The sequence below is a fragment of the Zootoca vivipara genome, chromosome 2 (assembly GCF_963506605.1).
Source record: "Zootoca vivipara chromosome 2, rZooViv1.1, whole genome shotgun sequence".
NCBI lineage: Eukaryota > Metazoa > Chordata > Lepidosauria > Squamata > Lacertidae > Zootoca > Zootoca vivipara.
The window spans coordinates 50,226,605-50,470,397 of NC_083277.1; the positions used below are offsets into that span (position 1 = coordinate 50,226,605).

The 243,793-nt window shown below is 42.0% G+C and overlaps 4 protein-coding genes across 8 annotated transcripts; all 4 read left to right on the top strand.

Moving 5' to 3' along the window:
• Positions 1 to 83,966: 83,966 nt before the first annotated feature.
• Positions 83,967 to 162,091, top strand: SFMBT1 (Scm like with four mbt domains 1). 4 transcript variants are annotated; one of them, XM_035106166.2, is made up of 21 exons: positions 83,970 to 84,290; positions 123,374 to 123,526; positions 127,028 to 127,122; positions 133,687 to 133,927; positions 134,429 to 134,517; positions 136,073 to 136,319; positions 137,935 to 138,032; positions 139,222 to 139,323; positions 141,204 to 141,354; positions 142,298 to 142,380; positions 143,428 to 143,554; positions 143,939 to 144,052; positions 144,661 to 144,703; positions 146,350 to 146,414; positions 148,004 to 148,143; positions 149,660 to 149,769; positions 150,226 to 150,401; positions 151,282 to 151,460; positions 151,606 to 151,851; positions 153,665 to 153,793; positions 154,023 to 162,090. In XM_035106166.2, the coding sequence occupies exons 2-21, from the start codon at positions 123,499 to 123,501 to the stop codon at positions 154,161 to 154,163; spliced, it is 2,604 nt and encodes an 867-aa protein (XP_034962057.1). In that variant the 5' UTR covers positions 83,970 to 84,290; positions 123,374 to 123,498; the 3' UTR covers positions 154,164 to 162,090. The 4 variants fall into 4 exon arrangements, with proteins under 4 accessions (XP_060127489.1, XP_034962057.1, XP_034962058.1 ...); XM_035106167.2 differs by lacking the exon at positions 83,970 to 84,290 and adding an exon at positions 84,561 to 84,742; XM_035106169.2 differs by lacking the exon at positions 83,970 to 84,290 and adding an exon at positions 132,170 to 132,320 and having other exon boundaries at positions 123,509 to 123,526; positions 154,023 to 162,091.
• A 1,417-nt stretch (positions 162,092 to 163,508) lies between these two features.
• Positions 163,509 to 196,030, top strand: STIMATE (STIM activating enhancer). 2 transcript variants are annotated; one of them, XM_035106164.2, is made up of 8 exons: positions 163,509 to 163,775; positions 175,042 to 175,090; positions 177,700 to 177,795; positions 178,771 to 178,892; positions 187,077 to 187,189; positions 188,313 to 188,390; positions 190,402 to 190,551; positions 190,862 to 196,030. In XM_035106164.2, exons 1-8 carry the CDS (start codon positions 163,562 to 163,564, stop codon positions 190,976 to 190,978), a joined length of 939 nt encoding a protein of 312 aa, XP_034962055.2. In that variant the 5' UTR covers positions 163,509 to 163,561; the 3' UTR covers positions 190,979 to 196,030. The 2 variants fall into 2 exon arrangements, with proteins under 2 accessions (XP_034962055.2, XP_060127491.1); XM_060271508.1 differs by lacking the exon at positions 188,313 to 188,390.
• A 281-nt stretch (positions 196,031 to 196,311) lies between these two features.
• On the top strand, positions 196,312 to 207,507 carry MUSTN1 (musculoskeletal, embryonic nuclear protein 1). The gene is made up of 3 exons (XM_035106165.2): positions 196,312 to 196,462; positions 201,406 to 201,526; positions 207,035 to 207,507. The coding sequence occupies exons 1-3, from the start codon at positions 196,454 to 196,456 to the stop codon at positions 207,139 to 207,141; spliced, it is 237 nt and encodes a 78-aa protein (XP_034962056.1). The 5' UTR covers positions 196,312 to 196,453; the 3' UTR covers positions 207,142 to 207,507.
• A 3,905-nt stretch (positions 207,508 to 211,412) lies between these two features.
• On the top strand, positions 211,413 to 241,170 carry LOC118080631 (inter-alpha-trypsin inhibitor heavy chain H4-like). The gene is made up of 21 exons (XM_035106149.2): positions 211,413 to 211,571; positions 213,697 to 213,857; positions 214,228 to 214,332; positions 215,112 to 215,274; positions 215,376 to 215,486; positions 215,594 to 215,722; positions 217,688 to 217,804; positions 218,946 to 219,114; positions 219,993 to 220,118; positions 221,140 to 221,321; positions 222,094 to 222,276; positions 223,020 to 223,159; positions 225,355 to 225,500; positions 230,190 to 230,228; positions 230,330 to 230,479; positions 233,119 to 233,160; positions 234,416 to 234,556; positions 235,614 to 235,785; positions 238,213 to 238,367; positions 239,190 to 239,277; positions 240,944 to 241,170. Exons 1-21 carry the CDS (start codon positions 211,497 to 211,499, stop codon positions 241,020 to 241,022), a joined length of 2,673 nt encoding a protein of 890 aa, XP_034962040.2. The 5' UTR covers positions 211,413 to 211,496; the 3' UTR covers positions 241,023 to 241,170.
• The last annotated feature ends 2,623 nt before the right edge of the window (positions 241,171 to 243,793 follow it).

Sequence of the window (243,793 nt, forward strand, 5' to 3'; positions counted from 1 at the left end):
ATGCTGACTGTCCTTTCTTGCACATTCTGCAGACAGCATGAACAGTTGCTAAATCATTGCCCTTGGAGGACATGTCCTCTGTAACTAGAGTGAATTAGTTCCTTTGTTCCCTACCCTTTCAACTCCCACCGCACTTACTTTTAAATTATTATCCTCCTCTTTGTTTATCTATATACCAGAATTTCAGTAGCACAGATAAGAGTTACTTAAATTGTACTCGGTTATATGCCCAGACTGAGGCTTCCTTCCCTTGTACCAGGCAGACAACTTGATGCCTACATTTCTCCATGGGGGCGGAGCAGCAAAGCTCTTTGGGTCATGGGTAGGCAAACTAAGGCCCGGGGGCCGGATCCGGCCCAATCACCTTCTAAATCTGGCCCACAGACGGTCCGGGAATCAGCATGTTTTTACATGAGTAGAATGTTTGCTTTTATTTAAAATGAATCTCTGGGTTATTTGTGGGGCATAGGAATTCATTCATTGTTTTTTTTTCCAAAATATAGTCTGACCCCCAACAAGATCTGAGGGACAGTGGATTGGCCCACAGCTGAAAAAGGTTGCTGACCCCTGCTCTAGGTTGTATCCAACTAATGTCTACCCACTGAAAATAATTATCCTGAGATAGCCATAAACATGAGATTGTATTTAATGTTTGTCCTAATCAAAGTTGACCCACTGAAGGTAATGGGCATAACTAACTTAGGTCCATTAATTTCAGAGTAGAACTAGGATTTGATTCAACCCATGGTTATAATTGCACTGTAAATCACATATCCTAGTCAAATACCTACATTTGTGCAAACCTGCACTGAGATTATGCCTTCCTCTGATGATGTGTTAAAATATTTTACTCCTTATTGCTACTTATTTTTGTTAATAGCCTGGTGTTTCGGTATTACAGTAAGTATTCTGTTTTCTAAGATGTTATTTATCAAGCATGCAATTTTTCCAAGTTAACTCATGTGACACAAGCGACGGGCAAGTTCCAGAATAATTCCGTGAGTAGTTCATTTAATGAGAATATCTAGCTTTGCACATTCCATTCACTTTAAAAAATCTGAGAACTTACTGGTGCACCATTTCAGTATGCAGTATGTAGTGTACAGCCCTTGCAACTGTCCTTCGTTGGAAAATGATCGAAGAGCTAACTCAGGGCAACTAGAGCAAGGAACATGTACATAACTGGCAGCACTGAAGTTGGAAAGAATTAATCTGAATAGCATTTGGAATAGCAGCAATATCAAGGATCAGTGAGCTCCTGCAGATTTTTAGCTTTCTGCCGTCTATCTGCTTTGACATTTGAAAGAAAAGTGTGAGATGCAGGGCTCTCTCTTCCCCCCTCCCCTTCAGCGTCTTATTCTATATCCGCAATATTGCCTTAAGATTTTTTTTGGGGGGGGGGAATATGAGCAATGTTTCACAAGCATAATGACTGTGTTCCCTGAGGATAACAGCTTAATAAGCTCAGTATGTACAGATAGGTATTCAGTTTCCAGATAGAAATTTACCTGATTGTTCCTAAAAGGCTCCCAGTCATCACTAAGGAATTAATGATGGCAACAAACAAGCATTTTTCCATAGCGTTTTGGGTTCAGCATTACACACACTGGCTGTGTACACACCATTTAAAGCAGATTTAAAGACATTTGGACATTTCCCCTCAAGGAATTCTGGAAACTGTAGCTTGCCCACCTCATCACCCTTAACAAACTACAGTTCCCAGAATTCCTGAGGGATGTGTGTGCCTTAAATGAATAGTGTGTATATGCAGCCATGATGAAGTTTGTGGATGAAATCAGCAGTGAAAGTAAAGCAGGTACTATCTAGTACTGAATACTGGTCTGAACTTTGAGCAACAGGGCAGTCGTATCGGTGTAAACTACCTGTGCAATTGAGCGAGGGTAGATTGCTCATGTTCAGTGATGCGGGAAATGCACCCTGAATATGCTCAGAGACCTTGTCTTACGAATATTCCAGACCTTTTCCTGGAACTGACTATTGATTCCTCAGCAGTATTCTCCCCAAAATGAAGCCCTGGGCTAGATGCCAGATTCTTTGCTGTTTGGGTGCTCTCTGCTAGCTCATCTAGGGCTCATTGGAGAAGGAATGGTGTTAAGTTGCCAGGGCACAGAGTTTGGGCTCCCTGCTTTTACCATCAACACCACAGCCCTTGAATGCAGCACCAGGCCTCGATTAGGGACTCAAGCTACATTAGTAAAGAAAAAGCATTTTAAATGCATTATAACACTGTGACACCAGATGGCGCTGTGGAGTTCTGTCTTTCACCAACGTGACTTCCCACTTTGATGTTTACAACACGTGTTTCCTGAAACGCTTTTTTGATGTGTCTAGATCCTGCCTAGGCATAGCTGTCAAGTTTTCCCTTTTCTCGCAAGGAAGCCTATTCAGCATAAGGGAATTTCCCTTTTAAAAAGGGAGAACTTGACAACTATGTGCCTAGGAGAGCCACCTGATAGCCTCTGCTCAGAATCTGGTGTAGCTGGGCTCAGGGAACCTGTCAAAACTGGGGCCATGCCCTCTTGCTCCTCAGAAGATGCAAGTTGCTTTCTGAGGCCTGTGCTGTGTGACTGACAGATATCAATTTTGTGTGACTCTTCAGCAGAAGAAGGCAGGAAGTGACTTAATTAAGAGCCTTTAAAGATGATAAAATCACACACCTGAGATTGCCAGTAGTTCTTCCCAGTCACCTTCTAGCTCTTAACTGTATTAACATTATACTCCTGGCCCTTGATTCCATCTTGGTTATCTCTCCCTGCTGTTATGTTAGCTACCTGTCTGGTGATGTTGTTGTTTAGTCGTTTAGTCGTGTCCGACTCTTTTTGACCCCATAGACCATAGCACGCCAGGCACTCCTGTCTTGCACTGCCTCCCGCAGTTTGGTCAAACTCATGTTCGTAGCTTCGAGAACACTGTCCAACCATCTCGTCCTCTGTCGTCCCCTTCTCCTAGTTCCCTCAATCTGTCTGGTGATAGCTTGCTCTTGTTTTGCTGGCTTGTTCATTCATCCCTGCTTTCCCAGCCCTGGAGCTGAAGCAACTGAGACTCTAATCTCATCTGGGAGAGAGCCTGATCCTGTCACCACTGTCTTCTTTCCCAGGACTAAAAAACAATGACCCCCGAGATCTCATTCACCAACCCATCCCTGAACAGTTTGCCCATTCACTAATTTCCAGTTATGAAGTGAATATATAAAAATGCTGCAGCATTATTGAAGTTAGTGTGTCTGCATGCAAGGCAGCCGAATAAAACCCTGTTGCTCTTTCTTGCAGAGATACAGTAACTTTACACTTAACATGAAGAGCTAAACAAAAAAGCCAAAAATCAAGCGCATCGGAGAGTTACTAGAAGACAGAAAGCAGTGGCTGACAGCAAGTGAGCTGAGAAGATTGGCCTGTCACATCAAGAAAAGAATCGATACATGGGAGAAAATCATGAGCTGAAGCTGTACCTGCTTGGTTCATATGCCCTAATGATGTTCAGTTTCTGGTCACTCACCGTGCCTTAGGCGCCTCTGCTGATGTGCTGAGAGCCCCAGGCTGGATCTGCCAAGACATGCATATTATCAACACAGCAATCACACAGTGTTCATAGTCAGAGAGAAGGGGAAACACTGTATTAAACTACCCTTCTACTGCAGCTGGCATGGGATGCCTATTACAGTGAGATGGCTGCCACATGAAACATTCATATTGCTGTTTGACAGAGCAGCCCAAAACTCATACACACAGCCACATAGAAGGAAAGAAAGCCCATCTCTTGGTCTTGAATAATGGAACATGTTATGATGATGTGTGCAACACTGGAAAACGGAATCTGAAGCTCAGAGATTTCAAAACCACACACTGGGATAAGTTGGTTAAGGGATTGTGTGTGTGTGTGTGTGTGTGTGTGTGTGATTTTAGTCCATGAACCCTTCTGGCCAATATAACTCTTGCTTCTTTCTGTACTCTGCAGGTATTGTGCCAGCCTATTTGCAGAATAGGCAAATGGCAGAATTGTGTGCCTGTGTTTCCGTGGCATGTAATATTAGCACAAAGACTTCAGGTGTGGCGGGGCTTGGCCAAAATGGACTCACAAACCAAATGGGGAGACCCAGAAGGCTTGGAGTCCTCCACTGCTGGCATAGGTCTTTGTGGATTTGTGAAGGCCACTTCTAAGTTTGCTAGCCTTTAAGATGCCATAAGCCTCTTTGGTGTTTTTCACTGCAACAGGCAGCTGGCCCTCTGACTGATATAAACTTGCCAAAATAGCAACCCCAAGAGATTAAAACAAAACAATAAACCATAGAAAATAAAGGGTTACGAAAAAGCTGCAGGTGCTATGAAGTATTAACTCAAAGTCCCACCCACCCACCCTGTACGAACTAGATTTTGGCGGGGAGGGAAATCCTATTTAGAAACCATCTTGCTCTCTCTCAGAGAATGGAGTTTCCTTCTGTTGCCTCTATTTTCTTAGAGAACAAACTTTCCTCTTTTCTGCACAGCAACATCCCATGAGTGAGATAGCTATCACGACTAACTGCAACACACACACACGTATGGAGTATTCATTATGATAACAATGACTGAATATTGAACTGTTGTTGCCATTATGCTCATGAAAAGCTCACCATAGCAATTCCATAGCAACGTGACCTTGGTATGTGGCACTTAGGAAATCATGATGTGTTATTACTCTGACAAATGTGCAGGGTAAGGAAATAATGACCTGTTGGCATGTGCTTCTGCTCTTTCATTCTTCCCTCTCCCGCTTTCTATCTTTAGACATGAGTCATGACCTGTGTAGCCCACATAAGCAGCTTGACCTGAAACAGGTAAGCCCTGCATAAGAAATGGTACCAAACACAGAAAAGAAGCACAGCTTGTTTGCACCAGGTCAGCGGTTCCTACCTGTGGAGCTTCAGTATGACAGAAATTAATGGCCTGGATACACGGTGGTGTGTCCTGCTTGTTGCTGCTTATGTAGGACGTGGGTGAGAATGTAAATATGATGCTGGCTGTGAATAACAAGGTTTGTCCATACAAATCTGTATCATGGCAGACGTCCAGGGCTACAGGGTAATGAGAAGGAGCCAATCCTCCCCAAAATATGCAGCAGGACCACATTTTGAAGTTCTTCAGGTTAAGTGAAATGTGCGTGTCAACTCTGTTCTCTAACTCAATTTAGATTTCCATGTATCCGGGGTCCATTACCATCCTATCTCCTTAGGTTCCCCTCCTCAACCTTCCTATATTGTCCACATGCTACTCTGTCCAACCCAATCCTGTCCAGTCCTGTTCCTGCATTAAAAAATTAATCAGGTAATGACTGATTAGGGATGGGGAGGAATGGCGATTCAGTTGACATTTAAAGGCAAGCCTACCAAAGTCACTTTCCAAAACAATATGTGAACCAAAACAAAGCCATCCTTTCAAATTCACATTTATCCAAATTTTGTAATGCAGTTCTACAGCCAAAAATTGTGTACAAAAATCCATATGCTAGGGTAAATTGTGCATGAAAATGCAACATTTTTGAAAGCAGCATATAAAAATGCATTACAGTGGTGCCTCGCTTAACGAATGCCCTGCTTAACAAAATTTCCGCTTAACGAAAGGTTTTTTCTAGCGGAGGTTGCCTTGCTAGACGAATTCGTTTTATGAAAAATTCATCTAGCAAATCGCGGTTTCCCATAGGAATGCACTGAAATTCCTATGGACAAAAAAATTCAAAAAAAATTCAATGCATTCCTATGGGATTCGCTAGACGAATTTTTCGTTATAAGAAAAGACCCGTGGAATGAATTAAATTCGTCTAGTGAGGCACCACTGTATATTGTGGAATTTGCTTTGCAAAAATGTGTCTGTTAGGAGTAATGGCACTACAGTTAGGACATATTCAAAGTTAATTGCTGATAGGGACTTTTTTCTATTAAAAAGCAAACAAACTCAAACTGACATAGAAATGGGGAGAACTTACGTGACTGAAAAAAGAGAAGCTGAGAGAAACCAAAACTGATAGATTGCCTCATCCTTACTACTGTACTGATCCAATCTGAATGCCTAATCTTTCTGTTTTGTAATAAACTACATTTTCAGTTACTCTAACCTCTGGGTCATTGCCTCACTGCTAATTCACCCTCTTAGGAAACCCAGTTTTTCCTGCGGTGCACTGTGATTCTTGGTTAAATGTTCTAACACTTGTTCTCTGGGTGTACATGCATCCCATTATGTACGCATGTAGGCCAAATCCATGTAGCAACATGCCTTGCAAATTACCCTGGAAAAGCTGCCTTGTACATTTGTTGAACATGCTATTTCCCTCACCTCACAGAGCAGCTCAAGTTACAACTGTGTTACCATGGTGATAGAGTGGTGCCATGTCTTAGCAGTGGTCAAAGGCTCATTTTCTATTGCGTGGTTTGCAAAAGCAAGCTACCAGAAAACATATTTTCTACTCCCTGAACGGTAAGTCCGTTTACCACGCTTGGCAGGCAGCACTGCAGGACGGGGACTCCCCGCTCGCTTTGCTCCAACAGGGGACATGGGTGAGGGGTTTTCCCCAGACTGGTGCAGCCCTGTTTGGTCCTCACACCAGCTGTGGGGAGTAAGCTGGCCAATTGTGGGCAGGTTGCAGTACTGACTCCATCCTGGGTGTACCGGACCAAGCTTGCAGGCTTCAGTCCACATCCTGAGCTACAAGAAATAAAATATTGCACTCCCTGAATGGTACACCTTGAAGCAAACTATGTAACACCAATATAATTATATTGTTCCTTTTTACAAGGCCAGTCTATTTTGTAATATATTTTCTATGGTTTCCCTTACTCTGTTCAATATATCCATAGCTAATGCTTTGCTATGAATGGCTAGGTGTTTGATCAGAATTTTAGTTGTTAGACTAATTAAAACCATCGCTTCTAGGAGACTGTAGCAGTCATGCCATAGTGTGTGTGTGTGTGTGTGTGTGTGTGTGTGTGTGTGTGTGTAACTTGTCCTTCTCTTCTTCTACTACTTGTCTGTAGTTTTACTAGATGCCCACTTCCACCCTTCAGTACATCTCAAGGCACCATCTGGGCTTTGCTCTGTTGAATTCCTTTGATGTGCATTGCAATCTCAACAGCTGCAGTTATTCCCTCAGCCACAGCTTTCACTTGAACTTACGTACAGATTTGAGCTCTGCGAAATGTAATACACCGATGTTCTTTTAGTTGCCTAGTTTGTTACCAATTCCTTTTTAATTCTCACCAAGAAGTGTTTCAAAACAGTGCCTTCTTTAGCAGTCTGTGTCTTCCAGCAAAGTCATTCTCTTGTAGCTGTTTTGACAATCACCCTACAGTGCCAATTCTATTGACCTTTCAGCACCCCCTGGAAACTATGCTGTCTGGTTTACTTTTTGCATCTCTCTCTTTTTATCATTTACTCTCTATGGTTCATGATACATTCCTGTCATTATTTTCAGGTAAATCAGCTTCACTACACACCGAGTGTTTGAGTCCAATTCCCATCATATCTCAGTTCCATGAAACTAAGGAATGGCTTGCTTAATAAACACCAAGCTTATACTGTCTAGAATCCCACCTGATTGATTAAACCAATCCTTTGAAACCAAGCTTACTATGAAGTACTATGTGGTATGAAAGCAAAATTGATCTCTTCAAGTGGCCAACTGTGTGCCAAGTCTAAGGGGGAAAGGTTGCAAACTTCTTTTAACTTCCAAGAATCCAGCGTGGCTTGTAAATGAAATTTATATCTAAGTGATTGTATTTGCCATGTGTTATGCTGGTTTTCAGAGTTCCCTCTCTGTCCTCCATACACCATTATAGTCCTGTCCAGATAGTTAATTTGGAAAGGTTAGTACTAAGGATCTGAGAATGTAATACTAAACACATTTACTTGGATGTAAATCCCATTCACGTCTATGGAACTGATTACCTAGTAAAGGTGTTTAAGATCAGGTTGTTAAATAATTTAGCCTCATTTCGATAAATAAGACCAAACCAGTTTAATTCCAAATACATCTGCTTAAATGAGCTGCAGACTGGGCCAAAAGTGAGTGAGCATAATTAATCCCACAAGGATTTGAATTGCAAGTGTCTGCATAGTAGCATTTTGATGCCACATGTCTCCTGCTGGGGAATAAATTCCTGAAGTATGAAGTAACATGATAAAAAGAAACTCTTTTCGTGTTACCTGCTGGGGGGAAAAAATGGAGTTTTTGCACAGCCTACATGTTTTTCCCTGGAGCAGTGTTCTAAAAAGGCCTTTATATTATGAGGAGATATTTTTGCATGCAAGGTTAATGGTTAGGCCAAGACAGCTTATGAAAGCAAAATGCAATGAGAGAAAGGGATATGAAAACCCTGTTCATCTTACATGGGGATTAGTTGGGGTTCTGCCCAGTGAACAGGGCGCAGTTGGGACTGTGCCCACTGTTGCTGGACTGTGCAAATTATTGGACCTTGTCAACAGACCATGTGGATATCCAAACTGAACAAAGCCAATCTAAATCCAGAGACGCCTCCTATACTTTTCTGTCAGGGAGCCAGTCAGAGTATGTGAAGTTAACTCTTTATTGGCAGAAGCAAGTCCTACTCAGAGGGAGCCAGGTCTAATGAGCACAGCAACTCTTCTCAGTAGATCTTGTCCCTGTGAGGCAGTGGTGGAGACTGAAGATCCCTGCTTTGTCACAGCAGGAGGGGAAGACACTGTGACTCTTTCAGCAGCCAGACTCATCTCTGACTCTTGGCCTCCCTCCTCTCTTGCTTCCTCTTCTGATTCGGATTTCGGATTTCCCTCTGCCACAGACTCTCCCTGCTCACAAAACTCTGTTACGTTTTCAGCTCCTCCCAGTCTTCTGCCTCTTCTCCGTCTGACCACTCATTGCTGTCCCACCACCAATCCCTTGCGGGTTCCCCAGCCGGTGCCTGCCACTATGCCTCTGTGTCCAGCCAGTCCATAACATTTAAATTGCTGAGGACGCAGGTGGCGCTGTGGGTTAAACCCACTGAGCCTAGGGCTTGCTGATCAGGAGGTTGGTGGTTTAAACCCCTTCGACAGGGGTGATCTCCCATTGCTTGGTCCCAGCTCCTCAAAGTGCAAGTAGATAAATAGGTACCGCTACAGCAGGAAGGTCTTCTGCCTCTTCTCCGTCTGACAACTCATTGCTGTCCCACCACCAATCCCTTGCAGGTTCCCCAGCCGGTGCCTGCCACTATGCCTCTGTGTCCAGCCAGTCCATAACATTTAAATTGCTGAGGACCCAGGTGGCGCTGTGGTTAAACCACTGAGCCTAGGGCTTGCTGATCAGAAGGTCAGCGGTTCGAATCGCTGTGACGGGGTGAGCTCCCGTTGCTTGGTCCCAGCTCCTGCCAACCTAGCAGTTCGAAAGCACGTCAAAATGCAAGTAGATAAATGGGAACCGCTACAGCGGGAAGGTAAACGGCGTTTCCATGTGCTGCTCTGGTTTGCCAGAAGCGGCTTTGTCATGCTGGCCACATGACCTGGAAGCTGTACGCCGGCTCCCTCAGTCAATAATGCGAGATGAGCACGCAACCCCAGAGTCGGTCACGACTGGACCTAATGGTCAGGGGTCCCTTTACCTTTACCTTTTTACAGCAGGAAGGTAAACAGTGTTTCCATGTGCTGCTCTGGTTCGCTAGAAGTGGCTTAGTCATGTTGGCCACATGACCCAGAAGCTGTACACCGGCCAATAACGGAAGATGAGCGCTGCAACCGCAGAGTCGTCCGCGACCGGACCTAATGGTCAGGGGTACCTTTACCTTTACCTTTACCTTCACGTCACATTTATGCACTGGTGAGTGAGAAACTACAGACAAGAGTTGCTTATGATCACATGATCATAAAAACATAAGAAGAATCCTACTGGCTCAGGCCAAAGGCCCATTTCCTACAGCACCCTGTTCTCACAGTGGCCACCCAGAGGCAGATTCAGGGAAGTGTAACCAGTTTGGTCGCACTGGGCATGGAGCAAGAGCAGGCATCCCCAAACTGCGGCCCTCCAAATGTTTTGGCCTACAACTCCCATGATTCCTAGCTAACAGGACCAGTGGTCGGGGAAGATGGGAATTGTAGTCCAAAACATCTGGAGGGCCAAAGTTTGGGGATGCCTGAGCAAGAGGCTGGGGCGCTGAATTTTGGCATTGCATGCACAGGGCACCGCTGAAATTTAACACCCCAAGGCCTGTCACTGGCTCAACCCAATACAGTCATACCTCGGATTACAGACGCTTCAGGTTGTGCATTTTCGGGTTGCGCACTGCACCGAGCCCAGAAGTACCGGAACGGGTTACTTCTGGGTTTCGGCACTCGTGCATGCGCAGAAATACTAAATCGCGCTTTGTGCATGAGCAGAAACACTGAATTGCAACCATACGTGTGTAGGCACGGTGCTGTGGGTTGCTAACGCTGCAGGTTGCGAATGTTCCTCCCACACAGATCACGTTCGCAACCCGAGCGTCCACTGTACTTATGTTTTAGTCCAGCTGGCAGTCAGAATCACACTGCCTCAGATAGTAGATGCAGAACACAGGCATAATAACGACTATCGATAGCTTTATCCTCCATTAATTTGTATAATTCTCTTGTTGAATGCTCTGTGCTTTATTCTCCAGTGATAGTACCAAGGAAAAAATCTTGCTCATTAAGGTTGCATTTAACCTTTTAAAAAAACCCAAACCATTAAATAATACCAGTAGTTACACAGTTGCGTGCAGACAACACAAAAAGTCTGGACAATCAAAGCATGGAAGAGGAAATAAGATCGCATACTTGCTTACCTGCCCCCCCCCAAACTCCACACATTGATCAGGCATTCTGTACACACATGCCCTCCTATTCTCCAATCCACACACTGATTATCCACATATTTCATGTCATCTGCACACAGGTCTAGAAAAATTTGGAATGAAGACCATAGCCCAAACCTTGTTAATGTTCTATGGGCATTCCATCAGGTTGCATGTAATTATGCTTTTCTAGACATAGGTGATTAATATCATGCCAGACAGCTACACCTGCATTTTTTTTCCAGGATAGAGAATTTATGAACTCAATAAAGAAGCTTTCAAATTCACTTTATATCCATTTTCCTATATTCAAGATGCAGGCGATCAATATCGTGCAAGATATCCACATCTGTATTTATTTTCCATGGTGGAAAATTTATGAACCGAACAAATAATAATTCAAATTAATTTTATATCCATTTTCCTGCTCACAACAATGTTCCAGCACTGTTATCTTGCAGGCAAGGAAAAGTCCATTGCTTTTGATAAAGCTTAAACACATACAGATGCTGAACCACAACTCAGCAGGTATCACAAAGGCAATTATGGTTTTCATGAAAACCATAGTTGAAAAGGGAAACATTTTGTATTTGACATTCTTGGACCTGGCTGAACATATCATTCATTAGATAACCACTGTGTAAGTTGTAAAGGTTGCTTTTTTTCTTTCATCTCAGTTTAGTGTTGAAAGTGTCTCCACATCAAGAAATTGCTTGAATATTTTAGCCCCGCATTCAAGAAATCTGCACTTTTATAATTTGCAGAGCCCCCAGGAGTGGTTTTAAAGGTGAAGCATGGTAGTCGCTCATATTACATTTTTTGAAAAGGTTTACAACTGAACTGAAATGGCACCATTTATTAATAGTATAGAATTATTACTACTACTATTTTTTTAAAAAAATCCCTCACAGCTCACTGTTCAGGGATCATCCACTTCATTCTCAACCTCAACTTTGTCTCCCTCACCATCATGCATTAGCAATCAGCTCAACTTCTCCCCACACAGCAATGGTCTTCTCCGAAGGCACAGCAAGCAAAATGCTGAACTTGGTTGCCGCTTCCTAGAAAATGGGTGGCATTTCCCCCTCTTTCTTATGTAGTCTTGGCTATAACAAGAGCTGACAATGGGTAGGTCAACTTATCAGCACTCTGCCACATAGCCAGTTCCAGCAGATGCTTCTATCCCCCTCTTCTGGGATTTGCCTTTTGAGGAAAATGAAAAAAAGAACTGATTATTGTTACAGAACTCGAGACTTCTTGTTTTTATTTCTTCTCGTATTCCCAACACTTACGTTGTTTACAGGATAGTCATTTGGAGTTGGTTCCCATTTCATGAACATCTGATATTTTGCATTTTGCATCTGCTTCCCAATTACCTATGCACTTTGATATTTTGCCATACACTATTGTCAACTTTTCCTTTCCGTACAAGTTGAATAAGGCTTGATGAGTCCTGTCACGATGCAGCTGCAAGACCAGCTGTTTTCTGCTTTGTCAACCTGGGAAGATGAGCTTGGGCAAGGGCCGGTAAGTGATGTATTGCTGTGGTGTGTTGTTAAACGTGCTTTCCGTATTTCACACTCCTTTGTGTTCATGAATCAAAATCAAATGCAAATGAGAGAGAGTGGGGAGGAAGAGATGTTTGAGGGTACCAAACCTCAAACCTGCTAAGATATAAAAGCAAAGATATCAAACTATCCAAGATTGTAAGAACGGCTAAATATAATGTGGTGGTATTATTCATAATCAGTCAATATACTTCAGAAAAGTCTTAAAGATGTATCAGTTTATTTGTGAGTAGTAAAAAGAAGCTGGAAGTAGTGTGTGTGAGAGAGTGTGAATGAACGATTTATATTCTTATCATAAAAATGTACATTAGATCAGCCAAACAATGCCGTAGCTGTAATGGGAAAAGTGACCCGCTCTGGATTTATGAGTTTACAAAAGGGTAGTGTCAGTTTTATTATGAGATTCAGCAGCAATTCACTCTCATACATGCCTGCACATGTCATGATCTGTGAGAGCATGTTGTACAAATCTCCTTTCTCCCACCCCCCAATATATATGCCACAGAGCTTATAGTAATAAAAGTGACAGCGCATGGCTCATTTCTAAGTTGTTTATTCATGAAAACAGATATCTCATAAAGATTCAACTTGCCTGAAGAATATACACTACTGGGACAACAGAGAGAAACTATACCAATTTTCTGTTTAGTTGTGGTGCGCCATTTCATGCCTACAAAGCGATCCACATGGCAATGCGTCTCATGCAACAATATGGCACATGGCAGCTTAGGGCATCAAATTGCTCCTGTAGATCAGGACAGATCCCCTGCCTGGAAAGCATGAGTCTGATGCTTTCATGAGTCTGATGCAATCGATGTTGGCCCTAATTCAGCTGTAAATATTGTGTTTTCCTAGAGGAAACTGGCAAGGCAAGCTCAAGTCTGGCTGAGCCTTAGTTGAAGTCATTCGAGCCTTTGTAACAGAGAGGACAACTAACAGAGTGGTTCTGGGTGCTCTCAGTGATCAAGCTGGGCTATAAAGACTTCGTTGACCTTTACGATATCCTGGATGCAAGTGGTACTGTATTAATACAGTGATGAAGCTATGCCCCCAACACACATCCCTGCATCGCAAAAAAAAAAAGTGGAGTAGCCAAGCAGGTGGGAACCAAATTAAGAGGTTCCTAAATGCCTATATTGCCCTGTACTTCGTGTTTTGTTCACTGTACTTGTTTTTCCGAGTAATTAATATATGGTGTCAAGTAATTAAAAAATGTGAAGTTTTGCCATCTCCATGAAAAGTCTTAATTAATATGTACTCTGCGCCACCAATCTATGTTCTACATTTGCCTCCCCTATAACTAATTGGGCTGTAGAACTCTATCCACTAATAGCAACTGCACTGTGTTGCTTGTGAACCGTGCTTGAGGGTTCAAGAACCGGCAACCCTATCTCATTAACTTACCTTACAGAATTCTCTCTCGGCCTCAATTCCTTCTTTCCTCTGTAAAATGGGAATAATAATGACTGTGCCTCATGAAGTACGCCGGACCCTCCAATGGTTATATGACTCATTGAGCAGAGAAGGAGTCAAAACATTGGATCTGACACATTAGCTACTAAAGTGGGCATGTGATTAATTACCAAACCAGATTATCTGTAATTTTCTTAATTTGGAAGTGCAGTTTTTAAAATAGACCTATCATTTGAAATTGCATTGTATCTGAAAAAGCTATTAATCAGCCTTTGACACTGGGGCAATGCATCAAGCGGGGCTCCTTTCCCTGCAACATCAGTTACTCAATCCAATATATCAACTGCTGAATTTTATACAGTGCTGTTCAACCAAACATATATCTTAATAAAACCAGATAATGATCAAGGCCTGCTGCATTCAGTATGTCCCCTTCTAAATCAAAAATTCCCAACTGCTAATTGAAAATGTATCTCCTACTAGAGCGTATCAGCATAAATCAAAGGGATTTCTCCCCCCCTCACCATAGTACTCATACACCCTTCGAAAGATGAATCCTCAGGCAACTGTAAATGTTTTTCTATCACATTCATTTGGCTAAGCAGGAAAATGGTAATAGCCTTGAGGTTAAACACACACCAGAGGATTCTTTAGCTCTTAAAGCCGTTATTTGTATCTCTCTCAAAAATGCAGAACATATTGCAGTAGCTACTGAATCATCACAAGGGTTGGTAATACATACTCATATATTTCACATCATGGATTTTTACAAGCAGAGCCAAGTTTTAGACTGCAACAGAGATTCTGCATGCACAGAAAACACTCTTTGCCATCTTTCATAATATTGTTTGTGCTTGGGGAAATCCCAGAGGTGCGAGAGCAGGTATATCTAAAAGGAATATATCTGCGAATGACTAGAAGGAAAGAGTCGCCCACGAACATACCACAAGTCCTTTATTATAATGCCCTCACTTCATAAACACACATTTAAATACGCCATAAAATACCCAACAGAAATATTACTTCAACTTCGGAGAAGATTGTTCTCTGAATCACCAGAAAAGATTCAATAGCCATGCATGTAATCATATTGAAAGTTGTATTAACGCTATGTCTTTCCTAATTTTAAGAACATTGTGATCTTTAACTAGGTGGCACTTGTGAAAGAATTTGATAGATTGTTTTATTCTTTGTTATACAGGAAACAGACCTATTTGTATAACTGATTTTTTAAATATAAAAATGACGAATTATTTCTATTCTGCCCTTCTAGTGTCTGTACCAAGGGTGGCTAACTTGTTTGCTCATCTTTCAAGTGCCATTCTAACAGCAAATTATACATTCTGGACAAATTCTTGTGGTCTGTCTCTAATAACTCCGTCTCTAATTTCGATTTTTCTGATTGGAATCCTAATTTTTTGTCTAGCTTAAATGCTTCATTTATCTTCACATACTGAAACCAATCGCTCAACCTATCTTTCAATTGTTCATATGGTCTTAACTTAAAGTGGTTTCCCACTTCCATCAAAATATCTTTGTATTTCAACCTATTCTCATCCATATTTGTCCTTTTAGGTTTCTTTGCCTCAAGTGGTGAGATCCACCTAGGAGTTTTCCTTTCCAACAAGTCCTTATATCTCATCCAGACATTAAACAATGATTTCCTAATTATATGGCTTTTAAAGCCTTTATGCCAGTGGTTCCCAACAGGTGGTCCGCGGACCCCCAGGGGTCCGCGAGCTATGCCAGAGGGGTCCGCAAGATGCAGGGCCGGCTCTAGGGAGGGCGCCTGGTTGGGAGTCCGGGCTGAGCTGGAGCCGTCCGGGACTCCAGGAAAGAGCCGAGAGCTGAACAGAGCTCGGAAAGAGCCCTGCAGTGCCCGAAGCTGCCACTGGGGGCGCGGGGAGTCCTCAGCTGCTTGGGCCTAAATGCTCCCTTCTCGCCAAGGCGTGGATTGAAGCACCTCCAGGAGCGGAGCCAGGAGCTTGAAAGGGACGGGTGGGAGACGCTACAAGGAAGAAAATGAAACCGACCAGGAAAAGTACAGTAATTCTGGGAAGTTACTCGGGGTGCATATGCCCTCCCCCCCTTTCTTTTTGTTCGGCAAAACTTTGGAGTTCTCCCTTTTCTTTTTTCTTTTGCAAAAGCGTATGGGGCATCTGAAGACTGGAAGCACTTGTAAGGGGGCTCGGGGGTTTAGTTTTTTCTTTTGCAAAACTGCCGTCTGTTTTCTCAAAGGCAAACCGCAGGCAGGACAGGGGGGCGGTGGTGGTGGAGGAAAGTTTTCGTGGGCGAACAGAGAACGGAGCGCCCTCGTGGAGAACCGGGTGGTTTTGTGTGTGTGTCCGTGTGTCCCTTTGCACGGAGACTATCCGATCCGATCGGTGTTTGCAAAAACTCTTCAACTTTGCAAGAAGAAAAAAGTGTCTAGCGGGGAGTGGGTGGGAGAGAAGAGGGACAAAAAAGCACCACGAGGAAAGGGGGGGGATGAGACATGCCTCCCAGGCACTCAGCTATGCAAAAGCGAGCGAGAGGTGAGGGAGTCGGGATCGGTAACATTCAGTGCAAGTGCAACAAGCTCCAACTTCTTTCCTGCCTTTTCTCTCTGAATGGAGCTGCTTCTGTTGCCCCCCCCACCCCCGTCCGGCTTTCTTTAAAGAAAAGAAACACAAACCTTTTTTTAAAAAAAAATATTTCAAAGGTTTCTCCTCCCAAAGCTTTCTTTTACTTTTACATGCTTCTGTTCCCTCTTGATCCCAAAATGGCAACTCTCAGGGTGGGGGGACTCATTTATTTATAATTAATCTCAACGAGATTGAGGACAGAGGACACAAGCAAGAGAAGCTTCGCCGGGCGTATAGTTGTGAAGCTTCCTTTCCCTGCCTCTCTCTCTCCTCCGAGATGTTACAAAGCATGTGAGCTGTTCTCCCCCCCCCCTCTCGCCTCCTGTCCCTTCCTAGACGCTCTCAGGATGATTCCTGCTTGCTTTTAATCCGGCCAGCAGCACGGGCACTTTCACCTCCTGAATCCTCAGATACACAAACACATACGCCTCCAGGAGGGGGGAGGGAAGTAGAGAAGCAACAGCTGCCTCAACTCAGGAACCAAATCCTGGAACCTACAGGGTTAAAAAAAGTGACCCCCTGTTTGCTCTTGATTTCGATCTGCCCCTGTGCGTTGTCCCATTTCCGCAGCTGTGAAAGCCTCAATTCCCTGCGCCTGTGTGGGGAGGACTGCGTACTGTTGGGTGAGCATTTTTAATCAATTTCCCCACCACCCAACAACTTTGTGCTCTTTCCCCCTAAGAGAAGCTTAAAAACTCTTGCTGATTCCTGCCATAAATAGGTCAGCTGCTGGCACTCCACCCTTAAAAAAAATGTTCAAAAACTGGCCAATCCTTCCCTCAAAAGGCTCAACAACTCTGGGCAATCACTTCCAACTGGGTAGATCACTGCCCTATAATTATGGATGGGACCCTGTTGGAGATCACCTCTTTACATTTGCTGTCAGCCTTCATTTGCCCTCCTCCTACTATGTAACTTTACATATCTCTCCCTCCCTCACACACAAAACAACAACACACAAACACAGTTGCCTTGGATGCTAGTCCCACTCAGAGTAGACTCACTGAAATGAATTAAAAATCCAAACATTAATTTAAAAGGATCTGCCCTAAGTAGGATTTAGTTGGATGTAGCCTGTTATTATGACCAAAGTATCTTACCCAAAAAGATCTGCACAAACCAGTTTACCTGAGTGCATTATTCTCAGGGTGGGGGGACTCATTTATTTATAATTGCATAATATGGGACTAAATAGCATTATGTTGTAAGGACCTTTTATTAAATCTCAGAATTGTAAAGTTGGAAGGTACCCAAGGGTCATCTAGTCCAACTCACTGCAATGCTTGAAACCTGGATGGAGTACTCTGTTGTAACTGTAAAAAAACGTATAAATATAAAATATAAAAAGACACTTAATTTGGCTCTCACTTTTTAATTTTAGGATTAGGAATTAATGGGGGTCCTTGTCACAATAGCGGCTCGATGAGGGGTCCTCGAGAAAATTTTGTTGGGAACCCCTGCTTTATGCAATTTCACTTTATCATACCATAAATATGCATGCCAACCAAATGCATTATCATGGCCCTCTAAATCCAATAAATCATCATTATCTAGCAAAAACCAATCTTTCAACCAACAAAAGGCAGCAGCTTCAAAATAAATCTTTAAGTCCGGCAAGGAAAATCCTCCTCTTTCTTTAACATCAGTCAAAAGTTTATATTTAATTCTTGGCTTCTTCCCCTGCCAGACAAATTTAGACAATATCTTCTGCCATTCTTGAAAACATTTCATTTTATCAACTATCGGTAGGGCCTGGAATAAAAACAACATTCTCGGCAAAACATTCATTTTAACAGTTGCTATTCTACCCATTAAAGACAAATTCAACCTCGTCCATACTTCCAAATCTCTCTGGATTTCTTTCCATAATTTCTCATAATTGTCTTTATATAAGTTCAAATTTTTTGACGTCATATTAACTCCTAGATATTTCACCTTTTTTACACACTTCAGTCCTGTGCATTCCTCTATATTCTGTCTCTCTTGTAATGTCAGATTTTTATCCAATACTTTAGTTTTCCCTTTATTCAGCTTAAAACCCGCCACACTGCCAAATTCTTGAATTAACTGCAGTGCTCTCACTGCACTCTGTTTGGGATTCTGCAAAGTCAATACTAAATCATCTGCAAAGGCCTTTAACTTATATTGTTTCGAACCCACTGTAATCCCTTTGACACCTTCATCGCTCCTTATCATATTCGGCAAAACCTCTAGGACAGAAATAAATAACAGGGGGGAGAGTGGGCACCCTTGTCTTGTTCCTTTCTCAATTCTTATCTCTTCTGATACCACATTATTTACAATAATCCTCGCTCTTTGCTCGGAATAAATACCATTAAGTCCATTAACAAAATTTTGGCCAACCTCCATTTTTGCAAAATTTCTTTTCATAAAATTCCAAGAAATATTATCAAAGGCTTTTTCGGCGTCCACAAAGATTAACATTGCTTTGGTGTTTATTTTCACTTCCAGTCTCTCCAAAATGTCTATTATAAATCTTACATTGTCCTTCATATGTCTTCCAGGCAGGAATCCTGCCTGGTCTTTATGAATTAAGTCTTTCAACACCCTTTTCAGTCTTAACGCCAAAATACTAGCAAATATCTTGTAGTCCACATTTAATAAGGAGATTGGTCTATAATTCTTAACCTGAGTCTTGTCCACATCCGGTTTTGGTATCAGAGAGATAAAGGCTTCTTTCCAAGTCTCTGGTGCTTCCCCCCCCCCTAGAATCTCATTTGCTACCTCCATTAAAGGTTGTATCAACCAGTTTTTTAATGTTTTGTAGTACTTGGAGGTAAGTCCATCCGGTCCTGGGGCTTTGTCGCTTTTCAATTCTTGAATTGCCATTTCAATCTCTTGTCTTGTAATCAGTCCATTCAGTAGGTTCTTTTGTTGTGCTGGAATTTTCTGCAGTCCATTTTCTTTTATAAATTTCTCTATCCCATCTAAATCTTCTTTTTCCCTTTTATATAGCTGTTTGTAATATTTTGTAAAACATTTCCTTATCTCTGCAGGGTTCTCAATAGATTTTCCTTCTTCCATAATCTTTATGATAGTATTCTCCTTTTGTCTTTTCTTCAATTGCCAGGCCAACAGTTTCCCACATTTATTAGCCGATTCGAACGATCTTTGCTTCATTCTTCTAATTTTCCATTCAATTTCTTCATTTACTATTTGGGAATACTGTACCTGCAAAGCTTTTATCTCTTTTTGAACTTCCTGACTTTTCGGATTATCTCTCAATTTTTTTTCCATTTCTTTCAATTTGTCCAAAATATTTTCCTTCTTTTCATTTCTCTTCTTCTTCCAAATTGTATTCTGTTGAATCAAAAATCCTCTCATTACTGCTTTGCTGGCATCCCAGACCACTGTAATATTTTGTCCTTTATTCAAATTTAATTCGAAATAATCTTTCATCATCTTCTGGGCCTTATTAATTATCTGATCATTTCTCAATAAAGAGTCGTTCATTCTCCATCTAAAAGAACCCTGCAGATACTGTTTCATCTCCATTAGCACTGCGTTGTGGTCTGAGTAAGTTCTGGGGCATATCTCGCTTTTTGTCACTTTTGGACATAAGTCCTTTGTAATCCAAATGTAGTCCAATCTACTTCCTGACTTTTGCGAGTCCGAAAAAAAGGTGAACTCTTTTTCCAATGGATTTCTCAGCCTCCAAACATCTACTAAGTCCAAGTTCTCTACCAAATCAAAAAATGTTTTTGGAAGCTTACCATCATTGGATATTTTGTGTCTTTGAGTTCTGTCCATCATCGTCGATACAGCCCCATTAAAATCTCCCATCATTATGATCTTGTAATCCAAATAATCCAACAACACAGTATGTATATTCTTGAAAAAGTCTGATTTAGCTTCATTTGGTGCATAAATTCCAAGTATCAAACATTTTTCGCCTTGCAGAGATATTTCCACTGCAATATATCTCCCTATTTCATCCTTAAACAGCAATTTAGGATTATATTTTTCCTTTACATAAATGACTACCCCTCTTTTCTTAACTTTATCAGCAGATATAAATTCTTGGCCCAATGACTTATTTTGTAGAATTTTTCTATGAGTCCTGATTACATGGGTCTCTTGTAAGCAAATAATATCCAAGTTCTGCTTTTTGACTACATGGTAAATCTTCCTTCTTTTAACGTTTGAATTTAGCCCGTTCACGTTCCATGAAAGTTATGATTGAATGGGCCAAGGATCTGGGTCATAATGTGATGATGTCGGAGTGGGAAAAATTATGGAAGAAAGGTATGAAATTTACGGCTTGTACGGTGTTGAAGGAAAACTTGATGAAAATGATGTATAGATGGTATCTGACGCCGGCCAAGTTAGCTAAAATGTACCACAAAAGCGACAATAAATGTTGGAAATGTAAACAGGATGTTGGCTCATTCTACCATATGTGGTGGACATGCCCTAAGATAAAAGGCTTCTGGGAAATGATTTATAATGAATTGAAAAAGATGTTTAAAAACACATTTCTGAAAAAACCGGAAGCCTTTTTGCTTGGAATAATTGGGGAAGAAATTCCCAAGGACGATGTTAATCTGTTTATGTATGCCACCACAGCTGCTAGGATTTTAATAGCAAAATATTGGAAAAAAGAGGAATTGCCTTTGAAGCAGGAATGGCAAATGAAAATGATGGACTATATGGAATTGGCAGAATTGACAGGAAGACTCCGGGACCAGACAAATGACAAAGTTTTAAAAGATTGGAAGAAATTTAAAATGTATATAGGGAATGTATTCGATAATTAGAGTTTGAATATCCAGGAAAACAAAGAGGTTAAGGCATTAGGGAAATAATAGAAGATTAAAAGTTTGAAAAAAGGATAGATGATATGAAGATGAATTAATTATGAAGTTTTAAAGAGACTAGATGATGGGTAAGAAAGATGATTTAGAAACTGCTATAGAAGTTTATAAAAATGAAAATCAGATAGTAGGGAATTGGGGAAGCCCGAAGACAATGATTACTAAAATGGATGAGAAAGGATATATATTTTTTTTGTTGTATGTTGTTTGATTTTTGTATTTTTGTATTTTAATGTTTTTTGTATTTTTGTATGTTTGTTGACAAAACGATTAATAAAAAAATATATTTAAAAAAAGGGTGGCTAACTTGTAGATATTGCCAGCAGGACCAGATATTGCCCGCATAGCCAACAGGCAGGGGTGATGGGGTCAAGTCCAACACATCCACAGATTAGCAAGCCATTGTCTATACACTACTCAGGGTGGCTTACAACAATTTAAAATCACAATATAATATAAAACAATGCATAAAATAAGGCATAGAGGCAGAGACCTCAGATGAAACACACCTTTAAATAAAACACACCTTGGACCTAGCAAGGCACAAAAAACCCCTACTTGTTTCCCTTCTGTTATCTGTCTGACATGGTCCATTCTGTAAAATGCTGGACCTAAAAGGATGCAACAAAACACTTTTAGTCAGGATGCAGAGAATGGCTTTTTAAAATGTATTTAAAATGCACATACCTCACCTTTCTTCATAAAAGTTCAAGGTGGCTCACAAAATAACCACAGAGAAGAGCAGAGAGGTAAGACAACAGCAAAAAGTGTCATAAAAAGTGTGTTGTAGGCCAGGTGGTGGCAAGGTAAGGTCTCTAAATGCCAAAGATTTTTCTTAACAGAAAGCTTTTAACACCAAAGCAGATACGGAAAAAGAAGTAAACAGTTTAGGTAGGACCTGTAAGAGAGAGGACCAATGAATGTGTAGAGAGAGGAAGTTGACTGTACATGTGTATATGTGTATATGTGCATTGTACATACGGAGACCACACTCACACAAATTGTACATGCATAGGCTTTGCACAGAAAATCAGACAAATGAGGACTCAGGACAGCAGGCATGATCCTGAGCCCCACTACACATGCACACACAAATTCATTAGTTGTCTGAATATGGATAATGGGATTGGATACAGGAACATTTGTCCGCAAACCACATGGTGCTTACTCTGCCAAATCTCCCTTTTGAGCCACCCTAAAGTCATTGACTTAGCTCCTCAGACTGCAGCCAGGCACGTGTAGTGGGGGCTCACAAACTTTTTTGTCCAGATTTTCACTGTTTGAAATATGGCAGCCCTAGCACTGAGTTGCTGAAAATATTGTTGAATGAAACTAGTGCAAAGTATTGTTGAGGAAAACTCTATCACATAGAGTTGTGAGAAGAGCTAAGCCAAGCTGGATAAAAATTAAATTGATATTTTGATGACATGAAAGCTTTTGGTAAGGGATTACCTTCTGCAAACTCTAGAACGGAACTGATAGGCTGCAGATCCTTTGGTTTTGTTAAGGGATGCCATGGTGAGGGCTGGTCCTAGCATTAGGCAGAGTGGGGAAACTGACTTGGCCAGTGGAGAAAGGAAAGGAAATATTAATTACTGACAATTAAAAAAAAATCCTTCCAGTAGCACCTTAGAGACCAACTAAGTTTGTCATTGGTATGAGCTTTCGTGTGCATGCACACTTCTTCAGATACATGCACACAAAAGCTCATACCAATGACAAACTTAGTTGGTCTCTAAGGTGCTACTGGAAGGAATTTTATTTTATTTTTTGTTTCGACTACGTCAGACCAACACGGCTACCTACCTGTAATTAATTACTGAATTTATAATTATTAATTTTTTACCACGAGGAAGGGGGAAATGTGATTGTGAAATCTGAGGCCGTGTCCCTCTCCTGTTTGCAGTTGGAGAGTAATGATGTCCCTCCTTCACTTGTCATGCCACCTTGTTATAGCTTCCTTACGTGATTGCTGCAAGCTGATCAGATTTGCTTCTCTGACACGCCCCAGCCTCCCCAGCTTGGGTTGAGCCTTTCCCATAAGACTAAACTGCTTGGAGTCGGCGTTAATGAGCTCATGGTAGAGCTGGCAGACAAATAACAATCTCTGCGCGGCTTTTCTGACACAGCTAAAGCTTCAAAGACGTGTACACGTTTTGTACACATTTTCACTAATGAGAAAATGACTAAAACTGCAGGTGTAGCAAACAGCTTGATGCTGTGCTGTTCTTGAAAGAACCAGCACTGTCTCTCCACAATAAAACAAGAATATTTTGCATCCTTGGAGGAATGAATGCAGTTGATTTTAAATGCAAACTGCAACTACTTGGAATTGCATATTAGGATTAACTTCAGTACAAAGAATCTTCCATTTAATACATTTCCCTTCATTAGTTTAAGGAGTTGGAGGGGGAGGCATTCCCAAATGACTTCATCTGCATTGTCACAGTTCTCTGTCTTAAGTAAAATGTCACTGCTGTGCGGGAGGACTAAAATGCAACATGCAGATACTGGTGGCACTTTTCAACTTCAGCTTGAATAGATTATTATTATTTGACTTGAACAGATTATTATTATTATATGAGATTATTGCTTTCTGAAGTTCACCAGGTAACCTTGGGCCTGCCACTATCTCTCAGTCTAACCTACCACACTGAGAACCATGGACATCACTTTGAAGATTAAATGCAGTAAATAAATAAATGTTCAGAAACTGAAATGTGCTAAACAACAGAATCCAGTTGTCTCATTAGAAACTTTTAGCTGCTTTGTAGCCGTGACTATAATCCTAGGCATACTTAGCATAAAGTAAATCTCATTAAATTCAATGGTGTACTTATTTCTGAATAAAATTATGGGTAAATATGAGTTTTTGCCACCTGAGTGAATCATATGAATGAGTGAATTTTACGAGTAAACCAGTGCTGGGCCAGAAGGGTGTTTTGGGTTTTTAAAAAACAAACACGCTTCCTAGTACTGCAGTGCTTGTGCAAACACAGCCCTGTAGCCAGCCTTCCTTGTTAGATGGGGAAAGTACGTTGCTAGGTGGGACATTTCAATGCAGCCACAGTCAAGCATTTAGGGCGAGTTGTGCTGAGAACAATATGGGTAACTTTCCTGTTGAAGTTACAGGTAGGTAGCCGTGTTGGTCTGACGTAGTCGAAACAACAGCAAAAAAATTCCTTCCAGCAGCACCTTAAAGACCAACTAAGTTTTTTATTTTGGTATGAGCTTTCGTGTGCATGCACACTTGTGCATGCACACGAAAGCTCATACCAAAATAAAAAACTTAGTTGGTCTTTAAGGTGCTGCTGGAAGGAATTTTTTCCTGTTGAAGTGAATGAGACTTGAGTCCTTAACCTTGTAAAATGTTTACTGCATAATAGACTTCCTTTTGTAAACTTATAAAAAGGCTTGATGAACATGCAAGAAACCTTTCTGAATGGTAAGTTCACAGTATACCCTTGCATAGACGGGGGAAAGGTCATAGCACCTAAAAATAATTGTTTACAACAGCTCCAGCCTTCAGTCACCACTATGATTGTGAGTATAGTGAGTGCTTTAAGAGTAGATGGTAACCTAGGGTAGATATTTTTCATATCACTTTAAGTTATCTCTTTATTTCTCCCTCTAGCAATAACCACCCAGCCCTGTAAATAAACTGTAGAATAAAATCTCACTTCTTACTGCAGGCAAACAAACATGTTTCTTTATTTGGTGGCTGGGTAGGGAACACAACTGAAACAGAAATGCAAAGGGTTATTAAGACACAACAGCCAGCCTCCCATATCTATTCCCCAGCAGGTTTCACTGAGTGCTCAGTTGATGGTTCCCCTACACCTTTTGTTGAAATGACTTAAAAATAAGACATGCTTCTTCTCCAAAACAACCCTTGCGGAGAAGAGAAGAGGACTTCAGTTATTGGTGAGGAGTTGGGTAGGTGGCCAGGGTAAGCTGGGTGGACACTGTACATTCAGCTATCTCAGTCGATAGAGCAAGAGATTATTAGTCCCGTGGGTTTGCGCCTGCATTGCAGGGGGTTGGACTAGATGACCCCTGTCTCCTTCCAACTCTACAGTTCTACGGTTCCATGGTTTAGAGCACATTTAAAGTACTGTTTATCCCCAAAGAATCAGGGGAACTGTTTAATTGTTCAAAAAAACACCCTACAATTCCCAGCACCCTTAACAAGTTCCCATGATTCCTTGGGGGGGCGCGCTTTAAATGTATGGGGTGTATACAGCCTGTGTGGGAGGACTAGGTATACTAAGTGGAAGGGGATAAGGGGACTTGTACATAGAAATACTCTTTAGTTATTGGGATGTGTTCTCTGTATGAGGTATGTCTGGGTCATTGTGGAAAGGCCCTAAACTTTAAAGCAGTGGGGGGGGGGTTAAGGCCAAGACCTGCATGAACAGCCTTCTGAGGACCACATACCAGAACCAATGGCAAAAGTGGGTGAAGCAATGGACATCTCTTAACCTTTGTACACTATGCCACATTCTGGTCATGTGAGAGTCAGGGGTTGAGAGAGAGAGAGAGAGAGAGAGAGAGAGAGAGAGAGAGAGAGATTTCCATTCAGCAAACATGAGGTATTCTCACAATCTCAGGACATATTCCAGCCAGGCTAAAGCACTCAAGAAAGGCAAGATGCAAGGTAACGTGGCTTGGACTGGACAGAAAAGGCTGGAGGGTTTCATTTATCCCCTGGGTGTGAGGTCCTCACTTGTGTTTTAAACCACCTTTGCCATTTCCCCAAATGTCACATTTTGGTCAAAGCCTTTTCAACACCTGTGTTCTTCTCTGTTATGTGTGGACCAGGGAAGTCCCTCAATTCTTCTCTCCCTTTTTTTTTTATTAAAAAAAACACCTCATTCTTACTTTTCCCTCTGCAGAAAGAACTCCTGTTAAGGAATAATTGAGTCAGTTCAATGAAATGTTCAAATGCTCCTGAGGACTTTCAAAGAGCAATCATGATGAAGACCTGGATTTACTTTGAGCTGAGTTTCTTTTGAAAAGGGTGTCACTTTTCTTTTGATATCTCTGATCAAAAGAAGCCTATCAGCTGAATAGACCAGGCCCAATAACTCACAGGCCAGAAGTAGATAACAATAGCAGGCAATAGACAGTAGGCTACAATACAGAAGGAAAATGTGTCTTTTGCATGTGAAAGCCCCAAGACAATGAGTGGGGAATGAAAAGGTAGGCTAGAGGAGTCTGGAGAAGCTGATTAGAGAGGGCAACAATGGTGAGATTTCTTTCAGAAGAAAAATAAATGGAGAAGAGTTGGGGGAAAACACATACTTTCAGCAGAGATCTTATCTGAGAACCTATTGGCCAAAAAGAACACCACAAAAACATTCATTAGTAAATATGTCACACACAATAAAAGTGTGTCAATTACAAGAGTTGACTATTTCAACCACTCTGCTTGAAATGAAACCACAGAGAAGCCTTTGGCTTTATCATCATATTAAAAAAAAATTATTATTATTTTGGCAGCAATAATAAGACATTCCATGGAATGGAAGTCAGAGGCCTGATAGCTAATTCACCCTGTGAGAAGGTCTCCTGAGAGCCAGCTGTACTCAGACTCACATAGCAATATGGATGCTCCTAGTAAACCCCCCTGCTGTTTCTAATAAGTAAGAAAGCAATAGCAAAGAGACAGGGGACACTTCTGCCCACAGCTTTAAGCTGGTGGTTTCGGCATGTGACAGATTTACACAACCCAGGAGTCTCAGAACTTCCTTGAAATCAGGGCCAGCATGTCTCAACCTGACAGTGTTGCATCTTTCAAAGTTAAACTGGTGCAGATGTGGCTTTTTTGTCTCCTTCCTCCATTAGCCCTCTTACTTGCCCTCTTCTTCCCCTACCATCCGGGTTAAGCAGGGCTGCAGCTCTGGCCCAAAACAAAGAGGAGAACAGATCAAGGGAATTGAAGTGGATATGGTCCAGAGAAGTCTTAGCAGCATTTGTCCTCTGCAGTCTCTTAACTATGAAAGGCAAGGCCACCCAGGCCTTTTGCAAACACCCCCACTTTGGTTTTACCATGCTGTGTAGGAAAACCTTCCTGCTACCTTCAGGGAAGGCCTGTTGGTGTTGCTGCTGCTGCTGCTGCTGCTGCTTGATGCTGCCTGACTGTTGCTGACCTGTGGCAGGGCCTTCTCAGTGCTGGTTCCCCATTTGAGGAATGCCCTCCCTAGCAAGGTGCATCAGCCTCCCTCATTATTAAAATTCAGGAGGAATTTGAAAACATTCCTGCTCAGCCTGGCCTTTGAAACCCACTGTTCCCAGCACCCTTGAAAATAGTCACTGTGGGAACATGTGATATTAGATGTTCTTAATGTTTTGGGGTGTTTTTGCTTTTTAATTATGTGATTTACTGCAGGGGTCAGCAACCTTTTTCAGTCCACCGTCCCTCAGACCATGTGGTGGACCGGATTATATTTTGAAGGGGGAAAATGAACGAATTCCTATGCCCCACAAATAACCCAGAGATGCATTTTAAATAAAAGAACACATTCTATTCATGTAAAAATATGCTGATTCCTGGACTGTCCACAGACCGGATTGAAAAGGCAATTGGCCCGCATCTGGCCCCTGGGCCTTAGGTTATTTACTGCATTGGTTTTTTGCCTTGAGCTCCTTTGAGAAGAAGAGTAGGATAGAAATTTAACATTTAATAATAAATGTGGGAACCATCTAATGAGTCCCTTCAGCAGAAGTCTGAGCAAGGACTTCCACTTGTGCAACAGGGCGTCCTCCCATCTCTCCCCACCCCCACCCCTTCCTCACCCCACCCCCAAATTATGTTTCAATGCTGTACACTGCCTTGATAGTTCATGATATGGTGGCATAGAAAACTTTTTATAAATGAAATAAGTAAATCAAATGCAGCATTATGCTGCAGGAAATGGACCCACTAGCATTGAATAAAACTACTGGTGAGTGAGCGGTTTCGGGACTCAGTTGAAGCTTCTGGGTTTTTAAAACCATAGGAAAACAACTCTATGAATAATGCATGTCTTATGAATGCACTGCTTAGGGACCTATTCCCAAACATATGATATTACATGAATTTCTTAACTTAAAAAATAAACAAAGGCAAACGCTACCCACAAGGGATAGGAGATAGACAGCCTAAGAAACCTCATAGCAACTGAAGCAATCTGAGACTAGGAGACAGCCCCTCAAGGCAGCCAGTCCCTCAGCCATGGGGCAATTTCCATAGATTGGCCTCTGAGCCTTCTGTATACACAGATAAGGAATACTGTATTGCAGTGAAACCTGTCTTGCCATTTTGCTAGTGTTTTTTCCCACCTTTTTGCTAGACGAGAGCAACTGACAGTTACTAAATTCCATTGACTTGGAGGATCGTGTTAAGGTTGCAACCAACCCCGTGATTCTGGCCAATGGATGGAACTCCAAATTCATTCTATACCGCTGACAAAAAAAGGTTGCTGAATTCACAAAATGTTTAGGGGTATGCGTACCCCTGCATACCCCCAGAAAAAAAGCACTGCACACATCTTATAACTGTACCAGTGAAGGTACAGCTTAATTACCCACAATAATCTTCAGATGACTGATGGGGGGGATGTAGATTACGAACGGATGGTTTTGATTGGAAAGCAGCTGCTGTTTCCTGTTCAGCTCCTGTCATGAATTTAAGTGAAAACTTAACTGAAAGCTTTAACAAGGATGGCTAGCCTGCATTCTTCCAGATGCTGGTGGACCACAACTTCCATGGGCCTCAGCTAACGGTGATGGATGCTGGGAGTTGTAGTCCACCTGTAGTCTGGAGAGTCACAGCCTACAGCACACTTTTTATTCCTTTCTTTCCGTTCTTGGCTTTCCTCAACGTTGCTGGCTGAAGTTGCCTAAAGCAAACACCTCACAAGACACATTTCTTTGTCAGTTCTCATGCCTAGATGCTCGTTCGTGTAGCAGGTAAGGGGAAGAGGAAGAGGAGGAGATTGGGCACTGATGGATATAGGAACATATGTGCGAGCAAGTTAGTGAGCCATCTTTATTTCTTTTGATGGCTTTTCCTCCTGCCTTTTTGGATGTGCTCCCAGAGTTTCCATGCCAAGACTAATAACAGTCTTAAAAGTGAAAGGCCCTGTGTTAAATACACACGCAAAAGCAAATGGTCTAATTAAGCTGCCATCCTATACACACACACTGAGCACATGTCCAGTTGAACTCCATTGTGGTTGCTTCTGAACGGATCTGTGTATGGTTTCATTGTTATTTTCCTTTTTAACGTGTTCAAAATAAGCATGTGGGCATATCTCATGTCTCAGATGTCTGTCTAAGGGTCAGTTTACCAACAGAAACTGAGATGGGGTGGTAATTGAATAGACTACGATAGCTTCCCTTGATCAGGGACTTGACTTGCTTTGCGACCTAGAGCCACCTGCCCTTTGTGTAGATTTTGAACCTTGTCTATGTAGTCATTAATGGTCTGTGGCTGGGCTCAACGGCTTGCGTTATGTACTTGTTCTTGCTTTCTGCTTCTCAGAGTCTAGAGTACATTGCAATTACATAGCTGGAATTGGGTGGACTTTCTTTGACCTTGTATTAGCAGCCCTTATCCAAGCTCTGTGTAGCAAGAGGAATATGTTGAGTGCTGTTTTATACATGTCTGCATTTAGTGAAAGCTTTATCTAGGAGCTCTGTAAATCAATGCACTGAGAACAGTTCCTGCTAGCCTATATCATAGCTGCCAAGTTTTCCCTTTTCTCACGAGGAAGCCTATTCAGCATAAGGGAAAATCCCTTAAAAAAAGGGATAACTTGGCAGCTATGGCCTATATTCACTGTGGTAGGCTTTATCCAGGCTTTGGGTAGCTGGGATTTTTAAAAGGTGCGAGCAGACAAAAAAATGTGTAGTTCCAGGAAGAAAAGAGCATTTGGGGGGGGGGGAGTTCTAAAAGTACGGTAATGTTCTGGGTTTCCCCGCAAACCTGCAGAGCAGATTTGTGCAGGGAGGCACAGGAAGAGGAAATCCCATTCTGCAGGTAGAAATCCTTCTGCTATAAGGACAATTTTGCCTGATGCAACCTTCTAAGTTTTCCTCTGTTTTTAATTAACTGCTTGTTGATAGTTCTGGTTACAGGTAGGTAGCCGTGTTGGTCTGGATCGAAGTAAAATAAAAAAAATTCCTTCAGTAGCACCTTAAAGACCAACTAAGTTTTTATTTTGGTATGAGCTTTCGTGTGCATGCACGAAATGAGCTTTCGTGTGCATGAAGAAGTGTGCATGCACACGAAAGCTCATACCAAAATAAAAACTTAGTTGGTCTTTAAGGTGCTACTGAAGGAATTTTTTTTATTTTGCTTGTTGATAGGTTTTATGTGATAGTTGGCATTGTATATACACACCATCCAGCTTTCAACATACTAAGAAATCATTCACCCTAACAAATATCCTCCCCTACACTTTGATAGAGAATTTAAGTAGGTTACTGTTTTAAATACTGTTTCTTTCCTCAAGTTCTTAGAATGGAACTGGCTAGAAACTTAATGTGTGTCTGTATGATGTACACACAGAGAGAGAAACACAGAAAATTCAAGAAAGATATTAAGCTCCCTATATTCTAGGCCACCATTAGGGATGGGGAACAAATTCAGTGCAGTTCACATTTCATGGCAAACTTACTGAATTTGCACTTCCTTGGGAAACTCCAACACAACCACCGTTTCAAAATTCACACTTCTCTGAATTTTGTAATACAGTTCTCCTGCCAAGTAAAAAATGCACATACCAAGGCAAAAATGTATGTATTGGTGAAAATAACATTCAAAATGCATTACATTAGTGGAAATTGCTGTGCAAGAATGTGCATAATAGGAAAAAAATGAGTACAAAAATGTGTACATTGTGAGAAAATCACACTAAAATGCTGGACTAAAGCATGAGGACTAAAAAAAATCATAAACAGATATGGAAATGTGGAAAACTAAACTTAAGATTGGAGAAAATGAGAAACTGAAATTGACAGATTCTCCCATCCCTAGCCACCATTTTCCAATTGTTTCTCTCTATTAACACCTTGATGGTACCACAAAAATAAACCAATCCACCTAGGGAAAGCCATGAAAGAGGAGATAAACAAAGAAGCATATTATCCTGCAGTATGTGTCTCAAGATGATACATCTCTGGGATGGTGCAACTCTTTATAGCCAACTCGCTGTTGTTGGCTGAGCTTCACTATTGCTTGTAGCAATCCCAGTTACTGTTCAGTCTCTGGGGAATGCTTGGATTGTTCTTCGGGTTTCAAGAGATTCCAGAACCCATCATTATTTCTCTCCAGAGTGTGGTTTTCTACCTCAGTCAGCTACATCTTCCTCAAAGTACCATCTGGAGATAATTGTTTACTTTACTTTTCTTTTGCTTAGCCTAGATAAACAATGGACCGTCCTTCCACAAAAACACATCAAACTGTGTGACAAAGGCTAATGCTTTTTTTTCATAGCCTCCCTAAATAAATAATGGAGGGAACTGAACTTTCCTGGGAAGTAAATCATATAGAAGGTAGTCTCTCCCTAAGCCAAAATCAAACCGGTAAGTAAAGAGATAAGTCAAGATTCCTGAAGGAGGGACCAGAAATGTGAAATGCATCATAGATTATGTAGAATCCATTAATGTGCCCACAAGTATAGAATATGCTGAGGATAATCAACAATTTATTCTCAGACAAATTGCAAAGTTAGGTCACAATAGGAAGGGTTAATCACCTTGGGTAAGATAGTGTATCTTTCAGAAGTCCATGAAAAACCTGCTCTTAAATATGAACCACATGTAATTGTATGGATACATCTGGCACAGTAATGGCTAAAACAGGATGGCACATAGGTTAACCTTGATGCCAGGCATGGTCCCACCACATTTGAACCATACCACGTGTTATGTATTAAGTTAACTGCAGTACTCCTTCTGGCCACCGTGGCTGCAGTTCTTACCCTGCCCACTGTGGCTGCAGTTCTCACTCAGGTCCACAACATGCAAATGAAGGATTGAGAGTGCTGTTCACGGATTGGGTAGCTAGGGGAAGTTTGTTACTGTTGCAAGTTACTGAGTACTATATAAGCCAGTTGGCTAAGCTACTGTTCAGTCTGGACTCAGAGTTAGAATAAAGAGCTGGTTGTTTTGAGAGCTGTGTCTTCATCCTTCTTACCCACTATTCTACACCACACATTTGCATTGTGCTGCATCTGGGGACAGAGGCTACTGCTGATTTAGGCACATTATTGATATCCTAAATTGCAATGCCAGCAAAGTGCCATCAGACATAATAGTTTACTGGCACAGCCATTGTTGCTCCACCACAGCAGCTAATAGAATCAGGCTCCTAGATGTCATTAAAGTTCTAATTTAATTCAGTAGTAATACCAGGCTATCCCAATTTTGGTATTCTGATCACAAGGTGGAGATAAAACATAATACAATGGCGTTTATTATTACTTTTAGCATTTCAGTTTCATAATGGAGGTAGGAAAGATTGATTTAGAACAAGTTTCAAAGTGCTATTTAAATGTAAAGCCCACAGAAATATTGTCTCACTGGTAAAGTACACCTGGTTACAACTGCCTTCTCATGTTAAGGGAGGGTCCATAACTCCTTGCATGCAAGTGGTTCCAGGGTCAATCCAGTTTAAAAGGGATGTCCAAATATCTAAAGGGCTGTCACGTGGAGGATGGAGCAAGCTTGTTTTCTCCTGCTGGAGACTAAAACCCAAACCAATGGATTCAAGTTACAAGAAAGGAGATTCCAACTAAACATCAGGAAATATTTTCTGACAGTAAGAGCTGTTCAACAGTGGAACGGTCTCCCTTGGGAGGTTGTGGGCTCTCCTTCCTTAGAGGGTTTTAAGCAGAGGTTGGATGGCCATCTGTCATGGATGCTTTAGCTAAGATTCCTGCATTGCATGTGGTTGACTAGATGGCCCTTGGGGTCCCTTCCATCTCTACAATTCTATGATTCTAATTAGCAGGTGATGTGAATGTCTACCTCTTGAGACACTGGAAAGCTCCACCCAGTCTGTGTAGGGCAACTCTGGGTTAGAGGGACATTTTATCTAACTTGATATAAAGCCGCTTCCTATGTATGTATGTTGGCAGTTGAATTAAAGATTGATAACAAGAATGTCTTGTTTAAAGATTAAAGACACTATCTCAAATGTTGAGGCAAACTATGGTTTAATGTGAATGACCAGTGTGCTGCTGCATGCTGCTCAAAATTTCCCATGGCACTGTTCCCCTGATCTTTCTGTACCATAAGGAAAACAAGCCAGAGTCTGAAGCCAGACTCATGGTTTGTTTCTCTCCAAAGTTTGTTCTTGGTCTGTGGAGACAAATCATACCCTGTGTTTGGATGACACAACAAGCCAGATTCTGGCTTGCTTCATCTGTGTAGCTGCAGGAGTGTGGAAGGAACGCCTTGCTGCTCATTCCCATTAAGCCATAGTTTGTTTTAAACTATGGTTTAATGTGACATGTGAAGCAGGCCAATACATACCGTACTAATTCTAGTCGCTTAAGTAGGCAAAACAGCACCTCTTATGTCAATGAGGGGGTCAGCAGATTTGCAGAAGTATGAAAATATTTAAGGAAAAAAAGTAAGGGGAGGGAGCCTACACAGGGAGGGAGGGAGGAAGAGCTCACTGAGGCCATAGTATGACAGGAAACTGGGAAACTAGGGTATGAAATCAAATCACTTGAATCCACTCCATACCATTCACTTTACTTCAAATTTGTGGCAGGACCTCCTTTATTGTAAAAAGAATTTAAGAAACAAGTGCTGAACCCTGGAAAAAAACTGGTTAAACAGAGGAGCCACACTTTGCAAATGTGAAGCTTGGTTTGATAATATGTTTAATAGGAACAGGTTTTTCCTCACCTGAATATTTAAAGAATGGCTGGTCTTATGGTTGTGTATGATTGTGGATTGGCAACGATGGGGAATTCATTGCTTTCTTGTTTTTGAAAAGAATGAAGAAACCAGAATGACATCAAATAGATTAAATGACGAGTCATATACTCTGTAAACAAAGCAGTTTGAGCCACATTGATCAGACCCAGTGTGTAACTGCGAAATTGCTTGTCCAAACTGTTGTAGACCTTTTAAATATTTAACAGAAATTGAAATTGTTCCACAGTCAGTAAAAAAGAACATTTCATGATTCATAGGTGCAATAAATAATATGGTCATTTTTTGTGCTTGGATTATCCAAATGCAGTGCTACATGAATTTTTATAATACAGGGGAGTTTTTAAAAAAAAAAATCAACCAAATTGAATTTCCTTCCTTTTGTCTCATGGCACAGAAGATGCTGTAATGATGCAGAACACCTGCTTCCTCAAGAATTTGGCCAAGTGCACAGGATATATTTCGTTACATTATAAAGAGAAAGTACAGTAAATGGATTTCTAAAAAGATTATAGCCTTCTGCCTAGATGAATTAAAGAACAAAGCACTGCCTCATTGTTTTGTTAATTAAAATTTGTATATACAACCATTTACCCTACTTGGGTTTCAGGCCGTATACAACATTTACGTCACAACACGTTTTCAGCAACAAGAATGTGGCTGAAAACTGGAAGGTAAATGTTACGCTGTGGTTTGTTTTAGGGAACACTATCTGAAATATTCCTATATGGAACGTATATTCTAATCAGTTTGTGAAGTAAATATCTAAGTTATTTTTACCTGAATAGTGAGAGCATAGCTCAGTGCTGGAGCACACACTTACATTCAGGGTTCAATCCCTGTTTTTATGTCTCAGTTCTAGACTGCGGTACACCTGGGTGGTAGGTATAGATCAGAGGAATCTCACCAGCAGACACTGCATTACCCTGCTTACCTAAAGTAGGGCTGTCACACATCCTGAATTTCCCCGACATAGTTGGAATATGGCAGTCAGAAACAGTGTCTGGGCAGAAATCGCTGAAATGTCCAGGAAAATCTGGACGTATAGCAACCCATGTCAGAAGTCTAGATTTTGGCAAATTTCCCTAAACAAAGCTCAAAAATTTACTTACTTATTTAGATTTTGCTCCCAAAACAACCCCAAGCTCAATGACTTTGCAAAAAAAAAAAGCTCAGATATTCACTTTTGAAATGTAGCAACCCTAATATAAAGTGAGAAAGCAAAACAGAGAGAAAATTCCTTCTTTTATTCTTGCTCCCTCAGTGTTTATCTATCTATATCTGTAATTAACTATATGCTGTTTGCTCATTATGCAACATTTACACAACCATACATCATAGCTGCCAAGTTTTCCCTTTTCTCGCGAGGAAGCCTATTCAGCATAAGGGAAAATCCCTTTAAAAAAGGGATAACTTGGCAGCTATGCCATACATGGTTTCAGATTTGTGACTTTAAGTTGAAGAAATGGATGAATCCTGCAGAATTGGGTCAAAGATTTACAACTTCCAGGGTTGCCGGGGCGCATGCTTTGCTGTATTTCATTATTCTCGTCTCCTATGGGCAGAACCATTATTTTACTTCATTGTTATATCGTCATCAATGTACCGCTTTTCAGCCTGAAAAAGGGCCCTTAAGCACCTTATAAGGAAAAATAATTAAAGCTCTGTGAAGCCATTTAAATACAATAAAACCAAAAGCAGATTAAAACCACCAGCCCCATGTTTCTCTCATGTCACTAATAGGGAGCTTGCGGACACTTTCAGGAATTGAATCGGAGGGAGGGAAGGAGGGTTAATGAGCCCCAGATATTGATTCTTGATTGCACAAGAAGGAAGGCTGTTTTTAACACACACCCTCAGCTGAGCCCCAAAAGCAAGAGGGCTGAGAGGAAAGACAAACCAGGGATTATCTGAAGCAGAAAATCAGCAAGCATAGGAAGCGTTAAGCACCTCTTCCCAACATGCTCAGCAAACTCTGTCTGGGGAGCATATCTCGTTCTGCCTGCAAAAGGTTATGACCCGATTCAAAACTTTCCCAGGGCTAGGTGACATCTAAATTCCTCAGGGTAACTCTTAAACAAAACAAAAAAAAGTTCAACTTGATGTTCTCAAATATTAAATATGTTCCATAAATTGGAATACTCTGTCCCCTGAGGTTTTCCTGTCGCTCGGATTCTGCTGTATGATTACAAGTTCTGCTGAAGTAATGTTTGGAATAAGATACAGCAAGAGCACATTACGTTGAGTCCCACATAAAAAAATGTAACACTAGCCAAAGGCTTTCTGCAGACTGGCAGCATCTTTAATTTGTACATTTGCTTTGGCCTTAGTTGCAGCCTTCAGCCAAGGCTCTCCAAGAGAATAGCAGATAGGAGCAAAGATCTCACAAAAGCATTAACCACTGAAGTCCCTGATAGGCTCTGGCGCTAAACTTTTTCTCACTTTGTTTATCATAGAACCATAGAATTGTAGAGTTGTCTCATCTAGTCCAACCCCCTGCAATGCAGGACTCTTTCGCCCAACATGGGGCTCAAACCTATGACCCTGCGATTAAGAGTCCCATGCTCTACCGACTGAGCTGGTAATAAAGGTAAAAGTAAAGGGACCCCTGACCGTTAGGTCCAGTCACGGATGACTCTGGGGTTGCAGCGCTCATCTTGCTTTACTGGCCGAAGGAGCCGGCGTACAGCTTCCGGGTCATGTGGCCAGCATGACTAAGCTGCTTCTGGTGAACCAGAGCAGCGCACGGAAACGCTGTTATACACCATAACAAAATCTAAGGACTACATTTAGTCAATATTCACCATGAAACTAAAACTTTCCATAACTATTGGCTTCAATTTGTTATTTATTTGAGTACATTTGAGTACCACATGCCAAAGTATTAGGTTCACAAGCACACTGTACATTTAAAGCACAGGACGTCGTCCCCCCCCCAAAGTTTGTTAAGAGTTCTGGGGATTGTAGCTCTCTGAGGGGTACAATTTGGGGGAAGTACCATCCCACCCCTTCCTGAGATCTCACCAGGCTATGCTAGAGAATGAAGACCCACATGGTCCCAGGGGGAATTGGTCCCTCCGCCATGCTGCCCTGCAAGCTGGCTCCAGCTTCAAATCCCATGCCAGGCCAATGTTTATTAGGAAGTGATTCCAGGCTTTTGTATATATCAGATTTTGTGGGTGGCACCTATTAGAACTGCTCAGTTAACCTAGAAATCCAGAACGTGGCCTCTTTCCAGGATATGGGTATTAAATACCTTGAATGAATGTGCTTGTGTTTGATTTCATTTTCATTCATTTCAGTGAAATGACACAAATCCATAGATAGGAAATTTTGATTTATCAGCGCATGAGATACCTGCTCCAGCAAGGTGCTGTCTCTGGCATCAGTAATTGATCTGCTCCTTTGAGTTTATAAAGTGTACTACGAAAATTAAGAGATCTGTCTGGCAACCAGCCGCGCTGTCTTGAAAGCATAACAGCACCACTCAGTATATAAAAGCATGAGTCAGAACTCATTAGCACTGTCACATCATATATCACTGGAGCCAGCTTTACTAACAGTAAAACGGGCAGGAGATATATATAAATTTGCTGGTTGTTTCACTTAGGGCTGGTTCAAAGGTGTGTATATTTCACTTATTCAGCAAGATGCAGGGCAGCATATTACCTATGTAATAGGGTTATTAAGGCTGCAATCCTATAACACTTACTTCGCCATGAGTCCAATTCAATGACAATTGCTGCATTTTCCCATGTATAAGACGCCCCTATGTATAAGATGCCCCCTATTTTGTGGGGATCCAAATTAAGAAAACACACCTCAGCACTACCCGTGTGTAAGACAAGCCCCAATTTTAAACCTAATTTTTGGGTAAAAAAAACCCTAGTCTTACACACAGAAAAATACAATGCTTCCAGGTAAACATTCATAGGCCCAAACTGCATACTTCCTGAAGAGTACCTTCCAATTCATTCTTTTGTTTACACTGTGGCTGTATGGTTAGTAGTTAATGCTGTACCTCAAGGATGGGGAACCTGTGGTCCTCTAGATGTTGCTGGGCTACAGTTCCCATCACCCCTGGCCATTGGCCATGGCAACCTGGACTGATGGAAGTTGGACTCCAGCAGCATCCAGAAGCTTCAAGTTCTTCATTCTTTTAGAGAGAAAGCAGCAGCCTCTCAGCATCAGTCTATGCAACTACCATATTACATTTCCAACCATTTTAAACCATGACATGTTACTACCACCATGTTTCTGTTTAAAAGGATGGCCTCCCCACTCCCCACCCCGTCAACTTGCTGTTTTTCTTGATTATGTTAAGGATGTCTAAGCATTTCTGCTAGGCTTTAAAAACTAAATTGCACAAAGTGCATACACATACAGAATGACACGGGAAGCTGCAAAACAGACCATTCTTCTTCTAAATCCCTTTGTCTGGATTATTGTCTCACAAGAGTTCCTTGAAACAAATCAGAATAATGTGAATCATGTTAAACTACAAAATCATTTCCATTCAGCAGCTCTTTATACACGTGCAAGATTGCAAGTCTCATACAAAAGTGACTTGAGCTAGCATGATAATAATTTTAAAAAACAATTTTGTTCTCTGCAATAAACACTTTCTATCTGCATGTCTGCAAGAAAACATTGACTAAACATTAGATTTTAAAGTACTCCCTCTAAACAAACATGGTGTGGAGAAGAGAGTAAGTTAAGTGTTGTAGTACTGAGCTAGATGGACCAGTGGTCTGATTCTGTATAAGGCACCTTCCTGTGTTCCTATCTATACAAATAAAGTAACATATGCAAAAGCTATGCAAATTTGCAACCTTTTTTTCTTCTTCATTTTGGGAGATGCATTTCTTGCTTTTGGACAAAGTGGCCACCCTACCTGGGAGACTGATTTATGCAGTCATCCGAATGCATCTTGGAAATAAGCAGCTTTTGACAAAGGAAGATGTCAAAGCAAAGCTTTGTTTTCCAGCCATGCACATTCTGGTGAGAGTGACAAACATGGCTTTCCTGGAAAAGAGCCTTCATCTGATGAAGCTGAATGTTGGAAGCTTCAGGGCAGACAAAAGGAAGCATGTCTTTTCATAGCACACAGTTAAATTATGGGATTTGCCTCCGCCAGATGTAGTGGTGGCCACCAACTTGAATATGTCATACTTCCGCCGTCAGAGGCAGGGTGCCTGTGAATCCCAGTTACTGCATATCACAAGTGGCTGTTACATTCAGGTTGTCCTTGAGGACTTCTCATAGACATCTGGTTGATCACTGTGAAAACAGGATGCTGGACTTCTTGGTCTAACCCAACAGAGCTCTTCTTGTGCCCTTAAAAATATCACTGGTTTTGGTGATCTGCCCAGGCTCCTGAAAATTGCTTTGGAAAGGAAACAAGATATAGGCGTATATGTGCACAACTTTTGTGCTACCCCCCCCCCAGACAGAAATAATGATGGAGACATGCAGATACAACTGCAAACCAGCCTACAGTTTAGCTGATTGGATTAGCCTTTTCCCCCTTTTCATTTGCAAAGCTTCAAAGTGCAATCGGCAGAATCCGCTTGGAGAGAGAGAGAAGCCCTCCAAACTAAACATAAAGCAAAACCAGGGTAGGGGCATATTAGACATCAAAGGAGATGAAGTGCTTTTGACTCAAAGTCCCTTGCCTCCATACAAAAAGCTTCAAAGTGCAGCATGGAGCCTCTAACGCCCCCATAATCAACTTGTTTTTTTAAAACCTCCAGACTAAGCATAAAACCAAGACTGAGGTGGGAGGGTGAGGGTCAAAAGGAAAAACACAGCAAAAGGACCCCCCCCCCATATTTACTATTAATGATTTTATTAGAAGTTTAGAGCACTGGCTATGAGCAGAACTAGAGGTGAAGCTAACTCTAAAAGATCATAGGAGGGAGAGTTCCAGAAACAGCACATTCCAAAGAAAGTCATATTTAACTTTGAACTGTTAATAAATCAAGGAGGAGGAGGAGGAGGAGGAGGAGGAGGAGGAGGAGGAGGAGTTTGGATTTGATATCCCGCTTTATCACTACCCGAAGGAGTCTCAAAGCGGCTAACAGTCTCCTTTCCCTTCCTCCCCCACAACAGACACCCTGTGAGGTGGGTGGGGCTGAGAGACTTCAGCATAGTTGCCAAGTTTTCCCTTTTCTCGCGAGGAAGCCTATTCAGCATAATGGAATTTCCCTTAAAAAAAGGGAGAACTTGGCAGCTAAGCTTCAGAGAAGTGTGACTAGCCCAAGGTCACCCAGCAGCTGCATGTGGAGGAGCGGAGACACGAACCCGGTTCCCCAGATTACGAGTCTACCGCTCTTAACCACTACACCACACTGGCTCTCTAAGATTAGGATCAGATTTTGGTGGGAAGAAATTCAGTTCAAAACGTGCTTCTTTCTGCCATTTTTCATGCCTTCCAGGGCATTATGGCAGAGGATGTTGATTAAAATTACTTGTGCTAAAAGAAGGCTAGGCTTCATATTGTTATGAGTTTGTCATTCACTGGTAGTGAGAAAGACAAAGGTCAGAGTGGCTATGGGAGTGTTAAGAGTGGCTATGGGAGTGTAAAGGCTGTGAGCTCCTCCATCAGGTTGTATATATGTGTAAATAAACCATATATCATAAAGACACCACAGACTCCACTGTGCCACATTCCAAAGGAAACACAAACCGTGGAATCTTGCACCGCTCAGAGACTAGTGTGGCAAGTATAACAATATTAATGGCTTGAAACTGAAGATAAGTGAAGCAAGTGTACAACAGGAAAGTTTCCCATCTGAAGCCATCTGTGCCCCCGCCCTCAATGCTTTTCTGTGGAGGGTCAGGAGGCCCTCCTGAGCAATGTAAGATGGGCTGTTGGGGGAGGGGAAATTGCCAGGCGGTCAGCTGCCTCTGCAGCCCTTTGTGCTCTCATCTCACATTCTTCAGAAGGATCTCTAAACCTCTGCAGAGGCTTTTCACGGAGCACAGGTGACTGCGGATGGGAGGAAGAGATGGGGAACTTTCCTTCTACGTATTTTCTTCTGTTCACTTAGTGTAGAATATGTTGCTTAAGAAACCTCAAAAAAGAGTTAGATGGAGTTGAAACAGGGCCAGAATGTCTGTGGAGAAAGATGCAGCAAAGACTTCCTTGCAAGAACCGCCTTGGCTGCTGAAAAAGGAGCAATAAAACATGTTTAAATATTGCACACATACACAAGCAAATGCTATTCTTTTGGAATAAATTCAATAAATAATAATAAAATTCTTTTCCCACATGTTTTAATGTATCTTTTGTGTGTGTGTGTGTGTGTGTGTGTTGGTTTGGTTGATTGTAAATTGCTTTGGAATGCTCAGGGCAGTGCTATTATTCTAGAAAAAGTGCCAGAGCTCACCTTGAACTCTTAGAATGTCAATGGTACCCACCTGAGGGGTGCCAGGGCTGAGCTCTAGCAATTTCCGGCTTAATAAACGGTTCTGGCCCTTGGCGGGATAAAGCAACTAACCAATTTAAATAATAATAATAGCAGCAGTAGTAATAGTAGTAGTTGTAGTAAATACAGGGGTGGAATCACAGCCAGCCCAAGATATTTTGCTGCCTGAGGCAAAAAAAAAGAAAGAAAGTGGTGCCTTCCCATGACCAGGCCAGCAACAGAAACCTACTTCAAGACTGACAACAGGACAACTTTATTTACTGCCACCTGAGGACAGCACATTAGCTTTGGAGGTACAAGGAAGATCATGCACCACTCACAGCTGTGCTTCTCAGCATTTGTTGCCAGATGCAGCCACCTCACTCTGCCTAATGGCTGGGATCCAAATTGTGACATTAGGTGCACTAAGAGCTTGACTTACGCCCAGTGGTGTTTCCCCCATCTTTAATATCAGTTCACCTTTGCTTTCTCACAAACTCCTTTTGAAAGCCCTGTGGGTTTCAAAAGGAGCTTCCTATGCAGCACAAGGAATTATTATTCAAGAAATACAAGCACCCTTGGGTAGCACGTTGTGTGGTTCTGTGGATCCCAGTCAGTGGTAAACATTCTCCAGATGTTGTCTTTCTGCCTTAGGTTTCTCCCTTTTTAATCTTAATAAGAGATGTTTTAAGTGTTGGGGGAATTTATTGAATAGAAGTTCAAACAATAGACAAAATAAGGTTATACGACTGGGAGATGTAGTAAGAAAAATATTGTGTCAGCACCTGCCTTGTTTTGAGAATTTTCTGATTCACTTCTTTCCATTGCAAAAATGTATAGGACATGTTTTGTTGCACTACATTAGCAGTGGCTGAAAAAATAATTGGAGAAGCTAATGAATCCTTCATGGATCAATGCCTTGTCGTGGCGAAGGGGCTTGAATAACTCAGAGAAGCTATGAGCTATGCCATGCAGGGCCACCCAAGATGGACAGGTCATAGTGGAGAGTTTTGACTAAACGTGATCCACCTGGAGAAGGAACTGGCAAGCCACTCCAGTATCCCTGCCAAGAAAACTCCATGGACAAAGACAACAGGCATATAAAAGTTATGACGCTGGAAGATGAGCCCCTCAGGTCGGAAGGCGTCCAACATGCTACTGAGGAAGAGCAGAGGACAAGTACAAGTAGATTCAGAGCTGATGAAGCGGCTGGGCCAAAGCCGAAAGGACGCTCAGTTGCAGATATGCCTGGAAGCGAAAGGAAAGTCCGATGCTGTAAAGAAAAATATTGCATAGGAACCTGGAATGTAAGAACCATGAGTGGAGGTAAGCTGGATGTGGTCAAAAATGAGATGACAAGAATAAATATCGACATCCTGGGCATCAGTGAACTAAAATGGAAGGGAATGGGCGAATTCAGTTCGGGTGACTATCATATCTACTACTGTGGGCAAGAATCCTGTAGTAGAAATGGAGTGGCCCTCATAGTCAACAAAAGAGTGACAAAAGCTGTAATGGGATGCAATCTCAAAAATGACAGAATGATCTCGATACGAATCCAAGGCAGACCTTTTAACATCACAGTAATCCAAGTTTATGCACCAACTACCGGTGCTGAAGAAAGTGAAATTGACCAATTCTATGAAGACCTACAACACCTTCTAGAAATGACACCAAAGAAGGATGTTCTTCTCATTACAGGGGATTGGAATGCTAAAGTAGGGAATCAAGAGATAAAAGGAACAACTGGCAAGTTTGGCCTTGGAGTTCAAAATGAAGCAGGGCAAAGGCTAATAGAGTTCTGTCAAGAGAACAAGCTGGTCATCACAAACACTCTCTTCCAACAACACAAGAGACGACTCTACACGTGGATATCACCAAATGGGCAGCATCGAAATCAGATTGATTATATTCTCTGCAGCCAAAGATGGAGAAGCTCTATACAGTCAGCAAAAACAAGACCTGGAGCTGACTGTAACTCAGATCATCAGCTTCTTATAGCAAAATTCCAGCTTAAACTGAAGAAAGTAGGAAAAACCACTGGGCCAGTAAGATACAATCTGAATCAAATCCCTTATGAATACACAGTGGAAGTGAGGAACAGGTTTAAAGATTTAGATTTGGTGGACAGAGTGCCTGAAGAACTATGGATGGAGGCTCGTAACATTATACAGGAGGCAGCAACGAAAACCATCCCAAGGAAAAGGAAATTCAAGAAAGCAAAATGGCTGTCCAACGAGGCCTTACAAATAGCAGAGGAGAGGAGGCAAGCAAAATGCAAGGGAGATAGGGAAAGATACAGGAAACTGAATGCAGATTTCCAAAAAACAGCAAGGAGAGACAAGAGGGTCTTCTTAAATGAGCAATGCAAAGAAATAGAGGAAAACAATAGAATGGGGAAAACCAGAGATCTGTTCAAGAAAATTGGAGATATGAAAGGAACATTTCGTACAAAGATTACCATAATCAAGGACAAAAATGATAAGGACCTAACAGAAGCAGAAGACATCAAGAAGAGGTGGCAAGAATACACAGAGGAATTATACCAGAAAGATATGGAGGTCTCGTACACCCCAGGTAGTGTGGTTGCTGACCTTGAGCCAGACATCTTGGAGAGTGAAGTCAAATGGGCCTTAGAAAGCACTGCTAATAACAAGGCCAGTGGAAGTGATGATATTCCAGCTGAACTATTTAAAATTTTAAAAGATGATGCTGTTACGGTGCTACACCCAATATGCCAGCAAGTTTGGAAAACTCAGCAATGGCCAGAGGATTGGAGAAGATCAGTCTACATCCCAATTCCAAAGAAGGGCAGTGCCAAAGAATGCTCCAACTACCGCACAATTGCGCTCATTTCACACGCTAGCAAGGTTATGCTTAAAATTCTACAAGGCAGGCTTAGGCAGTATGTGGACCGAGAACTCCCAGAAGTGCAAGCTGGATTTCGAAAGGGCAGAGGAACCAGAGACCAAATAGCAAACATGCGCTGGATTATGGAGAAAGCTAGAGAGTTCCAGAAAAACGTCTACTTCTGCTTCATTGACTATGCAAAAGCCTTTGACTGTGTCGACCACAGCAAACTTTGGCAAGTTCTTAAAGAAATGGGAGTGCCTGATCACCTCATCTGTCTCCTGAGAAATCTCTATGTGGGACAAGAAGCTACAGTTAGAACTGGATATGGAACAACTGATTGGTTCAAAATTGGGAAAGGAGTACGACAAGGTTGTATATTGTCTCCCTGCTTATTTAACTTATATGCAGAATTCATCATGCGAAAGGCTGGACTAGATGAATCCCAAGCCGGAATTAAGATTGCCGGAAGAAATATCAACAACCTCAGATATGCAGATGACACAACCTTGATGGCAGAAAGCGAGGAGGAATTAAAGAACCTTTTAATGAGGGTGAAAGAGGAGAGCGCAAAATATGGTCTGAAGCTCAACATCAAAAAAACCAAGATCATGGCCACTGGTCCCATCACCTCCTGGCAAATAGAAGGGGAAGAAATGGAGGCAGTGAGAGATTTTACTTTCTTGGGCTCCTTGATCACTGCAGATGGTGACAGCAGTCACGAAATTAAAAGACGCCTGCTTCTTGGGAGAAAAGCAATGACAAACCTAGACAGCATCTTAAAAAGCAGAGACATCACCTTGCCGACAAAGGTCCGTATAGTTAAAGCTATGGTTTTCCCAGTAGTGATGTATGGAAGTGAGAGCTGGACCATAAAGAAGGCTGATCGCCGAAGAATTGATGCTTTTGAATTATGGTGCTGGAGGAGACTCTTGAGAGTCCCATGGACTGCAAGAAGATCAAACCTATCAATTCTTAAGGAAATCAGCCCTGAGTGCTCCCTGGAAGGACAGATCGTGAAGCTGAGGCTCCAATACTTTGGCCACCTCATGAGAAGAGAAGAATCCTTGGAAAAGACCCTGATGTTGGGAAAGATTGAGGGCACTAGGAGAAGGGGACGACAGAGGATGAGATGGTTGGACAGTGTTCTCGAAGCTACGAACATGAGTTTGACCAAACTGCGGGAGGCAGTGCAAGACAGGAGTGCCTGGCGTGCTATGGTCCATGGGGTCACGAAGAGTCGGACACGACTAAACGACTAAACAACAACAACAATGAATCTAAATGATGAATATATGTATAGTACCATTGTGGAGTTGCTATCGACCCGGCAAGTTGGATGCCTAAAGGCTAAATGGGGACAGGATTTAGGATTCACTACTATTTCAGCAAATAAGAAAATCATTTGTTGATGTTGTATTCAATATAAATGTTCTCTCTCAAAGCTTTAGGAAAGCTCAGTGCATATTATACAGATGGTAACTGTCTCTTGAGAGACAGAACAAGATATATAAATCTGGTACCTCTGGACCAGAGGTCGGCAGACTAAGGCCCGGGGGCTGGATGCGGCTCCCCAGGCTTGTAAATCCATCGCACAGACCCTGCCGCCTGCTGGTCAGTCCCCACACGCTGTGGGCGCCTCACTGCGCAGGGACTGACTTCCGCAGCGCTGGCACAGCTTCTGGGCAGGTGGCAACGCTGGCACGGCTTTGGATTGGCTGCAGGAAGCTCCTGCAGCCAATCAGAAGCGCGGAGATCTTTGGGCGGGCGGTGATGGTGCTGCAGCTTCAGATTGGCTGCAGGAAGCTCTTGCAGCCAATCCAAAGCCACGGATGGCTCTGGGCAGGCGGCGATGCTGGCGCGGCTTCAGATTGACTGCAGTCAATCCGAAGCCTCTGCGCCCGCGCCCTGGGGTAAACCTGGCGTGGCCATGGATGGAGAGGCTGGTGGGTGGGCGGCAGGTGTGGGGCACACCATGGGCATTATGACGGGCGTGTCGAGGGGCTTCAGCCGGACCTTGGCGCACCTGCTGCCCCTGTGCCTGGTGCCCGGCTCGGCTCTGCTGCTGATGGTGCGCTCGGTGGCCACACTGGAGCAGCTGGAGGGCAAGCTGTGCACCACCTGCCCCGCGCTCTGCATGTGCGGCCTGCCCGCCAACCTCGCCTCAGGTGACAGGCCACAGCTCATGGTGCACGCCACCTGGGAACTCCACGGGTACGGGCCGATGGAGCGGCTGCTGTTTGTCAACAACTCATGTGAGTGGGTGGTGCCGAGATGCGCTCCTGAGTGTGTGCAGAGTGCGTTACTCCTCCAGGTCCGGAGGCAGCTGCGGAATCGGCTTGCAGGGTATTTATATTTTTCAAAATATAGTCCGGCCCCCCACAAGGTCTGAGGGACAGTGGACCGTCCCCCTGATGAAAAGGTTTGCTGACCCCTGCTCTAGATGTTAGAAATGTAATGTATCAAATGAAAAACCAATACCTGTTTGGAGGAAATGTAAACAGATAGGCTTCAGAGAATAAAAATCATTGGTGTAATTTATAGGATGACTAAACTTTGGCAGAATGTGGATTCCTCTATAATTTTGTTCAACACACTTAATAATGGGGTTGTAGTGAAGGATTGATCCCTCTTGGAGAAGATCCTGGTAGCTGTCAAAGTTGCCTTAGCAAGTTGACACTGTAAATCAGGAAACCTACCAACAGCCACCGAATTGCTGAGGAAGGCTCAGGATGTAGCAAAAATAAATCTCTATGAAGTTACACAAATGGTTTCAGTTATCAATGCTCTTCATTTGTTAAACTTTGGTCTGATTTATTATTAGTGTTAATGTCCAAAGTCAACTCTGTCAGATTCAAAAATGCCCTGACATGTACCAAACCTTGCTCTATATTTAACCAACTGAAATATTCTCATACCGTAATTCAAACCGAGATTGATTATGAGGTAATATTACACATTTTGCATGAATAAGCAGGAGTTTCCACCATCTTTGCACATCCTATTTTTAATGCACAATGGAATGCTATTCCAACCCTTTTGTAACTCTAACTCACAAACCAAATCAGCTTTACAGTTTTAACAAACAGTCATGACCACCCAGTCATTTCCTGTTCTTGTTCAATGTTTCTCATGTAGGCTTTGGTGCCCATTTATGAACCAGCTATTGGCCGTTCTCTCCTGAGTCTTGGAGATAAACAGGTTTTTTGTTTGGTAAGTAAAAGTGATCTGGATGTGGTGGGGCGGGGCGGCTGTGAGGCTAGGAGTGATACTGGGAATGATTTATTGTTTTGTTTTCTCCATATGTTCAGCAGACAGCCTGAAGGAAGGAGGCGGAGGAGAGCAGCAATAAAAGGTCTTAACTTTGTTTTTGTTCCTGTTTTTGCATTTCCCATGTATCTAATCTGAATGTAAAAACTGCAGTGGGAAGAATGGACATTCAATTGAATTAGCTTTCTTCCATTCATTAGCTTCTTACCGCTATCCCATGATCCCTTATGGAATCAATCATCTTAAGTACTTTTAACTTGGTGTTGGGTAGTGAGCAATGTATGAATTTATATATCAAAGAAGAACCAGGTAATTAAAATGATAAATGTTCAATACTTGCATGCAGTTGTATGCATGCCTACTCAGAATAGACAGTCAAATGTCTGTGTACTCAGATGTAAGTTTTGCTGTTTTCATTGGGGGTTACCGCCTAGTGAGCGGTTTTAGGATTTAATTCCTAGCATACAGTCCATTCAAATCAATGGGCAATTTACCACTGATGCCAATAGGGTGCTAATTGTGCCCCCCAGCATCAAAAACTGAGTGCGACAAATGATTCTGGAAAATGCATGTTTACCGTGTACACTTTGCTGTATTTCTGCAAGGCGTCTGTGCTTGCTTGACGAGCAAATGGCATGATGAATACAATGACTCGCCACTCTCTTTGAGCTTTTTGCTTTTCTGCAGAAAACTAGATGCAGCATATCAGGGGTGATGTGATGTGCTAAAACCACCGTGGAGAAGCACAAGTACAGTATTTCTTTAGTAGATCTTAAGGCTTCTGTTAAAAAATACATTCCAGGTGAGTATGTGCACAAAGCTTTATAACCTGAGATACACCGGGCCATGTGATCAGCCTGGCCTGCAGCTGTACAAGTGTTAATTAACTAAAAAAATAAGTGGTAGGAGTGTATTTCTGATCTTTCATGTAATGGAGTTGGCACAACCCCTCTGGCATATTGCCAGATCTCCTCAGAAGTGTAATGATAGTATTTTACTACTAAAATAGCAGGTGGAGGGAAGGAGGAACAGCAAAGGTTTGTTAATAATGATTTTATGCCTTACACAAGTTCACAATTTTCCTATATCTCTCTAAATGTATTTGTGTCTCCCAGAGAGCTTTGATCTAAGGTGAAGGCTTTTAAGTATTTTAATTGGCCTAATAATGTATCTCGACAGGAGCCCAGCTTCTGGTACAGTGGTAAACCAAGAAAAGTCAACATTCCTAATTGGCATGGCATGTTTGAATAGAGGAAATATTCCCCCCACATTGGCTGTTGTGAGTATTTGTCATTAGAAATTGTGTAGCCAGGACAAAGTTGTCTCTAAAAAAAGAGACTGGTCATTATAAAACCAATGAGGATCCCTGGTACTCTAGATTAGTGAGTTTAGGGGAGGAGGCAAAGCCTAGAGCTTCCAGAAGGTCTATGATAAGCATGAGGGAGGAATTCAGTCCAGTTCTCATTTAAATTGTGTTTTCTGAAATAATACTAATAATTCCAAAGCACAGCCATCCCCTGAAATTTGCAATGCAACTTCTCTCAATTTTGCAATGCAACTCTCTAGAGAAGTGATGTGTACAAAAATGCATGTATTGGTGAAAATAGCATCTAAGAGTGTACTATATCAGGGAAATTGCTTTGCAAAAATGTGTATTCTAGGCAAAAGTCCACATGAGCAATTTAGTCCAACCCCCTGCATTGCAGGAGTATGCAGTTGTCCCAAATGGGAATCGAACTTGCAACCTCGACATTCTCAGCACCGCACTCTAACCAACTGATTTACACTTTAAAAAAAACAACAGCAAAAACTGATGAAAATGTTACATGCTTGAACAAAATGAAACAAGAAATATATATACAGTATATATAAGTATGAAATTTGGAGAAAGTTAGGTGTAAGTCACAGGGAAGGCCAAGTCCCATTAAAAGAAATGAAATTTAAGTCTTTGACTCTGTGCATTGGCTCCTGAAAAATTGAATCTAATTTTGCTTTCTGTATGTGTAGATTCATAGAGAATTGAAAAGTCTTGCTTGCTGTGTCAGCATTATTCCTGCTGTAATCAAGTGTGAAGTGCATGAATGGCAGAATTTTGCAGAAGGAATGCACACACACACACACACACACACACACACACACACACCTGTAGTGTGTACTACATAGGAAACAATGCATGCTGAAATCTCAAAGGGTTTCAGGTGTACCTTTTATTATTTTATTATAAAGCAATAACCTTCAAAGGGAGAAGAACCCAGGTATCTGGCATATTTGATCAAAACAAACACCATAGTGGAAAGAAGTGATTCACACTCAGACAAAAGCCTGCGAAAACCTCAACAATCAGCAAGAAAACAGAAACGCTGTCAAAATCAGGCTCTCTTTAGCAGGCTACAGTGAGCATCCTCACCTGTACTGTATACATAACGGTCTAGACATTACTTTGTGTCACTGACTGAAGGATGTTCAGTGCTAGAGGTTTTGACAGGCTAAAGGATTTGGAGCTCAGACTATATTTTTCAAAATATAGTCCGGCCCCCCACAAGGTCTGAGGGACAGTGGACCGTCCCCCTGATGAAAAGGTTTGCTGACCCCTGCTCTAGATGTTAGAAATGTAATGTATCAAATGAAAAACCAATACCTGTTTGGAGGAAATGTAAACAGATAGGCTTCAGAGAATAAAAATCATTGGTGTAATTTATAGGATGACTAAACTTTGGCAGAATGTGGATTCCTCTATAATTTTGTTCAACACACTTAATAATGGGGTTGTAGTGAAGGATTGATCCCTCTTGGAGAAGATCCTGGTAGCTGTCAAAGTTGCCTTAGCAAGTTGACACTGTAAATCAGGAAACCTACCAACAGCCACCGAATTGCTGAGGAAGGCTCAGGATGTAGCAAAAATAAATCTCTATGAAGTTACACAAATGGTTTCAGTTATCAATGCTCTTCATTTGTTAAACTTTGGTCTGATTTATTATTAGTGTTAATGTCCAAAGTCAACTCTGTCAGATTCAAAAATGCCCTGACATGTACCAAACCTTGCTCTATATTTAACCAACTGAAATATTCTCATACCGTAATTCAAACCGAGATTGATTATGAGGTAATATTACACATTTTGCATGAATAAGCAGGAGTTTCCACCATCTTTGCACATCCTATTTTTAATGCACAATGGAATGCTATTCCAACCCTTTTGTAACTCTAACTCACAAACCAAATCAGCTTTACAGTTTTAACAAACAGTCATGACCACCCAGTCATTTCCTGTTCTTGTTCAATGTTTCTCATGTAGGCTTTGGTGCCCATTTATGAACCAGCTATTGGCCGTTCTCTCCTGAGTCTTGGAGATAAACAGGTTTTTTGTTTGGTAAGTAAAAGTGATCTGGATGTGGTGGGGCGGGGCGGCTGTGAGGCTAGGAGTGATACTGGGAATGATTTATTGTTTTGTTTTCTCCATATGTTCAGCAGACAGCCTGAAGGAAGGAGGCGGAGGAGAGCAGCAATAAAAGGTCTTAACTTTGTTTTTGTTCCTGTTTTTGCATTTCCCATGTATCTAATCTGAATGTAAAAACTGCAGTGGGAAGAATGGACATTCAATTGAATTAGCTTTCTTCCATTCATTAGCTTCTTACCGCTATCCCATGATCCCTTATGGAATCAATCATCTTAAGTACTTTTAACTTGGTGTTGGGTAGTGAGCAATGTATGAATTTATATATCAAAGAAGAACCAGGTAATTAAAATGATAAATGTTCAATACTTGCATGCAGTTGTATGCATGCCTACTCAGAATAGACAGTCAAATGTCTGTGTACTCAGATGTAAGTTTTGCTGTTTTCATTGGGGGTTACCGCCTAGTGAGCGGTTTTAGGATTTAATTCCTAGCATACAGTCCATTCAAATCAATGGGCAATTTACCACTGATGCCAATAGGGTGCTAATTGTGCCCCCCAGCATCAAAAACTGAGTGCGACAAATGATTCTGGAAAATGCATGTTTACCGTGTACACTTTGCTGTATTTCTGCAAGGCGTCTGTGCTTGCTTGACGAGCAAATGGCATGATGAATACAATGACTCGCCACTCTCTTTGAGCTTTTTGCTTTTCTGCAGAAAACTAGATGCAGCATATCAGGGGTGATGTGATGTGCTAAAACCACCGTGGAGAAGCACAAGTACAGTATTTCTTTAGTAGATCTTAAGGCTTCTGTTAAAAAATACATTCCAGGTGAGTATGTGCACAAAGCTTTATAACCTGAGATACACCGGGCCATGTGATCAGCCTGGCCTGCAGCTGTACAAGTGTTAATTAACTAAAAAAATAAGTGGTAGGAGTGTATTTCTGATCTTTCATGTAATGGAGTTGGCACAACCCCTCTGGCATATTGCCAGATCTCCTCAGAAGTGTAATGATAGTATTTTACTACTAAAATAGCAGGTGGAGGGAAGGAGGAACAGCAAAGGTTTGTTAATAATGATTTTATGCCTTACACAAGTTCACAATTTTCCTATATCTCTCTAAATGTATTTGTGTCTCCCAGAGAGCTTTGATCTAAGGTGAAGGCTTTTAAGTATTTTAATTGGCCTAATAATGTATCTCGACAGGAGCCCAGCTTCTGGTACAGTGGTAAACCAAGAAAAGTCAACATTCCTAATTGGCATGGCATGTTTGAATAGAGGAAATATTCCCCCCACATTGGCTGTTGTGAGTATTTGTCATTAGAAATTGTGTAGCCAGGACAAAGTTGTCTCTAAAAAAAGAGACTGGTCATTATAAAACCAATGAGGATCCCTGGTACTCTAGATTAGTGAGTTTAGGGGAGGAGGCAAAGCCTAGAGCTTCCAGAAGGTCTATGATAAGCATGAGGGAGGAATTCAGTCCAGTTCTCATTTAAATTGTGTTTTCTGAAATAATACTAATAATTCCAAAGCACAGCCATCCCCTGAAATTTGCAATGCAACTTCTCTCAATTTTGCAATGCAACTCTCTAGAGAAGTGATGTGTACAAAAATGCATGTATTGGTGAAAATAGCATCTAAGAGTGTACTATATCAGGGAAATTGCTTTGCAAAAATGTGTATTCTAGGCAAAAGTCCACATGAGCAATTTAGTCCAACCCCCTGCATTGCAGGAGTATGCAGTTGTCCCAAATGGGAATCGAACTTGCAACCTCGACATTCTCAGCACCGCACTCTAACCAACTGATTTACACTTTAAAAAAAACAACAGCAAAAACTGATGAAAATGTTACATGCTTGAACAAAATGAAACAAGAAATATATATACAGTATATATAAGTATGAAATTTGGAGAAAGTTAGGTGTAAGTCACAGGGAAGGCCAAGTCCCATTAAAAGAAATGAAATTTAAGTCTTTGACTCTGTGCATTGGCTCCTGAAAAATTGAATCTAATTTTGCTTTCTGTATGTGTAGATTCATAGAGAATTGAAAAGTCTTGCTTGCTGTGTCAGCATTATTCCTGCTGTAATCAAGTGTGAAGTGCATGAATGGCAGAATTTTGCAGAAGGAATGCACACACACACACACACACACACACACACACACACACCTGTAGTGTGTACTACATAGGAAACAATGCATGCTGAAATCTCAAAGGGTTTCAGGTGTACCTTTTATTATTTTATTATAAAGCAATAACCTTCAAAGGGAGAAGAACCCAGGTATCTGGCATATTTGATCAAAACAAACACCATAGTGGAAAGAAGTGATTCACACTCAGACAAAAGCCTGCGAAAACCTCAACAATCAGCAAGAAAACAGAAACGCTGTCAAAATCAGGCTCTCTTTAGCAGGCTACAGTGAGCATCCTCACCTGTACTGTATACATAACGGTCTAGACATTACTTTGTGTCACTGACTGAAGGATGTTCAGTGCTAGAGGTTTTGACAGGCTAAAGGATTTGGAGCTCAGACTGAGAACTCAAGAAAATATATCAAGTGCCTACTAAGACGCTAATCTAAGGGGTGGGTCATCAAATCCATGCTGGCTGTTTCTCTTTGTCCACATTTTCTCAATTGCTATGCTAAAAGTTTTCCTGGCTTGTTGGCATTTTCAAAAAAAATATGTTTTGTTTTCTTAATTTTCCATGCTATTGGCTCATTAATTAACATAGAATGTTGTGATTGTAATAATTTTATCGCCTGTTTTGTTGTTTCTTTATTTGGTGCTCTTATTAATTCTTTCTCTTTCTCTGCTATTTTATTTAAAATTTCCTTCTTTCTTTTCTCTCTTGCCTTCTTTTTAATTGTATTTTGTTGAATAAATAGGCCTCTCATGACCGCCTTGTTTGGAGTTTGGTTTCATTATTCAAGTTTTGTTCAAAGTATTCTCTTATTCTCTTTTTTGTCTTTTCCATCCAAAATTTCTTCATTCAATCTCCACCGAAAGGTGGACTGAGTATCTTTTTGAATCTCCATAATTATAGAATTGTGATCTGACAGTGTTCTTGGATCTATTTCAATTTTTTAAATTCTTGACTCCAGTTCCTTAGAAACCCAAACCACATCCAGTCTGGTGCTGCTTCCATGAACATGAGAGGAAAAGGTGAACTGTTTTTCAAACGGATGTTTTATTCTCCAAATATCTACCAATTTTACTGTTTCTGTCATTTCAAAAGAAGTTTTGGGAAGCCTACCTTCTTTCGTATCTTTTTTCCCTAATCGTTCTATCCATCTCTAGTGATGGGACTCCATTAAGGTCCCCCATCACTATTATTTTCTCATCTGCAAAATCTAGCAATTCTGTTTCTAAATCTTGGAAGAATTTTGATTTATTTTCATTTGGTCCAACCCACCAAAATTATTTTTTCTCCTTGAACTTTAATTTGAACCATCAATTTTAAAAATAGAGAAATAATTGATGACTTCCATTAACAATAAGAATAATCCAATCCTCATTTAAAAATATAGGCACTCCATATGTCCATGCAGATATCCAAACAAGATCAATGAATATAAGATATGCCTTCTGATGTAGAAAGGGCACTAAGATCTTCGGAGAGCATTGAGTAATGGACAGTGGCTGTTTTTCCTTCCGACCTTAAAGTACAAATCTCTTTGTAACCATAACAGCTCACAGGATCCACTTTTGTTGTTGGCCTGCTAGTCCCCCCATCACAGCAATATAATTGAAAATCTCCTCAAATCAAGCCAAATTGGCAAAACAAGGGCCCAGCACTTCTCTTGTGTGATGAAGAAATCTTCCTGAACATTAATTTGCAATAAAATGCATATTGTTTATTCATTTTCTGCCACTGTGTATCAGTTGCTAAGTAACTTTGTTCTAAAACCTTTTAAAAAGAGACAAAATAATGTTGAGTAAGATAGAATTTCTTTCCCAGATTTCCATATAACATCAAATAGCATCCTCAAAAGGCAACGAATGGCACCTGAAGTAAGCCATGAATTCTGAATGTGACATGAGATTAGCCGAGTTTCCTAGAGGCTCATTGCTTATTCTGTTTTGAAATAAGTTTTGAAAGATTTCTTTAAAAGGACAAGGGCTTGTGGTTCAGGTGGGAGAAGAATAGTTGGTCAAAACCTTTGACCGAATAGATAGAGAAGCAAAGCTACTGTTCCAGCTAATTAATCCCTTGGTTCAAGAGGCCTTACTGCAGAGGAACAGAGTTGAATCTTTTACTTTTACTTTCTGTGTTTTAATTTTCAACTGATTTTCTGTCGCATTTTGGGGGCAAGTTGAACAGCTCTTGCATTGTTATAAGAATTGTGATTTCTGTCTTAACTGCCCCCCTTTGTGATAAATCTGAATAAGGTTGCCTCCAGGCCGTCAGTGTTTCGTGTGAGTGATTGAAGCACATACCTCTGTTGCCCTAGTACAACAAATCCACTTTTGAAAACCAAAAAGGATTTTTTTGTGGCTAAGAAAGTGACAGGAACTGCACTGAAAAGGTGCCAGATGATCCTATGAGTAACAGGAAGACATATAAATACCCTACACAAGCAAAGCCTCTTTTTCGCCTCCTTTTCAACCTACCTTCCCTGCTGAACAAAGTGTAGACTGCAGTTGCACGACTAGTTTAACACCGAAGAAGTCTGCATGCACATGAAAGCTCATACCAAAATAAAAACTTAGTTGGTCTTTAAGGTGCTACTGAAGGAATTTTTTTATTTTAGTTTAACATGGGTTGCTTGCTAACTTGCCACATGTTGAAGCTCTCACTTGAGTACTATGTCTACGAAATATTACCTCAGCAAGTGCCATGCCATGGAGTCCCGGGCAGGGCGGGGGGGGGGGACCTATCTATGCTTTTCAATGGCATGCTTCTTTTGAATTAGCTGTCTTGTTAGGAGCCAAGTGCACTGAGGCATGCGTGACACTGTTGTCCTCCAGGCACTTTGAGATTACAGACTAGAAGGTCTATTTTGCTCTTAATATTTTGGTCAGTAATTGCACTTTGTGGTTAGGGCACTGTTGTAGAAATCAATGGGAGATCTCCGTTACTGGAGAGATCATTAGGGGAAGTACACAGGGACTGCCAGACTCTCAAGCCTTTAATGAAACTGAGGGGGATAACAAGAGAAATCTCCTTTTCCTTCACCTGAGTCTCGCAGAAACAGGAACTTGAAGTCTCATGGCCATGGCAGTTAGCCTGTCTGGCTCAGAAGGATGAGGATGTACACCTTGAAAGGAGCAGGCTCATAGTCTCAAGATCCCATACGGCATTATAATTGAAGGTCCAGGTGGGATCCATAGCAGGCAGTGCTTTTTCATCAACTTAGCCTGGTGCCTGAGCTGTGACACTTCCTGTGACACCTCTCCAGGAGCACACGGGCACATTCACACATGGTTTGGCTTAGTGTGCGATATATGCGCCAGGCCAGTAAGGTCAGGAAAGAAAGATGAAAAGAAAGTGATTCTACTCACACAAGATGAATGGCATTAACTGCCACAGTTGGAAACAGGAAGCCAGAACAGATGGACCCCTGGTCTGATCCAGTAGTAGGACAATAAGTAGATAGCCCAACTACTGCAACTTGCTACTTATGGAGCTGCCTTTGAAGAATTCCCATTCATTAAGTGCAAAATCCAGCTGCTTAGTTAGTAACTGGGACTAATAATAGAATCATAGAGATGGAAGGGACCACCAAGGGTGGTCCTGCAAACAACCATCATAATAAGAGGACACTCCTGTGACTCTGCACAATGGTATAGTATCTTGGGTTAAATTTGGTTATTTTCCCCCCAGCAAAAACGAACAAAACAAAACAACCCACAGCCCTGGTGGACAACAGCAGGGCTAAGTCATCCTTTGGTGCAAGACTCTTAGGTGGTGTACAATAAGAGTAATAAAGCCAATATAATGCAACACAATATAAAATCAATAGAATATGCAGGTGCAGCAGCCAAGCAGTAGTGGGTAAATCAATAAATTTATAAAATCCAGCAAAGTTGGTTTTTTTAAAAAAAATCCACACAACTAATGCATTGGATATTTTAAAGGTATTTACTTGGCCCAGAAAGCCATGATGATGATGATGATGAGGCACTGAGGTTGACACCAGGAATGCTTTTTTGGGGGGGAACATAACATATATAGGGTACCACCATTGGGGAAGCCCCCTCCCCCATTACCACCAACCAAATTGCAGGTGGTGAAGACGAAGAGTTGAGGTCCTTAAGGGTGGGGCAACAGCTCAGTGGTAGAGCATATGCTTTGCATGCAGAAGGTCCCTTCAGGTAGGGTTGGAAGACACCTTTGTCTGAGCTCTTGAAGAACTTCCGCCACTCAGGGTAGACAACACTGAGCAAGATGGACCAAGTGGTTTGCTTCCTGTGTACCTGTGATTCAACTGAACACAATTATTTATGTAAGTCCCAGGCTGCTGGGGGCTTTAATTTGAATTGGTCCAGAAATGGATGGACAGCCAGTTATTTGCAAGACGTTACTCATAACAACAAGCAACTATCCGAGATGCTAACACAGAGTCTTCAATTTCATTTGAGCTTGAACCCTGGTGTCCCTTGCAACATCCCAGGCTTATCTGCTGGCAATGTGTATTGATTTGACTGACAGTCTTTTCCGCAAGAAATACTTGGACTATATACTTGTAACGATCACAGCCCAAATCCTTGACAACTGTTCATAAATCTTCTGTGGGGACTGTACATAGCTTGGAGCTATTCATACCATTACAGTGGTACCTCTACTTACAAATAACTCTACTTACGAATTTTTCTACTTACAAATGGAGCTCCGTCCGCCATCTTGGATGCAGTTTAGATAGGATTTTTTCTACTTACGAATTTTTAGATAGGGTTGCTTCGACTTACGAATTTTGTCTCCCAATGCATTCCTATGGGATTCGACTTACAAATTTTTTCGACTTACAAATGTGTGTTCAGAACACATTAAATTCGTAAGTAGAGGTACCACTGTATATTTACAATCTTGAAGTTTGTTCTTTTTAAGAGAGCCTCACATTCTCTATAGGGTTCCATCCTGTATGTGTTGACATATTTTGGTCTTGTGAAACTAGTCCTGAATGCCAAGAGCATTCTTGCAAAACCTGTGATAGACTCGTCATCTCCTGGAATATCATTGCTTGAAAATCTGTGAAGGAGTACAGGTGAAATGCAGGGCATGTTCATTATAAAGAGCAAAGGAGAGCCCAGCAGGGCTATTCTTCTGCCCTTTTTGATGTAAGTAGAACAGCTTTTGAATCATTACAGCAGGGGTGAGGAACCTTGGGCTCTCCAAATGTTGTTGAACTCCAATTCCCATCAGCCCCAGTCAACATCGCCAATGATCAAAATGATGAGAGCTGTAGTTCAGCAACATTTGGAGGGACACAGGTACCCCACCTCTGGATTACAATGAACATGTTATTCACAAAAACAGGTAGGCAGGCTAACTCTCAAATATGGAATATAGACTTCAGTTCTGAATGTACATACTGTACCAAGTTTTATTACTCTGTAGGTCTTTTTCAACATAGGTACCAAATTATAAACATGATATACTGTGGTACCTCAGGTTACAGACGCTTCAGGTTACAGATGCTTCAGGTTACAGACTCTGCTAACCCAGAAATAGTACCCTTGGGTTAAGAACTTTGCTTCAGGATGAGAACAGAAATCACATGCCAGCGGTGCAGCAGCAGCGGGAGGCTCCATTAGCTAAAGTGGTACCTCGGGTTACCACTTTAGGTTTCAGTTTCAGGTTAAGAATGGACCTCCAGAACAAATTAAGTTCTTAACCTGAGGTACCACTGCATATGTGAGTTAAACCAACACCATGCTTCCTTTGGCCAGCAAGAACTTTTAAAAGGTACTGTATGTGTGTGCTCTTGAATTTATATCTGGACCACAGAACCAACTAATTAAGCCATAAAATATATCAAAGGGCAAATTTCCCCTCAGACCTTTGCCACCCCTTGGGAGAGTTTGATTCTCAGTGCAGAAATTAATGTAAATGTCATACTTATTTGACTAATCATGGCTGTGTGTTAGGTAATTAATGAGAGGAGGAGTGCTCAGGTTGGGCATAGCACATATCTGGCCCATGTTATGATTTATATTTAACTGGCAGAACCTGAATTCCTTTAATTATTCACTAAAATGATAAATACAACCTTTTTGCTTTCTGTCATTGAAAAATTGCTCCTGGCTTCACACATGCAACCATAGAGCTCTTTGGTAGAAGGTTGTAGTTCTGTCTCAAGTCACTTCCTATGATTGTGACTTGTTTACAAGCACATCTTTTAGCTTTTGTAAGTTATTTCTACCTGTACTTTATTTTTATTTTTATTTTTATTGGTATCTTAGTCCAAAGACTATGAATTGCCATGGCAAAGTTTCTGAAGGATATAAAAGTCTAGAAATCAGTCAATCAATAAATCCCACCTGACCTCAAGGGTCCAGGGTAGGGACCAGAAGATTAATTGCACAGGTGGGGCTGAGTCCCTTCAACGGCTCACAGTGAAAATAGGTAAAGGGTAAAGGGACCCCTGACCATTAGCTCCAGTCTTGACCGACTCTGGGATTGCGGCGCTCATCTCGTGTTATTGGCTGATGGAGCTGGTGTACAGCTTCCAGGTCATGTGGCCAGCATGACAAAGCCACTTCTGATGAACCAGAGCAGCACATGAAAACACTGTTTACCTTCCCACTGTAGCGGTACCTATTTATCTATTTGCACTTTGGCATGCTTTCGAACTGCTAGGTTGGCAGGAGCTGGGACCGAGCATCGGGAGCTCACCCCATCACAGGGATTCGAACCGCCAGCCTTCTGATCAGCAAGCCCTAGGCTCTGTGGTTTAACCCACAGCGCCACCTGTCAATCAATAAATCCCACCCGACTTCAAAGGGTCCAGGGTAGGGACTAGAAATTTAATTGCACAGGTGGGGCTGAGTCCCTTCAAAGGCTCATAGTGAAAATAGATGACTTTAATTGTCCCAAGCAGTATAGAGACAGCAGGAAAAATAAGGGGGGAAGCGAATAAAACAACATTAAAAAATATACCGAATGCAGTTTTCAAAAACCCTTGTATTCACTTGATCCTGTTCGGAACAGGCCTGGGTGCATAAACAGCACTCCTTGCACATTGTGAAGGTTCAACTGGATGGACATCTGAGCTCTAAGAACCAGCTGGATGCATCTTTTGATACAAGCAAGAATGCACATCTGTAGCCAGGCTCATTGGTTGCTATATGTGACCTGTTGTTGGTGACTATTGCAGCTAGGTCAAATCTACTGAAGACAATTTGTTCCCTCTCTCTCTCCCCCCCCCTCTCTCTCTCCCCCTCTCTCTCTCTGGTCCAACATCCTGTTTCACAAAGCAGCTAAGCAAATGCTTCTGGGAAGCCAAGAACCAGGTTATGAGGGTAATTGTCCTCTCTTGTGCTTCTTAGCAATTGGTAGTCAGAGGAATATCACCTCCAAGGAACACAGCAACCAAGGCCAAGGCAGCTTTGTCAAAGCATGGGATCAATCCCAGGGATCTTTGGGTATTTAGTTCAGGGGTTCATTTAAACACGGGGATTATAGTTGTTCTGAAAGTCCGATGCCTGCCCCCTCTCTCTGCCAAGCAGTGGCCAGAGCACATGCAATCACATACAGGGTCTGTGTCCCTTTGGAGACAAAAGACAAACAAGTGAAATCATCAATGATACACTGGGCAATAGATATTGGTCACAATATAGAAATGGAGGCATGGGAACGATTGTGGAATATAGATATAAAATTTGCAGCATGTTATGATTTAAGAGAAAATTATATGAAAATGCTATATAGATGGTATCTAACACCTACCAGATTGAGACTGGCAAAAAATGTATAAATTGAAATCGAATAAGTGTTGCAAATGCAAACAGAAAGAAGATACCTTTTTCATATGTGGTGGTCTTGTAATAAAGGGATATTGGGATATTATATATAATGAATTGAAAAAAGATGTTTACGATAATATTTGTGTAAAATAATAATAATCCAGAATTATGGGATCAGAGGGACCTAAACAATATAGAAATTTAGTTACAGGTAGGTAGCCGTGTTGGTCTGCCGCAGTCGAAACAAAATAAAAAAAATCCTTCCAGTAGCACCTTAGAGACCAACTAAGTTTGTTACTGGTATGAGCTTTCATGTGCATATAGAAATTTATTTATGTATGCAATCATGGCTGCAAGAATGGTATTTGCCTGAAGATGGAAATAATGAAAAGTCCTGACTGGACAAGAATGGCTATGGAGAAATGGCAAAACTTACCAGAAGAATAAGAAATAAGAAATCAAGACAACAAACTCTTTAATAGGGAATGGAAATCTTTTATTAAATATTTACAAACAAATTGTAAATAAATTAAGACATTAACAGAATTATTGTAAAAATGTGAAGTTGCTAAAACTTATATGAAATAGATGAGAAAAAGTATAAATAGATTTAATTGGGAAATGCAGCAAAAAAGAGAGTAAATTTAAGGCACCGCAGAAAGAGTAGGAGGGGAGTCGAGGTTTAACATGTAACGATGACTTTTTTACTGTTTGATTTTTTTGTAATAAATGAAAATTATCAATAATTGTTTAGAAATAAACTAGATACACAAATAACCTAATAAAATCCATTTTGTAATCTCTGACTCATAAAATGAATAATATGCATTAAATGTTAGCATTTGTGTATTAAATATTAGCATTATTAAAACACAATCACTGTCCTCATAAATTCACAAGATAATCCAATGACTTCTGTTGACATGAAACGTAAACTTGTCCCTCATGACATTAAGCTAATTCTACCCTACATTTAGGAGAATAATGCTTAGCAAGCAACATTAAAATTTGGAAGATTGTTGCAGCCCAATTGCAACATGCATTGAATTCAATGGACTTACTTGTAAGCATGTTTAAAGAGGCATTGTTCCCCAGCTGCAGCTTTCAGCTGCTAAGCAAAAAGATAGCTTTGGGCTAAAGATTTAAACTAGAACTTTAAAAATATCTGAAGATGATTGTGCACAATTATTTTCTGGTAGGCAAAGGGAACAAGGAGTTCATCCTCTTTCATTCTCCCGTGACATTTCCCCTGTTGGAGGTGCCCCCATGTGGCCACATTTATATTTCACTCACATTTTAAAGTAACTTTCTGGTGAAATTCCTTTCTGATCATGTGCGGACAACAGATCACTGAGGTTTGCTGCCTTTTTTTCTTCTGGCATAGCTCCTTGGCCTTGAGCATAGCTTTTTCCCAATATGCCGAGGCAGTGATTGGGAAAAGCTGAATCTGTGAAATAGTTCCTGCAGTCTGTATACCTACCAAACATTTAAAGCGCATTTAAAGCACAAGACTTCTCCTAGAGAAACCTGGGAACTGTAGTTTGTTAAGAGCTTGGAACTGTAGCTCTATAAGGGGTCACTATGGTTCCTGGGAGTCTTTGTTGGGAAGGAATGTGCTTTCAGTGTTTGGTGTCCACACAGCTAAAAGTCCCTTTGAGACACCTGAGTGCTTCTCTTCTAAGTAATTTACAGGCCAATCCTCCATGTCAACATTAGAAAAACTTGTGTGGGGTTTACTCCTGAGCCCTTTCTTCTCCTGATTTCTCATTAAAGGTAAAGGGACCGACTCTGGGGTTGTGTCGCTCATCTCGCGTTATTGGCCGAGGGAGCCAGCGTGCAGCTTCCAGGTCATGTGGCCAGCATGACAAAGCTGCTTCTGGAGAGCCAGAGCAGCACACGGAAACACCGTTTACCTTCCCGCTGTAGCAGTACCTATTTATCTACTTGCACTTTGGCATGCTTTCGAACTGCTAGGTTGGCAGGAGCTGGGCCCGAGCAACGGGAGCTCACCCCATCTCGGGGATTCGAACCGCCGACCTTCTGATCGGCAAGCCCTAGGCTCTGTGGTTTAACCCAGAGCGCCACCTGCATCCCGCGGATTTCCCATTATGCAGCTGTTAAAAGTTAAACCTTTAAGGAAGGGCCGAAGGTCAATTGTAGAACATCTGCTTTGCTTGCAGGTTCAATCACTGGTATCTTCTGTTAGGGCTGGGAAAGTTTCTATCTGAAATCTCAGAGAACTCCTGCCAACTCAGTACTGAACTAGCTGTGCCAGTGCTGTAACTTGGTCTAAGGCAGCTCCATATGTTCCTACAACTGCCCAGCCACAAAAAGTGCCGACCAAGGTGCCGTTTGCATCCCCTAACTTTGCCCTTGGCTTCATGTTCTTCACAGCTATGTGTATATCACTGAAAGGGGCAAGTAAAAGATGAGTTGTAAGATGACAAAACACAAATTTAACAAAAGTGTGGTATCTTGAGGAATAAAAATAAACTTTGCAATAGATGTACAACTGCCGGAAAGAAAGTTTCTGCCTGGTTTGATCAAGTGCACATATGACCGAAGGAAATCAAATATTATCAGTTGCTTGTTGCTTACTTCGCAAGTTGATCAAGCCATGTTTAATTAACAAGGCTTGATCACCATTGCCAAATCTTGATAACCAGAAATATTGCCATTAAGTTGCTCAAACAGTAGTTAGGAAAGGCATGCTAAATAGCCTGGAAGCACAACAATAAGGAACCCGCTGTAGAAAAACAGACAAATAGGGGGAAAAACGGAGTTCAGGCCAGCCTACAAAGACACAATATTTGGCAAGCAAAGTACAACATATGTATTTGTCACAGTGTACTTGCTATTGCAAGGCAATGTAGTCCATACAAGCGGTACTCCAGAATCATCAAAATAAGTACAATATTACAAGTAATGATATATTTTCATTATCTCCGACGCAAGAAAATTATTGGAAGTGGTGGAGCAGCAGTAGCAAACAGCACTGGAGTCCGGTGATCCCAGTTTTGAAGAGAAATTCCTTCTTCAGCCTGTGAAGTTAACAAGGTCCCACTTTAAGTACAAGTTGAGGCAACTGCTGTGTTCTGGCCCCCACTTGTGTGTACTACATGCCTTGTAACAGAGAGTACATTGTGATGAATACATTTAGCGTGCTTTGCTTGCCACATATATTGTGTCTTTGAATGCTGGCCTGAACCCCTGTTTTTTCTATTTGTGTATGCTAGATAGCCTGGGCCTGACAGCATCAAGGTGAAAATGTAATGGTGGACTACTTTACATTTACAGTAAGTGGTGCTGCCTGTGTTGAACTAAAAAGGGAGAGAAATTGAAATAAAAAGAGCGGAAGTGTTCGCCTTTCACTCATCATTGCTCTGCATCAGTTCTATTTCACAATAGGATTCCCTATAGAATAAGTGCTGAAAGAATTACCCTCACTCTAAATTGGCTTTTTCTTTAATTGCCATCCCCCCAGTAATGTCATTACATAGCCAAATCTGGCTGTGCAGTTTTATGCTGTTATATTATCTACATGATAGATTCCCGATTGATTGGAATCCTTTAGTGAAAAATGCAGAAGCCCTAAGCAAGGACAAATAATGGTACCAAAGCAATGGTCATTCAGGATAAGGGTTGCAAACCATTTTTGTTCCTAGAGCAAGAATTCTGGGCCCCCTAAAACACAACTTTCATTCTAAAAACCAAGAGGTGGCATTCAGCGCATCCCTACCTACGTGTTAGAAATATAAGTTTAATGTGCATAAAATGTACTGTTTATACGCATTGAACTTTTTTTATTAAAAAAAACCTCATATAAAGGGTTGCATTCACAAAGTAGAGAAATTTGCATGAAGCAGGATGTTTCACTCTGGCGAATGCAGTGGAAAAGGTTGGGTGTTTCCATTTCATCCTATAGGTTAATTGAGGACTCATCCTGCAGAGATCTCTCACAGCTGGAGATGTAACCTGAAAAGCAGCATCTCAGTCAGTGATGGAGACAGTAACAGTACCGGTAGCAGAAGAAGCTAAGCGCCCTAATGATGAACAAGCTTAGGATCTCCTTCTCTGGTACCATAGAAAAGAAAGTTTATTGAACCGTATTAGGGACTAACTGCTTGCTTGTTTAAGAGCAATGTGCCACTATGTATCTTGTAACATTTATTTGTAACTATTTTACAATAGGCTCAGGAATAAACTCTGCACAAATCTGGAGTGGAGTCTCTAAGACAGGGGTTGGCAATGTTTTTTGAGGCTAGGCCAGTCCACTCCCCAGTGGACCTCTCAGTGGGCTAGAGCGTGCGCACCCATGTGCGCCTGTGCATGCACTCAAGCTATTTCTGGCGCTCTTCCAGGTCAGAAGTGCACCAGAAATAGTGTGTACGGGCCGGTTCCAGAAAGCTCATGGGCCAGAACTGGCTCATGGGCCTTAGGTTGCTGACCTCTGCTCTAAGACAGTTGAGTGGTGCCTTGTATGCCTCCTTCTGGCAACTCTTGGAGCCAAGCTGGTTGCTCTGCTTTCTTTTGTATCACTCTGCTTTCTTTTGGACTACATCATCGAGGCCAAGAGGCAGGTATTGTCATCTGGCCAGCCCTGGACCTCCATACACACTGCCCAGGCTTGCACCCAGAGAGTTTTCTTTTGATGCTGCTAATGCAGCAAAAACAGCACAGGAGGCAGCAGTTACGAGTTACCAATCTCTGCAGCCACAGCAGACGCTGTGATTCTTTGATGGTTTGACTTCACCCCCAGAAGGCACACCCCATTGTCTCTCGAGACAGATGGATGCCAACAAATGGGAAATCTTTCCATTATTAAAGTTTCCCCCCAGCTATCACTACATTTCCATGCTCGGAACTTCTTGCCCCTTTAGACATACTGAAACTGTGTAGTAAAATTTAAATAATTGGCAACAACCACATTGAACTTGAGACAAATGTGCAAAGGCATTTTAAAGAAACGCTTTACTGGGGATATTCTAATGTTTTAAATTCTCCGATGGTGGCTGTTCAAGGAAAGAAATACGAATTCCACACACCAGTAATTACTGAACAAATAGGCTTGTTCTCTTACAGCCTTTGATACTGAAAGTAATGTTGTCACAATGAGGGCAGATACATTGCCCGAAAATCACCATGTTCATTGCAACTGTGTGCATTATACCTGATGCACTCACCCAACCAAACAGCGTGTTTATATAGTGATAATCAAATCACTGGAGTGCATTATTACAGCTGAGTGTGTTATTGCCGTTATTAAATAGCTTCTCTTGCATTTATATAAAAAAAGGAGAAAGCTATTTTTCAATATCATTTTTCATTATCCCTCCATGAAAAAGAGTTCATGAGGATTTTTAAAAGGTCTGTTAGCACTGTGCCAATTTAGTTAAGCATTATAATTTTGTAAAAGAATTCAGAAAGTCATGAATAAAACATGAAACAGATTCAACAAGATGAATGGGATGTTAAGAAGCAGAAGACTCAAAAATCTGTTTTGGCTAATAGGCAGTGCATTTGTTCTTTTCAAATAGCCAGTGTGCATTGTACTCATTTTTAAGGCTTCCACATAATTTCCTTTTAGATTTTCAACATTGTCCTGGACCATACGCTAGAATCTTCATGATGAATTTGCTCTTAGCTCTGATATATCATCTCTTTCCCAGCTTATCATTAAATACCAGAAAAGTACAGACTTCCCTGCTTAAGTACCATGCTTTCTAGGACTGTGTTTATTCAAAACTAGTGAAAGGCCTATCACTTTGACAGGCCATATTGAAAGCTGGGATGATTAAAGGGTATTAAGGGCCAATTACTCGGCATGATCTGAAGTGTACATTGTAAGTCAATTCCACTTTCACCCTATTATTACCACCATATCCCCAGTAATCTCGGTGCAGTGGTCTCGTTCCTCATTCCCTGTGTACAGATAGGCAAGTTCAACAAAGTGTGCGATGCTTTTTAAGGAAATTCTAGACTATTGTAAAGTTTAGGGGGGTTGGGGTTTTTCCTGTTGTTTCACATGCAGTCCCCTAAACCTGCATTGAGCTAACTAACATGGGATTATTTTCTTTTGACCCTCCAATGCCATTAGCTTCCAAAATACCACATTATTTTAGTCCACGCACTGTCAGCCAGGATACAGCATCAAAAAAGCAGTTTCAGAAGGACTGAGCGAATACACAGAAACTGGACAATGCTCAGATGCAGTCTTAACCAATCTGATGCCCGCCAGAACTGGGACTGATGGGAGCTGCAGCCCATCTCAAGAGCATTCTCTTGGTTTAGTGCTAAGGAAGACGAAATAATTGCCCCGAAGAAATCAATAGGTCAGATTTCTTAACATAAATAAATACTTAGGACATTTCTGCTGCAAAAATCTCTGTGGGGAGCAACATTTCAAGATGCTGAAGACCTTGGTCTCAAGTCACACTTGTTGTGAAACTTCTTCATGGAGGTGTGTTTGGTGCCTTCATTATACAGCTTTATTTCTTTGATTGCAACGTTTTTAATATTGTGTTGTAACCTGCCCTGGGACCTTATAGTGTGGAGGGTGGGTAATGATAATGATGAGCGTGGTGGTGAAGTTGTTGTTGTTGTTGTTGATGATGATGATGCCTGATGATCATCTTCCAAAGCAACTACAGTGGTGCCTCGCAAGACAAATATAATTCGTTCCGCGAGTCAATTCGTTTTGCGAAAAATTCGTCTTGCAAATCGCGTTTCCCATAGGAATGCATTGAAATTTCTTTTTTTGCCCATAGGAATGCATTCATTAAATTTCAATGCATTCCTATGGGAAACCGCAATTCGCAAGACAAATTTTTCGCAAAACGAATTCGTCTTGCGAGTCACCATCAGATCGCAAGACGCATTCGTCTTGCGAAAAATTCGTCTTGCAGGGCATTCGTCTTGTGAGGTGCCACTGTACTCTATTCCAAACTTAAAAATGGAAAGCGTAATACTGGTGGTCAACAAAAGAGGTTTAAAGACTGTCTCAAGGCAAATCTTAAAAAATGTAGTATAAACACTGACAACTGGGAAACACTGGCCTGTGAGCACTCCAGTTGGAGAACAGCCTTTACCAAAGATGTCATTGGCTTTGAAGAAACTCGATCTCAGGACGCAAGGGAGAAACATACTAAGAGGAAGGCACGCTTGGGAAATCCACACCGTGATCAACTCCCGCCTGGAAACCAATGTCCCCACTGTGGAAGGACGTGTGGATCCAGAATTGGCCTCCACAGTCACTTATGGACCCATTGTTAAAACCGTGTTTATGGAAGACAATCTTACTCGGCTACGAGTGATCGCCAAAGAAGAAGAAGACACATCTGTAGAGAATTAGAGCAAAGAGACTAGCTATCCAATCTGATTTGTTTTAATTAGGCTTACCTTTTAGAAATTTCCGAAGTCTCACCCTCGTTTTAAACAAGGATTATTATTATTTTGCTCTTTCTTATTTCAGTTTCTACACAATGTAAGTACATTTTTATTTTATCTTATTTTTTAAGAAATGTTCTGATGGACAGTTCTAATGATGGAATAAAAAATTTCCCTCTGAAGCTGTGAGGATTCTGAAGGACAATAACCTTCCACTTCTGTACATGTCAAAAAGACCAGATCATTAGTAACTATCTAAAAAGCTCTTTCTAGTATGTTACTGTACAAGGAAATCTAGGTCTACTTTGCAGTGTGTATTTGATTTGCCTATTTATTTTTGTACCAGCAGTACCTCATATATCTCTTTTCAGGAGCCCAGATGTTAGCCAATTATGTCCTGCTTAATTGCTTCATATAGTATTCTTCCTTTCCCACCAGCTTTCTTGGGAATTAAAGTGGGGGACTCGATACATAGCAAGATGCCAGCTGCTGTTATCCATGGGCAATACTGAACAGGCACCTGGTCTTAACTTTATCTAGGACTCCCCTCTCTTTCCTTTGTTGCCCAAATTCTCTCTTTAGCTGAGTTGTATTACTTCTCCCTTTCAATAACGCAAAGATCTGGCCCTTCCTTCCTCTCTGTCCTCTTGGCAAAAATTCTACTCTATGCCTTGCCCTGGCCTTTCTCAGCTGGACTGCTTCAGTCTTCTCTACTCTTCTCGCCTTGGTCCCTCATGTCAATCCAGCACTCTGATGCCAGAATAATTCATCTGCCTCGTTACGCCAATCATGTCCTTCTTAAATCTACACTAGCTTATTGTCCTTTGTAAGGTACAGCCCCTTGAAAGTCCTCCATGCCCTTGCTCTTTCCCATTTTATCACTCTTATATCTCAGTACATCTCTGCCTGTGATCTTCACCCCCATGCTCTCCCATCTGAAGGTCTCCTGCTCCTTCCAAATACTCTCCCCTCCTTCTCTTGCTGTTCTGCATGCTTGGAATTGCTTCCCAGACCACCTTATTTCTTATTTCCTTCAAATGGCTGCTCAAACCCCACCTTCCCCACAAAGTCACCACCTGGTTGCTGTGCTCAGCCTGTACTTCAGCCTAGGTATGTGCCACTGAAACGACGACTTGTTGTTTTCATGTTCACTTCCACCTGTTGTTTCCTGTATCAATTTGTAGATTGTAAGTGCCTCAGGACAGAGACCTGTCCCCTTTTCTCTGTAAGATGCCACGTTCACTGATGGCACTATAGAACCCATTGTTTTATTTTGATGCTGTTGATCATCCTAATAAAAACCCACACATATTATACAGAGGTGGGTTGACCCACACTGCTGCAAGATAGCTACTGAGCCAAACTGAAGGTGGTGGTGTTGACAACTTGGGGACAGTCCAGCCAGAATACTTTTCAGACTGCCTCCCCTGGTACTGACCAAGCTGATATTTAAAATCTTCTAAGGAGATTGTCAGTGGATTATCACTTGTCGATACTGTTGAAGATGACCTTCTAGGCGATAGCACTCACGCTCTGAAACACCTTCCCTTGGATAATTTGTCAGGCAGACACAAAAATGACCTTTAAATGGTTCTTTAAAATGTGTATGTTTACCCAAGTTTTCCTGGACTCTGACAATTACATTTTCAGTTTTGTTTGTATTCTGCTGAGTTTTATTTGCGATATACAATTGTGTTTTATTTTGGTTTTATCCAGTTTTAAGGTGTTTTTATTGAAAGTTTTTCTTTTTACATTTGTCTTTTTATTGTACACTCTGATAACTTTGTAGACATAGCAACTTCTGCACAACAGCTGGCCCAGAATGGGTGCAGCAGTAAGGGGCAAAGTACGTGCTATGTATGTGCCCCATAATATCTTGCCCAAACTGACATTCCTGTGGCATGTTCTTCCCCTCTCACATTTAGGGATGCTGGCATTCCATTAGAAGTTATGAGCCGAATGTATACGCCAGTTTGGTTAAACTATCTGAGCTCAATGCATTTTAATCAATGCAACAGAACTGGCATAAATCCAAGTAGTTTGGTTGAAGCAGGTTGTGGATCAAATCTGCCCATGTGATGTCAAGCAAAGAAGAATTGCACCATGTATAAGTCATGTTTCCTATTCTATTTTCTTTTTCAGGTAACAGATTTTTTTTCCAGCATACCCAAGCCACGACTATACTCCCACCACCAATTATTTGCTGGATACCTGTAGTCTAGAAACATTGTTGATAGAGAGACTTCATTTGACCTTTCTTGGCTCCCTGTTGCTTTTCACTCCCTCCTTGCAATCAACCTTTCAGAGATGATGACTAAATCCAATTACTTAACTTTTGTCCATTTTTCTTAAATACATTTTAAATGGCACGAACAAAACCTTCATTTTCCTCTCTTAATTAAAAAGAGCAGTGGTATGGCTAAATAGTCAGATGTCACTTAAAATAACACCCTACAAAAATAAATGAAGCATGCAGCCAGTATGGGCAAAATTATTACACAATGCATGTTCAATTTCTCTTTGGTTCACATCAGTGTGGGACTCAAGAGATTATTTAGGACTTTTGTACAATGGATTTAAATAGCCACATTTCCCACTGTATTTCAAAATATAACAAGTGGTGGTGGTGGTGGTGATTTTGTACACTGCTTCCTCCAAGCAGGTGCATGAATTATTTTCTTGTTTCCTTCACTCATTGGGCAGAAATCTTAGCCATTCAGCAAATGAATAGTTGTGCCAGAAGAAGCTGCATCCTATGGAGACTTGGAGCTTTGCACAGAAATTCCCAGGATTGTATAGCAGCACAATTCTACTATAGGACCAAGGCAACTGGTCTAAAGTGGAATTGCATTTCAAACTCACACAATCCAGATTAAAGCAGCTACACTGGTTGCCATTTTGTTTCCAAGCCCAATTCAGGGTGCTCCCATTAGTGTTTAAATTCCTAAATAACTTATGCCCAAAATATATGAAAGACAGCCTTCTTCTCTACATACCCCCTTAGGTATTAAGATTAGCAGAGGGGGCTCTCTTGGTCTTTCCACCTCCCTCAGAGGTTTCGTGGTACAATTTCCCCTCGGAAAAAGCACTTCTTAGGGGCTGCAATCTTCTGCAGTCCCCCAAAGCACATATTTTGTGCACTGTGCCCCCAAAAACATTTGGGGGGGGGGACCACAGTGCGAAATCGCACAAAATCACAGCAACCAAAATGGCCACCGTGCTCGCACAATAAACAACGGGAAGATGGCATTCCCGATTTTGGCAACAGAGTGTCAGAGACTATGCATTCCCATTTGAGCGACCTTCTGTAGACCACATGCCAGTGACAGAGGAGGCCAGAGGTAAAAAGTGGGCAAGAAATGCAGATTTTACCTTTTGCGTTTCCATGCTCTCTCACACACATGCCCTTCTATTCTTTATCCAGGCAACCAAGAGGTTCTGTCAGAATTCAAGGACATATTCCAGTTAGGAATAGCATATGAGGATGATTGATGGGGTGTTTGTTTGTTTTTTGGTGTTTTTTTTTAAAAAACCATTAAGATGGAAATCCTATACATACTAACCTGAGAATCTCATAGAATAAGCCTTGACCGGGCTCAGTTTATTATTTCTCCATCACTAGGTCCATTTCAGAGTGACTCTTGGCATCAGGATCGAAGCACCTGTGACTGTAAAACTGCTGTGACTGTGTTTATGCAGTTGAAAGAAGTTTATTTTCCATCTTCCTTGCATATGTTCCCTGCAAGGAGCCTCTTACTCGGGCTTTGTAATGTTAGGATATTTCTCCTTTTGGTCGAAGACATGTCGTTGTCGTGATTCCTTGACAACCTATTTCACATAAGTGTGTGTGTGTGTGTGTGTGTGTGTGTGTTTAATATGTAGCAGAAGCATCTTATATATTCGGAAGAGAAGAGGCCACAAGAAACTCAAGGAGATACAAACCTGAGAAGGAAAAAAAAATTCAAGGACCGTGGCCCTGTAAGGAAAACCCCTTATTTATTTAAGTCTGTCTGTCTGTCATTCTCTTTCTTTTTCATTTCAAAATAAAGAACAAACGGCTGGTAAAATACCGCAATTGCTTGGTTGGGTGATACAACTAAAGAAAGAGACTTTGAAGTGCCATTAAAATTCTAGCCTTGCAATCATTATGGAACCAATCAACGGAGCTCTGGAGCTCAAAATCTGACTGCAAGAACAAATCATCAGAACCTTGCTGCTTCCCCACATCCAGCATCTTCATTGCTGCATGTCAAGCTGCTGCTCTAGGAAGTACTATAGAGCCAGGAATAATGCTTAGGTGGCTGCTGGAAGGTCAGAATAATATCTGCTGCTGAAGACAATGATTATGCTGTGCCAGTTGCTCCTCCCTTGGAAGTGCTTATTCTGCAGCACAGGCACTGCCTGTACTCTGCTGCTCACACACTGTACGTGCAGCGACGACTTAACAGCATTCATGCTCCTCCAGTGCACACAGTAACCATTTCGAGCCACTCCACACACTCATTAGACAAGTGGCAGTGCAGCCACGGGGCCTGCACACATGACCCCAAGCTACAGCAAGCACTTGGGGCATATATATATATTACAGACATCTGCACACACTTCTTTCCTCTGTGGGCATTTCCAGAAACAAAATCCAAATTCAAAGGGGGGGGCAGCAAATTTCTCTCCTCTTTCAACCACCTCTTGTTGCTTTTCGGGATGCCGGTCTAGGCAGGCTATTAAAGAAAGATCCTTGGAGCCCAGCGCTATCTATGCCACATTACACTGTGCGTGGCTTTGTTATATAATGCTGCTGCTGCTGCTCATAGCAATAAACCAGCAAGCCAGCAGAATGCTTAAACAACTACTGCTACAGAGAGGCGAGAAACAGGCACCAGTGGGGAAGACTCACACATTTCCCATAGCTGAGCATTCGGGCTGAAGTTCCACCAAGCTGTTAATTATGATTTGGCCCATCTTGCACAGGGAAGGAATTGACCACTGAAGCTGTATCGATCAGGGACAAGTTGAGGATGTGCAGGGCAGACTAAGATGGACTACCCAGATGCGGACCTGGAATTTGTGGTTCTGGACCTTGTTTACTGGAGCTGGGGGACAAGGGTCTGAAGTGCAAGAAGGTGTTGTTTCTGTTGACCAGGCAAAGGCAGAAGGCCATGAAGCATTTATATTATGCCTGGCAAATTCAGGTGCTTTATATTGCCAGCCAGCCACAGAATATAGTATCCCCATTCTTTTCTCTGTCTGGAAAGCATTCTAAACCCTGAGTACTCACAGTTCACAGCAGCTCAGACTATTAAGTTCCTAGGACAAATATCAGAGCCCCTGAGAGTGGACTAAGTGCAGCTGAGATTTTATTTGGCAAAACAAACCCCTTATTCAAGAGATCAGTCTTGAGTGATGTTTCCTTGTGGGTGAGTAGAGAGATGGGGATGCAATTCCCTTTAGCGGGTTTGTGATCTCATTGGAGATGTCCAGGAGAGGCCTTTCTTAATTCCCATATTCCAAGAACTCTGCTGCATCTAGCAGAAGACACCTGCTAGCTTCACAGCTGAAGAGAGACCAACCTTTCCTTGATATGCTTTGAATGAAACATTTACTCGTAACACCAAACTTTTCTCAAAGGGCAGTGTTCCCTGGGGTGAAGTTGCTTGCACATACAGTGTCTGTCGAAAAGCCAAAACTGCTTTCCAAAAGTAGTGCATGCATTAACCGGGCTCAAGTGACACCATGCACACATTATTTCCAAAGGTGTGGGGCAAATGCATATGAGCTGCTGAAGGTGCCCAGGTCAGATTACAGACTCTCATACAGAAGTGCTTGGGTTGCTCAGACTGCATTCACAAGGCGTTTATTCCGACCCGCCCCCCGCCCCCTTAACTGTTACTTTCTACGTTTGAGCTTTCACACAAAGTAAAAGATACTTCTGGCAACATAGTAGAATACAGCACAAATTTAGCACTCGTGTCCATGTTACAGTCATACCTCATGTTGCATCCGCTGTGGGTTGCGTTTTTTCGTGTTGCGAATGCGGCGGACCCGGAAGTGTTTACTTCCGGGTTTCGCCGCGCGCACACATGCGCAGAAGCGTTCTGCGTGCTTCGCACATGCGCAGAAGCGCTCTATCGTGCTTTCGCGCATGCGCAAAAGCGCGGCTCAGATTGACAATCTGAACAAGGTTGGAAATTAAAACCGTATGAAGAGGTTAAAGTATTTTTGACGAGCTGGCTGCAATACCATCAAATCAATGATATATTTGTAAAAGACAAAAAAAATGGTTTTGAGGAGAGAAGGTCCAAATTTCAAATAGAGTTGCTAGGGGGCAGAACAAAATTGTTGTCCAAAATGTATAATTTGCTGTTAGAATGGTATACTAAAGATGAATTGACGAAAGAGGTAATGATAAAATGGGCTAAGGATTTTGGGCATAATATTGAATACGATGCGTGGTTGAAATTATGGAACCAAACAATAAAATTCACAGCATGTACTGCTTTGAAAGAGAATGTTTGGAAGATGATGTATAGATGGTATTTAACCCCGGTGAAATTAGCAAAAATGTATAGAATGAGTAATAGAATGTGCTGGAAATGCAATGAAAAGGAAGGGGATTTTTATCATATGTGGTGGAAATGTGAAAAGGCTAAAGGTTATTGGGAAATGATATATAATGAACTGAAAAAGATTTTTAAGTATACCTTTCCCAAAAGACCGGAAGCTTTTTTGTTAGGAATGATAGATCAAGAGATAACCAAGGAGGATAATACCTTATTTCTGTATGCGACAACCGCGGCGAGGACATTATTAGCCCAAAAATGGAAGACCCAGGACTTACCGACAATCGGAGACTGGCAGACAAAGATGATTGAATATGCAGAATTAGCGAGACTGACTAGCAGGATTCGAAACCAGAGGGAGACAAGGTTTCTAAGAGACTGGAGTAAATTTGTGGATTATATGGAAAAGAACTGTAGAGGTTTAAAGACACTTGCAGGCTTGAAATAAATCCTACGAATTGACTTTAAAGACTAGATATAAAGGAACTGCGAGATAAGAACTGATTAGAAAACCTATTGAGGGGAGGGAGGGAAGTCAAACTCGGCGGAGTATTTTTTGGTTAGGAGTAATGAGAATTGTTAAAAGAGTGATGTATGTATTTTGAATGTTTGTTTGTTTGTTTGTTTTGTATAATGTTTTAAATGTGTTTAATTGGAAAATTTAATAAATAGTTATATATAAAAAAACAAAAGCGCGGCTCAGGTTGCAGACTTTTCGGGGTGCAAATGGCACCCCGGAATGGATTGGGTCCACAACCCGAGGTACCACTGTATTTCCAAATGGATATTTTTGGAAGCAGATAACACAGAAAATTAAACGGCACAGGACTGCATTACCTCAAGGACCGCCTCTTCCCATTTGAACCTACCCAGACCCTGAGGTCATCTTCTGAGGCCCTCCTTCGTGTGCCTCCTCCTCGAGAGGTCTGGAGGGTGGCAACATGAGAACGGGCCTTCTCTGCAGTGGCTCCCCGTCTATGGAATGCTCTCCCCAGGGAAGTTCACCTGGCACCTTCATTATACACCTTTAGGAGCCAGGCAAAAAAGTTCCTTTTTAACCAGGCCTTTGGTTGATCTTATTGACATCCAACACACTTTTAGAATGTGGCTTTTTTGGGTTATTGCTTTTGGTTTGATTTTATATGTTGTGGTCTTGTTGTGAACCACCCTGAGACCTCCGGGTATAGGGTGATGTATAAGTTGAATAAATAAAATAAATAAAAATAAATAAAATTCCGCTATATTTCTGAAAGCTGTTCTTGCATTGTTTAAAAGCTCAAATATAATGTGGGGATTAGCTGTTTGGGAAGTGGCAGGGAAACAGAATAAACTGTGGTGCGAATGCAGCCTCAGTACACTTCACTGCCTCTTATATGCAGTTTCCATGCACTGCTCTGAAGCAGATGGCGCCCATTTCAACCAATAGATGGTCTCGGGTTCTACATTTAAACCAGTACTATCCTCCCACACATGCCAAATTCTCCCACATGAAAAATCTAAACTGAGCATTTGCTTCTAGCTACACTTGCTTAGCTTAATTTCATGTGTTCAATTTATATTGATGGTTTATTGCAGCTTTTTTTTGGCAGAACTAGTTGAGAAATGGAAGTGATTGGGTACAGGAGACAATGGGCTCGTGTGCAGCCAGGAAGACCGTGGTGTGCTGGGTTACAGAGAAACAGCACTGCAGGGCAGAAACATCCTGTTTTCTGACCACTGAAGAACCCCACCCTTCCCTTTTCTGTTTTCTGAGGCTTTTCACACACATCATTCACCGCTTTCATTTTACTCCTTTCAACAATGAAGAGCAAAAAAAAAAAAAAAAGCAAGCTCGTTCACAGAGAAGGCTGGATTTCTTAGGGTCATATTTTAAAAAGCCTGAATCACCACTAGAAACATGGGCTTGGCATAACCTACCTCACAGGGTTGCTCTGGGGGTTAAATGAGGAGAGGGAGAGCCACGTATGCCACTTGGACCTCCATGGAGAAAAAGGTGGGATATAAACACAATAAATAAATTATAGAAAATAAAAGGCTGGGATCCAAGGCAGGTGCAGAGCCATGCAGATTCCAGCTTAGTCTCCTTATCCGCTCAACTTTTCTACCCTGAAGTCCTATTATTTTAATTCAAAATTTTGCATATGTCCTTGTAAAGAAGTAAAAATCCTTATAGTGCTTGGTGCACTCAAAAAACCTACTTAATTTTGTCATTTCTGTTGTTTCCAAAACAATTTTATTAGGTTATATCTGACTAAGTGAGAAGGGGGTTATCTTGTTAGTTTTGTTTTAACTACTTATTTGTGCTTTTCTCTTGTATTTTTATCTTGCAAACTGTCTTGAGATCTTTTGATGTACGATAGTGCAGTATATAAATCTATTTAATAATAAGAATAGGTAAAGGTACCCCTGACCGTTAGGTCCAGTTGCGGACGACTCTGGTGTTGCGCACTCATCTCACTTTACTCGCTGAGGGAGCCGGCGTACAGCTTCCAGATCATGTGGCCAGCATGACAAAGCCGCTTCTGGCGAACCAGAGCAGCGCACAGAAACGGCGTTTACCTTCCCGCCGGAGGGGTGCCTACCGGTATTTATCTACTTGCACTTTGATGTGCTTTCGAACTGCTAGGTGGGCAGGAGCTGGGACCGAACAACGGGAGCTCACCCCGTTGCAGGGATTCGAACCGCCGACCTTCTGATCAGCGAGCCCTAGGCTCTGTGGTTTAGACCACGGTGCCACCCCCATCCCAATAATAAGAATAAGCTATACTCAAAATGCACTCACAGAAATAAACTACTAACTTTAGTTCATTGATTTCAGCAGGTCATCTCTAAGCATGACTTACTTGGATACAACCCATTGCTATTTACATACAGTATAGACCTGATAATGCTTTCCAGCCTCCTGTACCTGAACAGTAGGAAGTCCATCTCACTACCTTTGGAATAACAAGTTTTGAACACTATAGCGACTTACCTAGCTTAAAAAGAAAATGGGGGAAAAACAAATTCCAGATATGGGGAACAAAGAAACAGGATGAAAAAGTGATTTGGTAGCTTTGAAGATTTCTTATGTATTGAGTTAAACTAGTTGGCAAGACACACTTATTGGGTAACATCAAATAAGCTGATGATTTAAGCAATGTCTAACAATAGTCCTTCAAGGAATGAAGAGAGATCTAGACTTTCAATCAAATGCTGTGAAGTGACAGAGAGAAACTGCATATTAAAAATCCTTAGCAAGAGGTTTTGGGACAGGATGTATTGAATAAATACATTTAAATGATGCATTAGACTTTCCAGAGTAACATACTGAACACAAGCTTATGATATATTCCATGCAATAGTATGTGCATGACTAGCTTTATGCTATTTTATACACTCTAACTTTCATAAAATTCAATAATTTCACTTGTTGATTTTCCAGTTGGATGTTATTAGCATTAAAGAAGGATCCTGGAGCAGATGGATGTTATCTGCCTATGCATTTTAACATCCAGGAGGAAGAGTCCAAACCTCAAAGCATCTGCATCAGCAAGTATCCCAATGATTTCGTTTTAGTTGTGTCATCACTATACGGGCTTTGAGGATCCAACTCAAACTCATCTCTAGAAATCAACATTTGTTGTGGTGGCAAAAAATGGTGGCTAAAGGAGTGACTGGAGCCATCAACCTGTCCTAGCGCTACCCAAGTAAATCCTCATCTCCTGAAAAACTGTGAATCCTTTCTCCACATCAGACCCCACCTGCTCCTCTTCCTAAGTGACAACTCTGTCCGTGCGGCATTCCAGCATTTAAGGCATCGCTCTTAATTGGGCACCCAGTCCTAGACACTCTGTGGTAGTTTTTGCAGTAATCTAGGTTGTCAGGTGTAATGCCCCCTGTGGCTTTGGGGGCTTAAGACTGCAGTCTAAATAAATTGTTGTTTGTTATATTCTTGAGACAGAACTTTCCTGGCGTCTGTCAGTTCCATTGGTTTCTGCAGCAGACCTAGAAGCCAGCTCACCACAGTGATTCCCTGCTTGGTTTGCTGCTGTTGCACCTCCAGTCCTTGAAATGGAGGTTGTTCTGCATGTGGCAGAGGTGCACAGTGTGTGTGCGCACGCGTGTCACCTTTATCTTCCAAGGAGCTCAAGATGGTGTACATGGTTCCCTCCCCATTCCATCCTCACAACACCCCTGTGAGATGCTGGCTAGCCCAAAGTTGCCCAGTGAACTTCATGGCTGGGTGGGGATTCAAACCCTGGTCTCCCAAGTCATAGTCCAATGCTGTAACCATTACGCCACACTGGAAGCTGTAGGAAAAGGGGGGCTACATGGTACAATCATACCTCGGGTTAAGTACACTTCAGGTTGAGTACTTTCAGGTTAAGTACTCCGCAGACCTGGAAGTGTTTACTTCCGGCTTCCACTGCGCGCGCATGCGCAAAATCAATCTGCGCGCTTCGCCCATGTGCAGAAGCGCTCTATCGGCGCTTTGCGCACGCACGCTATCGCCGCTCAGGTTAAGTACTTTTCGGGGTGCAAATGGCACCCCGGAACCAATTAAGTACTTAACCCGAGGTACCACTGTAAATGTTTATTTTTTTCATCTACAATACTGTCTTATTTATTTTATAGTATGGTACATTGGTTATTGCCTTCATTTTATGGATCAATGGTCTTGTTAGACAGTAAAATTCATGTTAAATTGCTGTTTTCGGGGGTGTTTTTCATCGTCTGGAACTGATTAATCCACTTTCCATTACTTTCAATGGGAAAGTTCGCTTCAGGTTATGTACGCTTCAGGTTAAGAACGGACTTCCAGAACCAATTAAGTACTTAACCTGAGGTACCACTGTATTCTTGTACAAGGCTGCTTCATTAACCCAGCATGAAGGACTGCAGCTTTCGGCCCATGTTACACCACCACGGATCCTTTCTTCACTGCCAGGTAACTCAAGAGGTACAAGACCATGTGGGCTGATCCCATGCTGTGGCTCTGACCCATTACCAGCTATCCAGTTTTTCAAAGGTTGACAGTGTTGTGTCATAGCGTTACCTTCTCCCATGTGGTGTGGGGTTTCTTAAGTTGCCCCATTGGTGTTGCACCAGCAGCTCTCACAGCACCATTTTCTATGGGTCCACACCTGGCCAAGAGGGCCAAGCAATGCATATCTGGCATTCTGGAAGGATGGATTTATTTCATTCACGTTGCTTCTCATTATTTCTCAGGTTACTGTCTAGCACTACTGTCAGGAGCACAGTCCTTCTGTAGGCCCCCCTCTCTTGGGCTCTTGGCCACGACAGACTTAAGTCCAGGAGTCCTGCAGCTTCCTGTGGAGGAAGGGGGCTGGGTACATCTGGAACATAGCTATTCTCTCCTTGGCCTCACCCAATGGGGCCTAGCGAAAGAGCCTGAAGATGGCCTCTGGCAGGGGAGTAGTGGTGAGGTTATATGAATACCGGGTCTTTGGGTCTCAACAGCTTTCTTATCATAAGACTGGCTTTAATGAACACTGTTATCTTAAGACCAATTTGAAAGTACAAACTGCAGTAAGCTGGTTGAAGAATGCTTTAAGATTTCCTGTCCCTCCCCAGCCAGAAATACGGACCATGAGCAATAAAGAGCATGTTATCTTATAAAGGAAAGGCCTCATTAATACAAGCAAAAGACCAAAGCTTTTGTGGGTGTTCTGTTATCTAATGTACTTAAGGCCTGCAGAGTTAAGAGAAATGAGATACTTTCTAGTCACTTAAAATAATTAGCTCAGCTAATCAGCTTCTGCTAAATATGTTCTTCACAGCCTTGAAAAAAGAACATTTGGTGTATTTCCAGAGAAGTCTTTGTGTTCAGTTTTATTGAAGAGATCACAACTTGTTAGCATTAATGAAGAGAAAAGGGAATGAAAATGCCAAGTGAGCATCTGCAGTATTTTTTTTAAAAAGCGGGGGGTGGGGGAGTTTGCACAGAAAGGGCATGCCTTATTTTGATAATTCAGGCAAATTTAAATTGTATCCATGGAGGAGGGACATGTGCTAGCCCCACTCCTCCACACTCTTGACCTTCCCACGATGACTGGGAAAATCTGAAGGTAGCTTTTAAGTGTGTTTTGATTGAATACACTTGGGCAGGATTCCCTGATTGTGGGAGGACTGTAATCACATTCAGTTGAATAAGCTTACAATCGCTTTTCAGACCTCAGACCTCAAATGAAGATTTGGAATGCAGGGAAGCTGGACCAGCACACACTGCCCCATCAGAGACATCTGAATAAATTATTATTATTATTATTATTATTGACACAATTTAAGAGCTACTCAATGGGGCTTTTGTTCAAAGGCCTACACTACAATACACTCTGTGCATGCCTATTCAGAAGTTTGTCCTGAGTTCAATGGGCTTTACTTTGAGGTATGTTGTAGGATTGTAGCCTTAATTGGAAAGGGAGGAGGTTGGGAGAAATTAGAAGTCAAGAATAATATGAGAGTGAGAGTTATGTAAGAACATTTCACTTTGAAGTAGTGAAGCTTGTTCACAGTGTACTGCTTATGGTGATTTGAAGTGCTGTTCTCTAGCTGACTACCAATTCACAGATTTGCATTAAAAGCTTGACTACAGTGATTATGTAAAACACAATTGTTCCTTAATAATTTTAAATAAAAGAAAATGGAACCAGTGACCATGGGAGTGTTACATCTACAAGAATACAATGATACTTTCCCAGTTAGGAAAGCCTCCTTTTGTGGATTTGTGATTTATTTATTTATTGGTGGGGGTTGTATTGTTCAGAATGCCTCAAAAGAAAACAACTCAGGAGAGAATGGAAAGTAAGTTTAAGATATTCTTGCAGCCTCAGCCTATACGATGTTTCCTAGAAAGATCCGCTGAGTTCAAAGGGGCTTTCTCTCAAGGAAGCGAGCATGGGATTGCAGCCTATACAGTACTATACTCCGGGATGCTCCGTTCATTCGTTTTCCTTACAACGCGTATGAATGGACCACCCTCTAGCGGTCCAACAAGGCATTTCCCTTTCTAAAGTTGCTCGCCTCTTCTTTTTTTCTTTAGGCAGAGAATTCCATGCAGACTGTAGCGCACTTTTGGCTTAGGAGGAGGCAGACTCGGAAAATCATCTAGCTCATTCGCTGTCAGTCCTTGTAAGGCTGCACAGTCTTCGTTCTTCAGGTCGAGTTCGTTTTAAGTTCGGTCAGTGCAAAAATACGAGAAGCCCCAAGCGGAAGAAGCCACCATATACAGTACACGTCTCTCACACTCACTACCGAAGGGATTTTACATAGGTTTTGCACGATTGAAAATTACCAACAAATCCGACACGATCATTTCTTCAAAACACGGTAGATGCCACATCTTCACGACCCAAGTCGCGATATCTCTTAATCCTTTTAATTATTTGCAGAACCCTCCCCCCTCCCGTTTGCCCGCAGTTGCATCGCCCAGTATTTTCGATGGAAGAGGGGGAAATGATTCAAAGGAAAGGTGCAGGCAGCTGGTCAGATCTGAGCTGCAGCGCGAGGATTTCCCTGCGCTGGGTTTATTATTCGCCTCCGTGTTCGACATGCCTTCTTCCTGTCTGGAAATCTCGCAGTGTTTGGCGTTTCTATATATTTCTCGGCGCATCCCTTTCGCTTCCACCCGAGCCCGGCGACGCCGATCGCTCCTCGAGTTCCAGATGACTTTTCCGCACGCTGCTCGCTTATCCCCGTATGCTGTCAACTGGTGTCTGCGACGCGCCAAGCAGTCGGCGTGTACAGCATGAGCCATTAAATCCCGGCACGCCAACACAGGGACGTGTGCGTGTGGATGGAACGGGTTAAAGGAGGGATACAAGCCGGAGATCTACAGTTAAAAAAACGTTTGAGCCTATGCGAAAATCCCGGGGGGGGGGGGAGGCGGCGGCGATGGTTTGCTGGCTGAGGAAGGCGCGAACACGGAGGATCCTGGAAACTATATCTCTGTCCCCACCCCCTCCTGCATAGCGAGGTTCTTGCAAGGATCCAGTTGGCTCCCGGCTCAATTGGTATCGCTCTTTCGCCTCCTGTCGCCTTTAAGCTGCGTGAAACTCGCTCGCTTTTATTACTCTTCTCTGATTGCACCGACGCGTGGTCATGAGGTTCTCGGTGTTGCACAATCCTGCTCCTTTCTTTCCCCATCTATTCCCCCCCCCCCACAACTCCACCTCCCTCCCCGTCTTCAGATTTTAATTTCGGTTGAGGGTGTTTTAATTTATCCCGCCTTTAAATGTCTCAACAGCTGCAGCCACCCAGCCGCCTCCTTTGCCGCCATCCTCTCCTCCAGCGTGCACGCACTTGGGCCGCGCTTCCGTCCTACATCTTCGGCAGGGGGAGGGGAGCGGCGGAGGGGGGGCGGCGTGGAGGGGGGGAGGCCAAAGGGGCGCGGGATCCCCAGCAAACGGCAGCGGAGCCGGGATCGAGAGAACCGAACAAAAAAGCAAGGCAGGGGTTACGATCGTGTCAGGAAACCCACGGCGCCGGCCTTTCTGGGCCAAACACACACAAAAAACGGGGAGGGGGGCGGGTGGAAGAAAGGAAGTCGCGAGTTTTCGCAAAAAAAAATAATTAACTTGGTTCTCAAAGGAGAAGGCATGACTCCGCCGGTGTATTTATGGCACTTGAAACCAGCCGGGCGCTGCAGCTTGAGTGCAAGGGAGCAGGCTCAAGTACTTGCTAGCTCGCCAGGCCAGCGCGCTGGATGGAGAGCTAAGCTGACAGCGCCTGCCTGTCTCGCGCAAAGCCCCTCCAGCTGCCTCTCCCGCTTCATTCCAGCACACGGGAGGTTGGGGCTCTTTTTCGCTCGCTCTCCCCCGCCCCCGCCCCCCACTCGGGCTCGAGCCGCCGCGCAGCCTCCCGAATTGCGCGCCCAACAACTTGAGGCAGGTGCGCGCCCCGCGGGAAATCCTCGGGGACGGGGCGGCGCTGCGACGGGCGGAGGCGGGGGCTCGCGCCGCCTCTCCCGGCGCCCCGAAGTGCTGGAGGAGCAAGTTTGGTTCTGAGGCGGCGGCGGCGGTAGCGGCTCGGCTTGGGCAGGGGCCGAAGGGGGGAGGGTCAGACTGAGCCCTTCCGCGGACGCCCGTCCGTCCCCAGCCGCCGGCCGGCGCCAAGGCTCGGCGCGCCCGAGCGCGAGGGGCGCGGGAGTGCGTTGCGAGCGCCCAAAAAGCCTCCGAAGCGAGGGGAGGGGAGCGGGGAGGGAGACGGCGGGCGCATGCGCCTGGGCCGATCGAGCCATATTGGATATGAGGCGGTGAGCGGAGCGCCGGCGAGCCTTGCCCGAGCCCCGGCAGCGGCGCGGGGCTGGAAAAACTCCCCGCAGGTAAGGCGGGCGCGGGATGCGGGGCCTCGCGGGTCGGGGGGCGCCCGCCGCAGCTGCTGGGCGCGTTTTGCTGCGTGCGCGGCCGCCGGAAAGGCTTTTTTCCGGCTCCTGAAGTTTGATGCGGGAGACGGCGAGGGAGGGCGGTATCAGCAGCAGCCAGGCGAGCAGGAGGAGCGCAGCGCTAGGGGAGGGGGAGCGAGCGAGCGGCGAGCGCTCGGATGTGCAGCCGGGAGACGCCGCCGCCTCAGCCGCAGCAGCAGCAGCAGCAGTACGAGCGCCAACTCCGCGCGCGCTTCTCGCGCTCCGCGCAAGTTCCCGCGACGCGGGAGAAAGGCGCTCTGCGCCCGCGCACCTCCGGGCCCGAAAGGGGGCGCCTGCTCGCCTGCCGTTTCCCTTCGCATTTGTTTTCCTGCTGTACTTGTAAAAAGTTCATAGGCGCAGACCACTTGAAGGTGCTCCTTCTCTCTCTTTTTTGGGGGGGTGGGGTGGGAGGGTGGGTGTTTGCCCGAGCCCGTTATTATGTGCCCAAGGAAAGCCAAGCCTCTCCTTCCCTCGCCTTGGTTTCTAGAATCTCTGACTGGGCGACTGAACGTTGTTGATGCACTTTCTTTTTCTAACTTGGATAGGTTAGAAGAAAAGTCATTTCAAGGGAACTTCTGAACTTTTGAGGCCATGTATTTTGTCTTTCCCGAAGTGGCGTTTGGCATGGTGATGGTGATGATAAAAGCATTATTATGATTATTAATCTTCTCTAAAATGGCTTCATTTGGAAAAGATGAGGCCTTCTTAAACAATTGGGCTATGGTTCTCCCCCATCCTCCCCCCTCCTCTTAGCGGGGAAGTCATCTTTCAACCCAAGCGCAGGGGAAGTCCGTCGGGAGCGCACACTTTCTCTGAAGACCGCTATGCGGTTTGCTACCCATCTGCGATGTTGATGGCAGTTGCGTGTTCCTCGCATCAACCTGGCCCCATAAATCGCGACTTTTTGTGGATGGGGGTAGGAAGGTGGGTCGGATCGGCAGCTGGTGTCCGTCGTTGTTTTGATTGCGCGAGATTACAGTGCCACCAAATTGCACTCCGCGGAGCCCCTTTGCCAGTGCTATTGATGCCTCCTCCTGTGGGACTCTACTTTCAGTTGAAAAACAACTCTGCTCCTGTACCCTTCGCTTTCTTAGTTTCCATTCTCTGCTCTTCTGTCCTCCCTCTTCTGCCCTGTAGCTGAGGATGTGCTTGAACCCATAAATCCTAAATTAGAGATACACACTACAGTTGGCTGCAGTGGAAAGGAGAAGAAGGCCTTAACAAATTTGAGTCAAGTTGGGGAAATGCTCTTGCAGTCAAAGAGGGGATTGTGCAGGAAAGACAGTTTGGGAATTGACTCCATTTAGATGCATTTCTGTGCATGAAACTGTAGAATCTTCTTACTTAATGAAAAAGAAAGAGGAGTCCAGAATTTAGACTTTTACAGTTTCTCCCTTTTACAGTTCATCCGCTCTTAAAAAGCAACTCTATTACTCTATTTCTAGGCCAGAGTGGTGTCTATTTAATGGTCTCACGTGGGTTTCGTGGAATGATTATATCTGCTTTGGAAAGAAATTTCCTGCCATCATAAAAAGTGTAAGAGTCTGTAATATTTAGGATTCGTAGCTTTGCCTCTACCTTTATCCACTTGGAAGTAAAGCTCTGATATAAAACTCTTTACTGATAAGACTGTGGTGCTAGGTTGGCTCTCTTTCTTCTGCCTCTTTCTCTGGGCTTACTACTGCTGGGAGGGAGGCAGAGGTAAGGTGCACAACTCTAACATTCATGTAAGAACTGATACGTTCTCGCTGAATTATAATAATAGCTTTTACTCTCATGCATCAGGCTAATCTATTTGTACTGCACATGCTGGTGAGAACAAGGTTAAGCTTTTTTTTTTAATACAGTATATCTTAGTTCAACACAGTACCTCTCATAGATGGAGGCTTTTAAAAATCCCATTTTCCTGTAACAAAAATGCACATTTAATATTTGAGGAACATGCAGTTACAGAATATGGACATCACCCAAGATTGTAGTTGGTTTAGGCTTGGCATCTTAGAGTAATGTCGCATGTTACTGAGAGCACACCAGATGTGTAGTGTGGTGTAGTAGTTAGTGTCTGACTGGACGTGGCAAACCAGGCTCTAATCCCCATTCAGCAGTGAAGCTCACTGGGTGACTTTGGGCCAGCCACTGTCTCTCAGTCTAACCTACCTAACCTATTGTGAGGATAAAATGAGAAGGGGAAGTCATGTACAGCACATGGAGCTCCTTGGAGGAATAGGTGGTATAGAAACGTAACCAGTAAATAAACTTTTGTTTCACTAAACACAGGTGTACACTGGCTCAAAAAGCAGGGCACTCGGTTCCCTGCTATATTCACACACAGTGCAGTAGACACCTGTAGCTTTGTGTTAACATTAATTTGTGATACGCATGAAGAGACCGTAAAACTTCAAACCACATTACAGTACATGGAAATTGTCCAAATGTCTTTAAAGGGAACTTGTCTCTGGATACTGTGTTTAGTCTGGGGCTTAACAAGTAAAGTTAAGATTGGTTCTTGAACTCTTTGGGCAGCAATGAGTCATCCATGAGTAGTTTATATTTTCAGGATTGACTACAGTAGAGGCAGTAACCAGACTAGGATTCCTGCAAAACTGTTGTCTTATGACATACCATGATTTAGCTCTCTTTGTAGGCCTCATTCCTAAATGCATCTATATACCTCATGGGATCATACATAAAAGTCATTTCACATGTGTGCTACAGCTCTTCCTGGATTGTGTCATTTCAGACTGGAAGTGTAGGAATTGCATGATTCCACTTGTGTTTTTTCCCCAAAGCCAAAACAAAACATTTTAATGTTGAGAATGACTTTAAACTTTGCCTTTCCACAGCAAGTACAGGAATGTGTTTTATTTTGGTTGTGGGTATGCCGTGCTCTTCCCTCTCCCATTTAGTGAAAAGGTTTATAGCACAGGAAGGGCTGGATTATATATTATCCCTGCAGTATAGTGTTATTCCTGTATGTTCATATCTCAGTTAGGACCATAGCTGCCAAGTTTTCCCTTTTCTCGCGAGGAAGCCTATTCAGCATAAGGGAAAATCCCTTAAAAAAAGGGATAACTTGGCAGCTATGGTTAGGACCCATGGACAGCAGAGGCATATAAGGCAGTTAAGAAGTGAGATGACAACATTGTTGAAATCTTAACTTGAATGCTAGAAAGCTGTCAGCTCCTTCACCTACAGGAAGGGCTGCACTATCTGTAATCTGCACACATTTGGGTTGTCTCTTAAAGGTAAAGGGACCCCTGACCATTAGGTCCAGTCGTGACCGACTCTGGGGTTGCAGCACTCATCTCGTGTTATTGGCCGAGGGAGCCGGCATACAACTTCCAGGTCATGTGGCCAGCATGACAAAGCCGCTTCTGGCGAACCAGAGCAGCACACGGTAACGCCGTTTACCTTCCCCCTGTAGCAGTACCTATTTATCTACTTGCACTTTTGACATGCTTTTGAAGTGCTAGGTTGGCAGGAGCTGGGACCAAACAACGGGAGCTCACCCCGTCGCGGGGATTTGAACTGCCGACCTTCTGATCAGCAAGCCCTAGGCTCTGTGGTTTAACCCACAGCGCCACCTGAGTTGTCTCTTACTGGGGTGTAAATATGCCTTCACATAGGGAGCAGATTTAACTATTGCATCTATGCCAAGTATGTGTGATTTCTGTGACGAGAGTTTAGAATAAAAATAAGAGTTCAGAGTTCTCCTATTTATGGAATTAATGCACTTTCAGGGTAGCATTCATGCTTTACCTTGAGACTTCTTGTAATTCAGATTGAACGATAGGCATATAATCTTATTTCTCAGTACTTCTGTAACCTGGTTCACAGACATCACATGAATCCACAGTTAAAATAAACTATGGTTTATGGTGAATGAGCAGTAGTTTGTTGGGGGGGGGGAACAAACCATGAGTCTGGGTTTTACAGCAAGCCAAACCATGGCTTGTGTCCTGGCAGGGATGAGGAGGAGTGAAGAGCCTGTGATTTCAGCAATGCTCTTTCACATTATGTGTGAACCAGGCCTTAGAGAACAGCAGAAGGATGCTGTTCAGTGGATATAAAGCAGCTCCTGCTTCAGCTGAAGTGAAACTGAGAGGGCAGCTCATTTCAATTTCAGGCTTTACTGATGGTTTAATTAGTGTACTAAAAGGTGGAAAAGAATTGAATTTATTCTCATTGATTCTGTGTATTTGTGTGTTGGGTGACACTATGCATATGCAACAGAACAACTTCAGGAATAGGAAAGGCTCGGAAGCTGACACTGGATTTCTCTACAGGGCAAACCTTGCTTAAAAACGAGATGAGCTGGGTAAACAAGGGCACCTAACTTAGTAACTGATCCATCACACTTCCTTTCAAATTGCAGTGTGGAATTATCTCCTTTTATTATTAATAACAATCCTTAGCAAACAGTTGTTTGAATAGTTCTACTGCATGTGGAGGATATGCTGAAGAGAGGATGTAGAACATATTTTTACAAGTAAATGAAAATTAATCTATTTTCCATAGGAATGTACCAGTTTTATTCAATATTAAGGGAAAAACAAGTTATTTTTTATCAAAAGGTTAAAACCCCTACCAAGTTTTGAATGTGAAAGCTTTATGGCAGATATAGGCCCAGTTCGCATGGCTTAGTGCAAATGAGCAAACACACATGTCCTCATAGAGGAGATTGCAGCCACTTTGTAGTGCTGCACTGCACTAAGCAATGGTTAAACTTAGTGTGTTGTCTGCTGCGCTCCAGGCAAACCATAGTCAAGGTTTGCAGCTTGTGGTTTGTCTGGGAGGGCCAAATTTCAATTCTGGGTTTGGATGACACACTAGGCAAAAACTGTGGCTCAGTGCAGCTGTGAAACAACCAGGGAGAGAAAGAAAGCAGCCATAATCTCTCCTGGAGACCGCACATTTGCTTATTTGTACTACGTCATGTTTTGGCTTCAGGAATGATGACATGGAAAGAGTTTAGTTTTATTCTGAAATTGAGTTCTCCATTGGTTTAAAAATAAACATGTGCTAAACTGTTGCTATTGTTAATTCCTTGCATTTTCATAGCTTGTTCAGTTTGAAATTGCAGCTCTTTAGACTATCATAATACTTGTCTGCCTCAGAAAAGTAGTGCTGTTGCTGGCTATTATTCAGCAGCTTCATAGCAAATCTGGGAATAAAAATGAAACTCTTTATTGTAATCCTCAACTAAGACTTTTCAAATGAATTGAGCTAAACAGATCTATTTCTTTCAAGTGGCTTGAGAGGTGCACAGTGATGATTATTACAAATATCTACTATGATAATCCACTGTAATGAATAATCTGCATTGCCTTAGAGTAGAACTCTAGCTCATGAAGGACAAAGAAAAATAAAATTCAGGAAACTGTACTTTCATTGTATGTACTTGAATGCTAGGAAGCTCCCTATGCTATGACCTTGCTACAGAATGGACATAAAAGATAGAAATCTTCATGATTATTCCGTCTTCTAGTCAATATAAAAATGCTGTTATTCCAGTCCTTGGGTATTGACAATGCATTTACCTCTACTTCCATGGGAGAAAGTTGAAGCTGCTTCATGTGGTTTTTTCCCCTGTCAGAGGAGAAAGGGGATGTATTGTGATAGCATAAAAGTCTGCAGGGTCCTTGAATAATGTTTACTACAGCATTCACCGACTCCCTGGGGTCTTTCAGGCAATTACACTAGCGCAAAGTCCCTTGTCTGACTGTAACTGTTTCTTTGCCCAGGCTCACTTCGTTTTTTCACTTTGCCTCCAGGGAGTTTTCCCCCCCTTCACAATGGGAACCTCACCTGTACAAGAACAGGTCAAAAGGCATTCAGTGAAGATAGCCGTACATAATCTTATGTATCCTGACTTGTTGAATCGTGTGCAGCTTCATAATTAAAGCAGTTATCATGGGCTTAAGGGTGTCTTTTGCTAACTTGAGAGAGAACTGGCGGTTTTTAGTGGCTCTGCCATTTCTTTCAGAAATATGTTTCTACTTCAGTACTGTATTCTGTACCTAAAGTTTTGACAAAGATCAATGGCTAGAAGATCACACAGTAGCTTCTGTAATATGTGCATTCCACACTTCTGACTCGCAGTATAGGAGCAAGCTGATCTTTCTTTATGGATGATAAATTGTAGGGGGAAGTTTAGTGTTGTCTTCCATGAAATTAAATTATGTGAACAATTAAAGAGAATATTTTGTGCCAGCGCTAAAAGCATAGGAGGTGTTCAGGTATTGTGCAGATGAGAAATGATGGCTCAGGTTGCCCAATAAATGAAAGCAAGTATCTGATAAGAACCAGCATTGTTCATTAGATGGCCTTTTAAACTTGGACCTGGCATTTAGATCTCTGCAAGATGTGCTTGTGTAGTGAATGGGAAGAATAATAAAATCATAGAATTGTAGACTTGGAAGGGGTCCCAAAAGTCATCTTGTCCAACCCCCTGCAATGCAGGAATCTTTTGCCCAAAATGGGGCTCAAACACACAACGGCCCTGAGATTAAGCGTCTTATTCTCTACCGGCGGAGCCATGGGCATGCTAGGTGAGTTTGAACAAGTCACCCATCTTTCAGCCTCAATTTGTTAAGCATAAGAAAGCTCATATATTTTTGTTGTAAGAATGAAAAATATTAGCTGCAACCCTGTACTTCTAGGAGAAAAGTAGTGCTGTAGGACCTTAATTAGATAGGTCTAGGAATGGGATGCAGGGCTTAGTCGGAATTAAACTTGGTTCAAATTAAGAGTGGGTTTGTACTTTATAAGTACATAACTTGTTATTTTTCAAAGTCAGAAGTGACATATAAACCATGCACACACATGGAATGTTAGAGAATATGATTTTAATACGGTACTAGTGTTCCTTTTCCTCTGTTAACTAAACTGTTCAATATAATTGGCAATAGTCAATGCAAGTAATCCCTGCTGGGCGATTGGCACTTCATTCTGATTAGACTGTTAAACTCTAGTTCTGCACCCACTTATTCTTGTGGAAATCTCTCATTTCAGTGGATTTGTAGGCCTACTATTGGGTATCGGATTAAATCTACTACACACTGCCGCTTAACTTCTGTTAGTTTCAATGGAGCTTACAACCCCCCCGTTGAACTGAATGGAGGCTGAACGGCTGCAGTATCTGGTGGACTGATTCCTTGATTGTTAATGGTTGGCACCAGAGTCCTGAATTAATATTGGCAGTTTATTGTGGTGAAATGGATCATTGCTATTCCTTTGCATTCTGGGCCACCCTTGATAAGATCTTGCTGGCTTAGAAGATTAATAGTTTGTCCTTGTTCACTTAATCTGTTTTCATTTATTTGCTGTTTATTCTTTAGGACTCTCCTTTTCCTTTATGGAGCTGAATAAACCATTTTTCATTAGTGAAATCGGTTATAAGGAATTCCCATTATAGCAAATAGCTGAAACTGATAGTATCTCAAAATGATGTGGCTATTAAAAATGCTTTGATATTTTCTTTGTGTTTTGGTGATGAAAGATAGAGGAGATGAATTCTTGATGATCTAATGAAACACTATATGCAGTGCTGGGCAAGCCTTAACGAGTATTTTGGTAAATTTGAAGTGATGCTTCTCAGATCCTTCCAGAATGGATCTTGCAGGATCCAGAAATTTATAGCAAATAAATACAGCTGTTCCTGAATAGTTGAACTTAGTTTTTTGATAAACTTTTGCTTCTTCTCCCTGCATGTATCCCCGAGGCAGATAATGGGGTTGTCTGATCTGGGTATGTCCAGTGAATTGAGCACTCAGGGCCCAAACTACCCTGTTTCTCATATTTTAAGACATACCCATAAAATAAGCCATAGCAGGATTTTTAAGCATTCAAGGAATATAAGCCATACCCCGAAAATAAGACATAGTGATAGGCGCAGCAGCAATGCCGGCCGCGGCAGGACATCCCTTGAAAATAAGCCATAGTGTGTTTTTTTGAGGAAAAAATAAATATAAGACATGTCTTATAATATGAGAAACACGGTACATGTTAACGTCAGCCTAGTTCCCCCCAGATGCTTTGGGCTCAAGTTCCTCTCAGTTCCCTTTTGCGTGCTTCATACTGGGAATGTTCTTTTCTGACAGAAGTCAGCAATTGCAGGTAGTGGTGTGATTTGTATTGGGACCTATAGCCAGTGTTAGAAACTCAGGTATATAAACTAGGTGCCAAGTGACACCTTAAATCTAGATTATGGTCGCCACAACAGAATGTCTGTTTGCCAGAGGGTTGGACTAGATGGCCCTCGGGCTCCCTTCCAACACTATGATTCTCTGATTTCAACTACATTGCCTGACCGTAGCTTGCTCTTAAAACAATTCCCTTGCCCCCGTATGCAAGAAGGAGAAACACACACAGAGGAAATGGAAATGGTATTAACTATAGTCTAAGGCAGTAATTTTTAAACTCTGGTCGCCAATCTGGCCCCCAGAAATCCCTACATAGTCACAATTGGACCTGCGATAGTAGCAAAATGCACCTGGCACCTGGCTAGTTTTGAACACTGGTTATAGCAGCTTTGTGGGGAAACTGATCTTCAGTGGAGAAAAGGGCATGGGAAGGGCCATAGTTTAGTGGTTCATTGCCCATGTGGACAATGCAAATCTGGATTGACCAATGGTCTGATTTGGTATGAGGAAACTTCCTGTGTTTGTTCCTAAAATATTAGCTGCGTTTCCTGTGCTGATGCATATTGCTCCCCTGCCCCCTGTAGCTATTGTTTTTATCAAGAAAGAACATGCCCAGTACTATTTATTTCCTTATATTTATACCTTGGATTTCTTCCATCATAGAACCCAAGGCAGTGAACATGTGGTTTTCCACTGGTCAGTCATCCACGCACTGACCAGACTCACTTACCTTCTGCAAGGCTGTGGTCTCCTGTGGCTCCCTCAGACCATACCCTGGGACCACTAACCCTTACAATGCCTTTCATAAGTGGTGATGCACACACTTTCTTTAGTACAGTATCTCCATTTCATGTTAAGCTGTTGGGACATGTTTTCGTTTTTTTAAAAAAACAACAACACATCCTATCAGGTCTACTTTGTGTTCAAACTTATAAGACGACTGAGTACTTTCAGTGCACTGATCATCTCTACAAGCTCGTTCAAGTGTTGTGCAACTAACAGTATTTTAAATATGGACATCAAAGAGGATATGTTCTTGTTGCCTGATGGGAAATTATGGTTACTGCAAAAAGCAGCAACAAAACTGAATGTTTATGTGTGGAATATCACATTGTGCAAACAACTCCTGAGGAGGTCACTAGCACAACCTGATACACAAACCAGCTGCCGCATTTGGATTTCTACCACAGCAGCAAAATAACGAAGATTAAGAGTCTTGTATTCAAAGTACAGTACTCCAATTTAGCTTGTTTGAGGAGTACAGCCTTGGTAGGCATTTAGAAGAATAGAAATGAACTACACAAACTGTCTACAGATCACTCGGTGTTTAACTGAAGAAGTGGTTCTGCAGTTAATAGTACTTTTAAACTGAAATATTTATTACATATTGTATTTCAATAAATTTGCACGAAAACACTGCGTCATAGTGTAGTATAAAGACATAAAAGCTTAATATAACCCTTAAGTATATATAAATGAGTGGCCATCTAAGTGTTTACTAGGGTTTACTTTGCTGAGCTTCAGCTGTTACTGCATGGCAACATCACATAAATCTCAGTAGGAAAAAAAATCACCGTAGAAGCATTCCCTTTAGAGTTTGGTATATAATAATACATTACCAAGAAGGTTAAATATAATTGCCTAGCAAATAATGGAGCAAGTGATAGTGAATAAATAACTTCTTGCTTTGCATTCACTGTCCAATTGGACATGGGGAGTGGGGTGTCACTAAATGCTGTTACTATATGTTGTACTGATCTCATAATGAGTAATTTGTACTAAAGTGGGGAGAGGGAGCTTGGTTGGGACATGGTAAGCCCACAGGCTTCCTGGTGTAACAGTGAGGTGTTCTGCATGCCTGTCAGCACCCAGAAGGAGAAGTAGGCTTTGTTAATCCCTACTGCGAGCCTTTTGTGTGAGGGTATCTGGTCCATGCACAGATGGAACATGCCCTTGTTTGCAACTAAACAGGGCTTTCTGCAGTTTTGCTACCTTGGAGACAATCTACCCTGTTTCTCATATTTTAAGACATACCCATAAAATAAGCTATAGCAGGATTTTTAAGCATTCAAGGAATATAAGCCATACCCCGAAAATAAGACATAGTGATAGGCGCAGCAGCAATGCCGGCCGTGGCAGGAGGAGGAGGAAAAAAATAAGACATCCCTTGAAAATAAGCCATAGTGTGTTTTTTTGAGGAAAAAATAAATATAAGACGTGTCTTATAATATGAGAAACACGGTAAAACCTTGGACCATGTAGCCCACATGCCTGTTGCATTGCAGAGTTTTTATCTGCATAGATATGAAGGGCAATCACAAAACAGATTAGACGTCTTTGAGGGTCTTTTTTGTGCAGATGTCATGAGACCAAAGAAGCTCTCTAAAGCTGCAAAACTAGGATTCAGAGAATTATGAAACTAGTTCTGGGAACTGAAGGGTACTGGGTTAGGGTGTTGCTGTTTTTATTAGTAGTTCTCATACCACATCAAAAACTTATCTCTTAAAACTCTGAGGGGAGTTTTCAGAGCAGGTTGTGCTATGACATGGCTGAGAGAAGAAAATTCCACTTGGCTAATGGAAGACAGTTATGTTAGCCTAGGACTGCAATTTCACTTGCCTGACAGTAAACACCATGGAACTCAAGGGGTCTCATTTCACTGTATACATGTAAAAAGATGGTGCTGTAAATACACCTCTTGTTTTTCAGAACTTGCAGGTGTAGGGGCTAGGAATTACAGGGCAGTGCAATGTTTCTCTGAGATGGAAAGTTAATGTACAATCTTTTTGGTTTGTCATAAGTATCCATACTTCTCAACAACAATAAATACATTGGGTCATACCTTTAATGTTTGACTTCAATAGTTGGCTATATTATCCTGTTGTCTTATATAGAAAGTAGGCTAAAACTTAATGTAAATTCATAGTTTTATTCTGAGATACGTTAAATTCAAATAAGATTTTAAAGCATTTTTTAAAAAGACACTTATATAAATGGCTTAGGATTTGGGTTATCTTGGAAGAAAAATTGTCTGGGATCTAAAGCAGTGTGTACACATAATGAATTTTCAGCTCCTCCCTTTATGCTGCCCCCCCCTCTATGTGTGTGTAGGGGCTAGAAAAAACCAGCAATTTCCTAATATGTACACATTCTTATCTGGATCCTAGTGTATGCATCTATATCAGCACAAGCAGAGTACACTCTGTGCCTAGACCTTTCAGAAAAGGGAATTTGCCATAAGCTGATGTGTTGCCTGTTTTTCTTCCTCCTCCCCATTTGTGTGCAGATTCCTTCCTCCACATCCTGGTTCACACTAACCACAGCCTGCTCTGTCTGCCATCTGAATTGGGCAAACCAGAACCGGAAGTTCACTTCAAATAATTGTATCAAATGGTAACCGCAGTAGGTATCCACAAGGAGAGGAGGAAGTTTTTCATCACACGGCCAACTTTGCTTTGACTTCATTGATACCTGGACTGGGCCAAAGTGTACCACCTTTTAAGTTAATACTCATAGGTTTTAGAGTGTGAGCAACGCAGGACTTGATGCCACTCATTTGTGACTGTGGGGCTTGGATGTGTCAACCATGGAGTCTAATCCCATTGTGTTTATGTAATTCCCTGAGTAGCATGTCGTTTAGTCATGTCTGACCCTTCGTGACCCCATGGACCAGAGCACGCTGGGCACTCCTGTCTTCCACTGCCTCCCGCAGTTTGGTCAGACTCATGTTGGTAGCTTCGAGAACACTGTCCAACCATCTCATCCTCTGTGGTCCCCTTCTCCTAGTGCCCCCCATCTTTCCCAACATCAGGGTCTTTTCCAGGGAGTCTTCTCTTCTCATGAGGTGGCCAAAGTATTGGAGCCTCAGCTTCAGGATCTGTCCTTCCAGTGAGCACTCGGGGCTGATTTCCTTCAGAATGGATAGGTCTGATCTTCTTGCAGTCCATGGGACTCTCAAGAGTCTCCTCCAGCACCATAATTCAAAAGCATCAATTCTTCGGCGATCAGCCTTCTTTATGGCTCAGCTCTCACTTCCATACATCACTACTGGGAAAACCATAGCTTTAACTATACCGACCTTTGTCGGCATAGCTGAGTAGCATAGCTGCTGATAAAAAAAGGCTGTCAGTATCGTTATTCTGCTGCCCGAAGGGCACTTCGGTGGTAGTCCATGTCTCATGTTCCTCGACTTGATAATGCACTGGGTGGCTGTTTGTGGTAGTGACTAAGGTGTTAAACTGGGACTCCTCAGAATTCAGCACAGATAACCAGTTACTGACACCCACTGTTGAATAATCTGTTAAAAATTAAACAGTGAAAATGGGCAACAGTGCCTGCTGCAGGATGGCAGTGGGGTTGGCAAAGTTGTGTTGTTGCTCACAGGTGCTTTTTATTGCCGCTCAAGCAGAGATGTGGTGTTGTCTGAATTACATTTGAATACACTTATCTAAGCAATTCAGATTAGGTATTGCACCGATTGCTTTTAAACCCTTATATAAACTATATATATTTGATACCCGGATGCTTCTATCAATTGGCTTGCATTGGAGTAAATTTTGTGGCAATTAGGATTTGTTTTGCTTCCTTCTTTGCTTTTGTTTTGCCGCCTATTTTGCTCTTGTTTTCAGTCTTTGTAAACATTTTATCATTTTAGCTCCATAGCTGCCTGAAAGATTCAAATAGAGGAGGACAAGGACATATTTGTGGAATGCAAACTACATTTTTTCATCTTTACAATAGCGTTGGGGTATAGTAGCTTTGGACTAAATAGACACATACATTCTATTCAGTATAACAGTGATGGAGAGTACTAATTTGTGTCTCATGGTTATTTTTGGCAGCAGGTTTAATGTACTTTGAATGAGATGAGCCTTATGTTGATGGTCTAATTGTATAGAAAAGTATGCGTGTAGGATGGAATAGGGAACCTGCTTGTCCCCATCCTAAAATGTGTGTGTAACTTCTCACAGGGCTCGTGGATGTATGCTGTAAATATGCAGTATGTACCCTGGACAAGTGAAAAAGTTTATGCATTGAGCTTGTTGCAGCTGTATTTAGGATCACCTCTAGGCTGTATGACTGATCCTTATGGGGTAGATGAGCTCTATCCAGAATAGAGGTGGCAGGTTTTAAAGCATTTTTTCTGGTTGCTTTTATGTGGTTGATTTGTCTGTATTGTAATCTCTGAGTGCTCTAAAAAATGTATTTTAAAGAACTATTCTAATGGAGGCGATTCCTTCACTAATATCTACCGTACAATTAATCACTTTTACAGAGGAAACCTTTGATTCTGTCCAAATTTTAGGTATTGTAAAGGTAAAGGTACCCCTGACCGTTAGGTCCAGTCGCAAACAACTCTGGGCTTGTGGCGCTCATCTTGCACTATAGGCCGAGGGAGCCGGCGTTTGTCCACAGACAGTTTTTCCAGGTCATGTGGCCAGCATGACTAAGCCGCTTCTGGCAAACCAGAGCAGTGCACGGAAACACTGTTTACCTTCCCGCTGGAGCGGTACCTATTTATCTACTTGAACTTGGCGTGCTTTCGAACTGCTAGGTTGGCAGGAGCTGGGACCGAACAACGAGAGCTCACCCCGTCACGGGGATTCGAACTGCTGACCTTCTGATCGGCAAGCCCTAGGTAAAAAAGGGACCTGGATTTATTCTACAAATCCACAGAATATCCTGTTACCATATAATTTATGGTTAGACCGGCAGATGCATTTATGGGTGCTTTTGCACTAGCAATGAAATGGGAAGTATTTTTAAGCTACGGTGTTTAAAATGCTCCAGTGAGTAATTTTTACTGCAGGACTCATGTGAACAGCCCCGAAGTAGGGGTGTGTCCTCTAGTAAATGCCACAGGAAGTCCAGCAGTTGCTAGCATAAATATAGCTTTAGGCTGCTGTTGTACCTTAAATTGGGTACATATGAATGCATGCTGGGGTGTATTACATCTTGTTACACATACTCAGTGATTGCATGGAAAGAAAATACAGTGCTTAAACTCTGCTTAAATTAAGGGCTTTGATGGGTTTGCCATGCAGCATTGGATATCAAAGCTAAATGTCGCTGATTAGTTATTAGAGAGCACCTTTTAGGTTCAGAAAGCTGGCACACTCAAAAAATGTAGTCACACACACCCTGGTTTATTAGCTTAATCATCATGAAAAGTGATTTAATCACCAGACATAATTAATCAGCCAAATTAAAAAGACAGGTAGAACTAAATAGATGATTGCAAATTACTGCTTTTTCCACACAGTTCATCTTGCTGTTCTCCAAAATCTTTTTGTACTTTTGACCATGCTCAAAATGATGGTAAATGATCAGCTCTCCATGAGGAGAGAAAAGTCATCTGGTGGTTGCCATGTAATAATAATAATAATAATAATAATAATAATAATAAGCATTTATTTATTTATTGAGGTGATTTAAAGTGTCAACACCAACATATGCTATATTTATAGATAAGATTGCAGGAAAGTCAATCACTTGTTTTTCAGGCTAATTGGCAACCTGGGAGCAAGGAATCATTTTCACCCAGACCCCAAACAATTGGGGTAAAGATGCAGCACAAATGTCTTGGCTTCTATGCAACAGTGAAGGTGTATAATATTTTGTGAGCTGTATAAATCATTAACAGGCTACAGATTAAATGAAATATGCTTATTATGAAACCTTGTTTGAATAGTAGTACAGTCATATCTTGTGTTGCGTTCCGCTCTTGTTACGGACTTTTAGCTTATGAACACGGCAAACCCGGAAGTGTTTACTTTCAGGTTCGCCGCATGCACAGAAGTGACCTGCACGCGGGCAGAAGCGCTCGATCACGCTGCACACATGCGCAGAAGAGGCGCTCTAGTTGCAGAATTTTCGGAATTAAGTCCGCAACTAGAGGTATCACTGTAACCACTTAATTTTGAGAACGTTCCCTTTCAGCTTCCAATGAAAAACATACCCCAGGAAATTACCAAGAAAACAACTCCACCTGTACAGAATTCTAATAATCAGTAAGCATTTTCAGAAAGCCCAACCAGATAGTTGCATCACCCTTCCTCTTCCCAGCTAAACTGTACTCGCTGCCTGCGAAACCCCATCCTTTGATTTAATGATCAAATTTTATTGATTTACAAAATGAGAAGAATTTTAGGAGAAAGCAAGCAGCAATCCATGTGATTGAATTACAAAAGGGAGGAGTGCTGTGGGAAGAAAGGCAGGTTTCAGTAGTCAGAATGGGGAGTGAATCTTGTGGTGCTTCCCAGTGGTATGAGCAAAGACATGTCAGTAGCAGCTAGAACTTCTGGGAAAGTGGAGGTGATGGTCCCAAATGAACTGGGATCTCATGTTCCAAATGACCCTGGCCTAAAGATGGTCCTGCTGTTCACACTTGCTGGCAACTGAATGACTGAGGAGGAGGAGGATTACACTACTTTCTAGTCTATGGACCCTGCATCCCTCCCCTCATCTAGGTAGGTCTGGATACTTCTCCAGTTGGATGTCATCTAGCAGATGCTGTGGAGGGTATAGCAAACCAAAGATGACATCAGAAACAAGGTCTTCCTCTATGACTAGCAAGTTGTAAATGGATCTCCACTCCTCCAGAATAGCCCTGCTCTACTATGATGGCAGTTGGAAGTTCCCATCAATGCCAGTTCTCGGAGACTTTTAGGGAGGCAACAGCCAGGATTAAAAGGAAATGCCTGGTCTACACGGATAAGAGAACACACAGGAACTTTATTGTGTAATGCCACCAACCTAGAGAAGATGGTGCCTATCTCAAGCTTATCTGCAAGGGTGGAGAATGTCCAAGAAATGTCAGTGTTGTGGTTTCTCCCAGAAACACCAAAGTATGCATCCATGAATTATCATTTGCTGTCCAGCATTGCCTGCAGGACCATGCTATAGAAGTACTTGCATTTGTAGTATTCTGCACACACTTCCCAGGCCAAAATGCTAATGTGGGATGAATCCAAGGCTGCCTCCACCCCACCCATGCCCTTCCCATGAAGCCAAGCTCATGGAAGGATAGGGTGATTTTTGTTGCTGTTCTTCATTCCCCACATTTATCACTTCTGTAGAAGACAGTTTCTTCAGTATACAGAGAGTGCTTCTGAAGATCTCACAAATCCAGAAGGTAAAGCTGAGAAGCATATACCCCACATTAAAGACCAGTTTATAGAATGTTGGCACCAGTCTCTTTTTCCCAAGCACTGCTTGGTGTCCAGCCTTTCCAGGACTGGAGTGGTATCTTTATTCATTCCACAAAGTCATCTTTAACTTCTCCAGCTTCACCAATTCTCCCTCATTGATTTCTGTGTCCTCTCCATGCAGGCCATTAGCACAGGTACCACCACTCACTCTTGGGTAACATTCCCTTGCCTAACCATAGGCTGCCTTCTCCCTGGTGTTTTGCATAACTCTTTATCTCCATTATTCGTACCCCCTTCAGTTAAGTAACTATATTCCCATCTAGAGTTGAGTGTGCAGCTTCTAGGGTGCACATCCTAGAAACACCAGGTCACTAAGATCAAGGATTGTTTCTGGGTTTATAACAGTCAAATTGAGACTTCAGGGCACATGTGGATTGTACATGTGCTTGCACCGGAGGTTTCGAGTTAAACAGAAGCTGCATGTTTGAAATTGCAGGCAAAGGTTTTATGGGCACCCCCTTTAAAAGTATTTTGGCACTGTTAGTACAAAATTATTAAACCTTGCTACTTTTACCTATGAATGCTTTCAGGGTTTTTTACAATGGCAATGAATCCCGTGAATTAAATTGTATGTGAATTCATATAAGTTAAATTAGAGTATCACAGTACCCAATTCCTTTAAGTCCTCTGCTTTCTTCTTCATCCCATTCTAGATGTTACTAGGGACTCACTAGGCTATGGTCACTTTAAATTTTCCTTTATTTGTACCAGCTGCAAAGCTGTCTGCAAACTTGTTTTCTTTTCTCATTTTTTTTAAAAAGGTATTTACCGGTAGGTAATTGGGGAAAATAAGAGGAGCAGCATGAGCAACATGATCATCATATATACATTAGTAGCAAACTCAGGTGCTGAATTACAGTGTCTGTGTAGCCAGAATGGGGCTGAGAAAGAAGAGAAATCAGTGTGCCTGGGGAAACCACAAAGTTTGCAGAATGTGGCAGATACTGCAGAGGTCAAACTTATTTAGGTATGCTTCTCCCTACCACCATTGCACTGGTGGCTGCCACAGCTCTTGTTATTTTACAGCTGATAAGCCAGGGGTAGTTGACATGGCACTCTCCATATGTTCTGGGGCTCCAGCTCTCATCGGCCACAGTCAGCAGGGCCAGTGGTTGAGGGTGATGGGAATTAATAATACTACAACATCAGGAAGAGTAACATGATATCCTGAATGCACAAGAACTGACTGCCCAAACCCATATTGAAACTGGCAGCCTTATGTGAGGATGAACGTGAGAGTCCCACTAGTTTTATTCTGAGTAACTTTGTAGGACTGGAAATGGCCAAGATAGAACTCGGGATCCTAGTTTGTGCCCTTCTTTCGGAATGGGAAGCATGTACAGTGGTACCTTTGGTTACGCACGCTTCTGGTTACGAGCTCTGCTAACCTGGAAGTAGTTGCTCCTGGTTGCGAACTTTGCCCCAGGATGCGAGCGGAAGTCGTGCGCCGGAGGCCCCATTAGCGAAAGTGTGCCTCAGGATAAGAACGGTTTCAGCTTAAGAACAGACCTCCGGAACGAATTAAGTTCATAACCAGAGGTACCACTGTAGGCCTAGAAGCACATTTTCCCCAGCCATCTAAAAATGTCCTCTTTCTGTTTCAATTTCCTTTAATTGTGTTTACTGAGAAATGATGAACATGCTGCTAAAATTAGAGCTCCAAAGAATAATTATTTGGAGATGATTCTTTTGGCACCAGCTCATGTAAGAGAGAAAGACAAAGAGAGGCTGATGGTGGGGAAGGGCAGGAGAAGCGGAGGGCAGCCACGAGGGTCCCCTCTTCAAAAGGGGCACAGTATGCTTAACGGCTTTTATCTTCGTGAAGGGGTGTCTCCGTTTTTTCTTCATAGAGTCTCTAAATCCTCAAGGGAAGTCTTGGGTGAAGGTGGCAATAACTTTTTTCTATCCTCCCTAATTTCATTGAAAGCGTATGCAAGCGTACTTTTTCAATTACAAATCTTCACTCTTCCATTTTTGCTTCTTCTTTTTTTTAAAAAAGAGCTTGTCTTGTGTTCATGATTTTACAGTTTCAGGAGTACAGTCAGTCAATTAAGAAAGTGATCATTTAGCACCATGAGTATGTAAATAGTACCAGGTAACAGGTAGGTAGCCATGTTGGTCTGATGTAGTCGAAACAAAATTAAAAAATTCCTTCCAGCAGCACCTTAGAGACCAACTAAGTTTGTCATAGGTATGAGCTTTCGTGTGCATGCTGAAGAAGTGTGCATGCACATGAAAGCTCATACCTATGACAAACTTAGTTGGTCTCTAAGGTGCTACTGGAAGGAATTTTTTTTATTTTGTTTAGTACCAGGTAAGTTGGTTTACCTGTAAGGAGAATTTTATCACACCTTCATACCTGGTCATCTTGGCATGTTAACAGTGGCTGCCTTCGGTATACTGTATGTGCTGTGATGGTGAGTTACGAATACTAAATAGTCATGTCTTGTGGATAGCTCAGTCAGTAGAGCATGAGATTCTTAATCTCAGGGTCGTGAGTTCGAGCCCCACATTGGGTAAATCTGTGTGTGTTCACACTCCAAAGAAAACAGACTTAGCATAATTGTGGGAAAAACATGTACAGTGGTACCTCGGGTTACAGACGCTTCAGGTTACAGACTCCGCTAACCTAGAAGTACCGGTAGTACCGCGGGTTAAGAACTTTGCTTCAGGATGAGAACAGAAATTGTGCTCCGGCAGCGTGGCAGCAGCGGGAAGCCCCATTAGCTAAAGTGGTACCTCAGGTTAAAAACAGTTTTAGGTTAATAACGGACCTCCAGAACGAATTAAGTTCTTAACCAGAGGAACCACTATACTGCGATTACTGCAAAAGTAGCTTTGTGTTTCCTGTAGTTCTTTTAAATGAGTCACCTCTATCAGAATCGAGTTGGAAGGGACGCAATGGGTCACCTAGTTCAACCCCTGCAGGGTAGGAATATGAACAAGCCTAGGTAACGATTTTGATGGCTAAAGGTAGCATAGAGCCCTGCAGTCTCACCTGAAATTGCTAATTCATTAATATACCAGGGATTCCTATTTTAACGTGCTTAGAAATATATGGGTATTTTAAATAGCTGCTGGTCGTTTGGACTTCCACAGTAAAAAAAGAAAAGAAAAGCACATTGCTTGTGAGAACAGATGTCAGCAGTAAGTGTAGCTGCAAATGATCCAAGTTCAAATGTAAGCTGTGTTACTTTTTAATCACTGGCTTTGTATGTGATGTTAAATTGTGGTGGATGAGGAAGCCTCGCCTGTCATTGTGCCATTGTTGGTAGAGGAGCTTCTAACACTGCTATTTCCATTTGATCTCTCTTCATCTGTAAAAATTGCATTTTTTGATGCACTGTTTTCTCTCTGTACTTGGGTATGGATATGAGCCTCTCTCCCTGTCACATGGGTGAGCATGAAGGAAGATGTTGTGTCTAATTTGCTGAGTTGAAATATTGGGGTTTTAAAATTGTAGCTGTCAGTCTTATATTTTCTTGCAGTTTGGGTTTCCTTTTTTATCATGTAATTTTGGGTGTTGAATTGTAAGTCTTCTCAAGTTGTGAAGACACAAACACACACGTATTGAGAAGCAGTGATTATTTTAACATAGCACTGTCAGCGCTACTACCAGAAATCTGTTTGCACTCATGAAAGAGTGCACAAAGAACTTGGGAGGAAGAACATGAAAGGGCATACTGTGGTATTGGCTTCCTGTAAAAATTTGGACGATTGTGACACCACTAACATCTTTATACACATGTGCCAATAGTCATAACACTTAAGAAAGGTGAAAATACTGGTCTGTTGTCACTTGAGATGGCTACCTTTTTAATGGCTATCTAATGATTGATTAGATTGTCATTTTTAAGTAACAAATATCTTGCCTACCTTTGGTAGCTAACCAAAAAAAAAGTGCCTACCCATATGTGGGTCTTGTCTCTGACTTTGTGCTGCATCTCCAAAACACAGCATGAGACCAGAGACTAACCCATGGGTAGGCAAACTAAGGCCCGGGAGCCAGAGCCAGTCCAATTGCCTTCTAAATCCAGCCTGTGGACAGTCCAGGAATCAGCGTGTTTTTACATGAGTAGAATGTGTCCTTTTATTTAAAATGCATCTCTGGGTTATTTGTGGGGCCTGCCTGGTGTTTTTACATGAGTAGAATACTTGTGTGCTTTTATTTAAAATGCATCTCTGGGTTATTTGTGGGGCATAAGAATTCGTTCATTTCCCCCCTTCAAAATATAGTTCAGCCCCTCACAAGGTCTGAGGGACAGTGGACTGGCCCCCTGCTGAAAAAGTTTGCTGACCCCTGGACTAACCCCTGCTCCCTGCTCTAGCCTGATAAGATGGGAAGTGGAAGATTTGATGCAATCTGGAAAGAAGTCCCAATTCCCCTCCATCTTAGAGCTGGAAGGAGTGTAGAGACTTGCTTTGGTTCTGGGTTTGGCAGAACCCATAAGCAAATCCTAGGCTTCCTTACCACAACTTTGGGGCCAGAGACAAATTGAATTCCCTGCCCTCTCCCTGCTAGAGTTGGGAAGAAGCCTAAGACTAAGTACTTGCCACAGCAAGAAAATTGTAGACCAAAAATATACTTTAGGGACAGGTATTCTTCATGCATGGCTTGGCTTAGTGTGATGTGTAAACCAGGCCATTGAATAAGATGGAAGTGTTTATACAGCAAAAGTGCTTCGAGAATAGCTCTTTGCTAGTCTAATTTAGTTTCATTTATAATATAACTCTAGTTCCTTCTCTCATTTTATAGCTATATTTTCCCAAACCAGAGGAATATACTTCCAATATATTAATGCTAAACATCTGAAACTCTTTTTATAGTATGATGGTTAGGGACTTTCGTTCTTTCACACCAATAGCTGACAATTGCAGGAGGGCCCCTGTCCTCTTCATTGTAGGGTTTGCATGTAAGGATCTGATTAAGCAATTGTTAGTTAAACTAGTACAGTGGTACCTTGGTTCCCGAATGGCTTAATCGTTGAACATGTTGTTGTTGTTTAGTCGTTTAGTCGTGTCCGACTCTTCGTGACCCCATGGACCATAGCACGCCAGGCACTCCTGTCTTGCACTGCCTCCCGCAGTTTGGTCAAATTCATGTTCGTAGCTTCTAGAACACTGTCCAACCATCTTGTCCTCTGACGTCCCCTTCTCCTAGTGCCCTCAATCTTTCCCAACATCAGGGTCTTTTCCAAGGATTCTTCTCTTCTCATGAGGTGGCCAAAGTATTGGAGCCTCAGCTTCACGATCTGTCCTTCCAGGGAGCACTCAGGGCTGATTTCCTTAAGAATGGATAGGTTTGATCTTCTAGCAGTCCATGGGACTCTCAAGAGTCTCCTCCAGCACCATAATTCAAAAGCATCAATTCTTCGGCGATCAGCCTTCTTTATGGTCCAGCTCTCACTTCCATACATCACTACTGGGAAAACCATAGCTTTAACTATACGGACCTTTGTAGGCAAGGTGATGTCTCTGCTTTTTAAGATGCTGTCTAGGTTTGTCGTTGAACATAACGGTTCCCAAATGCTGCAAACCTGGAAGTAAGTGTTACGGTTTACGAATGATCTTCGGAAGCCGAACGTCCAATGCTCCTGCAACCAATTGGAAACTGTGCCTTGGTTTTCAAACAGTTTCAGGAGTTGAATGGACTCTCGGAACAGATTAAGTTCGAGAACCAGGGTGCCACTGTAGTTCAGAATGGCCTTGTGAACAAGCAGCCCATGTTTTTACATTGGTGGAGAATCTTAGGATGCTGGTTGTGTAGGCATGGTTGCTCTCATGAAGCATTCACAGTTCTCTGTGCCCTTTTGCTGGATCTCATGGCTGTTGCTGGTGGGATGAAATGAATTAATTAAGGGATTCTACAGTAACCTGTTTTACTGGTGAGGCTTCTAGAAGCACTAGGCTGTGCTCATCAGGCTGATGGTTTCTGTTGTTGTTGGGACAATGCTAAAACTTTGCTTATCTCAAGAGGAGGCAGAGTTGAATTGAGGCCCTCACTAACTTGCAACTTTCATCCTTTAATTAAACAAACCAGCAGCTAAAGTGTTGTAAAGGGATTGTTACTCTAGGACAGGGGTGGCCAACTCCCAAGAGACTGTGATCTACTCAGAGAATTAAAAACTGGCAGTGATCTACCCCCGTTCGGGTCAAAGATGTTGATCTTTTTGTTAGGGAGGAGTAAAGCCCCGTTTTTTAGCGGTTCAGGGATAAGTTGCTCAGCTTTCTTTAGGGAAAGTCCATCTTCTGTTCTGCAGATCGTGCAACAATGGAGAGCAGGGCGAGGGGGCAGGGCTGGAGAGAGACCCAGCGATCAACCGTGATCTACCAAAACCTACGGGGGATCTATCAGTAGATCGTGATCAACCTGTTGGACCACCCCTGCTCTAGGACAGTGGTGCATTATAGATAATCCATAACTCCTTGGTTGGAAGCTACTAAAGCTGGAAGCTCATTTTCAAGAGTCAATGCAAAGTTGTGTGCAGAGTTCTACGCCTGTGCCACCAAAATCAACTGTGCTCTTTCCATGCCAGCTAGATGTACAAAAACCAGGCTTTTGCTCAGCTTTTGCTTGCCAGCTAGATGTACAAAAACCAGGCTTTTGCATCTCCCATCCCATCTCTTTTTTTACCTCCTCATTCCTTGATGGAACAGTAAGCTGAAGGCAGTTCCAACGTATTTCTAGTTTTAATAAAGCAGTCCCCACAGAGGACCCCATACAGCTGGTAGAAAATTGCAGAGCTCCTGGTGGATGGCTTGTTGGCTGTTGAAAGGCAGGAGCCAAAGGATACAAATTCTGCTGCCTTCTATCTAAAGTACTTTACTTTATTAATTGGTGCGATTGGGAGCAACTCCAGCTTTGTCATATTGAGCTGAGACTTTATTTCTTGGCTCTTGCACATCTTAAAGATTCCAATTTTAAAGCAGCTCTGTGGCTGTTGCAGTTTACAGATCAGAAGACTTATTTTAGTCACACAACTTTAAACAAACTATAGCGTGTCACTCAAAGCCATTTAATGCTTAGGCAGTACTTCATTTCTCAATTATGCTTCCTAGACTTAATGCACAGGCTGTACAGAGAGCCATACATAAAGCCGTGTGTGTTAAAAAACACAAGCAACCTCATTTTTTTTAAGTTTTGTGAGGAATTGATCATGTTAACCAGTGCCATTTTTGTACAAGCGTATAGCAGGAACGATGGGAAAATATCCATTGTGCCGCTGCTGCTTTTTTCTTCTTTTTCTAAAAAAATAGTAATAGCTTCATTTAACAGGAGCTGCTATTTCTGGCATTTATTATTGTCAGAACAACAGCACAATATATCACTAACAACCTGCTGAAGAATTTTTAAAATGTTCTTTTTCTTTTTTCTGTAATTTGGTAAATTTATAAATAAAATATTTTTAAAAAATATCACCAACAACATGCAAATAATTATTCTAGTCTCTGGATGGGTACTAGAGTTTGTAAGCTATAGATCCTGTAATACAGAGGTGGCTAACTCACAGGCCAAATACGGCTCCTAAGAGTTTTAATGTGGCTCTTCGCTGCAGTGCCCAAAAAAGTGTAGTCTTCAGGCTTGTTTTCTTTAAAAAACCAAAAACCTAGGGGTTTGGTTTTTTAACTGACTGGTTCCATGGATACTGCACTGTGAAACCAAAATATTTGTGTGTGTCTCCCAGCTCTGCCCCATTTGTCTATATATTTTTTTTAAATGGCCATGTCTATTTTGACATTCAGCACCTTGACATTCCCTCCATGTGGCCCTTGGCCTGAGAAAAGTTAAGCTTGACTGCTGTAATGCTTAATCACTCACGCAGTGCCTGATCAGGCAAATGGACAACTGATAGGCACCACATGCACATGTTGTTGTTGTTATTATTATTATTATTATTATTATTATTATTATTATTATTACCCCGCCCATCTGTCTGGGTTTCCCCCGCCACTCTGGGCAGCTTCTAACAAATAACAAAATACATTAAAATATCACAGATTAAAAACTTCCCTAAACAGGGCTGCCTTTAGGTGTTTTCTAAATGTCAGGTAGTTGTTTACACCCTTGACCTCCAATGGGAGGGCGTTCCACAGGGCGGGTGCCACTACCGAGAAGGCCCTCTGCCTGGTTCCCTGTAGCTTTGCTTCTCGCAGTGAGGGAACTGCCAGAAGGCCCTCGGCGCTGGATCTCAGTGTCCGGGCAGAACGATGGGGGGTGGAAACGCTCCTTCAGGTATACAAGACCGAGGCTGTTTAGGGCTTTAAAGGTCAGCACCAACACTTTGAATTGTGCTCGGAAACGTACTGGGAGCCAATGTAGGGATCAGAGCTGTAATGGAACCCTTCCCTCAGTATCTTCCTTTCCTCACTCCATTGAAAACGATGAAAAGAGATCTCTGGATGTATTGCATTTTCTGTTCATTGTAGATTTCTACTAACCAGAGAGGAGATGAAGCTCTTATTGAGCTTTGAGGACTGACCCATCTCAACATAACATTGATAAAGGACATTCAGAATTCTTTGTTATTATGAGCATTGCAGTTAACAAACTGTAATAAAAAGTGAGTGCCGCTGATCTGGATTTAATGGGGCGCAGTGCAAAACACTGAAAATCAGCCTATACTTTTGCACCAGCATAAATTAGTGTCTGCCCAGCTAGCTCCGCTAGTAAATGTCTGCTTGGCATTTTAAGGTCTGCTGTACCTGACAGAGGAATGCACTCTCTAGATCAATCCTAATGCTGAGTACAGAATATTCACTCTTAAAATACCTCTTTGATAGAACAAGGTGCACAGTGGCCAAGGAAGCACAATTCCCTGCCGTTCAAGTGTCTCCCCCAGCACCTTGGTTCCAAATGTCTCCAGTTTGTCTGGAAAGGAAAGCTAGTACTGGACTAGTCAGAAAGGGCTGGAAAACAGCAAGCTTCCACTGGCTGTTCTCTATTAAACATAGACCATGAGAGTGTTTCCTATTTAGCAGGTTGGGGATCTCTAGAATATGTACACCCTCTACTATCTGCAGTCTAATTAAGCCTTTCTTGTGAATTGCTTAGAGACTGTGGTAATTAAGCAATAACTGTATAAACTGTTGAAATAAATACTGTACAAATAAATGAAAACACACCTATCGATTGGCTTTCTAGGAGCCTAAAGAGGGACAGCTTCATAGAGAAAGGAATGTACTGGTAAAATAATATATTAAATACAAACCATTAAGGTTTGGGACTCGCACTCAAAAGGATGCCACAACATTATGCACCTCCACTTGCCCACCTATGCTAGGGAAAGGAAAATCTCACCAACTCTGTTGCTACCCATCTTGTCTTTTGTCTTAAGGGGAAAAAACACTCCATCAAGCCAGTACTTGTGCTGCTGTTTCATAGCCTTCACCCAGGAAAGTTCCATATCATATGTGTCTCAAGCCTGCCCTCATCCCATCGTTTCCAAAGTTATCTCTTACTCTGCCACCTTTTGGAGGAACTGTGTTTAACCTCAGAAGTTTATATTGGCAAGTCTAGCCATCATGACTTCGCAATTAATTATTTTCAGGCTTTAGGTAGGCTTTTACTTCTCTTCCAGTATTTGGTGTTCCACTCTTTGCCATTGTATTTGCGGGGTGGGGGTGGGGGGGAATTGCAAGTGTAGGCATTAAGATGTTGACATGAATGGCAGTTGAAAGCCTGCAGCCTGGGTTGAGGTGGTCATGTGAACATTGCACTCTTCCTAACACTTGCCTGACAATTTAATGACAACAGCTCTTAAGAGTGTTCATAAAAGTGTCAGAAGCATGTCATAGAAAGGAATAATGCTCATCTGATGCCGATGTAAGTGTTTCGGATTGAAAGGCTCCCAACAGCATGAGTGTGAAAGTGCCTCAAAAGTTGCACTACCTGCCACTATCTGGAGTATAAGTGACGTAGATCTTGCTGCAGGGCCAACTGAGTACATCTTCAGGGTCATAATCAAGCCTACTAAGTGGCTGTGGGAGGCTGTGTCTCCTTAGCATTCTGAAGGAACTGCCTGGTGGAGTTGCATTGTGTGGCTGGGAGGTTGCTTAACTTGAACCTGGGGGCAAACCTCTGGAGCACATGGTGACTAACTGTAACCAAATGGCTAAACTCTTTCAGGATAAAGTCACTCAACTCTGCAGTGATTTAGATGCTGCTGTTGTGGCAGGGCGAGCCAAGGTCCAATGCAATGTCGAGGTCAGCATTGTGGTATCAGTTCCAGTTAAGGTGCCTTGATGATGTGGCCGGGATACTTGCAGTGATGTACTTGATCACCTGCTAGTTAGAGCCTTGTCCATCTTGCCTTATGAAAGCTAGCTGGAGTGGGGTGACGGAATGGGTGATAAACACAGCCTTGCATGATGGAGTGTTGCCCTTTGTCCTTAAAGAGGTTGTGTAGTGTTCACTTCTTTAAAAGCTCACTCTAGACCCAGTGGAGTGTAATTACTATAGGACCAGCACCCCTTTCTTGGTGAAGGGGTGGAAAGGATGGTTATGAAGCAACAGCAAGTATTCTTGGATGAGACTGATAACCTAGGTCCACTACAATATGGGAACAGACCTGGCCTTGGTCCACCAGATGGATGAGCTTTATTGAGAAAAAGAAAGCCAGGGAGTGCAATCATATTATTTCTGCTTGACCCCTCAAGTGGTTTTTAACATCATTGACCATGGTATCCTCCTGGACCAACTCTGTGGGATGGGACACTTACTCTTATCTTTAGTGGACAAACCTCTCTCATCACCAAAGGAACACAAGGGAACAACAGAGAACCTGCACATGCGACGTTGACACCCCCCCCCCAACGTATATTAAGTAAAATAGAAACACCATCACCTGACCCCCCCATCTACTTCTATCCCCCTCTTTCTTCCCAATGTCTTGACAAATGAAACCGATTTGTAAAAATGTTACGAGAAACATTGCATATATTTCTGTAAATCAAGAAAACCTTTAATAAAAAAATGGGGGGGGGAGTAGTCATGAGTGAGTGAAGCTCTTCAGAGTGGTCATGAGGAGTTTTGGAGCAAGGTGTCATTCATGAATAGGTTTGCTTACGGATAAGGCCTACAGCCTAGCTTTTTCCCTTGTTGCAACTGTATCTTCATATGTATATATATTTTCATCCAATATATGAAGGTGAGCCACAAAGAAGCTAGAGAGAAACATGGACAAAAACAATTCATGTGCAACAAGACATGGTGGTATGGGTATGACATGGGGCTGTTGCAGTTCTAATGTAGCTTCCTTGGGTGAAAGGCTTAGTTTAGTGGTAGAGCACATGCTATTCTAGGTCCCAGGTTTAGTATCATGTCTGAAACCCTGGAGAGATGTTGTTGATCTCTGGGGATAATAGTGAGCTAGATGACTAGTGATCTGATTTGGTATATGACAGCTTGCAATGTTTCCATGAAACAGCGATTGCACTAGCAGTTGCATTGCTGTGTATAATTTTTAAAGAACTTGTGCAGCACCTCAACATATAGGTGATGTGCAACCATAGCTGTCAAGTCTCCTGTTTTTCGCGGGAAACCCCCAGATTTAATTCCATTTCCCACTGGTCTCCTGAATTGAAAAATATACCATAAATCCCCTGGATTTGCAGCTCCTGGGCGATTTCTGGTGCCCAGACATGCGGACACGGGCAGCCTGGCACCGGAGGTCGCTTCTCATATCACATGATTGCACCTTTAATTTTTCTTCCTTTAATATTAAGGAATAGTTGATGGCCAAACTACTCTTTGAAAAGCTTGCTTCTGTTTCAGCTGTCCTATCCAGACACATGATTTGGTTACACTTGTTTTTAAATTAAGTGCTTAATTGTTTTTAGGTGTATCCTTAACAGCTTTTAAATGTTTTAAATACATTGTATACTTTTTAATTGTTGGCTTGGTGTTTTTATTATCAAAGAATTGTTTGTTGCCCTAGGCTCCCTTGGAAGAAAGGGCAGGATATAATTTTATTTATTTATTTAAAAAATGGTAAGGATAGCACTGATCGTTTTGACCTTTCTTAGTTTGTTGACATGTTGTATGGTTGATAAAAAATGAATGTGCCCAGAAGTAGTTTGCATTCACTTTCTCTTGTACTGACACAAAGCATAAAATTGCAAGTGCTGCAGAATTAAAATTCAGGTGAAGAATGGAGGAGGGGGAGGGGGTGCAGATTGCCTCATTTGAATATTATTTAAATCCAGCTTTTGATACTGCTGTCTCATTGTGCATCTCTCACATGTGCACACAGTGATGCTCATTTGCAGCCTTTACTAATCAGTTATTATGGAGCAAATACCACATCTATAAATAAAGGGCAGAGCTTTGTAAATCAAATGACAGAAATTATCGTGCTGGGGGCGGGGTGGAATTCCTGTGACTTAGTTGGAGCTTTTCAGAACCACTAAGGCAGCTAACAAAAATAGTTTTCTGTCTTTTCAACTTTCAGTAAATTTAGAACATTTGAGTACATGTTTGCTTTTAACATGGTCATGTCACTATCAGGTGACCGTAATGTATCTGTTTTTGTGTGGTGAATGGGTGTGTTTTGAATGCCCCTTATACGTACCAGCTGTTGTCCAGCAGCTTGGAAGAAGACTTAAGTTTATTGATTTCAGTGTGTCTACTCTGAGTATGACTAACATCAGTTACCATCCAACTTGTTTATTTGGCGGAGGGGATCTTTTTTTAACCGAAGTGCTTGCAATCTTGTGATAAGTGGTGATGTAAATAGACCCTGAAGAATTAGGGAATGGAGGTAGGCAAGCCAAATATAATGACGAGGGGGATTCCCATGTTAGGTCAGTTTGAAAGTTTGCCAAGAAATCCTTTAGTAGTATACCCAGGTTGATTTTGCCCATTCCTGTGTGACGGAAGATCTGTTTACAAAACCGTATTTTATCCTGGGATAACAAGCCCCTAAACTTACTTCAGTTCTAATCTGTTTCTGTATCTTAAGTGGTAAATCAAGGTGTCCTGAAGAAGTTGGAAAAGGAATTCTTTATTGTATGCCTTCTAACCTGGCGATGATAAAAATGCATGTCCACTGCTTTCTACTGAGATGTGACATAATCTTTTGAGTAGAAGGTTCTGTGCATGCCTTGCCAACTTTCTGAATGACTGGTTGGGCCCACAAGAAGGTCGCACTCTGTTGTCTCCAGCCCAGCTCTTGGTTAAACTTAACAGTCACCATGCACGCAGTCAGTTTACCAACACTCTGGCCTTTTTAAAGGGGATTTCCAGTAGTACAGATCTCATTGGTAGAACTTTCTTCTCACCTCGCCTATTTTCCTATGGCATTGTATCAGTTAAAATCTACTCAGCCCCCTATTTCCAAGTTTACCCAGCAATTATTTACATGAGTAACTGAGCTTGTCTTCAGGGGGACTAACTTGATAGGCTAAAGTCTAGCTTCAGTTGTAAGAAGCAATGAAAAATTTATATCATATCTAAAGTTAAAAATGCAGGGTAGAGGGAGTGATCAAATACTGCAGTCAGAATGGATTGCCCACAGAATTTCATCAGCTGCAGGGAAAATGTGAAGCCATTTAATCTTTGGTTCCAGATACTCTGCACAGTTACAGAACCAAATGACATCAAATTGAGTTCAAGTTCCCTGGAACTGTAACCCCCCCCCAAAAAAATACAACAAACCTGAATCCCTTTCAAGTATTTGGTCCTTTTCCTCATTTCTTCTGCTTGCTTATGTTTTCCATTCAAATCAGCATTACCTTTCACATTTTTAGAAGGCCTGTCTGTTACGGTGTTTCCACGCGGTAGCTACCTCCTCCCACTTGTATATCTGGTTATAATTTGCTGTGATAAAACTGACTGCAATCTTTGCCATTTTGATTTCTAAAGCGCTTGCTGTTGTATGGCTGGAACCTATCTTTTATACAAAATATGTGTCTGGTAGTATATGTGGCAACTACAGAGTTGCCAGCCCCATTAAAAACCTTCAAAGAGCACCTTGTTTTGCAAGGGTTTTATCTAACATTTGTTATCCCCAATTCTATTTTAGCTATGAGTAATGGAATTGCTTGCCTAACAAGTTCTTTGGTGATTTCCTCCCCTAAATTATTTTTGCAGTCTTGCAGCATTTTCATAGCAGCAGGGTTACACCTGAGTGGTGCCTTAGTGCTGTAGGAATAAATAGCAGAATGAGATGAGGATATAATTTGAAGAACATTTCCTGTTCAGGAACATCAATTTGAAATAAACACTAAAACTGCAGAAATGGACCATAAATGTACTCAGTATTTTTTCCCTTTCATTGTTGAAGAAGATGTGTTCAAAAACAGGAGCCTGGGTATTTAAAATTTGAAGCCAGCATTTAGCTGGCTAAATGTTCAGATATTTGACTGTAAAGCACTCAGCAGAAGCTGCTTAAATTATTTGAAAGTACAAAATTTTTGAAAATCTAGTCATTCATTTTAAGTCTTTTTCTTAAAGTGCTTCAATTTATCCATTGTTCTTATGTTTAGAAGGGATTTAAATAAAGGGATAGGGAAGTTGAATCTTGCAAACAGCTAACCAAGAATGCATTGCAGTCCATGGACAGTACAATGGTTTTCTTCCATGGGATAAACTTCCTCCAAGTTGCAGAGTAAATAAAAGCTATACATACTAAGCAATAAAATACTGCCTCGGTTTTTAATCATGATTCCCCTCCTTTGCCTTCTTTTATTTTACATTTATTGCATTAAAAAATTCCTAGGTAAGGAATTCTATTTTCGGGCTGCGTTCCTGCTCAGAGTAACTGCAAATCAGGACTTTCAAGTCTAAGAGCTGAAAATTGTATAGAAACCTTAGGCAGAGTATTTAAATCACAATAACATACCAGGACATCTTTGACTAAGTTAGCAACACTCAGGTATTTTGTTCCTCAGAGTTGCACAGAAAAAGCAATGTCAAATTGCTTAAAGCAAGCATGATTCAATCAGGGATGGTGAGAGGGGTGGATACACATCTACTGGTAGATGTCTGGGTGATTTGCAGGAGATAAGGATTTCTAGCTGTAGAACTTGATTATTTAACAATAGCAGCATCGGAATTACTCCCCTACCTCGCCCTGAATTATCCTGCTGAAATTAAGATTTTTCTCTGGAAGAACTTTGAGCTCTATTTAGTAGTCATGGTCAACACAATTCCTGGACTTAATGCTAAGGGGTGTCTTCTGCACAATAATCTTCTTCTTTTTAATATTTATTCCATTTTTAATTGCTTCCCATAAGCCATCCCTAAGTATAAAACATACACAGAACAATTGTATATAGAAAATCAGCTAAAACATTTCTCTATATCAGGAGTGGCCAACTTCCAAGAGACTGCGATCTACTCACAGAGTTAAAAACTGGGAGTGATCTACCCCCTTTTGGGGGGGTTCAGGTCAAAGTTGTTGCGCTTTTTTTAGGAAGGAGGAAGGCCCATGTTGGGGGGGGGGGTTCGTGTAAATGTTGTTGAGCTTCTTTAGGGAAGAGGAAAGCAACATTGAATTTTTTTTTAGGAAGGAAAGCCCTGTGGTTCAGGTCATTTTAGGGGTGCAGGGCAAAGATGTTGAGCTTTTTGGGGGGAGCAAAAGTTTTTTAGCTTCTTTGGGGGGAGCCACTGATCTACCGGTGATCTACCACAGATGTCCAGTGATCTACCGGTAGATAACGATCTACCTGTTGGATATGCCTGCTCTATATAAAAACAATTCAGATAAGCGCACACATATATAACAATTTTTAAAACAGCAACACACATATATAAAATCAATTCAGATCCAAAGCAGATCCAGCTAGTAGTTGGTAGATCTCTGGGTTCTACTAAAGAACATATTCGCCCCTGCAAACTTGCAGTCTCCCCATCTCTACCTTATGAAATGTGGACAATTGAAACGGCATCTGAGCTGGTTACTAAACATGAGGTGCCCACCTTTTAGACTATAATGACTGTGTTTTTAAAGGCTTAAATAGATCGAGGCTTAAATTAAAACCAAAGCGGTTTGATTTGTTCAAGCAAGGCTAGGTTTATTTGTACCAGGGCCTGATTACTAGGGCACTGAAAATAAACTGGATTATGGCCGCCGCATCCACCAGGCTCCTAGCTAGATGCCCCTCCCCCATTCCTGGCCTCCATCAACTGTCACAGAACATTCTAGCTCTTCCCTTCTGGGGAATTCCAGCATCCCAAGTAAATGCACTGCTCTTAAGCCTTTGACTTGCCTCCGCCCTGATCTATCAAACCATTTGCAAGGGGGGAGACTGCATTTGCATTGTATGAAGAGTCCTTTGCCTATGGCGAGCACCTGGAGGACTTCAGAGATAGAAAGATGCTTCTCATGGTATCTTTCCACACTATCCCTACTGCTGTCCTTTTGTCTCCACCTCTTAAGAGTCCATATCTCAGATTCCACCCCGCTTTCCTTCTCTCTACTCCCTGCTAATATATTTTAAAATAAATATTAATATACAAAGCCCTTTACAACTTGGGGCCAGTTTATGTGTGAGCTCCCTTTACCCAATCAATATATGCCCAATATATCAACTGCTTTGATCTGCGGAACTGGAACTGTTACAGGCGTCACTATACTGTACTGTATTCTGTTTGTGTTTAGACAGGATTATGCAGGTATCTAGAATGCTGGTGTGTTTTTAGTTTATTGCTGGTTTAAATTGTTTGAATGCTTTGTTTCTACTAATTTTTATTTTTATTCTTTTTGTAAACATGAGCATTTTTGACAAGTGGGATATTGATTTTATGAAATAAGTAAGAGAAGATAATCTAAAGTATTCTGTGTGCTTTTCTGGTTTGAGGATTATGTCTGCTTCCTTATTGTGGCAAAAAATGTAACAACCACCCACTATTTCTTCTGAGTAACATTTCTCACGACCAAACATGATGATGTGGTGTTCATGTCATTTGGCCTTGTCAACTAGTATTTTGTGTGTGTTTTTAATCATTCGTATGGGGAGAGGCACATTGGGATCTTAGCTGAGGAGGGGCTTTAACTATATGCCCCTTCTGTGCCCCTAATCTGAATCAGGGGAGATTTGGCTTGGGACCATGGCAAGGGCAAAGGGTTAAAGCCCCCTTGCCCCCACGCCAGTCTCTCAGTCTTGTTGGTCTGCTTCCCCTGTTCTGTTCAGGACTCAACTTCTGTTGAGAGAGAGAGAGAGAGAGCTCTCGGATGATAACCCAACTCTAAAATAGCACTTTAAAAAAAAGTTCTTTTTATTAATGCATTTTACATGGCTTTACAAACTTCATTTTAAAAATGTATTTCAAATACAAATGATAAACTAGAACTCTTTCAAATTGTTTGAGAACCGAGGGCTCAACACGAACTATTGCCATTGTAAAATGCAGGCTTCTTTCCAGATTCGTTGAGGCCCAACTGTTTAAATGGCCAATTTTAATTTTAATAGTAGAAAACCCAGAACACTTCTATTAATGTTTTGTTCACAAATATACCATATAACTAGTCTCATATTTTACTTTCTTTCTTTCGAAAGATTATGAAGCTAATGTAAACTCTGGTTGAGACTCCCAGTGGAACACTCAAAATGTGTTTTAACTTTCCCATCAAGCGATCATCCAACAACTTGTATATGGAGGTATCTGGTGTAAAATTATATGGGTTGGAGTATGCAGAACAATGTAATGGGAAGTTGTCGTTGCTGTATTAATTTCCTACATTTAGGTGCAAGCACATGGTGAGTTATCTTACCATAAAATTATCATGTTATCTGCTGATGTATGTAGGAAATGAATATAAAAGATATGTATTGTGAGTACTGTAACAGGAAAACAGATCAATTTTGCTTTTTGCCTTGGTGGAAAAAAACCCATTCCTAGAATCTTTGGCTATGTCTTTTGGAACATAGACCTACTTCCATGTAATACCTCTAGGTTGAGTTTTTTAGCCTTGTTGTCGTTCATGGTAGTTACCGTAATGATTATCTTGCTATGCAACAAGAATGTGCACAATAATATACATTCCAAATAAAGATTTTTCTTTTTTACCTAGAATAGCATGTGTAGTCAGTTTTATCGGGGTTAACTTTTCAATGCACTCTAGTCAGAGGCTTATAGCACGGCACTTTGTTATGAAATAATCTATAATTTCATTCACACTTGCTCACAGTGGCATGTAAATATCAAAGTGACATTATTGTTGGTGTTAAGATTTAGAACTTAAAAACACATTTGGTCAAGTCTTGCTTTTAAGTACTTTTAAATCCATTCTGCTTTCTTGGAGTTCACTCTTGAAAAAAGAGAGGTTACTTTTTATTATTGCCACTGTAATTACTTCCCATGTTTGCTCTATGATCAGCCTAACACAGAACTGTCTCGGGAAACTTGAAGTCATTTATTCAGTTGGGCTGACAATTAGCTAGTTAAGTTCAAGCAGAAGAAGAAAAATATCAAAGCAACCTGGTTTTTCAGGTACATAGATAGTTGCAAAGATGAAAGAGTACCTTGTGTGGTTGGAAACATCTTTCGAATTCTAGGCACTGACATTGTATTTTTAGTTGTAAGCGATGCTTCTGGGGATGGATATGCCTTCCATACCTTTTCCTTTGCTGTATTAGGTGTTGTGTGCAGGGCTGCAAAATACCTGCACCTATCTATGTTCATCAAAGCTGCTGTGCTCAGGGCAATGAAGGCATCATTGTGAATGTTGCATTGCTGCAGTCCATCCTACATCCAGTCCTGCATGCTGCTTTGCTTATAAGAGTGAGCAGTTAGCCACATACAGTGGTACCTCGACATCCGAACGACTCGACTACCGAAGGTTTCGACTTCCAAAGTTGACAACCCCAGAAGTCTTTTCGCCCCGTGCACGGTCGGTGCATGCAGAGAAGTGCAAAATCGCGCTTTGCGCATGTGCAGAACAGGCGCTTCGACAGCCGAAGACTTCGACAGCCGAAGACGGCCATGGAACGGATCGTCTTCCTAAGTCGAGGTACCACTGTACTCAGTTGCCCTTTTGCTATACCAAATTTGTGAATCAGAAAATAAGAAAACGCTAGAGGCAGTATCCAACTTTTTAAAAAGTGTGAGCAGAACAACTTCTGCTTGTGCGATGTGACTTTCCCCCTCCTCCCCCTTGCATGTACTGCCCTGTCCCCAAACCTGCCTCTCAGAAGGCTGTGGGGAGCCCAGAACAGATATAGGGGACACATGGGGAAGGGAAGGGAAGTTTCATTGTGCAGCAGAAGCCATAGCACTACTTAGCTCTATGGTGAATATCACCCTAGATATTTCCATCTTCGGCTGAGTTGAGACCAAATTAGGCACAATTAGGGAGTAATTTTTGAGAAGTCTATACTGTATAAACAGTTTTTTATGTTGGCTCTATTGACATGAAAACAGAAACCACTTCTGGTGCCATGCCTTTTCTTTAGCCAGTGCTTCCAGGCCCTACTTGCTTCAGGGTTCTGAATACCATATCCAAATTTATATTCTGCTCTTCTGGAATCTGTAGGCAGCTAACAACAGTCATAAAATGAATTGCAATAAAGTAATATAAAACCAAATTAACAAACAATACAAAGAGCAGTAGAAAGAATCCAGCAGCAGAAAAACTACATAATGGAAACCAAAACTGAAAGCAGTAGCTGTTATGAAAGTATGGATTATAAATCAGAGAATCTTAGAGTTGGAAGGGACCCAAGGTTCATCTAGTCCAGGGGTCACCAGATTTACTGGCGTTTGGGCCGGTTCCCACCGCGCCGATCGCGCGGCGGGCCGGAGGATGGGGGAGCGCGCACCTGTGCAGGCCGGTGGGCGGGGGAGTGCGCGCCCGTGCGCATGCGCACGGACGCTTACTGGCGCGGTGGCGCGCTTCCAGGGTGGAAAAAGCGCCGGAAATCTGTTGTGCACATGCGTATGGGCCTCCCTTGACCCGGAAGTGCACCAGAAATGACCTCCTCCAGGTCGGAAGAGGCCCATACGCATGCGCACAAAGGATTTTCGGCGCTTTTTTCCCGACCCGGAAGAGCGCTGCCGCGCTGTGCGCCATAAGAGCGGGCGGCGGGGGTCGTCGCGGGCCGGATTAGCAGGCCAATTGGGCCGCATCCGGCCCCCGGGCCGTAGTCTGGGGACCCCTGATCTAGTCCAACCCCCTGCAATGCAGGAATCTCAGCTAAAGCATCCATGACAGATGCCCATCCAATCTCTGCTTAAAAACCTTCAATGAAGGAGAGTCCACAACCTCCCGAAGGAGTCTGTTTCAACAAATAAAATATTTTTTTTAAAAAAATAAAACCCTTATATAATGCATTCTAGAACCTGGATGCAAGGAACTTGTGACTCTCCATAGATTGTAGGACTCACACTCCTATCAGCCACATCTGGAGATCCCCTGCTTTAAAATAACATGCTTGTTGGTGAAGTGCTTTAGTCTTTTGGATGCTGAGCCATAAACTTCTATGAAGATATTTAGGATGGTTTGGAGGTCATCCTCTGAGTCTGCGCACACTACGTTGTCATCAGCATATTGAAGCTCTGCGGCAAAAGTTGTGGTAACCTTACTCTTTGTTTTCAACCTGCTCAAGTTAAAGAGCTTTCCATCTGTTTGATATATGATTTCCTTCGACAATGTGTAGGATCATGGCAATGGAAATAATAAAGAGAGTTGGTGTGATAACACATCCCTGTTTAACACCTGATTCCACTGTGAATGGTTCACTTTGAGAGCCATTGTTATCCGCGATTGTTGCTCTCATATTATCGTGGAGGAGCCGAAGGATGTTCACTAATTTATCTGGGCAGCCAATTTTCAGAAGGACAGTCCACAGGGCAGTACGATTTACAGTGTTGAAGGCCTTAGTCAGGTCAATAAACGCCATACACAGGTGTTGGTTTTGCTCTCTGCATTTTTCCTGAAGCTGTTGAGAAGTGAAAATCATGTTTTTAAAAAGAGATTGATAATCTTGGCATCCCTAAAGTCTGCTGGGATCTCCTGTCTCTCCCAGATTTTTTTGATGAGATTGTGTGGTTGTTGTGTAAGTTCACTGCTGCCCACTTTGAAGACTTCAGCAGTTATCCCATCAGGTCTGCTGGCTTTGTTGTTTTTCATTTGGTTAATAGCTGTACACAACTCTCCCAGATTTGAAGATACTTCAAGCTCATTTGTGAGAAGACTTCGGCAGCTACAGGGGAGTTGCTGGTAATGTTCTTTCCAACACAGTGCAATAGCTTCTTTATCTTTTTGAAGTGTGGTACCGTCTGTTGCGCGTAGGGGGCACATGCTATTATTGTTCCATAGATGGTCTTTGTGGCTTTAAAGAAACTCTGTGCATCATGAGTGTCGGCTAAGTGCTGGATCTCTCGAGCTTTTTTATCCACTGGGACTTCTTTTGTTTTCTGGTTCTTCTTTGAACCTCAGCCTTAGTGTTGGCATAGTTTGGTTTTTTCTTAGTGGCACAGTTTCCAACTCTTTGCCAGATCTGAAAGGCCTTACTTTCCTTGTCAATAATGCGTTCAATCTCCCTGTCATTCTCATCAAACCAGTCCTGGTGTTGCTTGGTCCAGTGTTCCTTGATGCAGGGAACTCCAAAAGCAGGTGGTGCTTAAGAGTCGTCTGGAGGCAATCCCGCTTAATAGGATCTTGAAGGATAATTTGAGACTAGCAGAGATTAATATGATGTTGTACCTGTCATAGCATTCCAGATTTCTATATCTTACATTTTTGTTATGATGGGGCTTGAATGCATAATTAAAAGAGCAGAATAAAAGCAAGTTGAGTATTTCTGTTCCAGGTGTTGAAACTATAAATTTATTGAGTTAAGATATTTTGGCTCTTTAAATATGTATTAATTTTATGGGTTTGTCGTATGCTTTTCAAGCTCAGCTATTAGCACAATATGAATTTCATGAAGAATTCAGCAACAAAAAACAATTTGCAGGATTCTACAACTCAGAAGACCTGTTTAAAAAGAGAGGGCTTAACACCTTCCCTCTGAAAAGGGCTAACTGAGCAATTTCTGGCATATCTCTGCCAAGAGAAATGCACACAGTTTTGCAAAAGGCCTTATTGCCAGGAAAGTATCATTGGCAAAGCATTCTTTATTGCTAATAACCACACTACTTGTATATTGCTGAAAATTTACATGCTGTTTTACAGAGCAAATTAAAGCCATTTCTCTATACCAAAGGCATTAGAATTATTTTCAGATTTCCACATACAAAAATTTGGCAGATATTAAAGATACTGTACAGTCGATGTTGCTCACATAAAAAGCACTTTATTTGTACCACCACTTGAGTTCTGTCTATAATAAAACTGCTTTATACAATCTAGTCAGAACTCTAGTGGCACATGAAAATTCAGAATAGATGTGAGACGTTATTTATGTACGGTAAGCAAGAGAAAGATGTATGTAAGTGAAATGATTCCTGTACACAGCAATAATCAACTTGTTTTAACCTTGCTTTTTTGCCATTTTCAGGCATGGGCAATATATCACAGCACATCTATAAAGATAATTTACATTGTATTTAAAATTGGAGGTGGTCTTTTGGAAGTGGAATAGATGTGGCCTCTGATGTTTTTTTCCTAAAATGTGTTCTTATTCCACAAATGGAAGAAGAAGACGTTTAGTTGTTCCGGAGTTATAAACAAACAAAAACATGTTTTAATTTTTCCCTCTGCAGTGTTTGTCTGATCATCCTGCAAGCCTGTAGAAGCGAAGACACTGAGAGCAGATGAGATCAAGGCAGTGACTGGTTGGCTTTCTCTACTTCCTGCTCCCAAGGATTATTGCCAGATTGCTGTGGAGATGAATGGAGAACAGCAGCATGAGACAGGTACTGCAATTATGGCACCTGGGGTTCCAACAGGTATCTTCTCAGTTGTAAATCTATTCTGGACAAATTAACCTCGTTTTGCATACTTGCGACACAGATGATTAAAAAGATAAGCCATGGGTAAAGTTGCTTTAAAGTTCAAAGGCAGGGGCTATGAAGACCATTGCTGAAGTTCCTCTTCAGTTAAGTATCTTCTGCACTTGTGTTAACATTGCAGTGTGCCTGTAGCTCTCAAAAACATCTTCCAGCAGCAGCTGATCTAAACAGCTTCTCATCTCATGCAGAGTTTCCTTGTGCCTCACCTCTGGCTTGTTGTGACTATATGGCAACATTTCGGTACAGCATAATAAAGGCTTATCATTAAAAGAATGAGCCCAGCCTCCCTCTGGGCTCACATACTTCTTCCTTCACCTCTTTTCCTCCATGATAACTTGGAAGCTTTGATTCTGATGTAGACTAGCCAGTTTATCATTGAGTCAGAAGCCAAACAATTGTGGTTCATCCTAATTATAGGTATTTGAAACAAGCCATCTTCTAACTATGGGTTGCAAGGTTGCAAAGCTGGCTTGTCTCAACTAACCATAGTTGTGATAAACCAGAGTTTAGGATTTAGACATAATTTGTGTTTCTGCAAGTGGAAGCAAAAGCTTATCTCCTCACACTAGAGAGGAACAGGGAGGGATGGGCACACAAGCCCAAGGCTTGTGCATAAACCACAACTCATTGTTCTGTCATGTCTAAACCCAGCCAGTGTGTTTTCGTTTTCATTTCTGTCCTCCTGCTGCCGCATTTTAAACAAGTATAGAGTTTACAGCCATCGCTTCTTTGAATTTGCAGAAATTATTCTTAAAGTTTGTGCCCACTTCACAGACCTTGTTTAGATGGAGCATAGGTGATGAGCTCTTTCACATAAGAGCTTGAATTGTGTGATTCTTCTTGATATAATCACAAACCACACGTAAGTACAGAATGTGGAACTTTGCTAATGCTTATTGTGGTTTCATATTCTGTGGCCTCAAATGCTGTGAGCTGTACATTTTGAGGGTGTGTGGCCTTTTCTCTTTCAAGGAATAAATATGCTGACAAAGCGAGTAACATTGCATGCAGTATATTGAATGTGGGTGATGCAATCTGCCATAAATAGAGACTTGGAAGTGTTAGAATCTTTCATTAATGTTGAAATTTGGCTTTTCTCCTACCCACTTCACTTCCTGTGAGAGGAAGAGTTAGTCCTTAAAGAATTGAGTACGGCATGGGCAGTACTATTGCTATTCTGCATTTCATAACCAGCCCAACCCAGTGTTTACTGCCCAGGTATTATAAATAATAACATGCAGCTTAATTTCTTACTACAACATGCCTTTGAATTTGCAAACTTGACAGAGGGCTTCCTGAAATTCTTCTCTGACAAGTGTGTATATTTTTCAGTTACATAAGATGCAATTAAGGAGACTTCAGGCTACACAAAGGAATTATATGTGAAGCTGGTTATGTACTAACAGCAATCCTATAGTCTCATTATGTCAGGACAGGAGATACGCTACTGCTACATCAGTTGTGCAGTTTCCAGTGTATGCTCAGCCCAGGAGGAGAGGGGGGAGATGCACAATGAGAAAGTACCAAAAAGCGAGAAATGTTCATTGTCTCTGGAAATGCTGCCATAGCCCACCCATCAGTGCCTATGCTGGCAATGATGCCCACATGCTACCCATCCAGAAGCAGAGCATGAACTCTCAACGATGGGGGTACACCCTCTGCGTGTTCATACTCGGCATACAATATGACTCCAAGGCCCCACCTTCCATCCACCCCAGTGGCACAGCTACAACAACACCTCTCCTGCCAATCTTCAGGCACACCTCCAGGCAGGACCCACTTATACATAAAATAGTCACTATTTTATGAGCACAAGTCACTCAAAGGGGCAGGAGAAGTCACACAGTGCAGGGTAATGTTAGAGAATGCTCATAGGCCCACCTGGTCCCTATAGGTGTCTGTGGGGGAGCAGTTGCCACCCACTTGAGCCACAACTCTCAGATTCCATTAAACAAAATGTTTCTAGCATTTATGGAACACAGGAGATAAAGCAAAACATATAGTCTCGTTTGTTTTGTGAAAGGCTAGCCTACTCCAGTCTTCTCAGTGTTTCTAACCAATGAATGAAGTCATGGCAGTGACTGACATTTAGGAAAGCAGCTCTAGCCAGTTACGCAAAGAGAAGTCTGGAGTGAAACTCCCCCTGTTCAGAGAAGGAGCTTCTTGGCTTGTTTGTAAGCCTTTTATGTTGGTCTTCCCCAATGGGGAAGTGATTGGCGCCCCATAGAAATCAATTCAATTATCCAGCATTTTAGCGTAATACTGATTGGGGACTAGTGTGTTGGCTCAAAAACAAAAGGAATAAGCAAATGCAGGAGTTTACAATCTCTCAAATTCAGATCTGATTTCATATAACAAAATGTATTTTTTAAAAAAATGAGTTCTGTTAATGGGTGGGGGTGTAAGATTGTGCTGTAAAATGCCATCCATCTTTTCCATATAGACACCTCAGCACGCACCTGACCTGCTGTATATAAGGTGTCTATGTGCATTTAAAATTATGACAGAAGTTGTTCTTTGGTGAGAGCAAACTAGCTACATAAATTGAAATGGCAACTGCAAAATCTGACACCAACTGTATAGTCAGTCTGAGCTTAGCTAATGAAGCCCATCTACTCATCCTTGAGGCATTACTTTTGGAGTGGAGAGCGTTATATATAGCTGTTAAGGAAAGAGAGCGCAGCCAGGCCTCGTGAGCTATATATCTGTTTAAGGATTGATCCTGTCACATATTAAATCAAGGGTGTACTACTTACAGACATAAGTCACAAATCAAATATGTTTGTGAAGGAGCTGCTGCCCTCTCCTCATGTATTTGCAAGTTGCTTAGTGACCACCACCTAAGCTTTTACTGTAATGTTCTTTTTTTCTCCTGCCATTTTCTTGATTGCTGTTCCGTGTTTTTGGCTGAGCTTTCAGCCAATTTAACATGCAAATAGTTCCTATTTTTCACAGAATTCCAATTATTTTTGATACGTGTTGTACCTCTTCAAGCGGTTTTTCTTACAGAAGTGCCCTCGGTACATGTTGGGTGTCAAGGACACCGAAACAACATGGGGACTTCAGTAATTCACACTGGCTGCTAACATAAGTGGCAGAATCAGGACAGGTGGCACCTGCAGCATCAAATTTCTCACCGTACTTTGTACAATCTTAAGTAGTCTCCCACTCCCAGTATTCTGGAATTTGTTGACATCCTTATCTCTGGTTGCATTATACATCAGAATATTTGCATAGTTTTATTAGGTTCCCTCAACCTGTATTAACAAACAAGGTGTCCATCTGGCTTTTTAATACACTCATTTAGTATATTTCCAAAGCAACCCCTTCACAAGTAAGGAATTTAAAGTAGCAAACCGGTGTTTCTCCTAAAAGCTTCTGTGTGTTTTTTCTGGTTTATTACAGATGCAGGATCAGGTGTGGAAGAAGCAGAATTCAATTGGGAGGAGTATTTGGAAGATACAGGAGCAACAGCAGCACCTCATGGCTCGTTTAAACACGTAAGTGAGCATCTGGTCAGTCTCTCCTCTCTTTTTTATGCATTATTTGAGCTCTAATCCCCAGAGAGCCATAATGTGAAGAAGCTCTTTTGGTTTCGTATGCTTGAGAAATCAAAATGCAGCTGTTTAGGTTTTTTGCTCCTTCTGAAATGTCTTCACAAGTCCCATTAGGGGGATATGCCATTAGTGGGGAGCTTCTGTCCTTTGCCTTACAAGGCAGCCCTTGTTTTTTCAGTTGGTGCTAGAGATCAATCCAAATAATGGCTAATGTTCATACTTTCAAAGAGAGTGGCCATTGATTATTTGTCCTTCTATGATTTGGCAGGGAAGAAGATCTCTTGCAGTTGGTACAAATGCCCTATACGGGCAACAGGTTGTATCCAGCGCTAGTCATTCTGTGCCACTTTCTCTCCTGGAATAAGAAACCAGTAGCTCCTTATATATGCAAATAACAGTTGTTGAGGTCGTACAGTCAAATCTCGGTTGTCGAACGTAATCCGTTCCGGAAGCTTGTTTGGCTTCTGAAACATTCGACAACTGAGGCATGGCTTCTGATTGGCTTCAGGAGCTTCCTGCACTCAAGCTGAAGCCGCGTTGGACATTAGGTTTCTGAAAAACGTTTGAAAACCAGAGCATTTACATCTGGATTTTTGGCGTTTGGGAGCCGAAACGTTCCAGAACGGAGGCATTTGGGATCCGAGGTTTGACTGTAGAAGCTATATTGGGCAGCTTAAAAATAACAAGTCGCCAGGTCCAGGGTTATTTTACAAAAAGTTTAAAGATCTTTTAGTTCCCCACCTGCATCACTTTTTCAATGACACCCTGAACAGTGACTTGTTACCAGAGACATGGTTCTATTCTAAATCCTTAATGCTAGCTTCAAACCAGTTGGCAATCTGCTGCTCTGTGCTGCTCGGGCAGGAGATCTAGAAGCATGATAAGCCGCACCAACAGGTTAAAGAACAGTTTCTACCCATGGGCCGTGAGGGTGCTGAATGGAAGTCAGCAACATTGCAGCTGACGTTCGGGGTTGGTGGTCGTACAACAGCACACAGAGTGTAGCAAGGACTAAGAGATTGTGGGGGGCTCATTTAATCTCACTGTAAACAAGTGGTACAGTGACAATAAAGTATTTTTATTTCAAGTATGTTGTGGTTCCCCAGCAATATAGAGCTTTGTTCTTGGCATGGCTCCTTTTTTTTTCTTTTTTCTTTTTGTAGTAAATATTTAAATATATTTCACTTGGGAAGTATGGTGAAGAAGCTTCTGACTTCAGTTTCTGGCTGGGTTGCCCGGTTGCTCTTTTATTTTGTTGTTTAAAAGTCCATCACAACTGCAGTCTGCAGACTATCCAAGGGAGTCTTTTTTAAAAAATAATAAAGTTGGCAAAGTTCAAGCTGGGATATCACTCGCAATTTTCCTCAGCTAAACTGTTGCTTTACAGATTTAAAGCCTTTGCTGCTTCAAGGATTTAAGCCAAATTGGAACACTGTTTCTGCATGTTCACAAATTATTCAGTATCCATACCGGCACCTTTCTGCTTCATCCTTACAGAACTAAGGTTGCCCTCTTGTGGCTAAATCAATGCCTTTTGTGAACCTGTGCAAACTATACTTGCCCTGTAATTAACCTGTGGCAGGCTTAACGTAATACCTTTGCAGTCTTCTATGCAACTGGGGTTGCAATTCTATTAGGGGTGTATTCTGAAGATATTTTTTCCCCTTAATCAATTTGCTTTTCCACTTGCTTATTAGTTTAATAAGCCACAGAATTGTGCATGTGCTGTGTGCTGGTGCATGTAGCCTGATTGCTTCTGCTTTGCTCCCCGCTGGCATGAACAGACAAACAAACTGAGAGGGTGTGTGCTTAGTGTAATACCTGAACCTGGGATCGTAGTTTGTTGCTCCTTAGCAAGCCTTGATGTGCAAGGCAACAACAAGTCGGATTAACAGTCATGGCTTGTTGAGAAAGACACCACGATCCTGAGCTCAGGTGCAAAATTAAGCTTCCTGGTGTAGAATTAAGCCTCTTCCATCTTGTGCTAGGGGAGGACAGTATGGTTTATTAACCAATTTTTTCATTTACAATTACAGTGGTACCTCTACTTATGAATAACTCTACTTACGAATGGAGCTCCGTCAGCCATCTTGGATGTGGTTTAGATAGGATTTTTTCTACTTACGAATTTTTAGATAGGGTTGCTTCGGCTTACGATTTTTTTCTCCCAATGCATTCCTATGGGATTCGACTTACAAATTTTTTCGACTTACAAATGTGCGTTCGGAACGCATTAAATTCATAAGTAGAGGTACCACTGTACATGTGAACACGGTCACTATAGAGTAATATGCAGATAGATAAATAGCTACACACACAATTGTCTAAATCACCACACTTTACATCAGGAAGTTATTTTTAGTCTTATTCACATGTGTCTTCTGGTCTGAAGTTTGCAACCATTAGAAGCAAGAGGAAAGAGGTGTGCTTAATTAACTATTTTAAAATACAGTAGTTATAAATACTGTAGTTAAATATTATAAATCTATCAATTAACTAATCTATCAGTATTATAATTGCTGTAATCACACCTACAGATTATATTTTGGATGCCTGCATTCCTAGACAGCTGGTCACCTGCAACTATTTTTTTCATAGTGAATGCCCTCACAAATAAAAAAGAACGAAATTAGTTCCCTTCACTCTTCATCCCACTGCAGTCTTACTAGACTGCCATAAGAGGGTGCTGTTTGAGCATGAGTGATGTGTGCATGCACACGAAAGCTCATACCAAAATAAAAACTTAGTTGGTCTTTAAGGTGCTACTGAAGGAATTTTTTTTAAGTTTATAATAAGTACTGTATCTTGTTTCTAATCCACGAATATTCCAGCCACAAATATTTGTACCAAATAAGATGTGAATCCTGTTTTGTGTTGATAATTGTTTGTTTTTCTTTCTCTTGCTATTGGTTGTTCCTACCATGTTTGCCACATTGATGTCCTCGGAGGAAAGGGATTCATTCTCTTTCCTTTTTTGCACTGTAGTGGATGACATACTAGGAAACAAATTCTGCCTCAACTGCTTGATGCATCTCATGCCATGCTTGCAGGAAAGAAGGGGAGGGCAATATATGTTAGCAGGCACACTTCTCCTTTAACACAGTGTAAAATACAACAGTAGAATGGGTTTGAAGACGTATGACATGCTGCAAAGTAATTTCATTTGCTTATCTAATGGAAAGGGACACCAGCTTCGGTTCTGTTTTGGGGAGAGGATTACATGCTGTTTTTACTCCTGATGCAAATAGTTTTTTTATTGAACATGCTTTCCTGTTAAGGATCAGTGCATAGCCATTTTTATTTCCTATACAGAGGAAAGTAGGATTTACAAGTGTAAAATTTTAATTCAAGTAAAATTGTAATTCAAGTTGGGGGCAATCATGTGGTAGTATGTTGTACTGTGGCACACAGAGAAATAAAAATTGCTATGCACTGATCTGTTGTCTGGTAAGGAAAGGGAGGGGTTGTCTGGTAAAAGAAAGGGAGATTATATTTTGTGCTGAGAAAGCATTGAAGTTTTTCTGCCAAGCTTAAAAGCACCAGAATTTTATATTCTATTACTATTATGTTGTTTAACCCTGTAATGGAATCATCATCATCATCATCATTATTAAATAATTTTATTTATATCCCCCCTCCCCAGGCATAACTGGGCTCAGGGCAGCTAACATCAAAATATAAATAATGTACATTAAAACATAAAATTCAGCAATTGACTGAAATACTGCTTAAAATCAAATAAGATCAGAAGGCAACCAGCAAATTATGACTATAGCGGTTGGGAACCTTAGGTACTCACCAGGCTCAGCTACTGCATTTATATGAGCCAGTGAGAGGAGTTAGAGAGGCCTCTTATATATAGGGTCATTATTTAGTTAATAATGGCTTCCTTATTACACATATTGTATGCAAAGAGAGAGGTTTGAATGCTTGACACTGAAATGCAAGGGGAAGCTTCTCTTTTCTTCCTACTCCCCCCCCCCCCAAACAAATGAGATTAAAGCACTGGAGCTGGTTATGTACATAAGATTGGCCTTGTTAATGTCAGCTGAAGAGGAAAGTAACTCATGTGATATGATCATTTAAAATTAATTAATTTAAAATTAATTCACTTTGGCTTTAAGCAGCATATTATCTGTTGCATGCTTACGAATCAAATTGTGTAATTTGGTCTATGTATTGTTGATTGGCTGTAGATTTAAGCTGGTTTTTTGTTTATTTTTAACATTGCCCTGTTTTATTATAGGATGTAAATTACTATTCTCAGTCTCCTTTACTTTTTATGCAGTGTCTGAACTCAAGGACTGACTGATAGGTTTTCATCATAAGCTGCAGGCTTGAATTTTTCTCACATTTTTTCGCATCACAGTTGCCTTCTAAATTATGTTTGTCATATAACGTTAATCGCCTTTCTCTTGGAATAGGTTTGAAACGCCTTATTTCTGATGTTCCTTCCTAATCCACATTCATTTGGTTTTGTCTTGACAAGCACAGATTCGTTTGTTACCAATCCTTAGTAACACCTTTCTATCCATTTTATACACTTTTCACTTGGTTACCAGTTCACTAAAAAGCTTTTTCTGCATCCTTATTGGTCTGTTAAATTTAATCTGTTCTCCTGAATTTGGATAGCACACAATGGATATTTTAGAATTATTTTTTAAATTGCCCACTCCTGTCATTGGTGTTATCTAGCTGTGTTAGCTTACCTTTGGGTGTTGATAAAATCTTCTGAAATAAATGTTACTTCTGCTTTGCAATTTATCATTGTGGCCAGATCTTGTGGCCAGTTTTTCCCAAGGTACCCCATTGTCAGTTGGTTCTTCATTGAACAAAAGCAAATAAAAAAAAAGTTTGTGCCTTGGTTTCTACATCATTGTAGACCCACTGAAAGAGGCGGTCATTAAACCACTTCTTAAAAAAAAAATCTTTAGACCCGGCCAATATGGCCAACTACTGCCCAGTCTCAAATTTACCATTCTTGGGAAAGGTGATTGAGCAGGTCGTTGCTGAACAACTGCAAGCACGCCTAGAAGAAGCGGACCATTTGGATCCCTTCCAATTGAGATTCAGGCCTCACCATGGGACTAAAACTGCCTTGGTCGCGCTGGTCGATGATCTCCGGCGAGCTAAGGACAAAGGTGAGAGCTGTTTCCTAGTTCTGCTGGATTTCTCAGTGGACTTTGACGCCATCGACCATAACATCCTTCTGGACCGTCTAGAGGGGTTGGGAGCTGGGGGCACTGTTCCGCTCCTTCCTCCTGGGCGGTGTTCAGAAAGTGGTGTTGGGGGATGAGTGTTCAAACACCTGGGCACTCACTTGTGGGGTGTCTCAGGGTTCTGTTCTCTCCCCCATGCTTTTTAATATCTATATGAAGCCACTGGGAGAGATCATCGGGGTTTGGGCTGGGTGTTCATCAGTATGCAGATGACACCCAGCTCTACCTCTCTTTTAAATCAGAACCAGTGAAGGCGGTGAAGGTCCTGTGTGAGTGCCTGGAGGCGGTTGGAGGATGGATGGTGGCTAACAGATTGAGGTTGAACCCTGACAAGACAGAAGTACTGTTTGTGGGGGACAGGAGGCGGGCAGGTGTGGAGGACTCCCTGGTCCTGAATGGGGTAACTGTGCCCCTGAAGGACCAGGTGCGCAGCCTGGGAGTCATTTTGGACTCACAGCTGTCCATGGAGGCGCAGGTCAATTCTGCGTCCAGGGCAGCTGTCTATCAGCTCCATCTGGTACGCAGACTGAGACCCTACCTGCCTGCAGACTGTCTAGCCAGGGTGGTGCATGCTCTAGTTATCTCCCGCTTGGACTACTGCAATGCGCTCTACGTGGGGTACCTTTGAAGGTGACCCAGAAACTGCAATTAATCCAGAATGCGGCAGCTAGACTAGTGACTGGGAGTGGCCTCCGGGACCACATAACACCAGTCCTGAGAGATCTACACTGGTTCCCAGTACGTTTCCGAGCACAATTCAAAGTGTTGGTACTGACCTTTAAAGCCCTAAACGGCCTCGGTCCTGTATACCTGAAGGAGCGTCTCCACCCCCACCATTCAGCCCGGACACTAAGATCCTGCACCGAGGGCCTTCTGGCAGTTCCCTCATTGCGAGAAGTGAGGTTACAGGGAACCAGACAGAGGGCCTTCTCAGTAGTGGCACCCGCCCTGTGGAACGCCCTCCCAGCAGATGCCAAGGCAATAAGCAACTATTCTACTTTTAGAAGACAACTGAAGGCGGCCCTGTTTAGGAATGTTTTTAATGTTTGATGCTGTACTGTTTTTAATATTCGGTTGGACGCCGCCCAGAGTGGCTGGGGAAACCCAGCCAGATGGGCAGGATATAAATAATATGTTGTTGTTGTTGTTGTTGTTGTTGTTGTTGTTGTTGTTGTTGTGTTTTTAAAAGAAGTTGTTCCAGATCCCTGCAAAATGTTTTTAAAATTAAGTGATCAAATTGCAACCATGGAGCCATGCATTGATGTGTTGCTTGATTTCTTTTTTTAAGGTGGACACTAGCCTGCAAAATGGCTTTGCACCAGGCATGAAACTAGAGGTTGCTGTCAAACCTGGCCCTGATACGTACTGGATTGCTACAATCATTACCACTTGTGGACCATTACTGCTATTGCGATATGATGGGTATGGAGAGGACAGGAAGGCAGACTTTTGGTGTGACATCATGACAGCTGACTTGCATCCAATTGGGTGGTGTGAGCAGAACAAGAAGACCCTCAAAGTGCCTGAAGGTAACAGTCCACCATGGGGAGAAGAATGTTTCAATAAACCTCCTACAGATTATATATATTGCAGGAGACAAAGCCCTGTTTAAGATTTTTGCATAATCTTCTGTGCTCAGCTGTCCATAAACTACTAAGAATGGCTTTGAGTCTATTATACCTGCAAACACTATCATCACTTGGCTGAAACAGCTGTAGATGAATCTGTTTTTCACTTGGCTATTTGTTAATGCACCTGTTGGACCCATTCATATTTGTAACGACTATCTGTCTCTGTGCTTGTGATAGTTCAATTCCTCTGCTTGACCTCTAGGAAAATGATGGTTGAGATCACAAAAAAATCTTACTAACTTCAAGTTCTGCTGCTGAGCAAGGCAAAAGTTGCAAATCTTCTTAGGATTGGACATGGGGCCTGCTGTTGACTTTCCCCAGCATAAATGTAACTCTATGATACGTTATGATAAGATAGGAAGAGTAAATACTGAACAACATTTTTTCTTTTCTTTTTAGGCATCAAAGATAAAATTTCTAACCAGGAGGAATTCCTTCAGCAGACTCTGAAAGGAGCTTGCAGTGCTCCTGCCACTCTTCTTGAAGGTGTAAGTGTGCACATGGATCAGCAGCAATAAAAATACTTCGCCCTTGTTACGTCTTAAACCAATATCTATTAAAGCCCTTTGTGTTAGACTTTGCGGCTACAATAGTCTTCTGGAACAACTTCATTTTTCCCTTTACCAAAGTGAATGTTATGACAGCTGAGGATTCACATTTAAAAGGGCACAATAAAATGTAAACATATAGTTTGAGCAGCAATCCTAACCATATCTGCTCAGAACTAAATTCAGTTAAATTCAATGGGACACAGCCCTTCTTAGAATATACTTTAATGATTTTAAAAAACACACACACACTTTCAAAATGCTATTTTTCCTCCGGTGGAGGTCCTTTGATGTAGCTGACCTATTTTGCTTTCTTGCTTTTATGTAAAAGAAAAATATTTTGTTATGGTAGAACTAACTGGAAAAGCTTTCCCCCATACTTCCAAAGATAGCCAGAGATCAGATGTCAATGAAATAAACAACTATCTGACTTTTAGAAGACATCTGAAGGCAGTCCTGTTTAGGAAAGTTTTCAATGTTTGATGTTTTATCGTGTTTTTAATATTCTGTTGGGAGCTGAGATGGGGTATAAACTATACCCCATATATATATATATATATATATATATATATATATATATATATATATGATTATGTGTGCTAATTAGAGAGTTCAGATTCCATTACTATGTTTTCTTGTACTTTTTTTGCTGTTTTGGGAAGCTAATCTTTCAGCAAAACAGCCTACCAGCGATACCTAGTGAAATAATACAAGTATTAAAACATAATAATTTATTTGAAACACAAGACACTCAGCTACTCCTGGAAGAGAGGACACTGGTGAAACACCAATGATTCCAGTTCAAAAGGGTACATGCTTAAAGAGAAGGTTGATAACCCACATAACCAACCATTCTACTTATAACCACCGACATGATTTCAAGGTCTGAATGGGAAGGATGGTAGGAAATGGCAGATTCCTTGTCCTTCCACAGTAATCACCAACCTGGCTGTGTCATAGGCACTAGCATCACAAAGACAGACGGTTGAGAAAGTAGATCTGACGGTATGGATAGAGTGCATAAGAATATATTTTTAAAGAGTCAATATGGCAGAGGTGGGCTTCCTAAAACAAATGCGACCAATAGTATTTGCTCATCTTTCCCTTATAAATAAAGATGGGTAAGCATTTTTAAAGGAAACAGAAGGTCATTTTTTCCAGCCCCAGTTTGTTTTTGAAATTGCTTGACAAGAAAGCATGAAGACAAATGCTGGTTCCTACTATCTATATGAATTACAAATTACCATGATCTTAGCTGTGTGGCTATCAAGGTTTTAAGTGGAAGCTGCGGTGCCGTGAATAGGAAATAGGACTACATTTCCACATCTTGCCAGAATTCCTGATAACTCATTAGCTGACCCAACAGTATTCATAGCTGATGTCTGTGTATAACTCAGCATGAGCAATGAAGAGGGATATTTTGTCTTGATAGCTTTTCAAGGCAGGTGACTGGACAGCTTACCATTTATCTTCCTTTTTCCACTTTCCTCCGCAGCTCCATCGAGGGAAGAATCCCTTGGATCTCATTGCTCCCGGTTCAAGACTAGAATGTCAGCACCTGAATGATTCTCTAGGAGCTTGGATAGTCAATGTTTCGGAAAATGTTGGTGGAAGGCTCAAACTGCGTTACGAAGGACTCGGAGATTTAGATCAGTATGACTTATGGATGTTCTATTTGGATCCCTTTCTCCATCCAGTGGGCTGGGCAACTCAACAAGGATACATCCTTGAACCTCCACTAGGTATAAAACTGCATTTTCAATTTGGAGTGCAAGGTTTGAAGAAGAAAAACTTTTGGTGTTTTCACACGCGCACACACACACACACACACAGACACACAGTGGTTCCTCAGTTTTCGAACATAATCCATTCCAGGAGGCCATTTGAAAAATGGAAACTCAATACGGAAGCCTCAAAACATATGGAAAACTCAAAGAAGAAGCCGCCTCAGAAGTTCGACTTCCGAGGTGCATTCGAAAATGGAAACATTTACTTCTGGGTTTTCAGCGTTCGAAAACCGAAACGTTTGACCTCAAGATGCTCAAAAACTGAGGTGTACACACACACACGTACTTGCTTTTGGAATTGCCAACAAGACTCATCTGCTCAGAGCAGCTATTTTAAAAGAATAGAAAAACATGTAAATTTCCCAATATTGTACCCCTGTCTCTTGTTTGGGGTATATTGACAAGACCAAACAGAGAATCTCTGGGATTTGGCATTTGCTAGTATGGACCCAGGTGGCGCTGTGGGATAAACCACAGAGTCTAGGGCTTGCTGATCAGAAGGTCGGCGATTTGAATCCCTGCAACGGGGTGAGCTCCCGTTGCTCGGTCCCTGCTCCTGCCCACCTAGCAGTTCGGAAACACATCAAAGTGCAAGTAGATAAATAGGGACCGCTCCGGCGGGAAGGTAAACGGTGTTTCCGTGCGCTGCTCTAATTCACCAGAAGCAGCTTTGTCATGCTGGCCACATGACCCGGAAGCTGTCTGCGGACAAATGCCAGCTCCCTCGGCCTATAGAGCGAGGTGAGCGCCGCAACCCCAGAGTCGGACACAACTGGACCTGATGGTCAGGGGCCCCTTTACCTTTACCTAGTATGCTATGCAACGTAGAGCTATACAATAAGGAAAAATAGCAGGCAAAGGAAAAAGAGAGAATGCATGCATACATGAATTTGTCTTTGTCTTCCCTTGGGCTTGTTTTCATTAGCCTTGAACAGTATTCTGTGGTCTCAGTTTAAGGAACTTTCAGTCGAAACAGAAATCATACTGTGTCTTCACAGACATCACATGAATAGCATGGGACTGTTCCAAACCTGGAGGATTTGCATTTTCTTCTTAAAGTTTATCTGAGCTGCAGACACAATTGCCATGAAAACAGGCAAATTGCTCTAGATACATAGAGTCTGGTAGTTCTTTTGTTGTCTGAGAATAAACTTGGAGCAATGCACATGCTCTGCTCTGCTCACACTCTGGGCATGGAGATGCACTTTTAGGCCCGCAACCCAAGGGCACACATAAATAGTGCACTGGAGATAAGTTTAAGGATTCCTTATCAGCAATTTGCCCTCCCCTCCAATTCCATCTCCAAACTGCTTATGTAAAAAAGCAATTAAAAGGTTTTGCATAAGAACTATTAAAAGGAAGTCTCAGTGGGAAATGCAAGCATGCATTGTGGGCAATTTAAAAACCATTCAATGTGGGGCTCATAGGGAGTGTTCAATGGGGGAGGGGAAATGGCACCCTCTCTGTAACTTTTGAGTTGATTTTCAGATCGTTGACTACGTCATGTACTGTAATGGACTCATTTTAAAAAGTGTGGCACTTTATTCAGACTACCATTCTTTTATTGAAGCTGTTAGGCATTTGAAGACTGAAGCAGAATGGCAGGATATCCTAGAAAAAATAAAAGAGGAGGAAGAAGAATCTTTGGTTCCCACTGATCTATTTAAGGTACAAGAGCAGGAATTTGCTATTGGATCACTACACCCAGCCTGAGTGCTTTTAACAAATGGTATGGTTAAATATAAAGACCTAGATGCAGAGTTCACATCAGTTGAACACCCACAGAATGCTCCTGCTGGAGGAAAGCAGGAAAGGATGGTGATTTTCAGAGTCATTTGTTGTGCGCCCGCTGAGAAGCTGTTCTGGGTGGTTGGGGTCCCTTTTGGAATAGTATGGGAGGGGGCGAGGGAAGTGGGAATCAGTGAAAATCATCGCCTTTCCTCCATCAGTAGGCTCCACTGGGTTTCGGTTCCTTCTGTTGCGCAAGCTGCCTGAAGTTCTTTGCACATTGGGTCTTATAGGCTGAGGTAGTCAAATAAGAGTTATGCAACACTTTCTTAAAGGTGTTTTGACTTCATCATGTTTTTCAGAGGTACCACATTCCCTAACTGTGGAGAGAGGTGGTACCACTGCATGCTCTTTATGTCTTAGCTTGGTTTCCAAGTAGCACAGTCCAAATGACACTCTAGGTTGGTCTTAGATTGCTAGGTCAAAGGGGGAAAGGAAGTCTGTGATTTGGTCCTTTGACTAGAAGGCAGTATAGAGCTAATGCTGATTCTGTGGTATTTTTTCCCATTAACTTACATTTGCCTTAAGTGGCCTCCCACATTTTCAAAAACATCATCAATTGTAGACCTCTCAGAAATAAGATTATCCCAACCAAGCAAAGTTACGGTTGATTGCCTGTGACGTTATACTTATTTTATTCTGTGCTAGAGATCTAGTTCATTTTGTTCAATTTCAAGTGACAAGAGTTTCCTGGACAAGTTTTTTGTTTTTACATTAAATGGTCTCTGCGAACCAGGAGAGTTTTCTAAATGTCTTCATTATGCTGCAGATTAGAAATTACTGGGTGAAAAGTATTATGTCAAATCCCAGTCTTGCTGAACTGAAAATGTAATGTCCATTTTAGTAAGAGAGCAATTGCTGCCAACTTTCATTTGCTGGCTTCCTGTAAGCGAAATAACTTTTGAAATGCCAGGGTGAACTATTAGTGTAATTCTTGTTGAAATATTAAAGGATAAAGTTATGACGTCTCTTGTGCTAGTGGAAGATACTAGGCATCTCTTCTACTTTGAATAATTTTCTGATAAAGGGCCTCAATGATAATATAAAATTTTCGTGTTGTCATTTTTAGGACAAACCTGTTGTTGGAACTCATTCATTCTCTGTGAACATGAAGTTAGAAGCTGTTGATCCCAAAGCTCCTTTCGTCATCTCGCCAGCCACAGTTACAAAGGTACCCAATTATATTTTGAAGTTTTCTGGCTCCAATATATAACATTTTAAACATATTCTATTTTTTCATCTTCCCATTTGGCATCAGCAAGGTAACTTTCTGGTCTTGTTCGCTTTAATATAATTTTGTGTATACTCAGTGCTCAAGACATGTTTCCTCGAGTTCCTTAGTGAGGTCCCCACTTTTGGGCCTTCTATTCTTTCATGATTTATTGCAATGAATGACCCATATGCAGTACCCGCTATAAATTAAATATGTCCATAGGCAACCCCCCCTCAGTTTTTTGTTGTAAAAGTAACTTTCTTTTCAGTTTAGAACTCTTACAAGTCTAGGTGTCATAACAATGTCTGGAATAGATGCACAATTCTTGTCATTTTCTCAGCAGTAAACTGTCAGAGCAGCTATAAGGTCTGTCAACAGTATCAACCTTTCTTTTTCTGCCTAACCAACATTTCCTTTATCTTACATGCCTTACGTTTCTATATCTTATTCCTTCTAAGATGGCTCATCAGAATTTTCACATAAAATAGCTTATCTATTTGAGAAATTCGGGTGGCATTCTCTCAGTCCCATTCCTGTCTAGGTACATTTTTCTCCTCCTTCTAATCAACTACACATTTAACATAGTCCCTCTGCTGCCCACAATCTAATCAACTTCAGCAGCTCATTATTGTGTTTATCTTATTTAATTACAGTTCATATCAGTCATCCTTGTCATGGGATGGGTCCTCGGAATTAAAGGATCAACTGTGCTTTCCCACCTTCTTAATTTTACTTTATATGGCTAGCACAGGGGGAATTCCTTGCTTTAATCAGTCAATTTTTATTTATTTATTTATTTGTTTTATTTCTATAAAATGGTGTTAATTTCTGTTTATTAAACTTTCTTGGTGTCTCAGTAATCCAATTCAAATTTTTGATTTTTCTGACTTTATTTCTTGAGAAGCATAAGATCTCCTGTTGCCCGTTTTGTCTTGCTTCTTTCTATATAAATGTTTGTCCCGAGCGTGTTCCCATTTCGCTATATCCTCCTTCAAGGTTCTGACCATGTTTGAGGTACTTTACAAGCATGAGGTTCTGCATGCTCAAAGAGGTTTCCAGGGTTGTATTTCTCCCATTCCTCATGACAGATTACTTTTGAAATTGACGTGACTTTCAAAAGTAGTGTGTAGTCTTTCATGTGGGTAGACGGGCTGTTCAAAGAAAACTAGTTAACTCCCCATTGAGCATGCTCGGTCCTTGGGCACATTGAACACAGCTCTGTATCCTAGCCAATAAATAACAAAGAATAACAAAGTATCCAACTAGGTCCTCCTCAGAGTTGACCCGCTGAAATTAATTGATGAACCTTAATTAGTCATGGTCATTCATTTCAATGTGTCTGCTCTTAATAAGACTAACATCTTGGGAATTCCATTCCACCCTTTGCTGCAGATATGTGGGATTGTTTCTTGTCACATGTTTGTTTACATTCCAGCACAGATTGCTGGCGTGAGCGGAACTTCTGCTCTGTATTGCTTTTGTTTTCTCTCTCTTCAAGAAGATTGGCAAGGAGAGAAGCCATGTTTTCTTTGTCCTGATTTATGTATAATAAATGCGTAGCTTAGTATCGTATCCACCCCTCAAACCTCATCTTTTGTGCAGTTTACACTGCTGAGTAATGTGTGCTCAAGCATGCACTGCAGCTTGAGTCGCTGACAAACGTCGGAGGAGGATGACTGATGGATCTCTGCAGCGACAAGACTGAGGGGGAGACGCTCCAGCTGTGGCCGAGCTGTGGCCGATACAACCCATTATTAGCAGTAGGACAGTGACTCAGAAAGTTTTATATGTTAGTAAAGTGAACTTTGTTTCAAAGTCATTCCTTTGTCTTTTTGCAGGTTTTCAACGATAAATACTTTTTGGTAGAAATAGATTATTTGCGACCCGAATATACCACAAGCCGGTCTTACGTCTGTCATGTCAACAGTCCTGGTATTTTTCCTGTGCAGTGGAGTCTAAAAAATGGCTTGCATCTCAGCCCTCCACCAGGTGTGTAGCCTATGCAGTACGTTTCCAGGCACAATTCAAAGTGTTGGTGCTGACCTTTAAAGCCCTAAACAGCCTCGGTCCAGTATACCTGAAGGAGCGTCTCCTCCCCCATCGTTCTGCCCGGACACTGAGGTTCAGTGCTGAGGGCCTTCTGGCAGTTCCCTCATTGCGAGAAGCCAAGTTACAGGGAACCAGGCAGAGGGCCTTCTCAGTAGTTTGCACCCGCCCTGTGGAACGCCCTCCCACCAGATGTCAAAGAGAAAAACAACTACCAAATTTTAGGAGACATCTGAAGGCAGCCCTGTTTAGGGAAGCTTTTAATGTTTAATAGATTATTGTATTTTAATTTTTGTTGGAAGCCTCCCAGAGTGGCTGGGGAAACCCAGCCAGATGGGTGGGGTATAAATAATAAATTATTATTATTATTATTATTATTATTATTATTATTATTATTATTATTTGCCTGCTCTCATATGAACAGTTGAACTGGAAACATTAATCTTTTATCTCTGAAAACACTTCTATTCCGCATATTGCAGAGACTGGGACAATTTAACAGCAAGATTTCTTATAATGACTATGAAAGTGGTCTGGGAAAGACATTGGGCCCTAGGCTTTTCAGGTAGTGTGAAAAGCCTAGTTTGAGAATGTGAGGGCATTTGTGTGTCCTCAGGAACTACTCATATCATTCTCAAATTTCCTTAAGCCAGTATAGGATAGACAAATGTTGAACAAGGAGTAGAGAGATCCTGGCATAAATCCCACACAACTATTATGCTCAGTGAGTGTCTTTTGGCAGACTGTCTCAGTTTATCTTACCTAAGAAGGTGGCTGTGAGGATAAAATGGAGGAGAGGATCATGGCTACTACACTGACCTCTTTCTAGGAAGAATAAAATAAAAATGCATTAATAAATAAGAGTCAATTGTTTGCTCATTCATAGGTTATCCTGGGCAAGACTTTGACTGGGCAGATTATCTCAAGCAGTGTGGAGCAGAGGCTGCTCCCCAAAACTGTTTTCCTTCGGTAAGCATTCACAATATAATGTGTTTATTCAATGGTGAATATTTTACTTCGTTTGTAAAGCTTGTTAACTACATCACATAGTGAAAATAAGAATTAAAGTAACTGGTGTTTTTAGGGCAAAGCATCAGCAAATAGTCTAAAGAGATGTTTAATATTCAACTTATTCTGCAAGAATTGATGGTATCTCAAGGCTTGGATGTCGCGCAATGGCATTATGCATCTTTGGCCACAAACAGGATATGAAGTGTTTGAAGTGTAGGTGAGGGTTCACCTGATAAAATGTTTCTGGGAGGCCAGCTGAATTCAGCCCCTAGAATATCAGAGAGATGGCTCAACTAGTATCCTTCTCCCCGAAATCTAGTCTTCAAGGTTCCGGGATTCTTACTGCTTTTTTTTTACTGCACACGTGGGAAGCACTTTGGTGGGGAGGGTTAGTGAATTTTGCTTTCCGACAGCAAGCACTTCAGGCCATGTGGTATTCTGTTCTAGAGAGTCATCAGCCTGTCGGAGCAATTTTTTGGTAAGGGACTCTGATGGGAGGGGGAAGCCTGGTACATGCATGGAACATTGCATGCAGCCTTTTGGATCCTGCCTTAATGTATGGAAGAGTAAACCATGTAGGTTCCCACTTTAGCTTGAAGTGGCACAGCCCAGACACAAGTTCACCCCCTTGTTGGCCCTTAATTCATCCTTTGTTCAGGAAGTAGGTTTCTTATTTTGCATATGATATCTCCACTATTGCAGTTTAATTTTGATCTTGAGTATTGCAAGATTTGGGTTTGAAGCAGAGTCTCTTGCATGTTCTACTGTAAATTCAATTATTTTTTCTTCTTGTAATACTTTTTTTGAATGCCAGGTTGAAATTCCCTTGGTAATCTACAAGAAGCCGCTTGCTGATTATTGTTTTGAACTTACCATTTAAATCCCTGGTGATTCCCTTCAATGGTCTATGTTTAATTTGTTCTGAATGTTTTTCCTGTTTGGTATATGAATTGGGTACCCTTAAAATTTCATGTTCCGCCTAAGTGTTTTCTTCTTCTTTTTTAGCTGACTTCTGACCATGGCTTTAAGGAGAACATGAAACTTGAGGCAGTAAACTCACAAGATCCTGAAGAAATTTGTGTAGCTACTGTTACAAAGGTGAAGGATTCCTATCTCTGGCTACAGCTGGAAAGTAAGTTACCGTGTATTTTGAAAGGCAGATGTTTTGAATTTTGTTCGCCTTCCCCATGTAGCATGTTAATGCCACTGCCGTATCTGAACATTATAAATCTTTACCAGCCCACAGTCTTACTCCTAAAAATGGCTCTGAAAACAGCTGTTCCAGCCCAAGGTTTTGTTTTCGGTTTTTTGCAACTCGTGATAAAAACCCTTATAGGCAACAATCAAAGGCTTGTTTCCTAACATGCCTGTCAGGGCCTGTCATGTTACTTATGTCTGATTCAAATGTGCAGGTACACAGACATGTATTATAGCAAGTGTTGTGTTGTGTTCTGTTGCAAGTCCAGTTGCAACAAACCATTGATTTGGGCTATGTGTTCCATGTTTATTTTAACAGGTTCTAAAATGCCAGTCCCTGAATGCATAGTGAGTGTGGAATCTATGAATATATTTCCAGTAGGCTGGTGCGAAACAAATGGATATCAGCTTAGACCTCCTCGCAGGGCAGTAGGTACGACTAATACAATTACTATACTACAAGATGGAGTGGAATGTATTGCAGAATTGGTTGTTGTACTTCACACAGTACTATGGTATATCTGCATTTGTTACGTAACAATGGTAAAACACTCGCTCTGTAGCTCTATCAAACAGCACAGGAGCAAGTCCCCAGAGAGGAAGGACTGTGGAAGGTTTTAAGACATTTTTAATTAATACTTTGCGAATCTCACTAGAACTTAGCAGCAAGGCAACCCTTGGGGATACTTGGAGCAGCAATAGATGGGCAATGCGCAAGCCCTTGCATGTAGATTTAGAGTACCCTTCAAGTTGGAGAAATGCATGTTTGTAAGCTTAGGAAATTGAAAAGCCTGTGTGTTTGCACTTGAAAGTTCAGGGATTTCCCCATGTTTGGTTCTTTGCTCATCTCTTCACATTTCATAAGAAAGTTGGGTCTCAATTCCCCAGGCGGTGATGAAACATGACTAGAATCTGTAGCCTAACCATGTAAATGTTGAAATTCTGCTTACAGAAGATTATAAAATAAAAAGTGTGTGTTATCATTGGAAAACTTTTTAAATGATACACTGGTTATTCATTGACTTTCACCTTGGCTTACAGTGAACAAGGAAAAGAAAATTGCAGTGGTCCAACCAGAGAAACCGTAAGCATTGAACTTATTGCACATTGCTAGCAATGGACTATTTTTTTGAGAAGCTTGAATGCAGTTAACTAGAGCTCACTTACTTAGTAGTTGGAAATATTATGCATGTTTGTAGCTCTGTCATGCTACGATACTCTCTGGATATACCATAACTACTTCTCTTCTAAATCAGCTGCATCTTTCTGAACTGTTCTCAGGTCATATTGGAGGTGTGCACTTTTTCGTTAGTTAGAATGGCTTTGGGTATTACTTTTTAAAATTCACCCTCACCTCCCTTTCATAAGTGCTGCTTGAAAGGTTGTTACTTAATTCTTTTTCACTTCAGGTCCCCAAATGTCCCATGAGTCACATAGATAGTTAGCCTCACAAATCTGCATTTGGATTGCAATAGCAGAAGATGAACTCCGTTAGAAAAGTAGATAGAAGTCCGGTTAATTTAGAAGAAATAATCCCATACTTTGCTTGATACACTGCAGTTCTCTGGAAGTGACCTGCCATCAGTGGATCTTCCTGTCATATAATAGTTGGATTGAGATGTTAATATCTATACCAGGGGTAGTCAACCTTTTTATACCTACCGCCCACTAATGCATCTTTCTTGATGGTAAAATTTCCTTACCACCCACCAGTGCTCGGTGGAAGGAGGATTCAGTTTGTGCCGTAGAACCCTCCCGCCCACCTAGAATCCTGAAATGCCCACTAGTGGGCGGTAGGGACCAGGTTGACAACACCTGATCTATAGACTCACCAGATGCTATAGATGTTATGCTATAGAATCTATAGCATGAACACTCTCTGGGTTAGTCCCTTAAGCAAGTTCTCTGTCCTCCAGTTCTTGGAAGTGATGGCCAGCTTTGCTTTCCATCTTCTGGTGCATTTTTCTCACACGCATGCAACATGTCGGACAGGGTAGGAGGGATATTATTCACTTGACATTATTTCACCTGACATGTTGCTGCTGTTCTTTAGCAGTGCCTACATCTCTGCCCCCCTTGCTGGTTTTATAGAGTTGGGCAAGAAAGGGACACTATTCCAGTCCAAGGATACATTCCAACCAGCAGAGCCTGTGGAGCAGGTTCTGTGATGAGGGTGCCTAGGAGGAGTCATGGGTTATAGAAAATCCTGAGGATCAAAGAATCCTGGAGGGCCACATGGGGCCCCCAAGCCTGAGAATCCCCACCCGTTTTACACACAGTTAATACATTAGTTTAAAAACTCCTGTTCTTTAACTCACTTGGCAGGTCCCATGTTGCAGTAGTTGTCATTTGTTATGCCACCTATGTTTATACCGCTTTATAAAGAACAGATATGACCTGCCCTGGGAGGTTTACAATCTAAAATAGACAGAGGGAAACAATGGATGCAGGGCTGGGCAGGGGAAGTATATGTTATTTTTTTCAATGTTGTGTTATAATAGGGCTTGGGCACTAAGGAAAGAATGAGGGAATGGCAATTCCAGAGGGGACAAGAGGAGAGAAGCAGGGGAAGGGAGACAAAGAATATGAAACCTTGCTAGAGGCACAAGTCCCTTCTACTGTAGAAACAAAAACAAAAGCCCAAACTGGATGAGGAGCACAAGAGCAAAGACTCATGTATGAATAATGCCATCTCTCTCTCTTTTTGCTTCATATCTCTTCCTTGGTCAGAATATTATCCTCAAGAACTGTCCATGAGGGACTAAAGAGCCAGGAACTCAACTCCGCTGATACCGGTAAGAAAGAAGTGTCTTTGTGTGTGTAGTAGTTGGAGAATGAGGCTAAACGCACTGGCTTAGCTTTCTAGACCTATCCTGCTGGGATGAGGCTCTTCCTCACAAACACTTCCTACTTTTCCTTTGAACTTTTATCCGTTCTGCAGTGAGTTTCCATGCTCTGCTTTGCAGGGAACTCTGGCACCTCTATAGACAAAAGGCGATTTGACAGTAGAATTCCATATGTGCCAGATGGTGAAATCTAATCATTTGTTAAACTGTTGAATGGATGACTGTTGAATAAGTGCATCTGCTGCTGAACAAATCAGTTAATACTCTCTAAAATCTTACTGCATGACTTGCAATGCAGCAAAATGTGTGTTTGAGGTACTACGTAATGTCAGCTTTGCAGAAGTGGCTGCTGCTCATTCTGGGATTTAATTGGTTTTTAAATGGAAAGATGTTATGTCAATACAATACAATCTCTATATGTGCCAATTATAAACCCCTGGAATTAGGGCTTTAAAAGAAAGCGGCGCTTAGTCCAAGCATAGCTGGAATGAAATGACTATTGGTATATTGATATCTTTAACTATCTTGCATCACGGAGGGTGCTAACTTATTTTGCACGCTAAAGCAAATAACCATAAACTTTGCTTCAGTGTTAACACATAATAAATTGTATCCAAAAAAAAGTCTGCATAACAGGATGGCAGAAGTTGACTTTCCCTCTCTCTGCTCCCCCAGCAGCTTCTCAAAGGGGTCCTCTGAGGGCACCCCAATCACACTGCAGAATGGGATAAACTAGAATGGAGTTGGGGCAGGGAAGAGACCAGAAAATCAGGTTATTGGCACTGGCCACAAGCCCTTGCTTTCTGTTTGATTGGGCTTTGTGACATTGTCACGTAGCTGATTCTAGCCCAGTTTTTAGTGGTTTAGATCCAAACCTCTGTGTGCTGTTCAAGGGGGTTTTGTGCTAGCAAAAAGGCCCTTGTGCAAATGAGCTCCCTGAATTTTGGGCAAGTTTCCTCATCCCTCAGGTCCAGCTTGGGGTGAGTTGCAGGGGGCTGCAGTGAAGAGGAGCCACTGGAGTCTAGTGTGCAAGCAGAGTCCCTGTTAATCTGGATCCAACTCACTGAATTTATAATTCTGCCATGGGGAGGCAGAATAAATTTCGCAAGGTATATTATTTACCTCTGGCCTTGATAGGGGTATCAAAAATAAATGTGCATATATGTGAAACTCTGGGTTGTATCCAGAGTTCTGTGTTCGTAGTTCCACTAGTGCATTGGGACTTCTCTTTCCCTCTCCTCTGCCCAGGCTCTTCTAGAAAACATCTACACCAGAGGGTCCCTCAAGCCCCCTCCCCTGAGTTGATTTTACAGGCACACAGAGATCAGAGGGGACAGGAGAGGGTGGGAGCAGTTGCATGCATGGAAGTGTGTTGCACCAGAGGAGCTGCAGTGTTGGATGTGGCCCTGTATTTATTGGTTTCATTCCTATAGTTTAAATTTGTTTGGCAACTAAGCCATCAGGGAACCAAGGTTCCACGGTATTTAGAGCACGTTTGCACAGGGTGTTCTGATTATTATTATTCTTTTTTCCCCTAGTTGTAACCAATGGTAAATACTGCTGTCCAAAGATCTACTTTAATCATCGCTGCTTCTCAGGGCCATATCTTAACAAAGGTAGAATTGCAGAACTGCCACAGTCTGTGGGACCAGGAAACTGTGTCCTTGTTCTTAAAGAGGTAAGGGCATCTGGAAAACATGGCTATATGCTTGTGGCACAATTTATTCCCTTTCTCTGTCAAAGCACCCCCTCTGTATCATTGTAGACTAGAAATGCATTAATGCAGCATTAAGATGCATTAGTGGGCGGTAGGTATAAAAAAGGTTGACTACTCCTGGTCTGATTCATTGTGTTTTACTTTTTTAAAGCTATTTGTTTTTAATGTATTATGTTCCCTGCCTTGAGTGCATTTTTGAAGTGGAAAGGCAAGAATGGACATCCAGTGACAAATGAAAAGGCTTTGGGGCACATAAGATATCTGTAGGGCTCTGTACTTTTTGTTGTATTACAGAAATGCCTCAGTGGCATATGGAGAAGAGAATATACACCTGTCACTAAACAGCAGTAGAAACTGCCCACGACAGAATATTAGAGTTGATGAGTCAGTCATTTGATCTGTTGTGACAAATCTATAGTCCTTTGAGAACATTCTAGATTATAGGAGTTGCCTCTGGGGGTCTCTGCTGCATGTTAAACGCCATGGGTTATTCTTCATAGTGGCAGCTTTGTCAGATACTGTGCAGTATCCATGGTCTAACAAATCCTTTTTTGTATGAGTTTTTTTTTAATAAGGGTTCACTATTCTGGGTTATTTGCTCATTAAATTGAGGCATGTTTCTTACATGGCCGTCTTACTTCTCGGAATAAATTGAATGGGGCAATTACCACTCAATAATTTTCCCAGATATTTGAATGCAAGGATAAATATTTACTTTGAAAGCAAGTTGGCTCGAAGCTCGTTATCAAACCTCATATATTTGATCAAAATCTGGCTCATTTTTAATGTATCCTTGGGCATTTATTTCAAATGAGACCACCCCATAAATGTGTAAAACCTAATACTGGCATTTTTGTTTCCTCCAGTACCTGCTTTTTAGCTCATTGTTCCACTTTGTTTAGCCATTGTGATAAACCTTCCTAGCACTCTTTACCTCCTTCCCATAGTAAATATCCCCTCCTGAATGGAATGTTGTGAAATCTTATTACAAGCTCCCTTTGATCGGTACGTTAATCTTCTGCCATTCTCCAGCTATCCTTCCTTAAGAATCCTCTTTCTTGACTGGGAGGTGGAGGGAACTGGAGTGAGAAAATGAATAATCTCAGAAATGAAGTGTGGGGGGGAGTATTCTCCAATTTTTTGGCATACCTTTATAAAATAAAGTAGCAACATTTGCTAGATAACAGTACTTTACCCTGAACAACATTGAGGGAAATGTGGAAAGAGAGTTAGGCTATACTGAACACTGAACTGGGAATCTTAGGCAGTCAGATAAATCCTTACATGTTGTCTGTTTTTGGTTCACAGGTACTGTCCTTTCTAAACATATTATGCTAATACATTTTAGTTGAATGCTCAGTCTCTCAAGTAGCTAACTCAGATGAATAGAACTAATCTACTAAGTCATATTAACATGTTAAAAGAAATTTACTTGCCTACTGCTTTCATAACACACTCTCCCCATTTCCATTTTCAGGTTCTTTCTTTGCTGATCAATGCTGCCTATAAACCTAGCCGTGTACTTAGAGAAATACAGCTGGATGAGGAAGCTGCATGGCATGGATACGGAGAGACCCTGAAAGCAAAGTAAATGGGCTCTGTTCTGTAGTGTGTGTTGGTCCTTTGCTCTTAGGCCAAAGTAGACATTGCCAAGGAAGGATTTCTCAGCCTTTGTAATGCTAATCCCCTGAGCTTGCCTGCTGTTGCTGCCCTGCGTTCCCAAACACCCTTACCTGGCTGTCATGACTCTAATGAATGTGACCACTGCTCTGTAAAGGAGGAGGTTCGTCTTTTCTCCCTGGTGGAATGCATGCAGCCGTGTTCTAGGACCCTTTGGTGTTTGAGATGCTCCTATAGCAGCATTTGGTCCAGGCACCATAACCAGTACAGTAGGAGTGTGTCTTGGTTTGAGAATGGTGATGCACAACATTTCCTCACCCTAAAATGTTTTCTGTCAACATAAGAAATTCCATGCCATCCAGAATATTGTCTTTGTAAAAATGACTATCAAATCACATGTTGTTGTTTTCTTCCTTGCTTCAGGTATAAAGGAAAGAGCTACCGTGCCACAGTGGAAGTTGTAAGAACAGCTGATCGAGTTGCAGAGTTCTGCAGGCAGACCTGTATCAAACTTGAATGTTGTCCAAATCTCTTTGGCCCCCAAATGGTGCTAGACAAGTGTTCAGAGAACTGCTCTGTTCTGACAAAAACCAAATACAGTGAGTAATTGCGGTGGTTGGCCCTACAAGGGAATTGTCTGATTCACTACTGACCTATTCTACAATGTAGGTCAGTGGCTGCAAAGCACAACTTCCAGTAAATGCACTTTCCAAGATGAGCTGCTGATCATGCTCATCTTGGTTTATATATGCTCAAAATACCATTGTACTGTGACCATATCATCAGCATTTCATCTTGCCCTGGGTTGAAAAGTGTCCATTGAGTCCTTCTACAGTTAGTTTAGCAGCGCAGAAAACTCATGCTATATTAGTAAACCCAACCTGTGATTGTACTGAGGTTCCTATTGATCTCAGGACAAACCTACCTATTATGTGAGTGATGTACCGCCTTTCCTGACATTTCTATCTTCATTTGGAGGAGCCATATGGGATTTGAAATTAAATCTAAACTACCCTCTGGGAAGCTGTTGATAGCCCCATGGGAAGCAATGCTGATATATTTGTGGGTGTGTGTTGGGCGGAATTCATTTGCAGGTTGGTCACCACTTAACATGTTGAGAAACTGGACTCTTGATAGTTGTAGAGCAGTTTGATGTGCAAAACTGTTGCCACTCCAACCCTTTGAATCACTGTGCTGTTTGTTGAGTTACTAGAGTCCAATAGCCAGCACAAGTTGAATTTATGTACCGCAGAATATGTCATCTTTCTTCTAAGGCACATACCCATAGGTATCAAACAGCAACAATAGGTCATATAGATGGACACCATTTATCCCCTGTTGGTGGTGTATAAATATCATAAATAAAACATGGTGATAAAAGGAGATTTTAGAGGCACTCTTGATACATGTAGGGCTAGCAAAAGATGAATCATCATGACATTTCACAGTAAGAATCCTTTTTCTATTAATTTCTCATAGCCCATTATTATGGGAAGCGAAGAAACAAAAGGATTGGACGTCCACCAGGTATCCACAGCAACACAGAGACAAGCATGAAGAAGGCAAGCAGGAAAAGAAAGAAACGGAAAAACTTCTTTGTTCATAAGAAGAAACGCTCTTCTACCTCTGTAGATAACACACCTGCTGGCTCACCCCAGGTAAGATAACACATACAATTTATTTAATGCACTCTGTGTTCCATAGGTATTAGATAAGTGGGTTTTTTGGTATTTTGCTACATACAGTCTTCACTGTCTACCATGCTGCTCTGAGTCTCCCCGTCTCCTTTCCATACCATTTCAGGGCAGTGGGGGTGAAGAGGATGATGATCAGGATGACATAGATGAAGAGTCCCTTACGGAAGACAGCACCTCTGAGCACCAGGAGGAACTGCTTGAAGAGTCTGAAGTGTCAGAAAAGAAATCACGGTCATCCTCCCCCACACAGAGTGAGCGATCCCATTTTGGAGCTCAGGACCGGGAAAAACGGAAAAGGAAACTACGCACCTTTTCTTTCTCAGATGATGAAAATAAGCCTCCTTCACCAAAGGTAAGTCTTGAGCGGGGGGGGGGGGGGGGGAGGAATTAAAGAATACCTTAGCAGCGAGCATCTAGCATTCAGAAAGAGAGATTTTTGTTCATCGGGGTTTGTCTCTAACTAAATCTCTGGGAATCCCCAGAGCAGATATGGGGTGTGCACAGGGGGAGGAGAGGAAGGGAAGGTTGAGCTCACAGAAGTCTTTCCATGTGCACAATGGTTTAGCTGGATGCAACCCAAGGTCATTAAGCCATCTAATGATGAGCCTTGAAGGCTGAGGCCTCCCCCCCCCCCATTGTTATTAAATGGAAATAAATGCTCATATTTGTCAGGTCGACCTAGTACTAAAATCAAAAGGGGCAAAATAATTGCTCCAATGAGCATGTGAGGAAATATTTGTACTGACTTGTGACCTAGCAAAGAAGAAACAGACCCTGTTAAGGAAGGATTATTAAGAGAGTAGTTTTGAGGTTTTCTTTAGAAGCAAAATAATCCATTTCCCTGCATTCTAATTATATACATTTCTGATACTTGTTATTTAAATAACAATTCCAGAATATAGATTGGGAGAGTGCAGGGGTGGCAGGTTTAACCCCCCCCCTCCCTTGCTGCTCTGGTAGTTGCATTAGTAGAAATTTCCCTCCCAGGACACTAGGGAAGACTCAATACCTTCTTCCTGGTATATCATGCATCCAGAGCATAAACTCTCTACTGAAATAGCAACAGTCAGTTGTGTTAAATGCATATACAGTGGTACCTCTACTTACGAATTTAATGCGTTCCGAATGCACATTCGTAAGTCGAAAAAAATTGTAAGTAGAATCCCATAGGAATGCATTGGGAGAAAAAAATTGCAAGTCGAAGCAACCCTATCTAAAAATTCGTAAGTAGAAAAAATCCTATCTAAACCGCATCTAAGATGGCGGACGGAGCTCCATTCATAAGTAGAAACATTTGTAAGTAGAGTTATTCATAAGTAGAGATACCACTGTACACAATTTAACCTATTGTATAGTTCGACATATAAACTTGCATATAATTTGCACTTATTGCAACCTGTTGCCTACCTAACTAACCACAACATCAACATCAACACTGCAATGATTAGGGTGAGGCAACCCAGCCAGATGGGCGGGGTATAAATATATTATTATTATTATTATTATTATTATTATTATTATTATTTATTAAAATATAGTCATGCCTCAGAAGTCAACCGGAATCCATTCTGGAAGTCCGTTTGACTTCCAAAATGTTTGGAAACCAAGGCGCTCCTGCAGCAAATCGGAAGCCGCATCAGATGTTCAGGTTCCAAATAACGTTTGCAAACCAGAACACACACTTCCAGATTTACGGCATTTGGGAGCCAAAATGTTTGAGTCGCAAGGCATTCGACTTCTGAGGTATGACTGTATACAAATTCCACCTATTCTTGCTAGAAGCTCCATGTATAGATCTCATCTAGTTGCTGGGATTTGGGGATTTCCCCTCCAAGTGCTGCCCTGTCAAGATTTTTTTTGCTACAGTCTCAAGAATATACAACTTGGGGTTGAGGCAGAGAGAGGGGATGGTTTCTGGATTCTGTTCGTGAGTACTTGGGGTTGGGGCAGAGAGAGGGGATGGTTTCTGTTCACCGGTACATGGTTCACACTTGATGAATTAAATTTGATCAGCACACACTGAGAATCCAAATGTCATGATCTGTGGCTCTTTTCAGGAGATAACACTAACTTGGGTGGAATTGGTGGGAATATACAAAAAGAGTAAATATGCTTCAGCAGGGCAAATGTAATATTTTTGCTTTGTTTTGGGACTTGTGGGATAGGAAATAAAGATAGAAGTTGGAGAAAAGCTGCAGCTGGACAGCAACCCTCTGGAGTGGAGTGTAGCTGATGTTGTGCGGTTCCTCAAATCTACAGACTGTGCCCCATTAGCTAGAATATTTCTGGATCAGGTATTCTATTGTTTTACTGTTGGCAATTGTTAACTGAGCACATGAAATCTCTAGTATTTGTCTCAATAACTTTCTAGCATTGCAAATAGTTTGGCTTTTTTATCCTTATACTTTGTCGAGGGATGTATTCCCATTTGATATGTTAGCTTTCAATCAGACCATTTAATGCATCTTAATGGCATTTTTTTTCATCAGTTCTGAATCCTGTTCTCTCTCTGTCTCTCAACAGGAAATAGATGGACAGGCACTTCTCCTGCTAACTCTTCCCACTGTTCAGGAGTGTATGGACTTGAAACTTGGCCCAGCCATTAAACTTTGCCATCACATTGAAAGGGTTAAATTTGCCTTCTACCAACAGTTTGCTAACTAAAGGGAGGGAGTGATGAGTTGGAAGATGAATTTTTAAAGCACAACTGCAGCATCCTGCTCTTCCTTCAACAGGGTGAGGCGAGGAAGGTCAGACGGAAACTGCTTATAAACTGGCATTTGCAGTCTTGCACTTTGAGGGGAGGGAAAAAAATACTTGGAGCAAAACATTAATGCAATCCCAGCTATTTTCACAGCTGTCTATTGGCTTAAGAATGTAGTAGTTGCTTGTTCTGTACATCAGGACTTTTTTTGATGAATAAAGGTGGTTGTAATCTCTCCTCTAAGGGGAGAAAAAATTCCTGTAGTTCTGGTCTGAAATGGACAGACTTGGCGGCACATGGAAGGGAATGCAGATTGATGGACATCTCCTTGCCATTTGCAGAACTACTTCATTTTCTTTGTCTTAAACATTATTTTTTAAACATTAATATCGCTGATTGCCAAGATTAAGTGGTGTGGCCAAAAGCTTGAAAACTGAAGTGCAGCCAGATGTTTTTTGTTTGTGATTTTTATTTTGGAACTTGCTTTCTACCTCCACAGCCTGAAAAAAAAAGCTATGAGGGAATTACATTTTCCGGGGAAGGTCATATATGGCTATGCAACACATGCTTTTCTGCAGTCAAAATAGGAATGCCAACATTTTTTCACCTGAAAAAAATGGTTCTGGGCCTCCAAAAGTTATCTGACAGTTACAAATTTAAAAAGTTAGAGCTGTTTGTCATGGAGAGGGAGTGGTGGTGAAGTTTGTGCCTGCCAAGGTGGTGACAGAATTTCTGCCTGCCAAGGCACAGAGAGGACAAGTTTTGGGAATTGTAGAACAGGAGGTTTGAATGTTAACATGTGGCTCTGCTTTACAGATAAGCTGCAACCTATTTTATTTTTTAACTGAAAGCTGCACAGAAATATTGACACTTTAGTATAATTTCTCTTTTTGGAAATATTTACTAGAATATTGCATGGTATGAGATTGGGCTTAAGTCTTCTCGTATTCTCATTTGTTTTTGGAAATTGACCTTCCATCTGTAGAGGAAGAACAAACAGAAATGTTGAGCTCCTATCAATTCTCCAATGTTTAAAGGGTTTCTCCAGAAAATTGTAGTTGTTTTGTAAATGCATGGGTGAAATGTCGTCTTCCCTCTTCTATCTTAAGTATATAACAGAAATGATTTGTGATGTCCTTTTTGTTGGACAGTTCATGCAGCCTGTACTGTGTGTACACCTTAAGAGATGGGGTCCATAGTTCTCTACATAACTTTGTGGGTTTATGTAGAGAAAATTCAGCTATGGTCAACTTAATAATGTGCTAGCTAATGCTTATCTATACAGCAACTGCCCACAACTGCAACAACTGTTGGTGCACATTGCTGAACAATTACAGGTTTTAATTTCTGCAGAGTGAATCCAGCTTCATTGGGATCCAGCCATGCACCAAGTGGGCTTCTGCACCCATTATATGTGTCTATTAAATTTGAAGTATATCCGCGTCACTGGATCTTTTTGATCTTCACAGTTTGAAACATTGTCTTCCCGCAGAGTCACGTTCCAGGATATATATGAGTGCTGTTTAGGAAGAGGGTTGTATGGTGTCTTAAAAGAAATGAATAACCTTCCTAGCTTTATGAGACCCTAGATAAGAGTATGGATGCAGTGAATGATTACTCAGAGCTTTCATACTTCAGGTTTCAACCAAAGTAGGTTAGTATATTAAATGCTGTGTAAATGAGCATATGGACCAAGTTTGCTATTACATTTATATATTGAAATGAGTGCTATTCAATTGGTCCATTTATTTATGACAAATGCACTTGTATGTGTTGGTTTGAATGCCTCTCTGTGTGGATCCAGGTTTTTTCATTATCCAGCTTCAGTGCATCTTTTGCTTTATTAAAAAGGTAACTATTGGGTACCTTCTGGGGGGGGGGGAATAAAAAATCATAAGAATGGCATATGTACAAAACTTGTATGTCTTGAGATTTTCAGAGTTTTTAAAGTAAAACTTTCATACTCCATGCATTGCTGTAAATAAGTCAACTTATGTTTCTGAAGCCAGTGGAGTAGGTGCTGGCTATCTGTGATATATTTATAAGCTAATATTTCTGCCCTATTTTAGGAGTTTGATCCCAGTGGGATCCATTTGGGGCTGTCAGAAAGAGAGATGTTTTCCATTGTTTGTTACTTTAAGTCATTTCTATGCAACACATGAGTAGTTGTACACTTCATTTCTTGAGGCAATTCAAGCATATCTTGTGGGCTGAATTTGAAGCCATCTGCAAAGCATTCATCCCCTAAATAGCCCTGGAATATTTTCCAACTTCATGGAAATGTAACCTCATCTACAAACCCTTCATTTCTTTCCATTTACTGCCCAAATCGGTTCAATTGGAAGCTTGTCTGACTTAATGCTGATAAAACTTCAAAAGGTTCTTGTACTACTGTAGTAGAGTGGGAGAGAGTCTGAAAAGTTAGATAACATTGTGTATTTTAACTATGCTAATGACATTCTTAACTAGGATAAAGTACATGTGCCCAAAGCAGAGAGTGAAAAAGATAAACATAATTGTTAGATCTATGGGGGCTAGTTGCTATACAATGACTACATGAAAATAGATTTATAGGTACTCTTATTAAACAACATAGGTTTTCAACTTGATTGGCTTTTGAGGGTGGGAAACAGCAGCTTATAAAGCTATCATCAAAATAAATTCAGTACATAATTTTGGTTTACACTTAAAGGTTCTAAGTTGCCTCCTGGTAACTGGCACAGCTATCTAATAAAACGTGAGATAGTTGAGATAGTTCTGGTCTAATTTTACTTGGCATAGCTACCACTTCTATAATGCTAGAAACTTGAATGAAGGTGGGAAGCCTGTGCCATGAAGGGCTTATTCCAGACTGAAAGAGACAGGGGTTGGGGTGGGGAATGACAGTGCTTTAAAAATTTATGTACCTGCCATGCAATTGCCAATCCTGTTAAGATAATGGAAACATTATTAGTCCTTTCACAAACCCACTTCTGGTTTGTGAAAGGACTAACCAGAGGTGGGTTTTTAGCTACCCTTGATCTAGCTAGCATGCCCATGCTGGGTGTGGCCACCCCATGCTATGCAAGCACAAAGGGCTAACTCACAAACCTCTACAGCCATTCCATCAATGTCTAATTTATAAATGTTTCCCTTTTTTCTGCCACTGCCAAAAAATTGCCTTGATGGAGCTGGTGAGACACCTGGACCCAGTGGTTAGCCACGAATGCTTTACAGTAAGGCAGAATAAGTTGAATATGAAATCTATAGCAGTGTGTCAATTAGGGTACAATACCAGCAGCAAAGGATTTTGCAGACCTCCCTATCTACAGGCTAAGAAGGAAATCAGCATTCAGAACCCCTCTACCAGCTGCCACAGATAGGACTGGCATCTTTGCCCCTCTACCATTGGTGCTTCAGCGTCGGGGGGAAACGGGATGGATCAGGATCCAAGGCCCTCCTGTTCTCCCAACACACCTTCTGGGATGCAGTATGGTCCTGGAGCACCTGATCCCAGTGAGACCAGCAGGGCTTGGCATCTGGCAGTGCTGCTGCCACAGACCCTTCTCTTCCCCCTCCTCCATTCTCATTGGATGACTCTACCCTTTAGTGAAATGAGCACACACTTTTTGTCTGATTTGCAGATACTTTTTATGTATTACTAGCCAAAGCCTAATCAGCTCAAAAGTTTGTCTTGTTGGAAAATTTTGCATGCCAGATTACCTAGGCAATGCACATCTTCACATGAGCAGCTTGCTTTCTGCACACATTGTGAGGCTTTATGAATTCATCAGACGTGTTGCCAAAAGTAATTTTACCAGAGGAAAGAAAACCATGTTTTAAATAAAGCTTTTGTTGCGATTTTCAGTTTTGCCTAAGATTTTGCCTACTGTGAAAGTAATATCTGAAATACCAAGATTTGCTAAGCACAAAGGGACTTGCCTGAAAACTTCATGAGTGTAAATTTGACTGTTTGCTGAGAACTCATGCTAGTATTAACTTTCCCTAAATCATTCATATATGAACTGTGTTGTCAAAGGTAGCCTTTTAACCAAAAGGCTGCAATGGGGTTTGAGCATGCAATTTTAAAAGCTCATTATATAATCCATTATATAAACCATAGATCCAAACCCAGAAGCAGGGTGGTGGGAGTAACTTTCCCACCCTTCTTCTCTCCAGAGGAGCCCCATTGAAAAGGTACTAGGAATGCTGCATAATTGGGGTATGATGTGATGAAAGGGGAAGTAATAGAAAAGAGATGCTCCAAGCAGATGCTACAATTGTGTCTGCCCATATATATTTTTTGCAGAAAGAAAGTAAGTCTACTTCTGCCCAGCGCCTTTCGTGGGTAGATCTCTGGATCCTTGTGTATGCAGTAAGCTAAGCCACTGCAGGCTGGATTAGTGCTGATGAGATCTGTAGTGAACCTTGCTAGTGTGAATTCTTTTTTGAAAAGGGTAAAAATTGAAGACACTAGAAGTACAGCAGTTATTTAGTTACTTGCTTGTTAGAGGATCAACCTAATTATTGCACTGCTGCTGACCAGATTACTTAAAAGAATAAAATCAAGATTGAACCATGGAATGCAGCACAAGGCTTTCCCCAGACTCCAGAATTAAATGCAATGTTCCACCAGCTTCTTGTCTTAAACTTCAGGAGTGTGGAAACTGGATTTACCAGAACTTTGGAACTTCAAGTAATGAGTTGAAGTGATTTAAATAATTTTTTTGTGAAGAACTTACTCCTTTAACTGCAACTTCTAAGAAACCGTAAGTACTATCTATATCATAGAGGCTTCATGTTTGTCAGCTTCTGCTGCTGCTACCTAATCACCCAGTCCACTCTCATACAGCACCACTGCACACAGATTTTTCCATTGACCTCTGAACCAGTTCTGTTAGTGTTTATAGACAATCAGAAATCTCTTGAAAGAGCCTTCTAGGGCAGGTACTGCCAGCATATATGTAGATCTGTTTTGTTGTAATAAATCATTGAACATGCACTTTCCCCGCTTTGTTCTTTCTTTCTTTTAAAAAAATAAAAATTAAAGATGTATATTGTGTTGTTCCTCCTGCTTGCTGTATTTTTCTTTGATTTAATATATATAAATTATATGTGTGAACTGAGGGTAAAATTCAAAAATGGAGAAATATGCACATAAAATATGCCTATTGAAGTTCCTCCTTTACTGGATAGATGTGTCAGTTAAAGGGTTAAAATATTTTAAATGGATTATTTTGCTTGTTTTTTTCTGTAAATGAATGTACATAATTTTGTGGTACTTCATTACCGTTTAAAGTGATTGTAAGTAAATTTTAAAAAATACTTAAATTGCTGCTGGTCTACTTTTGTGTCAATAAGCTAAGTATTGCTTGAGTGTTCAGAATTCCATGTTATATGTGTCATTGAGGGGAAATTGGATTACATTACTACTGGTAATACATAAGAAGCACTTGAGGGTTCATAGGCACAAAGGTGAATTTCCAAGTGTTTTACAATTATGGTTCAAGAAACATTATCATATGCTCTTAGCGCTGGGCTTATTTGCCTGTGACCGTTTTAGGAAAGAACTTTTGCAAAAAAATCTGCTGGTAAGAATGCTGCTAGATAGACCAAAAGCTTTTCTTGCCTAATATTCTGTTGTCCACAATGGCCAATCCAGGGCCTCGGTCATGAAACGAACAGGAACTGAGTCCAGTAGTAACTCTCATGTGTTCAACAGCATGCAGACTCTTGTTAGTGGAGGCAATATACCAATAGTGGGGTTTTTTTTAATACTGTTTTATTGGTTTATCAAAACAAATACAGAGACATGTATATTTTCAGTTTAAAAAAGTAAATCATGGTTGGAAATTTAAGTTGCATTTATATTGGGACCCCCTTCCTGCAAAAAATAAAAAATAGTTTCCCATGTCCACTTCAGTTTGTAAAGGGATATTGAAGTAGATTTCAGAACCTCACTTGATGTTTCTTTTCCCGGTGGTTCCTAGAGAAGGGTTGATTAAAGTAACACCAGAACCAAATTAGGTAGTGTTACTAGCATATAATGAATCAATTTGTATTGTGGCCAGCAAACTAAGATTGCACTCTTAAGACACTCATCTGTTGAACACAATAGGTGAAGCTTATTTCTGAACAGGCATGCATAGATAGGATTAACCTACAAGCAATTTTTTCTCCGGCCAAACTCCATACTTTGTAGTGATCTTAGAAATAAGAAAATGTTTTATTGCATTAATGTTTAAACATGTAAAAATAATTACCAGCAATCACCTTATCTCCCAACAGTATTGCATGCTGAGAACTACTAGTGTAAGGTGATGAAAGCTCAAGATGACACCTCCTATTTTAATTAGGTTTGATAAATCTGGTTCTGATAAATCTCATAACAAAGTGAGCTCCTGGGAAAAGAGGAGGAGCTTGGATAAGTCAATGGGAAGACATATGAAACTTCAGATTTTTCCACAGGGGAAATTCTGCTTTGGACACATGTCAAAATGCGTATCCTCAAAAGTTGCCGAGCTGCATCAATTCACTTACCAAAGTATTACTCAAAGCACATATTTGATGCACACCCTAATCTTAATAACTATTAATTATCTTAATAATCTTAATTATTGTGTTATATGTGGTTCAATATTTGTTTCAGCACCAGAGGAAACTTTGTAATTAAAATACACAACTTCAAGATTTGGAATTTAAAATGTTTGTTTTTTCTAGATTGCCTCCTGCTAGAGTTAAACTCATTTGAGCTACAAGAAACATAACATGTAGTGTTAAAGTTCTGCCATTTACAATACTGTACAATCCTATACAAATCATCATCTCGGATGTAAGCCTAGTTTGAGCAGGACTTCACTTGGGCGTAAATGAATAGGATTGCAGCCTAAAGCAGAAAAATACAGTACGGTAGTTCAGTATAAACTCAGAAGTAAACATTGTGCTGCATACACTTATGCACTGTTTAGTTGAAAACAAAGAAATGAAAAAACTTCAATCCACATTCTCCAGCCTGAAAGCACATGCAATTGAATATAGCTGAAAGCACATGCAATTGAACCATTCTCATTATACATTTAAAACATTTTATTTCCTTCTTGGGTAGAGAATTGTCATGGCTCAGACATGTCATGGGGGTTGATATCCAATGGCCTGGTAGAAGTTTATCTTCTAGTATGCAACAAGATACTAATATTTGCTCTCAGGTATTGATAAGCCTTCATTGTACAAATCAATACAGCAGATATTTTATTATATACAGTATTGAGATCAGTGTGATGTTAATAAATATCCCAGTTCACAATTACAGCTATAAATCATGAGAAAACAGTTGGTTACAGACACGAGAGTGACACAAACTAGTTTTGTGACATATCCTCTATCAAAAGAAAATTCAACCCATTCTAAGTATACTTGACTCCTGGCATAAATATATTTTTGCTGGCATCCATTTATTACTAAATTGTGTTATATAAAACTAGAGTACAAAAGTCAGCAATGAATAGAATGTCTTTTTGCAATCTTAACCATTTCTACTCAAGAAAATTACTGAGTTCTGTAGGGGTTTACCCCCAGGTAGGTAGGTAGGATTAGGATTGCATCCTAAATGCAAAATTAAGAAATCCACGACACTGCAGCAAGTACAAAATGTCAAACTAGTCTTGAGAGTCTAATACAGTACGTACAGAAATTAACAGGCACCTGTGTTTCTCAGTGCTATTTGTACAGTATCCAGCTCTGAGCCTTAAGACCAGCTAAGACAAGAGACACAAGTCTTGAGCTCAAGTCCCTGTGCCAAAGTTTTAAAAAGTCTAAACTAAATTCCCTATTAGCCATCTCCAAAGCATCCTGAAAGCTGCCATTTCTAAACCTTGCCAAGACATTGTTTCTCAAACAAATGGCATGTGTTGCACTTAGGTAAAGGGACCCCTGACCATTAGGTCCAGTCGTGACCGACTCTGGGGTTGCGCGCTCATCTCGCATTATTGGCCGAGGGAGCCGGCGTATAGCTTCCAGGTCATGTGGCCAGCATGACAAAGCCGCTTCTGGCAAACCAGAGCAGCACATGGAAACGTCGTTTACCTTCCCGCTGTAGCGGTTCCTATTTATCTACTTGCATTTTGACATGCTTTCGAACTGCTAGGTTGGCAGGAGCTGGCAGGAGCTGGGACCGAGAAACGGGAGCTCACCCCGTCGCAGGGATTCGAACCGCCGACCTTCTGATCAGCAAGTCCTAGGCTCAGTGGTTTAACCACAGCGCCACCTGGGTCCTGTGTTGCACTTATGCAGCTGTAAAAAGTAATCTCAGGTTTGGTGCAATGCTGGATTTATCGCTCCTAAATTGCTCTTTATTTTATTGTTTTGCCTTTTCTGTAAACCGCTTCGACGTCGTTTTTACAATCTGGCGGTTTATAAATCTTATGAAATAGATAAAATAATAAATGAGCCTGTGCGGTGCAGGATTTACATATAAACTAAACAAGCTATAGCTTAGGGCCCCACAGTATTTCACTATTAATATGCTACTTAATTGTATTTCAGTTCAACGATTACTTTGATAAAATACATATTTTGTTATGTGCAAATGGCTTTAGATACCTATTAGGTCCATAAATTGCCATACAGCATATATTCAACACAAAAAACGGCGACAATTTCCTGTTGACAAAGGGCCCCGTTACCTTCAGTAGCTTAGGGCCTCATCAAACCTAAATCCGGCCCTGGGCCTGTGGATTAAATGATTTTTAAAAAGACAAGAACAGCAATAGCCAGCTTCCTGCAGCAGGCGCTTACTTTTCACAGCACGAGATCCATTAGGCTGGGAGACGGGAAAGGGCCGTTTCCCGCTGAGTTCCTGCAATGGCCAGGGGCGACCCAGGCAGGCGCGTCTCCTCAGAAGTAAGGCTGCCTCCTTGGTGGTTTTGGTTGTGGCGGCAGGAGCCGCAGTCCAACGTGCGCTGGGAAGGCGAAGGCAGAAGCGAAACTCCTCCTCGGAAGAAAGCCCAACCTCCGTCCTCGGGGCTCGGCACAGAAACAGACCGGGCCGAGCCCTTCGCCCCGCGTCGACTCTCCCGGGGGCGCGGAGAGGAGGACGAGGGCTCTCCCAGCCTCCTGTTCCCTCCTCAGTCGACGAAGAGAGCATCTTCCACGACCCGCGACCCTCCTCACCTGACGGAGAGAGAGCAGCGGCCGTGGCACCGAACGCCCCCTTGGCCCCGCCTTCCCCCGAAGCTCACGGCGCAGCCAATCCACGGCGCCTGACGTCACGCGCTGCCGGTGACGCGGCGCGTGGGGTTCCTCCCCCGTCCCCAGGAAGCGACCCTCCCTCGCCTTCCCTCTCCCCGGCGGCGCACCTGCTCCGCGGCGCGCTCCGTCCGCCATGGGGGGCTCCCTGGCCCCCAACAGCTCCCTCCTCGCCACGCCCAGGCCGGGCTCTCCGCAGGGCGGCGGCGGCGCTGGCGGGCCCGGCGCTGCTTCCTCTCCGTCCGGGGATGGGCCGGGCTACCGTGGCTGCGAGAACGGGGCCCTGATGGACAGCTTCGGCATCTTCCTGCAGGGGCTGCTCGGGGTCGTGGCCTTCAGCCTCCTCATGCGTGAGTCACTGGCCGGCGCTCCTCCCCACCCGCCTGCGCCTTTCTCCCCCGGGGCCAGAGAGAGAGAGAAAGACCCACCGCCGCCGCCTTCCCTGCCTCGCAAGGCAACCCGGCCCCAGGCAGCCTCTCCATCCTGCTTCCCTGGGGCGCCCCAGCCCCACCTCCGCGTCCCTCCCTTGTTCCCTTTCCCTGCTCTCCTTCCCTGCAACTTCCTGCGAGTTTCGGTTGTCGTAGCCCGTCGTCTGCGAGATGTAGCATGACTGCCTCTCTCACTCTCACTCTCCCCGGGACCGGCTCTCCTTTCTGTGCTTGTGGCCGCGCGGGTCTCTCAAGTGCTCAGCTGTACTCTTCCCTCCCGCCCCCTACAACCCCCATCGCTCCTGGTCTCCTCCCTCCTCCTCCTCCTCCTCCTTCTTGGCTTCCCTCTTCTTCCCTCGAACAATGTGCTCAGGAAAACCCGCCGCCGCCTCTGTGGCTTTGTTCTGTCTCCAGCTGCATCCCCGACTTGGTAGCGGAGTCCCTCTTCTGCCCCCCACTCCTTGCTTTGCTTGCATCCTCAGACGTGTTTTCAATATGAAGTAATAAAGATTGCCTCGGAGCATGGGCGCTTTTCTTACTGGTGTCCAGTACTGGTGGGTGTGGGTTTCTTTAAATGCACTTCATTAAGTTGCCAAAATCGCCCTGCTCCAGGGCCCTTTTAACTTCCCCTGTATCAGCTATATGACAAGTTTGCTTAATCCCTGATTCACTGACCCCCACCCCCCAAATGGAGTTATGTCTTGCCAAGATTTCATTGGCTTCCCATGATGTGACCCCATGCCCACTGTATTGACACCATGGTCGTCATTCTTTAAGTTTGTCACATTTGTAGATGAATGCTGTTCAAGCTTTCTTTACTAAGTGCTTTTTTCATATCTTGGAGTTAATTACTTCTGATACTATGGTTTAGTTGAGGCTGCGTGTTCACTTTGTTAGTGGGAAGGGAGACAAGTGGACCTTCCGTTTCTTTTCATTTTCAGCTTCCTGCTTATCAAGCATGAGTTTAGGGAGCATGTCGCTCTAAACTTTAGCTGCTTAAAATCCATGGGAAAGTATGTTTAAAAATGAAAGCTCCAGTGTGTTCTAGCGCTTATTCTGCAAGAGTAAATATAACAACTTGTCTTATGAATTGGCTTTCTGAGAAGTGTGGTTGTAATAGCTGTCTGCCTTCTGCAGCTGCTGTGTGCAGGAAACATGTTAATTTGTTTTGAGATTCCAAATGCTGTGAATCTCACAGAGTGGCTTATGTTTACCAACTAGATCATGGTGTTTTTTTAATGGCTTATGCACTATTGCCTGTTTTTAGCTCTTCAGAGAAGAGTTGCACCCTCCAACGTCAACTAGTTTCCCTTCCTCCTGTGTTTAACCTGGTGAAAAAAGCTTCAGAACTTGCATGCTATTTTGTCATATTTTGGTTGGCTTAATAAAGGTGGTGTTCTGTTGCAGATTTTGGAACCCTCCCATATTTGATTCTCAATACAGTATGTGTATTCTTTATGCCATTGACAGTCATCTTCTCTATTCAAGTGCTACTCTTATTATCACTGATCTGTCTTGCAAAGTGTTGTGTTAATCATTTGCACAGTATTGCTTAGAGACCCATGAGCTGGCTGTTCACCATTGGAAGGAGCATTATTTAAACTTCTGCTGTGTTTAGCAAAGTAGGTTTACAACTTTTCTGGCACTCATCTTTAGCCCAAACATATATTTGGTGACCTCTTGGTGTGTGTAGTTTTGCCATACATTTGGATATTGGATGCCCCTTTTATGATCCTTCTTATGTCAGACTAATGCTCGACTGCACGTCCCAACTCTCCAGTTGAAGACCAATATCTACCCCAGTGTCTACTCTGACCACTTAAAGACTTCAAACCTTTCCCAGGTCTGCTGTTTGGGATCCTCAAGTGTGGCTGCATAAGGACCTTACAGATGAGCTGACATTTAACATGTATAAGAAAGGGAAGAAAGGGAAATCACGAAAGTATACACGAGTAGTAAACAGTTGCAGGGAGAAGGTTATTCTGAGCAAAGCTCAGACTGAACTCAGACATGCAAGAGAGGTTAAAAATAAATTTAAAGGTTTCTTCTGCTATGTTTGAAGCAAGAGAAAGAACAAGCAAGTAGTAGGTCCCTTGCTTGGAGATGATGGAGAAATGCTATTGAGTGACAGAGAGAAGTGGGAACTGCTCAACACTTACTTTGCCCAACCTGATGAGAACAGAGTAATCTATGCAAGGAGGGAGCTGCAACCCAAGATAGGAAAAGAGGTGGTAATGGAACATCTAGCTACTTTCAATGAATTCAAATATCCAGGGCCTGATGAACTACACCCAAGGGTACTAAAGGAGTTTGCAGATGTCATCTCAGAGCCTCTGTCTATAATCTTTGAGAATTATTGGAGAATAGATAAGGTCCCTGCAGACTGGGGAAATGTCCCCTTCTTCAAAAAGGGGGGAAAAGAAGACCCAGGTAAATGCCGACCGGTGAGCTTGATATTAATACCAGGAAAGGTCCTAGAATAGATGAACAGTCAGTCTGCAGCACTTAGGAAAGGATGTTGTGATTACTAACACCCAGCATGGGTTTTTCAAAACCAAGTCATACTAGACAAGTCTCATTTCTTTTTTTGATAGTTACAGGCTGGTGGGTCAGGGAAATGCTGTGGACATAGTGAATCTTCATTAAGACTTTTGACGAAGTCCACCATGATATTCTTGTGGAGAAGCTGGTAAAATGTGGACTGGGTGAGGTAATGGTTAGGTGGATTTATAGCTGGTTGACTGACCAAACTGAAAGAGTACTCATTAATGGTTCATCGTTATCCTGTAAAAATGTGACAAGTTGGGTGCTGCAGGGTTCTGTCCTGGGCCGGTTGCTCAACATATTTATAAATGCCTTGGATGAAAGAACTGAGGGGATGCTCATCAAATTTGCAGATGCCACCAAACTGGGAGGGGTAGCCAATGCGGCTGAAGGCAGAATCAGAATTCAAGATGACCTTAACAAATTGGAGAACTGGGTCCAAACTAACAGGATGAAATTCAGTAGGGACACATTTAAGGTTATACACTTAGGCAGGAATAACCAGCTGCACAAATATAAGATTGCCAGCAGTACATGTGAAAAGGATCTAGGGCATGGGTGTCAAACACAAGGCCCGGGGGCCAAATCTGGCCCGCCAGACCTTGTCATGTGGCCCGCCGAGCGCCCCAGCCAGCAGGACCCAGCAGCGGGACCTCTTTCCTTCCTCTCTCCCTCCTGCTCCCTCTTTTCTTTCTTCCTTCCTTCCGTCCTTCCCATCTTTCTTCCTCTCCCTCATTCTTATTCTTTCTTTCCCTCTACTTCCTTCCTTCTTTCTCCCTTTCCGTCTTCTCTCCCTCTTTCTTTTTCTTTACTTCTTTATTCCCTTCCTTATTTCGACTCTTCTTTCTCTCCCCTCTTTCCTTCCTTCCTCTCTCCCTCCCACTCCCTCTTTTCTTCCTTCCTTCCTTCCTCCCTCCCCTCCCCCCTCCCCTCCCCTCCCTCTCCCTCTCCTCAGAAACATAGGATGCTGCTTTATACTTCTGGCCCTTAAACCCTGGAACCAGGAGAGCAGCTCCAGTGAGTCAACCTCAGCCAGTCCCTTTGGTGAAGGGTGGTGGCTCACTGGCAGAACATCTGTCCTGCATGCAGAAGGACCCCAGCATCTCCAGGTACTAGCAGCTCTGCAAAGGTCCTGCATGAAACCCTAGCGAGCCTCCACCACCCAGTGCAGTTACCAAAAATCATTTTTCAATAAATTGTACAATAATTGTACATTTGAATATCTACTTGCCATTATTCTGACTATGTTTCTGCTTTCAGAGCTAGTTATTACTTACATTATTACAAAAACAGTAATAATTGAATGCAGTGACAATAATTTATGATAATAAAGAGTGGACACATAGTCCTACAGATACAACCGGCCCTTTGAGGGTGACCAAACTGCTGATGCGGCCCCCTATGAATTTGAGTTTGACACCCCTGATCTAGGGGTCTTAGTAGACAACAAGCTTAACATGAATCAACAAGTGTGATGCAGCAGCAGCAAAAACAACAACAACAACAACAACTGCTATTCTAGGCTGCATCAACAGAAGATCAAGGGAAGTCATAGTCCCACTCTATTCTGCCTTGGTCAGACCACATCTGGAATACTGTGTCCACAATTTAAGAAGGATATTGATAAGTTGGAATGTATGCAGTGAGCTCTCCTCCATTGGAAGTTTTTAAGTAGAGGTTGGGTGGCCATCTGTCTTGGATGCTTTAATAGATATTCCTGTACTGCAGGGAGTTGGACTGGATGACCCTCGGGATCCCTTCCAAATCAACAATTCTATGATTGTGTGTGTGTTTAGAAAGGTACAGTCATACCTATGTTGCAAACCTGAAATGGCTTGGGAGGAAGAATGAATAGGCTCCCTCACGTTCTTGAGTGTTATCTACTGCGGCTAACAGATTGAGATTGAATCCTGACAAGACAGAAGTACTGTTTGTGGGGGACAGGAGGCGGGCAGGTGTGGAGGACTCCCTGGTCCTGAATGGGGTAACTGTGCTCCTGAAGGACCAGATGTGCAGCCTGGGAGTCATTTTGGACTCAAAGCTGTCCATGGAGGCGCAGGTCAATTCTGTATCCAGGGCAGCTGTTTATCAGCTCCATCTGGTACGCAGGCTGAGACCCTACCTGCCCGCGGACTGTCTTGCCAGAGTGGTGCATGCTCTAGTTATCTCTCGCTTGGACTACTGCAATGCGCTCTTTGAAGGTGACCCGGAAACTACAACTAATCCAGAATGCGGCAGCTAGACTGGTGACTGGGAGCGGCTGCCAAGACCACATAACACCGGTCCTGAAAGACCTACATTGGCTCCCAGTACATTTCCAAGCACAATTCAAAGTGTTGGTGCTGACCTTTAAAGCCCTAAACGGCCTCAGTCCAGTATACCTGAAGGAGCATCTCCACCCCCATCATTCTGCCTGGACTGAGGTCCAGTGCTGAGGGCCTTCTGGCGGTTCCCTCGCTACGAGAAGCCAAGTTACAGGGAACCAGGCAGAGGGCCTTCTCGGTAGTGGCACCCACCCTGTGGAATGCCCTCCGACCAGAGGTCAAAGAAAACAACAATTACCAGACCTTTAGAAGGCATCTCAAGGCAGCCCAGTTTAGGGAAGCTTTTAATGTTTGATGGATTTCTGTGTTTTAGTATTTTGTTGGAAGCCGCCCAGAGTGGCTGGGGGAACCCAGCCAGATGGGCGGGGTATATTATATTATTATTATTATTATTATTTTCTGAGTGTGCAGTAAGCATAGTCTGGAAAATAGTAGAGATTTTTTTCTCTTCCGTTTAAAAATAAATTAGTATAGCTCATTTTCCATTGTTTGAAAACAGCCAAACTTGCTTTTATAGCTTTCAGAACTCTTATCCTTTCTGTTGTGATACAGTTAGAATGCATTAAGGCAAAGATAGCGATTTTGTGTCCTCCATATGTTGTTGGACTACAAATCACTTCCTGAACAAGGTGGAAGGGTGCTTTGGGGAGGGGAATCACTAAAAACCATGTGGTTCTACAATGATAGATAGATACCGTGTTTCTCCAAAAATAAGACACCGTCTTATATTTACTTTTCCTTTAAAAAAAACACGGTGGCTTATTTTCAGGGGATGTCTTCTTTTTTTAAAATTAAGTATGGTACATTTTAACCTACAAGGTTAAACTGCCTATCACTGGCTTATTTTCGGGGTATGGCTTATTTTCGGGGTATGGCTTATTTTCGGAGAAACACGGTAGATCATAACAGGACTCTTTCCACCATAACAGTTCCTGTGTTTCCAGTCACCTGAAAGCTGCTTAGATGTGTATTCTATGTAACAATTTTTCTCCTTCACTTGCCCTTCACTTCCACCAGCCCATAGTTTTATGGACACTCATGCATTCAGGTGTAACAGATACCTTTAAGTGAGTCCACCCTGGAGTGTGATTGTCAGATTCTGGGACAACTTGCAGTGAGATTGGATAGCACAGGCTTTTATTTGATGCTGAGATTGGGGGCTGCTCTTTGACTTCAGGTGTGCCGTTACCTTTCCATTGGGAACTGAGTCATTCATTATAACAAAGCAATCCTGGGATGGAAGCTTGTTGTTGTTTAGTCGTTTAGTCCAGTGTTTCTCAACCAGTGTGCCTCCAGATGTTTTGGGACTACAACTCCCATCATCCCTAGCTAGCAAGACCAGTGGTCAGGAATGATGGGAGTTGTAGTCCCAAAACATCTGGAGGCACACTGGTTGAGAAACACTGGTTTAGTCGTGTCTGACTCTTCGTGACCCCATGGACCATAGCACGCCAGGCACTCCTGTCTTGCACTCATAGCTGCCAAGTTTTCCCTTTTCTCGCGAGGAAGCCTATTCAGCATAAGGGAATTTCCCTTTAAAAAAGGGAGAACTTGGCAGCTATGCTTGCACTGCCTCCCACAGTTTGGTCAAACTCATGTTCGTAGCTTCGAGAACACTGTCCAACCCTTATTACGGCAACCATCCTTTTCTATGTCAGCGCTGCTTCTTTCAAGACTGATTGGGGCAATTGTGGGCCTTTGCTCATCTTGCTTCCCTTATTTGTTCCAGTGGGAAGCAGAGGATTCTTTTCAGTTCTAGCCTGTTTGTTGTTTTCCTCCAGCTGTTCCTCTCCATGGAGGGAAGGAAAATAGATTGGTTCAGGGGCTGCTTCAGCTATTAACATGGGAAGACACCCTACCAGTATACCTGAAGCCAAGTTTGTTTTTTCTTTCTTTTTAGAGTTTGTTAAATGTAATTGGTTAGATGTAATTGGAGAAAAAATGGAGGCAGTGAGAGATTTTACTTTCTTGGGTTCCATGATCACTGGAGATGGTGACAGCAGTCACGAAATTAAAAGACGCCTGCTTCTTGGGAGAAAAGCAATGACAAACCTAGACAGCATCTTAAAAAGCAGAGACATCCCCTTGCCGACAAAGGTCCGTATAGTTAAAGCTATGGTTTTCCCAGTAGTGATCCATGGAAGTGAGAGCTAGACCATGAAGAAGGCCGATTGCCGAAGAATTGATGCTTTTGAATTATGGTGCTGGAGGAGACTCTTGAGAGTCCCATGGACTGCAAGAAGATCAAACCTATCCATTCTGAGGGAAATCAGCCCTGAGTGCTCACTGGAAGGACAGATCCCGAAGCTGAGGCTCCAATACTTTGGCCACCTCATGAGAAGAGAAGACTCACTGGAAAAGACCCTGATGTTGGGAAAGATTGAGGGCACAAGGAGAAGGGGACGACAGAGGACGAGATGGTTGGACAGTGTTCTCGAGGCTATGAACATGAGTCTGACCAAACTGTGGGAGGCAGTGGAAGACAGGAGTGCCTGTCGTGCTCTGGTCTATGGGGTCACGGAAGAGTTGGACATGACTGAACGACTAAACAAACAAATTGGAGAAACTATTAGTCTGCAAATTTAAATCTAACATTTTTCATTTGAGATCATATCATATCTGACTTACATCAGATGCCATAGGAAGGCATCTTTGTAGGATCTCAGACATCTTTATTGCTATATACAGGTAAAACTCGATAAATTAGAATATCGTCGAAAAGTTCATTTATTTCAGTAATTCAACTTAAAAGGTGAAACCAATATAGGAGATAGACTCATGACATGCAAAGCGAGATATGTCAAGCCTTTATTTGTTGTAATTGTGATGATTATGGCGTACAGCTGAAGAAAACCCCAAATCCACAATCTCAGAAAATTAGAATAGTGTTTAGCTATTCAATCCATAACACCTGCAAAGGGTTCCTGAGCCTTTAAAATTTAAATGTTCTCTCAGTCTGCTTCAGTAGGAATCACAATCATGGGAAAGGCTGTGACCTGACAGTTGTGCAGAAAGCCATCATAGCAAACAGATAAACAAGAAGCAGTACCACATCTGTTGTCTCCACTTTCAATTGTGCTTCATTTTTTAAAGACTCAAAACTTAGGGTATGCCAGAGGAGTGTGGTTTAATAAATCCTATCAGTTTAAGAAATAAAATGCAGCATAAGAGGACCATAAAGCATTAGTGCGGTTTAAAAATGTATCAAAGGCACAGTGGGATACTAACGTTTTTGCTGCTTTCCTAAATTTCAAGACAAGGGGCCAGCCTCTTTTGGGAAGGTGTTTCTCATCATCTGGCTGCTCTGCTGAGAAGTCTTGCTCTCCTGTCCCTGCCAAGCACACCCTCCCAAGGCGGCGAAACGCAAAGCAAGACCTTAGATGTTGACCGTAGAGCATGAGCAGGTTCGTGCAAGGAGGGAGGGTGATCATTTAGATCACCTGCTCCCAAGACATTTAGGGCTTAATGAGTAATAAAAAGCTTTGCCTTGTTCAAATTATAGAAAACATATGCCAATTAAAGAAATGGCTTAAGTGCACAATAGTGAAATGTTTAATCTCCTGGCTGATCCTTGTTACTGTTCTGGAGACTCTCCCACCCCACCCTGCACTTCCAGGACTTTACGCTATCAGTTTCCTGCTAGATGTATTGCAAGCTGGTGTCTCTTTAAACAGCTTTCTGCAATTTTCTTGGGCTCTTTTCTCTAAATGAAGCAGCATTAGAGAACTGGAATAGACTCAATGTTTGTTCTCTCCAGGGGAAAAAAAGAGAATCTTTTCCAACTTGCAGATTATATTTTCTAATTCCTTTCCAGTTGACAGCCTACAGTTTGCCAGTTGGCAAATCTCAACTTCAATTTCCTCTTACTACTTTGAAGAATTCTGGTGCTCTGTATGCAAACAACATTTTTTTAGTGTCTGCCAGTTAATTGATACCGTGCTTCAAAATTAGCAGTTTTAAAACCCATTGTGAAAATAATGTCTGGTCACTACCAGTATTTTGCAGGAAGAATCCAACTGCATACTGTATGTTTCGGTTTGTGCAATTAAAGTGGATTAAAACGCTCTAGCACAAAAAATCCACGTTGTTGTTTGTCTAAAACAGAGACTTTTGCAGTTAGGAAAGTAACAGGGACATGTGCTGAAAAGAGTTGGATAACAATCATATGCCCTCCCTGCTAACAAACCTGAAATAATCCTCATTGTTGTATAACCTTCCTGCAGACAAATCTGAATATACTCTCAATAAAGTCTGAGCCTCACATAACCTCTCTGCAAGTTGTGTGCAAACAAATCAGGATGAATAATCAATAAGCAGATAAATTGGAGGGGGCCTAAGTGTTACACATGATGTAGCATTTTAAATTTAAGCACTTCCTAGGCAGTGCTATATATGGCAGTCAGAATCCAAAGGGCCATTTGCACTGTCTCTCTGTGGGGTTTTTTCAGCCTCCCCCTTCCAGTGCGTCCTTTGGCAACCTGTCCCCAAAGTTGGAAGAGCTTCTAGATCCTTCTGTGAGGTGTAAGTGGCTGCTGCTAGCAGAGCTGCACTCATCCAGCAGCGCTTCCCCTTCTTCTTCTTCTCCTCGTGAGGCCATCACACTCCCTCTCTCCCCCCCCCCCAAAAAAAGCTGCTCTGGAGGGTCCTCCAACCATCCAGAGCAGATGCTGGGGGCAAGTGACAGGGGTGGGCTTCAGAGGGAGGCAAGACAAGGAAGTCCCATGCCACCTTAAAGGCTAACAGATTTGTTGTGGCACAGACTCCTTGAACATTAGATCCAACTTCATCAGATCATGAAGTTCCTTACGTTTTCTTTTTTCAATAATTGATCCCCGAGAGCTCTGAAAGGTAGCAGTACCTTAAATTATCCCTAAAACAGTCATATAAAGCCAATGAACCAGATAAAACATTACAGCTATGACTTCACCACCTCTGTTAATATTCTACCACTTCCTTTTCCTCTATCCTCATGAGAGAATGTCTGCTTAATAACATGGTTCTTCCGCCATAGAAATTTGACCCATCTTTTATTATGGCATCTTAATAAATACAGCCATAAAAATGGTTGTTTCATAAGGGCGTGTAACTTGTCGTTTTCCTTTATGGCCTGCTGCCCTCCATGTGATGTTGGACCCTAATTCCTATCAGCTCCAGGCAAGCTAGCCAATAATCAGGGATGCTAGGAGTTGTAGTCCAAACAACTTCTGGAAGTCACCAACTTTGGTTGCCCCTGGTATACAGCTCCCATACCCACCTTTGGCCTGTTATAAGAGGCAAAGAATAATTATGCAGTGAGATGTGGTGCCTTTGTTTCTGGGTTACCTTGCATTCTGTCAAGCTGTTGTGCAGTTCCTTGGATGTTGGCTTTTCATCATTGTTTACTGGCGCTTTCTGCTTTTAATTGCAGTATTTATCTCCATATATAGCTCAAGTAAACCATTCACCCCTGCAATTCTCTCTTTTTTTTTGTTTTATAAGAGCTAGCTGCACAAATTCCTCGTCCTTTCCTGAATTCCCTTCTGTTGCAAGGAGCATGATGGCTCTGAATTACCTGGATTACCTTTTTTAACTGTAAAAGTTAATACTGTAGCATGAGTTATTGTTGCCTGATTGTAGCTTGTATTTTGGTAAGCTTATGTAAACTGACAGTATTTCTAAGCTGGTGGAAAATAGCATTAAGGCAAATCTTCCTTCTCCCCAGGGTCCTGCACTTGCAAAGCAAGTTGAGCTGGTTGCTCTCATTTTCATGCTACTATTTCAAGCTATAACCATAATGGTTGCATGTCCCCAATAAAACGAACACACCACTTCAAGCCATATGTACACTTGGTTTTGGCTTTTATTGTGAGCTTTCCATTTCTCTCTCGGCAAATGGCCTTAAATTGTTCGGTCGTTTTAAATTACCTAAATATTTCCTTGTTTGTTTTTTAATGACTTAGTTCAGCAATTTTGCACTGCCCTAAAGGAGCTATGCAACTCTGGATTTGAAGGCTATTATATTTACTGGGTTGCTTGAGTCAAGTATTTAATGTAAAGGGGAGGGCAGAAGAAAGGGAGCATGTTAACGTGCGGTAAAATATATAGTGGATAAGTACCAAGAAAATCTTGGAACTGAACGTAGATGCAAACCTATGAAGAGTGTTCAGTGTGGTCAATTGCAGTTTGCTCTTGAATAGTGGTCTAGATTTAATAAGATTGAGTATGAAATATACCCTACTATTCATGAGCAACTTTGCATGCAAATTCAGCTGAACAGGGTGGGGGGACTTTAGTTGGTACAGCTTTGCCAGTCCACTGATTATCTTCAATTCTCTTTTCAGTGAAACGCTTCAGAGAACCAAAGCATGAAAGGCGTCCTTGGAGAATTTGGTAAGTGCTTTGTATTGTTCCTAGAGTGCCTTACCTTTCCTAGATGTTCCGCTCATGGACCTTGGCGATGCATTACAAAGCGCAGGCAGTTGCGACCTGGCTACTGTGCGTCAGATTACGGGTTTTTTTTTCAGTCTATAGGAACACCAAGGCAGGGATGTCTGAGAATGTTGCACTCAACTCTGTCCTTTTTAAAGAAGATTGCAGTTGCGTTACAGGGTCTTCCTGTGCCAGGCAAACCTGGGGCAAATAACATCAAACTGCAGGAGCAGCAGGTCATTTGGAAATTTAAATCAATTTAAATTTAAAGCCTGTTCGTTAGAGCAAAGAAATACTGTTAATAGGTGACATGTTGATAATTTCCCTTGTCCTTCCGCCAATTTGCTATAAGTTCTGAAGTATATTCCTTTTTCTTAAGACATTTGTCTGGCTTCCAAAAGCCCTTTAAAAGCTTCCTTAGCTTCAGTGCTGCTGTAATGCACTCGCTACTCAACCCAAAGCTGCCTGCTTCTTTCTCCTTGTATAGACTGTAAGAGTACATGGCCGTAGAGGCACAGTTATGCAAAAGCAAGACCAGGGGTAGGCAACCTAAGGCCTGGGGCCGGATGCGGCTCAATCGCCTTCTCAATCTGACCTACGGACGGTCCGGGAATCAGCATGTTTTTACATGAGTAGAATGTGTCCTTTTATTTAAAATGCGTCTCTGGGTTATTAGTGCGGCATAGGAATTCATTCGTTATTGGGGTTTTTTCCAAAATATAGTCCGGCCCACCACATGGTCTGAGGGACGGTGGACCGGCCCACGGCTGAAAAAAGTTGCTGACCCCTGAGCAAGACTGTCAAGCAAAAAGCCCAGGGACCTTTATTGGGCCCTTTGGGTTCATGACATCTCCCCCCCCCCCAATTTTATCATTTTACAAATATTTTAACAAAAAACCAAAGTCTTTACATAATCAACCTGCATTTTCCTTGACTTCCCCTCCCCTCCTTTCTGCGGTTACATAGTGTATATCTTTTTGTTACTGTATATCCAGCTCAAGCCTACAGTATTCACTAATTCACTGAAGGAGCGTCTCCACCTCCATCGCTCTGCCCGGACACTGAGGTCCAGTGCCAAGGGCCTTCTGGCGGTTCCCTCGCTGCGAGAAGCCAAGTTACAGGGAACCAGCCAGAGGGCCTTCTCGGTAGTGGCACCCGCCCTGTGGAACGCCCTCCCACCAGATGTCAAAAAGAAAAATAACTGCCAGACTTTTAGCGGACATCTGAAGGCAGCCCTGTTTAGGGAGGCTTTTAATGTTTAATCGATTATTTTATTTTATTTTTCTGTTGGAAGCCGCCCAGAGTGGCTATTATTATTATTATTATTATTATTATTATTATTTTCCCTTTGTATTTCCTTTCCCATATTTCTTACTGCACGTGTTTATCGTGCTAATGTTTTAAGTTGTTTACCTCTTCAGATAGTCAATAAATTTCCTCCATTCTGTTTTTAAAAAGTCTCCCTTCTTGGTTTCTTATTCTTCCAGTAAATTCCACCATTTCTGCATACTCCCATCAATTTTAATTGCCCACGACATCTTTCTCATACTGCAGAGAAATCTTCTGAGTTTGAAAGTCGGTGCCCTTAGTAGGATTTATTTAGCATTAGCTGTTTCTCCCTGCCCCTCCCAGATTAGGAACTTGCTGCCTATTGACATCTAGCAGTGCCTGCTAGAAACATTTTTGCTCAGGCCGTCCTATACAGGCAGGCAAGAGTTGGCAGGTGTTTTGATCTGTTGTTAGCTTACAGTTGATTTTAATTATATTTTTATTTGTCTTAAATGATGTGTTTTAAACTTGACCCTTTATTGACATTTTTTTGCATTTTTGCAGCTCACTTAGAGAGTCAAGTGGTATATAAATTTTGCCACATAAATTAGCAGTGCAGGGGTCAAGTTTTGTGGAAACAGAAGTGCAGAGTGCAGTTATCCAGTATTGGTAGCCAATCCAGAGAGGTATGGAATGGGTGCTGGCCTGCAGAGACTTAAGTGACAAGGGAAGTTCAGCTGGCAGGAATGGAGGGGAAGGTGCAGTATGTGGGAACAGGGCTTACTGGCAGAGAAAAGCAGAGCTTTGAGTGAACCCGGGCATCTGTTAGATAGGAAATTTCACAAGGAGGAAAATATTGTACAGGAAGGGAAAGTATTTCAAATATAATTCATATAACGCAACAGAAAATTTATAGGTAAGATTAAATGAGATCGTATATCGGTGAGGGAAGTCAGGAGGGGGAGGGCAAAAATCAGGAGAGGAGGGATTGTATTTTACTTGGGAATATCCTGTCATTATATTATTCTATGTGTTTTGTTTATTTTGTGTTGTTATTTTGGGATATTTTGCTATGTTTTGTAAAAATAAAAAATTTAATAAAGAAAAAAAAGAAAAAATAGATAGGAAATTTAGCTCTCCAGCTCATTTGACACACGGGTCTAGAAAACTGAGAAGTATATTGGAAGTTCAAAACTGCTTCTGCACCCTTGGTATCTTTCTAAGAACTTGCAATTTTAGATGAGGAGATCTGTATGGTCTGTGTTTCATGTGATGACCACTTTTTTTTTAACTTCCTGTAGGTTTTTGGATACTTCCAAACAAGCCATAGGGATGTTGTTCATCCACTTTGCCAATGTGTATTTATCAGACCTTACTGAAGAGGACCCTTGTTCACTGTAAGTAGTGTGTGTGTGTGCGTGCGTGTGTACACAATGCTTTGTAGAACCATCCTGTGTGCTGTTTTAGAATAATAGCCAACAAGGTTTAGAAATATTGGTCCAACAAAATTTAAATTTAGATCCCTGCCCAACAAACTAAGGTAGAAATCAGTGAAGTAGGATCCTGCTTGGTCTGGCCAGCAAGTCAAATGCTTCATAAACATCCTTGTCGTGCAGAACAGCATCAAGCTAGTTCTTTCCTGCAATGCACAAGTCCCTTCAAATGATAAACCCTAACTTTGAAACGCTAATATTCCTCTAGATGGAGCAATTCTGTCAAAAAAGCTGGGAAATAGAGATAATCAGTCACAGCTTGATTGTTTTCCAAGACAATAGTGACCTCTGGTGGGCTCTAGTATAATAATAGCTCAAATTTATGCATCCAGGTTGATCGAGTCAAATGCCTTAATCCATCTAGCCTCTCATTCTACAGTAATGTATTCATGTAGTGTTTTAACAAAAAAAAACATCCACTTTAAGCAGAACTTCTATTGACTTTTTTGCTTGGGCTTTTGCATTTGAGCATCTACATGCACATAGATTTTTATCTTAGCAACTGCTCTATGAGGAAGACTAAAGTTGAAATGAGTGACTGGACCAAGCATGCCTAATGACTAAGCAGGGATTGAAGCTGGATTGCCCTGGTCCTAGTCCAACATGGTAACCACTGTACTGCACTAGCCCTTGAGTGTGTCCCTGCGTGCCTATGCTTGCTACTTGACCACTAAAAATGAAGAATGAAGAGTAGCATATCTTAAAATTACTGTGTGATTAAGTTGCTAGGCATCTTTGAATAGGTGACAGCGCTGTCAAAGGCAAAGATCTAGGTGGTGGTGATGGCTGAGAGTCATATGGATTGGAATTTTGATTATGGCAGCTGCATAGGCCTGAGATATGTCCCATTTCTTTTGTGTATTTTTCTTATCCCTTTAGGTACCTTATCAACTTTCTGCTGGATGCCACCTTGGGAATGCTGCTAATTTACGCTGGTGTGCGGGCAGTAAACAGAGTTGTTGAATGGCAGCAGTGGGATTCCCTTCGCTTTGGTGAATATGGTAAAGATTTTGATGCCTTAGAAAGGAATTCTTTTGGGGCTGAGCTGCTTTAGTAACTTACTAGACGGGCAATTTTAATGTAATTGGCATATCAGCACTTGCAACTGTGTAGCATGTTTCTTTACCAAAGGTGCAGATATTTGATCGCTACACATTGCCAAGATGCAAGCTGGAGTGAATCTCCTAACAATGCAGTATTGTTTTGCAATCAGAAAGCAGCACATCAGCTGGCTGAGAATGATGGCTGTGGTCTGCAACAGATCTGGGGGTTTTCCCCAGCTTTGAGACTGAAGGACTTTAGTCTTCTGCTCTCTCAGATGACTCCACCTTTTGTCCCTTAGGATTGGAACTGCCTCCCAGAATCACAAACATTAATGCCCCCTTCTCTTACTTCCTTCACCCACCTGCTGTGTGAAGCCTTCACCCCCTGGTCCCCAACCCCTAGTGTCATTAAGACTACGTATTTAATTGAAATAGTAAAAAAATAATAATTATGTTTTCACCTGCGTCCATTTCCCTTCCTTTGTCTCCTACGTCAAATTTTAGATTGAAAGACCTATCCTCTTGTGTTTTTGTAAAACACCACTCACGTTACGAGCACGAAATAAATAATAATTTGGACCCAGCAAAGCCCTATTCACGGGTTCTCCCCCTCTGTCTCATCTCCATACCCATCTGCAGTAGGAGACTTGCTGTATCTGGTAAAGCATCCTATACAATTTAGAACTCTAAATCCGCAAGATTCTAAATTCTACAGGCAGCGTCCACAAACAGAGCAGGCTCCCTGCTGCAGGTGGGGAAGAACTACCCAGCACATCCCCATTCTTCCCCGTATTGCATAAGGAAAAGAGAAGACTATCACAGGCTCATGTGAAGCCTCTCCCTGCCTTGGTGGACTTTGGTAGGAATATTTCAATGCTGAATCGTGTCTAAATTGAATTTCTTACTAGCCACCCTCAAAGCATCCTGCATCTAGGAGGATCCTGGCAAGTCCTTCTTTTCTTAACCCAATAGGGAGTCTTGCGTTCATGGGTGTGCTTGTCTCCACGGGTGAAATGGCTTTGTACAGTTACTGGGTTTATCTTTGTCTCACAGCCCAGTATTCATTTCTTCCCCCACCACTTTCAGTTGGGTAGTGGATTCAGGGAGACTCCAGATACAAAAAATAAAATAAAATCCAGTATTATGCCAGATTGGATAACTCTTCCTCCTTGCAAAGAGATTTGCTCCCTGCTCATATTAGATCGAGAAATAAACGTCTTTGCACTTAAGTCATGAAAGTGTTTAGGATGCCTTGGAGATCATAAGTCAGAATTGCTGAGGTTCAGCAGTGTAGTTTTGGCCAAGTTCCAAAGATGAAATTTAGGCATGCCCAGTGGGATTTCTGACTCTGCACAGAAATCTCTTGCAATATCACAAACTGCTCTGCAAAGCTTCCTCTGTTTCAAAAGTGCCACGTGGGAAGTAGACTAAAGGAAGAGAGTATTTTAATTCATGTTTAGGATTAGGAAAATGAGCATTCTCCCACACCCCGAATTAACTAATGAAACACTCCTTGACCTTTCTTGCATTTTCAGATTGCCTCCTATGAGCTCATCCACTTTTCTAGATGTATCATTTGAGCCCTAGCGATAGCTTGACATTACTTCAGTAGGACAACAACTCTGTTCTCATATTAAAAGCCTGTCTTTTTATGGATTTAATTTGATAGTGTCTTGGGAAGAGAATTGATACCTCAACATAGGCAGGAGGAGCTGCCGGTGATATGGCAGATTAAGTTGCATGGGGAGAGTGAGGGAAGTTTGAGTCTAAACGCTGGCACTTTCACAGCCTCATTTGATTGATAGTTATATTACATATGGGCGCTACTATTTCAACAGAGAACAAAAGTAACATAGTAGGTGAGAACCAAGAAACTGCTAAAAATGCATGTGTGCATTTTATGACCTGTGGTCAGGAATGATGGCAAGTGTAGTTTGCATCGCATGGGCTGTAGCCTTGCAAGCTTCCTACTCTCTTCCATGTAAATTCAGCTCTCCTTTATTTTGTCAGTGTTAGCTGTGGTGTAGCATTGCAGCTATACAAATGCTGATCAATCAGCTTTCAAGCAGAGCTTACAACTTGAAGTTGATCCTCCAGTACTCCAGGAGTTGGTGCAGATGTAATGCTAATACGATGGTTAAGACCATCGCACAGCATATGTAATAAGCATAAGAGGTGGAAGAGATCTTCCAATCTCTTAAACCTTATTTAAAAGACTGGCAGCGTTATATCTGGGTTCTTCATCATCATCATCATCATCATCATTTTATTTGTATGCCGCCTTTCCATAGTTAAAACAATGCTCAAGGCGGCTTACAACATGACAAGATTTACATAATTACCAACATAACAGAAATCATAAGCAATAAATAAACCACAACCAAAAGTACACAACCAAATGGAAAACAATTTCCACATAAATCATAAAATCTAAAACTTAGAATACAGCATTAATAGCAAACACAATTTAAAATGACATAGATAAAAATAAAAGCAATTTAAAAAACAAAAACTGAGTCCTCTCTAGCCAGCAGCAGCAGCCCTTTATGGAATCTGTCAGACCCCGCCCCAAGCCAGGTGAAGAGAAGCAGGGCAGGGCCATTCAGGCTCCTAGCAGGTCAGTCCTTGCAATTGAGCAATGCTTTGAATGGAAAGGCAGCATCCGCTGGATTATCGGTTGTTGTCTTCTCCTCTTGGCCTCCTTTTACCCTCCAAATTTACCATTCGATTAAGGTAAATTTCAAGACTGGAACAGAAATTTAGTAGCCTCCTTTTTATAATAGCTTAGCAGTTGGTGTGTTTATTGGGGGTGGGAAATACTTTTATTTGTTTGAAAGTCTTACTACTATTCCTGCTTCAACTTGAGAATAAGCAGTGGCAACAATGACTTTTGCATTTATCTTTTGTACACAGGTCCATTCATACTTGCATGTATCTGTAATGAGGAAGTTGGGCATATAAGTGAGGGTTTTCTATTCTGACGCCAGCATCGAGAAACTAATTCCTGCTTTGGCTTCCCTACCTGTTTATCAGGACACTTCTCTGGTGGGGGAATTCCTGCGGTAAGGGAGACACACAGTGTAGAATGTAGTGTAGAAAGAGAAACAGCCCTCCAGTTTTGGTTCTCTTCCCATGGTATTTAAGTAAAGCTGTTTATTTCCTCTGAAAATGGTGGGATAGCTTTCAACCAGTATTTGACATACAGATAATGAGTTTCTCGTGACTAATTAATAATAATTTTATTTCACAAGCACCTGGATAAATCCTAAGATCCCTATACAATATAAAACAGATAAAAACACAACCCGCTTCCCACCAGGCTTGTAGTGCGAGCAAACAGAATGGAAGGGGCCACGAAACACAATTTTGGGTTTGTAGTACCATTTGAAAGCCTGAGCTCTGCCAAAGCAAAATACACAATCTTGCTTCTTCTTTTTTTAATGGAAGTTGGAATCCCTTGTAACTTGCAAGTTGCCAAAATGTGTCTTTAGTACACGTGAAGAAAAAGAAGGGGAAAGAGGCTAAGGAAAGGCAGCTTAGTATGTCCTTTAAGTGTGCCTCCTCTTCTTGCTTCACACCTGTGAGGGAAGGGGGGACTTTGGAGGTAGGGGGGAAGGGGGATTTTGTTTCTGTGTTTGTCCTGTTTAGTTGGGTTTATTTTAATTGTTGTATATGTTCAAATCTACAATAAACTTTATTTATATATATAAAAAAAAGTGTGCCTCCTCTTCTTGCTTCACACTTTGCTCAGTTTCGTATGTAGACATGACTTCTAGATAGGAATTGTGAGATGTGTGAACATCTCTGTGCATCTGTGGAATAATGGAGATTTGCCACATTGGTTACAGGAGGCACCCATAAATTTATACATGACAGTGCACGCATGTAATTCAACATGAGTCTCGTTGACTCCAGGAAAATATATACGAAGGATTGTTGTCTTCGTGTGGGAGAATTTCAAGGTTTGCAGGAGTGCACAGAATTCCTCACTGCCCCCTGAGAAATGAGCATGCTCAGTTGCCTCCAGTAGCCGCTAAGAATATTGAGTGTCAGTTGGAAAAGAAAATTGAGGCTGGGAGTGAGTTGGTCTGCAGTTTGTATATCCTTCTGACTGACTTCTTTTCTGGCAAGATGCACCAAAAAGGGATCTGAAGGATCTTGGATCAGGAGGGTATTTGGAGCCACATAGAAATGTTTGTCTCTTCCGCTGTCTCTGTGGGGAACAGCAATAGAAAAAGGGAACTATGCTGCATTGGAGGGGGGGAATGAGAGAAATCCTATACAAAGATTTTATATTTTAAAGGTTACTATTAACCATTAATATATATTTAAAATGCATCTGTTTGTTCCGGGCTGCTAACCTGCAAATAGAGAGAGCTGTGGGTATATTTCAAATTTCGCTGAACAAAGAGAGATGGTTCCCAATATACCAGTTCAAAATCTGGACTGGAGAAAGAGGCTTGAATTTTTGTTGCTGAAATGTTTACAGTGGTACCTCAGTTTAAGTACACAATTGGTTCCGGAAGTCTGTACTTAACCTGAAGCAAACTTTCCCATTGAAAGTAATGGAAAGTGGATTAATCCGTTCCAGACGGTCCGGGGGGGACTCAACCTGAAGAGTACTAACCCAAAGTATGAGTGTAATTGGTTCTGGAAGTCCGTACTTAACCTGAAGCGAACTTTCCCATTGAAAGTAATGGAAAGTGGATTAATCCATTCCAGACAGGTCCGCAGAATACTTAAACTGAAAGTACTCAAACTGAGGCGTACTTAAACCGAGGTATGGCTGTATTAATAATCTGTAATTAACTCTAGACAGAGTTATATATTTAATTGGCGGTGCATGGGGTATACTTCAGTAATGCTCTTTATTAGAAATCTATAGACTTCAAAGCGTTAAGTGCTCAAGTGTTATATAGCACTGACATAAAAAAAGATTATAAACATCAAGACCAGCAAGTGAAATATCTGGTGCATGTCTTTCAAAGCCATGCCAGAAAAGGAAATGACCAGGGCCCATTCCACATTTCAGCTGTTTGAAGGTATTCGAGTTTCCATTGCAGTGTTCTCAGGCTCAGCTGTTAGTCTGTATTTGAAGATACCATGAAACTGACTTGAAAGCAAAGAGGGAAATATCAAAAGAAATAGCTGCATTCTAGTTGTGCTGACACTGCTTATTGAGAACCATTACAGCAAATCAGATCATGTGCAAAAGCTTTTTAAAACTCGTATTTTTGCTGGTGCTTCCGTGCTTCGTCCTCTTATCCAATTCTCATATGTGAGTAAACAGGAACATTCAACTCCACCGGGTTTGTTTGCTTTTTTAAAAAAAAAACCCACATTTGTACTAGCCTGTTTCAGGTAGTCCATTTCCTTCCAGAGCGGTAAGATAATTAAAAATGCCAAAGAATCCAATTGCGGCTTCAGCTAAATAATTGTAAATAGTATTGAGAATGTGATGGGTTGTACAGCAGCTATGTTGTTGTTGTTTAGTTGTTTTGTCGTGTCCGACTCTTCATGACCCCATGGACCATAGCACGCCAGGCACTCCTGTCTTCCACTGCCTCCTGCAGTTTGGTCAAACTCATGTTGGTAGCTTCGAGAACACTGTCCAACCATCTCATCCTCTGTCGTCCCCTTCTCCTTGTGCCCTCAATCTTTCCCAACATCAGGGTCTTTTCCAGGGAGTCTTCTCTTCTCATGAGGTGGCCAAAGTATTGGAGCCTCAGCTTCAGGATCTGTCCTTCCAGTGAGCACTCAGGGCTGATTTCCTTCAGAATGGATAGGTTTGATCTTCTTGCAGTCCATGGGACTCTCAAGAGTCTCCTCCAGCTATATTTGAGAAATTAATATGATCCTAGTAGACTAGAGAGGAGTGAAGAGTGTCAATCTTAACAAGCTTGTCTTCTGTACGTGGGAAAACAACCACGCAAATAAGAAAGCTGCTTGGGCATACCCCGAGCAAAATTTGTCGCAGTTAATATAGGTTAATTAAAACTGAATATGTCATAGTCTAGTTCACCTATCTTGCCAAAACTCCTAGTTGGTATAGAAAGGACTTAGACAAGGCATTTGATTCAGGGTGCAGTCCAGTGGAGTGTAATGGAGCCGCAGGATCACTGTTACAATCACAGTCCTGCCAAGCATGTTGGCCAGAGCAGTAAGGGGGAACAGTCAGGTCGCTGTGGCAACCTGGAGCTGGTACAACAACTGGACCCAATGTAGACACGTGGCAGCAAGGGGACCTGTTTGCGATCCAGTGGTTCAGGCTGCTTAGCCCCACCCCTGAACCTCCTTGGCGCTGGGCTGGGGGAGTTTGATTGGGCAGAGGTTTTTCTCGGCTGAGCCCCTCTGGCCTCTATCTGCAGAGAGACATCAGCCGCTGCATCAGCATGGAGCTCCTTCTTCCCGCCCACATGCTTGTCAACACTTTCAAAAAACTCTATCTGTTTAGTGAGACAGGACCTAACCTTTGCAAAAGCCATATTGATTCTTCTTCAGCAATATTTTGTTCAATTTGCTGTATGGCCTCTAAATACCAGGATCTCTCTCCCTCCCCCCCCCCCCCGGACCACCTTCAAGTCTTCAGGTATATAAGTTGCTTGTGGAGAAAAGTTAAAATATTTTTTGTTAGAAGATGAGCCATTTCACTTAAAAAAGAAGAATTCATGGGTGGATACCATCTCAGTCCTGATTTGTTAATTTAAATTAATATACGAAGCTTAGAATGCCATATACCGTTCTCAACTGTGGTTCCACTAGGCCAGGGCTCAGCAACTTTTTTCACCCATGGGCCGGTCCACCATCCCTCAGACCATGTGGTGGGCCGGACTATATTTCGAAGGGGAAAAAATGAACAAATTCCTATGCCCCACAAATAACCCAGAGATTCATTTTAAATTTTAAATAAAAGCACACATTCTACTCATGTAAAAACATGCTGATTCCCGGACCGTCTGCGGGCCAGAGTTAGAAGGAGATTGGGCCGCATCCGGCCTCCGGGCCTTAGGTTGCTTACCCCTGCACTAGGCTTCTGAGCTAAAGTCAGGAGAGGACAGCATTGCAATCTGTTCTGCCAAATTTCCTTGGTTGGTATCTCTTTCCATTTTTTCCTTCTCTCCTGTTTTTTTCTTCATCACTTTTTGTTTGATAGCATTTCCACTTCCTTTTTCTTCTGATTTTGTCAAGGCTTCCATTTTTCTGGGGGAATGCCCTGTGGTATCATTGACGCTGCTCATTCACTAGGCTGGTGTCTTCCTGAGCTTGATGGCACTTTCCACATCTAGGGCATACATTGTAGCTGAGCTTCAATTATTATGGCTTTGGATAACCTTCAAGTATTCTAGAGAGCTTTGACTCTTTTGAACTTTCTTTTTATTAGTCCCCTCATTTCTTATAAGCCATCTCTTTTGAAGTCATGGCTGCGAATGCCGGATTTGACCTCCTTAGAGGAAGAATAGTGACTCATTTGTATGGGCACTAAACTGTGAAAAGCTACCCAGTGACATTTTACAGAAGTTTAGTGAAGGGTCCATTACCTTTCAGTATTTTTGTTAACAACTTTGAAGGAATGGGCAGCACCACTGATTTGGTGAAAGGTTTCAGAATGAGGCTGAACACACACGTGTCGTAAGAAGGCATGGACAACGTGAAGAGTCTTTTTTCAAAAAATTGTTATAAGTACTATTGCAGTTAGCTGTTTGGTGTTTTGTACATCTACAGGTCCACTGTAACAGACACTATTACAGGAGGTTAGTTTTTGGTTTTCGTTTGCTTAATCCAGAGACAGTGTGTGTATTACATTTTAAGTTTTGATTAGAAGATGCAGCCATTTGCCACACACGACACAACATGAAAGGCGGTGGAGGTTTTTGTTTAGGGGTGGGTTCATTTTGTAAACAGAGAATGTTAGAGGAGCCCTCAGGGCACATGAGAAATGAATGCTTCCACCTTTGTGTGTGTTCAGCTTCAACCTCTGAAATCGTGTAAATCTGTTTTAGAATGAGATTAAACAGTTCTGTTTACAAATAAGGGATAACCAAGTATCTAGTCGTTTTGCTAAAGATTTCATAGTGTCTTCCTAGCTGCTCAGATGCGATTTAAGCTTGCTTGCTTGCTAACCATTTGTGTTTTGTTTTGCAGGTGACCCCCTTCAGTGCAGTGCTTGGGTGGGCCAGTGTGCATTGTACATAGTGATCATGATGTTTGAGAAAACCATCATCATCATAGTTCTCCTAATACCTCAGTGGAAAGAGGTTTGAGTCTTGATATACATATATTTAAGAGAGAGAGACCATATAGTAACCAGTGCTTTAATTTAATTCAATGAGACTAGTCCAGTGCTAACAACTGACCTAATGAAAATATTTGTGGTGGCTAAGCCTTAATAGTAAGATACCATATTGCATTTGTAGGGTATGAATAACCATTTATTCATAAACCTTCCTTCTGTCCTGTTGAGTAGATGCTTCAGTTACAATTTATTCTCTCGGGTTCTTTCAACTAAGTCGTACTCTGAGTAGACCACTTGAAATCAATGGCAAACTTAAGTCCATTGACCCTAGGTATGACATTGTCGGCTAAAATCTGTATATGTGATGGTAGACTCCCAAATAGTGAGTAGGATCATATCATAGACTCTAGGGCAGTGCCAAGCATCTAAATATTAAAGTGCTGAAAAATTAAAAGATCACACGGTAATCTAGAAGCAGGTAACATGCCTATGTGTTCTGCAACCACATACAGTTTCCACCACCCCTCTTTTCCAAGTTTTATCCTTTTTCTGAATTCTGCTTTCATGAAGCTGACTAGAAAATTGCAAGGCCTGCAACTATCGATCTGCCTCGTATAAAGTTCCAGATGCAGAGGTCTCTGGTTCTTGGAGCTAACACTGTGTTCAGGGCTTTGAATAGTATTTCCTAGGCCATTCATTTCAAAATACACTTGCTGCTGACCAACAGTGCGTTTTAATCATTGCAGATTAAAGCAATAAAATGTCCGGATATGTTTAATGTTCAATTTATTATTTCAAGCCCTAGTGAAATAGGTACACATCTTAACATCATTTAAGAACAAGCCTAATATCGTCATTATACAATAGGTTGTATCCGATGGTATCTGTGCATGAGTGGAACAGACTTTCACTCCTGCAAGAGGGCTTCACCTCGCAGCTCTCCCATGCTCTGAAAAGAGTTCAGTCACATAATGTTGGATTTCACTCAGTAAAAACTATTTCATTTCTGTCCCCTCAGCTATTCCCAACACCATGTCCCTTTAACTTACGGTAATACCACATACAGTGAAAAAAGATAACCTGAAAACTCAGTTGTACATGTATGTAATTCCATAATATTAATGTGCTTCTTTCTCTCTTTGCAGGTAGCTGTATTGAATCCTATAAAGAATCCTCAATTGGAGCTGGCTATTGTCATGCTAATAGTCCCCTTCTTTGTAAATGTTGGTATAAACGAACGTTTTCTGGATATTTAGTGTGTTTAAAAATATTTATACTTGGGAGTGCAAATACATTGCAGTGGCACTTGACGGAACATAAAAAGCTGATGCCATAAAAATGTAAAAGGTTAATTGGCTCTTGAACACAGCATTTAGTTGTAGGACAGGTATCAATTTTTTTATCATTTCTAAATCCACTTCAAAGAAATAGTTCCATGATGGTGATTGTAAGAACATTAATGGATAAGTGGGAAACCCTCCCCCCCCCCAATACACACACACACACACACTGCTTTCAAAAGAAGGGAATAATCAGAAATCATTTTAAAAATTGGTTTTAATCCCATTCAGATTGAGGCACATAACTTGATTTGAGCTGCTTGTCTGTTCTTTAACTGTGTTCAACTACTCCATGAAGCTAAGCTTGCTGATTTTATAGGGGCATTCTTACACAAGTAAAGGCTCCGGAAGATCTGCACACATTCCGTTGGAAGTACGTGCAGATGCACACTAAACAATGACCACATTGCTAAGTGTAGCACTATTTGCATTTTGTGCCAAACAGTATGTTTCTGTCCATAGCTGGAACTCTATAATAATAATAATAATATAATTAATAGTAAAAAAATATTATTTCTACCCCGCCCATCTGGCTGAGTTTCCCCAGCCATTCTGGGCGGCTCCCAATCGAGTGTTAAAAACAATACAGCATTAAATATTACTGCTAATATGCACTTATATTTACACAACATTGGGAGCTATAAATAATTGCGATACTTTGTTATTTGATGCCATTATGGAATTGTAATTATGTAATTGTAACGGAGAAGCACATGAAATACAAAACACAGCTGGTTAACTTATGAAATAATTTGACTTTTCATTTGACTTTTTCAAGTGGCCCAAGGGAACAACTTTGTACAGTGTAGTTGGACATGGGGCTTTTCACTCTTGAAATATTTTAAAAGAGGAAGCAGTTTTGCACCAGGCACAAATTGAATAAGGTTTCGTATGTCAAAATTAAGATCTTGCCTCAAGTCAGGAGGACAACAGGATGCTTCTACACACCACTGTGCTCCCATTGCTGCACTCACATAAATAACTTTCATAAATGAAAATAGGTGCAGCCTTGTCGCGGGCTGATCTTTTCAGAAGCAGCATTTGTAATAGATGGGTCACCATCTCATGTATCTCACGTCTGATAACATGTGATTAAAACATTTAAAGGATCATCTAATCAATATTCAGCAAGACACTTCAAAGTGCAGCAAAGTCCTAACGCAGAGTCGTCAGTGAATACCAAATCTGAAGCTGGCACTTATTTCCAGTCAATCTGTCTGCCACTCTTTATTTTTTCAGTCATGAGCCACATCAGAGGGCACACAATTTAAATAAATGTTTGCTAAATGTAAAAGTGAATAGGTTTTTTTTTGTACTTCTGTTGTCTTGGTAGCACTCTGGGTTTTTTTCTTTGCATTATCTTACCTGCTAAGTAATTAAATGTGAACATTCACTGTGGGTATAAGAATTCTCATATAGAAATGAGTTTTTGTTGAATATGCTAATCCACTAAAAGCATTTTTTTATTTTCTAAGCATGTAGTGAAATGTGCTACACCTGGGTTGTCAACGAGGTGCCTTCCTGATGTTGTTGGATATAACTCCCATCATCCCTAGCCCATTGACCAGGAAAGCTGAGGCTGATGGGATTTGGAATCCAATGACATCTGAGAGGGCACCAAGTTGACTACTGTTTGAAACATCTCCTTCACGTTTTCTTTAGAATTGAAGCTGCTGAACACAAGTTTAAGGTGCTCAGCATTCTTAGTAGCTCATTTAACTGTGTGTGTGTGTGTAGATTAGATAGATAGATAGATAGATAGATAGATAGATAGATAGATAGATAGATAGATAGATTAGATATAGAGTCTTTACTGTAAGTCCCTTAAATATGACTGCTGTCTTATAGATTGAATGACAGGTGGCACTTAACATTGACTTCTCCATCGTAACAGGCATTCATGTTCTGGGTAGTTGATAACTTCCTTATGAAGAAAGGAAAAACAAAAGCTAAACTTGAAGAAAAAGAAGCTGGGCAGGATTCAAGGAATGGAAGCAAAGTTCGATACAGAAGAGCAGCCTCGCACGAAGAGTCTGAGTCAGAGGCAAGTTTTGCATTTGCTATTCATATCGTTTACAGTAAGCAAATGGGGAGGGAGTGATGGCGCAACCTTCTGTAACTTTAGTTTTTGCTTTTATTCCAGTAATGGTATCTACTCCTTTTTGCGGTGTTGATAAAGGGCAATGTTAATAGTAACTTAAAGACCCAAGTGAGTCATACATGCTACTTGTTTAGCTTACGACACTTCCTTCTCCCCCTTTTAAAGGTGTGTTTGCATTTGAAGATACTTTTGGGTGAGTGAGGGAAAACAAACACGAGTTCTGTCTAATTGCATATCAATATTTTGCCTATAGATCCTAATTTCAGCAGACGATGAAATGGAAGAATCAGATGTTGAAGAGGATCTTCGGAGACTGACTAACTTAAAGTCTGTAAAGAAAAAGAAGCACCGATTTGGTCTGCCTGTATGACAGATTCTGTGGCCTGCACATTTGCGGGTTTTATGACAGATGCTTCTATGGACAGTGGATTTTTCACTTGGCAACACTATGCTTATTGCCTGGAAACTGACTCAGAAGAAACAGAACATGGATAGTTGGGAAAGCTACCTGTTCAGTTGCACTATGGAAACACTGACCAAATATGCAAGAGTACCTTTTCATCATGGGTGGAAAAATTCTTGTTACCAAGGCGATTTGTACGCAACCCTTTCGGAAAAGGCGCCATAGAGCACCATTGTTTCTACTATGGTTCCTGAACGATATTATGAGAGAGACGTCGGATTAGCAACATTTGAATCAGTATGTTTTATTACTTAAAAAAACAAAGGCTTTTGCAACATATTCCTAGGACAGAATAGTTTTGCAGTTACAAATCGTAACTTACCCTGTAATATTCTTATGTAACTTTACTTCTTAAGGGTACTTTTGGCTGTCAAAATTGCCCCACCCTCCTACCCCAAAGCTCCTCTAACCTATTTGAACTTTTATATTTAAGTTATATTTTCATACTGGGATATTTAAGGATTGTGTTTGTCAAAGAAAATTATGTTGTTACTTTCTGTGCGTGGTGAAAAGGTCAAAAAAGTGCAGCAAAAAAATATATTATTTTTCATTGTGTCTGTCGTATAAAGGAGAGTCATGTGACAAAGGGAAATGGTGGCCAAGTGGCTACTAGTTACACATGGCCTTGAATGGGAGATCTGCACAAGCCTGGCTAAACCAAAACACAGTGAAAGGCAGCAAGTACTTGGCAGATTAAGTCCCTGGTCACTTCTGTGACCTGAAGACCATTTGGTGTATACATGGTCCTGTGCACTTTAGCATAAAAGCAACAATAATTGGCAATTCTATTTGTCACCGAACATTTTAGAGACCTCAGCAATGTTGGTTTCTTAAGTACTTGCAAGTCTTCTGAGCCCATATCTCAACTATTCCAAATCTCAAGCAACATTCCTTTTCTATATATATGATATTACAATCTTTCCTTGAAACGATAACAGTTGGGCCTTCATGTGATCGACAACTATGAATAGTGATGTAACAGGATTTGTAATTCTGTTCTTCCTTAGAGTGTTTCTTAGTGCTACAAAGTGTGCTGATCACTTCTAGCAGTAACTCATTCCTCAATTTCCTAAGAACAAAATAAGGCCAGAAGTAACAGCACCTAATACGTATATTCACCCATTAACAACATCATGGTAGTTGCTGCTTTTGTTGTTCTGCTATCCTATGGTAACTGAGAATATCTCTCTTGTCAATGGAATACTTGCCTACCTGATATGGTGCCCACAACTTATTTCGATGCTAGTTACTTACTGTTTGGCAGTTTTCCATGCTCATTTAAATCTTTGATGCAACAAAACAGCAAAAGTGTTTTCAGAATAAGAAGGGGGGGGGAATGCAAATCTGTAATTTATGGTATCTGAATATCAGACTGTATTTCAAGCCTTACAACACTGTCAACGACAGGAGCTCGGACTTTTCAGATATATTTTTTTACAGTTTTTATATGTGTAGTCTGTCTTAAATGTGGTCGGCTACACAAGCAGCTGGTGTGGTGGGATATCACTGGACTTTGGGATGTACAATACAAGGCTCCATTGTTGCTTTTTGCTAGCTTGACAGCGGTAGTTCTGAGGGGAGTGACATTTGCCTCACTTGCCCTGCTGCCCATAAGAAGCATCTTAGTGGGTGATGCATTTCGGAACTACATAATGAATGGTGGGGGTTGTTTCTTTTGCACAGCATCGTATCTGCAATACGTTGTTACATGTTGGTGTTCAGGCTGAAAACAACGGGAAACAATGCTTATCTCAATATAAAGTTGAGTGAAGCCTCTATTAGGAGGCGGGGAAATGCCTGTTCTCTCAAGAATCACACCTGAAGGCAGGTTCCATCACACCTTTGTGAGATTCTTGGGGACAAATTAGATGTTTTGGGGAGGCCTTCCCAATACATCCACATCCTTATCCTTAGTAAGATTTATATGCAAATAACATGTATGGGCCTCCTCTGAATTGGGGCCAAAGCAGAGGGGAAAGGATTAAAGCACCTCTCATCTCCCTCATGCCTGGGTCCCTGTGCAGATGGGGTGGTCCACACCTGTAATCTATTTTTAAAAGTTCATTCAGGGACTCAGAATTGTGTGGATGGCATCAGAATGGCAGATACGGTAATTTAACTTACTTTATCTGAGGTAGTGAAACAAACCGAGATGAAACCATAGGCCATTTATTTACTTTTCAGTTCTAATAATACCTATGTAGCTGACTAAATCCAAAAGCTTAACTTTATTCATTTCTTCCTGTGGCTTCAGTTACATGAAATGTCTGTTTTAAACAGTGTTGGGATGGGGAATTGTAAAAAATGAACCCAAAGCCTTAATTGTGTTAAATATTCCAACTTAGAGGAGACCTCAGATTTACCATTTTATTGAACAGTATGAGGCATCGGAGAGCAGCTTAATTCAAAAACCTAAAGAATAAAAGGTTCGGCTTTTTTGCTGCATTGTTCTATTTCATGGTGCTTTTTGCCTCTTGCAGCTTGACATGATGAAGCAGTGCTGGCCAAAGATGGGTTTAAAATGCTCATATGTCAGTAAGTGTGCATGGACCACATTTAAGAACAATAAAAATGGCCTTTGTGGGTCGCATCTAGGTCTGTGTTTCCCGCAGCAGTCAGATTCCTCTAGGCCAGCCTTTCTCAACCTTGGCTCCCCATTTGTTGTTGGACTACAACTCCCATAATCCCTGACCAGGGGCCTCCTGGCATGGGATGCTGGGAGTTGTAGTCCAACAATGTCTTGAGGACCCAAGGCTGAGAAAGGCTGCTCTAGCTGTTACGCGGGACATGGTTGTCACGGCTATTAGATCAGTTGTCTGTAAACATCCACAAAGCTGTCAAAGCTAGTGGTCATTGCTACATCACATCAGAGTTAACAGGTGAAGAAGTTGGAGAATGGCTTGAATTTTGCTGTAAGCTCTTCTGTAAAAGAAACTAATTGCTTTTGTAAAGGTGCAATAGAATAAAGGAACAATAATTTTGAATGGGGGCAGGGGCAGGATCCAGCCTAGCTGAAATAGGCTATGTTTTGTTCTTTACAGTGCTGCCTTTTTGCTTGCACTTAGATTGATTTTGGGTGTATTGGCTTGCTCTTCAGCGAGTTGTGGCAGGTTGAAGAGGGCAGAGGAAGTAGGCGAAACCTAAGTCGAACTCTGAAGGTCAATTTGTAAAGATCTCGTCACAAAAAAAGTGTAGGCTACTTCAGTCTGTGCTTGAGAAACCTGATTCTAATGTGATCCAGTTCTTTCTACGCTTACCGGTAAAACAAAAATAGTACCGTGTGCTGAATTCAATGGAGAGACTATGAGTTTCCCCTTGCCAAATGGATGAGATCCAAAAATGAAAGAGACCATGATTTGCCTCGTTGACTGTGCATGATATCATGTGCCCGACATATTTATTTGGGACATCCTGTGGTGGTTATGTAGTCATCATTTTCTGTTTTTAAACATATTAGTGTCTCCCATACTATGTTTAAATGAAATGCTGTGTGTTAATGTTGCTGGGAAAAAATGTGTTCCAAGCTTCTCTTCAGGGAAAAGACCTCATACTCGTTGATTTGTGAACTGAACTACAGCAATGCAAAGTGTTCCAAAGGCATTCCCCTCACAAGCATGTGCTTGGTTTTCAGCTATGCCTTGCTGGAAGGAGAGCGGTGGGAGGAGGGCTGTTCAGCCTTAACATTTCCTATTTTGAAATCTGGGCATCTTCGCCCCTGTGCATGGCTAATTGCAGCTCTGCGGCATCCGTACAAAAGCAGTGTGGTGGTGAACGCAACAAAACCAGCCACATCGGCCGATAGGAAACTTGCAATACATCAAAACTTTTGTAAAAGTTTCCAGTTAAATGACAGGAAATTACTATGGTTTTACAAAGCAAATGTGGTGTTTTTTTTAAAGGGATACTCTTTGCAATTAGGATTTTTGGGTGCATCTGGGATTCTAAATAAAAAGTAGGTCCCTTGAAGTTAAAAATGCAAGTCAAGATGTCCTCCGGATCATGTTTAACTTATGGTGTTTCATTAAAATGGAAAGAATGTTATGTACCTAAATCATGGTTTACAATAAAGTTTTGACTTAATAAAGAAATGTCCCTAGCTCTCTTCACTTCATTACCTGCATATTGGATTTATTTAAGATACAGTACAGTTAACTGGCGGGAGCAGATACTGCAAAGGGGTTGAATCTGGTCATCCAATGGTCATTTCTTAACTATTTTATTAAAGATGGCCCCACATGAAGAGCAGTGAGGGAGTCCAATGTAAATTGACTCAGTGCATGAGTTACACCTGAGACCTGGTTCCCTTTCTCCAGGTAGGGTTGCTGCAGTCAGTAAAGCAGTTGAAGCTGACAAAGGCGTTCCCAGCCACAGAGACCATGTGTGTACACAGAGATGGTGTCAGTTGTAGGATAACCCCCTAACCTGTACTTGGTACTTCAGGAAAGGTATAACACAGGCATCCCCAAACTTCGGCCCTCCAGATGTTTTGGACTACAATTCCAATCATCCCTGACCACTGGTCCTCTTAGCTAGGGATCATGGAAGTTGTAGGCCAAAACATCTGGAGGGCCGCAGTTTGGGGGTGCCTGGTATAACATCATCTAAGACAGGTTGAATATCTCCATCCAGAATTAGAGTTCCTAATCAACAGCTTGTCTAGATGAAGCTTCAGCTTGTTTGCCTTCATTCATATCTCCTTCCCCTCAGCTGTACTTAGCAAGGGCTACTTCTTGCTTTTGGAATTCAGCTGGAGAGAGTAGTAGAAATTGATATTAAAATGGCCCAGAAGATTGACTTTTTGCTGAGGAGAATTAGCAACTAGAAAGTTCAAGCACCTCATTTTCCCCACTTCAATTTTCTCCACAGTGAGTGTCCCTACCCCAACATTATGGAGCAGTGGGGGAAAGACTCCTTTTTACCTTCATTACAACTAGTTCTGCCCTACTGGCTTTCCATGAGATTTATATATGCCTAATGCTGCAGCCTAAATTGAGCATTTGCAACACAAAGCCCTGCCCTTTAAGGCTATAAATAGAGGCTCGGAGGGTTCCCTTGGAACAAGTACTTGTTCAAGCAGAAAGGACAAGACTTCCACATAGTTCTGCTGGCCCAGCTGTCTTTTCTTGTCACTTGTGTGGTTCTTCTTCTCAATGCAGCCACGCAGCTCAGTAAATGCTGTGAACCTCAGTCACCGCTAAGAATAAACCTCTCAACATCAAGGCTGTGTCAACCTCAAACACTCCAGGAACTGGATTGGGAAGATGACCCGGTAGACTGACCTCACACAAGAGTCTATAAAAGTTTGAGGTAGCCGACTACTTCTTCAGCCTTTGGATTTTAAGCAAGGAGACTACTGGTACTCTTAGTGCAAGTGCTGCAGTGATGTCACAGGTATAGCTTTTATTTTTTTCCTTTGTTTTTCTAGCATTAATACCGGTTGGCATTGTGCTTATCTCCAGCTCTGTCAGTGCTATAGCTGTGAACTGAATCGGCAAAGTTGGTGCTGCACAGCTTTGGGATCTTGGGTTCAGCAATTAACTATTCTAGCAAGTTTGGGGGACTAAGAAACTATTCTAGCAAGTTTGGGGGACTAAGAAAAAATGTGTTTTTAGCTTTCTCCTGCTATCCTGCTTTCCCCCTTCCAGTATCAATGAATACATTTAAGGATATAGGTCTAGTGCTTTAATACATGCTAATATTGTTTATAGAATTTTTTAATCTTAGGGTTATGTGCGTGTTCAGCTTTGCTTGAGCAATGATCTTAAATGATGTAACGTTCTGCTAACTTCTGACAACAGACTAAAATTTGCTGTTGAGGCAAATGTTTTACAATATTTGAGTTAACAATTGGTTGGACAATCTGTAAAGCTGAAGTTTTCTTCCTATCCACCTTTCAAGATGAGGTGGGCGTTTTTTTGCAGGGAAACATTATGCTAACAAGGGCTCAGAGTGCAGAGCTTGTATGTTGGATTGCCATGTGTTCTCTTTTTCCAGGACGCATCCTCTTTTTCAAGGGTAAAAATTGAGACAAATTGCACTTATTTGCTTTGAATGGCTGTCACAGCGTCCTCTTTTTTGCTCTTCAAAATACGGCAAGATAGGGAGTTTTCATCATATGGAAGCAAACCATGCTTTCCTAATGGAATCAATTATGTCAGGGCTAGGACAAAAGGGAATTTTGGAGCAGATTTGGCACACAGGCAGCAACTATTCAGAAGCTGCTTTAGGAGGCTGTGCCTAGGAATTTTGTTCTGCTTAGTGTCTGTTCAAAGTAAATATTCACTGAAGGAATACTAGAGATGTTCTAAACAAGCACTCACTTCCCTGCCACAGTTTCAGATAAATGGTAGGATAGATTGTTGGTACAGCAAGCACAGGAATGGTTGCAGGCTGAAAGCTTTGCCCATGACTAAATCTGTCACGTCAATAACATTGGAAATAATGTGTTCACTGGCAGGAATCGTATTATGGTCTTGATGCCAGCAGAACTGCTGATCTCTCTGGTCTGTAGTGCTTGTTGCTTGCTTTTCTATCATGGGGGGAGAGGAGGTAGGGCTAGGTCTGCAAGTTCCCTGACCTCATGGGGGCTGCTTTTAACTCATTTGGCTGTTTATAACATGGTGAGTTGCTTCTGTGGAATGGCTGTGCCAGCATGACAAACAACCAGATGTCGGCAGATCTGCAGAAAAGTACTTCAGTTGTAGGCATTATAAATCTGTGGGGACGCGGGTGGCGCTGTGGTCTAAAACCACTGAGCCTCTTGGGCTTGCCGATCAGAAGGTCGGCAGTTCGAATCCCCGCGACGGGGTGAGCTCCCGTTACTCTGTCCCAGCTCCTGCCAACCTAGCAGTTCAAAAGCACGCCAGTGCAAGTAAATAGGTACCGCTGTGCCGGGAAGGTAAAAGGTGTTTCTGTGGGCTCTGGTTCCCATCACAGTGTTCTCTTGTGCCAGAAGTGCTTTAGTCATGCTGGCCACATGACCTGGAAAGCTGTCTGTGGACAAACGCCGGCTCCCTCGGCCTGAAAGCGAGATGAGTGCCGCAATGCCAGGGGTCATTTACTTTTACCTTTACCTTTTATAAATCTGTGGTAGCGAAAACAGCAAAGAGTCTCATGGCACCTTTAAAAGACACCCTTTTTATTATGATGCATGCAGTGGCGTGCAGTGAATTTTTTTTGTAGGGGGACAGTTAAGGCCAGAGGCACCAGCTTCTAAGGGCAATGGGGGGGGGAATGTCCTGGCATGTGGGCATCGCAATTCCCTCCCTGATCTGGGCAGAAGCTTCCTGGGCTTTGGAAAGGAGGAGCCAGACTTTAATATTCTGATTTACCAGGAACATTTAGGAGACTAGCCAATCCCCCTAGGCCATCGATTACATGCTACTGGATGCATGCATTTGTTAACTAGCAACTGAGGATCACACTTCCTGTGCCTGGTGAAGTGGACTCTAGGGCAATTCCAGGCTGTCACTATTTTGGGGGTACAACCACATACTGGCAAATTCACTTTCCACAATTCTTGGTAGGTCTTGTGCCGCAATCTCACTTCCCTTTTGTAATAAGAAAGGTGGCTGGAAAATGCCCGGAGAACTGTGAGAAAACACCAGACAGAGGGCCTTCTCGGTAGCAGCACCCACCCTGTGGAATGCCCTTCCATCAGATGTCAAGCAGTTATCCTAATTTTAAAAGACATCTGAAGGCAGCCCTGTTTAGGGGAGCTTTTAATATTTAATGCTGTATTGTTTTAATATTCAATTGGGAGCTGCCCAGAGTGGCTGGGGAGACTCAGCCAGATGGGCGGGGTATAAATATATTATTATTACCGGTATTATTATTATTATTATTATTATTATTATTATTATTATTATTTTATTACTTGTTTTGATACAGTATTGTCTAACCTCCCCACAACCACTTCAGAATAAATGCTCATTAAACAGCTAACATTGCCTAACCTTTCTGCAAAAAGATCAGGATGAATACTCAGTAAACTGACCACCTGAAAGCACCCCTAGTCCACAGAAGCTTATACAATTATTTGTTCATCTTTAAGGTGCCACAAGATTCTACAGCAGGCATCCCCAAACTTCGGCCCTCCAGATGTTTTGGACTACAATTCCCATCATCCCTGACCACTGGTCCTGTTAGCTAGGGATCATGGGAGTTGTAGGCCAAAACATCCGGACGGCTGCAATTTGGGGATGCCTGCGCTACAGTAATGGTCAGTCACATGATAATTGTCACACAGAGTGCTTTGAAAATAGACACCATTTGGCAACTTTAAAGGGCAGACTAGACCTGAGTCACAGCATTGGTTCATCGAACTCAGTACACTTTCTACACTGACCAGCAGTGGCTGTTCAGGGTTTCTGGCAGTGAAAATTCCCAGCCCCACCTGCAGATGCTGGGACTTGAACCTGGGACCTTCTGCATGCAAAGCAAATGCTCTACCGTTGAGCTACAGGCATAGTGTGAAATACGCTGTTCCCTATTCTGGGCCAGATTCAACTAAACAGATGCACTAGCAGAAGCCATGAACTGAGTCTTGCTAGTGCAACAAGGCTTCCTCTTCTCCTCCCCCTATGTGCCCCCACAAATTGGCTTGCATGTGCGTCAGGAGATCCCCTAGAACAGCATGTGGGAGAGGAAAGGGGAAATCATTCTCTTAGCCTAAGCATTTCTGCTTGCCAGATGGAACTATCCTAATAGCGGGACAACATATTCCTCCCCAAGTGTTCATGCCTTCAATAGGTCCTCCTGGCTCTGGGGAACACAATATATTTGAATACCATCACTGTCTGCCCATTGCTGCTGGACAGTTTTTGAAAAGCAAGCTTTTAATAGTCAGCCTTTAATTTGTTCTTTGCCTGGCACTGTTGTTTGCTTCCCCAGAGGTCTGATTTTTTATTTTTTTTTATTTTTGTTCCCACAGTAAACTAGAAGCAAGCTATTCCCATGCATTCTTTAAATATGTAGACATCTCCATTGCTACAAATCTTTTGCTTTGCTGTATTTTAAGGTCTTTAGGGACACGGGTGGAGCTGTGGTCTAAACCACAGAGCCTAGGGCTTGCCAATCAGAAGGTTGGCGGTTCGAATCCCCGTGACAGGGCGAGCTCCCATTGCTCGGTCCCAGCTCCTGCCAACCTGGCAGTTCAAAAGCACATCAAGGTGCACGTAGATAAATAGGTACTGCTCCGACGGAAATGTAAACGCCGTTTCCGTGCGCTGCTCTGGTTCGCCAGAAGCGGCTTAGTCATGCTGGCCACATGACCCGGAAGCTGTCTGTGGAAAAACACCGGCTCCCTCGGCCAGTAAAGCAAGATGAGCACCACAACCCCAGAGTCGTCTGCGACTGTGCTTAATGGTCAGGGTCCCTTTACCTTTATTTAAAGGTCTTTATTGTGCAAGCCATTTAATTTGAGGTATTTTGTGCCCATACCAATTTATGTCTACTCTGTACCAAGAGGAACATGCCAGCCTTATTGTTGATTTAGCAAAAAGAGTACCTAACACATATTATGGGCAAAGAGAAATAATTGTGCATTCGAGAACATCTTAAAGTGGAGATGTTCAGGACCACCAAGTTAAACGAAACCAAAAATAGATTTACTTCCCAAAAAATGTGCACACAAAGTGGTGGCATCTTTCTTCTGTTTTCCAAAGTAATTACACTAGAAAACTGAACTGGAACAAGTTAAAATGCATCAATGCATTTATTTTTATATTAGGTGCTTCCCAGTGTGTAGAACACAGTGTCCAATCTGTACACACATCTTTAAGGACAGGACATGGGCAACAGCTACCCCTGTGCATTATCACCTTCTCCTCATTATACAGCACCATCAATTTACATAGTCCCCTAAATTAACATAAAGTTCCTTGCCCAATGAGCTTAAATCTATTATTATTATTATTATTCGTGTTAGTATTCATTTCATTTCTATACCACTTTATATTTTTAAGGGGGAGGGAATCTCAGTGGTTTATTTACAACCTACATTAAAACATCAAATAAAACAAATCCAGAATAAAACATTACTGAATAATCTATACGGTATATATCCAAAACAAACACAACTAACAGGAAACTAAAATGTTATTTTAAAGATTTCTAAATGAAACATTACAAAGGCGGTCAACTACAGAATGCACATTTAATGCAGCAGAGGTTTTTTTTATTTTTTTAAAAAAAATCTTAAGCATTTCATGTGGTTACCTGAAGGTATGTGGCCAGGTGATAGGATGGAGCAGCTTAAAAATTTATAAGACAGCAAGTTACCTTTGTTGCGGTTATGCTGTTCCATCTTTTTATACAAATGTGTTCCTTTTTAGCCAGCTCCTGTGAAAAAGAAGCGCCCTCCAGTAAAGGAAGAAGATCTCAAAGGGGCTAGAGGGAAGCTTTCTGGGAACCAGGAAATCAAATCCAAAACCTACCAAGTCATGAAGCAATGTGGTAAGTTTCTACCGCTATCCTTTCTGCAATATAATGTAACCTTGAGCTGAGAGCTGGGAGAATGGGTGCCTTTAAACAGCAGATTACTCAACATCCAACGCTAAGTAGATACTAGGGGCACATGTTTCCAACTGCATGTGAATCAAAGTTCTGCTTACAAGGCCAGTTGCTGCAATACAAATGTTTTCATGTTTAATGTTTTCACCTTTTAGACATGCATCATTTTACAACACAGTAACTCAGTTTTACTAGCAAACCGGAGGTTAAGCTAACCCCTTTCCAGCCCCGGGAGGAGCATGGGGAGCGTTCGCAAGACACACCTACACACTGCAACTGACAGACTCACGTGCCGCGACGTGGAAAGCTAGGCTGTATCCCATTAGAAACGAAACATAAACCATGAACGGGTGCCCCTTTGCATGCAACAACGTCTTGCGGTTACAAAAACATTTTTCTTTCTCTTCTTTTTCTCCAGAACATGTGCCAACTGAGTATAGATTAAATTATACAACAAGCGTAACTGTCTGCTATAATCAATCACTAATTTATAAACATATAACACAGAATAACTTCAATCACTAATTTAGAAGAAGAAGAGTTTGGATTTGATATCCCGTTGTTTTTTTTTTATTAGCAAAAAATCTTTATTAATATTAAAATCTATACAAAAAAAGAAATATACATTTCATTTGCACCATAGTCAATAAAAAACAACTTCCAAAACTTTAACACATCACTTTCATTTAAATTTTCTCTATTACTTGCGTTACTCTCCCCTGAAACAAAACATTAAATTTAGATTCCCTCCTTATCAAATTTCCCACTCAAAATCCTTGTGGTCAGCTAGTCAAAACAGATCGCCAACTCTGTTTTAATATCTTTTTTCTTAAAATATTCCTCTACATATTCCCATTTCTTTTTGGACCTTTGCTTCGATTTATTCCTAATTGCCGCTGTCATTCTATCAAGGTTCATAAACTCAATTAATTTTAATTGCCACTCTTGAATTGTGGGTATCTCTTCTCTTTTCCATTTCTGCCCAATCAGTAATCTTGCCGCTGCGCAGGAATAAAGAAAAATATCTATCCTATCCTTTGGGAGGTTTTCAGGTACCAGACTCAATAAAAAATATTCTGGGCTCTTTTTGAAAGTGATCTTTAACATTTTTTTCAACTCTTCATAAACTTTCCCCCAAAATTCCTTGATCTTGGCACACCCCCACCAGCAATGCATATAATTTCCCCCCTTTTTTTTGACATTTCCAACAATTTATTTCTTCATTCTTATATATTTTAGACAACCTATCTGGTGTTAGGTGCCACCTGTAAACCATTTTAAACATATTTTCTTTTATTCTAGCACAAGCCGTGAACTTCATTGTAACTTTCCATAATTTATCCCATTGGGCCATATAAATTGGCCTTCCTAGGTCCTGGGCCCATTTAACCATAACACATTTGATTGCTTCATCCTTCAATTCCCATTCCAAAAGGAATTTGTAGATCTTCGATAATGGTTTAACTATATTCCCCAATAACAACTCCTGTAATTTAGATTCCTCTTTCCCGAAGCCAATTTTTTGATGTTCTTTAAATAGACTTTGTAATTGCATATATTGTAGCCAGCTCGTACAGCTTGATTTGATTTGATCATAGGGCTTTAACACTAATTGTTCTCCATCTTTTTCTATTAGGTCTTTATACGTTAACCATCTCCCGTTTTTGCTTCTGCCTCCCATTGATGTCATCTCCAAGGGGGAGATCCACCAGGGTATTTTAGGTTCTAATAAATCCTTGAATTCTCGCCAAACTTTGAGGATTGATTTTTTAATTACATGATCTGGGAATTGTTTAAATTTCTTTGTGTCGTCCTGCAAAAGATATGTGTGCCACCCCGTAACATTCCTAAAACCTTCTACTTCTAGAACTTCTTCGTCCTCTAGTACCAACCAATCCCTAAGCCAGCAAAAACATGCGGATGCATAGTAGATCCTCAAGTCCGGGACCCCCCATCCTCCCCTTTCTTTAACGTCGGTGAGCAATCTATACTGAATCCTTGCCTTTTTCCCTAGCCAAATGAAATCGCTCAGATCCCTTCTCCAGTTGTTAAATACCTCCTTTTTTCCCACTATAGGCAACATTTGGAATAGGAATAAAATCCTAGGCAATATTACCATTTTGATCGTAGCTATTCTACTTGATAGTGATAAATTTAAGTCTTTCCATCTTTCCATCTCCTTTTTAATATCCCTCCAGACTTTCCCATAATTATTTTCAAAAAGCTCTATATTATTTGCGCTAATCTCAATTCCCAAATATTTAACTTTTTTGACTATTTCCCAATCCACTGATATCCCTAAATTTTCAATTCCTTCCTTTCTTATATTTTTGACTAATATTTTAGTTTTCTTCCCATTAATTCTCAATCCCGATACTTCTTCAAATCTTTTTAAAACCTTTTTTAAAATCATGATTGATTCTTTTGGATCCTCTGTCATCACTATCATATCGTCGGCGAAGGCATAAATTTTATATATTATCTTTTTAACTTTAATTCCTCTAATTTCCCTGTTTTCTTTAATATCCTCCAATAAAAACTCAATAGACAATATAAATAATAAGGGGGATAGGGGACACCCCTGCCTCGTTCCCTTTTTTATCTCGAACTCCTCCATTACCTCCCCATTTAAAATTAATTTTGCGAATTGGCTATCATAGATCGAATTGATTACCTCCAAAAAATTCCCCTTAATTCCCATTTTAGCTAACGATTTCTTCATAAATTCCCACGATAAAGAATCAAAGGCTTTTTCTATGTCAAGGAAAACAAAGGCTGCCCCGTTGCCCGGCAACCAATCCAAATATTCTACCAAATCCAAGAGAATCCTCACATTCCTGGCCATTTTCCTACCTGGCAAGAATCCTTGTTGATTTTGTTCTATAATCCTGTTCAAAATTCCTTTTAATCTACTCGCAAGGATCTCAGCAAATAATTTATAATCTACATTGAGGAGCGAGATGGGTCTAAAATTTCCGACTTGTTTAAATTCTTCCTCATCCTTCGGGATCAAAGTAATAAAGGCCTCTTGCCAAGATCTTGGTATTGGCCCTCCTTCCATAATTCTATTAACTAAATTCTGATGTACCCCTCCGAGCTCTTCCTTGAATATTTTATAATGCTGGCTGGGCAGGCCATCCGTCCCCGGGGACTTACCCACTTTTGCTTTCTTAATGGCATCATAGATTTCTTGCAGAGACACTGGCTTGTTTAATAAATCTATTTCTTCTTTCATAATTATTTTCTCTTTTTTCTTTGAAAAATAATCCTCTAGCTTCTTTTCATTAATGTTCCCCTTCTCATATAATTTTTTATAATACTGTATAAGGCGTTTCTGAATATGTTCGATTCTTGTCAGTTTTTCACCTTTATCTATTATCCCCGTAATCAATCTTCCCTTTTGCATTTTCCTTAATTTCCATGCCAATAATTTCCCTGTCTTCCCTCCCCATTCAAATGTTTTTTGCTTACTCCATCTTATTTTATTTTCAATTTCTTCCCCCACTAATACTGAAAGCTCTCTTTGTAAGATTTTCATTTGATATCCCGCTTTATCACTGCCCAAAGGAGTCTCAAAGCGGCTAAAAATCTCCTTTCCCCTCCTCCCCCACAACAGACACCCTGTGAGGTGGGTGGGGCTGAGAGACTTCAGAGAAGTGTGACTAGCCCAAGGTCACCCAGCAGCTGCATGTGGAGGAGCAGAGACATGAACCCAGTTCCCCAGATTAGGAGTCTACCGCTCTTAACCACTACACCACACTGGCTCCCTTTAAAAAATAATTAGGCTCTCTGTATATACAAATACACATGTACATAAATAGCACCAGCAAAAGATGCTTCAACATCTTTTGAGAACAGTACGAGCTTGTGTTTGGCAAGGTCAAAACATAGAAACATTAGGCAAGGTTAAAAACATATAACGCAGAATAACTTAAATAACACAACCATAAACGTCATATCACTCGTGATTCAAACCAACATCAGTTCAATGTATTCAGTCATATGCTGTAGTTCATATTGGGTATCCATATGGCATATAAATTGGTTCAAAAGTACTTCCAAATGGATGTGTAGTATTTGAGATTTTTGTTCACCGCTACCAGGAATATATAGTTTGGAATATACTGTGTCTGACGATGGCAGTTAGCGGTTATTCCACAGAATGGATTGTCCAAGCGCGGTGACAAGTATAGGTGGCAGTGGAACATCCAGGTGAAGACGAGACGTATATATGAAGGTGGCAAGGGAGTATCCACAAGCAAAAAGTATCCAAAAGCAAAAAGTATCCAAAAGCAAAAGACAAGGCTACCCAGGGTATGTGCCTTGTTTCACCAAAGTTGGCTTCTTCAGTGAGCGAATTGCTGCATGTTATAAGGAAATAAAAAGTCAGTCTTTTTACCACCAAAAACGTGAGTAATGTTCTTATCAATGTATGTACATACCTTTCCACAATAAAGTACTGGCTGGAAAACTCCAGGTAAGTAACGCTCCAATTACCAGATAAGGCTCTAGTCCATATAAAGGTCTGGCTGCAGACATTAACAGGTGTGATCAATCAAAGCTAACACGGATAACTTTTAAAGGGACTTTCCAGATTATGCTTACAGTGTATGGCAAAAGGTTACATGCTCAATAGAATCGAAACAATTATCATCCCATACAGAGAAATTACAGATAACAATTATAATCAATGTCAGTATTTGAACCATTTGGATGTAAGGTATTGAATAGAAAGATAAACTTGGTTTCCTGCTGCATTAGTTTCTGCCTGGCAAAAGTGATATGGCGTTTATGGTTGTGTTATTTTAAGTTATTCTGCGTTATATGTTTATAAATTAGTGATTGATTATAGCAGCCGGTTACGCTTGTTGTATAATTGATACTTGCTACTCGTAACCTAGGTTTGTGTTGTGTGTGGTACACGGTTTTCTTGACCAACTGACTATAGGCCTTCTCTTTCCCCATTAAAAGAAACATCCCCTACCCCACACATGGGCTATCTTTCCTAGCAGATACGGCCACAACAGCAAGATTCTCCCCTCCCTGATAGGTTTTATACAGTGATCATAATGCTGTTTGCAGGATTAGGCTACTTTTGCCATAACACTATGCATAACTGCTCCCAGGGCGCACACAACCCAAAAAAACCACAACTGGTCATCTACATTAAACCCTAAATGGTAAATATTCCAGCCTTATCTTCTCAGAGGAAGCTTTTCAAGATGGAGAGGATAGGTGCCTTCTTTAGATAAATGTACTGTATTGCATTTTTTAAAAAGTGCATCTGCCTATGAGGCCCAAGTATCCAGCACTTCTGTACACACTGAAATGTGTGACAGACAGACCCTTTTCAAGTGCACATTATGTATATTTCAGGGGACCTTTTCACAGCTGCTGTTGACTGCGAAGCATTATTGCTGCGGTATTAATTGTCTCCTGTTCTTTTTCCAGAGCAAGCTGGCTCTGCCGCACCATCCGTATTCAGCCGAGACCGCACAGGGGGGGAAACAGTATTTGATAAACCCAAAGAAGAGCCTCCGAAGAGTGTCTTTGGCTGACTGCCAATTTCAAGATCTGCAACGAATATACATGGAGTACCTAACCCCTTATTTTGCTTTCACATGCACCAGTCTTATTACTTGTGCTGTTAATTCCTTTAATTCCTAATTAACAAGAGAACTTGTATTGAAAAAAGGCACTTCTTTTTATACGTTGTGGGGCTTGTTTGTTTTTTGACCTTCCTTAGCAACGTAGTGGATGATTCAAGTAGAGCAGTAGTTACTGAGCGCAGGCTTGTATTATAATGACCAATTTTGTTACAAACGTACATGGCTCTCTTCTATTTTATGTTCCAGAACAGTGTCTCAGTTCCAAATGTGGTTATAATTCTGAGCTGTAAAACCAATAAAGCATGATGGTTCTGATTTTGGCTAAGTACCTCTTTTCCCTTGCAGAAAAACAACTTCCTCACACAAATAACTGGAGGAATTTGTGTTTTTGCCCATTGGTGCCCAGCATGAAAATACCTCAATTCTAAGTGGAAGCTATCTGACCCAGACTTGGCTTTTGGACAGAGACTTCCACTTAGACCCCTCTAAAAGGGTATCCTGAGATCGCTTTAGGTTGGGATGATGCACCAATTCACTCCAAACCCTTTAATGGGTTAGTATCCCACCCAATGCCTTATCTGACTGCGCCGAGTGACAAGAGCACAGTGAGCTTTTATTCCCAGGCAGTGGACCGGAATGAAGACTTCGTGACTCTGGTCCATCATCTAGACTCCAGCTCCTTGCCTGCTCATGGTTGGGCAGTTCAATTTTGGGGTGTGTTGGCAAGCTATCCTGCCATCTAAAGCAGCCAGCTGGGAGAGGACCGAATGGTCAGCTGTGAAGGACATAACCCCTCAGTTGTCCCCATGGAACATGGTAATGCAAATGGGGATACAGTGGTGCCTCGCAAGACGAATTTAATTCATTCCGCGAGTCAATTCGTTTTGCGGAAAATTGGTCTTGCGAATCGTGGTTTCCCATAGGAATGCATTGAAATTTCTTTTTTGCCCATAGGAACACATTAATTAAATTTCAATGCATTCCTATGGGAAACCGCGACTCGCAAGACGAATTTTTTGCAAAACGAATTCGTCTTGCGAGTCACCATCAGATCGCAAGACGCATTTGTCTTGCGAAAAATTCGTCTTGCAGAGCATTCGTCTTGCAAGGTACCACTGTACTTAGCTGGGCCAGCCAGGGCTATCATATTACAAGGAGACTGGTTCCTCTTGTATAGCCCCCAATTTTGTAGGTGGTTGAGACCCCCAGGCACAATTAATCCCTCAGTTCTATAACAATAGAAGAGTATTTGGTTTTCCCAGTAGTGATGTATGGAAGTGAGAGCTGGACCATAAAGAAGGCTGATCGCCGAAGAATTGATGCTTTTGAATTATGGTGCTGGAGGAGACTCTTGAGAGTCCCATGGACTGCAAGAAGATCAAACCTATCCATTCTGAAGGAAATCAGCCCTGAGTGCTCACTGGAAGGACAGATCGTGAAGCTGAGGCTCCAATACTTTGGCCACCTCATGAGAAGAGAAGAATCCTTGGAAAAGACCCTGATGTTGGGAAAGATTGAGGGCACTAGGAGAAGGGGATGACAGAGGACGAGATGGTTGGACAGTGTTCTCGAAGCTACCAACATGAGTTTGACCAAACTGCGGGAGGCAGTGCAAGACAGGAGTGCCTGGCGTGCTATGGTCCATGGGGTCACGAAGAGTCGGACACGACTAAACGACTAAACAACAACAACAACAACAACAGAAGAGTATTTGATTAACTCATAGTGGCACATACAATTCAGAATGTTGTATGCTGCAAAGCAATTCAGTTGAACAATTATCCTAACAATACTGTTTGTTGAGCACTTGACCTTCCTGTGGCTTTTTTATGATTTCCCTTGCCTCCTTGTAACCCAACACCACCTCCCAAGCTATTTTGAGGGATCTCCTGACCCTCCAGCACAGACTAGGGAGTGGGGTGGGGGCTGCAGGAGAGACTGTGTATTGGAGGGGATTCCACTCTCAGAAGGCTCAAACAGGCTTCCATCAGTAGAGGGACGCTAACTGTATATAATCCACTGCTTTCAAATGCAAGAGGTGAAAAAAGAGCACAGGGCCACAAAGGGGTGATGCTGCCATGTTATTGACATGTCGTGTTACTGAACTCAGCAACATTACTCCGGAAGGGAGAGTTAGGTAATGCTGGGGCTTACATAATCAGAAATTGAGTAAGTTACACAGACACATTCAAGAAAGTCCTGCATGCTGCTACAACCTCCCACGCTTGTCAAGGGTCACTACATTTTGAAATACGACGAAACAGAGGACAAACATCGGTTGTAGTCAGTAAAAGTCCATTCTTCCCAGAAAAATCATTTTTTTATCAATGCAGGCAGAAGTTCTATCAGTGACAAAGTTCAGGGTCTTGGGCAAAGGATGGCATCAGTCCTAGAGGATGTTAGATTTGCCAGCCACTATGTGTACCCAGACACGTCCTGCAACATTGTTTAGTTTAGCAGATATATTTCTATCCTGCCTTTCAACGGAACATTTTGGGAGTGGCTTAGAAAACAAGCAAAGCATTAGCAGAAATGAAACAGTGCAAGTTATGGTTCCTTAAAAGGATGGGACGCACACCTCCCAAATAAAAATGGTTTTGACATGGCACCTAAATCTCATAGGAAGGATGCACCTGGTAAACTGCCCTGGAGTGGGCATTCCAAAACCAAACCACTAGTGCAAATTAACTGGAAGCATGTCCAGCCTTTAGTCACTGCCAGCAGGACAACAGAATAAAGAGACTTGCCCTATGACTTCAATTACCTGGTGAGTCTTTATGTAAGCAAGTGGTCCTTGTGATACAATATATTTCAAGGATGAAACTAACACTTTCAAGTTTGCCCAGAAACATATGCTAGGGATTCAGTTTTAAAGCTGGTGATGTTCTAAGAACAACATATGCCCTTTCATTTTTCTATTGCAGAATAAATTTGTACATGGTGTGGATGTCAGTTGTTCACTGTCCTGAAATGTTGGTTGTGAGTCGAGGCCCTGCTCCCAGCTTTGTGATGTAATAAGACACATGGGACAAGTATTTTAGATTAATGGGCTAAAAAAGGCCCCAGCTTTATTGGTTACAGAATGTGAGTGGTATTGGCTTAGGCCATGGGTAGGCAAACTAAGGCCCAGGGACTGGATCCGGCCTAATAGCTGTCTAAATCCAGCCTGTGGACGGTCCGGGAATCAGCGTGTTTTTACATGAGTAGAATGTGTCCTAATGCATCTCTGGGTTATTTGTGGGGCATAGGAATTTGTTCATTTCCCCCCAAAAATATAGTCCGGCCCCCTATAAGGTCTGAGGGACAGTGGACAGGCCCCCTGCTGAAAATGTTTGCTGACCCCTGGCTTAGGCATTGGATCCGAACAGACTATACTTTACTCCTGCCCGCTCCGCAGGGTTAACAACCTGTAGGGGGAACTTGTTGATGCAAATAAACTGGAAGCTTTCCCCTAGAATCACCGGAGGGTCGCGCCATGGCCTAGCTCTAAGGAGCATCGAAGGAGGCAAAGCAAAATTACCAACTACTTTCCTCAAAAAGACCTGAGCAAGAGAGCCCAGAGTGAGGCATTTTAGATGAGGTTATTCCCCTGCCATCTACTGTGCTGGACTGGTCAGTACAGCTCAAGGAGTTGCGAATAGACCATGAGAGTACAAACCATTCAATAAGTCTGGCCCAAGAACTGCCTTAGCAGAGAATGTCACAAAGGTTAATACAACTAACATTTCTGAAGCAATATTACAAAAGCCACCGCCGGAACCCAAAAAAAATCACCGAAGCCACTGGCCTAACGCTAAAGATAACAGAATAAAAGCTCGGGGTGATTACCTCCAGGAGCAAATTCTTCAGATTTGCACAGATCTTCCAAAATGGAGCCGTTTGAGATCGAGGTTTGACTGTATACTGTATACATGTTATCAAATTTTCTTTATGGAATTATTATTTTAAAAAACATTATTATATTCTGTGATTTACATTCTGCAAAGTTTTATAGACTTTTTTTTATAGACCAAAGAAAGTTTTAAGGACTTTCTTAAAACTACAGGAAAGGGAGAAGCCACTCATATATTTTTGGTATCTATGAAAGGCTTGCAGGCATATTGGGTAGAACACAGATGTCCCATTCACTTGCTTGATAAGGTTGGTGACGTTGGCCGGATGGGGGATGTTCTGTTTCAAGAATATTGTTCTGATTCAGTGGGTAAATATTAGGCTTCATCAGTCCACAAACTCCCTCAGACGTTAGTTGTTCATTAACTCTCTCGTATAAAAGACCTCACTTCTGGGGATTTGTCACATCCAAAATGGAAAGGCATTTTTTGATCACTTGGCTGTTTTTTTCTTCATTACAAGTATTTGTGGAACCTGCGGCACCTGAGGTAATTGTCCCTTTTTTTTAATTAGACATGTCTCGTTTACATATTGGGAAAATGTACATGAATTTGCAATATCCAATTTTAAAAAATAACTTAGTTTCATGTGGGGTTTGAGGTGATGGCACGTAATGGGAAGTCCTTATTTTTGGGCAGCAGATTTCCATGGCTACTTTTCCTGACCATGCACTATTCACATCAGTAGACTACTCATGGGAGCAATTAAATACCCAAGGAAGCTAGTCAAGGTAATCATACACTGAATATACAGGTTAGTAGTGAATGCAGTTTGGTAACCTGAAAAAAGAGGGGGAGGGGAATCTAATTCATGTATGATTTTAACCTTAATTAAGTTAATTAACTTAATCAATTAAACTGGTTGTCTTAAATACTTATGGGAGTATATAAACTACTAATTTAATTTATAATCTGGGAGGATGCATAACTCCGTGTTAGAGTATCTGCTTTGCATGCCAAAGGTTCCAGGTTCACTAGAGAGCCTGCCAGTCAGTGTAGGACAACAGTGGGCTAGGTGGACTTATGATTCTGACCAGTGGCGTAGTGGAGGGGGGGGTTAGGGTAGGGACATGAACATCATCTGTCAGAGTGGAAGCCTAATTAATGGACTCTCTCCTTGCTCTGACAACTAAATGAGTTGATCAAATCTTGCTCTCTCTACAACATGGGTGTCAAACACAAGGCCCGGGGGCCAAATCCGGCCCGCCAGACCTCGTCATGTGGCCCGCCGAGCGCCCCAGCCAGCGGGACCCAGCAGCGGGACCTTGCTGCTGAAGCGCCGCACCGACAAAGCGCCGACAAACAGCTGGGGCCTGGGGGGGGTAGAAAGGCGGCCGGAGCAGCGCTGCGTGGAGCACCCCGAGCCACAGCAGGAGAAGGAGGAGGCAGCTTGCTGGGTCAGCACCCAGCAGCGCCGCACGGAGAGTCCTGAGCCTCTGCAACGCAGCAGTGCTCTGTAGCACTTTGAATCCTCCTCCTGCCACGGCTCGGTGCCTGGAAACAGTTGCTGCTGCTGCTGCTGAAGCACAGACAAAGCACCCAGCAGCGCCGCGTGGAGGAGGAGGAGGATTCAAAGTGCTACAGAGCACTGCTGCATCCCAGAGGCTTGGGACTCTCCATACGGCGCTGCCGGGCACCGACCCGGCAAGCCGCCTCCTCCTCCTCCTCTTGCCTCACCTCCTCCTCCTCCTGCCGCGGCTCAGCCTCATGAACGTGAGCTCAGCAGCGGCTCAGCCTCACGAACGTGCAACTCTGAGGCTTTACGCACGTCTCCTAAAACGGACACCCGCTGCCTCATGCTGCACGGGAAATGCTTTTTGCCCCTGGGTCCCTTCACACTCTTTTCTGGCGCTGAATCAAGGCGGCGGCCCCCCCTTCCCTTTCTTTCTTCCTCTCTCTCGTTCTTATTCTTTCTTTCCCTCTCCTTCCTTCCTTCTTTATCTCTGTCTTCTCTTCCTCTTTCTTTTTCTTTCCTTCTTTATTCCCTTCCTTCTTCTCTGTCTTCTCTCCCTCTTTCTTTTTCTTTCCTTCTTTATTCCCTTCCTTATTTCCTACTCTTCTTTCTCTCCTCTCTTTCCTTCCTTCATCTCTCCCTCCCACTCCCTCTTTTCTTCCTTCCTCCCTCCCTCCCCTCCCCTCCCTCTCCCTCTCCTCAGAAACATAGGAGGCTGCTTTATACTTCTGGCCCTTAAACCCTGGAACCAGGAGAACAGCTCCAGTGAGTCAACCTCAGCCAGTCCCTTTGGTGAAGGGTGGTGGCTCACTGGCAGAACATCTGTCCTGCATGCAGAAGGACCCCAGCATCTCCAGGTACCAGTAGCTCTGCAAAGTTCCTGCATGAAACCCTAGCGAGCCTCCACCACCCAGTGCAGTTACCAAAAATCATTTTTCAATAAATTGCACAATAATTGTACATTTGAATATCTACTTGCCATTATTCTGACTATGTTAGTCTTTATGTTAGTCCTACAGATACAACCGGCCCTTTGAGGGTGACCAAACTGCTGATGCGGCCCCCGATGAATTTGAGTTTGACACCCCTGCTCTACAATAATACATTTGGTGAGGAAGACATTTGTCTGAATTCAGAGAATCTTTTCCTCTTCTTCTCTAGAATGCCATCGAAATCTACAGCCTGCATGTGGACTGCAAAGTTACCTCACGTTATGCCCACACAGTAATCACCAGCAGAGTTGTCAACAGAGCGAATGAATCCAAGGAGGCTCTTTTTGAAGTGGAGTTACCCAAGTCAGCTTTCATCACAAACTTTAGCATGTAAGGCTTTGTAAGCTTGTGTCTGGGGCCTCTTAAAGGTTAGAGGGCTTGCTCCAGCTGAGCTATTCTGTGAATGGAAGGGCTTCTTCCATCTGAGGAAGTGAGTTGCAACCAGTAAGCGGTTCCAGTGCCATCAACTGAATGTCCCAATGAGTGGAAGGAGGAGGCAATTTCCACCTTTTAATTTATAAAAGCAGAATCTTACTGGAATTGAATTCACCTTCCCCCAACAGCCCCAACATCACCTCCCACATGGTTCTGAAGGGTCCCCCAACTCCAGAGCAGTTTTTTGGGGAGGAATAGGTGGGCTGCATAAGAGGATATGTTCGCCTCCTAATGATTTTAACTGTTCAAAACACTGTTTGTTAAGGACAATAGATGGAGTAACATATCCTGGAATAATCAAGGAGAAGAAATCTGCACAAGATCAGTATGACACTGCGGTTTCACGAGGACAAAGTGCTGGACTTGTCAAGTAAGCAACTCCCCCCGCTGCCGCCATTCCAGTCATGGGTAAAGCCATAGAGGGGATAGAAGTGTATCCTCCTCCTCATTCTTTGGCGATCACTCATAGCCGAGTAAGATTGTCTTCCATAAATACAGTCCATAAGTGACTGTGGAGGCCAATTCTGGATCCACACGTCCTTCCACAGTGGGGACATTGGTTTCCGGGCAGGAGTTGATCACGGTGTGGATTTGCCAAGCGTGCCTTCCTCTTAGCACGTTTCTCCCTTGCGTCCTGAGTTCAAGTGTCTTCAAAGCCCATGACAACTTTGGTAAAGGCTGTTCTCCAACTGGAGCGCTCGCAGGCCAGTGTTTCCCAGTTGTCAGTGTTTATACTACTTATTGTTCCTGTTCAGTATCCTCTGTTTGGATCATCCCTTTCAGATTAGCTCCAACATTAAGCATGAATGTGTACAATTATTTAGATGTGCTTCCTTCCATTCTTTGGCTTCTTGAGATTTAACTTAAAAGAATTAGAACGAGTGTCAAATGGGTTTAAAAAAACAGCACACGTCAATTACATGGTTGGCTAAAGTCTTTGGACAACATTTTATAATGGGCCAATACATTTCTTCAAAATCCAGTACCATGTGAGTTGACTTCTACTCATGCAGTGGGACTTCTCATTCTTCTTCTGCCCCTTGCTGGCCCCTTTATCTTCCAAATCACTCAAGAGTTCATTTCCCATACAAACTTGAGGATGAGCTGCCAAATTCTTGCATAAAGCCTAAATTGCTCATTTCCATTCAGATCAACTGGAAGAAAACTAGAACAGTTTCGTGTTTCAGTCAATGTTGCAGCTGCTGCCAAAGTTAACTTTGAACTCACATACGAGGAACTTCTAAAGCGAAAGCTGGGAAAATACGAACTGCTGATCAAGGTCAAGCCCAAACAACTTGTTAAACACTTTCAGGTAAATTCTTGGAAGAGGCTCTTCCTATAAATGACACCAATTGCTGGCCCCATGTTGTAGCTGAAGGTTATGACTCTGAAGCATCTTTTTATTTTCGTCAGATTGACACCCACATATTTGAACCACAAGGTATAAGTGCATTGGAAACTGAGAGCACTTTTATAACCAATGAACTGAACAATGCTCTAACAAAGGTACAGAATGAGACAAAGGTATGTATTACATGGACTAAAAGACTTAACATGCTTGTAAAAAAAATGAACCACCAGCCCTCCTGTGCTAGCTTGACTGATTGTTTGCTTTTGTGGCTCATTTTTAGGCCCACATTTCATTTAAACCAACCATAGATCAACAAAGAAAAACCCCTGGGCTGGATGACACACTCCTTGACGGAGATTTTCTCATACGTTATGATGTTAAAAGGAGTGAGACTGCAGGTGATATACAGGTAAAAGATTACTGAGAATTCAGAATAATAGGAACCACTTAGCTAAATTCAGGGGGGGGGGGGAGAATAGGAAAAGACCTATTTACAAATTGTACAATCTTAGTTTCAGGCAGCAATCCCTAAACTTTTGTTTGAAAAAGAACCAGAACTCAATTGTTGCATAATCTTCTTCCTGAGATTTAGACATTAGTCAGTTTTCTATGTTCTTTAGTAAGAAAGAGAAGAGGAACTTCCTTTAGAGTTAGACAAACAGTTGTTGGCTTCTCATTTTCCTAGTCTTCATGTAGTCTAAGGACACCCCTACAGTAATTTCACCACAGAAAACTAACTGCAATGGCAAAGGGTCTCTAATCTCTAATTTTATCTCTAGGGACACAAACCTGTTGGCATACCAGTAAAGCAGGAAATGTCTCCCTTTAAAATGTCCTTCCTAATTTTTCCACTTCCCCTGGCATAGAAAAAGACCACATTTGGTAAATTATAAAAATGGTTTATATGCCTGTTGTCTTTGTCCATGGAGTTTTCTTGGCAGGGATACTGGAGTGGCTTGCCAGTTTCTGCTCCAGGTGGATCATGTTTGGTCAAAACTCTCCACTATGACCTGTCCATCTTGGGTGGCCCTGCTCATAGCTTCTCTGAGTTATTCAAGCCCCTTCGCCATGACAAGGCAGTGATCCATGAAGGAGGAGACTCTTGAGAGTCCCATGGACTGCAAGAAGATCAAACCTATCCATTCTGAAGGAAATCAGCTCTGAGTGCTCACTGGAAGGACAGATCCTGAAGCTGAGGCTCCAATACTTTGGCCACCTCATGAGAAGAGAAGACTCCCTGGAAAAGACCCTGATGTTGGGAAAGATGGAGGGCACAAGGAGAAGGAGACGACAGAGGATGAGATGGTTGGACAGTGTTCTCGAAGCTATGAACATGAGTTTGACCAAACTGCGGGAGGCAGTGCAAGACAGGAGTGCCTGGCGTGCTCTGGTCCATGGGGTCACGAAGAGTCGGAAATGACTAAACAACAACAGCAACAAAAATGGTTTGCTTACAAACTCTCCTTGGGTCAAATAAATGTGCTTTACCATACAACATTCAGAAAAGTTGCAAAGGCAGCAAAATGAAGCTTGGTTACAAAATGGTAAAAGTTCCTAAACTATTGGTATAGGAAAACATTTGTTTCAGACTCCATACTTGTCTCAAACAAAAGATGCTGCAGTTCAGAGCTCCTCCCACACCCATGTTCACATGTAGGCTGAGGGAACAAAAGCTTGGTTACCTATTTCCTTCCAAGGTGAGAGGAAGTTACGTGGGTTAAACCTGCTAGGACAGGTTACTCTATGACCTTAACCCCTTCATGAATTGATTAGATTCAATCATGCTGGTTATATGAGGCGGGATTAGCCTACATTTAAAGGGTTGGTTGTACTGCTCATACAGTGGGTTTTTGTGCACATGATATAGTTGAATTGACATGTGGTCATAAGAAAGCAAGAACATAAGAAAAAACCTGCTGGAGCAGGCCAATGGTCCATCTAGTCTAGCTTTCTATTCTCACCGTGGCTGAACAGTTGCCTGTGGGAAACCAGCAAGCAGGATTCGTGCGCAAGAACACTCTTCCCTCCTGTGGTTTCTGGCATTCTGCCATTCTGGAGCCGTGGAGGCAGAAAATAGCCATTGTGGCCATCAATAGCCTTATCCTCTATGAAGTTGTCTAATCCTCTTTTAAAAGCATCCAAGTGGGTGGCCATCACGGCTTCCCATGGGAGCAAGTTCCATCATTTGACTATACGCTATGTGAAGAAGTAGGTTTTTTTAATCCACCCTGATCTTCAACTTCATTGGATATTGAGAAGCTCTACTCCATGCAAATTATTATGCACCTTAACTAATTTTAATTCCACTATTTTATACGCTGCTGTGTTGAGATATGAATGTGTAATACATTAATACCACTTATTTTGTTTTCAGATTGTTAATGGATATTTTGTGCATTATTTTGCGCCTAGCCAAATGCCAGCATTTCCCAAAAATGTGGTCTTTGTCATAGACAAGAGTGGATCTATGGGTGGCAAGAAAATACAGCAGGTAATTTGTTTCCAGATAGAAAAGGTTCTGGTGTTTGTGCCATGCTAACTCAACTGTATGTTAATTACCAGTGACAATAGCAGTATCTCTTTGACAATCACAATGAATCTTTATGGAGTCTGCTATCCCACAGCAGGACCAACTGCTCCTTGCCCCCTTGCTCAAGGGGCAAGAGAGGTATAGCAGTGCATGGTGTGTAATGGCACATTGCCACACCTTCTCTTGACTGAATTTACTTTAGAAGACCAGCAGCAGACCATGCAAATTCTACTACAGGCTGAAACCAGCCACATATCGCCACCTTATCACAGTAAATTTCCAGGCTAATTTGCTTCCTGTCAAATCCATTTCTTTAAGAGAAGGCCACAAGCATGCTGTTAAAAGAGGACATCATCTCTTGTCTTGTTTCCCCCCCCCCTTCCAGACCATAGCACAGAATATTCAAGAGGGATATGAATGGCCTAGATTAATTAATCTTAAAATGGGAATGAAATCACAGTCACAACAAAGCAGTTGTTCTGGGACACATCTTGCCCACAGCAACTTGCACAGGCAGGGTCCTTCAACCTGCATCATGGGCTACATTTTTTCCCTACACAAAACCACTTCCATATAGGGAAAAAAGAAAAAGAAAAATACATACCGTAGTTGTTAGGCTGCAGTTCTGTGTCCACCTACTGGGGCAAAAGTTCCACTAAACCAGGGGTCAGCAACCTTTTCCACTGTCCCTCAGACCTTGTGGGGGGCCACACTATATTTTGAAGGAGAAAAATGAACGAATTCCTACGCCCCACAAATAACCCAGAGCTGCATTTTAAATAAAAGCACACATTCAACTCATGTAAAAACACCAGGCAAGCCCCACAAATAACCCAGAGATGAATTTTAAATAAAAAGACATTAAAACATGCTGATTCCCAGACCATCTGCAGGCTGGATTGAGAAGGCAATTGGGCCGCATCCGGCCTCCGGGCCTTAGGTTGCACTAAACACAGGGGGACTTCTATATGAGCAGACATGCCAAGGATTAGGCTGCTAGACCCATGCTCTGCAGAAATATTTATTTAAATACAAGTCTAATGTTAAGTTTCTGATTCTGATTCTGTGGCTGGAAATTACATTGCTTTATTACTTTCTATAGACAAAAGAGGCACTGAACAAGATTTTGGAAGACCTTAATCCTGAAGACCACTTTACCTTAGTTCTCTTTAGTGGAACTGTGACTGTATGGACTTCATCTTTGTTGCAAGCTACAGAGGAGAATGTGGAACGGGCTAAACGACACGTTGAGACCATTTCTGCTGGTGGATGTAAGTTTGTCAAATGAACAGACTTGTCAAGTTTTTCAGCAGAGTTTAATCAGGACTGCTCACTGCAGCATATTTTTTTAAAATTCATACCTAATTCTCAGGTGTTCCGTTTTTCATTCAAAAGCTTCTAATTTTTTTGCTACTCAGAAATATGACCATATTCCTCCTCTATTCCTTTATCATCATTGTTTACTTTCTCCTTTCTGTATTCAATTTCAGACTTTGCTACTAACCGTTCAGTGTATTAATTCACACTTGCAAAAGTTTAAACTTGCCTGTCTCTTGATTTTTCTTTGTGTACTTAGTGTTAAGTCATAGATTTCTACTAGTCTGTGTCTTTTTACTTTCTTTCCCCATATCCCCAGGGCAACATCTTGCCTTCGATGCAGGAGCAAATGCCCACCAAGGTGCCCCCAGCGCCTGGTTTCTAGAGCATTTTCCTAAGGCCTTGGCAAACTCCTCCAGACCTTGGCAAACTGGAACACACATAAAACATGGGCTTGGTTAAAATAAAGCCTTTGTTTGTTTGTTTGTTTATATAACAGCAACATTAAGATTGAATGAAATTAACTTGCCTGTTTCTCTTAATTCAGTTGTGAAACTTTTGACTGTTTGTGTACCCAGTGATTTCAATAACTTCACATTGATTTCTTTTGTGTTTGTCTTTGTATGTTCAAAGTTTATGGACTGGATTTCACAATATTGGAAATAAGAAATGGAATAACCGTTAACTGGCTACCTTTTCAAGATTGTCTAACTGTTGGGATGGCCCTGGCTGTCTCTCCCCCTCCATACCTTTGAAGCCTCCTCTCTAGATCTCTGAAGAACAATATAAATCTGTGGTCAAATCCACTGACCTGTTTTCTTTCCCATTACAGCAACAGATATTAATGGTGCTCTTCAGGCGGCAATAAATTCGCTGGACAAAGACACCACAGCTGAGGTATTGCCAGACCAAAGCATTTCCATGATAATTTTGCTGACAGATGGTCAACCTACTACTGGTGAGTTAGAAACAGCAAAGCCACACATTCTGCTGTTATTTTCATTTTTTTTTTTAATGCATAGTTATCAACAATTACTTTAATTAGACATGTTTTATAACTCCTTTCATACCTTGATTTACTTCAGACTCACTAGATTGTCTGAAGTTCTATCCATGAGTGTCAGATGGGGGAAAAAACAATATAGCCTTTAAAGGTAAAGGGACCCCTGACCATTAGGTCCAGTTGCGAACGACTCTGGGGTTGCAGTGCTCATCTCGCTTTACTGGCCGAGGGAGCTGGCGTACAGCTTCCTGGTCATGTGGCCAGCATGACAAAGCCGCTTCTGGCGAACCAGAGCAGCACACGGAAACGCCATTGACCTTCCCGCTGTAGCGGTACCTATTTATCTACTTGCACTTTGACGTGCTTTCGAACTGCTAGGTTGGCAGGAGCTGGGACCGAGCAACGGGAGCTCACCCCGTTGCGGGGATTCGAACCGCCGACCTTTTGATCGGCAATTCCACCTAAACATTGGGAAGAACTTCCTGACAGTAAGAGCTGTTCGACAGTGGAACTTGCTGCCAAGAGTGTGGTGGAGTCTCCTTCTTTGGAGGTGTTTAAGAGGAGGCTTGACAGCCATCTGTCCTGAGTGCTTTGATGGTGTTTCCTGCTTGGCAGGGGGTTGGACTGGATGGCCCTTGTGGTCTCTTCCACCTCTTCTATGATTCTAAGCCCTAGGATCTGCGGTATCTGGCTACAATATAGTACTCCTGCAGTTTCACAATAAGAAACAGGAAGTTCTAAATACAAAACATTTTTCTAGGTACAGAAGAAATATGTACCGGTATCAAAGTTGAACACAAATATCCAATATTTGCTTCTAAAAGTTTTTTATTTAATTGAAAAGTCAGTGGGTGTTTGTAAACTCATTAATATTTTTGATACTCCCAACATCTGCTTGTTTCTTTCAAAATGCAACATATTTAATTTTTTTCTCAGTGGCTGCAGTGTGTTCACATTGTATACCTATATATGACAGGTGAAACAAACATTGATAGGATTCAAAGAAACATACGGGGTGCTAATAATGGAAAATACTTCATCTACTGCCTTGGCTTTGGATTTGACGTCAGCTACACATTTTTGGAGAAGATGGCTTTAGAAAATGGAGGAGTGGCTCGCCGTATATACGAGGACTCAGATGCAGCCTTGCAGCTCCAGGTAGGGGAAGAAACAACAATCAAAACATATACATATATTTTAAATGAAGAATCTCAAAACTGTTTCCAGGTAGGCCAAAATATTTCTGTATGGAGAGGAATTCAGTGTTGTGCTATAAGGTAAAGGACCCCTGGATGGTTAAGGCCAGTCAGAGGTGACTATGGGGAGCAGCACTCATCTCGCTTTCAGGCCAAGGGAGCCGGCGTTTGTCCACACACAGCTTTCCGGGTTATGTGGCCAGCATGATAAACCTCTCCTGGCACAATGGAACACCATGACAAGTCAGAGCACACAGAAACGCCGTTTCCTTCCTGCCCCAGCAGTACCTATTTATCTACTTGCACTGGTGTGATTTTGAACTGCTAGGTTGGCAGGAGGTGGGATACAGCAACAGTAGCTCACCCCATCACAGGGATTCGAACCGCCAACCTTCTGATTGGCAAGCCCACGTGGCTCAGTGGTTTAGACCATGGCGCCACCTGCATCCCTTGTTGTGCTATGGCAAACATTCTGTCAACACAGAGCCTTTTAGCTCTCCCCTCTGCTTCCTATGCATGCTGTTCTGGCGGTTCTCCTGACCACCCCAGAGCCTATTTTGGAGGGTGTGGGGGCACATGGAGGAAGGAGAGTGGGGAAGAGTCCCATCGCATTAACAGAAGTATTTGTGCAGGTTTCTGCCAATAGAACCAATTACTTGAATTCGGCCTATATTTTTTAGACTGGCACAATAGATTTGTTCCTATGGTTACCTTTTCTGTCTGTCTCATTCAAGGGCTTTTATCACGAGGTAGCTATGCCTATCCTGAAAGAGATTGAAATGAAGTACCCAGACAATGCCGTACTGGAAATAACTCAGAATAATTTCAAGCTGCTCTTTGATGGCTCTGAAATTGTTGTAGCTGGAAAGCTCGGCAATGATGTTGATGATCTTCCTGTGGAAATTAAGGCTAAAGCAGTAAGTACTGAGTTAAAAAAAAATGGCTTCTTTTGTATGGACAACTTTGGGCTGCATAGTCATTTTTCTGTCTCCAACATTCTGTGGTACATTCGGCTTTGAAACTAAAAAATCTATGCTTTTCATTTTATGATTTTTTTAAAGTATTTGAAATTCTTTAAGGGAAAAGAAATGCTCCATCCAAATATCCCAGGGAGGTTCACAATAGAAAAATATGAAATGAGAATACAAAATACATAATTGTTTTATTATGTATAAAATCAAACCAATGATGCTCCCTCCCACAAACACATTTTAGAAGCCATAGGAGGTTATTCAGCCGAATGCCTGTTGAAAAGAAACGTTTTTGCCTGGTGCCTAAATATATGCAACTAGGGGCGTAGCAGGGAGGTGGCAGAAAGGGCAATCGCTCCAGGCACATTGGGGTGGGGGCTGCTCCAGCCTCCCTCCCTGAGCCAGCCCTGAACTGCTTTGCAAGACCCCTCAGGGAGGGCAGCATGAGGGGGACATGGCAGCCATGCACCCTCGGATCCCAGCCTCTCCAGCGAAAACATGAGCTCACAATTGTCTTCTTTCTATTGTTTTATTCATCATTTGTTGTCTTCTCTCTCCCCTCCAATTTTAAAAGTTTACTTAAATAGGTTTTTCCCTCTAACATCAGCTTGTGTAGAAAACAGTATGTGTTGCTTATATTCAGATTGAGAGTTACTTTAAATAACTCGCACTCCCTGCTCGCTTTCCAGCTTTCCAGTGAACTTACTCTTAAAGAAGAGGCAAATATAAGAGAAAAGGAGCAAGTATTTCAGCATCAGAAATACATCTTTGGAAATTTCATCGAGAGATTATGGGCCTACTTGACAATTCAACAGCTACTAGAAAAATCGTAAGCTAATAATAGTGTTGCAAGCTACCCCAGTCTCTGAGCAGTGTGAGATTCCAGAGGTTCTGTGTGCTTGCCTAGGGTTCATGTTTCCCTTGGAATGAGACTGTGATGTCTTTTATGATACAGTCGTTCCTTGGTTGTCGAATGGAATCCGTTCCGTAAGCTCATTCGACTTCCGAAAACATTCAGCTACCAAGGTACGGCTTCCTATTGGCTGCAGGAGCTTCCTGCACTCAGCCACATCAGATGTTTGGGTTCCGAAGAACGTTCGCAAACCGGAACACTCACTTCCAGGTTTGCAGTGTTCAGAAGCCAAAACGTTCAGCTACAGAGACGTTCGGGATCCAAGGTATGATTGTATATGGTTTATTTACACGTGCATACAAACACAGCCTCTGATGGAGGGGTTCAGCGCATTTGAATCTCAAGAGGATCATTCTTCTCAGGGGCGTAGCGAGCCGCTGCGACACCCGGGGCGGCAAATTGCCATGCACCCGGGGTGGTGCAGCATCTTACGTGTTACGTAGCCGGGTATCGCCCCCCCTCCACGACTCCAGTCCGTGCACCTCCAGCTACAAACTCCAGGTAGAAAGCCCACTCAGCGCAGCGGGGTTGAGTCCCACCCCCGCGACTCCCAAGTTGCTTTGCGGTGCGCCGAGCGGACTTTTTACCAGGAGGCTGGAGGCTCAGCTTGGGAGTCGTGGGGGTGGGGGCTCCAAGTGGCACCTCCCAGAGTGGAACCCGGGGCAGACCGCCCCCCCCCATTGCAACACCCCTGCTTCTCCTATGGCCATAACCTTGGATCCCAACAGAAAGCAGGCATGGCTCTCTCTCTGGCTTCCCAACCTGCAGCTTTGCTTCCAGATTCTAGCTCCCATAATTTAACTCCCAACCATGGCCTTTATTTTTCTAACTACCAGCAAGTTGAGGGATGGGGGGGGTGCACCCATTTGCTATCTGGCACATATCCACTTCTTTTGTTACCTTAACAGTCCATGATCTCACCAGAAAGCTAGCCTGGCTATTCCAGGAATTTGAATCCTTGATTAGTTTTTAACACTTGCTGGATCCAGGGATTAGAAGGGTCTCGGCATACAGCCTACTCCAGGGGTCAGCAAACTTTTTCAGCAGGGTCCCTCAGTCCATTGTCCCTCAGACCTTGTGGGGGGCCGGACTATATTTTGAAAAAAATAATATGAACGAATTCCTATGCCCCACAAATAACCCAGAGATGCATTTTAAATAAAAGGACAAATTCTACTCATGTAAAAACACGCTGATTCCCGGACCGTCCGCGGGCCGGATTTAGAAGGTAATTGGGCCACATCTGGCCCCCAGGCCTTGGTTTGGGGACCCTGGCCTACTCCCTCACAACTCATAACACAATGTTAAGTGAGTAATAGTTGCTTAGTGACTTGAGAAACACTTCCTTCTGCAAGATCTTGGCTCATGCTGATAATCCCTTGGCTTTCATTATTGCAGTCACATCCACACCATATATTTAAAATTTGATATTTTATTTAAAAAAATTTCAATTACAAAACAATAAAGTGGTACAAAAAGGGGGGAAAGAACAAAGAACACAGAACTGTTAAAGGAGAAAAAAACATTACATGAATACATACAAAAATACCCTAACCTATACATTCTTTTATAAATTTGATATTATTGTCCTAATACTAATGTAAATATATATTTAAAGCACATAGGTTCCTCCACAGAATCCCAGGAACATAGTTTGTTATAGGTTCTGGGAATTGTGAGGAAAATTACATTCACGGATTTCTTTGGGAGAAGCCATGACTGTATAAATGTGCTTTAAATGTATTGTGTGAATATGTCTGTTTCAGTGATAGGGTGAAAATCATAGCAGGTTGTATCAAACTAAATAACTGTGCACATGAAATAATATCTGCAAGCACAGCACAACTCCTCCCCATCTTCTCCCCTTGCTTGCCCCCCAAATCTATTATGGGTCCCCCCCCAAACCCTTCAGAGCAGGTTAGAGGGTGGTGTAGGGGCCCCATCGGGGTAGGAGAAGGAGGGGAAGCCCCATTATACTTGCGGGCGTTCTGTGTGTGCAGTTATCTAGTTGGATAAAAGCCAACATTCCTAATATAAAACCCGAAGCATATTTTGTTGTACTGGATCATGTGTAGAAAGCAGACGGTGCAGATTTTGCCTCTGTATCCTAGTGCTTCAGCTGATGGAGAACAGCGGGAAAACCTGGAAGCTAAAGTTTTGAACATCTCCTTGAAGTTTGGATTTGTTACACCCCTCACTTCCATGGTGGTCACCAAACCCGATGCTCAAGAGGTGGCAAACAAGCCTACAGAGGCAGGTAAATCAGAACTAATCCCTCCCATGTCAAACTGAAGTGATAAAACAGTTTGCACGCACATTTATCTTTCGAATCTCATTCAGGTTCAGTGCTAGAAGAATGAGTTGAGAGCTCTGGCTATGTGGGCGTGTTGGGAGAGTGGTAAAACAGTCAGGTACAAGGATAACTATAGAGACAAGGATAATGATAAATGTAGCTTATAATTATGTGAAGAAAGGTGATGTCACTGATGTGGTAGCACTGATATCTTACTTGTGCTGAATATACCTTTCATAGAATCATAGAACTGTAGAGTTGGAAGGGATGCCAGGAAACACAACTAAAGAATCCCTGACAAATGGCCATCCAACCCATGTTTAAAAACTTCCAATGAAGTCCAAGGGAGTCCATTCCACTGCTGTCAGAAGTTCTTCCTGTTGTTTATTTGGAATCTCCTTTATTGTAATTTGAATCTATTGGTTCGTTGGTTTCTGGAGCAGCAGAAAACAAGCTTGCTCCATCTTCCATGTGATAGCCCTTCAGATATTTGAAGATGGCTATCATATCACCTCTTAGTCTTCTCTTCTCCAGTCTTAACACCCAATAGCCTCAATCATTTCTCATAAGGCTTGGTGACCAGACCCTTGATCATCTTGGTTACCCTCCTCCGCACATGTTCCAGCTTGCAATATCCTTCTTAAACTGTGATGCCCAGAACTAGACACAGTACTCCAGGTGTGGTCTGACCAAGGCAAAATGTTGTTGTTGTTGTTTAGTCGTTTAGTCGTGTCCGACTCTTCGTGACCCCATGGACCATAGCACGCCAGGCACTCCTGTCTTGCACTGCCTCCCGCAGTTTGGTCAAACTCATGTTCGTAGCTTTGAGAACACTGTCCAACCATCTTGTCCTCTGTCGTCCCCTTCTCCTTGTGCCCTCCATCTTTCCCAGCATCAAGGTCTTTTCCAAGGATTCTTCTCTTCTCATGAGGTGGCCAAAGTATTGGAGCCTCAGCTTCACGATCTGTCCTTCCAGGGAGCACTCAGGGCTGATTTCCTTAAGAATGGATAGGTTTGATCTTCTAGCAGTCCATGGGACTCTCAAGAGTCTCCTCCAGCACCATAATTCAAAAGCATCAATTCTTCGGCGATCAGCCTTCTTTATGGTCCAGCTCTCACTTCCATATATCACTACTGGGAAAACCATAGCTTTAACTATACGGACCTTTGTCGGCAAAGTGATGTCTCTGCTTTTTAAGATGCTGTCTAGGTTTGTCATTGCTTTTCTCCCAAGAAGCAGGCGTCTTTTAATTTCGTGACTGCTGTCACCATCTGCAGTGATCAAGGAGCCCAAGAAAGTAAAATCTCTCACTGCCTCCATTTCTTCCCCTTCTATTTGCCAGGAGGTGATGGGACCAGTGGCCATGATCTTGGTTTTTTTGATGTTGAGCTTCAGACCATATTTTGCGCTCTCCTCTTTCACCCTCATTAAAAGGTTCTTTAATTCCTCCTCACTTTCTGCCATCAAGGTTGTGTCATCTGCATATCTGAGGTTGTTGATATTTCTTCCGGCAATCTTAATTCCGGCTTGGGATTCATCTAGTCCAGCCTTTCGCATGATGAATTCTGCATATAAGTTAAATAAGCAGGGAGACAATATACAACCTTGTCGTACTCCTTTCCCAATTTTGAACCAATCAGTTGTTCCATATCCAGTTCTAACTGTAGCTTCTTGTCCCACATAGAGATTTCTCAGGAGACAGATGAGGTGATCAGGCACTCCCATTTCTTTAAGAACTTGCCATAGTTTGCTGTGGTCGACACAGTCAAAGGCTTTTGCATAGTCAATGAAGCAGAAGTAGACGTTTTTCTGGAACTCTCTAGCTTTCTCCATAATCCAGCGCATGTTTGCTATTTGGTCTCTGGTTCCTCTGCCCTTTCGAAATCCAGCTTGCACTCCTGGGAGTTCTCGATCCACATACTGCCTAAGCCTGCCTTGTAGAATTTTAAGCATAACCTTGCTAGCGTGTGAAATGAGCGCAATTGTGCGGTAGTTGGAGCATTCTTTGGCACTGCCCTTCTTTGGAATTGGGATGTAGACTGATCTTCTCCAATCCTCTGGCCATTGCTGAGTTTTCCAAACTTGCTGGCATATTGGGTGTAGCACCTTAACAGCATCATCTTTTAAGATTTTAAATAGTTCAGCTGGAATATCATCACTTCCACTGGCCTTGTTATTAGCAGTGCTTTCTAAGGCCCATTTGACTTCACTCTCCAAGATGTCTGGCTCAAGGTCAGCAACCACACTACCTGGGGTGTACGAGACCTCCATATCTTTCTGGTATAATTCCTCTGTGTATTCTTGCCACCTCTTCTTGATGTCTTCTGCTTCTGTTAGGTCCTTACCACTTTTGTCCTTGATTATGGTAATCTTTGTACGAAATGCTCCTTTCATATCTCCAATTTTCTTGAACAGATCTCTGGTTTTCCCCATTCTATTGTTTTCCTCTATTTCTTTGCATTGCTCATTTAAGAAGACCCTCTTGTCTCTCCTTGCTGTTTTTTGGAAATCTGCATTCAGTTTCCTGTATCTTTCCCTATCTCCCTTGCATTTTGCTTGCCTCCTCTCCTCCGCTATTTGTAAGGCCTCGTTGGATAGCCATTTTGCTTTCTTGCATTTCCTTTTCCTTGGGATGGTTTTCGTTGCTGCCTCCTGTATAATGTTACGAGCCTCCATCCATAGTTCTTCAGGCACTCTGTCCACCAAATCTAAATCCTTAAACCTGTTCCTCACTTCCACTGTGTATTCATAAGGGATTTGATCCAGATTGTATCTTACTGGCCCAGTGGTTTTTCCTACTTTCTTCAGTTTAAGCTGGAATTTTGCTATAAGAAGCTGATGATCTGAGTTACAGTCAGCTCCAGGTCTTGTTTTTGCTGACTGTATAGAGCTTCTCCATCTTTGGCTGCAGAGAATATAATCAATCTGATTTCGATGCTGCCCATTTGGTGATATCCATGTGTAGAGTCTTCTCTTGTGTTGTTGGAAGAGAGTGTTTGTGATGACCAGCTTGTTCTCTTGACAGAACTCTATTAGCCTTTGCCCTGCTTCATTTTGAACTCCAAGGCCAAACTTTCCAGTTGTTCCTTTTATCTCTTGATTCCCTACTTTAGCATTCCAATCCCCTGTAATGAGAAGAACATCCTTCTTTGGTGTCATTTCTAGAAGGTGTTGTAGGTCTTCATAGAATTGGTCAATTTCACTTTCTTCAGCACCGGTAGTTGGTGCATAAACTTGGATTACTGTGATGTTAAAAGGTCTGCCTTGGATTCGTATCGAGATCATTCTGTCATTTTTGAGATTGCATCCCATTACAGCTTTTGCCACTCTTTTGTTGACTATGAGGGCCACTCCATTTCTACTACGGGATTCTTGCCCACAGTAGTAGATATGATAGTCACCCGAACTGAATTCGCCCATTCCCTTCCATTTTAGTTCACTGATGCCCAGGATGTCGATATTTATTCTTGTCATCTCATTTTTGACCACATCCAGCTTACCTCCACTCATGGTTCTTACATTCCAGGTTCCTATGCAATATTTTTCTTTACAGCATCGGACTTTCCTTTCGCTTCCAGGCATATCCGCAACTGAGCGTCCTTTCGGCTTTGGCCCAGCCGCTTCATCAGCTCTGAATCTACTTGTACTTGTCCTCCGCTCTTCCTCAGTAGCATGTTGGACGCCTTCCGACCTGAGGGGCTCATCTTCCAGCGTCATAACTTTTATATGCCTGTTGTCTTTGTCCATGGAGTTTTCTTGGCAGGGATACTGGAGTGGCTTGCCAGTTCCTTCTCCAGGTGGATCACGTTTAGTCAAAACTCTCCACTATGACCTGTCCATCTTGGGTGGCCCTGCATGGCATAGCTCATAGCTTCTCTGAGTTATTCAAGCCCCTTCGCCACGACAAGGCATTGATCCATGAAGGGCAAAATAGAGTGCTACTATTACTATTACTTCCCTTGGTTTGACAATTGAAAATAGTGTGAAATGCTTAGAATGAGATAATAGGCAGACTCTTTGGCATTATTCCTGATCTGGTTTGTAGTTTTCAGCAATAGAATTTGGTTAAAGACTATGAGTGGTTGTCTGTTAAGTCATGCTCAGACCCACTGGAATCCAATAACTTCACTAATAAGTACAGTAGTACCTCTGCTTATGAATAACCCTACTTACGAATGTTTCTACTTACGAACAGAGCTCCTTCCGCCATCTTGGATGAGGTTTAGATAGGATTTTTTCTACTTACGAATTTTTAGATAGGGTTGCTTCGACTTACGATTTTTTTCTCCCAATGCATTCCTATGGGATTCGACTTACAATTTTGTTTCGACTTACGAATGTGTGTTCGGAACGCATTAAATTCGTACGTAGAGGTACCACTGTAACTTACAGTAAGTCTAATGTAACGTTGGTGACATATATTTTCTGGTTTCCACTGAGCAATTTAGGTAACCCAAAACTGTGAAAGCGTACTATTGTTATGAAATAGTTTGCTTAAAAAGGTCACTCGAGAAAAGTGACAGATTAGCACACATGATTCCCAATAGCACCAAAAGGCTATGGCATAATTCAGTGGGTGCAAACACAGGAGAAATAAAAAAATACAGAGGGAGCTTACAGTCCAATGAAGCTGTCCTTGTTTCTTTGTCCAGATAATGAGAATGTAAACACTGTTGCAGTTCGAACGTCTGGTATGTAATCTAATTCTACAATTAAATACCAGTAACTTATTCCTAATAATTTATATACAGTACTGCGATTAAAATGATCTAACCATGAGACTCTCTCATAGGCATGCAGATGTTGTCTAGAATTGTAGGAGGTAGCACTCCACTTGACAACTCCAGGAGTTACGAAAGGATGATTATATCTTCAAGTATTGGAACTGCAGCAGGGCGAAAGCTTTACGACAACTCTAGGAGTGACCCAATCGCTTCTCAAGGTATTTCTATCCTGCTTGTATCTCAAACAAAGACTACGGGACAAACATATGCTTATGCAAAAAGTATATTAAAATGATTTGATAAACAGCCATTTATATGCAGTGTTGTTTGGATACCCATGGCATCCAGGAATAGGGGGCGCCACTTTGCAGTGGTCCCACTCCTATCTCCCTGAGAGGGGAGGGGTTCATGAAGAGGAGGGGGAGTGGAGGCGGTTGACGACTTGCAAGGGAAGGGATTTGATGTGAGGGTGGGAGTTTGCAGGGGGATAATATGCAAGGTTGGTGATCAGTGCCCCTAGTAAATATTCATACAAATAAATGAATTAAAAGTGTTTTTAAAGAGGGGGGAAAGAATGCCTGTAGTTGGCTGAGCAAGACTTGGGAGGCAGTGGCCTTTGCATCTGTCCATCATTAAGGGAGGGTGGGCTTTAGGAGTGACACCCTGTCAAGATGAGAGAGAAGTTAAGCTGAAAGGTCGGCTGCTTAGACACTTGGACTCCAGCCAGATGGCTCCTCCTCTTGCACTGAGTGAGTTACTCGTTCTCCTGGCTGTGACTCTTAATTCAGACTTATTCAGCTACAGCTCCACAGTCTGTTTTCTGGAGTCTTGAGAATTGAGGCACCTATCTCTCTCCTGTACAGAAGTTGCAGAGTCACTAAAAATCCGCCAACAGGAATGCTGAAGTTGTATGGCGTTACGAGTGGCTCTGTTTCTCTCTGGAGACGCGGAGCCAGAAGCAGGGTTTCTCTTTGTGTGCCATTGGACGCAGCCATGTGAAGTTGGAAACACAATGTGTGCAGTTGGAAAGCTGGTCATGTGCAGTTGGAAAAAGGAGGGGAGGGAACTAGAAGGATTCTATTTATGTCAGGGATAGTATGGACACAAATCGTATTAGGGTAGAATGTGCTTTGCTTCTGTACTGACGCGTATTGAAACCCTTCTTTTTCGGGGAAATAGGTAGTGATTTCTATTTCAGTCCCCAAATCGATTTGCTTCCAACCGATTTTCAAGGTAATGGTCCATCACATTCTTGCATGGTTTAGGCTTATCTTGCACTCTGTTTTCCTTCTTCTGCAGCCATTTTAAAACAGTTGGTCCCTGGGAGCCAATGGTGGCATGTTATCATGGATGTAAAAATAAAAGTTTTCTGTTTCCACAGATGGTTGGGCCCGCCTCCTACTTTTAAGTACAGCACTTGCATGTATGAGCCTCTCTGTGCCAGTGCTATGGGTTTGGCCACAAGTATGCAGGCAGGAAAACATCAGTGTTCTTGTAATTTGGTGTACGCAAAAAAATTGGACCTTTCCTCTCAAATCAATGGAATACACACTCTTAGCACACTCAATACACAATATTTAAGAATTAAAGATTGTTTCTTTTTTGCTTTCTTGGAGGAGTGCTACACTCACCATTTTCCTCTCCCTGCTCCCCACAGGTGGGTATGCGAGGCAGAGGAAAACTACTACTAATTTAATAATCCCTTTTGTCTTTCTTAATCTCATGGTGGTGAGTTTGAGCCCCGAGTTGGGCAAAAGATTCCTGCATTGCACGGGGTTGGATTAGATGACCCTTGGGTCCCTTCCAACTCCAGGATTCTATGATTAATCAGTTTTGTGTGACTTGGGGTCCTGAGGTCCTTGCTCTCAACCACAGCTTCCAGGTTTTTGTTTTCCCTTCATGGGTAAGGGATTGTGAATAGCTGCTTTATAATTGACTTAGCGGTGCTTCCTGGTGACAAGTTATTGAGCATTCATCCTCATTTCTTTGCAGAATGTTTTCAGGGAGGTTATATAATGTCTATGGTTTACTGAAGATTTACTCTGATTTGTTTGTAGGGAGGTTGCACAGTGCTGCATCAAACATTTGTTATCTCACAATTTCCAGTGCTTTTTCCTGCCACAGTCTTTATTGCTAAAAGTCTCTCTGTGTGTGCAAGAACATCAAATATGCTTTAGTTGTGCAACCTGAATTTGTCAGTGTGAAATAGCATGACACTCACATGTTTCAGGGTTCTGGAGAAAGGAGGAATGCTTATTTTTTCCCCTTAAGAATAAATATGCATGAAGCTGTCAGTGTTCACTTTCTGAATGTTTTTGCCTAGCAGATTTTGCCCTGTTTCAGGGACATCAAGTGACATTTCTCCTAGATTAATCTTTCAGCCAAAAGTAGTTGGCAATTGATATACAGTATTTAAAAGCAACTTGCTTTTAAATTGCTTGCTGCATAGTGATTGTGATTTTAAAAATGTACTGTATTAGGAAAAAAAATTAGGGGTAGCAATGTGTCCCTATACCTTAAATGGGACATGTTAAATAAAAAAATAAGAATCCTGCTAATTAAAAAAAAAATAGAATCATAGAGTTGGAAGAGACCACAAGGACCATCCAGTCCAACCCCCTGCCAAGCAGGAAACAATGTTAAATAAAAAATCATGTTAAATAAAATGAATCATGTTAAATAAAGAAAAAAAGAAAAAAAGAAAAAATAGAACTCCAGTCCATATGACCAGTGATGAGACATGATGGGACTCATAGTCCAAAATCTCTGGAGGACACCAGATTATGGAAGCTTGATCTAGTACTTATGTAGCATAACAGCAGAAAATTAACAATTGATATATTTTTTGGTTATTTAGATTATGCGGATTATTCATACAGGTTGGTGGGGAGTCACCCAGGTGAGTATTTCACACTTTATTCTCTATTAATACGTATATTTTCCCCTCCACAAGGTGTTCCAGATATGGGTACATGTACAGTGGTACCTCAGGTTAAGTACTTAATTGGTTCTGGAAGTCCGTACTTAACCTGAAGCGTACTTAACCCGAGGTATGACTGTATTTAGAATCCCATTGGTAAGGTGGAGGGGAGTAGCATTCAAGACTAGGTAGAAAAGTGTTTGGTGAGGAACAGGTGAAGCAGCACCCAGGCCACTCCTCAGAGCAAATTCAATCCCTCAACATCCCCAGGTGGGACTTGGAAGGACTTCTGCCTGGAACCCTGGATAACCTCTGCAGTCAGTGTAGACAGTCCTGAGACAGATGGATCAATGGTCCCACTCAGTATAAAGCAGCTCCGCTCTTCCTGAATTCTCAGCCTTCTGAGGTTGCTTTTCATTTTTTTAAAAAAACCACACACAACCTTTTCAGGTTTGTTAAGAGAGAGAGAGAGAGAGAGAGAGAGAGAGAGAGAGAGAGAGAGAGAGAGAGAGAGAGTAATATGTAGTATGTGTGATTTGGGAATTGAGAAAACTCAAGGTGTCTAGTCTTAGGAAGCTTTCCTCAAGAAATACCTCTGCTCACAAGGAGGTATTTTCAAAGGTCTTTATTATATACGTACATATGTACAGATTGCAGTCATTCATCGTGCGTCCGATCCATCGCTCATAGATTCCGGCAGTGCTGGCTTCCTGCTTTTACGCCAGCAAAGCAGTGTTTGGATAGTCCCCTCCTCCTCCTTTGCTCACGCCTTTCCAGACCCCATCGCTCCTGAGCAGTGGGGATGGCCAGCCCCTCCACATCAGTCCCGGAACTGCTGAGAGACCCCCTCCATCACAGAGCCTACTTCCTTTAACCCCCTGCTTCCTGGTTCTCCCCTCTCTTCCCTGTCACTGACTGGGGCCTCCTCCTCCCCTAGGTCCAACCCTTCCCTCTTCCCCAGGCTGCTCTCTGGCAACTCCTCTGGCAGCTCTGTGACAGTGTCACCTTCCTTAGTGCCATTCCTATTGCTTAATTTTAAACCCACTCTACGAGGGCTTTGTCATACATGAGCAGGATGACTTTGGGCCACCGGCCACCATTTTGCATCAAGATGGAAGACCCAAATGTAGCTTTGGCATGACTTCACTGAAGGTTTGGCAGGACAGGTCCAAACTCACAAATTGCACTAGCCTTTTAAAAATGACAATATTTTTTGGTTTCTACTGATTCCTAGGTAATGTTCAGTCTCTCCCAGACACTGCTAATGAGTATCCAAGTTTCATTCTTCAACTGACTCATGAAAAAAATCCCATTTGTTTAAATATCAATGGACAGTTGCAAACAGCCATAACCCTGCTAACTGATCCAGACAAAGGTAAGTCTTCTAAAGTAAACTGCTATCATCTCCCCAACTTTCATGTCAAGCATTTTGGTTGCTTCCAGAAATCTGAGTGAGTGTTTTCTATTTGACAATGAAATACATTAAAACCGCTGACCAGGGAATTCTCAACACTATTGGTCTTGTTTTGACATGTTTCTGTTGTTTTGACATGTTTCTGTTGTTAATATCATGCATTAGTCAGAATACGTGGTTTTACATGTCTCATTCCAATTGTTCAAAGTGTTTCACATATTTCATTGTAGGAATCCTCCCTGCAACATTGAATCACATGTCTCACTTTTTAATATTGTTATTTATTCTTATTTATTGTTATTATTTCATGGTCCATAGGCCAACATAGTACTTAATCAGTACTACAGTGGTACCTCGGTTTATGAACACAATTGGTTCCGGAAGTCTGTTCATAAACTGAAGCGAACGTTCCCATTGAAAGTAATGGAAAGTGGATTAATCCGTTCCAGACGGGTCCGCGGAGTACTCAACCTGAAGCGTACTTAACCCGAAGCATGGGTGTAATTGGTTCCGGAAGTCTGTTCATAAACTGGAGCAAACTTTCCCATTGAAAGTAATGGAAAGTGAATTAATCCGTTCCAGATGGGTCCGCAGTGTTCGTAAACCGAAACTTCGTAAACCGAGGTGTTCATAAACTGAGGTTCCACTGTATTTGTTTTAAAAGTGGAGGGTCCAGTTTTAGAGTTTACTTCTTTTATACCTGCCTGTATCTTCTCTCTGTCATCACATGTCTTACTTTTAACCAACAGTAATGGCACTATGCATGGAGAGATGGATGGATAGCTATAAATACAGGCTAGTTGTGTCATCTGGTTCTAGCTGTAGCTCTTGCAATTCTGGCCAGTTGTGTGATTTCAGTAGGCTTTCGAAAAAGGGGACGAGAAATGGTGGCAACACGTGGATTTTGTTGCTCTTGAGCTTATATCACAGTTTTATTTATATTAAATTGTTGCTTAGTAAACAGCAATATGTTTCTTGTGTATGATCCTTATATTTATTTTGACTATTATATTTTCAGGGATCCAAGTGACTGGCAAGCTTGGAGAAAACAGAAAGTTTGTGGAGTTCAACGTAATCTATCAGACACCCAATGTGCAAATCAATGTGTCAATGGGAGAAATTCTACTGAATGATCAGGGCAATGTGAGCTCTTTCCCATGGACAAAGAGTGAATCTTTTACAACTAGAGGGTAACATCTGATATTTCTTTTCAGTGTTGGTTGGTCTGACTTTGAGGCTATACCTCATGCTAATTTTACATTCTTGAACTCCTAAACTTACATAATTTTTCAAAGCACAAGCTAAATTGCTCATGCATCCAAATAACAGCATTCATGTGAAATTCAGTGGAATCCCTCATTTTGGGACCTTAAAAAATAATTGGTTTTCTCTTTGAACAAAGCATTTTAATTTCCTATGAATTGAGGTAGATGCTTCATAATATATGTTAGCTTAGGCTGGCGAGAAGCAGTTAGTTGGCCAGAAAACAATGAAATTGACTCAGTAACTCAAGCTGAAATGTTTCAGTGAATTGTGCCCACTCACCTTTGTTCTGATTCAGGGCCGGTGCTAGGGTTTTTTGCGCCCTAGGTGAGATCACCTTCTGGCGCCCCCCCGGCCAATCATATATCAAACACTGGGGTGCCCCAGCGAGCGCAGCAAGCTGGGGAGCCGCACGGCCCTGCCGGCGGCCTCCTCCTACGGGACTGCAGGACACAGAAGCCCTCTTTGCTTCTTCTCCCTCCCTCAAGCACTCGAGAAGGTTGCTTTGCCCGAGTCCCGGGGGGGAGGGAGCTCCCCTCGCTCCAACCCCGCAGCCGCCCTTGTGGCTCGTTTGGCCCAGCTCCTTAATGCCACCTGGCTCGTGCCCCACTCACTGGCCACGCCGAACTCACCGCAGGCGGAGACGGCGCCGTCCCGGTGCAGGCAGATGTTGGCGGCGCCATACTCTGGGCGCGCAGCGCTGCCGGGGCCTCACGGAGCCCCCGGCCCCATTCAAGGAGGCAGAGCGCGGAGGAGGAGACGGCCGCCAAGGCAGTGAGCTCAGGAGACCCGGAAGCGGAAGGCATGACCCTCCCCAGGGCGGCTGCTCCAGCGCCGCGCCCCTCATCTCCCGCTTGCTCTCCTGCCATGGCCCCGCGAGCGCCTGTTGCAGCTCACTCTCCTGCCTGCCTGCAGCCCCGGCGGCTCGCCGTGCTGGCGGAGAGGGAAGGCGCTGCTGGAGCCCTCGCTCTCCCTTCTGGGCACGGCAGGCAGGCAGCAGGCAGCAGGCAGCAGGCTGGCCAGCGCAGCGCCCCCTCCATGTTGGCGCTCTAGGCGATGGCCTAGCTCGCCTTAATGGTAGCGCCGGCCCTGTTCTGATTCTATGGCTTGCACGTCACAGCAGCTTTTGACAACTGGCAGTGGTGCTGTTTTGGACAGCCTTACTGGAGTGGGTGTTAAGGGCATAGAGTTACAGTGGCACCGATCATGAGATTATATATTGCCCCCCCCCAATATTTTTTAACACCTATGTGAAACAACTGAAGCTAATCTTAGGAATAATAATAATTATTATTATTATTTATTATTATTTATAGGCTACCCATCTGGCTGGGTTTCCCTAGCCACTCTGGGCAGCTTCCAACAAAATTTTAAAATACAGTAGAACCCTGAATTGATGTCTGGAGAGTGTCCAAATCAAAACCAAACAATTTCGATTTCAGGAGCTGATTTTACCTTTCAATGTAGAGCCCTAAATAGTTTAGGGTCAAGTTATTTGCAGGAACACTTACACCCGTACAAACCTGCTGAAGCATGATGGTAGCCACCAGAGACAGAATCTTTTCAGTAGTGGCCCCACATCAATGGAATCTCCTCCTAAAGATCTTTGCAAGACACCTTTTTTTGGTTGTTTTTACATGGTCTCTTCCATTATTTTAGTTTTGTTATGCTTTCCCTAATCATGACTTCGTCTTTCAATGTTTAAGCCTCTCAGTCTAATACAGGCTTCTATTGCTTTTTCCTTGGTGTTCACTTGCTATTCTGATTGTAATAATTTTTACCTGTTGCTGGAAACTACTGTTTCATAAGAGGAGTGTAAATATCTTTTTTAAAAAAATAAGAAATGCAATAAGAACCAAATGAAGACGAAGAAGAAGAGTTTGGATTTGATATCCCACTTTATCACTACCCTAAGGAGTCTCAAAGCGGCTAACATTCTCCTTTCCCTTCCTCCCCCACAACAAACACTCTGTGATGTGAGTGGGACTGAGAGTCTTCAAAAAAGTGTGACTAGCCCAAGGTCACCCAGCAGCTGCATGTGGAAGAGCGGAGACACGAACCCGGTTCCCCAGATTACGAGTCTACCGCTCTTAACCACTACACCACACTGGCTCTCACACACACTGCAGAAATACCTATTAAATTATGCCCCCTTGAAATTGGGATTGCAGATCAAGAGGTAATTCAGGGAATATTGAATTGTTATAATACATATAGTGACACAACTCTACAAACATTTGCTATTCTATGGTAATAATGTATATATTTCTATATATTAATATTCATTCATTCATTCATTCATTCATTCATTTCAACATGTATATATTAGAACAACAGCATCGCTTCCTTCCTAGGTTGAGCTTTCTTATTGAAAAGGAAAGGAGTCTTTCACTATCAGGACCAGACGGTATCACAATACAAGTTTACTATATGAAGAACCCTCTTAACTTCCTTGGATTGCACTTGAATAATAGTCAACTTTTTTCTAACAACATTGCTGGATTTTTTGGTATGTATTCAGATTTTGCAATGAAGTAGCAATCATCATGTTATCTAAGCTTGGTTTTGATGTAGCACTATAACTTAATACTGTATACCTTATATCCTTAGAACAACGCTGATAGGAAATTAGCATTATTGTCTCTACATTTCAGGTGGAGTGGGGATAAGAAGGGGAGCCCTGATGTAGTGGCTTTCCTAAGTCACCTAGTCAGTTCATGACACCTTAAGTTATGTTTCAACTGGCAACTGTTTGGTTCACAGCTCAATCCCCTCGTCACTACACCAATACTTGGGAGAATTAGGGTGGTAGTGCTGACATGATCATCAGGAGAGTCACTGATGATCTTCATCAGTTTCCAGGCCCATGTTCTTTCTCCTATCTTTGGAGAGGGAACCCAAATGTCAGCTTCTTGGCCATGGCTGCCTCCTGCCTGGGGGGTCACCGTTCCTCACGTACAAGGCAGCTCCACTACAGAAAAGTGGATAAGTGTTGAATAAATGTGTAGAGAAAACTCGGAGGACCACTGAGCTTGTTTTATGAGTAAAACTACCTGCTCCAGTTTAATTATTTATTATTATTCATAGTAGACACAAGTGTAATTCAGTCTATACATTTTGTTTGCTATAGGCCTGTCAAAGGCCATGGTGAGCTCCCAAACAAAAAATACTTCCATCAAGATAAATACTAGACTAGACAGTAGTCAATTGTATCCCGAAATCAAAAAGGAATGAGCCTGTCTTGGGGGAGGGGGGAATGCGTGTTGCAGCTGCTCCAGCATAGCTTTGAGAACTGCAGTTATTTTCCTGTGTTTTTCTTTGTGTTCTGCAGGTCAGTTTTACTCTAATAAACGTCTCCAAAAACAAGGGAATAGAAAGAAGACATTGACTGTACGAGGACAATCATATATTTTCAGAAGGTAAAAGGCACAGAAAAAAACTTGTAGAATATATATATATATATATATATATATATAGAGGCAGTGCAAGACAGGAGTGCCTGGCGTGCTATGGTCCATGGGGTCACGAAGAGTCGGACACGACTAAACGACTAAACAACAACAACATATATATATATATATATGGATGCGGGTGGCGCTGTGGGTTAAACCACGGAGCCTAGGGCTTGCCAATCAGAAGGACGGGGGTTCGAATGACACCGTCTTATATTTATTTTTCCTCAACAAAACACACTATGACTTATTTTCAGGGGATGTCTTATTTCCCCCCCCCCTCCTCCTGCAGTGGCCGGCATTGTTGCTGCGCCTATCACTATGTCTTATTTTCGGGGTATGGCTTATACGTCTTATTTTCGGAGAAACAGGATGATAGATAGATTAGATAGATGATAGATAGATGATAGATAGATGATAGATAGATAGATAGAGATAGATAGAGATAGATAGATAGATAGATAGATATATTTCTTTTCTCTAGCTAAAAATGCCCAGGTACCCTGAGCTTCTCTTTCACCACATACCCTACACTGCTCTGCAATTTTTTTTGGGGGGGGGAGTATTTTACAGGAATAAGAATGTTGAAAGTGATAATAAAATATAGTAAATTGGAAGTGTTTATCTGCAAACGCAGCTCAAAACAGTGTTGCCATGAATTTTCACATCAGCAAAGTATTTGTGGCCCTAGAGGACCCTCGAGAAATAACCCACATCTTTTCTATGCATATAAAAATATATGTATTTTATGCTTGAGATGCAACTTTTTCCCCACTCAATTTTTTTGAGTCAACCCCATGCCTTTCAGGTCTTCAGCACATTCATTAACCTCCCGTTTGTTACTAGCTTTCCTCGGCCAGTTCCCCCAGTCTTTGCCAACGGCAAAAAGTTACCTTTTGTGAAGGAGCAGGGGGTTAACATCAATGGCTTGTTGGGTCCTTGGACCCAATGTCATGCCACCCCTTACCCTGCCTGCTGCTGTCAATAAAGATTTGGCCTGATTTTATCCCATCACCATTGTACAGTATCACATAGCAATGAATTTTGCTATGCAGTTCTCCAAGCAATCAATGTTTACAAAAATGCATATACAGTGGTACCTCGGGTTACAGACGCTTCAGGTTACAGACTCTGCTAATCCAGAAATAGTACCTCGGGTTAAGAACTTTGCTTCAGGATGAGAACAGAAATCATGCGGCAGCAGCGGGAGGCCCCATTAGCTGAAATGGTACCTCAGGTTAAGAGCAGTTTCAGGTTAAGAACGGACCTCCAGAATGAAAAAAGTTCTTAACCTGAGGTACCACTGTATTAGGGGGGAATGTGCATACAAATGTTAGTGAAAATAACATACAGAATGCATTATATTAGAGGAAATTGCTTTCAAAAATGTGTAAATACCACATCCCAAAAAGTGCTTATTAGGAGAAATCTGCATTGAATGTCAATGAATCTTCATGAGGATTTTCAATTTTTTTAATGTGAATTGCTGCACAAACGTGGAGGGCTGAATTTACATGCAGTCATGTTAAAACAAAAACCATTTTCAGGGGAATAACTGAGAAGACCATGCGACTTCGAAGGGGGCTTTTACTTTCAATTGGAACTTATTGTTCTTTTCTCTTTCATTTTTAAGGCAAAACAAGAAAGATTACAGGATTGGACTGGGAGCCATTGTCAATTTTAGCTGCTGGTCACTGGATATAACTCCTTGAAGAACAGCATTTAAAGCAGTAAAAATGTCCATATTTTGTATTAAGCGTAACTATTACATTTCATTCCAGTAATAACTATTAAAATGTAAATGTTTAATGCAGAATTTTAAATGTGGAGTCATTAAATCTAATCATCTAATTGGACAAATTTCAGGGCAGGTTTTTGTTTCGCTTTTTGATAATTTGGCAACACAGACAAGGAACAAAAAATTATTATTTATGGTTACCAAAAAGATTCATATGGAGGGAACCAGTTTAACAAAGACACTGTGTGGGGTGGGGTTGTACACTATCTATAATACGGTTACTAAATATATTCTGAAATCTACTGCTGTTCAGGCTCTTGTTTTCACCTTTATTTCACACACAAAAACCAATCTCCTAAGGAGAAAGTGCTGGAGAAAGTCCCCTTCACTTAATGTGCTATTATATCATGTATTAAATACAGTTATGGCAGTGCATGAGATCTAGATGGATTTTGGAACAAACTAATTGCAATGTAAGCACCTGCCATGTATATATGATTAATGGTATGTTTTCACAACATTTCAAGTATCCTTATGTTTCCAGCAGGAGGGTCACACTGCTACCATTGGGGAAAATGGGCTCTTTCACTAGGATGGGCCATGCTACCTTGATGATGCCATGTCCCATCAGCTCCCATAACACCAGCATAACATGAGAAGGGGGCTAGAGACAGTCCAAGGAAATCCTGTATTCCTATTCCATTATGAGGTGTTAAACATTGCTCCATTAACTCAAATGCACTCACAGCCCACTTTGTGATTAGGGTGCCTAGCTCACTTCAATCACAGTATTGCAACATTACTCTCAGAAATGCCCCAGCAGTCTTTCTACGTTCCAGTGTGGTGTAGTGGTTAAGAGCGGTAGACTCGTAATCTTGGGAACCAGGTTCGCGTCACCACTCCTCCACACGCAGCTGCTGGGTGACCTTGGGCTAGTCGCACTTCTCTGAAGTCTCTCAGCCTCACTCACCTCACAGAGTGTTTGTTGTGGGGGAGGAAGGGAAAGGAGAATGTTAGCTGCTTTGAGACTCCTTAGGGTAGTGATAAAGCGGAATATCAAATCCAAACTCTTCAGGTTCACACATCCTATATTTAAAGAAGATAAGAAACAGTTGACTTAAACTTTTCATCCTTTTTCATTTTTACCATACCATTTCACCCTAAAGGGCCTTCAAATTCACATTACCAGTATTGTCCATTCATTTCCAAAAGTATACACTTAGAAATATGGAAATCTGTTTTTAGATTAGGTCAGTATAATATTCCTCCATCTAGTTCTTTAATGGCTACTCCAGCTAGCAATGGCTTTCCAGGGTCTCAGGAAGAAGGTCTGATCCATTTAGTTTCAAAAAAAATGAAAGGCACAAATACAGGATGGGTGACACCTGGCTTGAGAGCAGTACATGTGAAAAGGTTCTAGGAGTCCTGGTAGACCACAAACTTGACATGAGTCAACAGTGTGATGCAGCAGCTAAAAAAGCCAATGCAATTCTGGGCTGCATCAATAGGAGTATAGCGTCTAGATCAAGGGAAGTAATAGTACCACTGTATTCTGCGCTGCTCAGACCTCACCTGGAGTACTGTGTCCAGTTCTGGGCACCACAGTTCAAGAAGGATACTGACAAGCTAGAACGTGTCCAGTGGAGGGCAACCAAAATGGTCAAAGGCCTGGAAACAATGCCTTATGAGGAACGGCTTAGGGAGCTGGGTATGTTTATCCTGGAGAAGAGAAGGTTAAAGGGTGATATGATAGCCATGTTCAAATATATGAAAGGATGCCATATAGAGGAGGGTGAAAGGTTGTTTTCTGCTGCTCCAGAGAAGCGGACACGGAGCAATGGATTCAAACTACAAGAAAGAAAATTCCACCTAAACATTAGGAAGAACTGTTCAACAGTAAGAGCTGTTCAACAGTGGAATTTGCTACCAAGGAGTGTGGTGGAGTCTCCTTCTTTGGAGGTCTTTAAGCAGAGGCTTGACAGCCATATGTCAGGAATGCTTTGATGGTGTTTCCTGCTTGGCAGGGGGTTGGACTGGATGGCCCTTGTGGTCTCTTCCAACTCTATGATTCTATGATTCTAGTTGCAGATATCAGAGACTGGACTTGGGACTCTGCCACCAAGGTACAGTCATTCATTGCTGCCAAAGGAACCATTAAATCAACATTTAAGAAAGACTTTGCCCCAACCCACTGGAACAGCTTCAAAGCATTAGGGGTGCAAAACTACATGTTCAAAAGAGTCCTCCTGATCCAAGACTGTACTCACATAGAGTTCCAAACAATCCCCACACAGCTCCTTTTCCCAAGCACACTTCTGATCAATGGTATTTCTGAAAAGCTATACATGAAGACCCTTGTGCTTATATTAAATGTAGACAGCCAAATTTTGACATGTGTGGGCACAGCCCAAAAATCTGCACTGAAAAGACACCTCAAGATTCTGCACTTAAATTTTGTCCCAACACCAGCTCAGATTTTTGCCTTTGTCAGCTTCAGGATATGAACCTCAGACCTTTTTTTAAAAAAATGCTTTTTATTAGTTTTTCATACATAATCATTTATACAAACTTATATATTCATACATAATCATTTATACAAACTTATATATTCTTATTCAAAGTAACTGTCCACAATAAAATAATATCGATATACACTCAAAAAATAAAATTGTTAACAATACCACTAGCCATTCTCTCCCAAAATATAACCCCCAAAACCCCACCCACTCCCCTTTATTATCTTAA

Bases quoted from the DNA above. Each gene is read 5' to 3' on its own strand.
- STIMATE (XM_035106164.2), top strand. From the start codon at position 163,562: ATGGGGGGCTCCCTGGCCCCCAACAGCTCCCTCCTCGCCACGCCCAGG. The intron at 187,190-188,312 runs GTTTGAGTCTTG...CTCTCTTTGCAG, and splicing joins TAATACCTCAGTGGAAAGAG to GTAGCTGTATTGAATCCTAT. The intron at 188,391-190,401 runs GTTGGTATAAAC...CCATCGTAACAG, and splicing joins TAGTCCCCTTCTTTGTAAAT to GCATTCATGTTCTGGGTAGT.
- SFMBT1 (XM_035106166.2), top strand. From the start codon at position 123,499: ATGAATGGAGAACAGCAGCATGAGACAG. The intron at 123,527-127,027 runs GTACTGCAATTA...GGTTTATTACAG, and splicing joins AGAACAGCAGCATGAGACAG to ATGCAGGATCAGGTGTGGAA. The intron at 151,461-151,605 runs GTAAGATAACAC...ATACCATTTCAG, and splicing joins CACCTGCTGGCTCACCCCAG to GGCAGTGGGGGTGAAGAGGA.
- MUSTN1 (XM_035106165.2), top strand. The intron at 201,527-207,034 runs GTAAGTTTCTAC...TTCTTTTTCCAG, and splicing joins CCAAGTCATGAAGCAATGTG to AGCAAGCTGGCTCTGCCGCA.
- LOC118080631 (XM_035106149.2), top strand. From the start codon at position 211,497: ATGGAAAGGCATTTTTTGATCACTTGGCTGTTTTTTTCTTCATTACAA. The intron at 221,322-222,093 runs GTAGGGGAAGAA...GTCTCATTCAAG, and splicing joins ATGCAGCCTTGCAGCTCCAG to GGCTTTTATCACGAGGTAGC. The intron at 238,368-239,189 runs GTATGTATTCAG...TGTGTTCTGCAG, and splicing joins CAACATTGCTGGATTTTTTG to GTCAGTTTTACTCTAATAAA.